This window comes from Ranitomeya imitator, chromosome 6, assembly GCF_032444005.1.
Source record: "Ranitomeya imitator isolate aRanImi1 chromosome 6, aRanImi1.pri, whole genome shotgun sequence".
Classification (NCBI taxonomy): domain Eukaryota; kingdom Metazoa; phylum Chordata; class Amphibia; order Anura; family Dendrobatidae; genus Ranitomeya; species Ranitomeya imitator.
The window spans coordinates 23,471,974-23,747,589 of record NC_091287.1 but is presented as its reverse complement, the minus strand read 5'-3'; the positions used below and the strand labels follow the sequence as shown (position 1 = coordinate 23,747,589).

General features: G+C 42.6%; 4 protein-coding genes and 1 long non-coding RNA gene across 5 annotated transcripts in view; all 5 read left to right on the top strand.

The window, feature by feature from the left end:
- The first annotated feature begins 1,519 nt into the window (after nt 1-1,519).
- Nucleotides 1,520-63,832, top strand: LOC138641711 (scinderin-like). Its single transcript, XM_069729320.1, has 16 exons — nt 1,520-1,773; nt 4,327-4,481; nt 7,120-7,281; nt 29,127-29,276; nt 36,771-36,863; nt 37,704-37,830; nt 45,457-45,545; nt 45,907-46,122; nt 52,241-52,362; nt 53,642-53,732; nt 54,437-54,607; nt 55,404-55,581; nt 56,111-56,232; nt 56,949-57,026; nt 57,676-57,736; nt 61,903-63,832. Exons 1-16 carry the CDS (start codon nt 1,581-1,583, stop codon nt 62,037-62,039), a joined length of 2,145 nt encoding a protein of 714 aa, XP_069585421.1. The 5' UTR covers nt 1,520-1,580; the 3' UTR covers nt 62,040-63,832.
- A 2,054-nt stretch (nt 63,833-65,886) lies between these two features.
- On the top strand, nt 65,887-98,195 carry LOC138642248 (scinderin-like). Its single transcript, XM_069730302.1, has 11 exons — nt 65,887-66,079; nt 66,136-66,226; nt 80,817-80,939; nt 81,793-81,883; nt 91,318-91,488; nt 91,949-92,126; nt 92,257-92,378; nt 93,411-93,446; nt 93,752-93,793; nt 94,713-94,773; nt 97,846-98,195. The coding sequence occupies exons 1-11, from the start codon at nt 65,887-65,889 to the stop codon at nt 97,977-97,979; spliced, it is 1,242 nt and encodes a 413-aa protein (XP_069586403.1). The 3' UTR covers nt 97,980-98,195.
- A 19,952-nt stretch (nt 98,196-118,147) lies between these two features.
- SCIN (scinderin) lies at nt 118,148-232,017 on the top strand. The gene is made up of 16 exons (XM_069729318.1): nt 118,148-118,439; nt 127,401-127,555; nt 131,881-132,042; nt 163,081-163,230; nt 173,172-173,261; nt 178,701-178,833; nt 183,928-184,016; nt 194,084-194,299; nt 195,490-195,611; nt 196,857-196,947; nt 213,594-213,764; nt 222,360-222,537; nt 227,894-228,015; nt 228,187-228,264; nt 231,100-231,160; nt 231,620-232,017. Exons 1-16 carry the CDS (start codon nt 118,247-118,249, stop codon nt 231,751-231,753), a joined length of 2,145 nt encoding a protein of 714 aa, XP_069585419.1. The 5' UTR covers nt 118,148-118,246; the 3' UTR covers nt 231,754-232,017.
- Nucleotides 232,018-234,945: 2,928 nt separating this feature from the next.
- LOC138643544 (uncharacterized) lies at nt 234,946-251,503 on the top strand. The gene is made up of 3 exons (XR_011314175.1): nt 234,946-235,055; nt 235,721-235,988; nt 251,448-251,503. It is a non-coding gene; the product is annotated as an uncharacterized lncRNA (long non-coding RNA).
- Nucleotides 251,504-272,781: 21,278 nt separating this feature from the next.
- ARL4A (ARF like GTPase 4A) overlaps nt 272,782-275,616 on the top strand; it is a 5,865-nt gene continuing 3,030 nt past the window's right edge. Inside the window, exon 1 of the mRNA XM_069729317.1 lies at nt 272,782-272,843. The gene's annotated coding sequence lies outside the window, so the exon portion shown is untranslated. The remainder of the gene's footprint in view (nt 272,844-275,616) is intronic.

Genomic DNA, 275,616 nt, shown 5'->3' with positions numbered 1-275,616 from the left:
CGAATGAGTATCTTATTATTTTCCTACATATGTTTATTACTGTATGTTCTGGGATCTGGAGAGACCTCGCTACATAATATAATACACATTCAATTCACATGAAATTTATTAAATGCAAATTGAATTTTCTGGCAAATTTCATCATATTTGCTCATGGCTAGAAATCACCTTTATTCTTCTAAGATATATTACGACATCTCATATGCCATTTATAATAAGGTAGTTTTCTCACTATATGTGGAAAAAAAAACTTTGGGCCCCACAGACACATAGGGTAAGACTGTGTGAGATGACAATCTCTGCACCCCATATAATGCACTTTAAAAATGTATATAATGCAGACTCCTCGGTAAGTATATCCTGGTCACCTGTCTATCTCGATGCTCTAGTATATCAGTGATACTAATGGCAGTCGCAGAGTAATAAAGCAATAAACTATAATAATCGGTGATTCTAAAACAGCCTTGCTAATAATTACCGGGATCATAAATACTATATATCTTTTATGTACAGAACTTTCCACGTGTGCAGTAAAAGAAGTGCAGCAAGTTTGTAGTGTGTTGCATAGAGTTAAAGGGGATGTCCACTGATGTAACAAGGCATATAGAAGAAATAGAAGAAGAACCCCCCCCTCTAAGATGTCGGTATACATATTAGATGTATAGTAAAGATTGTCATTATCAGTGAAATAGGTAAAAAGATAAATAGGACATTTTCAGATAAACGATAAAAACAACCCAAAAACATCTTTTAACCTCCACCATATTTGACTGTAGGTACTGTGCTCTTTTTATTTCTAGGCCTCATTCTAGTTTCGGTAAACAGTAGAATGCATGCTTTACCAAAAAGCTCTATCTTGGTCTCATCTTTCCACAAAACATTTTCCCAGAAGGATTTTGCCTTTTTTTATGTCTCTGTGTCATCTGTGTCAGCAGCGGGGTCCTCCTGGGTCTCCTGCTATAGCGTTTCTTTTCATTCAAACGTCGATGGATAATTTGCACTTACGTTGATGCACCCTGAGCCTGCAGGACAGTTTGAATTTATTTGGAACTTGATTGAGGCTGCTTATCCATCAGCCGGACTATCCTGCACTGCAACCTGACATCAAATTTCTTCTGCCGTCCATGTCCGAAGAGATTAGTTATATAGTGCCATGGGTTGTAAACTTCTTGATTATGTTGTGCACCGTGGCAAAAGGAACATCAAGATCTCAGGAGATGTAACCTTGAGATTATTGATATTTTTCAACAATTTGGGTTCTCAAAGAGGGAAGCTGGAGCAGGCTGCAGAGAGGGAAGCTGGAGGAGGGTGCTAGTCATGGTGGGCTTTCTCTTTAAGTCATTATATTCCCATTCTATTGAGTGCTTGCTGGATATTAGAGTATTTCTTAGTGATTATAGTTCTAGTAAGTGTGAACGTGCAACTTTCAGTTTATGGCGTTATTACGCTCTAATTGGCCCGGAATGAATTCTCCTCCCTATATAATCCAGTTTATGATCTGTGCACTCTGCGTCCTGATACCATTGCTTTAGTAGTAAAGTTGGACTCAGGACACCGCAGATCCCAGTGATCTACCAGTCATGGATGTGAAACACAAGGAGTTTGAGAAGGCTGGTGAGAAAGCGGGGCTCCAGATCTGGAGGATTGAGAAATTGAAGCTGGCGGAGGTCCCCAAGGAGCAGTATGGAAACTTCTATGTAGGAGATGCCTATCTGGTGCTCAACACAGTGGAGATGGCGCTGTACAAAACCTACAGTCTGCACTACTGGCTCGGTAAGTGTTAATGCAGGTTTTGCATTTGTTGATAATGTACATTACATACAGAACCAATAAGACAACACATTTATTAGTTGGTAATTCTCGACTACGTCGCACTGAAACAAACCCCCCAAAAATGACACGTACCTTAGGGTTAGGGTTAGGGTTAGCATTGATTGGTACGCTGGCCAACTCCATGCAATATAACTAAATAAGTCACCCAACTGTATGTTGTGGCTTACAGTTGTGTGAAAAACTGTTTTCCCCTTCCTGTCCCACGTAAATGTTTAAGATGACCATACAAATGTAAATATTACACAAAGATAACACAAGTAATCACAAAATTCAGTTTTTAAATAATCGTCTTTATTATTAAGGCTAAAAGAAATTCAAAGCTATAGGTTCTGTGTGAAAAAGTGATTGCCCCTTTCCTCCCCTTAAAACAAATTAACTGTGATTCATCACATTTTTGGGTAGCGAAGATTAAATCCCCTAGCCAAACCCAGGCCTGATTACTGCCACTCCTGTTCTCAATCAAAAAATCACTTAAATAGGACCTGCCTGACAAAGTGAAGCAGATCAAAATATCTTCAAAAGCTAGACATCATGCCACAATCCCAATAAATTTTGGAACAAATGAGAAACAAAGTAATTGAGGTCTATCAGTCTGCAAAAGGTTATAAAGCCATTTCTAAAGCTTTGGGACTCCAGCAAACCACATTGAGAACTATTATCCACAAATGGCGAAAACATGGAACAGTGGTGAACCGTCCCAGGAGTGACCGGCCGACCAAAATTTTAGCGCAATGATGACTCATCCAAAAGACCCCACCACAGCATCCAAAGAACTGCAGGCCTCAGTTAAGGCCAGTGTTCATGACTCCACCATAAGAAAGAGACCGAGCAAAAATGGCCTGAATGGTAGAGTTCCAAGACGAAAACCACTGCTAGGCTATAAGAACATAAAGACTCAACTCATTTTTGCCAAAAACCATCTTGATGATATCGAAGAATTTTGGGGGAATACTCTGTGGACTGGCAGGACAAAAGTTTAACTTTTTGAAAGGTGTATGTCCCATTACATCTAGAAGTAACAAAACATTTCAGAAAAGGAACAACATACCAACAGTAAAATATGGTGGTGGTAGTGTGATGGTCTGGGTTTGTTTTGTGGCTTGGAAGACTTGCTGTGATAAATGGATTCATGAATTCTGCAGTCTACCAAAAAAATCCTGAAGGAGAATGTCCAGCCATCTGTTCATGACTGCAAGCTGAAGCGCACTTGAGTTATGCAGCAGGGCAATGATCCAAAACACACCAACAAGTCCACCTTTGAATGGCTTTAGACAAACAAAATGAAGACTTTGGAGTGGCCTAGTCAAAGTCATGACCCTAATCCGATTGAGATGCTGTGACATGATCTAATAAAGGCGGTTTATGTACGGAAACCCACCAACTCAAAGATGAGTGGCCAAAATTCCTTCAGAGCATTGTAAAAGACTAATTGCCAGTTATCGCAAACGCTTGATTGCAGTTGTTGATGCTAAGGGCGGCCTGACCAATTATTAGGTTTAGGGAGCAGTCACTTTCTCACACAGGACCCTGTAGGTTTGGATTTCTTTTTCCCTTAATAATAAAGACGTTCATGTATATACTGCATTTTGTGATTACTTGTGTTATCTTTATCTAATATTTACATTTGTTTGGCGATCGGAAATTTTTAAGTGTGACAAACAGGCGCAAGAATAGGAAATCAGGAAGGGGCAAACATTTTTTCACATAACTGTATGTTGGGAAATGGAGATTAGTGGTTACCATGCCTATATGGCGCCACTTATGTCCAATTGGAAAAATATGGATCCTGGTAGATACTTGTTCACACTAGGGGAGATTTCAGGGAAAAACTACATACATAAGTGTATTTTTATAGATAGTGTCAGAATTCGAGGGACTGATTTTTTATATTTGAAACCAGGACTTTTACCTGAAGAAAAGGAAAAAAAAATTACTCTAAAAGGGAACTGGAGTGTATGTTTGCAAACATTTCTTGAAAAATTAATGAATCTGAGACAGAGTATGGATCAAAAATCCAACCCCAAACGGCAAACACACACACGCACGCACACACACACGCACGCACGCACGCACACACACACACACACACACACACAAGAAAATGACTCATAATTTAGAGTTAAAAAGGGCACAAATAACACAAAAATTTGGTGCAAATCAAAGACTGCTTCTTGGTTTTACTTTTCTCCACCCAGATCCCACCTCATTTTCCTGCACTTTCTCCGCACACCTGGGGCAAGGCAGTGTGGCTTGTGGGCACCCACCTGACCCCAGTACTCGAGTCACATGCTCTGCCCTGACCAGAAGGGGTGCAGACACACAGACATGCCTCTGCCACACATGAAGGAAACTAACTAAAGTATCCTCTATTGGAAGAATGATCAGAATAATAAAAAGAATCACTGTGAAATGTTAATGTTGCATTATGTAAATTAAACCTTATGTGATCTCTACATAATGTATCACAATATTCACACAATGTAACACTCCTAGGGAGTGAATGCAGCCAGGATGAGAGCACAGCCGCCGCCATATTTACTGTGCAGATGGACGACCACCTGGGTGGGAAAGCTGTGCAGTATCGGGAGCTCCATAACTGTGAGAGCAACGCGTTTCTGGGTTATTTCAAAACCGGAATTAAGTATCAGGTACAAAAACCATATAACTTATTATTTAGTAGTAGAAGACCTGAAAAGTGGATTGGTTCTAGAGCACAACAGATATCATATATGCCGACCTTTTCTAAAATATAATTACAGCATTAAAAATATATTAAAAGATAAATTAACTATTATACTTTTTCATGGACAAGAGATAACTAGTTTAATGCGGCCCCCTATATTCAAGAATATAACTACTATAATACTGCCCCTATGTACAAGAATATAAATTCTATAATACTGCCCCTATGTACAAGAATATAAATTCTATAATACTGCTCCTATGTATAAGAATATAACTACTATAATACTGCTCCTATGTACAAGAATATAACTACTATAATACTGCTCCTATGTACAAGAATATAACTACTATAATACTGCTCCTATGTACAAGAATATAACTACTATAATACTGCTCCTATGTACAAGAGTATAACTACTATAATACTGCCCCCTATGTACAAGAATATAACTACTATAATACTGCTCCTATGTACAAGAATATAACTACTATAATACTGCTCCCTATGTACAAGAATATAACTACTATAATACTGCTCCCTATGTACAAGAATATAACTACTATAATACTGCCCCTATGTACAAGAATATAACTACTATAATACTGCTCCTATGTACAAGAGTATAACTACTATAATACTGCCCCCTATGTACAAGAATATAACTACTATAATACTGCCCCTATGTACAAGAATATAACTACTATAATACTGCTCCTATGTACAAGAATATAACTACTATAATACTGCCCCTATGTACAAGAATATAACTACTATAATACTGCTCCTATGTACAAGAATATAACTACTATAATACTGCCCCTATGTACAAGAATATAACTACTATAATACTGCTCCTATGTACAAGAATATAACTACTATAATACTGCTCCTATGTACAAGAATATAACTACTATAATACTGCTCCTATGTACAAGAATATAACTACTATAATACTGCCCCCTATGTACAAGAATATAACTACTATAATACTGCTCCTATGTACAAGAATATAACTACTATAATACTGCTCCTATGTACGAGAGTATAACTACTATAATACTGCTCCTATGTGCGAGAGTATAACTACTATAATACTGCCCCCTATGTACAAGAATATAACTACTATAATACTGCTCCTATGTACAAGAATATAACTACTATAATACTGCTCCTATGTACAAGAATATAACTACTATAATACTGCCCCTATGTACAAGAATATAACTACTATAATACTGCTCCTATGTACAAGAATATAACTACTATAATACTGCTCCTATGTACAAGAATATAACTAGTATAATACTGCCCCTATGTACAAGAATATAACTACTATAATACTGCTCCTATGTACAAGAATATAACTACTATAATACTGCCCCCTATGTACAAGAATATAACTACTATAATACTGCGCCTATATACAAGAATATAACTACTATAATACTGCCCCTATGTACAAGAATATAACTACTATAATACTGCGCCTATATACAAGAATATAACTACTATAATACTGCCCCTATGTACAAGAATATAACTACTATAATACTGCTCCCTATGTACAAGAATATAACTACTATAGTACTGCTCCTATGCACAAGAATATAACTACTATAATACTGCTCCTATGTACAAGAGTATAACTACTATAATACTGCCCCCTATGTACAAGAATATAACTACTATAATACTGCTCCTATGTACAAGAATATAACTACTATAATACTGCTCCTATGTACGAGAGTATAACTACTATAATACTGCCCCCTATGTACAAGAATATAACTACTATAATACTGTCCCATATGTACAAGAATATAACTACTATAATACTGCTCCTATGTACAAGAATATAACTACTATAATGCTGCCCCAATGTACAAGAATATAACTACTATAATACTGCCACTATGTACAAGAATATAACTGCTATAATACTGCTCCCTTACAGTAATATAACCACTATAATACTGCCCCTATGTACAACAATATAACTGCTATAATACTGCTCCCTATGTACAGTAATATAACCACTATAATACTGACCCTACGTACAAGAATATAACTACTATAATACTGCTCCTATGTACAAGAATATAACTGCTATAATACTGCTCCCTATGTACAGTAATATAACCACTATAATACTGCCCCTATGTACAAGAATATAACTGCTATAATACTGCTCCCTATGTACAGTAATATCACCACTATAATACTGCCCCTATATACAAGAATATAACTGCTATAATACTGCTCCCTATGTACAGTAATATAACCACTATAATACTGCCCCTATGTACAAGAATATAACCACTATAATACTGCCCCTATGTACAAGAATATAACTGCTATAATACTGCTCCCTATGTACAGTAATATAACCACTATAATACTGCCCCTATGTACAAGAATATAACTACTATAATACTGCCGCTATGTACAAGAATATAACTACTATAATACTGCACCCTATGCACAAGAATATAACTGCTATAGTACTGCCCCTATCTACAAGTATATAACTGCTATAGTACTGCCGTCTGTGTACAACGATGATCATGTATGTAACTCATGATCACGTATTTCCCCCTCAGGCTGGTGGAGTGTCTTCTGGTTTTACACATGTGGTTACTAATGACCTCACTGCACGACGAATTCTTCACATCAAAGGGAGAAGAGTCGTCAGGGCTACAGAAGTTCCCTTCAGTTGGTCCAGTTTCAATATCGGAGACTGTTTCATCGTTGATGTTGGAGCTGTGAGTAAAGGGTCTGCTTTGTTTTAAAAAAAATAAAAAAACTAAACAGAATTTTTTTTTATATAAGGGTTACTCTAATAGACTAGAAAAATATTTAGAACCAGCTGAAGAGTCGGCGTTGCCTGGGCATAGTAAATATCTGTGGTTAGTTATAGCACCTCACTTCTCTTATTTTCCCATCACACCTCTTATTTTCCCCCTCACTCCTCTTATTTTCCCCCGCACTCCTCTCATTCCCCCTAACACTTGTCATTTCGACCTCACATCTGTCATTTTCCGATCACTCCACTATTTTCCCTCACTCCTCTCATTTTGCACTCACACCTTTTCATTTTCACCTCACACCTCTCATTTTCCCCTCAGTATATACATGTGTCATCTTCCTTATATATAGTGTACACCTGTATGTCATCTCCTGTATATAGTATATACCTGTATGTCATCTCCCCTATAAATAGTATATACCTGCTGTATGTCATCTCCTCCTGTATATTGTATATACCTATGTGTCATCTCCTCCTGTATATAGTATATACCTGTATGTCATCTCTTCTTTATATACTATATACCTGTATGTCATGTCCTCCTGTATATAGTATATACCTGTATGTCATCTCCTGTATATACTATAGACCTGTAGGTCATCTCCCCTGTATATAGTAGATACCTGCTGTATGTCATCTCCTCCTCTATTGTTGTGAATTCTGTGGCAGAGCTCCCTCCTGTGGTCACAAGTGGTACTTCGGCTGATTCTCTCTGTGAGCTTCAGTTGGTGGAGGAAAATGGTACTGCGACTTCTGAGTTTCCTCCCTCAGGTGATGTGGTGAGGTCGTTAGGTGCTGCTCTATTTAACTCCACCTAATGCTTTGATCCTGGCTTCCTGTCAATGTTCCAGTGTTGGACTTGTTTTTCCCCGGATCATTCCTGTGGCCTGCTGCTCTGCATAGCTAAGTTCTTCTTTGCTATTTGTTTGCTATTTTTTCTGTCCAGCTTGTCTTGTTTTGCTGGAAGCTCTGGGACGCAAAGGGTGTACCTCCGTGCCGTTAGTTCGGTACGGAGGGTCTTTTTGCCCCCTTTGCGTGGTTTTCTTTAGGGTTTTGTGTAGACCGCAAAGTTATCTTTCCTATCCTCGCTCTGTTAAGAAAGTCGGGCCTCACTTTGCTGAATCTATTTCATCCCTACGTTTGTCTTTTCATCTTAACTCACAGTCATTAGATGTGGGGGGCTGCCTTTTCCTTTGGGGTATTTCTCTGAGGCAAGGTAGGCTTATTTTCTATCTTCAGGCTAGTTAGTTTCTCAGGCTGTGCCGAGTTGCATAGGCAGAGTTAGGCGCAATCCACGGCTGCCTCTAGTGTTGTTTGGAGAGGATTAGGGATTGCGGTCTGCAGAGTTTCCACGTCTCAGAGCTCGTTCTATGATTTTGGGTTATTGTCAGATCACTGTATGTGCTCTGACTTCTATGTCCATTGTGGTACTGAATTGCCTTTCATAACAGTACAGGAAGCCAAAAGTGCTAATGATTCTCAATAGAGGGAAAAAAGAAGTTCTGAGACCATTTTTTTTTCTTTGCACTGTGTTTTGCCTTTTTTTTCCCCTAGACATTTGGGTGGTTCAGGACACAGGTGTAGCAATGGACATTAAAGGTCTGTCTTCATGTGTGGATCAGCTCACGGCAAGAGTTCAAAATATTCAAGATTTTGTGGTTCAGAATTCTTTGTTAGATCCGAGAATTCCTATTCCAGATTTGTTTTTTGGAGATAGAACTAAATTTCTGAGCTTCAAAAATAATTGTAAACTATTTCTGACTTTGAAACCTCGCTCCTCTGGTGACCCAGTTCAACAGGTTAGGATCGTCATTTCTTTTTTGCGTGGCGACCCTCAGGACTGGGCGTTTTCTCTTGCGTCAGGAGATCCTGCATTAAGTAATATTGATGCGTTTTTTCTGGCGCTCGGATTGCTGTACGATGAGCCTAATTCAGTGGATCAGGCAGAAAAAAATTTGCTGGCTCTTTGTCAGGCTCAGGATGAGATAGAGGTATATTGTCAGAAATTTAGAAAGTGGTCCGTGCTCACTCAATGGAATGAATCTGCGCTGGCAGCTATGTTCAGAAAGGGTCTCTCTGAAGCCCTTAAGGATGTCATGGTGGGATTTCCTATGCCTGCTGGTTTGAATGAGTCTATGTCTTTGGCCATTCAGATCGGTCGACGCTTGCGTGAGCGTAAATCTGTGCACCATTTGGCGGTATTACCTGAGCTTAAACCTGAGCCTATGCAGTGTGATAGGACTTTGACCAGAGTTGAACGGCAAGAACACAGACGTCTGAATGGGCTGTGTTTCTACTGTGGTGATTCCACTCATGCTATCTCTGATTGTCCTAAGCGCACTAAGCGGTTCGCTAGGTCTGCCACCATTGGTACAGTACAGTCAAAATTTCTTCTGTCCGTTACCTTGATCTGCTCTTTGTCATCGTATTCTGTCATGGCATTTGTGGATTCAGGCGCTGCCCTGAATTTGATGGACTTGGAATATGCTAAGCGTTGTGGGTTTTTCTTGGAGCCCTTGCAGTGTCCTATTCCATTGAGAGGAATTGATGCTACGCCTTTGGCCAAGAATAAGCCTCAATACTGGACCCAGCTGACCATGTGCATGGCTCCTGCACATCAGGAGGTTATTCGCTTTCTGGTGTTGCATAATCTGCATGATGTGGTCGTGTTGGGGTTGCCATGGCTACAAGCCCATAATCCAGTATTAGATTGGAAATCCATGTCGGTGTCCAGCTGGGGTTGTCAGGGGGTACATGGTGATGTTCCATTTCTGTCAATTTCGTCATCCACCCCTTCTGAGGTTCCAGAGTTCTTGTCCGATTACCGGGATGTATTTGATGAGCCCAAGTCCGATACCCTACCTCCGCATAGGGATTGTGATTGTGCTATCAATTTGATTCCTGGTAGTAAATTCCCAAAAGGTCGACTGTTTAATTTATCCGTGCCTGAGCACGCCGCTATGCGCAGTTATGTGAAGGAATCCCTGGAGAAGGGGCATATTCGCCCGTCATCGTCGCCATTAGGAGCAGGGTTCTTTTTTGTAGCCAAGAAGGATGGTTCGCTGAGACCTTGTATAGATTACCGCCTTCTAAATAAGATCACGGTTTAATTTCAGTACCCCTTGCCATTGTTATCTGATTTGTTTGCTCGGATTAAGGGGGCTAGTTGGTTCACCAAGATAGATCTTCGTGGTGCGTATAATCTGGTGCGAATCAGGCGAGGCGATGAATGGAAAACTGCATTTAATACGCCCGAGGGTCATTTTGAGTATCTAGTGATGCCATTCGGACTTGCCAATGCTCCATCAGTGTTTCAGTCCTTTATGCATGACATCTTCCGAGAGTACCTGGATAAATTCCTGATTGTGTACTTGGATGACATTTTGATCTTCTCGGATGATTGGGAGTCTCATGTGAAGCAGGTCAGAACGGTTTTTCAGGTCCTGCGTGCTAATTCTTTGTTTGTAAAGGGATCAAAGTGTCTCTTTGGTGTTCAGAAGGTTTCATTTTTGGGGTTCATCTTTTCCCCTTCTACTATCGAGATGGATCCTGTTAAGGTCCAAGCCATCCATGATTGGACTCAGCCGACATCTCTGAAAAGTCTGCAAAAGTTCCTGGGCTTTGCTAATTTTTATCGTCGCTTCATCTGCAATTTTTCTAGTATTGCCAAACCATTGACCGATTTGACCAAGAAGGGTGCTGATGTGGTCAATTGGTCTTCTGCTGCTGTGGAGGCTTTTTAGGAGTTGAAGCGTCGTTTTTCTTCTGCCCCTGTGTTGTGTCAGCCAGATGTTTCTCTTCCGTTCCAGGTCGAGGTTGATGCTTCTGAGATTGGAGCAGGGGCTGTTTTGTCGCAGAGAGGTTCTGATTGCTCAGTGATGAAACCATGCGCTTTTTTTTCCAGGAAGTTTTCGCCTGCTGAGCGAAATTATGATGTGGGCAACCGAGAGTTGCTGGCCATGAAGTGGGCATTCGAGGAGTGGCGTCATTGGCTTGAAGGAGCTAAGCATCGCGTGGTGGTATTGACTGATCATAAGAACTTGACTTATCTCGAGTCTGCTAAGCGTTTGAATCCTAGACAGGCTCGTTGGTCGCTGTTTTTTGCCCGTTTTGACTTTGTGATTTCGTACCTTCCGGGCTCTAAAAATGTGAAGGCGGATGCTCTGTCTAGGAGTTTTGTGCCCGACTCTCCGGGTTTGTCTGAGACGGCGGGTATCCTCAAGGAAGGAGTAATTGTGTCTGCCATCTCCCCTGATTTGCGGCGGGTGCTGCAAATATTTCAGGTTAATAAACCTGGTCGTTGTCCAGCGGAGAAACTGTTTGTCCCTGATAGGTGGTTGAATAAAGTTATCTCTGAGGTTCATTGTTCGGTGTTGGCTGGTCATCCTGGAATCTTTGGTACCAGAGAGTTAGTGGCTAGATCCTTTTGGTGGCCATCTCTGTCGCGGGATGTGCGTGCTTTTGTGCAGTCCTGTGGGATTTGTGCTCGGGCTAAGCCCTGCTGTTCTCGTGCCAGTGGGTTGCTTTTGCCCTTGCCAGTCCCGAAGAGGCCTTGGACACATATCTCTATGGATTTTATTTCAGATCTTCCCGTTTCTCAAAAGATGTCAGTCATTTGGGTGGTCTGTGATCGCTTTTCTAAGATGGTCCATCTGGTACCCTTGTCTAAATTGCCTTCCTCCTCTGATTTGGTGCCATTGTTCTTCCAGCATGTGGTTCGTTTACATGGCATTCCAGAGAATATTGTTTCTGACAGAGGTTCCCAGTTTGTTTCGAGGTTTTGGCGAGCCTTTTGTGGTAGGATGGGCATTGACTTGTCTTTTTCCTCGGCTTTCCATCCTCAGACTAATGGCCAGACCGAACGAACCAATCAGACCTTGGAAACATATCTGAGATGCTTTGTTTCTGCTGATCAGGATGACTGGGTGTCCTTTTTGCCTTTGGCTGAGTTCGCCCTTAATAATCGGGCCAGCTCGGCTACCTTGGTTTCGCCATTTTCCTGCAATTCTGGGTTCCATCCTCGTTTCTCTTCAGGACAGGTTGAGTCTTCGGACTGTCCTGGTGTGGATACTGTGGTGGACAGGTTGCAGTAGATTTGGACTCAGGTAGTGGACAATTTGACCTTGTCCCAGGAGAGGGCTCAACGTTTCGCTAATCGCAGACGCTGTGTGGGTCCCCGACTTCGTGTTGGGGATCTGGTTTGGTTATCTTCTCGTCATATTCCTATGAAGGTGTCCTCTCCTAAGTTTAAACCTCGTTTCATTGGTCCGTATAGGATTTCTGAGGTTCTTAATCCTGTGTCTTTTCGTCTGACCCTTCCAGATTCTTTTTCCATACATAACGTATTCCATAGGTCATTGTTGCGGAGATACGTGGCACCTATGGTTCCATCTGTTGACCCTCCTGCCCCGGTTTTGGTGGAGGGGGAGTTGGAGTATATTGTGGAGAAGATTTTGGATTCTCGTGTTTCAAGACGGAAACTCCAGTATCTGGTTAAATGGAAGGGTTATGCTCAGGAAGATAATTCCTGGATTTTTGCCTCTGATGTCCATGCTCCCGATCTTGTTCGTGCCTTTCATGTGGCTCATCCTGGTCGGCCTGGGGGCTCTGGTGAGGGTTCGGTGACCCCTCCTCAAGGGGGGGTACTGTTGTGAATTCTGTGGCAGAGCTCCCTCCTGTGGTCACAAGTGGTACTTCGGCTGATTCTCTCTGTGAGCTTCAGTTGGTGGAGGAAAATGGTACTGCGGCTTCTGAGTTTCCTCCCTCAGGTGATGTGGTGAGGTCGTTAGGTACTGCTCTACTTAACTCCACCTAATGCTTTGATCCTGGCTTCCTGTCAATGTTCCAGTGTTGGACTTGTTTTTCCCCGGATCATTCCTGTGGCCTGCTGCTCTGCATAGCTAAGTTCTTCTTTGCTATTTGTTTGCTATTTTTTCTGTCCAGCTTGTCTAATTCTAATAAAGCTCTGGGACGCAAAGGGTGTACCTCCGTGCCGTTAGTTCGGTACGGAGGGTCTTTTTGCCCCCTTTGCGTGGTTTTCTTTAGGGTTTTGTGTAGACCGCAAAGTTATCTTTCCTATCCTCGCTCTGTTAAGAAAGTCGGGCCTCACTTTGCTGAATCTATTTCATCCCTACGTTTGTCTTTTCATCTTAACTCACAGTCATTAGATGTGGGGGGCTGCCTTTTCCTTTGGGGTATTTCTCTGAGGCAAGGTAGGCTTATTTTCTATCTTCAGGCTAGTTAGTTTCTCAGGCTGTGCCGAGTTGCATAGGCAGAGTTAGGCGCAATCCACGGCTGCCTCTAGTGTTGTTTGGAGAGGATTAGGGATTGCGGTCTGCAGAGTTTCCACGTCTCAGAGCTCGTTCTATGATTTTGGGTTATTGTCAGATCACTGTATGTGCTCTGACCGCTATGTCCATTGTGGTACTGAATTGCCTTTCATAACACTCTATATACCTATGTGTCATCTCCTCTTTTATATAGTATATACCTGTATGTCATCTCCTCCTGTATATAGTATATGTTAGGGGTCGAGTTCCCACCTCTGCACAGGGGGAATCTCGGGCCTTCTCCGCTGCGGTCTCCCATTCTTCTCCTGCTGCAGTGGAGCCTGCTCAGTGAAGACATCGGTCCCAGCGTCTCGCTCAGTCTGACTCTGTACAAAGAGTTACTGCTGCTTTTCCTGCTTCTGCCATTGAAGTCAGTGCTGGGCAGCAGCGAGCAGACGCTTCTGGGACTAAGTCCTGCTTTTCTCGTTCTGAGCATGCCCATAGTAAGATCTCTCAGTGGAGACCGAGGGTCACATGATCAGATACTGCAGCTAAGATCATTGGTCCTTCTAGGAAGGTACTGTACGTGCTGCAACTATTTAAGGCTCGCATGGCCGCACGGCCATGCGCTAGTATTGTTCTAAGTTACGTGCTTTGCGCCAGTGTGGTCACGTAAGAGTGTGTTCAGGGACCCAGCTGAAATAAGCCCCTAGAATGCTGGCACCTCCGGCGAGGAGATTGTGTTTGTATGTATTCAGGGACCTGGATGAAATAAGCCCCTAGAATGCTGGCACCTCCGGCGAGGAGTTTTGTGTGCATGCGTGACCACTGACTGCTCTCTGTTGGGCAGTTAACCTGTGCCTCTGTGAAGTCTAACAGGGCGCAGTGCTTTGCTTTCACGGCTACTCGGTGTATTAACTGAGTTAGTCCATACCGCCATATAGTGCCACCGTTTGCTAGCAGCAGGTTCTCCTGCACGGTGGAACCCGGGCTGCGAACGCATCAATTATAATAAAACCTATATATTTACTCGGTGCATTCCGCTAGCCCTACAAAATACTAGCGCCAGGGTCTGGCTAGTAACTGGCGGACATTCAGCAATCCTTGCGGTATATCCAGCAGCTGGAGGGTAGGTTGGCGACTCTCGAGAGCTCAACCTCAGCTGTGGATGTTACTGCAGTTGCTGTACAGGCTGCTAGTGTGGCTGCAGCAACCTTGTCCACTGCCACCGCTGTTCCGACATTATCTCGCCTTCCGCTGCCAGAAAAATTTTCTGGAGATAGCAAATCTTGTAGGGGATTCGTGAGTCAGTGCTCTATTTACCTCAAGCTCCTGGCTGCACGTTTTCCCACAGAGCGGGCTAAGGTGGGATTTATTATGTCTCTCTTGTCGGACAGGGCGTTGGAATGGGCTACGCCGCTGTGGGAGCATGGCGATCATGTGGTGCAGAGTGCTCCGCTGTTGCTGAGCACTCTGAAACAGGTCTTTTTAGGACCTCGAGTCACCCATGACACCGCGCTCCAACTGCTGGCATTAACACAGGGTGTATCCTTGGTCAGCAATTTTGCCGTCCAATAAATAAAGCCCTTATCCTCATATTTTGGAGGGGGCTGGCTGATCACGATAAGGACGCTCTGGCCACTAGGGAGATTCCTGCCTACGAGTTAATAACTGTCTCTACTTGTATTGACCTCCGTTTTAACGAGCGGAGGTTAGAGCGAGCCCAGTGTAGGCAGAGGTTTCGGCTGGCTCCCACCTTCGCCAAACCTCTGGAATCTCCGGTCCTGGTCCCTGAGTCACATGAGGCCATGGAGGTGTCACGAGCGGGATCTAAGTCCCGGACCGCTTGTGCACTCAAGGTCTGTCATGTTTGCCAGCAGTCAAGACCTCTTGCCACCAGATGTCCCCAGCGGTTGAGGAAACGTCAGCGTCTAGTGGTAGTAGTGGTACACTAGACACGGCGACGTTTGCCTCCAAATTGTCCTTTAAGGGGACAATTATTATAGGCTCATCCTCCCACTCGGTAGAGCTCTACGTGGATTCTGGGGCGGAGGGCAATTTTATGTCTTCTGCCTTCGCCCATCGTCACGCAATACCCCTGGTTATGCTAGCTCAACCAGTAACGGTACGAGTGGTGAATGGGTCGACACTGCCCTCACAGATAACACAGCAGACCATCCCTTTTACTCTGTCCATGTCGCCATCCCATCAGGAGATTATATCTCTGCTCGTCATTCCTGAGGGAATTGATGAGGTCCTGTTGGGGATACCTTGGCTACGGTACCACTCTCCCCATATCGAGTGGTCCTCAGGCAGAATTCTGGGATGGGGTGAATCTTGTGGGGGTAGGTGTCAGAGGGAGTGCGTTCAGGTTGCTACTACTGAGGTACCCGCAGATCTATCCTCTCTCCCCAAGCAATATTGGTCTTATGCGGACGTGTTCTCCAAAAAGGCGGCGGAGACCCTTCCGCCCCATCGCCCCTATGACTGTCCTATTGACCTCTTGCCTGGTGCTGAGCCTCCCCAGGGTCGAGTCTATCCGTTATCTCTCCTGGAGACGGAGGCAATGTCTCAGTACATTCAAGAGAATCTGGCAAGAGGGTTCATCAGGAAGTCAGTGTCACCTGCTGGGGCAGGGTTCTTCTTTGTGCAGAAGAAGAATGGGGAACTGCGTCCATGCATAGATTACAGGGGTCTTAACGCCATCACCATTAAGAATAAGTATCCTTTGCCCTTGATATCTGAGCTCTTTGATAGGCTTCGGGGAGTAAGGGTATTTACTAAATTAGATCTGCGGGGTACTTACAACCTGATTCGCATCCGTGAGGGGGACGAATGGAAGACGGCTTTTAACACCAGGGATGAGCAGTATGAATATCTGGTGATGCCCTTCGGGCTCTGTAATGCCCCAGCCGTTTTCCAAGACTTTGTGAACGACATCTTCCGGGATATGCTCTCCACCTCGGTCGTAGTCTATCTGGATGATATTCTCATCTACTCTTCAGATATTGACTCCCACCGGAGAGATGTTTGCAAAGTCTTCGACCTCCTACGGGCAAACTCCCTCTATGCCAATTTGGAGAAGTGTATGTTCGAGCAGGAGTCCTTATCTTTCCTAGGCTATATCATCTCCGCCCAGGGATTGGCTATGAATCCTGCCAAACTACAGGCTGTGTTATTGTCTGGCAGGAACCCCACTCTCTTAAAGTGGTGCAGCGCTTTTTGGGGTTCATTAATTATTATCGCCAGTTCATTCCGCATTTCTCAACTTTGTTAGCTCCCTTGGTTGCCCTCAACAAGAAGGGAGCAAATCCCAAATTGTGGTCTGAGGAGGTCTCAAAGGCCTTTAACTCCATAAAGTCACACTTCGCTAGCGCTCCCATCCTACATCGCCCCGATGTAGATAAGCCATTTATCATGGAGGTGGATGCCTCATCTGTTGGTGCTGGAGCAGTCCTCTTCCAAAAGGATGCTCAAGGTTGGAAGCATCCTTACTTCTTCTTTTCTAAGACCTTCTCACCAGCAGAGAGGAATTATTCTATCGGGGACAGGTAGTTGCTAGCCATGAAGTTGGCTTTCTCGGAGAGGAGACATCTCTTGGAGGGAGCTCGTTTTCCCTTCCAAGTCTTCACAGATCATAAAAATTTGGTGTACCTGCAGACAGCCCAGCGGTTAAATTCTCGCCAGGCCAGATGGTCCTTGTTCTTCTCCCGGTTTCATTTCACCCTCCATTTTCTTTCTGGGGAGAAGAACATTCATGCCGATGCTCTCTCTCACTCCGTTGTATCATCTGTGGAGGAAGAGGAGCCTCGGCTTATTGTCCCCACCGAGAGCCTGAGAACTGTGGCCCCGGTTTCGCTAGAGTCTGTGCCTCTGGGCAAGACTTTTGTACCATCCAGTTTGCGACAGGAGGTTCTCTCTTGGCCACACTCGTCCAGGGTGGGTGGACATTTTGGTTCCAAAAGGACATCTGAGTTACTGGCGAGGACATACTGGTGGCCGCATATGGCTCGTGATGTCGCAGACTATGTTCAGGCATGTGTCTCTTGCGCTAAGAACAAGTCCCCTCGGCAATGGCCAGCTGGGTTGCTTTACCCTCTGCCGGTGGCGGACAGGCCCTGGGAGATGGTCGGGATGGACTTTGTGGTGGGCTTACCCAAGTCTCGCAGCTGCACCATTATCTGGGTGATCACCGACCATTTTTCCAAAATGGTTCATTTGGTGCCTCTTCCACGGCTACTTTCTGCATGGGCTCTGGCTGTCTTGTTCATCAAGCATATATTTCGCTTACACGGTATGCCGGACAAGATTGTCAGTGACCGGGGTCCCCAGTTTGCGTCTCGATTCTGGAGGGAGCTTTGTCGTCTATTCAGCATTGAGTTGAATCTCTCCTCGGCTTATCATCCCGAGACGAATGGGTTGGTTGAGAGGGCCAATCAGACTCTGGTCACTTATTTGCGACATTTTGTTTCTGCCAGGCAGGATGACTGGGCTTCCTTGTTACCGTGGACGAAGTTTGCCCTTAACAATGCTGTAGCCGACTCCACCAGTCAGACTCCTTTCCTCCTTAATTACGGCCAGCATCCGCGGGTTCCTGTGCCTATGCCCGTGTCCTCTGCTGACTCCAGGGTGGCAGACTGGGCAGTGGAGGCACGAGACATTTGGGACCGCACTCAGGATGCCATCCGGGCCTCCAAGGAGAGAATGAGGTCCTCCGCCGATGCACATCGGCACCCTGCCCTGACCTTTGCTCCTGGCGACTTAGTGTAACATCAGGCTGCGTGTTGAGTCCACTAAGTTTGCACCTCGCTACTTGGGCCCCTTCAAGGTCCTCGAACAGGTTAATCCTGTGGTCTACCATCTAGTCCTTCCTCCACGCCTAGGTATCACTGACACCTTTCATGTGTCCCTCCTTAAGCCTGTATACATGTCCCGGTTTTCTGAGTCATCTGCCGAGACATCGGGTTCGTCTACGGACGATTACGAGGTGAACGCTATTTTGGGGTGCAAGGTGGTTAGTGGCAAAACATTTTATTTGGTGGACTGGAAGGGTTACAGTCATGAGGATAGGTCCTGGGAGCCTGCTGAGCACATTCGGGCCCTAGGAGGGGGGTAGTGCTAGGGGTCGAGTTCCCGCCTCTGCACAGGGGGAATCTTGGGCCATCTCCGCTGCGGTCTCCCATTCTTCTCCTGCTGCAGTGGAGCCTGCTCAGCGGAGACGTCGGTCCCAGCGTCTCACTCAGTCTGACTCTGTACAAAGAGTTACTGCTGCTTTTCCTGCTTCTGCCATTGAAGTCAGTGCTGGGCAGCGGCAAGCAGACGCTTCTGGGACTAAGTCCTGCTTTTCTCGTTCTGAGCATGCCCAGAGTAAGATCTCTCAGTGGAGATCGAGGGTCACATGATCAGATACTGCAGCTAAGATCATTGGTCCTTCTAGGAAGGTCCTGTACGTGCTGCAATTATTTAAGGCTCACATGGCCGCACGGCCAGGCGCTAGTATTGTTCTAAGTTATGTGCTTTGCGCCAGTGTGGTCACGTAAGAGTGTGTTCAGGGACCCGGCTGAAATAAGCCCCTAGAATGCTGGCACCTCCGGCGAGGAGATTGTGTTTGTATGTATTCAGGGACCTGGATGAAATAAGCCCCTAGAATGCTGGCACCTCCAGCAAGGAGTTTTGTGTGCATGCGTGACCACTGACTGCTCTCTGTTGGGCAGTTAACCTGTGCCTCTGTGAAGTCTAACAGGGCGCAGTGCTTTGCTTTCACGGCTACTCGGTGAATTAACTGAGTTAGTCCACACCGCCATATAGTGCCGCCGTTTGCTAGCAGCAGGTTCTCCTGCACGGTGGACCCCGGGCTGCGAACGCATCAATTATAATAAAACCTATATATTTACTCGGTGCGTTCCGCTAGCCCTAACAGTATATACGTGTGTCATTTCTTCCTGTATATAGTATATACCTGTAAGTCATCTCCTCCTGTATATAGTATATCCTGTGTGTCATCTGCTCCTGTATATAGTATACAGTGGGGCAAAAAAGTATTTAGTCAGTCAGCAATAGTGCAAGTTCCACCACTTAAAAAGATGAGAGGCGTCTGTAATTTACATCATAGGTAGACCTCAACTACGGGAGACAAACTGAGAAAAAAAAATCCAGAAAATCGCATTGTCTGTTTTTTTTAACATTTTATTTGCATATTATGGTGGAAAATAAGTATTTGGTCAGAAACAAACAATCAAGATTTCTGGCTCTCACAGACCTGTAACTTCTTCTTTAAGAGTCTCCTCTTTCCTCCACTCATTACCTGTAGTAATGGTGCCTGTTTAAACTTGTTATCAGTATAAAAAGACACCTGTGCACACCCTCAAACAGTCTGACTCCAAACTCCACTATGGTGAAGACCAAAGAGCTGTAAAAGGACACCAGAAACAAAATTGTAGCCCTGCACCAGGCTGGGAAGACTGAATCTGCAATAGCCAACCAGCTTGGAGTGAAGAAATCAACAGTGGGAGCAATAATTAGAAAATGGAAGACATACAAGACCACTGATAATCTCCCTCGATCTGGGGCTCCACGCAAAATCCCACCCCGTGGGGTCAGAATGATCACAAGAACGGTGAGCAAAAATCCCAGAACCACGCGGGGGGACCTAGTGAATGAACTGCAGAGAGCTGGGACCAATGTAACAAGGCCTACCATAAGTAACACACTACGCCACCATGGACTCAGATCCTGCAGTGCCAGACGTGTCCCACTGCTTAAGCCAGTACATGTCCGGGCCCTTCTGAAGTTTGCTAGAGAGCATTTGGATGATCCAGAGGAGTTTTAGGAGAATGTCCTATGGTCTGATGAAACCAAACTGGAACTGTTTGGTAGAAACACAACTTGTCGTGTTTGGAGGATAAAGAATACTGAGTTGCATCCATCAAACACCATACCTACTGTAAAGCATGGTGGTGGAAACATCATGCTTTGGGGCTGTTTCTCTGCAAAGGGGCCAGGACGACTGATCCGGGTACATGAAAGAATGAATGGGGCCATGTATCGTGAGATTTTGAGTGCAAACCTCCTTCCATCAGCAAGGGCATTGAAGATGAAACGTGGCTGGGTCTTTCAACATGACAATGATCCAAAGCACACCGCCAGGGCAACGAAGGAGTGGCTTCGTAAGAAGCATTTCAAGGTCCTGGAGTGGCCTAGCCAGTCTCCAGATCTCAACCCTATAGAAAACCTTTGGAGGGAGTTGAAGTCCGTGTTGCCAAGCGAAAAGCCAAAAACATCACTACTCTAGAGGAGATCTGCATGGAGGAATGGGCCAACATACCAACAACAGTGTGTGGCAACCTTGTGAAGACTTACAGAAAACGTTTGACCTCTGTCATTGCCAACAAAGGATATATTACAAAGTATTGAGATGAAATTTTGTTTCTGACCAAATACTTATTTTCCACCATAATATGCAAATAAAATGTTAAAAAAACAGACAATGTAATTTTCTGGATTTTTTTTTCTCAGTTTGTCTCCCATAGTTGAGGTCTACCTATGATGTAAATTACAGATGCCTCTCATCTTTTTAAGTGGTGGAACTTGCACTATTGCTGACTGACTAAATACTTTTTTGCCCCACTGTACCTGTGTGTCATCTCCCCTGTAAATAGTATGTACCTGTATGTCATTTCCCCTGTATATAGTATATACCAGTGTGTCATCTCCTCCTGTATATAGTATATACCTGTGTGTCATCTCCCCTGTATATAGTATATATGTGTGTGTCATCTCCTCCTGTATATAGTATATACCTGTATGTCATCTCCTCCTGTATATAGTATATACCTGTGTGTCATCTGCCCTGTATATAGTAAATACCTGTGTGTCATCTTCTATAATAATAATAATAATTTTATTTATATTTCGCCAACATATTCCGCAGCGCTTTACAAATTATAGAGGGGACTTATACAGAAAATAGACATTACAGCATAACAGAAATCACAGCTCACAATAGATACCAAGAGGACTCTCAATTCTAAATATTTTTCTATCTACTGGCTAACACGGTACAAATATATATATATTTTCTAATAGACTATACATTCACAGTACATGATGGGCAGTCACATTCACCTTGTGATATAAGAAGGTGTGATGACCACAGATCTGAGCAAAATGTTTTTTTCAGTGATGTATCGATGTGGAAATAGCAGAGTCTGACTGTTTGTACTCTGAATAAACATAAAGGATTAATAGTCCTGAGATATGAAAGAGCAGAAGAGTCTCCGCAGTTCCCGATGTTGGGCACTCATCCATACATCGGTGGCATGTACCCCAACTCTTCCATATTCAAGTAGGATACACATGGCTACATGGATATGGATAACAATGTATCACATGCTTTCTCTTTACTGTTGGAGGTGTCAGGTGTTAGGTCACCACCTATGACATATTGATTGACAGGCCCAATAGACACTCTTTATAAACGCTCTTCATGTTGGCCAAGAGTTGGGAATCCTGAACAGAGGACCCCCCTCTAATAACTCTGTAGGGAATTCCCTAATAAGATATATGAAAACAAATTTCTAAACTTGACAAAATCATTAAAGATCAAAAGAAGACAATGTTTTACCCCAGGTATAAGAATGATGAAGTCATCAAGCTTCCTCTGCCTCCAGAAGATCACACTAATAGTTCTTCTTTAGGATATCTATTTTTTGGGTCCCAAACTCTTCTAAGATCCATAAATTTAGTCATTGATCAATTTTTTCTCTTGGGCGACCTATGTTTAATATTTCTACTCATGGTCATGTCTCTTAATCGGATCTTCTCGGTATGACAATTTCCATAAGTTATTCCATCCTTCTATTTGGTGGTCGTCTTATCGGTTCAACTCTTTAGATGAAACTTGTCTTCTACGTTGAGCTGGATCTTCTCGGTTTAACCATTGGAGAAGTTTTTTCGTGACTTCCTTCGGAATTTTCTTGTTTGTTACCTTTTCATCCACATGAGTCTCCACAAACACTAAAGTCTAAAGATAGCTTGACTACAACTTTTAAAGACTTGGTTGGTGGTGTTGGGAAGGTGTCTACAGGGGCATGTAGATATAGAATTAAGGGGGCAAACCTAAAACCTTGCCCCTGCTGAAGGAAAACCTTGTTGTGGCTTTGACTTGGGTAACTGAACTTTTTGGTAACTTTTCCTCATTTATTTCCTTGGTAATCACACAACAAATGGGTTAGTTCAACGACCTGATCCGTGTCTGTAAGGCTTCTCTTAGTTGCATATTAACCCTAATTCTTAAAATTAGACATTTTTTTCACGTATTTGTATAGTTTGGTCGTTACACTGTTTTATTGGGGGCAAAGATATTTGATTGCAGATAATGGCCCTGATGAAAGATATTATAAAGATTGCTCTTAGCAATAAATAACTCACACTTGGAGGTAATCCTGTTAGCAATTATTTCCTTATTGCTTGAAGAAAGAATTTTATTAATACTAACCACATGTAAATTACTACGTAAATGACGGATACATTTTTACAGACATTTTCAGGATTTCCTTCTAGAACTAAAAAAAAATATCTATGAAGAAAGGTAAAGCTGTAGAAATGCAAATGAGGAAATCCATTCTATTTTATTGCATTTTACACCCCAGAGCCATGTTAATTGGCTATAACCGTTTAGTGGAGGGGCGACTTTTTGAGTTTTTAAATACATGTAATTTGCAGTCCCAATGAAATTATTAAGGAAATGTACCCCTCCGGGGACATTTTTTTTTGTTTAATTTTTTTTTAACTGAAATGCACGTACAGTGGATATAAGAAGTCTACACACCCATATTGAAAAACCTAGGTTTTCTCATGTAAATAAAAAGTCATACCAAGAATAATTTCAGAACTATTTCTACCTTTAAGCTATGTGCACATGATGTGGATTTGTAGCATTTCCGATGCGTTTTTTCCATGCGGAAATGCTCCAAAAACGCATTGGTTTACTTAAGCAATGTTACTCAATGACATGATCAGTACATTTCCGTCCTTATTTGCAGTATTTTATTTTCTGTAGCATGTCAATTCTTTTTGCAGATCTGCAGCGTTTGTGCACCCATTGACTTCTATTGAGTCAGTCAAATCCGCAGCAAAAACGCAGGTGTAAAGTTTGCTTATTTGCTGCAGATTTGCTGCCAAAAACGCTGCGATTTGTTGCCGAGAAATTATGTCAGAAGGAGTATTCGGGTGGAGAATGTGTGCGGGTGGAGAATTTGTGCGGGTGGAGAATGTGTGCAAGTGGAGAATGTGTGCGGTGTCTGTCTACGGGCATCTGTCTGTGGGCATCTGTGTGTGTACCCAGGCATCGTCTGATGGGACTACTACTCCCATCCGGCTATATCTGCTGTCACATATAACAGAGACAGCAGGAGCCAATGATGCGAGAATAATCTCATCATCTGGCACCTGTGTCAATTGTAAAAAAAAGATCAAAATATATAATCACATACAAAATATGTACTCACCGAACACCTAATCCCCGATATCCGTGTCACCTGCAAACAATCAAAAAAATAGACCAACATATACTCCCTGTCCGCCGTAGTCCATTTAATGCCGAGTGTCCCACGTCAATGTCACCCGGCCGCCGGCGACACACTGACAGGAGGTGACCTCTCCTGCAGTGTATCACTGAGCCGCTGTGAGAGTTCACCAAAGTTCAGCTGATCAGCTGTGGTGCGCTCACTTACGGCACTGCTGCGTTGGGAAGTTCTCACGCAGCGGTGCCATAAGAGAGAACATCAGAGCTGTTGAACTCCGGTGAACTCTCACGGCAGCGTAGTGATACACTGTGGGAGTGATTACCTCCTGTCAGTGTATCGCTGGAGGCCGGGTAGAGCGGTCACATCTCCCGATGGGACTGTTCTACACGTGAGATTGCCATGGGACACTCAGTATTAAATGGACTACATCTGACAGGATAGTATTATATGTTGGTTTATTATTTTAGTTTTGTTGCAGGAGACGAGGGCATCGGGGATTAGGCATTCAGCAAGTATGGTAAATTTAGATTCAGTAAAGGAGTCTGTGTTATTATTTCAAATAAAGGACTTTGTCGCCTTGTCTTTACTTACTATGTAACTATAGGATTAGTAATGGATAGGTGTCTCTCCATTACTAAGCCCTGGGCTTGATGTCACCTGACAATACAAAGGTGACATCAACCCCACAAATATGAACGCCTCTTGCCACCACAACAGGGCAAGTGGGAAGAGTGAGGCTAAGTGCCAGAATTGGCGCATCTATAAGATGCGCCATTTCTGGGGTGGCTGAGAGCTGACGTTTTTAGCTTGGATGCCAATATCCATGGCCCCTTCCCAGGCTATTAATATCAACCCACAGCTGTCTGTATAGCCTTTGCTGGATCGATTTTAATGGGGGACCCCATGTCAATTTTTTGGTTCCCCTGTAAACTAGCCAGCAAAAGCTAAGCAGACATCTGTGAGCTGATATTAATATCCTGGGAACCTTAATGGCTACTGGCTCTTTCCCAGAATATTAACATCAACCCCCAGCCGTCGGCTTTCCCTCTGCTGGTTATTAAAATTATGCGGGATCCCACACCATTTTTTTTTAATTTTTTGAAAAATAGATTTTGCATTTCACACAGATTTCTGACAGTTGCTTTTTTGTTACAGCATATGTAGATTAATTATGCTAATGCTCCTACATAGGCTGGTGACTGTGTGTATGTGTGTCTTTATTTAATATTACTGAGGGTATCTGGCTGAAGAGTTTGAACAAGGAAATTACATCACAATTCTTTTTTTTAAATAATATATCTTTATTTAGCTTTATGTATTTACAAGTACGCATGAAAATCTGCATAAAAAAACGCATGAAAAAGGCATAAAAAACACAAAATCCGCATAAAGCCGTGCGGAATTTCCACTGTATTTTCCGCCAAGAGATGCAGAAACCGCACAGAAATTTCCCCAAGCAAATCCGCAACATGTGCACATAGCCTTAATGTCACCCAAAATCTGTACAAATCAATTAAGAAACAAAAATAAAATCATTTTGAGAGTGAAATACAAATAATAAAGCAAAAATAATGTACTTGCATAAGTGTGAACACTGTTGTATTTGGGGATTGGGTTGTGTTCAGAATTAACCAATCATATTTACCCTCAAGTTACCTTGCAGTCAGTGCATAGCTGCCATCATTTACAATAATTCTGTCCCAGGGATAGTTTTACTTTTCTAGGAGGATTTTCCTGACATTTTCTTGGTTGCATTTTACTGCAAAATCAATGGTCTGTAAACAGCTGACAACACAGCAAAAGGATCTCGTTGATGAAAGTTATCAGTCAGGAGAAGGGTACAAAAGATGTCCAAGGCATTAGATATATGATGGAGCACTGTGAAGACATCATCAAGAAGTGGATTAAATTTGGCACAACTGGATATTTCTCAAAAATGTATAAAAAGACAAGAAAAAAAATTGGTCCAAGAGGCTGCCAAGAAGCGTATAGCAAAATCAAAGTAGCTGCAGGATTTCCTGGCCAGTAATAGTTGTGGACTGCACGTGACAATAATCTACCATATTCTTTATATAACTAGCCCGTGGGGTAGGGTGGCATGGCATAAAGAGAAAGACCCAAGCCCGGCTATGTTTTGTCAAAGCTTTTATCAAGTGTGCCAAAAGCATGTGGGAAAGCGTGTTAATGTCTGATGAGACCAAGGTTCAAAGTTTTGGTCTATAATTCCAAATGGTATGTTTGGTGGAAAGCCAACACTGCGCATCATCAAAAGGTCACCATGCCCACAGTGAGGCATGGTGGAGGCAGCATTCTGCTCTGAGGCTATTTTTCAGCAGCTGGAGCTGGGGTTTTAGTCAGTGAAGGTGGAGGAAATTATGAACAGTTCCAAATGAGTCAATTTTGAATCAAAACTGTCACGCCTCTGCTAAAAAGCTGAAGGTGAAGAAGAATTTCACCTTTCAGTATGACCATAACCCTAAGTGACTTACAAATCACCAAAATAATGGCTTCACCAGAAGATCACAGTTTTGGAATGGCCAAGCCCAAGCCCAGATCCGAATCCAATAAAAAATCTGTGGTTGACCTAAAGAGGACACTGTAGTGCAAAGGTGTGCTGATTTATGCAACCACATTATTCTAGCTCTTTTTCTTTTTCCACTTGAAAAGATTTCAGTTTTTTTTCTCTATTGATTTGTACAGATTATGGGAGACAACGATAGAAAAATCTTTGAAATTATTCATTTTGGTAGAATTTTATTTTCATGACAAACATCTGGAAATATAACAGGGGTGTGTAGACTTATGTCCGCTGTAATTGAGACTAATTATTTTTACAGTTGGGTTTTGTTAAACATTTTGTACCGTTTTCTTTTTTTAAGGCTCTACGTTTCCCTGCATATTGAACTTTGATATGATCTGTGGTCATACATCTGCTGAGAGGTGTTCAAAAAAGACAGAAAAAAAAAGAGTTAGAATCTTTCTCAGTTATCCCATTTTGCAGCAAGTAACAGACGCTGTAGAAGGGAAACGATGCAAAATGATTGATAAAACCGGTCATATAAAATCTCCAGAAGGACAAAGCGCTTACAATCTAAACCGGATACAATGTGATCTGATTAATATAGGGCATAGGAAGCCGGATTGTCCTTTTTAATTGCTTGTGTCATGTTCTGTCCCTTCATGGCCCTGCACTAAGCGTAACACAAGGTTTCGCTAATGTCTGTCTTTGTTTAAAAGTCTTTAAATTCCAATAAAAAGAAAGCTTGGGCAGCTCGGAAAAAAACCAAAGTCATATCTCAGCTATAAACGAGATAAACTGTATCTACACGTGAGTTAAATGGAGTCGAGACAAGTAGAAAGAAAATAAATCACAGAATATATCTCACAGATGATTCTAATGTTAGTTACAAAGTTATTCCAATGATTAGATAAGATCTGCAGTAACAGACATGGCCACATGGTCACAGCAATGATGAATGTTGAAACACACTGCTCAAAAAAATAAAGGGAACACATAAACAACAGAATATAACTCCAAGTAAATCAAACCTCTGTGAAATCAAACTATCTACTTAGGAAGCAACACTGATTGACAATCAATTTCACATGTTCTTGTGCAAATGGAATAGACAACAGATGGAAATTATTGGCAATTATCAAGACACCCTCAATAAAGGAGTGGTTCTGCAGGTGGGGACCACAGACCACATCTCAGTACCAATGCTTTCTGGCTGATGTTTTGGTCAATTGTGAATGTTGGTTGTGCTTTCACACTCGTGGTAGCATGAGACGGACTCTACAACCCACACAAGTGGCTCAGGTAGTGCAGCTCATCCAGGATGGCACATCAATGCGAGCTGTGGCATGGAGGTTTGCTGTGTCTGTCAGCGTAGTGTCCAGAGGCTGGAGGCGCTACCAGGAGACAGGCCAGTACACCAGGAGACGTGGATGGGGCCACAGGAGGGCAACAACCCAGCAGCAGGACCGCTACCTCAGCCTTTGTGCAAGGAGGAATAGGAGGAGCACTGCCAGAGCCCTGCAAAATGACCTCCAGCAGGCCACAAATGTGCATGTGTCTGCACAAACGGTTAGAAACCGGCTCCATGATGGTCTGAGTGCCCAACGTCCACAGATGGGGGTTGTGCTCACAGCCCAACACCGTGCAGGACACTTGGCATTTGCCACAGAACACCAGGATTGGCAAATTCGCCACTGGCGCCCTGTGCTCTTCACAGATGAAGGCAGGTTCACACTGAGCACATGTGACAGACGTGACAGAGTCTGGAGACGCCGTGGAGAGCGATCTGCTGCCTGCAACATCCTCCAGCATGACCGATTTGGCAGTGGGTCAGTAATGGTGTAGGGTGGCATTTCTTTTGAGGGCCGCACAGCCCTCCATGTTCTCACCAGAGGTAGCCTGACTGCCATTAGGTACCGAGATGAGATCCTCAGACCCCTTGTGACACCATATTCTGGTACGGTTGGCCCTGGGTTCCCCCTAATGCAGGACAATGCCAGACCTCATGTGGCTGGAGTGTGTCAGTAGTTCCTGCAAGATGAAGGCATTGAAGCTATGGACTGACCAGCCTGTTCCCCAGACCTGAATCCGACTGAACACATCTGGGGCATCATGTCTCGCTCCATCCACCAACATCACGTTGCACCACAGACTGTCCGCCTCATCAAGAGCATGCCCAGGCGTTGTAGGGAGATCATACAGGCACGTGGAGGCCACACACAATACTGAGCATCATTTTGACTTGTTTTAAGTACATTACATTCCACTTTAATTTTGTGTGTGACTCCATATCCAGGCCTCCATTGGTTAATAAATTTGATTTACATTGATGATTTTTGTGTGATTTTGTTGTCAGCACATTCAACTTTGTACAAAACAAAGTATTCAATGAGAATATTTCATTCTTTCATATCTAAGATGTGATACTTGAGTGTTCCCTATATTTTTTGAGGAGTGTATATATATCATGTTTGATTGTTTTGAACAGGACATTTACCAGTGGTGCGGGGAAAAATGCAACAAGTACGAGCGCATCAAAGCAGCGCAGCTCGCCAACGGCATCCGTCACAATGAAAGAAAAGGCAGAGCAAAACTAATCGTGGTAGAAGATGGGAGTGAGCCCAATGATCTCATACAGGTAACAGAATAATGTGAGCACCAGTCACTGTGAGCATACATTACATTACTGATCCTGAGTTACATCCTGTATTATATTCCAGAGCTGCACTCACTATTCTGCTGGTGCAGTCACTGTGTACATACATTACTGATCCTGAGTTACATCCTGTATTATACTCCAGAGCTGCACTCACTATTCTGCTGGTGCAGTCACTGTATACATACATTACATTACTGATCCTGAGTTACATCCTGTATTATATTCCAGAGCTGCACTCACTATTCTGCTGGTGCAGTCACTGTATACATACATTACTGATCCTGAGTTACATCCTGTATTATACTCCAGAGCTGCACTCACTATTCTGCTGGTGCAGTCACTGTGTACATACATTACACTACTGATCCTGAGTTACATCCTGTATTATACCCCAGAGTTGCACTCATTATTCTGCTGGTGCAGTCACTGTGTACATACATTATATTACTGATCCTGAGTTACATCCTGTATTATACTCCAGAGCTGCACTCACTATTCTGCTGGTGCAGTCACTATGTACATACATTACATTACTAATCCTGAGTTACATCCTGTATTATACCTCAGAGCTGCACTCACTATTCTGCTGGTGCAGTCACTGTGTACATACATTACATTACTGATCCTGAGTTACATCCTGTATTATACCACAGAGCTGCACTCACTATTCTGCTGGTGCAGTCACTGTATACATACATTACTGATCCTGAGTTGCATCCTGTATTATATTCCAGAGCTGCACTCACTATTCTGCTGGTGCAGTCACTGTGTACATACATTACATTACTGATCCTGAGTTACATCCTGTATTATACCCCAGAGTTGCACTCATTATTCTGCTGGTGCAGTCACTGTGTACATACATTACATTACTGATCCTGAGTTACATCCTGTACTATACTCCAGAGCTGCACTCACTATTCTATTGGTGCAGTCAATGTGTTCATACATTACATTACTGATCCTGAGTTACATCCTGTATTATACTCCAGAGCTGCACTCACTATTCTGCTGGTGCAGTCACTGTGTACATACATTACATTACTGATCCTGAGTTACATCCTGTATTATACCCCAGAGCTGCACTTACTATTCTGCTGGTGCAGTCACTGTGTACATACATTACATTACTGATCCTGAGTTACATCCTGTATTATACCCCAGAGCTGCACTCACTATTCTGCTGGTGCAGTCACTGTATACATACATTACTGATCCTGAGTTGCATCCTGTATTATACTCCAGAGCTGCACTCACTATTCTGCTGGTGCAGTCACTGTGTACATACATTACATTACTGATCCTGAGTTACATCCTGTATTATACCCCAGAGTTGCACTCACTATTCTGCTGGTGCAGTCACTGTGTACATACATTACATTACTGATCCTGAGTTACATCCTGTATTATACTCCAGAGCTGCACTCGTTATTCTGCTGGTGCAGTCATTGTGTACATACATTACATTACTGATCCTGAGTTACATCCGGTATTATACTCCAGAGCTGCACTCACTATTCTATTGGTGCAGTCAATGTGTTCATACATTACATTACTGATCCTGAGTTACATCCTGTATTATACTCCAGAGCTGCACTCACTATTCTGCTGGTGCAGTCACTGTGTACATACATTACATTACTGATCCTGAGTTACATCCTGTATTATACTCCAGAGCTGCACTCACTATTCTATTGGTGCAGTCAATGTGTTCATACATTACATTACTGATCCTGAGTTACATCCTGTATTATACTCCAGAGCTGCACTCACTATTCTGCTGGTGCAGTCACTGTGTACATACATTACATTACTGATCCTGAGTTACATCCTGTATTATACTCCAGAGCTGCACTCAATATTCTATTGGTGCAGTCAATGTGTTCATACATTACATTACTGATCCTGAGTTACATCCTGTATTATACTCCAGAGCTGCACTCACTATTCTGCTGGTGCAGTCACTGTGTACATACATTACATTACTGATCCTGAGTTACATCCTGTATTATACTCCAGAGCTGCACTCACTATTCTGCTGGTGCAGTCACTGTATACATACATTACTGATCCTGAGTTGCATCCTGTATTATACTCCAGAGCTTCACTCACTATTCTGCTGGTGCAGTCACTGTGTACATACATTACATTACTGATCCTGAGTTACATCCTGTATTATACCCCAGAGTTGCACTCATTATTCTGCTGGTGCAGTCACTGTGTACATACATTACATTACTTATCCTGAGTTACATCCTGTATTATACTCCAGAGCTGCACTCACTATTCTATTGGTGCAGTCAATGTGTTCATACATTACATTACTGATCCTGAGTTACATCCTGTATTATACTCCAGAGCTGCACTCACTATTCTGTTGGTGCAGTCACTGTGTACATACATTACTGATCCTGAGTTGCATCCTGTATTATACTCCAGAGCTGTACTCACTATTCTGCTGGTGCAGTCACTGTGTACATACATTACATTACTGATCCTGAGTTACATCCTGTATTATACCCCAGAGCTACACTCACTATTCTGCTGGTGCAGTCACTGTATACATACATTACTGATCCTGAGTTGCATCCTGTATTATACTCCAGAGCTGCACTCACTATTCTGTTGGTGCAGTCACTGTGTACATACATTATATTACTGATCCTGAGTTACATCCTGTATTATACCCCAGAGCTGCACTCACTATTCTGCTGGTGCAGTCACTGTATACATACATTACTGATCCTGAGTTGCATCCTGTATTATACTCCAGAGCTGCACTCACTATTCTGCTGGTGCAGTTACTGTGTACATACATTACATTACTGATCCTGAGTTACATCCTGTATTATACCCCAGAGCTGCACTCATTATTCTGCTGGTGCAGTCACTGTGTACATACATTACATTACTGATCCTGAGTTACATCCTGTATTATACTCCAGAGCTGCACTCACTATTCTATTGGTGCAGTCAATGTGTTCATACATTACATTACTGATCCTGAGTTACATCCTGTATTATACTCCAGAGCTGCACTCACTATTCTGCTGGTGCAGTCACTGTGTTCATACATTACATTACTGATCCTGAGTTATATCCTGTATTATACTCCAGAGCTGCGCTCACTATTCTGCTGGTGCAGTCACTGTGTACATACATTACATTACTGATCCTGAGTTACATCCTGTATTATACCCCAGAGCTGCACTCATTATTCTGCTGGTGCAGTCACTGTGTACATACATTACATTACTGATCCTGAGTTACATCCTGTATTATACTCCAGAGCTGCGCTCACTATTCTATTGGTGCAGTCAATGTGTTCATACATTACATTACTGATCCTGAGTTACATCCTGTATTATACTCCAGAGCTGCACTCACTATTCTGCTGGTGCAGTCACTGTGTACATACATTACATTACTGATCCTGAGTTATATCCTGTATTATACTCCAGAGCTGCGCTCACTATTCTGCTGGTGCAGTCACTGTGTACATACATTACATTACTGATCCTGAGTTACATCCTGTATTATACCCCAGAGCTGCACTCACTATTCTGCTGGTGCAGTCACTGTGTACATACATTACATTACTGATCCTGAGTTACATCCTGTATTATACTCCAGAGCTGCGCTCACTATTCTGCTGGTGCAGTCACTGTGTACATACATTACATTACTGATCCTGAGTTACATCCTGTATTATACTCCAGAGCTGCGCTCACTATTCTGCTGGTGCAGTCACTGTGTACATACATTACATTACTGATCCTGAGTTACATCCTGTATTATACTCCAGAGCTGCACTCACTATTCTGCTGGTGAAGTCACTGTGTACATACATTACATTACTGATCCTGAGTTACATCCTGTATTATACCCCAGAGCTGCACTCACTATTCTGCTGGTGCAGTCACTGTGTACATACATTACATTACTGATCCTGAGTTACATCCTGTATTATTCTCCAGAGCTGCACTCACTATTCTGCTGGTGCAGTCACTGTGTACATACATTACATTACTGATCCCGAGTTACATCCTGTATTATACTCCAGAGCTGCACTCACTATTCTGCTGGTGCAGTCACTGTGTACACACATTACATTACTGATCCCGAGTTACATCCTGTATTATACTCCAGAGCTGCACTCACTATTCTGCTGGTGCAGTCACTGTGTACATACATTACATTACTGATCCTGAGTTACATCCTGTATTATACTCCAGAGCTGCACTCACTATTCTGCTGGTGCAGTCACTGTGTACATACATTACATTACTGATCCTGAGTTACATCCTGTATTATACCACAGAGCTGCACTCACTATTCTGCTGGTGCAGTCACTGTGTACATACATTACATTACTGATCCTGAGTTACATCCTGTATTATACTCCAGAGCTGCACTCACTATTCTGCTGGTGCAGTCACTGTGTACATACATTATATTACTGATCCTGAGTTACATCCTGTATTATTCTCCAGAGCTGCACTCACTATTCTGCTGGTGCAGTCACTGTGTACATACATTACATTACTGATCCTGAGTTACATCCTGTATTATTCTCCAGAGCTGCACTCACTATTCTGCTGGTGCAGTCACTGTGTACATACATTACATTACTGATCCTGAGTTACATCCTGTATTATACCACAGAGCTGCACTCACTATTCTGCTGGTGCAGTCACTGTGTACATACATTACATTACTGATCCTGAGTTACATCCTGTATTATACTCCAGAGCTGCACTCACTATTCTGCTGGTGCAGTCACTGTGTACATACATTACATTACTGATCCTGAGTTACATCCTGTATTATTCTCTAGAGCTGCACTCACTATTCTGCTGGTGCAGTCACTGTGTACATACATTACATTACTGATCCTGAGTTACATCCTGTATTATTCTCCAGAGCTGCACTCACTATTCTGCTGGTGCAGTCACTGTGTACATACATTACATTACTGATCGTGAGTTACATCCTGTATTATTCTCCAGAGCTGCACTCACTATTCTGCTGGTGCAGTCACTGTGTGATATCTGTGTCTTTCACACTGCTTTTGGGCCACCTTATGCCACTCCTGGTACAGAAATGTAAGTAGTTCTTTATTTGGTGGCTTGTGACTCTCCATCATCCTCCTGATTACATTCCAAAGGTTTTCCATGGGGTTCAGGTCTGGAGATTGGGCGGCCATGACAGCGATTTGATGTGGTGGTCTCTTTTGCCAGAGCTGTATAGCCTCATGTTTATCTTATCCATCTACAGTATCTATGTACATTATCCAATGTGTACTGTATCTATTGTGTCTACTATATCCATTTATCTTCCTCTGTGTATAATCTATGTATCTACTATATAATTGTCTAAGGGTCACTTCCGTCTGTCTGTCTGTCTTTCTGTCGGTCACAGATATTCATTGGTCACGGCCTCTGTCTGTCATGAAAATCCAAGTTGCTGATTGGTCGCGGCAAAACAGCCACGACTAATCAGCGACTGTCACAGTCCGGCGGAAAAATGACCGCTCCGTAATCCCCTCCCGTCAGCTCTCACACAGTGTTAATGGACAGCGTTATGCCGCGGTGTAACGCACTCCATTAACGCTGCTATTAACCCTGTGTGACCAACTTTTTACTATTGATGCTGTGTATGCAGCATCAATAGTGAAAAGATCTAATGTTAAAAATAATAATAAAAAAATCATTATATACTCACCTTCCGGATCCAGCCCAGGCTTTTCTCACACCTCGCGACGCTCCGGTGACTGGTCCATGCATTGAGGTCTCGTGAGATGATGACGTGCGGTCTCGCGAGACCACTACGTCATCATCTCGCGATACCGCAATGCAACGCGCGACCAATCAGCCACATTGGCGCGGGATTTAAATCCTGCTTCTCTGATTGGTCGCGCCCAGTCGGCGCGCGCGACCAATCAGCGACATTGGCGCAGGATTTAAATCCCAAAAAGATTTTATGTTAAAAATAAGGAAAAAAAAAATTTAAAATCATTATATACTCACCTTCTGTTGGCCTCTCGGTTCCAGCCCAGGCCTTTCCCGCACCTCGCGACGCTCCGGTGACTGGTCCATGCATTGCGGTCTCGCAAGATAATGACGTGCCGGTCTCGTGCCTATGCAGCATCAATAGTAAAAAGATCTAATGTTAAAAGTAATAAAAAAAAACCAAAAAACCTGCTATTCTCACCTTCCGTAGCCCGATGATGCGCTCGCGCCTGCCGCCAGCTTCCGTTCCCAGAGATGCATTCAAAATTGCCCAGAAGACTTAGCGGTCTCGCTAAGTGATCTGGGTAATTTCGCAATGCATCCTGGGAACGAAAGATGGCGGCAGCCACGCGCGCATCGCCAGAGGTTCGCTGGATCTACGCTGGATCCTGGCGGGTGAGTATATAACTATTTTTTATTTCAATTATTTTTTTTAACAGGGATATGGTGCCCACACTGCTAAATACTGCGTGGGCTGTGTTAGATACTGCGTGGCTGCTATATACTACCTGGCCAGTGTTAGATACTATGTGGGCTGTGTTATATACTGCGTGGGCTGCATTATATACTACATGGCTGCTATATACTACGTGGACAGTGTTCTATACTACATGGGCAGTGTTATATACTATGTGGCTGTGCTATATACTACGTGGGCTGTGTTCTATACTGCGTGCTATATACTACGTGGCCACTGTTAGATACTATGTGGGCTGTGCTATATATTACGTGGCCAGTGTTACATACTACGTGGGCTGTGTTATATACTGCGTGGCTGCTATATACTGTGTGGGCTGTGTTATATACTATGTGGGCTGTGTTATTTACTGTGTGGCCAATATTAATCCATCAGGTATTCTACAATATGTATGTATGTATATAGCATCCACATGGTACACACCACAGGCCATGTAGTACTCTTATATACTACGCGGCCTGTGCTATATACTATGTGGCTGCTATAAACACACATACATATTCTAGAATACCCGATGCGTTTGAATCAGGCCACCATCTAGTCTTTTATATACATATCTATTTACAAAAAAATAACTGATCAGCAGTTCTGAACAAAATAAAGAGAGTGTGAACCGGTGCAAGCTGCTGTTACTGCATAACATACAAAAAAAGAATACAGCCGCCTCTGTACGAAGTGCAAATACTGAATATATGATATTTGGGCTTCATTACTGCCATATAGAATATACTTATGAAATGAAGCGACTCGGCACGCAGATTGGGCAATTCATGAGAGCCCACCAGCTGTGAGAAAGCGACCCCTCACCAATGGGACGCTAAACCCAAAATGTATCACACTTGCCTTTCCTGGGCTAAAAGCTGCAAATTTAAAGGGATTGTCCAATCTAAATTGATAAGTCTGCAGTCACTCTGTGTCAGACACTACGGAATTTGGTAAAAAAAAAACTAATTACTTACAGATTACTTATTCGTATTCTTAAAGATTTTAGGTCCAAAACCGAAGTTACAAGAAGGAGATGAGGACACAGACCAAGTTGCTGATGTTATCAATAGGGCGAAGGCGAAGCTGCACATGGTGAGATGGAAGAAAATCATTACCTGTTAGATCTTGGGCAGCCTTGAGATCTGTGTGTTTTCTGGGATGAGGATAGATCCCAACATTTCAGGGAAGAGCACTTCCTAATGCTTCCCCACCCCCACTGTGAGCCGATCATCAAAGATCCAGCTGCTTTGTGCCTATTGCAATTCATAGATGATTGTGTAATACATGTACTCTTTGCTATAGATAAGCCAGCCCCCTTCTCATAGATAGAGAAGGGGGCTGGCTTGGCTATAAGATTACTACAGATCAGCTCCTATCCAAATAGGAAAATTATTAATCTCAGCAGAGAAATCTGCTTCTTTCTCCACTTAAGAGCCACTTCTCCTCCCACATTAATCATTAACTCCAAGAAGCAGCCCACAAATCACCATCAAAGAGAGGGGTAGGTTACTCCCATAGTTTTCTCTATGGTGAACAGAGAGGTGGAGAAGGATAGAGAGGAGCAGAGTGATAGGCAGTGAAACTTCTAGTGGAAATTCCAGACAGCTTATAATAGTGCTGGATTCACAGCTACACTGCTCATTATTGCTGAATATAGTTCTCCTGCCTATGCTGCTTCTTTTTTGTGCTACCAAATGTTAAAAGAGAAGGAATCCTCCTTTTTGTTTGTGCTGTGTATGAGAGACATCATAGCAGATTGTCCCCACCTACTAGCTCAGAGTCAACTGCAAATTAGAGATCGAGCCTCCGAGGGATGAGAAGTCATATAATGGCCAGAAATAGTGATTTCTCATGTGCAAACAAAACACTTTATTCTGAAAAGTTTCTTACTTATCTCTTAAATGTGTGAGCAATACGTCTCTTATATTACAGGTTTCAGATGAAACTGGATCCATGCAAATAACCACAGTATCAGAGGAAAGTCCGTTCTCCAAGTCAATGCTGCTGACTGAGGAATGTTTCATCCTGTATGGAGGAGACAAGATCTTTGTTTGGAAAGGTAAAAAAAAATAGATAATAAAAAAAATAATAATAACAATATTATTATTATTATTTTTATGTCCCATGAATGAGACATTTTACAGACTGTCCTGTACATTTTACATGTTGTGTTGCAGTCTCTCATATTGTTTATTGTTGCTATGTGTTCCTGGGTTTTACATAGCTGAAATTCTCCCTTTCCATGAAGTTTGTCCCTTCTGTCTCCCTCTGCTGGGTGTCATGTCACTTCCTTCTTCTTCTCCCTGTGTCTCAGTCTCCATCTTGGCTTCATTAGAGGCACATGTGCTTTCCGCCTGTCTGAAGAAAGTCTTTTTTACCTGCTGCTGTTTGTATACATTCAACAAGAATTCTTAAAGAAATCAAAGTCTCTTCTGGATTCTTCATAACATGTGTGCCTGTAGCTGAGTTCAGCTATCTGCGATCGTCGCCAATTGTAAGTAAGGTGAAGAGATCCAGCATCTCACAGAGCCATATTTGCAGCCACAGGTCCCGGGGACAGAATAGTAAAAAAGACTTCCCAGTTTCATCTGTAAAGCCACCCACAGCTTCTATAAAGCTACAGAACTTCCTGCAGAGCATCCGCTCTCAGCATATAAGAGACTATACAGGACCCTTCTCCCTGTGAATCAGGATGGCTGAAGGAATGACTATACGGGCTCTGCCAGACCCATTGTTAGAGGAAGAGTGCAAAGAACTTGATCCACCATCTAGTGAGAAGGCTAGACGTCCCACAAAGCCCACGTGGAAAGTAAGGGAGAATCTAGAATCCAGTAAACATGATCTTCTCCATGCTATAGCAGAGCAATGGCAAAAACTGCTGAGTCACATAGACAGCCTGTCTCAGCCTGCTTCTCTTCACCAGAGGGAACCCTTGCACAACTGTGTTCAGAAGCTGTATGCAGAAATTGCAGCTCAGTGCACCTCTGTGTTACAGAGACTTAACCCGTCAGTTCCTTGCAAAGAGCTGCAAGCTTTCCAACAACTTAACTCTGAGAGAGAAAGCATGGTGCGCAAAATAAAAGCCAAGACATAAGCAAGAATCACGCTAATAGCCGAGATGTCATCTTGTATTTCCGGCTCAGCCAGACTGTCAAAAGCGATCATCTAAGTCACGCTCTTCAAAATCCTCAACCCTCAGCGAACAGCTCGTAGGAGCACGTGCAGAAGCTGAGGCCACTAAAATACAAACTGCCTTCGCTCAAAAGAAAATTGAGATGGAAATAGAGGCAGCCGAAACAGAGGCCCTAGAGATGAAAAGAAAGGCAGAAACAGAGGCCCTAGAGAAGAAAAGAAAGGCAGAAACAGAGGCCCTAGATTAGAAAAGAAAGGCAGAAACAGAGGTCCTAGAGAAGAAAAGAAAGGCAGAAACAGAGGCCCTAGAGAAGAAAAGAAAGGCAGAAATAGACCCTAGAGAAGAAAAGAAAGGCAGAAACAGAGGCCCTAGAGAAGAAAAAGGCAGAAACAGAGGCCCTAGATATGAAAAGAAAGGCAGAAATAGAGGCCCTAGAGAAGAAAAGAAAGGCAGAAACAGAGGCCCTAGAGATGAAAAGAAAGGCAGAAACAGAGGTCCTAGAGAAGAAAAGAAAGGCAGAAACAGAGGCCCTAGAGAAGAAAAGAAAGGCAGAAATAGAGGCCCTAGAGAAGAAAAGAAAGGCAGAAACAGAGGCCCTAGAGAAGAAAAAGGCAGAAACAGAGGCCCTAGATATGAAAAGAACGGCAGAAATAGAGGCCCTAGAGAAGAAAAGAAAGGCAGAAACAGAGGCCCTAGAGAAGAAAAGAAAGGCAGAAACAGAGGCCCTAGAGAAGAAAAAGGCAGAAACAGAGGCCCTAGATATGAAAAGAACGGCAGAAATAGAGGCCCTAGAGAAGAAAAGAAAGGCAGAAACAGAGGCCCTAGAGATGAAAAGAAAGGCAGAAATAGAGGCCCTAGAGAAGAAAAGAAAGGCAGAAACAGAGGCCCTAGAGATGAAAAGAAAGGCAGAAATAGAGGCCCTAGAGAAGAAAAGAAAGGCAGAAACAGAGGCCCTAGAGATGAAAAGAAAGGCAGAAACAGAGGCCCTAGAGAAGAAAAAGGCAGAAACAGAGGCCCTAGATATGAAAAGAACGGCAGAAATAGAGGCCCTAGAGAAGAAAAGAAAGGCAGAAACAGAGGCCCTAGAGATGAAAAGAAAGGCAGAAATAGAGGCCCTAGAGAAGAAAAGAAAGGCAGAAACAGAGGCCCTAGAGATGAAAAGAAAGGCAGAAATAGAGGCCCTAGAGAAGAAAAGAAAGGCAGAAACAAAGGCCCTAGAGAAGAAAAGAAAGGCAGAAACAGAGGCCCTAGAGATGAAAAGAAAGGCAGAAATAGAGGCCCTAGAGAAGAAAAGAAAGGCAGAAACAGAGGCCCTAGAGATGAAAAGAAAGGCAGAAACAGAGGCCCTAGAGAAGAAAAAGGCAGAAACAGAGGCCCTAGATATGAAAAGAACGGCAGAAATAGAGGCCCTAGAGAAGAAAAGAAAGGCAGAAACAGAGGCCCTAGAGATGAAAAGAAAGGCAGAAATAGAGGCCCTAGAGAAGAAAAGAAAGGCAGAAACAGAGGCCCTAGAGATGAAAAGAAAGGCAGAAATAGAGGCCCTAGAGAAGAAAAGAAAGGCAGAAACAAAGGCCCTAGAGAAGAAAAGAAAGGCAGAAACAGAGGCCCTAGAGAAGAAAAGAAAGGCAGAAATAGAGGCCCTAGAGAAGGATTGTGAACACACCGCAGCCATGGCAAGGTTAAAGGTCCTGGAACAAGCCATCAGTGGGAGCCAAAGAGACAGTGTCAGTTTAAGTGATTTTGATACTGAAGACCCTCTTATGCTTACTAGAGACTATATACAAAGCCAATACAGCGCTCCCCCTGCTCCTGCAATCCTTCCTGACTGCACAGATGCTCTCCTGAGACAACAGGACACAGAGTGTTTACCCGCATCCTGCACCCAAGGTCAGTACAATACGCTGCCAACCCTGCATCCTGATCCTCCTCTGTGCACTGGAATGTAGCGGAAACCTGCACCGCACCAAACCTTATACACAGAAACATACGTGCAGGCCAATATGCAGGCAAGTCACCACACTCCGGTCAGTCACACAATTCTGTGTGGCAGAAACTAAGCTCATTAAGCCAGTTAATGGACTGAATGCCTACACTGCCCCATATGTTCCTGCATTCCCAGGTCAAAGCTCAGACTATATGAACAATGCTACCCAGCCAGCAATGGTCCTTCCAAAATCAGAGAATGCCGATATGACTGGCTTTGCAAGGTACATGATTCGGCGTGATATAACTAAGACCAGTCTTACAAAATTTGCCGATAAACCTGAGAACTACAGGGATTGGAAGTGAACCTTTGAAACCACAATCAGTGACCTCGGCATCACCGCCGCTGAAGAGCTAGACCTGCTAATCAGGTGGCTTGGGCCACAATCCACGGATCGGGTCAAGAGACTTAAGTCAGTCTACATCAGTAATTCTATCGCGGGTCTCACCGCTGCATGGAAGAGGCTAGAAAGAAGCTATGGCAGTCCTGAGGCCATAGAAAAGGCCCTGTTCAAGCAACTAGAGGATTTTCCAAAGGTATCTAGTAAGGACAATACAAGGTTCCAAGAGCTCAGTGACCTTCTGTTAGAGCTTCAGCTCGCCAAAGCAGACCCGTACCTGCCTGGCCTCAACTACCTGGACACTGCTCATGGGGTAACCCCAATAGTTTCCAAGCTGCCATCCAATATCCAAAATAAGTGGGCCATGCTTGGATCAAAATACAAAAGGGAAAACCAAATCTCCTTCCCTCCATTTTCCTACTTCTGCGAGTCCATCAAAAATATTGCAGAGTGTAAGACTGATCCAAGTTCTTCCTATGAAGAACACAGCGGCCCTGTTTCAAATCCTAAACTTGAGAGTCCACGTCTTAACTACAGGAACCGCCGAGCTCCAATGTCCGTCAAGAAGACTGATATTCTTCCCACACTTACAGTATCACAAGATAAGAGCAACAAAGGTGAGAAGGTTGAGAATCCTAATCATATGTGTCCCTTTCACAAGAAACCTCACCCCTTAAAGAAGTGCATCGGCTTCAGAAAGAAACCACTCCAGGAACGCAAAGCGCTTCTGAAGAACTTTGGGATATGTTACAGGTGCTGCGCTTCTACTGAACACTTTGCTAAGGACTGTAAAATATCTATTAAGTGTTTAGAGTGCGACAGTGAGGAGCATGTGCAAGCGCTCCATCCATCCCAGTCTAACACTGCACAGCCTATGCCTCCCCCCACCACGAGGCAAGACGGGGAGAATGCTATTCAAACAGTGAGTTCTACCACAATATCTTCTTCATGCACAGAAGTCTGCGGAGAAGGCCTCTGGGACAAGTCGTGTGCGAAGATATGCCTGTTGAATGTGTTTCCCAAGGGTCGACCAGAGAAAACCGCAAGGGTGCATGTTATCCTGGATGATCAGAGCAACCGGTCACTTGCAAGGTCAGAACTCTTTGATATGTTTGACTTAAAGGGAAACTCTCACCCCTACACCCTGGGCACCTGCAGAGGTGTTACAGAGGTCTCTGGGAGAAGAGCAAATGGACTCATCGTGTCTTCTCTTGAGAATAATGTGGAGATACCCTTACCCACTCTGGTCGAATGCAACCAGATACTGTCCAACAGAGAGGAAATCCCAACTCCACAAGGATTTCCTCATTTAAGACTCACGTCCTACCAAATGGTCGCAACACTTACTTTCAACCATGTCCACATCATTAATGTGTGAAAGAGAAGATAACTGAAAACAAGTGGAAGAAAGAAACCTCTGACAACAGGAACACATTCCTGTCTCACAATGATGACCTCGGGTCAACAGTTTTCAACTCTACAAGAGAAGACAATCAGCTAGCACCTGCAAGGGAGGATAAAGAGTTTGTAAAGATTATGGAAAAGGAATTTGCCCAAGACGATTCAAATAGCTGTGTAGCACCTTTACCTTTTCGTTATCCAAGAACAAGACTACCTAATAATCTGCAACAAGCAAGGTTTTCATCCCTAAAATGCACCTTCAAGAGATGGAGAAACATTTTGTCGACTTCATGCAGAATATCTTCGACAGAGGTCACGCAGAACCCGCACCCCCGCTAAAAGAAGGTGAAGAATGCTGGTATCTCCCATCCTTTGGTGTCTACCATCCTTGCAAACCCGACCAAATTAGAGTGGTGTTTGACTCGAGTGCTCAGTATGAAGGCATCTCCCTAAATAGCCTGCTCCTCACTGGGCCTAATCTAAACAACAGCCTTATAGGAGTACTTATTCGCTTCAGGCAAGAACCTGTCGCAGTAATGGCCGACATTCATCAAATGTTTCACTGTTTTATCGTGAGAGAAGACAGCAGATACTACCTCAGATTCCTATGGCACAAAGACAACGACGTCCATAACAAGGTCATAGACTACAGGATGAAGGTGCACGTCTTCGGGAACAGCCCCTCGCTTGCAGTGGCCATCTATGGATTAAGCACAGGAAGGTGAGAGAGAATATGGGTCTGATGCTCGTCTATTTCTGGAAAGAAACTTCTACGTAGATGATGGACTTAAGTCTTCCCACAAGTGAAGAGACAATCGATCTGCTCTCTAGGACTCAGGAAATGCTGTCAACAGCAAACCTTAGACGCCACAAGATCATCTCCAACAGTAAAAAGGTAATGGAAGCATTTCCATCTGAGGATCACGCTGCTGGTGTAAGGGATCTTGTTCTGGGTTCTGACGTTCCTCCAACGCAACGCAGCCTCGGTCTACTTTAGGATATTAAGCAGGACACATTCACTTTCCAGGTGTCAGCTTGTGATAAACCTTTCACTAAACGAGGAGCCCTATCTGTTGTGAACAGCATCTATGATCCTCTCGGGTTTATCGCACCCATCACCATTCAAGGCAAGATACTGTTGAGACAGTTGACCTCCGAGAGTAAGGATTAGGACACTCCGCTACCATCCCAGAAACAACAAAGGTGGGAGGCAATGAAGAAGTCTCTGAAGGTCTTAGTAAGCATTTCCAAGTCCCATGATGTTATTCCCCAGGCACTCTTTCAGCCACCATCAGAAGAGAAGTCCACATTTTCTCCGACGCTTCTACTGAGGCTATAGCTGCTGTAGCCTACCTGAAGACCTTGGAAGAAGATAACAAGGTGCATTGTGGATTCATCTTTGGTAAGGCACAACTACCCCCGAAACCTGCTCACTCTGTTCCAAGACTCGAACTTTGTGCTGCCGTTCTGGCAGTGGAGTTAGCTGAAGCTATAAAGGATGAAATGGACATTGCTATTGATTCATTTACCTTCTACACAGACAGTAAAGTGGAACCAGTAACATCGGACCCTGATGCACCAATGATCCTTACTCCTGCTACACTTCTTACTCAGAAAGTTGGAGCTGCCGCAATCTCTCCAGGGAAGTTTGTGGACGGGGACATTTACATACGTCAGTGGAAACAGGTACAACACTTGTCCAATGCCTTTTGGCACCGCTGGAAAACTAAATACCTGCACTTGCTTCAAAGCCGTCACAAATGGCAGACTGCAAAACCTAATCTACAAGAGGGAGACCTCGTTCTCCTTAAAGATAAAGAAGCTCATCGCAATGACTGTCCAATGGGTCTCATCACCAAGGTTACACCAAGCAATGACGGAAAGATCCGTAAGGTAGAAGTCAAGGTTACGAAAGGCAGTTCAACTCGTATTTTCTTCTGTCCAGTCACTGAGCTTGTGTTACTTTTACCAAAGGAGGACATCACATGAAAGTCATTGTTTATGGACACAGCTCACGGCGGGGAGCCTACGCCATTCCTCCAGCTGTGTTGGAACATTCGAACATTTGAACTTTCTCCAGTGGATTGTTGGGTTGGTGTAAGTGTTTGCACATTGCAGATTCCCCAATCTGAGATTGGTTTACGTTTGGACTTGGACTATCCCGCTGTTGAAGACTTCATTCCTCCAACTGAAGATTGGACCATGCCAATTGGACTACAACTGTTGTTGTTGTTGTTGTTACTTGCATGATTGTTTTCCTATTGTTTTTCAGGTCTAAAGATTTCAGATGGGGAGTGTTATGTCCCATGAATGAGACATTTTACAGACTGTCCTGTACATTTTACATGCTGTATTGCAGTTTCTCATATGTTTATTGTTGCTATGTGTTCCTGGGTTTTGCATAGCTGAAGTCCTCCATTTCCATGAAGTTTGTCCCTTCTGTCTCCCTCTGCTGGGTGTCATGTCACTTCCTTCTTCTTCTTCTCCCTGTGTCTCAGTCTCCATCTTGGCTTCATTAGAAGCACATGTGCTTTCAGCTTGTCTCAAGAAAGTCTTTTTACCAGCTGCTGCTGTTTATGCATTCAACAAGAATTCTTAAAGAAATTAAAGTCTTTTCTGGATTCTTCAATACATGTGTGCCTGCAGCTGAGTTAAGCTATCTGCGACCGTCGCCAATTGTAAGTAGGGTGAAGAGATTCAGCATCTCACAGAGCCATATTTGCAGCCACAGGCCCCGGGGACAGAATAATTATTATTAATAATAAATAAAAATATTATTCTCTGCCCACAGTGATTAAGCTTTAAAAAAATCAATATATTTTTTCAGGCAAAAAGTCAAATAAGGAGGAGAAAAAGATGGCTCTGAAGACTGCAGAAGATTATCTGAAAAAGATGAATTATGCAGCCAACACTCAGGTATTAAATGGAATGTATGACCATAGAGTGACCTATTATTTATTCCAAGATTTAATGTTAAGCAGATTTATTTTCTTATAATATTTATATATTCATGCAATTTTCAATGTGATCAAACAAGTAGATGTGAGTCTTTGCTGCGGGACAGGTATCTCTCAGGCATTTATATATGGATATTTGCAAGTAGACAGGGAAATAGCGACCACAGTTCCCATAGGTTCCACAACTGCTGTACTTACATAGTTCCAAAACACAGTAGTTACTGTAGAATAAGACTTTACTAGATTAATGATTTTTTTTCCTGCTCTATTTCTCATTTCCATTCTCACTGTTATATAAGCTCCATGTGCTCCTGTTATAGATCATAGTTCTGCCAGAGGAAGGGGAGACCCCAATGTTCAAACAGTATTTCAAAGACTGGAGGGATAAAGAACAAAGTCAAGGCTTCGGGAAGGTGGTCACTAAAGGAAGAATTGCAAATATTGAGCAAACTCCGTTTGATGCAAAATTGCTTCACAGCTCTCCAAAAATGGCTGCTCAGTACAACATGATTGACGACGGGTCAGGAAAAGTTGAGGTAAATTTACGTAGGCTAAGTTATTGTAATACTGCCCACAATATACAAGAATATAACTACTATAATACTGCCCCTATGTACAAGAATATAACTACTATAATACTGCCCCTATGTACAAGAATATAACTACTATAATACTGCTCCTATGTACAAGAATATAACTACTATAATACTGCTCTTATATACAAGAATATAACTACTATAATACTGCCCCTATGTACAAGAATATAACTACTATAATACTGCCCCTATTTACAAGAATATAACTACTATAATACTGCCCCTATGTACAAGAATATAACTACTATAATACTGCCCCTATGTACAAGAATATAACTACTATAATACTGCTCCTCTGTACAAGAATATAACTACTATAACACTGCTCCTATGTACAAGAATATAACTACTATAATACTGCTCCTATGTACAAGAATATAACTACTATAATACTGCTCCTATGTACAAGAATATAACTACTATAATACTGCCCCCTATGTACAAGAATATAACTGCTATAATACTGCCCCTATGTACAAGAATATAACTACTATAATACTGCTCCTCTGTACAAGAATATAACTACTATAATACTGCTCCTATGTACAAGAATATAACTGCTATAATACTGCCCCTATGTACAAGATTATAACTACTATAATACTGCCCCTATGTACAAGAATATAACTACTATAATACTGCCCCTATGTACAAGAATATAACTACTATAATACTGCCCCTATGTACAAGAATATAACTACTATAATACTGCTCCTATGTACAAGAATATAACTACTATAATACTGTCCCTATGTACAAGAATATAACTACTATAATACTGCCCCTATGTACAAGAATATAACTACTATAACACTGCCCCCTATGTACAGGAATATAACTACTATAATACTGCCCCCTATGTACTAGAATATAACTACTATAATACTGCTCCTATGTACAAGAATATAACTACTATAATACTGCTCCTATGTACTAGAATATAACTACTATAATACTGCTCCTCTGTACAAGAATATAACTACTATAATACTGCCCCTATGTACAAGAATATAACTGCTATAATACTGCCCCTATGTACAAGATTATAACTACTATAATACTGCCCCTATGTACAAGAATATAACTACTATAATACTGCCCCTATGTACAAGATTATAACTACTATAATACTGCCCCTATGTACAAGAATATAACTACTATAATACTGCCCCTATGTACAAGAATATAACTACTATAATACTGCCCCTATGTACAAGAATATAACTACGATAATACTGCCCCTATGTACAAGAATATAACTACTACTAGATGGTGGCCCGATTCTAACGCATCGAGTATTCTAGAATATGCATGTCCACGTAGTATATTGCCCAGCCACGTAGTATATTGCGCAGCCACGTAGTATATTGCGCAGCCATGTAGTATATTGCACAGCCCACGTAGTATATTGCCCAGCCACGTAGTATATTGCGCAGCCACGTAGTATATTGCCCAGCCACGTAGTATATTGCCCAGTTACGTAGTATATTGCCCAGTCACGTAGTACATTGCCCAGCCATGTAGTATATTGCCCAGCCATGTAGTATATTGCCCAGCTACGTAGTATATTGCCCAGCCATGTAGTATGTTGCCCAGCCACGTAGTATATTGCCCAGCCACATAGTATATTGCCCAGCCATGTAGTATATTGCCCAGTGACGTAGTATATTGCCCAGTGACGTAGTATATTGCCCAGTGACGTAGTATATTGCCCAGTGACGTAGTATACAGCACGGAGCCACGTAGTATATTGCCCAGCCATGTATGTCACAGGTTAAAAAATAAAAAATAAACATATACTCACCTAACGATCCGAGGGCCCCATGTAGTTGAACATACTCACCATTCTGGTCGCTGCTCCTCAGCGTCCCGTCTCTCCGCCTCCTGGGATCCAACGGTGCTGTGCCGATCGGCGCGCCATCTTGTGTTCCCAGGATGCATTGCGAAATTACCCAGATGACTTTCCGGTCTTGTGAGACCGCTAGGTCTTCTGCGTAATTTCGCAATGCATCGCTGGGAAAGAAAGATGGCGGCCGGCGCGAGGGGCTCAGCGGACAACGGAGGGGAGTATAGCAGGTTTTTTTTACTATTTTTAATATTATTTTTTTTACTATTGATGCCGCATAGGCAGCGTCAATAGTAAAAGGTTGGGGATACACAGGGTTAATAGCGGCGGTAACGGAGTGCGTTACCCGCGGCATAACGCGGTCCCTTACCGCCGGCATTCACCCTGTGTTAGCGGTGACCAGAGGAGAGTATGGAGCGGGCGCCGGGGACACTGACTGCGGGGAGTAAGGAGCGGCCATTTTCTTCCGGACTGTGCCCGTCGCTGATTGGTCGCGGCAGCCATGACAGGCAGCTGGCGAGACCAATCAGCGAATGAATAACCGTGACAGAAAGAAAGAAAGAAGGACAGACGGAAGTGACCCTTAGACAATTATATAGTAGATAATACTGCTCCTATGTACAAGAATATAACTACTATAATACTGCCCCTATGTACAAGAATATAACTACTATAATACTGCTCCTATGTACAAGAATATAACTACTATAATACTGCTCCTATGTACAAGAATATAACTACTATAATACTGCTCCGAATATAACTACTATAATACTGCCCCTATGTACAAGAATATAACTACTATAATACTGCTCCTATGTACAAGAATATAACTACTATAATACTGCCTCTATGTACAAGAATATAACTACTATAATACTGCTCCGAATATAACTACTATAATACTGCCCCTATGTACAAGAATATAACTACTATAATACTGCTCCTATGTACAAGAATATAACTACTATAATACTGCCCCTATGTACAAGAATATAACTACTATAATACTGCTCCTATGTACAAGAATATAACTACTATAATACTGCTCCTATGTACAAGAATATAACTACTATAATACTGCTCCGAATATAACTACTATAATACTGCCCCTATGTACAAGAATATAACTACTATAATACTGCTCCTATGTACAAGAATATAACTACTATAATACTGCTCCTATGTACAAGAATATAACTACTATAATACTGCCTCTATGTACAAGAATATAACTACTATAATACTGCTCCGAATATAACTACTATAATACTGCCCCTATGTACAAGAATATAACTACTATAATACTGCTCCTATGTACAAGAATATAACTACTATAATACTGCCCCTATGTACAAGAATATAACTACTATAATACTGCTCCTATGTACAAGAATATAACTACTATAATACTGCTCCTATGTACAAGAATATAACTACTATAATACTGCTCCGAATATAACTACTATAATACTGCTCCTATGTACAAGAATATAACTACTATAATACTGCCCCTATGTACAAGAATATAACTACTATAATACTGCTCCTATGCACAAGAATATAACTACTATAATACTGCTCCTATGTACAAGACTATAACTACTATAATACTGCTCCTATGTACAAGTATATCACTACTATAATACTGCCCCTATGTACAAGAATATAACTACTATAATACTGCTCCGAATATAACTACTATAATACTGCCCCTATGTACAAGAATATAACTACTATAATACTGCTCCTATGTACAAGAATATAACTACTATAATACTGCCCCTATGTACAAGAATATAACTGCTATAATACTGCTCCTATGTACAAGAATATAACTACTATAATACTGCTCCTATGTACAAGAATATAACTACTATAATACTGCTCCGAATATAACTACTATAATACTGCCCCTATGTACAAGAATATAACTACTATAATACTGCTCCTATGTACAAGAATATAACTACTATAATACTGCCTCTATGTACAAGAATATAACTACTATAATACTGCTCCGAATATAACTACTATAATACTGCTCCTATGTACAAGAATATAACTACTATAATACTGCCCCTATGTACAAGAATATAACTACTATAATACTGCTCCTATGTACAAGAATATAACTACTATAATACTGCTCCTATGTACAAGAATATAACTACTATAATACTGCTCCTATGTACAAGTATATCACTACTATAATACTGCCCCTATGTACAAGAATATAACTACTATAATACTGCTCCTATGTACAAGAATATAACTACTATAATACTGCTCCCATGTACAAGAATATAACTACTATAATACTGCTCCTATGTACAAGTATATCACTACTATAATACTGCCCCTATGTACAAGAATATAACTACTATAATACTGCTCCCATGTACAAGAATATAACTACTATAATACTGCTCCTATGTACAAGAATATAACTACTATAATACTGCTCCTATGTACAAGTATATCACTACTATAATACTGCCCCTATGTACAAGAATATAACTACTATAATACTGCACCTATGTACAAGAATATAACTACTGTAATACTGCCCCCTATGTACAAGAATATAACTACTATAATACTGCCCCTATGTACAAGAATATAACTACTATAATACTGCTCCTATGTACAAGAATATAACTACTATAATACTGCTCCCATGTACAAGAATATAACTACTATAATACTGCTCCTATGTACAAGAATATAACTACTATAATACTGCCCCTTATGTACAAGAATATAACTACTATAATACTGCCCCTATGTACAAGAATATAACTACTATAATACTGCCCCTATGTACAAGAATATAACTACTATAATACTGCCCCTATGTACAAGAATATAACTACTATAATACTGCTCCTATGTACAAGAATATAACTACTATAATACTGCTCCCATGTACAAGAATATAACTACTATAATACTGCTCCCATGTACAAGAATATAACTACTATAATACTGCCCCTTATGTACAAGAATATAACTACCATAATACTGCCCCTATGTACAAGAATATAACTACTATAATACTGCTCCTATGTACAAGAATATAACTACTATAATACTGCTCCCATGTACAAGAATATAACTACTATAATACTGCCCCTATGTACAAGAATATAACTACTATAATACTGACCCCTATGTACAAGAATATAACTACTATAATACTGCTCCTATGTACAAGAATATAACTACTATAATACTGCTCCTATGTACAAGAATATAACTACTATAATACTGCCCCTTATGTACAAGAATATAACTACTATAATACTACTCCTATGTACAAGAATATAACTACTATAATACTGCCCCTTATGTACAAGAATATAACTACTATAATACTGCTCCTATGTACAAGAATATAACTACTATAATACTGCTCCTATGTACAAGAATATAACTACTATAATACTGCCCCTTATGTACAAGAATATAACTACTATAATACTACTCCTATGTACAAGAATATAACTACTATAATACTGCCCCTATGTACAAGAATATAACTACTATAATACTGCCCCTATGTACAAGAATATAACTACTATAATACTGCTCCTATGTACAAGAATATAACTACTATAATACTGCTCCCATGTACAAGAATATAACTACTATAATACTGCTCCCATGTACAAGAATATAACTACTATAATACTGCCCCTTATGTACAAGAATATAACTACCATAATACTGCCCCTATGTACAGGAATATAACTACTATAATACTGCTCCTATGTACAAGAATATAACTACTATAATACTGCTCCCATGTACAAGAATATAACTACTATAATACTGCCCCTATGTACAAGAATATAACTACTATAATACTGACCCCTATGTACAAGAATATAACTACTATAATACTGCTCCTATGTACAAGAATATAACTACTATAATACTGCTCCTATGTACAAGAATATAACTACTATAATACTGCCCCTTATGTACAAGAATATAACTACTATAATACTACTCCTATGTACAAGAATATAACTACTATAATACTGCCCCTTATGTACAAGAATATAACTACTATAATACTGCCCCTTATGTACAAGAATATAACTACTATAATACTGCCCCTTATGTACAAGAATATAACTACTATAATACTGCCCCTTATGTACAGGTGTTTAACTACTTTGCAGTGAATATGTTTTTTTCTCCAAGATTTGGCGAGTTGAATCCACTGGTAGAGTCGCAGTAGATCTTGAAACTTATGGACAATTCTATGGTGGGGATTGTTACATCATTTTGTACACTTCTGCTAAAGGAACAGTGATTTATACCTGGTGAGTAGAAAAGTCAAAAACACAATTCTTGACTCGTCTCCCTCCCAAAAAAACCCCCAAAACAATATTTTAAGACTAAACAGTTTCTCCAGTTTTTATTGTCATGCCTTTCTTGTCTTTCCATTGATCCTGCTGTATGAGGGCTTAATTTCATTAGTTGGATTTTTCCCTTTTCAGAAAATCCCTAAAAACAAAATAAAGAAAAAAAACACATTGCTTTTTTACTCGCCCTTCACGGTCCACTGATGATTATTTGCCACTGCTCCCAGGATCTGATATTAGCTGCAGCGTTGATTTTATGTCGACAGAGCTGCAGCCAATCACTCAGTGCAGACGCTCTATGCTGGGTGTTATTTCTACAGGGGCAAAGCTGTTGAGATCACTGCTGGTTTCTGCTCTACCAATGTGTCATCAGACAATACCGCACACCAGGAGCCATGGTGGAGACTCAATGCTGGACCCGGAGAACGCGAGTAAAGCACAGTTTATCTTATTATTTTTTTAACAATCTGTGCCTATGGGCCAGGATTTTCTGAAAGGTGACAACCCCTTTAACCGTTTGATAGAACCCCTTTAACTCTTTAAAATGGGTGGGGTATGTAAATTGAAACAGATCTCCAACATTATTTGCAGATTTTTAGTTTTTTTTTCTCCTTTTAACCTGACAGAGGGTTACTGTTGTGAGTTTTCCGAGTTTTGCTTTTGTTAGCTTTTAAGCTATGCTCACCTTTGGCATTTTTTTTTTTTCTAATACTGCTCGCAGCATTTCTCCTCCAAACGCTCTTTTTGGTGCAAAAATGCTGCATGTGAACTTAGGCCAACTTCTATTGCTGAGTATATGTGGGATAAGTTACTTATTAAAAAAAAAGCACTACGGGTGAGTTTACATTATGCAAAAAAAGTAATGTAGGGATGAAATTTCTAGAAATCCCATCCACTTTGCCAATACTTTAAGATGCTGCCGTTTCTTTTTTTTGTGCACAAAAAAATATGTAGCATAAAAATGAACTAAATTCTCACTGTGGCTATTTAAAAGTTTAGAGTTTTTTTTTTTTACCTGCAACTTTGATGTTAGGGTTTTTGTCAAGAGAAAAATCCTGTTCTCAGCCCGGTGCCTGCATTCTTACACTTCACCAGCAGAGGTCGGTATGTGCAGCGGTCATTGACATGAAGAGCGCGATGGTGCAGTGTGTGGCCGTAGGTGCAGGAAACCGTGTCTGGGATCCTAGGAGAAGACCTATCGTCTACAGTTCAGACCTGATATGTTTGTTCCTTTCAGGCAGGGGAATCATTCGACAAAGGACGAGATCATGATGTCCGCCTTCCTCACGGTGCAGCTGGATCGCTCCATCAAGGCCGGAGCCACTCACGTCAGTACAGCACCGATCCCGGGGGTTATATCATTGCGACCTTTCATCTTTTACGTCTCCGGATTTTCTACAATTTGTTGTTGCCGTTATATCATCCTTCACTTCATCTCCGACTGATAAGAACATCGGGATGAATAATTATTAATCCTCTGTTATTTTTCTGCTCGTTTTCAGTATTTTATTACTTTGTTTCCTCCTAATATTGAGACCTTCTCTTGATTTACTTTTGGTTACTTTTCGCTCTGGATTCGGCAGCATTTTTGCACAAACTTTTTACAGGGGTTGAATCCACAGACGTCATAAATGTCTACGGTCGTCCGCACCCCGCCGCGTTTCTGCATTTGACTTATTTGCTTGTTCTATTAAAAAAAAGTTTCAATTGTTACATTACATGTAACAGAAGAAACCACCACCGTATTAATTAGCGCACAAGTCTGTTTTGATCCGTTTTTTTGCAGGATGCAAAAAACTCAGTCTGCTGCGCCTTTTCATCCTTTTGATGACAAACGGATTACTTTTTTATAAAACATTGCAGTCTATGTTAAGCAGATATAAATATATTGTCACATGTTTACATCCGTTCTTTTTTTTTTATCCAACTCTCCCAGACGTGGACAATTTTAATTTTTGTGTTTTTTGTTTTTTCCTCCCCTTCTTCCAAGGGTCATACATTTTTTTTTTTTAATTTTTCTTTGTCTTTCTAGACTCGCGTCCCTCAGGGGAAGGAGCCTCCGCATCTTCTGGCCATATTCAAAGACAAGCCGCTGATTGTCTTCAAGGACGGCACGTCCAGGAAGAGCGGCCAGGCTCCTCCGCGCGCCATCCGGCTCTTCCAAGTCAGGAAGAACATAGGATCGATTACAAGGATAAATGAGGTAAAGAAGATGTTATTGGAACATCCAAGTAGAAAGTACAGGAGTTCTCCTATACTGGTGCCATGAGGTGACTGTCTTCGGTAAGGAGGGGGGCCTTAACTGTCCCTTGAACTGGGACCCTAGCTATCCCTGTTCCGGGGGTACTCTTGATGGTAGAGACGCCTGAGTCTCCGACCTTATTATGCTCCTGTTAAACCCTGATCTGCCCCCTCCCCAACCGCATGACGCATGGGACAAAAATGTAAGGTAAACAAGACACAAAGACAAAGCAGGAATAACAGAAGAAACAAACATGGAAACACTCACCAAAGTTAAGGAGGTATATAGTGAAGAATAGGAATGTACCAACCAAATGGGAGCAGGACAATTCAGCACAGAGTCTCCAAGGAGCTAGGAAGCCAAGCTTTTACTGGCAAGGAAGAGAAGGTCTGGCCAGGTTTTATAGAGAGAGGTAATGACCAGATCAGAAGCAACTGAACATGGAGTTTCTGACCAGCATAGAAAGGGTTGTTAACCTCTTCAGCACCAAAGGAAACAAAATCCATTTAATATGGGACACAAACACAGAGGCTAAATGGAAGATCTGTGATTCACAATAAGTAGTGATCTTCTAACCCGAGGTCTCCCAGGAGGACGTGACACACTCTTGACAACTGGGGCTTATATGAAGACGCTGAGCTTGTAGGAAGTTAAGGAGTTGTATTTAGTAGATTTATTTATTTTTATGGGAATGATGTTTTTTAGTGATTTGACAGATCGGACTCCGGAATAAAGCGAACCCCTTGTATATGTGCAGGTTGACGCTGACGCCCGCTCGCTCAACGCCAACGATGCTTTTGTGTTGAAATTCCAAAGTGACACGGCCATTATGTGGATTGGAAAAGGAGCAAATGTGGAGGAAATTAAAGGTGCGGAATATCTGGTGACGACTATGAAGTGGAAAGGAACAAAAGTGGAAGAAGGCAAAGAGCCAGGTACGAGAGCAATCAGAAGATGCTCGTCATTGTTCTTTCGTCATTATGTACATGTCCTTGCCACAAATGTCACATAAAATCACTGGCAGTGGCCACAGATGCCACCAGATATTGCTTGACGCGGAAACTGCTATACATTATCTGCCAGAAATGCCACCAATTCCTGTATTTCTTGACGTAGATGCACCATACAATGTCTTCTACAGATGTCAACATACATTGTTTCCCACAGATATGATTTAAGATCTAAGCTCCAAATCTCCCACATAGTCATAAACTTACATAAAAGCATTTCTGGCTGCCTGCTGCCACCACTAGGGGGAGCTCCCGGCACATACAGTCCACTACATCGCACCGATGCAGCATGCGCCCCCTAGTGGTGATTGTCAGCAGCTTTACAGGAGACTGAGATGTCCGGGACAATCCAGGAAATAAACGTTCAGTTCTGATATGAATTCACGATCATTTTGGATTTCTCTGATCTCTTACTGCACAGATTATAATCTTTTAAACGTCGTCCTTTTATCAGACATTTTCTGGACAACTCTGGGCGGTAAGAAGGAATATCAGACGTCCCCTCTCCTTGAAACCCAACTGGAAGATCACCCACCAAAACTGTACGGATGCTCCAATAGAACCGGGAGGTTTCTGGTAAATAAGCCGATTCTTCATAGGTTTCATAGAATTAAACATTGTTCCCATTATGCCAAACTTTAATAGGATGGTATAGAGAGGGGTCCTACATGTGAGACCCCTCCCTGTTAGCCCGTGCCAGGACCCCGATCGTCCTTGTATCACATGTGGATGATCGGGCTTCGCTCGGATACATTGTAACAACCTGGAGTTCTGACTGACACATCACAGGATTCTATAGACTGGATACAAATGTAGCGGCGGTGATCAGGAGCGGTCTGTAGGAGGGTTAACCGCTGCTGACAATCACTGACAAGTAGCAGAGATCTAGAATATGGGGAGAAACTGAAACACAAAGGGGCAGATTTACTATTGTGCGTCACATTTTACAGATAGCTGCACTAAAGTTTTGTTAAAAGTTTTCCCAATACTGTTAAAACAATGACAAAGAGGAGGGGTGTGACTTATAGTATAGGAGCGTGCCTTAAAATGTGACCCCATATGCCTAAATTGCACCCAAATTTTAGTCTCAATATATCCTACCTAACCTGCCGGGACGTAAAGATGAGCAAAAAACTTTGGTAACTAATATTATTACCATACAATGTAGTATACTGGCTGTACAGAGTATTTCGGGAATGGGATTGTATAAGGGGAGTAGATGCATCTGGCTACTTTCTGGCAATGTCTATATTAACCCTGTGATCACCTCTCTCCTCCATGGTGCCTGGTAGGTTGAAGAAGTTCCCGGGGAGTTCACGCAAGAAGACCTGGCCGAGGATGACGTCATGATGCTGGACACCTGGGAGCAGGTAATCTCACCTATCACCTGGCTGAAATGGGATTTGTTACCGGATTATTGGATATTCTGGATTATGGAACGCTATGTGATACGAGCCTTACTTGAGATATTGAAGATGTAACCATGTTTATGGGGTATAACAACTCTGAAGGGTTCTGTGATCCCTTAGTTCAATGGGACCTATGCAGAAATAGAACGTGTAACAGAAGCCCCCACCTACCATATATACCTCATTTATAACGTTGGTTCCTTTGGGCCCCTCAGTCGTCAGGGGGTAGCTGCTGCCTTTTTGCCCCTTATCCTCATCCTGCTCGCAGATGCAGTAGGTTCCTCCATTATAATAAAGTCTCAAATCCCCATATCACAGCATCAATAAAGAAAATTACAGCAGATATTTTTTTATGAGAACCTTATCACCTACATTAAAAGTAAGGAACCCACAAAAAAAAGATCAGTTCCATTGGCGGTCTAAGGTAGTGTTGTCCTATCCTGGACCTCGTGGGCTTCATTATCTATTAAGAGGCTGGACCATCTTGAGTATCTTCTCGTGATCCAGTCCATGGACCTCTCCGTCTTCTGACCGGTCTGTAGTTGCTCTGTAGAAAAGGACCACCAGTCCTGATTATCTTATACACATCATTTGTTGTGATGTTTTGTAGATATTTTTGTGGATTGGGATCGATTCCAATGACGTAGAGAAGAAGGAATCACTGGTGGCAGGTGAGTCCGTCTCTTTGGTCAGCAGCTGTCTTCTCCGACTGCACCATCATGGTGGCCGTTCAGCAGCCATAAAACTCATCAGAAGCTTTAATCTTGGATGAAGATCTACATTGTTATATTTATGGAAACAAACCAGGAATGAAAGTTTTTTTTTGAAGGATCTGGTCAAAAATATCATGGCTAAAGGTTAATGGATTGATCTAATATAGATCTACCACCGCAAAGGCAGCTGCCTTCACCAGGAACTATCTCCTCCACATTCCCGGGAGAAGCTGCAGTCTACAGATTTATTCTACGAATTGTTATTATATATTGAACTCACTGAGAAAACATTGGGTACATGTTTGAGAAAAGTCATTGAGACCCTGTCTATCTAGGGTCTCATGCTCAGCAACCCCTCTTTAGTGGGGTGCTTGGCTATAGACCCTTCTGGTGGGGCTACTTTTTAGGAAATCAACCATTTGCCTAAAGCTTGTCATCTCCAACATGAATTAGTAAAAGACACAGTAGTGATACCTAAATAATAAACAAATTTAAAAACCAATATACCACATGTGCCACAGATATAGTGGAAACCCACTAAAGAGAGAAGAACAAAGCTCTCAACACAGAGATCCTGAACCAATGAGAACGTGACAGGGAATGATTATACTATAGAAATCAATTTTTATTTATTTCATAACAATAGTGACAAACATTTAAAAAAATATATTATTAAAAAAAAAAATATATATATATATATATATATATATATACAGTGGGGCAAAAAAGTATTTAGTCAGTCAGCAATAGTGCAAGTTCCACCACTTAAAAAGATGAGAGGCGTCTGCAATTTACATCATAGACCTCAACTATGGGAGACAAACTGAGAAATAAAAATCCAGAAAATCACATTGTCTGTTTTTTTATAATTTTTTTTGCATATTATGGTGGAAAATAAGTATTTGGTCAGAAACAAACAATCAAGATTTCTGGCTCTCACAGACCTGTAACTTCTTCTTTAAGAGTCTCCTCTTTCCTCCACTCATTACCTGTAGTAATGGCACCTGTTTAAACTTGTTATCAGTATAAAAAGACACCTGTGCACACCCTCAAACAGTCTGACTCCAAACTCCACTATGGTGAAGACCAAAGAGCTGTCAAAGGACACCAGAAACAAAATTGTAGCCCTGCACCAGGCTGGGAAGACTGAATCTGCAATAGCCAACCAGCTTGGAGTGAAGAAATCAACAGTGGGAGCAATAATTAGAAAATGGAAGACATACAAGACCACTGATAATCTCCCTCGATCTGGGGCTCCACGCAAAATCCCACCCCGTGGGGTCAGAATGATCACAAGGACGGTGAGCAAAAATCCCAGAACCACGCGGGGGGACCTAGTGAATGAACTGCAGAGAGCTGGGACCAATGTAACAAGGCCTACCATAAGTAACACACTACGCCACCATGGACTCAGATCCTGCAGTGCCAGACGTGTCCCACTGCTTAAGCCAGTACATGTCCGGGCCCGTCTGAAGTTTGCTAGAGAGCATTTGGATGATCCAGAGGAGTTTTGGGAGAATGTCCTATGGTCTGATGAAACCAAACTGGAACTGTTTGGTAGAAACACAACTTGTCGTGTTTGGAGGAAAAAGAATACTGAGTTGCATCCATCAAACACCATACCTACTGTAAAGCATGGTGGTGGAAACATCATGCTTTGGGGCTGTTTCTCTGCAAAGGGGCCAGGACGACTGATCCGGGTACATGAAAGAATGAATGGGGCCATGTATCGTGAGATTTTGAGTGCAAACCTCCTTCCATCAGCAAGGGCATTGAAGATGAAACGTGGCTGGGTCTTTCAACATGACAATGATCCAAAGCACACCGCCAGGGCAACGAAGGAGTGGCTTCGTAAGAACCATTTCAAGGTCCTGGAGTGGCCTAGCCAGTCTCCAGATCTCAACCCTATAGAAAACCTTTGGAGGGAGTTGAAAGTCCGTGTTGCCAAGCGAAAAGCCAAAAACATCACTGCTCTAGAGGAGATCTGCATGGAGGAATGGGCCAACATACCAACAACAGTGTGTGGCAACCTTGTGAAGACTTACAGAAAACGTTTGACCTCTGTCATTGCCAACAAAGGATATATTACAAAGTATTGAGATGAAATTTTGTTTCTGACCATATACTTATTTTCCACCATAATATGCAAATAAAATGTTAAAAAAACAGACAATGTGATTTTCTGGATTTTTTTTTCTCAGTTTGTCTCCCATAGTTGAGGTCTACCTATGATGTAAATTACAGACGCCTCTCATCTTTTTAAGTGGTGGAACTTGCACTATTGCTGACTGACTAAATACTTTTTTGCCCCACTGTATATATATATATATATATATATATATATATATAGATAGATAAATAATTTCCAAGAAAATTGTGCACAAATCAAGCCGCAAATAATAGGGCAAGCCAGATCCTCATAATATACCACAGGGTAAGATGGGCGTCTATCACGTATGCACACCAAGGGTAAAAAAAAATATAAAAAGTGTGAAAAAAATATATATGGAAAGACCAATGTGTGCCTAGTGATGTATAAATATGTGCATAAATATCAAAAAAATCTCACAAAAGATCACAGAAAATCATGGTGAAAATATTACTAAGTAAAGTGCTATACGTAACAATTTAATCCTCACCAGAGGAATATGTGCAAAATGCGAGTAAAACGCGTTTCAGACACGCACTCCCCCTGACGAAGGACTGCGTGTCTGAAACGCGCGTCGGGGTGCACATTACCTAGCCGCTGGCAGCCTGGGAACATTCCCCTGATTCATTGTAAGTAAATTGGCAACCTTATTGCATCTGCACATAGCACTTTTTATTCATGGTTTTTTTACTCGCATTTTGCACATATTCCTCTGGTGAGGATTAAATTGTTACGTATAGCACTTTACTTAGTAATATTTTCACCATGATTTTCTGTGATCTTTTGTGAGATTTTTTTGATATTTATGCACATATTTATACATCACTAGGCACACATTGGTCTTTCCATATATATTTTTTTCACACTTTTTATATATTTTTTTACCCTTGGTGTGCATACGTCATAGACGCCTATCTTACCCTGTGGTATATTATGAGGATCTGGCTTGCCCTATTATTTGCGGCTTGATTTGTGCACAATTTTCTTGGAAACTATGTATCTATATAGCAGCATGGTGGCGCAGTGGTTAGCACAGCAGCCTTGCAGCGCTGGGGTCCTGGGTTCTAATCCCACCCAGGACAACATCTGCAAAGAGTTTGTATGTTCTCTCCGTGTTTGCGTGGGTTTCCTCCGGGCACTCCGGTTTCCTCCCACATTCCAAAGACATACTGATAGGAATTCTAGATTGTGAGCCCAATCGGGGACAGTGATGATAATGTGATGTAAAGCGCTGCGGAATATGTTAGCGCTATATAAAAATAAAGATTATTATTATATATATATTTTTTTTTAATAATATATTTTTTTAAATGTTTGTCACTATTGTTATGAAATAAATAAAAATTGATTTCTATACTATAATCATTCCCTGTCACGTTCTCATTGGTTCAGGATCTTTGTGTTGAGAGCTTTGTTCATCTCCAACATGAAGCCAAGGGCAGTTAGGGCATGGTAGGAGAACGCCTGTACATAGGGGGGCAATTCACATTGCTCCATATCTGATTTTGAAAGCCAATATGTTCCCTATGAGGGAACATATTGTATTTTGTTTTAAGTAGGACACAACCAGCAAAGGTTGAAACTTTGTTCAAGATCCTCATTTCTTGGCCTGAGTGGTGAGTGGTTACAGTAGAAGAGTGCCTCTCACTCTGGAGGACCTGTCTTGCATTCTATAGGCATCCTATTGATTTCAGTGGACACGGTGTAATACCTACTTCCTCCTGTAGAGGCAGTGCAGGGAATTTGAACACTTACTACCAGATTTTCTCCCAGCAAACCTCTGATCGCTCAGAGGTCAAATAGAGAATACATTTTTTGTGATCAGATTATTTCTTAGGGAATAATATGGACTGTTCAAAATGGAGAAATCCTTTAATGGCCAGTTTACAACTCCCTTTCTGGTCCCCGCTTGTTTATTATATCACTCTGCTCTTTTTTTTTCTTGATTCATCTGACTGACATATTTTGGTTATAGCCAAACGATATCTGGAGAGTGATCCATCAGGAAGAGACAAAAACATCCCCATCACCGTCATCAAGCAAGGACACGAGCCGCCTACGTTCACCGGCTGGTTTTTGGCTTGGGATTCCAAAAAATGGCAACAGTACTAGGACAAATGACCTGGACATTTTGGACAAATCATATACCTCATCCATGAAGATCTTGTGCTGTAATAATGAAGGTCGGGATCATCCGTGGTGCCTTCGGCTCATTCCTCCTATTGGTGGAATGTTCGAATTGTAACATTCTAAGCGGTTGCTAAGCAACAGATTCATTGTAATCATTTAAAAGAGGCATCCAGACAAAAGCATTTATCACCTTTGTACCGGATTGGTGATCATTATTAGTTTGGTGGGGGTCCGACGGCTGGGACCTTCACCAATCATACTGACCAGTGGTTAGCTGTATCTTACTAAATGCCATCCATGATCTTTGCTGTTTAGCTTGAAAATGTTTAGTAGGCGTGAGACTAGGGTGGCCGATAAACTTAGGGTTCATTTATAAAGATTCACTTTGTCCAAGCTGTTGGATGGAGTGGGAGGGCACATAATGGACCACCACGTCACTCACACTCTATATAGTTGGTTTTGGGGGACTAATGTATCTCCAACAATTGTGGTGGCCCTAGAGGTCATACCCCACCATCACCACGACAGATAAACCACTACCAATAAAATATTTATATCCCAACCATTAGATAGGTAATCAATTATTTTGCCTACAATAAAACCCGATTAATTATACAACCCAGCATGATACCTTGCCATAACACTATGTTGGGTCTATCATGGTGCTCACCCCAACTGGGTATCTACATCAAGATCTGCCTCTTGGTCCACCTAGGACTCTCCAGTTATTGGGAAACTACGACTCCCATCTGGTGACCACAACTCTTAACTTGGTGCTTTGCAAAGACAAAAAAAAGTATTATATCAGTTTTGGACATTATCGTAATGAAGTCGATTTCCTGCCTTTAGTCAATAATTCGGGGACAGGGAAGGGCTTACATTTTTTAATCTTTCTAAGTCGTCTTCAATGGAGGGAAGACAATGGACTCCCAGTTCTAAAAAAAAAATAGAATTTCTGACGGCTGAGAATATCCTGGAGAGATGTCAAAGCTGTGTTTTCTCTCTTCTTTCAGCATTCAGTTGGTGATTGTGATCCATGAGACACAGTAATTGAAGAATGATCCATTCCCTCTCACAGCATTATATGCATATCTCCATGCAGCTGCATCCCCCTCCTACCCTCCCCTCATTTATAAAGAGGCTGCAGGAATCAAAAGATCATACAATGGAAGAAAGTTGTCACTTTCCCCTTATAGGATATAACCTAAAATTTAATCTATTGCATGACTGATTTGCTACGTCTATTGCTTATTTATCCAAATTGCAAACAGCCCCCGTGCGCCACTTACAACCTTGGCGTCTTCCTATGGGGAGTAGAGACTTTGAGGTCCTATCAAGTCCGAGGGTACGGTCTGTTTGACAACAACCCCTGCATCCCCTATAGATACGACCTTGCTTTTACCAACAGGATATGTACGTGTGACCTGTATATCTCACAGCTCGGGGATATCAGTGATACAAATGACGGTCACAGAGCAGTAAAGCAATAACCGCCTGTAATTATTGATTCTTAATCAGCCGTGCTGATAAATACTGTATATTTGGTGTATACAAAAGATCACAGTAAATGCAAATCTTGCCATGTGCATGATAGGTGTTGGAACTTCCTTTTATCGTACAGCAGAGTTCCAGGGGTCTTCCGCTGCCTGACGAGGCACATGCGCGGATAATAGAGGACGTGCCCCTCTCTATCCTGTCTTATGCATAGGAGCCGAGTGGTCATCATGTCAAGGAACACGAGAAATAACAAGCAAATAAAATTATTTTTAAAGCATAAAATGAAGGTCACATATTTATTTGATAAATATTTGAAGCTTTCTTTAATCGTGATTGTGCAGCAACGTTTCAGCTCGGACACATTGAGGCGAAATGTTTCTGCACATCGGTCAATAACGGCTCAATACTTCATGCACTGAATTTGTGGACTCTCTGAGATAAACTGGATTAATGACCAATATTACCCCATATAGAGACCGTACAGTGGTAGACAGTTATGTTGGCACCAATGCAGTTCAATATGGCTGTCGTTGGAAATCTGCGGCACCCAGCAGGAAAATCTCCGACATTAGAAATGCTGATGTATATAGGTAACAGATGATAGATAGATAGATAGATAGATAGATAGATAGATACATAGATAGATGGTGAGACATACAGGGGCTTCTCACAAAATCAGATCATCAAAAAGTGAATTTATTTCACTTCTACAATACAAAAAGTGATTCTCCTCTATTCTATAGAGTCATTACTATCAGAGTGATCTATTTCACGTGTTTATTTCTGTTAATGTTCATGATTATGGCTTACAGCCAATGAAAACCCAAAAGTCATTATCTTTTTTTTTTGCCCATTGTTTGACTGTTCAGGAGGTCTGTATGTAAAAAATTTGGCAACTCTAAAAGGACTTCCATGGACAGATTTTGAATAAGTCGCTCCATTTTACACATCCCAGAGGAACCCAAGCCTTCGCTCCAATACAGGGATCTCGACACACAACAGGAATCTTAGTTTATTTCACGGTTATGGTGACCAGAATTAATTGAGTCAGGTGCAATATCAAGTGAGTATGGGTACAATTTTACCGCAAGAGAGTTAGATATTTGTGGCAAATTACCTAATGTCGGCCGTGTGCAGATCCTTGGCGTCCCTCTGCCTCGACGCGCGTTTCGCAATGCTTCTTCGGGAATCTTAGTTTGCAGTAATGGAGCAAATGCTGGCCGGTGGAGCACGTTGACAGATAATAGTTGACTCGCCAGGTCAATAACAAAGGGGTTGGACTCAAAGATGAAATAAGAAGGCAGAGATGTAAGCAGGTGCATTACCAAGGTCAGAACCAGCAAGATGGAATCAGAAGCAGAATGAACAGGCGAGTGTAGAGTGATGTCAGATCAGGGTCATCTGTAAGTATCAAGTAGGAAAGAAATCAACAGCAGAAATGATACCAGCGTCAGAAAAAAAAACTATAAAAGAATAAAGCACGGCACTCCCGTATTCGGTGCCCCAGTAGGATCCTATCCCTTTAAGTATGTGAAGTAAACTTGACACTCGGATGAAAAAAAATAGTAGATATTTATTTGTGCAGAAATCCAAAACAGATGTTTCGGACCTAACATGGGCCTTTTTCAGTTGCACATGGAAATCATAAGTAACCGTGCAAATGACAGGAAGCAGCAGCGTCAGCGGAGGTGAGCTCAGCTGCAGCCTCTCATTTGTGCTGTTACCAAAGAAGGTCCAATTTAGAACCAAACCGTCTGTTATGGATTGCCTGCACAAATAAATATCTACCATTTTCTCATCCGAGTGCCAAGATAAAAATGATAACTGTCTCTGTGTTGTACATGATTTAAAACAGTAGCATGGAGGACATTATACAGCAGCACTAAGCAGCGTAGCTGTGAATCCAGCACTGAAATAACACGAAACACTTACTAGAAAGCAACTGCGTCCTGCTCCACTTTCCATAGACTTCTATAGGCAACTGTAATTTGATTTCTCAGTTAGCTGGAAGTCCTTCTTGATTTTGAGATGAAACGTTGCAGTATTTCGGAGAAATTGAAGAATTCGGGAGGCAGGGAGAGGAAAAGAATTAGCTCCTAGGTAGAGCAAGAAGCATAGTCCTCTGATAAAATATTTGACTAAGTTTCGTATATTTGCTTGTGTTATTCTATTGTGCAAAAAAGTTTGTTGTAACAATTTTTAAATCATTTATTACATTTTAAGCTCCCCCTATATAATCCAGTTTATGATCTGTGCACTCTGCATCCTGATACCATTGCTTCTGTAGTAAAGTTGGACTCAGGACACCGCAGATCCCAGTGATCGACCAGTCATGGATGTGAAACCCAAGGAGTTTGAGAAGGCTGGTGAGAAAGCGGGGCTCCAGAGCTGGAGGATTGAGAGGTTGAAGCTGGCGGAGGTCCCCAAGGAGCAGTATGGAAACTTCTATGTAGGAGATGCCTATCTGGTGCTCAACACAGTGGACATGGCGCTGTACAAGATCTACAGCCTGCAGTACTGGCTCGGTAAGTGTTAATGGGTCTTATATTTGATGAGAACTTGCATTGAGTGTATTATATAGGGAACCTCTACGAGAAGACACTTATTGGTTCAGGTTTCAATAGAAGAGACGCTCAACGTAGGAAATCCCAAAATGGCCTCAAGACACAACGGTTACTAGAAAGACCATTTGACCACTAACTTGTTCCTCTGTGTTCATGTAATATGGACATTAATCTTGGCCAACTGGAAATTGTTGCACATTGAGCTGTGGAGATAAGCGGCAAACATGTAGATCTGGCGCCACTTATCTCCAGATTGGAAAATTGGTGGAAGGGGAGAGTTAAAACTCAAATAATTCCAAACGAGGCTCCTTATACATACCACTTAGTTAAAGTGTCATGAAGGCTCAGTATTCCTGAAAAGTTTAGTAAAAGTTAAAACTAATACTTATGTAATGTCTAAATGAAGTCTCTACTATATGTAATAGCGCATCTCCGCAGTCCCGCAAGCTCGCCTCGGGGTAACCCTGGACTCTACTTCAAAATATACCACATACGGTATTTCTGTGACCATTGTGGTATCACCATATTCTGGAACCCTCTATCCCAACATATCAGACTCTCGCCTACTGTGGAAACCTTCAAAAGGAACCTGAAGACCCACCTCTTCCGACAAGCCTACAACCTGCAGTAACCACCGATCGACCAAACTGCTGCACGACCAGCCCTATCCTCACCTACTGTATCCTCACCCATCCCTTGTAGATTGTGAGCCCTCGCGGGCAGGGTCCTCACTCCTCCTGTACCAGCTATGACTTGTATTGTCTATGATTACTGTACCTGTTTTTTATTATGTATACCCCTCCTCACATGAAAAGCACCATGGAATAAATGGCACTATAATAGTAAATAGTAATAATTATTATTATAAACCTCTTAGGAAGTGAATGTACTCAGGATGAGAGCACAGCCGCCACCATATTTACTTTACAAATGGACGACCACCTGGGTACCCCTAATGTACAAGAATATAACTACTATAACACTGCCCTCTATGTACAAGAATATAACTACTATAATACTGCTCCTATGTACAAGAATATAACTACTATAATACTACTCCTATGTATAAGAATATAACTACTATAATACTGCCCCTATGTACAAGAATATAACTACTATAATACTGCCCTCTATGTACAAGAATATAACTACTATAATACTGCCCCTATGTACAAGAATATAACTACTATAATACTACTCCTATGTATAAGAATATAACTACTATAATACTGCCCCTATGTACAAGAATATAACTACTATAATACTGCTCCTATGTACAAGAATATAACTACTATAACACTGCCCTCTATGTACAAGAATATAACTACTATAATACTGCCCCTATGTACAAGAATATAACTACTATAATACTACTCCTATGTATAAGAATATAACTACTATAATACTGCCCCTATGTACAAGAATATAACTACTATAATACTGCTCCTATGTACAAGAATATAACTACTATAATACTACTCCTATGTATAAGAATATAACTACTATAATACTGCCCCTATGTACAAGAATATAACTACTATAATACTGCTCCTATATACAAGAATATAACTACTATAATACTGCCCCTATGTACAAGAATATAACTACTATAATACTGCTCCCTATGTACAATAATATAACTACTATAATACTGCTCCTATGTACAAGAATATAACTACTATAATACTGCCCCTATGTACAAGAATATAACTACTATAATACTGCTCCCTATGTACAATAATATAACTACTATAATACTGCTCCTATGTACAAGAATATAACTACTATAATACAGCCCTCTATGTACAAGAATATAACTACTATAATACTGCCCCTATGTACAAGAATATAACTACTATAATACTGCTCCTATGTACAAGAATATAACTACTATAATACTACTCCTATGTATAAGAATATAACTACTATAATACTGCCCCTATGTACTAGAATATAACTACTATAATACTGCCCCTATGTACAAGAATATAACTACTATAATACTGCTCCTATGTGCAAGGATATAACTACTATAATACTGCTCCTATGTACAAGAATATAACTACTATAATACTACTCATATGTACAAGAATATAACTACTATAATACTACTCCTATGTATAAGAATATAACTACTATAATACTGCCCCTATGTACAAGAATATAACTACTATAATACTGCTCCCTATGTACAATAATATAACTACTATAATACTGCTCCTATGTACAAGAATATAACTACTATAATACTGCCCTCTATGTACAAGAATATAACTACTATAATACTGCCCCTATGTACAAGAATATAACTACTATAATACTGCTCCTATGTACAAGAATATAACTACTATAATACTACTCCTATGTATAAGAATATAACTACTATAATACTGCCCCTATGTACTAGAATATAACTACTATAATACTGCCCCTATGTACAAGAATATAACTACTATAATACTGCTCCTATGTGCAAGGATATAACTACTATAATACTGCTCCTATGTACAAGAATATAACTACTATAATACTACTCCTATGTACAAGAATATAACTACTATAATACTACTCCTATGTATAAGAATATAACTACTATAATACTGCCCTTATGTACAAGAATATAACTACTATAATACTGCTCCTATGTACAAGAATATAACTACTATAATACTGCCCTTATGTACAAGAATATAACTACTATAATACTGCTCCTATATACAAGAATATAACTACTATAATACTGCTCCTATGTACAAGAATATAACTACTATAATACTGCCCCTATGTACAAGAATATAACTACTATAATACTGCTCCCTATGTACAAGAATATAACTACTATAATACTGCCCCTATGTACAAGAATATAACTACTATAATACTGCTCCTATATACAAGAATAAAACTACTATACTGCTCTTATGTACAATAATATAACTACTATAATACTGCCCCCTATGTACAAGAATATAACTACTATAATACTGCTCCTATGTACAAAAATATAACTACTATAATACTGCCCCTAATGTACAAGAATATAACTACTATAATACTGCTCCTATATACAAGAATATAACTACTATAATACTGCCCCTATGTACAAGAATATAACTACTATAATACTGCCCCTATGTACAAGAATATAACTACTATAATACTGCCCATATGTACAAGAATATAACTACTATAATACTGGTCCTATATACAAGAATATAACTAATATAATACTGCTCATATGTACAAGAATATAACTACTATAATACTGCCCATATGTACAAGAATATAACTACTATAATACTGCTCCTATATACAAGAATATAACTACTATAATACTGCCTCCTATGTACAATATTATAACTACTATAATACTGCCCGTATGTACAAGAATATAACTAATATAATACTGCTCATATGTACAAGAATATAACTACTATAATACTGCCCCTATGTACAAGAATATAACTACTATAATACTGCCCCTATGTACAAGAATATAACTACTATAATACTGCCCCTATGTACAAGAATATAACTACTATAATACTGCTCATATGTACAAGAATATAACAACTATAATACTGCTCCTATGCACAAGAATATAACTACTATAATACTGCCCCTAATGTACAAGAATATAACTACTATAATACTGCTCTTATGTACAATAAAATAACTACTATAATACTGCCTCCTATGTACAAGAATATAACAACTATAATACTGCTCCTATGTACAAGAATATAACTGCTATAATACTGCTCCAATGTACAAGAATATAACTACTATAATACTGTTCTCTATATACAAGAGTATATCTACTACTAGCTATTGAACCCGTTCTACGCCCGGGTGGCGAGCATTTATATTGGTATATGGTCTCCATCCTGGTATGTGCTGCTCCATCCTGCGCCCCCATCCTGTCATGTGCTGCTCCCATCCTGCGCCTCCATTCTGTCATTTGCTGCTCCCATCCTGCGCCCGTTCTGTCATTTGCTGCTCCCATCCTGCGCCCGTTCTGTCATTTGCTGCTCCCATCCTGCGTCCCCGTTCTGTCATTTGCTGCTGCCATCCTGCGCCCGTTCTGTCATGTGCTACTGCCATCCTGCGCCCGTTCTGTCATGTGCTGCTGCCATCCTGCGCCCGTTCTGTCATGTGCTGCTGCCATCCTGCGCCCGTTCTGTCATGTGCTGCTGCCATCCTGCGCCCGTTCTGTCATGTGCTGCTGCCATCCTGCGCCCGTTGTCATGTGCTGCTCCCATCCTGCGCCCGTTCTGTCATGTGCTGCTGCCATCCTGCGCCCGTTCTGTCATGTGCTGCGGCCATCCTGCGCCCATTCTGACATGTGCTGCTGCCATCCTGCGCCCGTTCTGTCATGTGCTGCTGCCATCCTGCGCCCGTTCTGTCATGTGCTGCTGCCATCCTGCGCCCGTTCTGTCATGTGCTGCTGCCATCCTGCGCCCGTTCTGTCATGTGCTGCTGCCATCCTGCGCCCGTTCTGTCATGTGCTGCTGCCATCCTGCGCCCGTTCTGTCATGTGCTGCTGCCATCCTGCGCCCGTTCTGTCATGTGCTGCTGCCATCCTGCGCCCGTTCTGTCATGTGCTGCTGCCATCCTGCGCCCGTTCTGTCATGTGCTGCTGCCATCCTGCGCCCGTTCTGTCATGTGCTGCTGCCATCCTGCGCCCGTTCTGTCATGTGCTGCTGCCATCCTGCGCCCGTTCTGTCATGTGCTGCGGCCATCCTGCGCCCGTTCTGTCATGTGCTGCTGCCATCCTGCGCCTGTTCTGTCATGTGCTGCTGCCATCCTGCGCCCGTTCTGTCATGTGCTGCTGCCATCCTGCGCCCGTTCTGTCATGTGCTGCGGCCATCCTGCGCCCGTTCTGTCATGTGCTGCTGCCATCCTGCGCCCGTTCTGTCATGTGCTGCTGCCATCCTGCGCCCGTTCTGTCATGTGCTGCTGCCATCCTGCGCCCGTTCTGTCATGTGCTGCTGCCATCCTGCGCCCGTTCTGTCATGTGCTGCGGCCATCCTGCGCCCGTTCTGTCATGTGCTGCGGCCATCCTGCGCCCGTTCTGTCATGTGCTGCTGCCATCCTGCGCCCCTGTTCTGTCATGTGCTGCTGCCATCCTGCGCCCGTTCTGTCATGTGCTGCTGCCATCCTGCGCCCGTTCTGTCATGTGCTGCTGCCATCCTGCGCCCGTTCTGTCATGTGCTGCTGCCATCCTGCGCCCGTTCTGTCATGTGCTGCTGCCATCCTGCGCCCGTTCTGTCATGTGCTGCTGCCATCCTGCGCCCCTGTTCTGTCATGTGCTGCTGCCATCCTGCGCCCGTTCTGTCATGTGCTGCTGCCATCCTGCGCCCGTTCTGTCATGTGCTGCTGCCATCCTGCGCCCGTTCTGTCATGTGCTGCGGCCATCCTGCGCCCGTTCTGTCATGTGCTGCGGCCATCCTGCGCCCGTTCTGTCATGTGCTGCGGCCATCCTGCGCCCGTTCTGTCATGTGCTGCTGCCATCCTGCGCCACCATTGTATTATATGCCCCCCGCTCCAGTGTGTATGCCCCCGAATGCTGCTGCCATATAAAAAAAAAAAAAATACCATACTCACCTATCGTCCGGCTCCACTGCAGGTATGTCTTCAAGAAAATGGCGCCGGAAAGCGGGGACTGCGCAGGCGCCGATTCCGGCAGCAGGAATCGGCGCCTGCGCAGTCCGCGCTTTCCGGCGCCATTTTCTTGAATACACACCTGCAGTGGAGCCGGAGTGTGTCTTCACGAAAATGGCGCCGGAAAGCGCGGACTGCGCAGGTGCCGATTCCGGCAGCAGGAATCGGCGCCTGCGCAGTCCGCGCCCTCCGGAGCCGGGAGCAGAGGAGCCGGGAGACGGAGCCGCAAGCAGCGCTGGAACCGGGAAAGGTGAGTATACTTACCCTCCCTCCTGGCGGTCCCTGACTCTCCGGTGGAGATCGCGGTATGCGTTCAGTGCTTACGCATACCGCGATCTCCCGGGAGCGTCGCTCTATGAGGCCCAGACTGCGCCGGCGCTTGCGCAGTCTATAGAGGCTTCGGACAGAGTGACGCTCCCAGCGTTATATTATAGATAATACTGCCCCTTTGTACAAGAATATACCTACTATAATACTGCTCCTATGTACAAGAATATATCTACTATAATACTGCTCCTATGTACAAGAATATAACTACTATAATACTGCCCCTATGTACAAGAATATAACTACTATAATACTGCCCCTATGTACAAGAATATACTATAATACTGCTACTGTGTACAAGAATATAACTACTATAATACTGCTACCTATGTACAAGAATATAACTATAATAATAATAATAATTTTATTTATATAGCGCCAACATATTCCGCAGCGCTTTACAAATTATAGAGGGGACTTGTACAGACAATAGACATTACAGCATAACAGAAATATAGTTCAATACAGATACCAGGAGGAGTGAGGGCCCTGCTGCTCGCAAGCTTACAAACTATGGGGAAAAGGGGAGACACGAGAGGTGGATGATAACAATTGCTTTAGTTATTCGGACCGGCCATAGTGTAAGGCTCAGGTGTTCATGTAAAGCTGCATGAACCAGTTAACTGCCTAATTATGTTGCAGTACAGACACAGAGGGCTAATACTGCATAAAGTGTATGAGAACATGATGCGAGGAACCTTTTTTTTTTTTTTTTTTTTTTTTTTATAAATAGGCCACACAGGGATCGTTAGGTTAATGCATTGAGGCGGTAGGCCAGTCTGAACAAATGAGTTTTTAGGGTACGCTTAAAACTGTGGGGATTGGGGATTAATCGTATTAACCTAGGTAGTGAATTCCAAAGAATCGGCGCAGCACGTGTAAAGTCTTGGAGACGGGAGTGGGAGGTTCTGATTATTGAGGATGCTACTATAATACTGAGGATGCTACTATAATACTGCTCCTATGTACAAGAATATAACTACTATAATACTGCTCCTATGTACAAGAATATAACTACTATAATACTGTTCCCTATATACAAGAATATATCTACTATAATACTGCCCCTATGTGCAAGAATATAACTACTATAATACTGCTACCTCTATATAAGAATATATCCACTATAATACTGCCCCTATGTACAAGAATATAACTACTATAATACTGCTCCTATGTACAAGAATATAACTACTATAATACTGTTCCCTATATACAAGAATATAACTACTGTAATACAGCTCCTATGTACAAGAATATAACTACTATAATACTGCTCCTATATACAAGAATATAACTACTATAATACTGCCCCTATGTACAAGAATATATCTATTATAATACTGCTCCTATGTACAAGAATATAACTACTGTAATACTGCCCCCTATGTACAAGAATATAACTACTATAATACTGCCCCTATGTACAAGAATATAACTACTATAATACTGCTCCTATGTACAAGAATATAACTACTATAATACTGCTCCTATGTACAAGAATATAACTACTATAATACTGCCCCCTATGTACAAGAATATAACTACTATAATACGGCCCCTATGTACAAGAATATAACTACTATAATACTGCCCCTATGTACAAGAATATAACTACTATAATACTGCCCCTATGTACAAGAATATAACTACTATAATACTGCCCCTATGTACAAGAATATAACTACTATAATACTGCCCCTATGTACAAGAATATAACTACTATAATACTGCTCCTATGTACAAGAATATAACTACTATAATACTGCTCCTATGTACAAGAATATATCTACTATAATACTGCTCCTATATACAAGAATATAACTACTATAATACTGCCCCTATGTACAAGAATATAACTACTATAATACTGCTCCTATGTACAAGAATATATCTACTATAATACTGCTCCTATGTACAAGAATATAACTACTATAATACTGCTCCTATGTACAAGAATATAACTACTATAATACTGCCCCTATGTACAAGAATATAACTACTATAATACTGCCCCTATGTACAAGAATATAACTACTATAATACTGCCCCTATGTACAAGAATATAACTACTATAATACTGCTCATATGTACAAGAATATAACAACTATAATACTGCTCCTATGCACAAGAATATAACTACTATAATACTGCCCCTAATGTACAAGAATATAACTACTATAGTACTGCTCTTATGTACAATAAAATAACTACTATAATACTGCCTCCTATGTACAAGAATATAACAACTATAATACTGCTCCTATGTACAAGAATATAACTGCTATAATACTGCTCCAATGTACAAGAATATAACTACTATAATACTGTTCTCTATATACAAGAGTATATCTACTACTAGCTATTGAACCCGTTCTACGCCCGGGTGGCGAGCATTTATATTGGTATATGGTCTCCATCCTGGTATGTGCTGCTCCATCCTGCGCCCCCATCCTGTCATGTGCTGCTCCCATCCTGCGCCTCCATTCTGTCATTTGCTGCTCCCATCCTGCGCCCCCGTTCTGTCATTTGCTGCTGCCATCCTGCGTCCCCGTTCTGTCATTTGCTGCTGCCATCCTGCGCCCGTTCTGTCATGTGCTACTGCCATCCTGCGCCCGTTCTGTCATGTGCTGCTGCCATCCTGCGCCCGTTCTGTCATGTGCTGCTGCCATCCTGCGCCCATTCTGTCATGTGCTGCTGCCATCCTGCGCCCGTTCTGTCATGTGCTGCTGCCATCCTGCGCCCGTTCTGTCATGTGCTGCTGCCATCCTGCGCCTGTTGTCATGTGCTGCTCCCATCCTGCGCCCGTTCTGTCATGTGCTGCTGCCATCCTGCGCCCGTTCTGTCATGTGCTGCGGCCATCCTGCGCCCATTCTGACATGTGCTGCTGCCATCCTGCGCCCGTTCTGTCATGTGCTGCTGCCATCCTGCGCCCGTTCTGTCATGTGCTGCTGCCATCCTGCGCCCGTTCTGTCATGTGCTGCTGCCATCCTGCGCCCGTTCTGTCATGTGCTGCTGCCATCCTGCGCCCGTTCTGTCATGTGCTGCTGCCATCCTGCGCCCGTTCTGTCATGTGCTGCTGCCATCCTGCGCCCGTTCTGTCATGTGCTGCTGCCATCCTGCGCCCGTTCTGTCATGTGCTGCTGCCATCCTGCGCCCGTTCTGTCATGTGCTGCTGCCATCCTGCGCCCGTTCTGTCATGTGCTGCTGCCATCCTGCGCCCGTTCTGTCATGTGCTGCTGCCATCCTGCGCCCGTTCTGTCATGTGCTGCGGCCATCCTGCGCCCGTTCTGTCATGTGCTGCTGCCATCCTGCGCCCGTTCTGTCATGTGCTGCTGCCATCCTGCGCCCGTTCTGTCATGTGCTGCTGCCATCCTGCGCCCGTTCTGTCATGTGCTGCGGCCATCCTGCGCCCGTTCTGTCATGTGCTGCTGCCATCCTGCGCCCGTTCTGTCATGTGCTGCTGCCATCCTGCGCCCGTTCTGTCATGTGCTGCTGCCATCCTGCGCCCGTTCTGTCATGTGCTGCTGCCATCCTGCGCCCGTTCTGTCATGTGCTGCGGCCATCCTGCGCCCGTTCTGTCATGTGCTGCGGCCATCCTGCGCCCGTTCTGTCATGTGCTGCTGCCATCCTGCGCCCCTGTTCTGTCATGTGCTGCTGCCATCCTGCGCCCGTTCTGTCATGTGCTGCTGCCATCCTGCGCCCGTTCTGTCATGTGCTGCTGCCATCCTGCGCCCGTTCTGTCATGTGCTGCTGCCATCCTGCGCCCGTTCTGTCATGTGCTGCTGCCATCCTGCGCCCGTTCTGTCATGTGCTGCTGCCATCCTGCGCCCCTGTTCTGTCATGTGCTGCTGCCATCCTGCGCCCGTTCTGTCATGTGCTGCTGCCATCCTGCGCCCGTTCTGTCATGTGCTGCTGCCATCCTGCGCCCGTTCTGTCATGTGCTGCGGCCATCCTGCGCCCGTTCTGTCATGTGCTGCGGCCATCCTGCGCCCGTTCTGTCATGTGCTGCGGCCATCCTGCGCCCGTTCTGTCATGTGCTGCTGCCATCCTGCGCCACCATTGTATTATATGCCCCCCGCTCCAGTGTGTATGCCCCCGAATGCTGCTGCCATATAAAAAAAAAAAAAATACCATACTCACCTATCGTCCGGCTCCACTGCAGGTATGTCTTCAAGAAAATGGCGCCGGAAAGCGGGGACTGCGCAGGCGCCGATTCCGGCAGCAGGAATCGGCGCCTGCGCAGTCCGCGCCCTCCGGAGCCGGGAGCAGAGGAGCCGGGAGACGGAGCCGCAAGCAGCGCTGGAACCGGGAAAGGTGAGTATACTTACCCTCCCTCCTGGCGGTCCCTGACTCTCCGGTGGAGATCGCGGTATGCGTTCAGTGCTTACGCATACCGCGATCTCCCGGGAGCGTCGCTCTGTGAGGCCCAGACTGCGCCGGCGCTTGCGCAGTCTATAGAGGCTTCGGACAGAGTGACGCTCCCAGCGTTATATTATAGATAATACTGCCCCTTTGTACAAGAATATACCTACTATAATACTGCTCCTATGTACAAGAATATATCTACTATAATACTGCTCCTATGTACAAGAATATAACTACTATAATACTGCCCCTATGTACAAGAATATAACTACTATAATACTGCCCCCTATGTACAAGAATATAACTACTATAATACTGCCCCTATGTACAAGAATATAACTACTATAATACTGCCCCTATGTACAAGAATATAACTACTATAATACTGCTCCTATGTACAAGAATATATCTACTATAATACTGCTACTGTGTACAAGAATATAACTACTATAATACTGCTACCTATGTACAAGAATATAACTATAATAATAATAATAATTTTTATTTATATAGCGCCAACATATTCCGCAGCGCTTTACAAATTATAGAGGGGACTTGTACAGACAATAGACATTACAGCATAACAGAAATATAGTTCAATACAGATACCAGGAGGAGTGAGGGCCCTGCTCGCAAGCTTACAAACTATGCGGAAAAGGGGAGACACGAGAGGTGGATGATAACAATTGCTTTAGTTATTCGGACCGGCCATAGTGTAAGGATCGGGTGTTCATGTAAAGCTGCATGAACCAGTTAACTGCCTAATTATGTTGCAGTACAGACACAGAGGGCTAATACTGCATAAAGTGTATGAGAACATGATGCGAGGAACCTTTTTTTTTTTTTTTTTTTTTTTTATAAATAGGCCACACAGGGATCGTTAGGTTAATGCATTGAGGCGGTAGGCCAGTCTGAACAAATGAGTTTTTAGGGTACGCTTAAAACTGTGGGGATTGGGGATTAATCGTATTAACCTAGGTAGTGAATTCCAAAGAATCGGCGCAGCACGTGTAAAGTCTTGGAGACGGGAGTGGGAGGTTCTGATTATTGAGGATGCTACTATAATACTGAGGATGCTACTATAATACTGCTCCTATGTACAAGAATATAACTACTATAATACTGCTCCTATGTACAAGAATATAACTACTATAATACTGTTCCCTATATACAAGAATATATCTACTATAATACTGCCCCTATGTGCAAGAATATAACTACTATAATACTGCTACCTCTATATAAGAATATATCCACTATAATACTGCCCCTATGTACAAGAATATAACTACTATAATACTGCTCCTATGTACAAGAATATAACTACTATAATACTGTTCCCTATATACAAGAATATAACTACTGTAATACAGCTCCTATGTACAAGAATATAACTACTATAATACTGCTCCTATATACAAGAATATAACTACTATAATACTGCTCCTATGTACAAGAATATATCTATTATAATACTGCTCCTATGTACAAGAATATAACTACTATAATACTGCTCCTATGTACAAGAATATAACTACTATAATACTGTTCCCTATATACAAGAATATAACTACTGTAATACAGCTCCTATGTACAAGAATATAACTACTATAATACTGCTCCTATATACAAGAATATAACTACTATAATACTGCCCCTATGTACAAGAATATATCTATTATAATACTGCTCCTATGTACAAGAATATAACTACTGTAATACTGCCCCCTATGTACAAGAATATAACTACTATAATACTGCCCCTATGTACAAGAATATAACTACTATAATACTGCTCCTATGTACAAGAATATAACTACTATAATACTGCTCCTATGTACAAGAATATAACTACTATAATACTGCCCCCTATGTACAAGAATATAACTACTATAATACGGCCCCTATGTACAAGAATATAACTACTATAATACTGCCCCTATGTACAAGAATATAACTACTATAATACTGCCCCTATGTACAAGAATATAACTACTATAATACTGCCCCTATGTACAAGAATATAACTACTATAATACTGCCCCTATGTACAAGAATATAACTACTATAATACTGCTCCTATGTACAAGAATATAACTACTATAATACTGCTCCTATGTACAAGAATATATCTACTATAATACTGCTCCTATATACAAGAATATAACTACTATAATACTGCCCCTATGTACAAGAATATAACTACTATAATACTGCTCCTATGTACAAGAATATATCTACTATAATACTGCTCCTATGTACAAGAATATAACTACTATAATACTGCGCCTATGTACAAGAATATAACTACTATAATACTGCCCCTATGTACAAGAATATAACTACTATAATACTGCCCCTATGTACAAGAATATAACTACTATAATACTGCCCCTATGTACAAGAATATAACTACTATAATACTGCCCCTATGTACAAGAATATAACTACTATAATACTGCCCCTATGTACAAGAATATAACTACTATAATACTGCCCCTATGTACAAGAATATAACTACTATAATACTGCCCCTATGTACAAGAATATAACTACTATAATACTGCTCCTACATACAAGAATATAACTACCATAATACTGCCCCTATGTACAAGAATATAACTACTATAATACTGCTCCTATGTACAAGAATATAACTACTATAATACTGCCCCTATGTACAAGAATATAGCTACTATAATACTGCCCCTATGTACAAGAATATAACTACTATAATACTGCTCCCTATGTACAAGAATATAACTACTATAATACTGCCCCTATGTACAAGAATATAACTACTATAATATTGCCCCTATGTACAAGAATATAACTACTATAATACTGCCCCTATGTACAAGAATATAGCTACTATAATACTGCCCCTATGTACAAGAATATAACTACTATAATATTGCCCCTATGTACAAGAATATAACTACTATAATACTGCTCCTATGTACAAGAATATATCTACTATAATACTGCTCCTATGTACAAGAATATAACTACTATAATACTGCTCCTATGTACAAGAATATAACTACTATAATACTGCCCCTATGTACAAGAATATAACTACTATAATACTGCCCCTATGTACAAGAATATAACTACTATAATACTGCTCCTATGTACAAGAATATATCTACTATAATACTGCTCCTATGTACAAGAATATAACTACTATAATACTGCCCCTATGTACAAGAATATAACTACTATAATACTGCTCCTACGTACAAGAATATAACTACTATAATACTGCCCCTATGTACAAGAATATAACTACTATAATACTGCTCCTATGTACAAGAATATAACTACTATAATACTGCCCCTATGTACAAGAATATAACTACTATAATACTGCTCCTATGTACAAGAATATAACTACTATAATACTGCCCCTATGTACAAGAATATAACTACTATAATACTGCTCTCATGTACAAGAATATAGCTACTATAATACTGCTCCTATGTACAAGAATATAACTACTATAATACTGCTCCTATGTACAAGAATATAACTGCTATAATACTGCCCCTATGTACAAGAATATAACTACTATAATACTGCTCCTATGTACAAGAATATAACTACTATAATACTGCTCTCATGTACAAGAATATAGCTACTATAATACTGCTCCTATGTACAAGAATATAACTGCTATAATACTGCCCCTATGTACAAGAATATAACTACTATAATACTGCCCCTATGTACAAGAATATAACTACTATAATACTGCTCCTATGTACAAGAATATAACTACTATAATACTGCTCCTATGTACAAGAATATAACTGCTATAATACTGCCCCTATGTACAAGAATATAACTGCTATAATACTGCCCCTATGTACAATAATATAACTACTATAATACTGCCCCTATGTACAAGAATATAACTACTATAATACTGCTCCTATGTACAAGAATATAACTACTATAATACTGCCCCTATGTACAAGAATATAACTACTATAATACTGCCCCTATGTACAAGAATATAACTACTATAATACTGCTCCTATGTACAAGAATATAACTGCTATAATACTGCCCCTATGTACAAGAATATAACTACTATAATACTGCTCCTATGTACAAGAATATAACTACTATAATACTGCTCCTATGTACAAGAATATAACTACTATAATACTGCCCCTATGTACAAGAATATAACTACTATAATACTGCTCCTATGTATAAGAATACTGCTATTATTTTGCGTTCTACGTGAGAAAACAAATCAGTTATAATACTGGATCCTATAGACCTTTTTCCATGATTAATATTGCGATTGGTGTTTTTATTCTCCTGTAGGGTTTGGAGAGTGGAATCCTGCGGACGAGTTCCAATAGCTCCGGAGACATTTGGACAATTCTATGGTGGGGATTGTTACATCCTTTTATACAATTCTGCTAAGGGAACAGTGATCTATACCTGGTGAGTGATTAATGTTACTTAATTGTTGATACTCCTGAAATAAAATAATAAAAAAAAAAAAGAATAAATCCTTTCGTAATCCGCGAATATGCTGTACACAAACTTGCGTTCATTTTCTGTTTTGGCCAGTAGGGGTCAGCATGCTCCCGGGCTGCTCTGTAGAGCTGCTGATTTCCATATCTGCTGATTTAGAAAATATATATCTAATAATTACATTTATATTTATTATATTACTTTTTATAGTAAAATTCTGATAATTTACTTAGTATCAAATTTTCATGGAGTTCTCCTTAATTTAGGTATGTTTATATTTAGTAAAAGGGTCCCCCTGATAAAAGGCTGATCACACAGATCACACGGTGTTCCTCTACTGGGATCCTCAGCGATCATTTTTATTCTGCTGTAAAGTCTAGCAATTTGTGGTCAATTTCCTTGTAGCGCCCCTACAGGTGAAGTGTAGTATTACACCATTGTCTATAATGCAGGACAGGACGAGTCCTCCAGAGCGGGAGACGCTCTTTACACAAGAGATCGGGATCCCGCCCAGCGGACCCCTGTAATGACCCCATACCACCCAACAAGGTAGATGACAATGGGCTTTATATACTGGACAACCCCATTAACTACCACAGTCCTTGTGTCAGAATGATGATGATGATGATGATGATGATGATGACCAAGAACGTTCCTCACCCCAACAAGCTGCCGGACTGATCTCTTCAATTTGCTGGATTATCGAGTTATTTCCTGATTATCTGTCATGGGGCCATATTATAAATATTTTCTAAACCATTGGATTCCAGATTAATGGATTTCCTCTTTGTTATAGATGTGATATGTTTGCTCCTTTCAGGCAGGGGAATCATTCCACAAAGGACGAAATCATGGCGTCCGCCTTCCTCACGGTGCAGCTGGATCGCTCCATCAAGGCCGGAGCCACTCACGTCAGTACAGCACCGATCCCGGGTTATATCACCGAGACCTCTTATCTATTACATTCCTGATTGTGCTCTTATATCATCAATTCATTTTATCTACAACTTGTAATAACATCAGGATGAATTATTAATAATCCACTGCTAAGTTTCTGCTCATTTTTATCACAATACATAATAGATAGATGATAGATAGATAGATAGATAGATAGATAGATAGATAGATAGATAGATAGATAGATAGATAGATAGATAATAGATAATAGATAATATATACAGTACAGACCTAAAGTTTGGACACACCTTCTCATTTAAAGATTTTTCTGTATTTTCATGACTATGAAAATTGTAAATTCACGCTGAAGGCATCAAAACTATGAATTAACACATGGAATTATATATTTAACAAAAAAGTGTGAAACAACTGAAATTATGTCTTATATTCTAGGTTCTTCAAAGTAGCCACCTTTTGCTTTGATGACTGCTTTGCACACTCTTGGCATTCTCTTGATGAGCTTCAAGAGGTAGTCACCGGGAATGGTTTTCACTTCACATGTGTGCCCTGTCAGGTTTAATAAGTGGGATTTCTTGCCTTATAAATGGGGTTGGGACCATCAGTTGTGTTGAGCAGAAGTCTGGTGGATACACAGCTGATAGTCCTACTGAATAGACTGTTGTAATTTGTATTATGGCAAGAAAAAAGCAGCTAAGTAAAGAAAAACGAGTGGCCATCATTACTTTAAGAAATGAAGGTCAGTCAGTCTGATAAATTGGGAAAACTTTGAAAGTGTCCCCAAGTGCAGTGGCAAAAACCATCAAGCGCTACAAAGAAACTGGCTCACATGAGGACCGCCCCAGGAAAGGAAGACCAAGAGTCACCTCTGCTTCTGAGGATAAGTTTATCCGAGTCACCAGCCTCAGAAATCGCAGGTTAACAGCAGCTCAGATTATAGACCAGGTCAATGCCACACAGAGTTCTAGCAGCAGACACATCTCTACAACAACTGTTAAGAGGAGACTTTGTGCAGCAGGCCTTCATGGTAAAATAGCTGCTAGGAGACCACTGCTAAGGACAGGCAGCAAGCAGAAGAGACTTGTTTGGGCTAAAGAACACAAGGAATGGACATTAGACCAGTGGAAATCTGTGCTTTGGTTTGATGAGTCCAAATTTGAGATCTTTGGTTCCAACCCCCGTGTCTTTGTGTGACGCAGAAAAGGTGAACGGATGGACTCTACATGCCTGGTTCCCACCGTGAAGCATGGAGGAGGAGGTGTGATGGCGTGGGGGGGCTTTGCTGGTGACACTGTTGGGGATTTATTCAAAATTGAAGGCATACTGAACCAGCATGGCAACCACAGCATCTTGCAGCGGCATGCTATTCCATCCGGTTTGCGTTTAGTTGGACCATCATTTATTTTTCAACAGGACAATGACCCCAAACACCTCCAGGCTGTGTAAGGGCTATTTGACCAAGAAGGAGAGTGATGGGGGGGCTACGCCAGATGACCTGGCCTCCACAGTCACCAGACCTGAACCCAATCGAGATGGTTTGGGGTGAGCTGGACCGCAGAGTGAAGGCAAAAGGGCCAACAAGTGCTAAGCATCTCTGGGAACTCCTTCAAGATTGTTGGAAGACCATTCCCGGTGACTATATCTTGAAGCTCATCAAGAGAATGCCAAGAGTGTGCAAAGCAGTCATCAAAGCAAAAGGTGGCTACTTTGAAGAACCTAGAATATAAGACATATTTTCAGTTGTTTCACACTTTTTTGTTAAGTATATAATTCCACATGTGTTAATTCATAGTTTTGATGCCTTCAGTGTGAATGTACAATTTTCATAGTCCTGAAAATACAGAAAAATCTTTAAATGAGAAGGTGTGTCCAAACTTTTGGTCTGTTCTGTAGATAATAGATAGATAATAGATAGATAATACATAGATAGATAATAGATTGATAGATAACAGATAATAGATAGATAATACATACACATATACAGTATACAGCTAGTGGTGACAATGGTGGGGGAGGGGTGGCTGTTTGCTTACAGTCATATACACTAATGAGTCCTGGGAGAGAAGTTTCCAGCCTCTGAGAGTAAAATATAAACCTTACATAGGACTTACTTTTCTCTGCTATGAGCGGTTGCACGACCCTCACTACTACAAGTGTTTCTCACTGAATTAGAATATCATCAAAAAGTGAATTTATTTCAGTTCTTCAATACAAAAAGTGAATCTCCTCTATTCTATAGAGACATTACACACAGAGTGATCTATTTCACGTGTTTATTTCTGTTAATGTTGATGATTATGGCTTACAGCCAATGAAAACCCCAAAGTCATTATCTCAGTACATTAGAATACTTTATAACACCATCTAAACTGTGTAAGTTGTGGAAGGTTCTAATAGCTTGGGGTAGAGCATTCCAGAGGATTGGCGCAGCGCGGGAGAAGTTTTGGAGACGGGAGTAGGAGGTACGGATCAGTGCAGAGGTTAGTCGAAAGTCTCTTGCGGAGCGCAATGAGTGCATAATAATAATAATTTTTATTTATATAGCGCCAACATATTCTGCAGTGCTTTACAATTAAGCGGGGACATGAGTGCATAGGCTGATAGACAGAAATGAGGGAGGAGATGTATGGGGTGCCGCACTGTGGAGAGCTTTGTGGGTGAGAACAAGTACTTTGAATGGTATCCTGTAATGAATGGGCAGCCAGTGTAATGACTGGTGAAGAGCGGACACAGTGGCGTATCTAGGGGGGGGCAGCCGGGGCACGTGCCCCGGGCGCAGCTGGCAGGGGGGCGCAGTTGGGCCGCCAAATGTCTCCCCTGGCAGCTGCATTCTGCCGCCCCTGCACTCGGAGTCAGCTGTTCTCTGTGTCGGACTGTCAAGCTGACATCCGGCACAGAGACGCTGCAGCGCGCGGCTCCCAGTGTTCAATTGTACTCGTATCTTACGGACATGAGTACAATTGAACATCTGACTGCAGTGCCTGTCTAGAATGGAGCTGAGGTAAGATGTCACCGGAAGGGGCGGGGCCTCCTTCAGTCCAGTGAAGACAGAGAGCAGGAACCAGGAAGCTGCAGGAGTCGTGAGGAGGACTGAGGGTCTGCAGCATGCAGCCATGTGAGGAGATTACCGAGGTGTGTGGGGATTGGAGGGATAATGATGAGGGGCTGTGTAGTGGATGATGAGACGCTGTGGGGATTGGAGGGATAATGATGAGGGGCTGTGTAGTGGATGATGAGAAGCTGTGGGGAATGGAGGGATAATGATGAGGGGCTGTGTAGTGGATGATGAGACGCTGTGGGGAATGGAGGGATAATGATGAGGGACTGTGTAGTGGATGATGAGACGCTGTGGGGAATGGAGGGATAATGATGAGGGGCTGTGTAGTGAATGATGAGAAGCTGTGGGGAATGGAGGGATAATGATGAGGGGCTGTGTAGTGGACGATGAGAAGCTGTGGGGAATGGAGGGATAATGATGAGGGGCTGTGTAGTGGACGATGAGAAGCTGTGGGGAATGGAGGGATAATGATGAGGGGCTGTGTAGTGGATGATGAGACGCTGTGGGGAATGGAGGGATAATGATGAGGGGCTGTGTAGTGGATGATGAGACGCTGTGGGGAATGGAGGGATAATGATGAGGGGCTGTGTAGTGGATGATGAGACGCTGTGGGGAATGGAGGGATAATGATGAGGGGCTGTGTAGTGGATGATGAGACGCTGTGGGGAATGGAGGGATAATGATGAGGGGCTGTGTAGTGGATGATGAGACGCTGTGGGGATTGGAGGGATAATGATGAGGGGCTGTGTAGTGGATGATGAGACGCTGTGGGGAATGGAGGGATAATGATGAGGGGCTGTGTAGTGGATGATGAGACGCTGTGGGGATTGGAGGGATAATGATGAGGGGCTGTGTAGTGGATGATGAGACGCTGTGGGGAATGGAGGGATAATGATGAGGGGCTGTGTAGTGGATGATGAGACGCTGTGGGGATTGGAGGGATAATGATGAGGGGCTGTGTAGTGGATGATGAGACGCTGTGGGGAATGGAGGGATAATGATGAGGGGCTGTGTAGTGGATGATGAGACGCTGTGGGGATTGGAGGGATAATGATGAGGGGCTGTGTAGTGGATGATGAGAGGCTGTGGGGATTGGAGGGATAATGATGAGGGGCTGTGTAGTGGATGATGAGACGCTGTGGGGATTGGAGGGATAATGATGAGGGGCTGTGTAGTGGATGATGAGAGGCTGTGGGGATTGGAGGGATAATGATGAGGGGCTGTGTAGTGGATGATGAGACGCTGTGGGGAATGGAGGGATGATGATGAGACGCTGTGGGGAATGGAGGGATAATGATGAGGGGCTGTGTAGTGGATGATGAGACGCTGTGGGGAATGGAGGGATAATGATGAGGGGCTGTGTAGTGGATGATGAGACGCTGTGGGGAATGGAGGGATAATGATGAGGGGCTGTGTTGTGGATGATGAGACGCTGTGGGGAATGGAGGGATAATGATGAGGGGCTGTGTAGTGGATGATGAGACGCTGTGGGGAATGGAGGGATAATGATGAGGGGCTGTGTAGTGGATGATGAGACGCTGTGGGGATTGGAGGGATAATGATGAGGGGCTGTGTAGTGGATGATGAGACGCTGTGGGGATTGGAGGGATAATGATGAGGGGCTGTGTAGTGGATGATGAGACGCTGTGGGGATTGGAGGGATAATGATGAGGGGCTGTGTAGTGGATGATGAGACGCTGTGGGGAATGGAGGGATAATGATGAGGGGCTGTGTAGTGGATGATGAGACGCTGTGGGGATTGGAGGGATAATGATGAGGGGCTGTGTAGTGGATGATGAGACGCTGTGGGGATTGGAGGGATAATGATGAGGGGCTGTGTAGTGGATGATGAGACGCTGTGGGGAATGGAGGGATAATGATGAGGGGCTGTGTAGTGGACGATGAGACGCTGTGGGGAATGGAGGGATAATGATGAGGGGCTGTGTAGTGGACGATGAGACGCTGTGGGGAATGGAGGGATAATGATGAGGGGCTGTGTAGTGGACGATGAGACGCTGTGGGGATTGGAGGGATAATGATGAGGGGCTGTGTAGTGGACGATGAGACGCTGTGGGGATTGGAGGGATAATGATGAGGGGCTGTGTAGTGGACGATGAGACGCTGTGGGGAATGGAGGGATAATGATGAGGGGCTGTGTAGTGGACGATGAGACGCTGTGGGGAATGGAGGGATAATGATGAGGGGCTGTGTAGTGGACGATGAGACGCTGTGGGGAATGGAGGGATAATGATGAGGGGCTGTGTAGTGGACGATGAGACGCTGTGGGGATTGGAGGGATAATGATGAGGGGCTGTGTAGTGGACGATGAGACGCTGTGGGGAATGGAGGGATAATGATGAGGGGCTGTGTAGTGGACGATGAGACGCTGTGGGGAATGGAGGGATAATGATGAGGGGCTGTGTAGTGGACGATGAGACGCTGTGGGGAATGGAGGGATAATGATGAGGGGCTGTGTAGTGGATGATGAGACGCTGTGGGGATTGGAGGGATAATGATGAGGGGCTGTGTAGTGGATGATGAGACGCTGTGGGGATTGGAGGGATAATGATGAGGGGCTGTGTAGTGGATGATGAGACGCTGTGGGGAATGGAGGGATAATGATGAGGGGCTGTGTAGTGGATGATGAGACGCTGTGGGGAATGGAGGGATAATGATGAGGGGCTGTGTAGTGGATGATGAGACGCTGTGGGGATTGGAGGGATAATGATGAGGGGCTGTGTAGTGGATGATGAGACGCTGTGGGGAATGGAGGGATAATGATGAGGGGCTGTGTAGTGGATGATGAGACGCTGTGAGGATTGGAGGGATAATGATGAGGGGCTGTGTAGTGGATGATGAGACGCTGTGAGGATTGGAGGGATAATGATGAGGGGCTGTGTAGTGGATGATGAGACGCTGTGGGGATTGGAGGGATAATGATGAGGGGCTGTGTAGTGGATGATGAGAAGCTGTGGGGATTGGAGGGATAATGATGAGGGGCTGTGTAGTGGATGATGAGACGCTGTGGGGATTGGAGGGATAATGATGAGGGGCTGTGTAGTGGATGATGAGATGCTGTGGGGAATGGAGGGATAATGATGAGGGGCTGTGTAGTGGATGATGAGAGGCTGTGGGGAATGGAGGGATAATGATGAGGGGCTGTGTAGTGGATGATGAGACGCTGTGGGGAATGGAGGGATAATGATGAGGGGCTGTGTAGTGGATGATGAGAGGCTGTGGGGAATGGAGGGATAATGATGAGGGGCTGTGTAGTGGATGATGAGAAGCTGTGGGGATTGGAGGGATAATGATGAGGGGCTGTGTAGTGGATGATGAGACGCTGTGGGGATTGGAGGGATAATGATGAGGGGCTGTGTAGTGGATGATGAGAAGCTGTGGGGATTGGAGGGATAATGATGAGGGGCTGTGTAGTGGATGATGAGACGCTGTGGGGATTGGAGGGATAATGATGAGGGGCTGTGTAGTGGATGATGAGACGCTGTGGGGAATGGAGGGATAATGATGAGGGGCTGTGTAGTGGATGATGAGAAGCTGTGGGGATTGGAGGGATAATGATGAGGGGCTGTGTAGTGGATGATGAGAGGCTGTGGGGAATGGAGGGATAATGATGAGGGGCTGTGTAGTGGATGATGAGAAGCTGTGGGGAATGGAGGGATAATGATGAGGGGCTGTGTAGTGGATGATGAGAAGCTGTGGGGATTGGAGGGATAATGATGAGGGGCTGTGTAGTGGATGATGAGACGCTGTGGGGAATGGAGGGATAATGATGAGGGGCTGTGTAGTGGATGATGAGACGCTGTGGGGAATGGAGGGATAATGATGAGGGGCTGTGTAGTGGATGATGAGACGCTGTGGGGAATGGAGGGATAATGATGAGGGGCTGTGTAGTGGATGATGAGACGCTGTGGGGAATGGAGGGATAATGATGAGGGGCTGTGTAGTGGATGATGAGACGTTGTGGGGAATGGAGGGATAATGATGAGGGGCTGTGTAGTGGATGACGAGAGGCTGTGGGGAATGGAGGGATAATGATGAGGGGCTGTGTAGTGGATGATGAGAAGCTGTGTGGGGAATGATGATGGGCTGTGTAGTGGATGATGAGGGGCTGTGTGGGGAATGGAGCATGATGAGGGGCAGTGTGGAAAAAGAAGGAATGATGAGGGGCTGTGTGGGAGAAGGGGGGTGATGAGGGGCTTTGGGGGAGAAGGGGGGTGATGAGGGGCTGTATGGGGGTGATGGGCTGTGTGGGGAATGGGGGATGAGAGGCTGTGTGGGTGATAATGAGGGCCTGTGGGGAATGGGGGGATGATGAGGGGCTCTGTGGAGAAGCGGGGTGATGAGGGCCTTTTTGGGGAATGATGAGGGCCTGTGGGGAATGGGAGGATGATGAGGGACTGTGTAGGGGTGATGAGGGGGAGATGGGGTTGATGAGGGGCTGTGTGGGGGATCAGGAGATGGGGGTGATGAGGGGCTGTGTGGGTAATGGGGGGATTTATTGTGTGGGGTTGAATTGGAGTGGAGATGGGAGATTTGAGGACACAAAATGAACAGCAAAGGGGGTGATGGGGCACAGAATAGAAACTGAGTAGTGGGTTCGTAGCATGGGGGCAGTGTAAGGGCACAGCCAGGAGGGGACAGTATACCAAGGAGGGGGAGTGTGATGAGAGAGTACAGTATAAATACTGGGCCCTATATGGGGGACACAGTGTGAGAGGACAGTGTGAAGAGGGGACCGGTATGGAAAGGAGAGGTCAGTGTGAAGAGCATGTACCATAAGAGGGACAGTGTGGGGGTCATATTTTGTGAAGACAATATAGTGAGGGGCAATTTTTCATTCAGGAGCATTATAATGACACTTGTATCTTTAAGGGCATCGTGAAGATGAAGAAAAGAAGAACGACTCCAGAGACGACATCATCTATAAGGTACCTGGATGTAAATGTTAATTGTGATACTGACTAACTCTCATGTTTTTATTTATGTTAGGAGCATTAAAGGGGATGTCCAGGTTTGTAATGAGTCTGCAGTCATTCTTCGTGACTGCAGACTTCTGAGTTCTCACAGTGCTCATTGCACGCTGTCAGGATTCTCTCGTGCTGGCAATTTACATACATGTGGTCACGTGCTGACTAGACATGTGTGGCCTCCGTCAATGAAAATGAACTGAGCGAGGCCGGGCACGTCTAGTCGGAATGTGTTCAGAATTATACAAATCACATGCTTGTGCTGACATGACCGTCCACCAGCAAGGGAGAATCCTAAAAGTGTCCAGTGCATTCGTTGTGAGAATTCAGAAGTCTGCGATGTCAGGATTCAGGTCAGCAGGTTCCAGTAGTCGTCACATGGACACTTCACTCATATGTGACTTTCACACTTATGGTCTGGTGACAACGAGCTTTTCTTCTGCTTCTCAGTTTTTCACTGAACATTGAGAGCATTAGGGAGAGGAGCTTGTGGGTACATGACTAAGTGCGCAAATCGCATATGTGCTGGGGGGGGGGGGGGGGAGAGGGGGGGGGGCGCCAAAATGAATTCTTGCCCCGGGTGCCAGAAACCCTAGATACGCCTCTGAGCGGACACATTTGAGTAATGATTAGCCAGATGGATGACCCTGGCTGCTGCATTAAGGATGGACTGGAGAGGGGAAAATCGAGTGAGGGGGAGGCCAATTAATAGAGCGTTACAGTAGTCCAGGCGGGAGTGGATCAGGGCGACAGTGAGGGTTTTTGTTGTTTCCATGGTGAGAAAAGGGCGGATTCTAGAGATGTTCTTTAGGTGTAAGCGGCACGAGCGGGCAAGAGATTGTATATGGGAGGTGAAGGAGAGATCGGAGTCAAACATAACACCAGACAGCGCGCCTGCTGCCGGGGCGACCTAAAACTTCTAAAATATTATACTACTTATAATACAATACATTACTATCATGACTAAATATACAGCTAAAATCACATACTAATGATACAATACTAAAACTACTACTATTACTAAAATACTATACTGCTCAAAATACGATTAGTGAAGCAACATTGTAGCACTACTACTCCTATGCTCAGGGTCACCAATATGTTTATTTATTTTCTGGACATCTTATGAAAAAATCTGACAGCTGACATTATTAATGACACATGGAAAACACGTCATTATTGTAGCTGATAAGTGTTGCTTGTCCACAACCCGGAATAACGAGATAAAGCCATTAGTGGCCATCACTGTGACCTAGAAAGTCATAAAATATTGGGTACAAGCCCCTCCGGCGTCACATTAGCAGAAGACCCCGGGACCGCCCGTAGCACGTGGCAGGTGGGGACACAGAGTGATAATAGTAGTACATTCTCATTTTTGTTTTTCTAGACTCGTGTCCCTCAGGGGAAGGAGCCTCCGCATCTTCTGGCCATATTCAAAGACAAGCCGCTGATTGTCTTCAAGGACGGCACGTCCAGGGAGAGCGGCCAGGCTCCTCCGCGCGCCATCCGGCTCTTCCAAGTCAGGAAGAACATAGGATCGATCACGAGGATAGATGAGGTGAGGGAGCCGTTTCGTACCAGTGCATCTCAGGAGACAGTGCACATTTTGGAGAAGCCTCCGTATGCAAAAAATTATGTTCCGCCATTTCTAGGAAAGTCTGGTGACAACAACCAATATGGTGGAATTATTATTATTTATGGATGTTATTGTTATGGGGCACAGGTGATAAAAGAAATGGCTTAAAAAAGTTTATGTGAACTTCAATTTTTTTTTTCTTTGTCCAGGATTAGAAGAACGTGACGTTCTTCCTCCAGAAACAGCGCCACTCCTGTTTTCAGGTTGCGTTTGGTATTCGTAGTTCAGCTACAATGAAGTTATTGACGCAAAAGTCGCAATACCTTACCCCACCTGTAGACGAGGCGGCGCTGTTTTTAGCTATGTTTTTCTAAACTGGGACAACCCCTTAGAGTTCACAGATCGGACTCCGGAATAATGCGAGCCCCTTTTGTATGTGCAGGTTGACGTTGACGCCCGCTCGCTCAACGCCAACGATGCTTTCGTGCTGAAATTCCAAAGTGACACGGCCATTATGTGGATTGGAAAAGGCGCGAATGTGGAGGAAATCAAAGGCGCGGAATATCTGGTGACGACTATGAAGTGGAAAGGAACAAAAGTGGGAGAAGGCAAAGAGCCAGGTACGAGGTCACTGTCCGTTGACTAAAAACTGGCGGCTTCTGGGAGGAAAGAAGTTCACTATCTCCTGGTAGCCGCACATTGTGACACTGTTTATACAGATTATAATCCTACGAATGTCGCTCTTATCAGACACTTTCTGGACAACTCTGGGCGGTAAGAAGGAATATCAGACGTCTCCTCTCCTTGAAACCCAACTGGAAGATCACCCACCAAAACTGCACGGATGCTCCAATAGAACCGGGAGGTTTCTGGTAAATAATCCGATTCTTCATAGGTTTCAGACAATTAAAAACTATCCCATGATGTATCCCTTAGTATGACATGATAGAGAGGGGTCCTACACGTGAGACCCCGCTCTCTTATCTCGGTCCAGGACCCCGATCGTCCTTGTATCACACGTGAATGACTCGGATACATTGTATCAACCTGGAGTCCTGACTGACACATCACAGGATTCTATAGACTGGATACAAATGTAGCGGCTGTGATCAGGAGCGGTGTGTAGGAGGGATAACCGCTGCTGACAATCACTGACAAGTAGCAGAGATCTAGAATATGGGGAGAAAACGAAACACAAAGGGGCAGATTCACAATTCTCAATGCGTTTATACATTGTCACTGAATGCATAAAATGTTGGCGCAAGTTTTGGATTTATTTATTGCGTTTCATTCACGGTTTACCACTTTACTTTAGGCGAGGGTTAAATGTAACGGCTCCATCATCATTGTGTTTTTGATCAGATTTTCAGTGTTTGTCAGTTTGTTTCGAGTTTCTTCAGTGTTTTTTGGATGAAAAAAAAACTGATAGAAGCTGGAAAAACCCCAAATAGTTCGTAAAAAAAGTAGACCGCGCACGACCGGACCCATAAACGTGTATTAGCCAGAATTAATCCAAGACAAAATCGGACAAGTCTTCATTATCTTGCGAGGACCACTCGGTCCCATAAAAAACACACGTGTGAACCGCGCCATAGACTGGAGTAGGCACAAGTTCTATCCATAAAAAAACAAGATTTACGCGAAAAGCTGACACGTGAATGAGCCCTAACACGACTCCTCCAAATTGTATCCAAATATTGGTGCAAATTTTTTTACTTAAAAAAGCCAATCTATAGGGGACAAAGAAGTACAGGCTCTTAGGTTAGGGTCCTGCGACTGATATTACCATACAATATGCATTACTTGGTGCGCAGAGTATTTCAGGAACGCGCCTGCACTCACTGTTTTCTGGCAATGTCTATATTAACCCTGTGATCACCTCTCTCCTCCATGGTGCCTGGTAGGTTGAAGAAGTTCCCGGGGAGTTCACACAAGAAGACCTGGCCGAGGATGACAAAATCCAACAAGATGGCTAACCGCACTTCACAAAGCGTAGCGCCAGTCCAGGTCCAGGGAACCCACTAGGACCAATAGAGACTGCACATAGCAAAATGACAGCGCTCCATCCAGGTGTAATCCAGATTAGAAAATTTATTTAAGCCATAAAGAAGCAAACAGCAACGTTTCGACCCTGTGGTTGATAAAGACCCACAGGGTCGAAACGTTGCTGTTTGCTTCTTTATGGCTTAAATAAATTTTCTAATCTGGATTACACCTGGATGGAGCGCTGTCATTTTGCTATGTGCTGGCCGAGGATGACGTCATGATGCTGGACACCTGGGAGCAGGTAAGACATGCAGGAATAACTTCTGACCACTAGGGGGCCAGTTACTGTGACGCACAGCTACCTGCAGCCGCCACTAGAGGGGGCTCATCTCATATGGAATTATACCGCATCCAGTGAGTGGCGGATGCCGAAAACCAAAACTATATTATATCTATGTAATTCTCATTAAAACAAGACACCGGGCTTTATATCATTTATCTGCACAGAGCTCCGGGCCTAACAAAAGAATGGAGGACATCCCCTTTAAATCCTTATGGACCAGGCCTTAAAGGGATTGTCCATTCTGATGATATTGATGATGTGTCCTTAGCGAATACGGGGGGGGGGGGGGGGGGTGACCTGTGTTTCCTGTGAACACTCCATTCTCTAGAAAGTCCGAAGACATTGTTGCAATGATGATTCCCAGTATTGGCGATGGGGTATGGCAACTTTTTGGTTTCTGTGACTTTTAAGCAAAGTTCAAGCAAAAATACAAAATCTATAATAGCGTCCCCAACTACTGCAGCAAGCGCCTCTTATAATACTGGTGTGTGGGCCCCTCAGGGTCAGTGACATCTTTGCACGGTCCTTATATCCATGCCACACACTAACATGCGATAGGTCCCTTCAGGGAAATACTCGTAAAGGATCAATCTCCATTTTCTATAATCAATGACGACTTTTGGACCAAGCCCCTATAAAAAAAAAAAATTACGGAACCTCCAAAAGCCGATCATTAGTTTAATTGGCAGTTTCCGTGCTCTCGAATGTTGGACCTAATGGGTTCGTATGCATCTACCATAACGCTGGACCATCTGGAGGATCTTCTGGGGATCTAGTCCATCCCTGGTCAACCTCATGGATCTCCTCTCCACTCATCAGAATATCCCCCCTCAGTCCTGATTATCTTCTAAACATCATTTTTGGTCATTTCTTCCAGATATTCTTGTGGATCGGAATTGATTCCAACGAAGAAGAGAAGAAGGAATCGCCGGTGGCCGGTGAGCCGTCTCTCTTCTAGGTTCCTTTGATGGGAATCATCACCTCCATTTCCCCCATGATTGTAGTTGTCCCTGATGGACAACCTCTTTACTTGTAGGAGCCAGTCATTTTTTGGGAGAACCATGGGTCGGAGATCCTGGACCTGTCTGTACATAGATGGGACAACCCACCAGCTTCATGTTGCTCAACTTGGAGGACCATAGATACAACATCTGACTCGGCCAATAGATACTTAATAATTCTGCAGACTTTGTTTTACGTTGGACACATCAACGATAGAAAGTTATTATTGCAACCAGGAAGGCGATTATGAAAAACTATTTAAAGGGGTTATAGAGTTTAGAAATCTCACTTCAATATACTCTCTTCGGGGATTAATATGGGGGATGCTTTAGTCATTTTTTGGCCAGAGCTTCTCTGGAGGACCTGTCCTGTCCGGTATGACATAGACACCAACTGATAAGCATGGACACTGTGTAATGCCGATTTCCTCCTGTGGAGGCACTGCTGAGAAATTAAACACTTACTGGTTCATGGATTACAGCCAATCACTTTGGGGAACACTCATGGATCAGATTATTTTTAGTCAACCATTTATTAAGTATAGACTGTCCCAAGTGAAGAACTTCTTTGATGGTTAGATTACCACTAATGGTCAGGATGAGGGTCATTATGACAGAATGGGGTCCCGGATGGGGGTCATTATACCAGAATAGGGTAAAAGAGGGGGTCATTATACCAGCATGGGATTCAGGATGCAGGTTATTATACCAGAATGGGGGTCGTTATTACAGACAGGGGCCAGGACAGGAGACATTATTACAGGAAGGGGCCATGATGGGGACTCTGTAACATGGATGTCTTTATAGGATATAGAACACTTTAAAGTACCTTACATCTGACCAACATGGAGGTGGGAACCCAGGTCCAAATTTTGCACCAGAGTCCATGAGACTCTAGTTACAATGTACCCATCGTAGGCCCCTTCCTGGTATAGTGACCCCTATCCTGATACAATGTACCCATCGTAGGCCCCTTCCTGGTGTAAGGACCTCCATCCTGGTATAATAACCCCCATCCTAGGCCCCTTCCTGGTATAGTGACCCCTATCCTGATACAATGTACCCATCGTAGGCCCCTTCCTGGTGTAAGGACCTCCATCCTGGTATAATAACCCCCATCCTAGGCCCCTTCCTGGTATAATGACCCCCATCCTGATACAATGTACCCATCGTAGGCCCCTTCCTGGTGTAAGGACCTCCATCCTGGTATAAAAACCCCCATCCTAGGCCCCTTCCTGGTATAATGACCCCCATCCTGATACAATGTACCCATTGTAGGCCCCTTCCTGGTGTAGGGACCTCCATCCTGGTATAATAACCCCCATCCTAGGCCCCTTCCAGGTATAGTGACCCCAATCCTGATACAGTGTACCCATCGTAGGCCCCTTCCTGGTGTATGGACCTCCATCCTAGGCCCCTTCCTGGTATAGTGACCCCATCCTGATATAGTGTACCCATCGTAGGCCCCTTCCTGGTGTAAGGACCCCCATCCTGGTATAATAACCCCCATCCTAGGCCCCTTCCTGGTATAATTAAGTAAATAAGGCAGCACACTGCAGCGCTAAAACATGCAAACTTGAAAACACGAAATTTGAACTGCATTACTGCACTAGAAATATGAAAAATGAGAGCTTTTAGCGCATAAAAATGGCCAATTTTATGTGTACCTGGTAGCCCCTTTACGGCATCTCTCTTATACCAGGTCCTACACTTGCCTTACCTCGCTGAGAATAAACGTCTCCATCTGAATGGGTACATGTGAAACCTCTTCCTAGACTAAAATTCTCTCTCTCTGTGGAGGGGTATTGGACCTGCTGTAATTAAAACACCTGTGGCTAGGAGGCGGAGTGCTCGATCAGAAGGCTAAAGAATACATTTCAAAAACCTGACCGGCACATCCAAACATAGACTGAGTGTGAACAGGTGCTGAACCTGGTATAATGACCCCCACCCTGATACAGTGTACCCATCATAGGCCCCTTACTGGTGTAAAGACCTCCATCCTGGTATAATAACCCCCATCCTAGGCCCCTTCCTGGTATAATGACCCCCACCCTGATACAGTGTACCCATCATAGGCCCCTTACTGGTGTAAAGACCTCCATCCTGGTATAATGACCCCCATCCTGATACAATGTACCCATCATAGGCCCCTTACTGGTGTAAAGACCTCCATCCTGGTATAATAACCCCCATCCTAGGCCCCTTCCTGGTATAATGACCCCCACCCTGATACAGTGTACCCATCATAGGCCCCTTACTGGTGTAAAGACCTCCATCCTGGTATAATGACCCCCATCCTGATACAATGTACCCATCGTAGGCCCCTTCTGGTGTAAGGGCCTCCATCCTGGTATAATAACCCCCATCCTAGGCCCCATCCTGGTATAATGACCCCCATCCTGTTATAATGAACCCATCCTACGCCCCTTCCTGGTGTAAGGACCCCCATCCTGATACAATGTATCCATCGTAGGCCCCTTCCTGGTGTAAGGACCCCAATCCTGGTATAATAACCCCCATCCTAGGCCCCATCCTGGTATAATGACCCCCATCCTAGGCCCCATCCTGGTATAATGAACCCATCCTGGTATAATGTGTATTTGTTTAAAAAAAAAAAGATTTTTCTTACGTTCCTCTGTTCCCCTGCCGCACGGTGTCCTCTTCTGTAGCCGGCGGCTGACTTCAGTGTGCAGGCATGGGCAGCGCATGACGTCACTGCCATGTGCCGCTAGTGACTGTCACGCCGTCGTCAGCTGATTGGCCGGTGGAGGGGACTGCAACACATTGAGCCGTTGGTGTCTCTGATCTGCGATACGCTTCACCTGAATGTGCGTCCTCGAATGCACGTCCATCTGAAATAGGCGCTGTCATCGGCGAGCCCTCCTCCCGCACGGGCTGGGTCGCTCTCTGTGACCGCGATCGTTACGTCCCTGTCCGGTCTGTTCCTCACTTGTTTTGTGATCTTTTTTTTTCTTGATTCATCTGACTGACATATTTTGGTTATAGCCAAACGATATCTGGAGAGTGATCCATCTGGAAGAGACAAAAACATCCCCATCACCGCCATCAAGCAAGGACACGAGCCGCCTACGTTCACCGGCTGGTTTTTGGCTTGGGATTCCAAAAAATGGCAACAGTAATAGGACAAATAATCTGGACATTTTGGACCAATCATATACCTCATCCATCAAGATCTTGTGCTTATAATAGTGAAGGTCGGGATCATCCGTGGTTCCTCCGAGTGATGACAGCGAGCATCGGTCCTGTGTGACTGACCGGCCATCCTCCTTCCGTCTGATCTCCGGGATTACATTCTCCAAACAGCAACTTATCAACATCTCACAAATGTATCAACGTTATTGATTTCTACTAATAAAAAAAACGAATCCAACAATGAAGGTTCTGATGGATCCGTGGGGTTCGGAATATTTTTTTCCTTTAATGGTGGGATTAGACTGTGCTGCATGGACGGTGACCTTTAATCCTTCACCTTATTCTCGTACGCTCTTGTATCATTTTCTTATCTTATAAAATTCACAATCATTCAGACATTTTTATCACATGAACCCCCCATTTCTATACAGTGTACACCCCAACATGAGGCATTTAGAGTGAATCTGTCACCAGGTTTCTGACATCAAGTCTGAGATCAGCATAATGTAGGGGCGGAGACCCTAATTTCAGCGATGTGTCACTTACTGGGCTGCTTGCTGTAGTTTTGATAAAATCACTGTTTTATCAGCAAGGAGATTATCGCTAGAGGACTAGTAAACCTGCTGCCGGCTGGTCTATCCCCGTCCCCAACACTGATTGGCCTCTTTCTGCCTATGCACAGTGTACACAGAAAGCTGACAATCAGTGGTGTGATAAAACTGTAGCAATCAGCTCAATAAGTGACACATGGCTGAAATCAGGGTCCCCACATCATGCTGCTTTCTGCATGATGAAAAGTAAGTGCCCCCACATCCTTCTTCAGGAGCTTTTCTAACCTCCATCCTACACCCATTAGACATTAATATGCAGATTAATGGCTCCTCACTTCCAGGAAGGATTTCTACAAGACTTTGGAGGTGTGGGCATTTTTGCCCCTTCATCCAGTTGATCATTAATGGGGTCAGACCCTGATGTTGGGGGCGGTCGGGCTCACAATTTCCATTATAGGTGGGAGATGAGGCTGAGGCCCTCCATCATCTGTACGGGGGGCACAATGCAGTCGGGGGGTAACATCCTCCTGGAATCACCAACCCCAGACCCCTCCATCAGACAGAGAAGTGCGATCCGTCGCTGCCCATTGATGCTGAGCATCCAGCAAGGACAAGGTTGACGGCGACGTATAAGGGAAGTTCAAACACTGAAGATAAAGGCGCCGTACGGTGACAGCGAGGAGGGTGTGTGTATTTGCAGGCAGGGGGTAACATCCTCCTGGAATCACCAACCCCAGACCCCTCCATCAGACAGAGAAGTGCGATCCGTCGCTGCCCATTGATGCTGAGCATCCAGCAAGGACACGGTTGACGGCGACGTATAAGGGAAGTTCAAACACTGAAGATAAAGGCGCCGTACGGTGACAGCGAGGAGGGTGTGTGTATTTGCAGGCAGGGGGTAACATCCTCCTGGAATCACCAACCCCAGACCCCTCCATCAGACAGAGAAGTGCGATCCGTCGCTGCCCATTGATGCTGAGCATCCAGCAAGGACAAGGTTGACGTTGACATATAAGGGAAGTTCAAACACTGAAGATAAAGGCGCCGTACGGTGACAGCGAGGAGGGTGTGTGTATTTGCAGGCAGGGGGTAACATCCTCCTGGAATCACCAACCCCAGACCCCCCCATCAGACAGAGAAGTGCGATCCGTCGCTGCCCATTGATGCTGAGCATCCAGCAAGGACAAGGTTGACGTTGACATATAAGGGAAGTTCAAACACTGAAGATAAAGGCGCCGTACGGTGACAGCGAGGAGGGTGTGTGTATTTGCAGACAGGGGGTAACATCCTCCTGGAATCACCAACCCCAGACCCCTCCATCAGACAGAGAAGTGCGATCCGTCGCTGCCCATTGATGCTGAGCATCCAGCAAGGACAAGGTTGACGTTGACATATAAGGGAACTTCAAACACTGAAGATAAAGGCGCCGTACGGTGACAGCGAGGAGGGTGTGTGTATTTGCAGACAGGGGGTAACATCCTCCAGGAATCACCAACCCCAGACCCCTCCATCAGACAGAGAAGTGCGATCCGTCGCTGCCCATTGATGCTGAGCATCCAGCAAGGACACGGTTGACAGCGACGTATAAGGGAAGTTCACACACTGAAGATAAAGGCGCCATACGGTGACAGCGAGGAGGGTGTGTGGATTTGTGCTGTCACGCTATGCACACAGTAATGCGTTCTGCTCAGGGTAAAACACTCCAGTCATTATGTCATAAATGCTCCTTCGCCCCCGGCACAATGAATTATTAACCATTTTAGTGCCCCACCTCCTCCGCCACCTGCACGTTATCCAAAGCAAATTTATTCCATTTAGAAAAGAGGGAAAAAAAAAAGGGAGACCTCGGGAAACATGTGTTATTTAGTATTCATCATCTACATATTTCCTCCTTTAGTCAACACTTGCGGTTAATTATTAACCATTATATTTAAAGGGACAGTACTCAAAAAAAGTATTCACAAAGTTATGTCAAAGTGCTAAACTCGCTATTAATATCGCTCCTTAGAAATCTGCAATGTTATTTATCATGCTCTATTGAGTGGCAGACTTCACTGCAGTTTTGGTGTAATATTCATGAATCAGGAGGATTTGGATGAACACTGCAAACATCCTGATTATTGTACAACCCTTGGAAAAACCTGGATCTAGGAATCAGGCCCATGAGGATAGGTTAAGTGCCGGGCACATTTAGTTCGAGTCCCTGTTCGTTAACACATTTGCACATCTACATGAGGAAGAAACGATGCGCACCTATGAAGGAGGTTATTTGTCTATTAATTGGCTGCACAATTTTTCTGCAAAAAAATCCTGCACGCTGCTCACCCAAACCCAATGCAATGAACATGACTGTTAATGTTTTTATTAGGATATTTAATGTTTTTTTTCGCTAAAAATAATACTAATAGTATTTACTAATAATACCGCCAATAATGCTGATAATTTACAAGCTACTTGATATCCTCATTTTCCGCATGACATTGATGCAAGAGGCATTTTTTGCAGCATTTTTGAATTTTTTGGGGGGGCTAAAGCTGAATATTAGCTGTAAGTAAAGATGAGCAAATGGATTGTGAAAGAATTAATTTTGCTACAATTTTCCCAAAAATTCAGATTTTAATGAATCCAAATGTTTGGGAACTTAATTTTCGCGAATCTGGCAAAATGTCTCCCAGTCAGCCATTATTTGGTTAAATTTTGAGGGCCAAGAAAGTCTTAAACCACCCCCCCCCCTAAAAAAATCAGTGAATTATTATATTCCCCTATCGACTCTCCCCATAACGTCCCCTCCACCACATCCCCCGGTCCGGTCCTCTTCTTGTCTTGGGTCTTCCAGTGTTGCAGTAGAGAATTTTGAGAAATTTGCTCGACTCTAGCTAATAGTCAATAGGAATATGTGAGACACGCTGTGATGGTGTGATATGCTATGTGGGTATCATTTTTGTGTATATTTCTATTTTACTTATTTTCATGGTGTTCTCTTGTAGTAGGAGTTATTTGCTAATTGATGAATGGCTGTTGATGCCATCTGATATCAGCCCCCACAGTACAGTATTGTTTGCTAATATGCTAATGACATGTTGACCTAGCTTGTTGAAACAATGAGCCCCTGAGACCTTCCCCTCCTGACCTGTGAAGAGGAGGGAGACTTGTAAATATCAGGGAGGTGAGACACAGATCAGATCCTGTGTGGAATGATGATGTGTTCACAGCATATCAGAGAGAAGGAAGAGTATATGGACTATGCTATCCTCTGTGCTGGATTGTTGGACTTTTATCCTGTTACTGAACTGCATTCGTGTTCTGGACTATCTTATCCTTTGTGTGGTGGATTGTTTATGGACCTTTCGTATTTTTGCCTAAATAAAGGTCTTGGGATTGTTCACTCTTCGCTGGCTCTGTTGATTGTGTGGTACCGGAGAAGGACCCCCCTGACACACGTGACAAAAAATGAGCTTTTTGTGGCTTTTTTTCACAAAGCACCATGATATTTTTATATTTTATTGATTTTTTTTACACTCTAGGTGTCCATAGTTTTTGGTAGTCGTTTTCCCATTGTTCTATAGTAAAAAAAAAAAGGTCTGCTTGATGGAGATGTAACGTATCGCGGGGCGATAGCCGTGGGCCAGGTACTCATTCTTCACAACCCGACACTCTACATGAGGATGAGGGTCTTGGCTTGTGCGCGGGCTTCGTCTATGTCTTTTTCTCTCGCCACTATGGCTGGTACTCCGCTCCTCCGCTGACTGATGCCTTGGATCTCCCACCTGGGGCCACTCTCTTCATCTTACGTTCCCTGTTGTGTACTCAGGGCCGTGCTGTTAGGCTAGGCGTCCTGTCCCAGAATCCGTATCCAGTGCCTCTCTCTGTCCTTCGCTCACTTCTCTCTCGTTCTCTCTACTCAGGATCTCACTATCTACATTCTCGGTCTCCACTCACGTCAGGGACACCCACGTCATGCGGCTCTGCTGACTAATGAGACCTTAGGTCTGCTGCTGTAGGTTGCTGGGCCCTATCTAACTTCCTAACAGGAAACTGTCTCTGTTCCTGCGATATAGCCCCTCCCACTCTGGGCTAGTCCCAATTATTAACCCTATCTCTCCCTACCATCTGTCAAACTACAATGCCGCCATTAATAACGCATGTCACAATACACATTACACATAATAACAATATACGTGTCTTCAAGGGGGAACGTGGGCCGTTTGCCCATCTTCATACAGAAACGCATGTACTAATAAAAGAAACGCTACAAAAAAAGTCCCTTTTTAAACTCTTTGTGTAGGACGCCATAGGGCATGTGCACATGGGGAGCATACGCAGCACTGCACGGGCTGAAATGTGATTATTATTGTTTTTGCATAGTTCATCATGCATCATCACAAACATGCCGCTTCATCAATTATTCAGTTTTGTCCCAGGTTTATGGCATTTAGAATTAGGCAGTGTAAGGGATTGTATAAGATGGGGGGATACGGGGGGAATCTGCTACATCAGGCCTCACCTAAATCGTGGACTTATTAATGCAGGTTAGTGGGAGCTTTATGCTTCCGACCCACGGGGAACATTCTGCGATGGGCTGCAGTTTACACACCGCCTGTGACATGGCTGCTGCCTCTCCTGGGCCTTTTCCTATAAATCTGACTGTACAACATCTTGGCCACCATTAGAATAATCAGTATAACTATGATCTGTCCTGTGCGATGATTTGACAAGGTATCGTGGAATATTTGTCATACCTTTTGCATGCACAGTCAATACTATAAGCAGGATAGCAGGATATAACTATATAATAAAAGCCAGATTCTGAGGTGTATAAAAAGTATTTCATCCGTCTTCTAGGGTTTTTTAGGGTTAAAGGCAGAGAATCGGCACAAGAAACTTGGGTACGAGCTGTGGCCGTATTATAAAGGCTCGTCGTGTCGGCCATGTTCGTGCACTTGCGAAGCCTAATTTTACAATATACAAAAATGTTGCAACATTGCATTATATAAGGTACAAGATAGAGGCTTGTAAATGACCCTGGAATAAATTCTGGCATAGTTCTTATGATGAACACAATATATTAGAAGTGTTTCCCTGTAGATCTCTGAAAGCTCAAATGAAGGACATAGACATTAGAGAAGTCGGTGACGTTTACAGTACATACCAGGCGGCATAGATATCGCCATGGCAACAGAATTCCACTGTGTCTTCATCTTCTGTCATATTTTTACAATACACTGTTGCTAATTAACTATCTCCTGACTGTTATATCCTGTTAAACCCCGCCCTAAACCCCGCCCACGCGTGATTTATTCTGGTCCCTGCATGGTCCAGCCCTTGTTATGAACACCTACTCTTAGTGACTTTAGGATAAACCAGCGGATGTCAAAGAGTGAAATGTACATGTATTATTCTGTAGAGCAGAAATACCAGTGGTGACATTGTGGTCACTAGTATAATAACATTTCATGAGATGTTTCACACTCCGAACAGCAGGAAGTGGATTGGGTCAACACTTCCTGTAATACTTACATGTTTTCGAATTTGTAGTCTTTACTCTACTACGAGATAGATGATAAATAGATAGATAGATAGATACGATAGATAATAGATAGATAATAGATAGATGATAGATATAAAATAGATAGATAATAGATAGATATATAATACATAGATAATAGATAGATGATAGATAGATAGATAAATAGATAGATAATAGATAGTCGATAGGTAGATAATCTACTATATAAAGCTGAATGTGTGTGTGTGTGTGTGTATGTCCGGGATTGGCATCTGCACCGTCGCAGCTACAGCCACAAAATTTTGCACAGTCACACGTCTGGACCCTGAGAGCGTCATAGGCTATATTGTGAGGTGAAATTTTAACCCCGCGCGTTCCAATTCACCAAACAATTTTGCCCCTATCTACATAATGGGGAAAAAGTGAAAGGAAAAGTGTTGGAGGCGTCGCAGCTACAGCCACAAAATTTTGCACAGTCACATGTCTGGACCCCGAGAGCGTCATAGGCTATATTGTGAGGCGAAATTTTAACCCCCCGCGTGTTCCAATTCACCAAACAATTTTGCCCCTATCTACATAATGGGGAAAAGGTGAAAGGAAAAGTGTTGGAAGCGTCGCAGCTACAGCAACAAAATTTTGCACAGTCACACGTCTGGACCCCGAGAGCGTCATAGGCTATGTTGTGAGGTGAAATTTTAACCCCGCGCTTTCCAATTCACCAATTTTGCCCCTATCTACATAATTGGGAAAAGTGAAAGGAAAAGTGTAGGAGGCAAATTGACAGCTGCCAGATGTGAACAAGGGGGACTTAAAGAATGAGAGCGATGGCGCCAAAGAGTATATACCGTACAGTTGCTAAGGTGGGGCCTCGACATGGGATACTCACCACACACGGGGATATGAACACACACAAAATGCGCCACACACTACCACATGCTTGAACACATATTACCCTCAGCACACATTTCACCACACATACACCAACCTCGCCACATAAAAGTCAAAACACAAAAGTCGCCACTCAAAACTCGCCACGCGCAGAACTCGCCACATGCAAAAACTAGGCTCTTGCAAAACTCGCCACAAGTGCAAAATTCTCCTCATGAAAAACTCGCCACACGCAAAACTTGCACACGCGGAAAAATTGCCACATGCACAAAAGTTGCAACACATGCAAAAGTTGCCTCACACAAAACTTGCACATACTCAAAAGGCACCACACATAATACTCGCAACGCGCAAAACTCGCCATGCGCAAAACTTGCTGCACACAACTTGCTACACTAACCTGTCACATGCAACTCGACACACAAAAAAGTTGCTACACGCATGTTGCTACACAAAACTCATCTCACAAAAGTCGCTACATGCATGTCGCCACACGCAACTCAACACACACAACTTGACAAACGAAACTCGCCCTAAAACACACACAAGTCTGGTATTATCCTTCAAAAATAAAAATCTGATTAATAAGCAGACAAACTACAACAATTGCACCATATAGGAAATACGGCAGCTGTCAGTCACATGACCTGTCTATTATGTGTATGTGTGAGCTAATATATACTGCCAGGGGGAGGGCTTCCTGTTGGCTGGGGATTTATCAGGCTGCCAATTTAGCTTACAAATACTGAGGTAAAAATACTGACCAAATGTGTGAACGAGGTCTAATACAGGAGGAGATGACAGACAGGTATATACTATATACAGGGGAGATGACACACAGATATATACTATATACAGGAGAGATGACACACAGGTATATACTATATAAAGGAGGAGATGGCATACAGGTATATATATATACAGGAGGAGATGACATACAGGTATATACTATATACAGGAGAGATGACACACAGGTATATACTATATACAGGAGATGACATATAGGTACATATATATACAGGAGGAGATGACATACAGGTATATACTATATACAGGAGGAGATGACATACAGGTATATGCTATATATAGAAGATGACATGCAGGTATATACTATATGCAGGAGGAGATGACACTCAGATATATACTATATACAGGGGAGATGACACACAGGTATATACTATATACAGGAGGAGATGACATACAGGTATATGCTATATATAGAAGATGACATGCAGGTATATACTATATGCAGGAGGAGATGACACTCAGATATATACTATATACAGGGGAGATGACACACAGGTATATACTATATACAGGAGGAGATGACATACAGGTATATACTATATATAGAAGGAGATGACATTCAGGTATATACTATATATAGGGGAAATGACACACAGCAGGTATATACTATGTACAGGGGAGATGACATACAGGTATATACTATATACAGGAGATGACATACAGATGTATACTATATATAAGGGAGATGACAAACATGTATATACTGAGGTGATGAGGTGAAAATGAGAGGTGTGAGGTGAAAATGAAAAGGTGTGAGTGCAAAATGAGAGGAGTGAGGAAAAATAGTGGAGTGATCAGAAAATGACAGATGTGAGGTTGAAATGACAAGTGTTAGGGGGGAATGAGAGGAGTGAGGGAGAAAATGAAAGATGTGATTGGGAAAATGAGAGGCGTGATGGGAAAATAAGAGAAGTGAGGTGCTATAACTAACCACAGATATTTACTATGCCCAGGCAACGCCGGGCTCTTCAGCTAGCAGATATATAATAGATAGATAATAGATAGATAGATGATATATAGATAGATAATACACAGATGATAGATAGATGATAGATAGATAATAGATAAATAGATAGATAATAGATAATACATAGATAATAGATAGATGATAGATAGATGATATATAGATAGATATGTAGATAATATATAGATAGATGATAGATAATAGATATATAATAGATAGATAAATAGATAGATAGATAGATAGATGATATATAGATAATAGATAGATGATAGATAGATGATAGATAGATAATAGATAGATGATAGGTAGATAATAGATATATAATAGATAGATAGATGATATATAGATAGATAATACACAGATGATAGATAATAGAAAGATAATAGATAGATGATATATAGATAGATAATAGATAGATGATATATAGATAGATATGTAGATAATATATAGATAGATGATAGATAGATAATAGACACAACTCCGCCGCCTCCAACCATCAGGACAATTACGCAATTGACTTGGAGCACCCGCCAGGGCCTAGGGGTACTCGGTACCGGGTCCGGTCATCATTAAAGGAGTGGTCACGGTGGCATCAACCCGGTCCGTGGCCCTGGGCGTCCAAGTAAAAGGGACGGTCTTTAAAAGGGGTTATTGAAATAAGGATATTTGTGACACCACCTGTGGTATTCGGTCAGAGGTGACCGACGCTGCTTAAAGGGGTCCTCTGGGGAGCGATGGCACTGCAGCAAGGATGGTATGGCTTCCCACAGGTGAAGCTGGGTCCCCAGGGCTCCCAGTGTATTTGGCAAAGATGGTGTGGTGCCACAAATAATCAGAGGACACAAAGTTGCAGTCTCTTTACCTGGTTTGCTGGTGGTTAACGGCCACAGTCTAGGGTACCAGCAACAGGTGACGGTGGGGTCCAGGCAGCCTGGAAACAATTTGAATTCTCCTTGTCAGGTCAGATTGGGAGCCTTCCACTATGCGCTGTATAATAGTCCCTTGCTGCCTATGGCCTTGAAGGTCCTCTCTTACTCTCTGTCCTGGGACAGTACCTGCATGGTAGGCAACGCGAGCCAGTTTATAGGGGTCTCTATCCACGGTGACTCCAGCTCTGGATGTTGCTGTACCTCAGGGTGAAGATGTGGGCAAATCACTTTCAATCTCCTGCCCTCCGGTTTCTGCTGTCGGGCATGAAGTCCAACACAGCCTCGGGCTCCCGATGCCCGGTTTCTGCACTTCAGCATGAAGGGAGCCAAATCGCAGCTCTCCTCTAGCTCCTCACTTCTCCTCTGCTCCTTACTCCTTCACTGTCTCACACAATCTAACAAACTCCTCCTCCAGACCAGAATGTATATCTAGGGAAGTTCCCCTGAAACCGGTTCTAGAGCTCCCCCTTCTGGTCTGGAGTTAGAACATGTTGCATGTACAGGTTAACTGTCAAAGGGATCTTCCTCATTTCCAGGCATGGCATCACCCTCCCTGAGAGGAAGGCAGTACCACTGTGGTACCTGAACTCCTGGGGTGCCACAGACTGATGAGTGATGGACGAGGCCGCTGCTGCTTCCACTACTAGGCTGGTTATTGGGGCACTCACCATGAGAGTATGGTATATGCACATCAGATTCCAACGCACAGAATATATACATACCCTCGTAGGTCACTGCCAGCTCCACAATAACAAAAAAAAGGAACCACTACTAGCTGCCACCACCAATTGTTTATACAGGCCAATTGGACACCGGTTACAGGTAGCACATGGCTACAGGGGTGCAGTTTACAGAGGAACAGACCTATTACATTTTATACATTTAATCTGGAAAGGCAGGCAGTGTTTATAAAAAATATATGAAGATGGTACAAAATGGGAACAAAACAAAACAATACATACAATTACATAAAAAAAAGGAATAATGAAAGAAAATTGCTAAACCTGACATTGTAGGTGTCATGGGTTTACCGCGACAGAGAGGAGCCAGGAGACCACACCGTCTGATTTCTCCTACTCCTGCACTGATTAGAAGCACTTCACCTTCATATTAAAAAGAGTACATTTCTTTTGGCAGTGCAGGGGTTAATATGCTCTGTTGAGAGCTCCTGGAGCGTTAAGGCTCTCAGCTGTCACTGAGAGCCAACCCAATCTCCTGGCCATGGGCCCTGGCTAGCACTCATTGTCAGAGATAGCTTATTCTGCATGGCCGGAGGCTGTTGGTGGTTATTGTTGGAGAAGGAGTTTGGTGGCTTTATCTGTGACCTCTGCTTGGTTTTGAGTGTGTGATATTTACCCTCCTTCTCCTACTTTGGTTTTACCCCATCCTCCACTCCCCGGTGTTTACCTCTATTGTTTATGTGTGAGTATATTTGTATGTTTTGTATTTTCATTTATCCCTGTTCGTATTACCTTGTTAATCTGGTTGGTGTATTACGGTATACTACTACTCCCCTCTTCCCAGGGTGGAGTAAGGTTACAGACTGAGGGCGAATTCAGGAGCTAAGGCAAGGTACGTGGCCCCGACATCTTCCCAATCAGAAGTAACCTAGGGAACAGGCCGAGCTAGGGCACCCCTAGTGTTAGGGATAGGGAAGGAGCCCTTGGCTCTGGGACATCCGACGACAGAGTAGTGTCAGTAGTGACAGTATTATTGGCTCTTTATGGAGGGAAGCACTCTAATTGGGAAAATGCAACACTTTCACAGTGAACTATATCTTCCAGAATGCTAAATGACCAAACCCAATTTCTGCAAATTATTAGATCAAAGTTACGCTGACATACCTTCCCTTGATGAGCTCATGTGGGGAATGGCTGTAGGACTTTGTAGGATGTGGGAGGGTCTTTCAGAATATTATGAGATCCCTAACTTACAGGATATCTTCACCCCTGGAGGTCCTAGGTGGTAGATATTGTCATCATGTTTCCTGTTGTGATTTTACATTTTGACAGAGATGAAATATGACATGAATAGGATCATTTATCAGTATAACATCAGCACAAACACTGCGCCCCCATCAGGAGCTTTATGGCCGAGCAGCTGCATGCAGTCGTACATCACCAAGCACAATGTCGAGCATCGAATGGAGTGGTGTAAAGCCGCCAACCCCTTTCACCATTACCAGCATAAAGCAGACACAGACTGATATAAACATAATTCAGATAAAAGCCATAAATAGAGGCTATAAGATCGCTGCAGGAAACTCCGGCTTGCAGGAGAGCAGATTACACTCATCAGTCATGTGAAAAATGGTCATTAAGAAATAGTCTGAAGAGCAACTGAGAAGCATAAATATGATTAATTAACAGCAAGAGAACAGGACCAAAAAGGCTAAAAATACAAAGGTCAACTCCTTAAATAGAATGAAAGCTAAACTTTATATCTATGAGTAAGAAGAACATGGTGCCCAACGTGTGATGGAAGCAGCACTGTGCAGAGTGGAGCCAGATATTTGCTGCTCTGATCGATGGTGTAATCAAGGGCTCTCACTTTATTAATTTATATCAATTATGAATGCTGACAGTGTCCTCCATCTCCAGCTCCCAATTGCCACCATGTCACTTTTGGAGGGTTTACCACAGTGGGAACATCCAAATATTCTTTAAAACTGTAATTTCCCCCCTCAAGTGTCATTCTGATCCTGGTAGCATATAGGAAGCTGAGATATAAGGTGCTGTTTTCTGGAAATTATCTCATTGGAGCTGTGCTAGCTGATCTTACCTAGGATATATGCAAGTGGGTTAGAAAAGCAATAACTGGAGAATCCAAATGTCATTCTGTGAGGGTCTTTGGTAAGGAAAGGGACCTCAAACTGTCCCTGGAACTGGGACCCTAACTATCTCTGTCCCAGGGGTACTCTTGAAGGTGGAGAGGCCCGAGTCTTCGACTTTACTATGCTCCTGTTAAACCCTGATATGTCCATTCCCCCACCCCATGAGGCATGGAACAGAAATGTAAGGTAAGCAAGACACAAAGACAAAACAGGCATAAAAGAAAACCTCTATCATATAAAAGCACTAACCAACAATAGGAAGGAGGATAGGGACAGGGAGGAATAAACTGAATGGGAACAGGGACCAAGATATAAACACACAAATACAACAGCAAACTACAGATCACTACTACCACAACTCCACTCCAACCACTTAGCTTTAGCACACAGCACAGGAAGACAAATCTTTCACCAGCAGGGGCAAGAAGGTCTGACCAGTTTTTATAGGAAGAGGTAATGACCAGATCAGAAGCAGCTGAAATGGAGCTGCATGTTTCTGACCAACATAGAAAGGGTCGTTACCCTCTTCAGCACCAGAGGAAATAAATCGATTTAATACGGTACACAAATCACACCATCTCCAGAGAATACTCGCGATTCATTACCAGGTCTTCCAAGGGGACGTGACACCCTAGTGAAACCAAACTATTGCAATAATTAGAACTCTGGTTATTATCTCTGACTGCTGGTTGCTGGGCTGATACATATCAGGGAAAGTCCTGGACGTATCAAAGACTCTTGGGTTTTTCAGAGAGAATTCCTTGAAATATGCCCTAACAGCTGCCGGTGTATCTTACATGCACAAGCAGTAATACATTACAGTTCATAGGTTTCCAATACGATCTAATTGTTATACTATATGCATAGGAAAAATAAACATTAATGGGAACTGTCGCCTGATTCATGCTGCTCAAATCATGGGCAGCATGAATCAGATCCTGGTTTCACGATTACAGCAAGGCACCTTTATATCTGAAACGCTCTGGTGTTTTCAGAGAAAATGTACTTTAAAGTGTAATGCCTTCTGCAGTGCAGTAGCACACAACCTCCACCAGGGGGTGCGGGTGATGGAAAACAGGTACACTCACAGTGAAATCACACAGCAGCAGGCAGAAGCCACTAGGTGGTGAAAAATAGTCTGAAAAAGCCGGGTCAGCAACAGAGAGGGAACAAAGTACCAGAGGTCACAGCAATACATGTGGTCAGAAACAAGCCAAAGAAGTCAGAGAAGGAAAGCCAGAGATGCAAGACAGTGAAACAGGTCAGAGGACAAGCCGAGTCAAAAACCAAGGGGTCACAACACGGAGAGCAAGTACTACAACAAAGGAAGTCACAGGGGAACACAGGAATGGCACGTATGTAAATGGGCAGAGGACAAATCAGGGTGTAACGGGGTCAGCTGCTCAAGCCAGAGACAGGAACTACAACTGACACAGCTTGTAGGTAACAGCGGACTGAAATAGCCAGACAGATCCCAAAACAAGGCAAGGAAGATTAACCCCCGCATGACCATCCTGTGGAGAGAATAATCAGAAACAAACCTTGGACTGGATCATGACATAAAGACCCGGCCAAGGACCACAGCCGGAGACGAGACATGTCTATGATTGACAGATGTCTTCATTAGCAAGAGACCCATCAATCAATTGGATCAGCACTGGTAATCGTATTGTTTATGGTCTCCGGCCGGACAGTTACAATATATTCTCTGTAAAGTGCTCGGGCATCTCAGAGATTGATATCCTCAGCTCAAATCATGCAGACAGGATCTGATTCATGCTGCCCGTGATTTGGGCAGGCATTAATCAGGGGCATGTTTCCCTTTAAACAAGATTATTTTTTTCTAAAAACTGCTTTTTTATTTTTAATAAAAGACATAAAATATATACAAAATAATGTTAGTTTCATATTCCCGTAATTGTTATAAACAATAACATATGTAATATGTTAAAAATAGATAAAGTAACAACGCAGAATGCAAAAAAACAAAAACAAAGGAATGACTCACAAAATGCAGTGAGGCATTGTTTCATCAAGGAGCGCAAAAAGCCATCAAACCACGTCAAGGCGACTATAAAATATGGATGGTCCCTAAACACTCTATGTCCTACCTGTCCACGTGCCAAACCAGCCTCATGTGAATGAAGAGTGAGAAAGAGACCAGGCGTAGCTCACAATTAAAACCTTGTGTGGGAAAGACGGGTGGAGAAGGTTGCTGGGCCCTGAAGCCATGCTCATGGGGAATTATTATCGTTTTCACGATGTAAGTTGCCATTTTCCATGATGACCCTTTTGTTATGCGTGGACTTATTTAAAATATTTGTTTTTGCAAGAAAAGATAAAGTTTTGTAGATGCCATTGATATAATGAGGGATAGCAGCTCCTCGTGGGCAGTGCTACCAGCTGACCAATCATATAACCAGAAGGTGAAGTTTAAGCTTCAGGTTGATGGAAGGGCACAGATTGGGCATTGTTCTAGTAAGTTCTACGACTTCTGCCATGATAAATATACTTTCATCAACCAAGACAATAAGGCAGTCCAATTGAATAAGGGGCCTCTATTTCCCCACAAGACATTTTGGTTCAAGAAATGTGGAAGCGCCAGTCAGAGAAGTGTTTTAGTAATTTTCTTTATAGCCCCCCAAAGGAATCTCAGTGCACTGTGTATTCTCCAGAATCCCGGAGTCAGATTTATAGATTTTGTTCTCCATTGCTGTAGGGATATATTACCTAGCAACAAAGCCTCAAAATTCATTAACTGGAGCTGCAAAAATCAAAACCAGATCTCAACAGGCAAAACAGTTCTGATCTCCTACAGCTCCGTAAACTTGTACTCTATGTGCACCCTGACTGTGTGCGCTGTACGGCTCCTTACTCACAGGTCGGGGAAATCATAGAACCCATCTAAATAGCATTCTATGTATGAGAGAATGTCTGTGATATACCTTATAATATACAGAATCTTAGAGCAATATGCTCCTTAATCCCCTTAAGAGCCATCTCTCCTCCCTCCTGATTCCTCAACATTCACAATGAAATACACTCTAAGATGAAGCTTGCTCAAAACATGATCTGCTAACAGCTTCCTAGACAAGTCTATACAGATGGGAGAGAGAGAAAGAAATTGGAGCAAAGAGAAAGAAACAGAGTCATAGACACATGAAGCCATGCTGCTGCTTTCCAGTAGTTGATAAAATCACGACAAAGCTGGATTCACAGCTTCACTGCTCAGTACTGCTTACAATGTTCTCCATGTTTCTGAACATGTAGTAAACATACATAGGGGTGAAGGAAGCGCTCATGTTTGTGCGAGCAGCGGATGGGAGACATTATAGCAGCTAGTTTCCATTCACCAGCTCAGAGACAACAGAAAATTATAAACAGGGACAGCATAAGGACAACTGGTACAAAATACATCATATAATTCCGTAAAATAAAGAAATTTCACATGTTCATCTTGTGGACAATATTCTTGAATGAAAAATTATGTAAGAAGATATTATGTACTGTTCACAAACATAACTGTAACATATCTGGCTCTACTAAAGAACTTACCCCATTGTACAACAAAATAAGTATCAAAGTGTTTTCCCTGCATACAACAATATAACTACTATAATGCTGCACAGTGCACCCTATGTACAAAAATATAACTACAATAATACTGCCTCTATGTACAAGAATATAACTACTATAATACTGCCCCTATGTACAAGAATATAACTACTATAATAATGCCCCTATGTACAAGAATATAACTACTATAATACTGCCCCTATGTACAAGAATATAACTACTATAATACTGCTCCTATGTACAAGAATATAACTACTATAATACTGCTCCCTATATACAAGAATATAGCTACTATAATACTGCTTCTATGTACAAGAATATAACTACTATAATACTGCTCCTATGTACAAGAATATAACTACTATAATACTGCTCCTATGAACAAGAATATAACTACTATAATACTGCTCCCTATGTACAAGAATATAACTACTATAATACTGCTCCTATGTACAAGAATATAACTACTATAATACTGCTCCTATGTACAAGAATATAACTACTATAATAATGCCCCTATGTACAAGAATATAACTACTATAATACTGCTCCCTATGTACAAGAATATAACTACTATAATATTGCCCCTATGTACAAGAATATAACTACTATAATACTGCTCCTATGTACAATAATATAACTACTATAATACTGCCACTTTGTACAAGAATATAACTACTATAATACTGCCCCTATCTACAAGAATATAACTACTATAATACTGCCCCATGTACAAGAATATAACTACTATAATACTGCTCCTATGTACAAGAATATAACTACTATAATACTGCCCCTATGTACAAGAATATAACTACTATAATAATGCTCCTATGTACATGAATATAACTACTATAATACTGCTCCTATGAACAAGAATATAACTACTATAATACTGCACCTATGTACAAGAATATAACTACTATAATATTGCCCCTATGTACAAGAATATAACTATTATAATATTGCTCCTATGTACAAGAATATAACTACTATAATACTGCCCCTTTGTACAAGAATATAACTACTATAATACTGCCCCTTTGTACAAGAATATAACTACTATAATACTGCTCCCTATGTACAAGAATATAACTACTATAATACTGCTCCTATGTACAAGAATATAACTACTATAATAATGCCCCTATGTACAAGAATATACCTACTATAATACTGCCCCTGTGTACAAGAATATAACTACCATAATACTGCCCCCTATGTACAAGAATATACCTACTATAATACTGCTCCTATGTACAAGAATATAACTACTATAATACTGCTCCTATGTACAAGAATATAACTACTATAATAATGCCCCTATGTACAAGAATATACCTACTATAATACTGCCCCTGTGTACAAGAATATAACTACCATAATACTGCCCCCTATGTACAAGAATATACCTACTATAATACTGCTCCTATGTACAAGAATATAACTACTATAATACTGCTCCCTATGTACAAGAATATAACTACTATAATATTGCCCCTATGTACAAGAATATAACTACTATAATACTGCTCCTATGTACAAGAATATAACTACTATAATACTGCCCCTTTGTACAAGAATATAACTACTATAATACTGCCCCCTATGTACAAGAATATACCTACTATAATACTGCTCCTATGTACAAGAATATAACTACTATAATACTGTTCCTATGTACAAGAATATAACCACTATAATACTGCCCCCTATGTAAAGGAATATAACTACTATAATACTGCTCCTATGTACAAGAATATAACTACAATAATACTGCTCCTATGTACAAGAAGATAACTACTATAATACTGCTCCTATGTACAAGAATATAACTACTATAATACTGCTCCTATGTACAAGAATATAACTACTATAATACTGCTCCTATGTACAAGAATATAACTACTATAATACTGCCCCCTATGTACAAGAATATAACTACTATAATACTGCTCCTATGTACAAGAATATAACCACTATAATACTGCACCTTTGTACAAGAATATAACTGCTATTATACTGCCCCCTATGTACAAGAATATAACTACTATAATACTGCTCCTATGTACAAGAATATAACTACTATAATACTGCTCCTATGTACAAGAATATAACCACTATAATACTGCACCTATGTTCAAGAATATAACTACTATAATACTGCCCCTATGTACAAGAATATAACTACTATAATACTGCTCCTATGTACAAGAATATAACTACTATAATACTGCCCCTATGTACAAGAATATAACTACTATAATACTGCCCCTATGTACAAGAATATAACTACTATAATACTGCTCCTATGTACAAGAATATAACTACTATAATACTGCTCCTATGTACAATAATATAACTACTATAATACTGCTCCTATGTACAAGAATATAACTACTATAATACTGCTCCTATGTACAAGAATATAACTACTATAATACTGCTCCTATGTACAAGAATATAACTACTATAATACTGCTCCTATGTACAAGAATATAACTACTATAATACTGCTCCTATGTACAAGAATATAACTACTATAATACTGCTCCTATGTACAAGAATATAACTACTATAATACTGCTCCTATGTACAAGAATATACCTACTATAATACTGCCCCTGTGTACAAGAATATAACTACTATAATACTGCCCCCTATGTACAAGAATATACCTACTATAATACTGCTCCTATGTACAAGAATATAACTACTATAATACTGCCCCTTTGTACAAGAATATAACTACTATAATATTGCCTCCTATGTACAAGAATATAACTACTATAATACTGCCCCTATGTACAAGAATATAACCACTATAATACTGCCCCCTATGTACAAGAATATACCTACTATAATACTGCCCCTGTGTACAAGAATATAACTACTATAATACTGCCCCCTATGTACAAGAATATAACTACTATAATACTGCCCCTGTGTACAAGAATATAACTACTATAATACTGCTCCTATGTACAAGAATATAACTACTATAATACTGCCCCTGTGTACAAGAATATAACTACTATAATACTGCCCCCTATGTACAAGAATATAACTACTATAATACTGCCCCTATGTACAAGACTATAACTACTATAATACTGCCCCCTATGTACAAGAATATAACTACTATAATACTGCCCCTGTGTACAAGAATATAACTACTATAATACTGCTCCTATGTACAAGAATATAACTACTATAATACTGCCCCTGTGTACAAGAATATAACTACTATAATACTGCCCCCTATGTACAAGAATATAACTACTATAATACTGCTCCTATGTACAAGAATATATCTACTATAATACTGCCCCTATGTACAAGACTATAACTACTATAATACTGCTCCTATGTACAAGAATATAACTACTATAATACTGCCCCTGTGTACAAGAATATAACTACTATAATACTGCCCCCTATGTACAAGAATATAACTAGTATAATACTGCCCCTATGTACAAGAATATACCTACTATAATACTGCCCGTCTGTACAAGAATAAAATATCTGGAAATATCGATAAATATATTTTTGCACTGTTTTTTCTTCCTTATTTTGCAGAAATTTCAAGAAATCTAAGTTTACAATTTCTATATGTAGATCTGTGACCCTGTTCCTCTTTGTGTTTCTTTTTCTCTTTTCTGCTTCTCATGTATAATATATATATTTTTTTTTTTATGTCCGGGGTCTCATTATACCACGTCCTGTATAAAATGTACGGTATATAAGTTTTTGCCTGGTCATGTGGACGGTTAGGCGGCACATTGTTTTTGCAGCCTATGCACAGGCCGTGTAATTAGGGGACCACTCACCGTCACCCTAAAAGCAGCGTGCGGGTTCCTGCTGTCTACCAGTTTGCATGTAGGGGCTGATAAGGGGGCGCTTTATGAGGAGTTTTTTTGTGAAACAAGGGGGGTTTACAGAATATTTTGCACCAGGGCTAATAATGTCTCGCAATGTATCGCACGTCTCCACCTAGAATAATAATTTTCCGTCTATGAATAGTCATCATGTGCATGAATAGCTGCTCTGTAGTGTGCAGTGAACACACCTACTCCACCAGTGAGCTCTGCCTTTTCCTGGTCCCACTGTATATCTGTGGGGCTGACTCTTCCAAGCAGCGCACAGCAGCTGCTGCAGAAGTTCTTCTCCCTTTGTCCTCCCCTCGCCTCATCCACTATGGTCCTCTACCACAAGGAGTTCGCCGATGCTGGCAAAAAATCCGGTCTCCAGATATGGCGAATAGAGAAAATGGACCTGGCCCCGGTCCCCGAAAACCTATATGGCAACTTCTACGTTGGAGACGCTTATCTGGTCCTTCACACCATAGTGAAGAATAACAGCAAGTATTACGACCTGCACTTCTGGCTGGGTAGGTTTCGTCCGTCTTCGCGTTATTTTGCGCCTTGGTTGGATATACGAGACTGATGTAGCAGAGCTGGAGCGGCGCATGCATTCACTAAGCCGAGATCTTGCATAGGGGGGATATGAGCATCTTTCCATGAGTTATGCCATATGACAGACTCGTCTCTGCTAGATCTGCGCGCTCTAGTGATCTCCTGTGAAGGCGTAGGCGGCGGTGACATTAACTATCATAGGGCATGTCCAAACCGGAGAGACGGCATAATGAGCCTCATCACGGGCAGCAGCTGACGAGACGCCAGTTTGAACCTGAATGATAGTTTTCATTATGTCGTGTTTAGTAAATGTGACTCTATTATTTCCCAGGATAATATAAATATAGTAATAGGATAATACAGACTATGGGGCTATGATTTAAAGGGATTGTCCAGGATTAGAAACACATGGCTTCTTTTTTTTTTTTTTTTTCAAGAAAGACTGCCCTCTCTGTCCCACAGGTTGGGTCTGGTATTGCAGCTCATTTCCATTGAAAGTGATAAAGTTGAGCTGCAATACCACACACGACCTGTGGACATGTGTGGCGCTGTCCGTGAAATACAGGGCAGGAATAGTATCCCACAGAGAGACACGTGTCCACTATCTAGATGAGGACTAACACCGTTATTAACTCAGAAGTCCTTAATAAGGAGCATGAAATGTATTATATAACCTGGAAAACCCCTTTAAAGAGGACCTGTCACTTGTAGTTAATATATATATATATATATCTACAGTATATATATATATATATATATATATATATATATATATATATTTACCTGGTCCGCCGCTGTTCTCCTGAATCCGACGATGTTTTTCTTTTGTTCCTGTACCTCTCCGTTCCTGACACATAGACCATTCTTTCCTGTATGTAAATCTAGTTATTTAGCCAAGTGGGTGTGGTCTTGAGGATTTGTGTTTTTTTAAGGCCATGCCCATTTGCCAAACAACACTTAACCTATCTACAAGGAAGAGGAGGCCATGTCTCAGGGACAGAGAGGCAGAGAAACAAAATAATAACAGCGTCCGATTTGGGAGAACAGTGGCATTTAAACCCAGTAAAACAATTACATGATTATGGCAAGTGATAGGTCCTCTTTTAAAAAAAAATATGTCCATTTGATAAGGGTCAAAAAATTACCAGAGTAAGTGATACTTTTAACTCGCTCATCCCCCGCTGTTGTCTTGTTTTCAGGTCCCGGTGACTTCTTTGTTCCCCTTAAATAAAGAACTCACCAGGTCAAAAGCGTCCAGATATAGCGCTTTATTTTATTCCAGCTGCTCCTCTCCGTATTCCACCTTTTTCTTTTTCTAAATCTGCCATATACTTCCAAAGACATGGGCCTTTTTCTTTAGAGCACATTTTTTATGGTCTTTACCAATGACCTGTGGCTCCAAGGCTCCTCGGGGGCATGTCCTTAGCCTGCCCTGTCTTATTATCCTGGGAGCCACGCCCCCTAGGATAAGGGCATAAAAAAATGAGCTCTAGATATAAAGGACTGTTTCTCTGTATTCGCATGGCGGATTTAAAAAAAAAGTAAAAAGCAGAACACTCAGGGGAGCAGCGGGAATTAAAATAAAAGTAAAACATTTACAATGGACACTAAAAGAGAACACAGGTCCTTTTTAACACACAGATAATTGAGTCATTCACTGGTGGTGGAGGCAGGTCACAGTCACCATTGCCACCCGTGATTGGCTGATCGGTCTTTTCCTGTTTTTTGAGAAGGGCCAGAGGAAGCGGAGACCAGAAAATGGCGAAACAGAAATCATGGAAGATGACTTCTCTTAGATGGATTTTTTAAGGCCAATTTGACCCTTTTCATAAGAAATGATTAAAGGGATAACAATCATTTAAATTTCGGTCGACGCCTTTTAATTGGGGGAGGGGGATCTGTACTTGATGTGTATGTGATCACCTACTATGGCAATAGTATCGATATTCTTTTTCAACATCTGGAGTTTTCGGATGTCCTCCAGCATCTTGAGTTACTCCAAGATGGTTTGTGTCTAGGGATGAGAAGACTCATGGAAGTTCAGTTTCGAGTTCCCTGCCCGAACCTTATTCCAAAGTTGGGTCAGGGTATCGGGACTTTACCCAAACGTGAATCAGGACTTTACCTAAAATAGGACCAGGACTTTACCAGAACTTGAATCAGGACTTTACCCAAACTTGAACCAGGACTTTACACAAACTTGAACCAGTACTTTACCTGAAATTGGACCAGGACTGTACCCAAACTTGGACCAGGACTTTACCCAAACTAGGAACAGGACTTTACCCAAACTAGGACCAGGACTTTACCCAAACTAGGACCAGGACTGTACCCAAACTTGGACCAGGACTTTACCCAAACTAGGACCAGGACTTTACCCAAACTAGGACCAGGACTTTACCCAAACTAGGACCAGGACTTTACCCAAACTTGAATCAGGACTTTACCCAAACTTGAATCAGGACTTTACCAGAACTTGAATCAGGACTTTACCTGAACTTGAACCAGGACATTACCCGAACTTGAACCAGGACTTTACCCAAACTTGGACCAGGACTTTACCCGAACTTGGACCAGGACTTTACCCAAACTTGGACCAGGACTTTACCAGAACTTGAATCAGGACTTTACCTGAACTTGAACCAGGACTTTACACAAACTTGAACCAGGACTTTACCCGAACTTGGACCAGGACTTTACCCAAACTTGGACCAGGACTTTACCCAAACTTGAATCAGGACTTTACCAGAACTTGAATCAGGACTTACGTGAACTTGAACCAGGACTTTACCCAAACTTGGACCAGGACTTTACCAGAACTTGGACCCAAACTTTTGAGCTGGAAAATATTCTCTCTTCCTCCCCAAACATTGCAATGGGCTTCCGGGAGAAGTCCATGTTCGGCATTTACCCTCGGACACTCACTGTCCGGAACGAACCCCAAACTTTTAAGTTCGGGTTCGCTCATCTCTATGTGAGACATTATCTGATTTAGAGGGGTCCTGAGAACTAAGCTCCATCCTCGTAGCTAAACATTAGCAATGGGATAAGAGAACGTCAACTTATGTGAAACATCTCATTCACCTGTGTTCCAAAATCTCAATACAGTGGGGGAAGGGAAGTGACAACTCAATGAGAGCCCCCCAATGGTGATTGTCACTACATTCTCCAGGTTCTGATACAGAACGTACAAAAATAAGTTGAATTGTTCCCGTAGTTGCTGTCATTAATGTTTAACCCTAGATTTGTACAATAAGATGTAATCCCTTTTTTCTCCAGTGGAGGCAGTGCAGGGAAAGTGAGCGCTTACCACCGAGTTCTCATAGAACTGATTGTTGCTTGTGATCTGCTCATCATCTAAGGACACTTTAACCTCTTCTCCGCTGCACACAGCTCCCCATTTCTCAGCTTCTGGGACTGGGAATACTGGAAATGTCTTTGTAATCTTCACTATGTGCAGTATAAATGTTTCTCCAGAGATGAGACCTCGCCAGCTAGGGCACGGGCTGTGAGATCTGGGCACTGAGTCGGGCACGGAGCCAAGTAAATCATTATTTTAAGACTTGTGACCAGAGATTCCCCTTTTAGCCATTAACGAGCCGCACTTAAAGGAACGGTGCAGAGAAACCTTTTACTCAGCACATTAAGCATCAGCGGTATACGGTGATATTGACGTCCCTTTATGACGGATGGCTTCCTTCCTAAAGCGCTCTGTGCAGTATAGACAAAAAGTATGGGCGGGGGGTGTATATATAAGCCATTAGTGCATGTATATATCTATCCGGATAACGAGCCGACATTGTCATGTATATATACACAACAGTGACTTAGAAAATACGCCTGATATTTAGGGGTCTCTTTAAATTATGTGGCATCTACACTGAGCTGGGTTGGGGTCTGTATTAGTTTAGGAGGTTTAGGTCTGAGGATTGTGATTATGGGCCATGGTTTGGGGTCTGTTTTGACGAGGACTGTTCTGAGGTCTGTTTTTATTCCGGTGGTCTTGTCGGGAGTCTGAAATATTTTATGGGGACTGGTTTAAATTCTGTATTAGTTCAGTGGGCCTGGTCTGGGGTCTGCAGTAGTTCTAATCCAGGGTCTGTTTTAGTTTTAAGCATGTGGTCTTGGATCTGAGTTACTTAGGGGGCCTGGTCTGAGGTCTGTAATAGTTTAGCTGGCCTGGTCTAGGATCTGAATTAGTTTAGAGGGTTTGGTCTGGGGCTTATATTAGTTTGGGGGCTCCGGTTTGGGATTTAAGTTAGTTTAGTGTGTCTGATTTGTGATCTTAGTTACTTAGGGAGCTGGTCTGAGGTCTGTAATAGTTTAATTGGCCTGGTCTGGGATCTGAGTTAGTTTAGGGGGTCTGGGGCTTGTATTAGTTTAGGGGGCATGGTCTGGGATCTGAGTTAGTATATGGGATCTGGTCTGGGGTTTATATTGGTTTAGAGGGTCTGATCTAGGGTCTAAATTAGTTAAGGGGGCCTGGTCTGGGGCTTGTATTAGTTTAGGGGGTTTGATCTGGGGTCTAAATTAGTTAAGGGGGCCTGGTCTGGGGTCTGAGTTAGTGTAGAGGGTCCGGTCTAGGGACTATATTAGTTTTAGGGGCTGGTCTGGGATTTGAGTTAGTTTAAGGGGTCTGATCTGTGATCTACATCAGTTTAGGGGGACGGGTCTGGGATCTGAATTAGTTTAAAGGGTCTGGCCTGGCGTCTATAAAAGTTTAGTCAGTAGGGTATGTTTTAGTTTGGATTATCTGGTCTGGGATCTGAGCTACTTAGGGATCTTTTCTGAGGTCTGTAATAATTTAGTTGGCCTGGTCTGGGATCTGAGTTAGTTTAGAGGGTCTGGTCTGAGGCTTTTATTAGTTTAGGGGGTCTGGCATGGGATCTGAATTAGTTTAGGGGGGCTGTTCGGGGATCTGAATTTGTCTAGATGGTCTGGTCTGGGGACTATATTAGTTTTAGGGTCTGGTCTGGGATCTGAGTTTGTTTAAAGGGTCTGGTCTGGCATCTATAAAAGTTTAGGGAGCCTGGTCTGGGATTTGAGTTAGTTTAGGGGGTCTGATCTGGGGTCTATATTAATTTATGGGGCCTGGTCTGGGATCTGATTTAGTTTAGGGGGTCTGATCTGGGGTCTATATTAGTTCTTGGGGCCTGGTCTGGGATTTGATTTAGTTTAGGGGGTCTGATCTCGGGTCTATATTAGTTCATGGGGCCTTGTCTGGGATTTGATTTAGTTTAGGGGGTCTGATCTGGAAGGTTGTATTAGTTCATGGGGCCTGGTCTGGGATTTGAGTTAGTTTAGAGGGTTTGATCTGGGGTCTATATTAGTTCATGGGACCTGGTCTGGAATCTGGTTTAGTTTAGGGGGTCTGGTCTGGGGTCTATATTAGTTCATGGGGCCTGGTCTGGGATCTGATTTAGTTTAGGGGGTCTGATCTGGGGTCTATATTAGTTCATGGGACCTGGTCTGGGATCTGATTTAGTTTAGGGGGTCTGATCTGGGGTCTATATTAGTTCATGGGGCCTGGTCTGGGATTTGATTTAGTTTAGGGGGTCTGATCTGGAAGGTTGTATTAGTTTAGGGGGTCTGGTCTGGGGTCTATATTAGTTCATGGGGCCTGGTCTGGGATTTGATTTAGTTTAGGGGGTCTGATCTGGAAGGTTGTATTAGTTTAGGGGGTCTGGTCTGGGGTCTCAGTTTAATTAGAGCACTTCATCTAGGGTCCCTATCTGCCTAGGATGTCTGGTTTGGGGGTCTGCATTATTCAATAAAACCTCTCCTTTACAATATGAGAGATTAGAATTATGAAAGGTCCCCGACTGCCATAAACGCTAATTACTGACAGTGCAAATTACTTTGAATTTTGACCCCTGGACGTTCATACAGTCCTGGGGCACAGTCCATAATATACAGCGTAATCACCACGGCCTTTAACCATAAGTTAAATATTGTTGAGAATTGTATCCTGGACGCCGCCAACTTATCTAAAAAAAATTGTAAAAAACTATATAAAATTCTTTAGCTACAATGCATGAAAGATTTCAAGAGGGATCAGAGCAATTGTCCTGCCATATAGTGCCCAACATATACTGCCGCCATAGAGTGCGCAAATAAGACCTGGTCCCGGGGGGGTAAATACTGATTTTATCAGATTAGATGATGGGTTATGGAGCTGGAAACCCAAGCGATGTAGAGTCCCTGTACATTAATGCAAGAAATTAACTCTTCGAAGTCAGCTTGCGGTGATAGAGTGCGGATGAGTCCTTTTCTCTTTATGCGTCCGTGTTGTGCAAAACGTGTGTGGAAGTATCGATAACAACGTGCAACAATCCAAGTCACAAGAACGAACCAGAATGAAGACAGTGATACATTGCTATCAGTCAGTGGCAGGGAGTTTACTACGTTCATTGATGAGTGCACTGTTTGGCGACACGATATGACGTCGGATGACACAATCAGAGCTCGAGTCTCAATTCATTGGGTTGTGTGGATATAAATAAAGTGTGATTGTCTGGCCTTTGGTCCGTCGCCTCTAATCGTCTGATACTGCCACTTTATAGCTTGGTGTCACAGCATCAGGCACTGTATGATGCTACTATTTTGGCACTGCATAGATCTGTTTTTTTATTACTTTATGTATATATTCAGGCTCCGTGATGCTATTATTTTTTCTACTATTAATTCATTGTATAAAGGTATATAACAGTATTTTCACACTATGTGGCAATATTGTTTTAGTTACTGTTTGGGGGTATATTTTATTGCCATTATTATACTTAGGCACTGAAAAGCTTTCATTTGGTCCCTATATGAATGTATACAATATTGGCATGGTGTGACGGTATTATTCAGGCACAGAATACCTCTGTTATACAGTAGGGTGACCATGTAAGAATACACTATTTAGTCACTGTGTGATTCTGTTATTTAGTGTCTTCTACTTTGGTTACAGTATGATGGCATATTACATTGGCACACTATTTGTTTTTTTTACTTAGAGGTACGGCATATTATGTGAGCGCTGTGTGGTGCCACTATTTAGTCTATGCCACTATTTGAGCATTGTGTGGAGCTGTCATTTATTCACTGTGTAACGCTGTTGTTTGGTTACTGGATGACGTTATATTGTTTGTGAATTGTATGATGCCTAAATAAGGCACCGCATAGGTCTATTATGTGGTTACTGTATGAGGGTATACTATTTAGGCGGTAAGCGATGCTATTATTCAGCCACTATATGGTTCTTAGATCTGGTTACTGTGTAAAGTCAGATTATTTGAGTAATGTGTATTTTATTATAGTATGGGATAACTCTGTTTTGGGATGACAACATCTAAGACAAACACACACACACATATATATATATATATATATATATATATATATATATATATCATCAAGATCCACTGCTGGCAGCTCCTGTGTAATCACTGACCAATGATGTCCCTGACGTGCTCGATGGGAGACAAGACCGAAGACACTGCTCTTTTATATATATATATATATATATACACATATATACATACTGTATATAAGAACAGAGTCTCCAGACTTGCCTCCCATCGAGCACATGGGTGAATTCATTACGTCATTGGTCAGTGATTACACAGCAGGCGCTGCCAGCAGCGGATCTTGATGATTTGTCCAAGTCCATTCAGTGGCAGAGCCATCCTCAGACGACCATTAACGACCTCATTGATAGCAGCCGCCACTGGAAGTGCCGGGATTTCTGCCCATGGGTTATAATCCAGACAGAGAAATTGAGATATTTTGAAAGTTTTCTTCCATTTTTGATACTTTGCTGATTAGAAATGTCTCCATCCGTTGATTTCAAGAATGTTGTTATTTCGCCACCATATGCCTCTGTTCATTGGTTCCTATATACTCGCATATAATTTGTGCACTATATAAATACCATGTTGGTTCTATTATATGAAGAAGCTTTGTTTTGTTTGTACCTTATTTTGCAGTAATGTGATCTGTTGTAGCTGTACCGTGTAATTTCGCTTCCTCCCTTTGTCACCGAACTGAAGGGCATTACTGACCTATATGGACACATGTACAGTGAACTTTATAAAAATGTTATTTCTCGTTTTTCAACTATGTGACCTGCACAGAATGTTGTTACCATCACTTAAAGGGGTTCTCCACTTTGGAAATATTAAGTTGATGGCAAGGTCCCTTATAAGCTGCACCCTTCTAGGACCAGGTCATCGTAGGAGAAAACCTGGTAATAAGTTTCTCTGCTCCGCCAAGACAGAAGAAATGAAATATTACATAGCGTCCATGTATATCAATGAGCTGTCTGTGTAACACAGGACAGGACTGGACCTCCATAGAGGCACTTTCTTTGCGTCCACTATCTAGATGAGGACCCCCACTTCTATTAACTCAGAATTCCCTATTAGGAAGTATAAAGTTCATTTTCTAACCTGCAAACCCCCTTTAAAGAGGACCTGTCACTTGTGGTTAATATGTGATTGGTTTACCCTGTGTGAATGCCGCTGTTCTCCTGAATCCGGAGATGTTTTTCTTTTGTTCCTGCTCCTCTCCGTTCCTGAGATATGGCCCCATCTTTCCTGTATGTAAATCTAGTCTTTTTTTTTTTTTAAAGTGAAGTGGGCGTGGTCATCTCTGTGAGAGTCTCTGAGATGACCACACCCTTTTGGTAATCAGTCAATATTTATATACTAGGAACAGGTGGCCATAACTCAGGAACAGAAAGGAGCAGGAACAAAAGAAAAACATCGCCGGATTCAGGAGAACAGCGGCATTTACACCATGTTAAAAAAATAAATCATATTTATGACTTGTACTTTCAATAACAAGTGACATTGTATCGCCACTGTCTATAAATGTAGATCCAACAGAAGGGGATTTAATGTATATTGTTTCTTTTAACCTTAAGAATATTCCAACTTTTTCCTCTTTAGGGAATGAATGCTCCCAAGACGAAAGCACATCAGCCGCCATTTTCACCGTGCAACTGGATGACTACCTTGGAGGAAAACCCATTCAGTACAGAGAAATGCAAGGATATGAATCCGGAGTGTTTGTTGGATATTTTAAAGGAGGGATTAAATATAAGGTACGATGAATTCAATGCATTTTGCTATGGTGGTCCTCAAGTTAGGGTTCTTACTAACTCAATGCAGGCAGTAGTGGTCACATCAGAAGCATCAGAGAACACAGGACTGGCCTTATTAGAATATCTCTGGGGAGCCATGGATGTGATTGGTTAGTGCAAACAATAGCAGCCTTTACATAAAGCCCCCATCCCAAAACTCCAATTGTCCCAATACTTCAGGAAACTCTTGAACCATATAGATCATGTAGCCAGAGATGACTTTATCAGACTCGCAAACATTATTGTTAGTTAAATAGGAATGTTTATGTCCCTCTCCAGTCCCAAATCACCTATGCTCACCATTTACTACACCTTTTTGGACATCGCCATAAACTTGGGACTATCACATCAAATTTGGGGACTGTGTTTTTTCTGTTAGTAGATTGGTTTCCAGTTCAGTGGATGTTATTGCCCCCATTACCATCCCCCCAACCTTTATTTTAAATCATCTCTCTGATCCATAATAAATATATGACTTTGCCAAAAAGGAGGCTTATAGTGACTATAATATTACTTGGCTTTGAAAAAAGTTCAATATCAAGAGTTTCTTACTTGTTAAAGGGAATTTGTCAGTCGTTTTTTTATGCATGTTAGTAGCAGTATGGCTGTGTAGATACTTGTTTTCTAATATAAATGATACCTTCTTTGGGGAGATCCGATGCGCCAGTTTGGAGAAATCTGGCATAGAAGTCATATGCCAATCAAGTTGGAAGTGCACAGGGGGCGTGTCCATGCACTAGGAAGAAGTGTGATCAAATGCATTGGCACGCCCTCCAGCCTGATTTGCATATGACCTTCACACTGGATTTTTCTTGACCAACACATCAGATCATTACAAAAAAAGTGATACATGGTTGGCTGTGTAAATTTAGAAACTAATCCGCAGCATTGCACGCTTGGCGGTTCCAAGCGCTGTGGATTAGACTGGGGTGGAAAGAGATGATTTGCATAGCTCCGCCTACTGCAAAGGATTCTGGGTAAACCTGCTATTCTTTGTATTATGCTGCTTGCAAGTACTTTCCGTTTCAGGAAAGCATCCACTATGTATTTCCTTTAAGTAGAGGGCTTTTCGGTCTCTTTTGTCCCGCTACATTTAGCCCAACTTGGGTCTCTCCCTAAGGTGGCTAGCATGTATGTATCGCTTGCTCACCGAGCCCCACTCCATACAGCCAACCAATTCCAGCCCTTTGCTGATGAGGGCCTAAAGCCCGAAACACGTGTCCACAGGTAGGAATTGGTTGGCTGTGTAAATTTAGAAACTAATCCGCAGCATTGCACGCTTGGCGATTCCAAGCGCTGTGGATTAGACTGGGGTGGAAAGAGATGATTTGTATAGCTCCGCCTACTGCAAAGGATTCTGGGTAAACCTGCTATTCTTTGTATTATGCTGCTTGCAAGTACTTTCCGTTTCAGGAAAGCATCCACTATACAAAAAAAGTGTCATTTGTATTAGGGGACAATAATACGGTGTACGTAGAATAAGTAGTTTAAATGCATTCACACCCCCTGTGCACTTCCAGTCTGATTTGCATATGACTTCTAAACTCCTCCTCCTGCTTGCCTGAAGTCAGACAGTATAGAGGATGTCAGTCAACCAGGAGGCGGTACTGGGCAGAGAATAGAGCTGGAGTGACAGAGGCTTCGGATCTGCCATGTCCTCTATCATGTCCTTGGTGGGATTTAAACCCAGGACCCAAGTACTGGAAAGCAACAGTGCTAACCACTGAGCCAGCATACAGTGCTAACCAGTGAGCTGCCCAAAGTTATCACTACCTAAACCATATTATTTAATTAGTTTGTACAATGAATTACTAGTGTCAGAAGCAATGCTCTGCGGGGATACAATGTTTAGCACGCAGCAGTAGCAGATCATGAATCTATTCGACTGGGTTGAGTGAGTATATTGTTGCAGCGGCAGAGCAGGATGTTGGTAAATCAGCAGAGTGTGATGACAGAAGACTGATAGCACATGGTCAGGTCCGGTGCCGAGATGCAAAGTTCAGTCCCATGTATTACATGTATTACATCTCCATAGATCATCGGTCCAACAATTGCTCAATGCTTTGATGTTCCTGCACCCTCACTCCATTGGATGATCCAAAGCAATGGAAACTTTTCTTTCTAGATATGACTTTAATCTGTAAAGTGGCCCGATATTACCATGTGTCCTTTATAATACTGGTGGTTTATTTGGCAGCGGGTGCGATTGCTACTTTTAGATTCCCTAGAACGATGATGACTTTGGTCAAACTGAGGTCTCCAGGGGAATATCCACGCTGTGTATACGGGAAGGGTATTGTCTGGATCAGATAACCCATTTAGAGTATAGTAAAGCCCCATATTAGATTGATGTCAGTCGAACTTGCTGATTTTGACAGGATGAGCATCTAATCATAGAGGACTCTTCCCCAACAGATGATGTTGGGGGAAAAAGATTGGGCATTACACCACCATACTGGATAAAGGAAGGTTTGGTGAGTGATCTTCTCCACCATGTTCTCCACCACCACCTACCATCCTTTGTGTAGCTTCAGGTGCTGGCCATATCCCCCTTAACTCGTAAAATATTGCATACTACCCATTTTCATGCATACTTACGTCTCGGCTAGACTGTTTGAAAGGAGGTTCTTTTTCTGAAGGACGACCCATTTGGGTGAATGGTCACCTCCTGCCAAGTTTACCAATAGATTGCAGATGTTTGTTGGGGGGTCCCAAAAAGGGGACCCGTTGCAGTTTATTAATTGTCTTGGGATTGTACAACATGAAAAACCTCTTTTAAGCCCTCCCTCCACCATATCATTTAGATAGCTGTTGGTTGACCAATGGTGCAGATGATCGTTCACCCAGCAGCCATCTCCCCTGACTCTCCCATACGCAGGAACGCTCACTCATTGAGACAGCCGCTGATGGCAGCTTTTCTCATAGTTAAGAAAAATAATGGTAGTCCAAAATTGGTCATGCCGGATCTTTACTCAGCCCAACGGGGCTCCCATACACATTAGAATGCTGTTGACTGAGCCCATCAATATTGGCGGGCTGAAGACTGAAAATTGGTCAATGTGTTTTTCTCTATTAATACATTTACACAGTAATTTACTGCGGGACTATCAGTCTTCATAGATTAGAAAGGGACCTGTAGAAAGGTTAGAAAGGGAACTGTAGAAAGGTTAGAAAGCGACCTGTAGAAAGGTTAGAAAGCGACCTGTAGAAAGGTTAGAAAGGGAACTGTAGAAATGATAGAAAGGGACCTATAGAAATGATATAAAGGGACCTGTAGAAAGGATAGCAAGTGACCTTTAGAAAGGTTAGAAAGGGACCTGTAGAAATGATAGAAAGGGACCTGTAGAAAGAAAGGATAGAAAGGGACCTGTAGAAAGGTTAGAAAGGGACCTGTAGAAAGGTTAGAAAGGGAGCTGTAGAAAGGATAGCAAGTGACCTTTAGAAAGGTTAGAAAGGGACCTGTAGAAAGGATAGAAAGGGACTTGTAGAAAGAAAGGATAGAAAGGGAACTGTAGAAAGGATAGAAAGTGACCTATAGAAAGGTTAGAAAGGGACCTGTAGAAAGGTTAGAAAGGGACCTGTAGAAAGGATAGAAAGGGAACTGTAGAAAGGATAGAAAGGGAACTGTAGAAAGGATAGAAAGTGACCTATAGAAAGGTTAGAAAGGGACCTGTAGAAAGGATAGAAAGGGACCTGTAGAAAGGTTAGAAAGGGACCTGTAGAAAGGATAGAAAGGGAACTGTAGAATGGATAGAAAGGGACCTATAGAAAGGGACCTGTGGAAAGGCTAGAAAGGAAACTGTAGAAAGGATAGAAAGAGACTTATACAAAGTTTAGAAAGGGACCTGTAGAAAGGATAAAAAGGAACCTGTAGAAAGGATAGAAAGGGACCTGTAGAAAGGTTAGAAAGGGACCTGTAGAAAGGATAGAAAGGGACCTGTAGAAAGGTTAGAAAGGGACCTGCAGAAAGGTTAGAAAGTGACCTGTAGAAAGGATAGAAAGGGAACTGTAGAAAGAATAGAAAGAGAAAGGATAGAAAGGGACCTGTAAAAAGGTTGGAAAGGGACCTGCAATGAGAAAGACCAGCTTTAATCTCCTCGTAGGTAAAAGGATAGACATGTTGAAATCCAACATACCCATTTCTTTGATCACTTGATGGCACACTTCGGAGGAAATTCATCCGCACAAGTACACCAACATTTACCAAGAGTGTTTGCATATTCCCAAAATTCTGTTGATTTCAGAGATAGTAATTAACACATCTATTGTAACATATTGTTTTTCAGGCTGGCGGAGTAGCCTCTGGTTTCACGCACGTGGTCACTAATGACCTCACCGCACAACGTCTGTTTCATATCAAAGGAAGGAGAGTGGTGCGAGCGACGGAGGTTCCCCTGAACTGGTCCAGCTTCAACAGCGGAGACTGCTTCATCGTTGATCTAGGATCTGTAAGTCGGAAGGATTTGTAGAACTTATTTGTTATAGAAACATTAAGTGTTGTAGTTTTATGTATCAATGGCAGGAATGGGATTGTAGAACATTGTTCTGTCCTGGCTGAAAATGCCGGGACCGAATCCAGCTTCAATCCAGGTAGATTAACCCCTTACATGTTGGTAGGGTAACCCCTTATTAATGGCTACACCAACATTTATTTAGCTCGACAGAGGGAGAAGGCTTCCTCTGTCCAACCCATTAGTCCTTCAGTGTTGTGATCACAGGGTGCCAATGGATTAGAATGGCAACCAGGGGCCAAGTAATGCCCCCCCCCCAATGGTTGCCATTTTAGTTTACCTATTATCATTAACAGGTTTGATATGCTGCAGTGTACAATATGAGAGATCAGGTTCATACAAGTTTAAGTCCCAGAGTGGGATTTAATAAAAAAAAAAAGTTAAAATAATGCTAAAAAATAAAAAAAATAACTAAACTATAAAATTGTCTCCCTTCCCCCCCAAAAAGGAAACGTAATATATAATACATAATAGAAAATATTATTTTAAAATATTTTTCAGTCTTCAAAAATAAGAAAAAATAAATAAAAAAATATATATACAGTGGGGCAAAAAAGTATTTAGTCAGTCAGCAATAGTGCAAGTTCCACCACTTAAAAAGATGAGAGGCGTCTGTCATTTACATCATAGGTAGACCTCAACTATGGGAGACAAACTGAGAAAAAAAAATCCAGAAAATCACATTGTCTGTTTTTTTAACATTTTATTTGCATATTATGGTGGAAAATAAGTATTTGGTCAGAAACAAAATTTCATCTCAATACTTTGTAATATATCCTTTGTTGGCAATGACAGAGGTCAAACGTTTTCTGTAAGTCTTCACAAGGTTGCCACACACTGTTGTTGGTATGTTGGCCCATTCCTCCATGCAGATCTCCTCTAGAGCAGTGATGTTTTTGGCTTTTCGCTTGGCAACACGGACTTTCAACTCCCTCCAAAGGTTTTCTATAGGGTTGAGATCTGGAGACTGGCTAGGCCACTCCAGGACCTTGAAATGCTTCTTACGAAGCCACTCCTTCGTTGCCCTGGCGGTGTGCTTTGGATCATTGTCATGTTGAAAGACCCAGCCACGTTTCATTTTCAATGCCCTTGCTGTTGGAAGGAGGTTTGCACTCAAAATCTCACGATACATGGCCCCATTCATTCTTTCATGTACCCGGATCAGTCGTCCTGGCCCCTTTGCAGAGAAACAGCCCCAAAGCATGATGTTTCCACCACCATGCTTTACAGTAGGTATGGTGTTTGATGGATGCAACTCAGTATTCTTTTTCCTCCAAACACGACAAGTTGTGTTTCTACCAAACAGTTCTAGTTTGGTTTCATCAGACCATAGGACATTCTCCCAAAACTCCTCTGGATCATCCAAATGCTCTCTAGCAAACTTCAGACGGGCCCGGACATGTACTGGCTTAAGCAGTGGGACACGTCTGGCACTGCAGGATCTGAGTCCATGGTGGTGTAGTGTGCTACTTATGGTAGGCCTTGTTACATTGGTCCCAGCTCTCTACAGTTCATTCACTAGGTCCCCCTGCGTGGTTCTGGGGTTTTTGCTCACCGTTCTTGTGATCATTCTGACCCCACGGGGTGGGATTTTGCGTGGAGCCCCAGATCGAGGGAGATTATTAGTGGTCTTGTATGTCTTCCATTTTCTAATTATTGCTCCCACTGTTGATTTTTTCACTCCAAGCTGGTTGGCTATTGCAGATTCAGTCTTCCCAGCCTGGTGCAGGGCTACAATTTTGTTTCTGGTGTCCTTTGACAGCTCTTTGGTCTTCACCATAGTGGAGTTTGGAGTCAGACTGTTTGAGGGTGTGCACAGGTGTCTTTTTATACGGATAACAAGTTTAAACAGGTGCCATTACTACAGGTAATGAGTGGAGGAAAGAGGAGACTCTTAAAGAAGAAGTTACAGGTCTGTGAGAGCCAGAAATCTTGATTGTTTGTTTCTGACCAAATACTTATTTTCCACCATAATATGCAAATAAAATTAAAAAAAAACAGACAATGTGATTTTCTGGATTTTTTTTTTCTCAGTTAGTCTCCCATAGTTGAGGTCTACCTATGGTGTAAATTACAGACGCCTCTCATCTTTTTAAGTGGTGGAACTTGCACTATTGCTGACTGACTAAATACTTTTTTGCCCCACTGTATATATATATATTTATAACAATTGTATATGTATCTCAAAATTCCACCATTAAAAAAACAAACAAAAACAAAAACATTGTCCAATAAATAAAAGCATTTCCTTGCGAAACGCGCGTCGGGTGTGGTGGACTCCTGGTTCCTCTCCATCATGTGGGTATAACACTTGCCGCTTAGGCACCTTTAGTGGTTTTACTTATATAAGGTTATGGCGTCCTCTCTATTGCCCACGGACTTGTCTATACGGCTTTTTTAGCCTTGTTACTTTCCACATGGTACATATCGGGTCTGTGTGCAATGGGTGGATTATGCCCTGTTACTTTCTATGTATTGAGCATTTATTATAGCATTTCTTATTGACTTTTTTCTGCCGTATTCCACTATATCTGCCTTGCTGCTTGAGGTTATTTACTCATACTCCATATGTGTATTATTTTTATTTTTATTGAATATATATAAATTGTGTATTGTTGTATCCAGGTTTTCTGTCCACCATTTGTCTTGTGTCTGTTCTGTCTCACCTCTTGCCTGTTTAGGCAATTTTATGACCACTTTGTGGTCTTGTTGCTATTAATAAAGGAATTTTTATATGTCTACTTTTGTGTGGTGCCTCTTCTTATAGGTGTTTATATTATGTTTGGCTAACCACGATAGGATACGTTATTTGGTGTTGTGCAATAAATAAAAATGTTACAGCTTTTGGAAACAAACGATGAAAAGTAAAAACTTTGCTTAGATTGTCTTTTAAACAGGGACCTGTCACTTCTCATAAATGTGTATGCCCGGTGTAAATGCCGCTTTTCTCCTGAATCCGGTTTTTCTTTTGCTCCTGCTCCTCTCTATTCCTGAGATATGGTTGTTTTGTCCTGTATAAATTTTTTTAGTATTTTTCGGCAAGTGGGTGTGGTCCTCTTGTAAAAGAATTGATGACCACACCCAATTGGCTAAAATTGCTAGATCTTTATATAATAAAAAAAAAGTCCATATCTTAGGAATGGAGAGGAGCAGGAACAAAAGAAAAACATCTCCGGATTCAGGAGAACAGCGACATTTAATCTAGGGAAAAAATTGCTATTTTTATGGACCCTTTAAATCCTATTACCGTAATTTCAGGTTACTTATACTTGACCCCAATTGTCCTTTGAATCTTATGTTACTTATTATTGTAATATAATATATGAATTGGATTGTAAGAGAAAAATGCATGAAAGGAGAAAAATACAATACCTGGCAGGAATAGGAACATAAGAACACAGAGATTGGGGTGTACTTTCTTAGATAAACTGTCCTCCCGTTGACCCAGGATCAGCCGATTGTGATGTGTTTGTTTATGGGGTTGTAGCAGATGTTATATACGGCATTTGTGTGGTTAGATGAGTCCAGTGTTTGCGGGAAGTCTTCTCTCGTCGCGTCCCATGAATCAATATAATCTTTACTGTACATAGGGAGTTTGTTTGCTCATCTGCCCTTCTATATGTCTAAGAATTCTCCTCTTCATTTGTTAGCAGGGTCTTTTGAAATAAACTAGTCGCAAAGTGTCCCCCAGCTGAAACGACCAACCCTATAGAGAAACCTTGTAAAAAGTGCTCAATTTCCCTACAGCGCCCCCGCAGGAGAAATTAAGTATTACACCCTTACCTAATCATCATCCGCCTGGTGCTCTTGAAACCACTTTTCACTTTAGCCAAGAAATGAGGTTTATGTAAAACTAGCTGAAGAGCCCGGCGTTGCCTGGGCATAGTAAATATCTGTGGTTAGTTATAGCACGTCACTTCTCTTATTTTCCCATCACGCCTCTCATTTTCCCCCTCACATCTCTCATTTTCCCCCTCACACCTCTCATTTTCTCCCTCACTCCTCTCATTCTCCCCTAACACTTGTCATTTCGACCTCACATCTGTCATTTTCCGATCACTACACTATTTTCCCTCACTCCTCTCATTTTGCACTCACACCTTTTCATTTTCACCTCACACCTCTCATTTTCACCTCAGTATATACATGTTTGTCATCTCCCTTATATATAGTATACACCTGTATGTCATCTCCTGTATATAGTATATACCTGTATGTCATCTCCCCTGTATATAGTATATACCTGCTGTGTGTCATCTCCCCTGTATATAGTATATACCTGTATGTCATCTCCTCCTATATATAGTATATACCTGTATGTCATCTCCTCCTATATATAGTATATACCTGTATGTCATCTCCTCCTATATATAGTATATACCTGTATGTCATCTCCTTCTATATATAGTATATACCTGTATGTCATCTCCTCCTGTATATAGTATATACCTGTGTGTCATCTCCCCTGTATATAGTATATATCTGTGTGTCATCTCCTCCTGTATATAGTATATACCTGTATGTCATCTTCTATATATAGCATATACCTGTATGTCATCTCCTCCTGTATATAGTATATACCTGTAGGTAATCTGCTCCTGTATATAGTATATACCTGTATGTCATCTTCTATATATAGCATATACCTGTATGTCATCTCCTCCTGTATATAGTATATACCTGTAGGTAATCTGCTCGTGTATATAGTATATACCTGTGTGTCATCTCCTCCTCTATATAGTATATACCTGTGTGTTATCTCTCCTGTATATAGTATATACCTGTGTGTCATCTCCTCCTGCATTTAGTATATACCTGTATGTCATCTCCTCCTGTATATAGTATGTACCTGTATGTCATCTCCTCCTCTATATAGTATATACCTGTGTGTTATCTCTCCTGTATATAGTATATATCTGTGTGTCATCTCCCCTGTATATAGTATATACCTGTGTGATCTCCTGTATTAGACCTCATTAACACGTTATTTGCTCAGTATTTTTACCTCAGTATTTGTAAGATAAATTGGCAGCCTGATAAATCCCCAGCCAACAGGAAGCCCTCCCCCTGGCAGTATATATTAGCTCACACATACACATAATAGACAGGTCATGTGACTGACAGCTGCCGTATTTCCTATATGGTACATTTGTTGCTCTTGTAGTTTGTCTGCTTATTAATCAGATTTTTATTTTTGAAGGATAATACCAGACCTGTGTGTGTTTTAGGGCGAGTTTCGTTTGTCAAGTTGTGTGTGTTGAGTTGTGTGTGGCGACATGCATGTAGCGACTTTTGTGAGATGAGTTTTGTGTGGCAACATGTGTGTAGCAACTTTTTGTGTGTCGAGTTGCATGTAACAGGTTAGTGTAGCAAGTTGGGGGCAGCAAGTTTTGTGCATGGCGAGTTTTGCGCGTGGTGAGTTTTATGTCTGGTGCCTTTTGAGTATGTGCAAGTTTTGTGTGAGGCAAATTTTGCATGTGTTGCAAATTTTGTGCATGTGGCAATTGTTCCGCGTGTGCAAGTTTTGCGTGTGGCGAGTTTTCCATGAGGTGAGTTTTGCACTTGTGGCGAGTTTTGCGTGAGCCTAGTTTTTGCATGTGGCGAGTTTTGCGCGTGGCGAGTTTTGAGCGGCGACTTTTGTGTTTCGACTTTTATGTGGCGAGGTTGGTGTATGTGTGGTGAAATGTGTGTTGAGGGTGGTATATGTGTTCAAGCTCGTGGTAGTGTGTGGTGCATTTTGTGTGTGTGTTCACATCCCCGTGTGTGGTGAGTATCTCATGTCGGGGCCCCACCTTAGCAACTGATCGGTATATACTCTTTGGCGCCATCGCTCTCATTCTTTAAGTCCTCCTTGTTCACATCTGGCAGCTGTCAATTTGCCTCCAACACTTTTCCTTTCACTTTTTCCCCATTATGTAGATAGGGGCAAAATTGTTTGGTGAATTGGAAAGCGCGGGGTTAAAATTTCACCTCACAACGTAGCCTATGACGCTCTCGGGTCCAGACCTGTGATTGTGCAAATTTTTTTTTCTGTAGCTGCGACGCCTCCAACACTTTTCCTTTCACTTTTTTCCCCATTATGTAGATAGGGGCGATATTGTTTGATGAATTGGAAAGCGCGGGGTTAAAATTTCACCTCACAACATAGCCTATGACGCTCTCAGGGTCCAGACGTGTGACTGTGCAAAATTTTGTGGCTGTAGCTGCGACGGTGCAGATGCCAATCCCGGACATACGCACACACATACACACATTCAGCTTTATATAGTAGATGATACTTTTTAACCCCTTCCCGACCTGTGACACAGCGTATGCGTCATGAAAGTCGGTGCCAATCCGACCTGTGACGCATATGCTGTGTCACAGAAAGATCGCGTCCCTGCAGGCCGGGTGAAAGGGTTAACTCCCATTTCACCCGGCCTGCAGGGACAGGGGGAGTGGTAGTACAGCCCAGGGGGGGTGGCTTCACCCCCTCGTGGCTACGATCGCTCTGATTGGCTGTTGAAAGTGAAACTGCCAATCAGAGCGATTTGTAATATTTCACCTAAAAAAATGGTGAAATATTACAATCCAGCCATGGCCGATGCTGCAATATCATCGGCCATGGCTGGAAATACTAATGTGCCCCCACCCCACCCCACCGATCGCCCCCCCAGCCCCCCGATCTGTGGCCCGCTCCCCTCCGTCCTGTGCTCCGCTCCCCCGTCCTCCTGTCCGCTCCCCCGTGCTCCAATCACACCCCCCCGTGCTCCAATCAAACCCCCCCGCACTCCGATCCCCCCCCGTGCTCCGAACCACCCCCCCTGCACACCGATCCACCCCCCCGCACAGCGATCCACCCGCCCGCACACCGATCACTCTCCCCCATGCTCCGATCCCTCCCCCCCCGTGCTCCGACGCCCCCCCGTGCCCTGATATCCCCCCCCTGTGCCCTGATCTCCCCCCCTTATACTTACCGATCCTGGCGGGGTCCGTCCGTCTTCTTCCCCGAGCGCCGCCATGTTCCAAAATGGCGGGCGCATGCGCAGTGCGCCCGCCGAATCTGCCGGCCGGCAGATTCGTTCCAATGTGAATTTTGATCACTGTGATATAATCTATCACAGTGGTCAAAATAAAAAAACAGTAAATGACCCCCCCCATTTGTCCCCCATAGATAGGGACAATAATAAAATAAAGAATTTTTTTTTTTTCCACTAAGGTTGGAGTTAGAACTAGGGTTAGGGTTAGGGGTAGGGTTAGGGGTAGGGTTAGGGTTAGGGGTAGGGTTAGGGGTAGGGTTAGGGGTAGGGTTAGGGGTAGGGTTAGGGTTAGGGGTAGGGGTAGGGTTAGGGGTAGGGTTAGGGGTAGGGTTAGGGTTAGGGGTAGGGTTAGGGGTAGCGTTAGGGTTAGGGTTAGGGTTTCGGTATGTGCACACGTATTCTGGTCCTCTGCGGATTTTTCCGCAGCGGATTTGATAAATCCGCAGTGCTAAACCGCTGCGGATTTATGGCAGATTTACCGCGGTTTTTCTGCGCATTTCACTGCGGTTTTACAACTGCGATTTTCTATTGGAGCAGTTGTAAAACCGCTGTGGTATCCGCAGAAAGAAGTGACATGCTGCGGAATGTAAACCGCTGCGTTTCCGTGCAGTTTTTCCGCAGCATGTGTACAGCGATTTTTGTTTTCCATAGGTTTACATTGAAATGTAAACTCATGGGAAACTGCTGCGGATCTGCAGCGTTTTCCGAAGCGTGTGCACATACCTTTAGAATTAGGCTATGTGCACACGGTGCGGATTTGGCTGCGGATCCGCAGCGGATTGGCCGCTGCGGATCCGCAGCAGTGTTCCATCAGGTTTACAGTACCATGTAAACCTATGGAAAACCAAATCCGCTGTGCCCATGGTGCGGAAAATACCGCACGGAAACGCTGCGTTGTATTTTCCGCAGCATGTCAATTCTTTGTGCGGATTCCGCAGCGTTTTACACCTATTCCTCAATAGGAATCCGCAGGTGAAATCCGCAGTAAATCCGCAGGTAAAACGCAGTGCCTTTTACCCGCGGATTTTTCAAAAATGGTGCGGAAAAATCTCACACGAATCCGCAACGTGGGTACATAGCCTTAGGGTTAGGGTTGGGTTGGAATTAGGGTTGTGGTTAGGGTTAGGGGTGTGTTGGGGTTAGGGTTGTGGTTAGGGGTGTGATTAGGGTTACGGCTACAGTTGGGATAAGGGTTAGGGGTGTGTTGGCGTTAGAATTGAGGGGTTTCCACTGTTTAGGCACATCAGGGGGTCTCCAAACGCAACATGGCGCCACCATTGATTCCAGCCAATCTTTTATTCAAAAAGTCAAATGGTGCTCCTTCCCTTCCGAGCCCCGACGTGTGCCCAAACAGTGGTTTACCCCCACATATGGGGTATCAGTGTACTCAGGACAAACTGGGCAACAATTACTGGGGTCCAATTTCTCCTGTTACCCTTGAGAAAATAAAAAATTGCTTGCTAAAACATCATTTTTGAGGAAAGTAAAATGATTTTTTATTTTCACGGCTCTGCGTTGTAAACGTCTGTGAAGCACTTGGGGGTTCAAAGTGCTCACCACATATCTAGATAAGTTCCTTGGGGGGTCTAGTTTCCAAAATGGGGTCACTTGTGGGGGGTTTCTACTGTTTAGGCACACCAGGGGCTCTGCAAACGCAACGTGACGCCCGCAGACCATTCCATCAAAGTCTGCATTTCAAAACGTCACTACTTGACTTCCGAGCCCCGACATGTGCCCAAACAGTGGTTTACCCCCACATATGGGGTATCAGCGTACTCAGGACAAACTGGGCAACAATTACTGGGGTCCAATTTCTCCTGTTACCCTTGAGAAAATAAAAAATTGCTTGCTAAAACATCATTTTTGAGGAAAGAAAAATGATTTTTTATTTTCACGGCTCTGCGTTGTAAACGTCTGTGAAGCACTTGGGGGTTCAAAGTGCTCACCACATATCTAGATAAGTTCCTTGGGGGGTCTAGTTTCCAAAATGGGGTCACTTGTGGGGGGTTTCTACTGTTTAGGCACACCAGGGGCTCTGCAAACGCAACGTGACGCCCGCAGACCATTCCATCAAAGTCTGCATTTCAAAAGTCACTACTTCCCTTCTGAGCCCCGACGTGTGCCCAAACAGTGGTTTACCCCCACATATGGGGTATCAGCGTACTCAGGAGAAACTGGACAACAACTTTTGGGGTCCAATTTCTCCTGTAACCCTTGGGAAAATAAAAAATTCTGGGCTAAAAAATTATTTTTGAGGAAAGAAAACGTATTTATTATTTTCACTGCTCTGTGTTATAAACTTCTGTGAAGCACTTGGGGGTTCAAAGTGCTCACCTCACATCTAGATAAGTTCCTTTCGGGGTCTAGTTTCTAAAATGGGGTCACTTGTGGGGGGTTTCTACTGTTTAGCCACATCAGGGGCTCTGCAAACGCAACGTAACGCCCGCAGAGCATTCCATCAAAGTCTGCATTTCAAAATGTCACTACTTGACTTCCGAGCCCCGACATGTGCCCAAACTGTGGTTTACCCCCACATATGGGGTATCAGCGTACTCAGGAGAAACTGTACAACAACTTTTGTGGTCAAATTTCTCCTTTTACCCTTGGGAAAATAATAAATTGCAGGCTAAAAAATCATTTTAGAGAAAATAAAATTTTTATTTTATTTTCATGGCTCTGCGTTATAAACTTCTGTGAAGCACTTGGAAGTTCAAAGTCCTCACCACACATCTAGATTAGTTCCTTTGGGGGTCTAGTTTCCAAAATGGGGTCATATGTGGGGGATCTCCAATGTTTAGGCACACAGGGGCTCTCCAAACGTGACATGGTGTCCGCTAATGATTGGAGCTAATTTTCCATTTAAAAAGCCAATTGGCGTTCCTTCCTTTCCGAGCCCTGCCGTGCGCCCAAACAGTGGTTTACCCCCACATATGGGGTATCAGCGTACTCGGGACAAACTGGACAACAACATTTGCGGTCCAATTTCTCCTATTACCCTTGGCAAAATAGGAAATTCCAGGCTAAAAATCATTTTTGAGGAAAGAAAAATTATTTTTTATTTTCATGGCTCTGCATTATAAACTTCTGTGAAGCACCTGGGGGTTTAAAGTGCTCAATATGCATCTAGATAAGTTCCTTGGGGGGTCTAGTTTCCAAAATGGGGTCACTTGTGGGGGAGCTCCAATGCATAGGCACACAGGGGCTCTCTAAACGCGACATGGTGTCCGCTAACAATTGGAGCTAATTTTCCATTCAAAAAGTCAAATGGCGCGCCTTCCCTTCCGAGCCCTGCCGTGTGCCCAAACAGTGGTTTACCCCCACATATGGGGTATCAGCGTACTCAGGACAAACTGGACAACAACATTTGCGGTCCAATTTCTCCTATTACCCTTGGCAAAATAGGAAATTCCAGGCTAAAAATCATTTTTGAGGAAAGAAAAATTATTTTTTATTTTCATGGCTCTGCATTATAAACTTCTGTGAAGCACCTGGGGGTTTAAAGTGCTCAATATGCATCTAGATAAGTTCCTTGGGGGGTCTAGTTTCCAAAATGGGGTCACTTGTGGGGGAGCTCCAATGCATAGGCACACAGGGGCTCTCTAAACGCGACATGGTGTCCGCTAACAATTGGAGCTAATTTTCCATTCAAAAAGTCAAATGGCGCGCCTTCCCTTCCGAGCCCTGCCGTGTGCCCAAACAGTGGTTTACCCCCACATATGGGGTATCAGCGTACTCAGGACAAACTGGACAACAACATTTGCGGTCCAATTTCTCCTATTACCCTTGGCAAAATAGGAAATTCCAGGCTAAAAATCATTTTTGAGGAAAGAAAAATTATTTTTTATTTTCATGGCTCTGCATTATAAACTTCTGTGAAGCACCTGGGGGTTTAAAGTGCTCAATATGCATCTAGATAAGTTCCTTGGGGGGTCTAGTTTCCAAAATGGGGTCACTTGTGGGGGAGCTCCAATGCATAGGCACACAGGGGCTCTCTAAACGCGACATGGTGTCCGCTAACAATTGGAGCTAATTTTCCATTCAAAAAGTCAAATGGCGCGCCTTCCCTTCCGAGCCCTGCCGTGTGCCCAAACAGTGGTTTACCCCCACATATGAGGTATCGGCGTACTCGGGAGAAATTGCCCAACAAATTTTAGGATTCATTTTATCCTATTGCCCATGTGAAAATGAAAACTGAGGCGAAAAGAATTTTTTTGTGAAAAAAAAAGTACTTTTTCATTTTTACAGATCAATTTGTGAAGCACCTGAGGGTTTAAAGTGCTCAATATGCATCTAGATAAGTTCCTTGGGGGGTCTAGTTTCCAAAATGGGGTCATTTGTGGGGGAGCTCCAATGTTTAGGCACACGGGGGCTCTCCAAACACGACATGGTGTCCGCTAACGATGGAGATAATTTTTCATTCAAAAAGTCAAATGGCGCTCCTTCCCTTCCGAACCTTACCATGTGCCCAAACAGTGGTTTACCCCCACATGTGAGGTATCGGTGTACTCATGAGAAATTGCCCAACAAATTTTAGGATCCATTTTATCCTGTTGCCCATGTGAAAATGAAAAAAATTGAGGCTAAAAGAATTTTTTTGTGAAAAAAAAGTACTTTTTCATTTTTACGGATCAATTTGTGACGCCCCCGGGGGTTCAAAGTTCTCACTATGCATCTAGATAAGTTCCTTGGGGCGTCTAGTTTCCAAAATGGGGTCACGTGTGGGGGAGCTCCAATTTTTAGGCACACGGGGGCTCTCCAAACGTGACATGGTGTCCGCTAAAGAGTGGAGCCAATTTTTCATTCAAAAAATCAAATGGCGCTCCTTCCCTTCCAAGCCCTGCCGTGCGCCCAAACAGTGGTTTACCCCCACATATGAGGTATCAGCGTACTCAGGACAAATTGCACAACAACTTTCGTGGTTCAGTTTCTCCTTGTACCATTGGGAAAATAAAAAAAATGTTGCTAAAAGATAATTTTTGTGACTAAAAAGTTAAATGTTCATTTTTTCCTTCCATGTTGCTTCTGCTGCTGTGAAGCACCTGAAGGGTTAAAAAACTTCTTGAATGTGGTTTTGAGCACCTTGAGGGGTGCATTTTTTAGAATGGTGTCACTTTTGGGTATTTTCAGCCATATAGACCCCTCAAACTGACTTCAAATGTGAGGTGGTCCCTAAAAAAAATGGTTTTGTAAATTTCGTTGTAAAAATGAGAAATCGCTGGTCAAATTTTAACTCTTATAACTTCCTAGCAAAAAAAAATTTTGTTTCCAAAATTGTGCTGGTGTAAAGTAGACATGTGGGAAATGTTATTTATTAACTATTTTGTGTCACATAACTCTCTGGTTTAACAGAATAAAAATTCAAAATGTGAAAATTGCGAAATTTTCAAAATTTTCGCCAAATTTCCGTTTTTATCACAAATAAACGCAGAATTTATTGACCTAAATTTACCACTAACATGAAGCCCAATATGTCACGAAAAAACAATCTCAGAACCGCTAGGATCCGTTGAAGCGTTCCTGAGTTATTACCTCATAAAGGGACACTGGTCAGAATTGCAAAAAACGGCCAGGTCATTAAGGTCAAAATAGGCTGGGTCATGAAGGGGTTAAAGTAAATTGGCAAAAGCTTCTACTTCTTTGCTTCCTCTCTAAAGTATCCAACAGAAATTGGGACGGTCAGCGAGTTTCCTGTTTCCTTATCCCAGGGCTATATATATGTAGGAGAAACATAAACCCTTGAGAAGTTTTCTTCTTTTTTTTATGAAGATTGAAAAGTTGGAAAGTTGCGTCGTCACTTTGGAGGGCTGGACCCCCAACCACATAACCAGATAGTAGCCTCCATGCTTATTACAGAAGGCTACGACCAAGAAGTCGTCCTCATAAAGGGGATCACGATTAATACTTATGGATGTGCAGTGCCTTGAAAATGTATTCATACCCCGTGACCTTTCACATTACACCCAAAAGGTTTTTGGGAGATTTTATGTGATGCCAACACAAAGTAACAAGTATTTGTGAATTCTAAAAGAAATTCTACAAAGTTTTCTAAATATTTTCAAAGTTGGAAAATTGTTATGTGCATTAGTCTGCAGCCCCCCCTATGTCAATACTTTGTAGGACCACCTGTCACTGCAGGTCTTTTAGGAAATGTCTCTGAAAGCTTTCCACATCTAGAGGTGACACGTTTGTCCCTTCTTATTTGTATCATTTCCTTTACACTTCACACTCGTTACTTTGTGTTTGTTTATCACATTAGATTCTAATAAAATGCATTTAAGTTTGCCGGTGTAACGTGAAAAAATGTGGAAAAGTTCATAGAATACTTTTTCGAGGCACTGTAAATGTCTTTTTCCATGAGTCATCCCCCAGCGGCAGGATTTACTGATTACTCATACTCGGCATGTATTGGATTGACGTGCAGTGATGGAGTTGTGCATACATAAGACTCACGTGAACGCTCTGCCCTACGTACTACTGTCTTCGTTCTCCCAGAAACAGCGGCGCTAAACTTACTTACTTCAATGAGGCTTAGTTGTAAGTCAAATATAATTTACTGTACTGGTATGTATCATACTCCAGAGCTGAACTCACAATTCTGCTGTTTGTTAATGGACTGCGTCTATTGCTTGTCAGCTGGCACATCCCCTTATAGTAACATTCCTGAAAAAAAACTTGACATACTGTGTTATATTTGGTGGCGGTACATTACCTTTCTCCTTGCATTCTTTGAATTTCTCATTCATTCACCAACCTTAGATTCTGCTCTAGGAATCCCACCTTGTACCTGTCAGTATTTTCTGAAAGACGGTGCACGCAGATTTATTTTCATTGCTCATTTCCTTCCTTAATGCAAAGTTTAGCAACATTCTAAATAATAATCGTAAAATTGTTCATTTTGCTGCTGCAGGTTGTCTGTTTTTTTTATCTAGCTGAGTTGTCCACAATATTCCTGCTCACTTCTGATGTCTCTCTCTACTCTCTTCCTCCGTTCACTCATTGCTAGAGATAGCAGCAGGTGAGGGTGTTGTAAACAGATGTCAACAGTGTGAAAAGGAAGGAAAGTTTCTAGATATGCATGGAGCAAACAGCAGCACCCAGGATGCACCCAGACCTCACATCCAGCCTATATTACTGGGAGAGACACACAGACCTCACATCCAGCCTATATTACTGGGAGAGACACACATACCTCACATCCAGCCTATATTACTGGGAGAGACACACAGAGCTCACATCCAGCCTATATTACTGGGCGAGACACACAGAGCTCACATCCAGCCTATATTACTGGGAGAGACACACAGACCTCACATCCAGCCTATATTACTGGGAGAGACACACAGACCTCACATCCAGCCTATATTACTGGGAGAGACACACAGACCTCACATCCAGCCTATATTACTGGGAGAGACACACAGACCTCACATCTAGCCTATATTACTGGGAGAGACACACAGACCTCACATCTAGCCTATATTACTGGGAGAGACACACAGAGCTCACATCCAGCCTATATTACTGGGAGAGACACACAGACCTCACATCCAGCCTATATTACTGGGAGAGATACACAGACCTCACATCCAGCCTATATTACTGGGAGAGACACACAGACCTCACATCCAGCCTATATTACTGGGAGAGACACACAGACCTCACATCCAGCCTATATTACTGGGAGAGACACACAGAGCTCACATCCAGCCTATATTACTGATAGAGACACACAGACCTCACATCCAGCCTATATTACTGGGAGAGACACACAGAGCTCACATCCAGCCTATATTACTGATAGAGACACACAGACCTCACATCCAGCCTATATTACTGGGAGAGACACACAGACCTCACATCCAGCCTATATTACTGGGAGAGACACACAGACCTCACATCCAGCCTATATTACTGGGAGAGATACACAGACCTCATATCCAGCCTATATTACTGGGAGAGACACACAGACCTCACATCTAGCCTATATTACTGGGAGAGACACACAGAGCTCACATCCAGCCTATATTACTGGGAGAGACACACAGACCTCACAACCAGCCTATATTACTGGGAGAGATGCACAGACCTCACATCCAGCCTATATTACTGGGAGAGACACACAGACATCACATCCAGCCTATATTACTGGGAGAGACACACAGACCTCATATCCAGCCTATATTACTGGGAGAGACACACAGACCTCACATCCAGCCTATATTACTGAGAGAGACATACAGACCTTACATCCAGCCTATATTACTGATAGAGACACACAGACCTCACATCCAGCCTATATTACAGGGAGAGACACACAGACATCACATCCAGCCTATATTACTGGGAGAGACACACAGACCTCACATCCAGCCTATATTACTGGGAGAGATACACAGACCTCATATCCAGCCTATATTACTGGGAGAGACACAGAGACCTCACATCCAGCCTATATTACTGGGAGAGACACACAGACCTCACATCCAGCCTATATTACTGGGAGAGATACACAGACCTCATATCCAGCCTATATTACTGGGAGAGACACAGAGACCTCACATCCAGCCTATATTACTGGGAGAGACACACAGACGTCACATCCAGCCTATATTACTGAGAGAGACATACAGACCTTACATCCAGCCTATATTACTGATAGAGACACACAGACCTCACATCCAGCCTATATTACTGAGAGAGACACAGGCCTCACATCCAGCCTATATTACTGAGAGAGACATACAGACCTTACATCCAGCCTATATTACTCATAGAGACACACAGACCTCACATCCAGCCTATATTGCTGGGAGAGACACACAGACCTCACATCCAGCCTATATTACTGGGAGAGACACCTCACATCCAGCCTATATTACTGGGAGAGACACACAGACCTCACATCCAGCCTGTATTACTGATAGAGACACACACAGACCTAACATCCAGTCTATATTACTGATAGAGACACACACAGACCTCAGATCCAGCCTGTATTACTGATAGAAACACACACAGACCTCACATCCAGCCTATATTACTGAGAGAGACACATACCTCACATCCAGTCTATATTACTGGGAGAGACACACAGACCTCACATCCAACCTATATTACTGGGAGAGACACACAGACCTCACATGCAGCCTATATTACTGAGAGAGAGACACAGACCTCACATCCAGCCTATATTATTGAGAGAGACATACCGACCTTGCATCCAGCCTATATTACTGATAGAGACACACACAGACCTCACATCCAACCTATATTACTATGAGAGACACACAGACCTCACATCCAACCTATATTACTGGGAGAGAGACACATACCTCACATCCAGCCTATATTACTGGGAGAGACACACATACCTCACATCCAGCCTATATTACTGGGATAGACACATACCTCACATCCTCACATTACTGGGAGAGACACACAGACCTTCACATCTAGCCTGTATTACTGATAGAGACACACACAGACCTCACAACCAGTCTATATTACTGAGAAAGAGACACATACCTCACATCCAGTCTATATTACTGGGAGAGACATACAGACCTCATATCCAACCTACATTACTTTGAGAGACACACATATATCACATCCAGCCTATATTACTGATAGAGACACACAGACCTTACATCCAGCCTATATTACTGAGACAGACACACAGACCTCACATCCAGCCTATATTTTAGGGAGAGACACCTCATATCCAGCCTATATTACTGGGAGAGACACACAGACCTCACATCCAGCCTGTATTACTGATAGAGACACACACAGACCTCACATCCAGTCTATATTACTGAGAGAGAGACACATACCTCAAATCCAGTTTATATTACTGGGAGAGACATACAGACCTCACATTCAACCTATATTACTAGGAGAGACACACATATATCACATCCAGCCTATATTACTGATAGAGACACATAGATCTCACATCCAGCCTATATTACTGAGAGAGACACACAGACCTCACATCCAGCCTATATTATCGAGAACACCCATACCTCCCATCCATCCTATATTACTGGAGGACACACAGACCTTACATCCAGCCTATATTACTGAAGGACACTCAGACGTCACATCCAGGCTTTATTTGTTGGGGTTGCATTCTGTTTTACTAGGACAGACACAAACCTCATTTCCAGCTTATATTATCAGAGGATGAGGCACAAAGGCCTTACATCCAGTCTATATTAAGTACTATATTACTGTGGGGAAGTATACAGACATCAAATCCATGTTATTTACACCCTTACCTTGTATATGAGTGAGCATTTAATAATAACAATTTTGATACGTCACTGATATTACTGTCTCATCTCACCTCATTTTTCATGGCAATTTGCTCCATTGTTTTTTTTTGTAGGATTCCATTATGTAGGGAGTTGCCCTTTCCTTCAATATTGGTTCCGGTTTGGAACTATAAGTGTGTATGTGTATCCAACATGTCAGTTTTTGTTAATTAGACATCAAATCCAGCCTATATTACTGGGAGAGACACTTTTGCAAGGAAAAAAAAATTTGAAACTTGGACTCTCAAATCAGTGGTCTAAATATGAACGAAGAAATGAAACTTAGTAACTAAAGTTAACCACTAAAATAAGGAATAATATATTTCTTTACGTCAATGGTTTCCATAGCTTTTGAAGTGTTTCTCTTTACAATTTATCTAAACTTTTACAACATAATATCCCGCACCGTAGAGTTTCTTGGACAGTTTTTTTCATGGACAATATATATCTGTGAGGTTATTCTGTTGATGATAATTAGTGATATAGACTGAGAAACAAAACGATACAAAACCTATTGATTTCAAAGGGAGATGTAGTGAGAATAGACATAGAAAGGGGAGGGATTGAGTTGTCCCCGACACCCATTATTGTCAATTGCGTGTTCCTTGTCTGATAGTTGTTCGACTGGAACAAAAGACAGAACTTAATCACACAAGTGACCCCACACGTGTTCAGAAAAATGATTGATGGCAGCCGAGGAAGGTAGGAAAGGAGGAGAGAGCAAGTCAAGCTTATAGTCTACTCTCTATTATAGTCTATGGCATATATGTGAGCGGTTGATGTAGCTGCACATATAAACTATGAAAGCACATTTACTAGGATCTATTTTGTAAACCTTGTATCAGATTTATAAGACTTTTTCTCATATTATGAGACAATTGTTTGTTTTTTTCTGTCTACGCGATCAAACACAAAAAGACTCTGTTCAGTGTGCCAATTAGATCGGCTTGGATAAACATTAGGGCAGAACTGACATTTCACTGCTGGATATTATGTAAGTATTGTCTAGTCTACAGGCAGCAAAAAAGCAAAGTATTGCAAAAATTTGTATATAGTATAGTGTTTGGAAGTGGTTGGTATTACTGTATTATATTATTGTTTTACTGTTACAGTATTACTTTATTAATTTATTTTATATTTATAGTATTACAATATAAGTATTACTGATACATTATATTGTTCCAAATATATGAAATAATCGAACATTAACTTCTTTTTTCTGTATATATGCAAAAAAAATTAACATTTTGCAGCATACTAGGCAAAACGATACACAATCATTAGCTCATTGATTAAAAAAACATATTCTCATGCATAGATAGATAATATATTAATAAGTAAAGGTTAAAAAAAGGGAACCGCCATGGGTTATAACACTGCCCCAGTGATAAGAACAGCACTTGTTATAGACTCCATGAAGTCTACATGGAGTAGGTATGTGTACAATTACAACCTTTGAATTGAAAAACAGCAAAAAACTACATTAATTTATGATTGTGGAAAACTGAGTACATCTGGGTCAGTTTTGGTTCATCTGCCGTCTGTTGTGGCAGCTATAAAATGAGATAGGATTCCTTGGAAACTAAAGGTACCATCACACTCAGCAACGCTGCAGCGATATAGACAACGAGCCGACCTAAACTAGATCGCTGGAGCGTCGCTGTTTAGGTCGCTGTAGAGACGTCAAACACAGCAACTCCAGAACGATGCAGGAGTGATCTAGCTCCGACCAGCAATGGCACAGCGGGATCCAGATCGCTGCTGCATGTCAAACACAATAAGATCGCTATCCAGGACGCTGCAATGTCACGGATTGTTGTCGTTCTCTTTGCAAAGTTGCTGAGTGTGACGGTACCTTATGACTACATTACGCAGTAATAATTATATTAAACAAATAATAATTGAAAGAGGTGTAAGTTGAAGCTCATGGGGCTCGATGTATAATGAATAACAATGGCCACAAATTATAATGTGCCATTTATAACATTGGTATCTTCTTATGTCTTTGGAGATATCCAGTTGATACCTCTGCACTCTTTACAGCTAAATTCCTGACAGCAAGTAAAGATCGGACCTATATATTGAAGTTCAAAAAGTTCATCATGATCCTTACTCTAAGGGATCATGTCACGATACAGCTGTCAGGTGACCCGGGACCAGAGGCTCCTTCTCTGTCCCTTACACTAGGGGGTGCCCTAGCTTGCCCTGCTCTGGCAAAGTTGCCAGAGATGGCGAAGATGCCGATGCCTCCGCTCTTGCCTTCTCTCCTGAGTTAGCCCTTTAACTGTTCTCTTCACCCACCATGGGAAGAGGGGCGCTACTGTGCACCCTAGTGCACCAACCCGACAAACCAGGCAACACAAACAAGGGTTAACAGAAAAATCCAGGCATAAAAAATATTCACTCACATATAACAGCGGAATGCACCGGGGTGTAGAGATAGGGGAATAAACCAAAACAGAGAAGGATAGGGAATTACCACACATACAAACCAAGTGACAGTCACTGATAACTCCTCCAACTCTCCTTCTTATATGAACTCCTCTCCCACCGATAGCCAGAGAGCAAATGCTAACTCTGACAAGGATTAGTAACAGAGCCCAGATTATAAAGAGAAAAGGAGTGGCTAACCAAGCTCAGCTGTGAGCACAGGGATTTCCAACATGGCCGATTAACTCCTGTTCTGCAGGAAGGAATAAACACATTTAAAATGAAGGAGAAGTGCTTGTTCTCAGCGCCGGAGTAGGTGCAATCAGATGCTGTGGTCTTATGGCTCCACACTGTCGCGGTAACCCCATGACAGGTAACTTATTGTTTTGTTTCCATCCATATATTTATAAGTTTTAGCTCTTAGGATGCAATTATAGCTACTTCTTCGGAAAATAAAAATATTTCAAAAACACCAATTTTCCTCCTAGATCTTAACTATAATAGTAAAACTCACCCATATATTTGTGATTGCTTTGTTTTTGGTATGTCATTGTGAATTTGACCCTTAAAGGGATAGTCCCATCTCCAAGATTCTATCCCAATATGTAGTAGGTGTAATATTAATAATATTAGTAAATGTCTAGAATTGAGTTGAAATGTCTAGCCTTTGAGTTGGAGTTACTGGACGGTAGAAATGTCTTTTTTATTATTTTTGTCACAAGATTTTAATATTAGTTTCCCATAAGATGTATTCTCATCTTACTAGTGCGTGCATCTTGCAAGGAAATGGTAGCTTTCTGTGGTTCACTAGAAGAGATGTGAATCTTTCTGCAAAACTTTGGGTACCTTAAACCAAATAAGGTTCTTTTGATGACGAAAAGCAAAACTAAGCTAGACTTGCTGTTAGTCTTCTTCTTCTTCTTCGCACGGCTGTGGTGAATAACCACATCTCTAGTTATAGCTATAGACTCCAAAAAATCCCATTCTTCAGCTGAGGCTTCATACTTTTATGTGCATTTGAGTCTATGTTTTTGAGCGAATTGTTGTGCAAAATGGTTCAGGTGGTTGTTTTGGGTGGTTAGGTTCAGGTGGTAGTTTTAGGTGGTTGATAAACTGTAAAGCGATAATGATCGTTAAGGGTGTGATGTTGGTGCCATCTTGGCATCTGTTCACTCAGTACTTGAGGAGAGTGGGTTACCAAAGCCAATAAAAAACAATGGGAAGCTGTTTGCTGAATATAGGTTGATGTTCTCCAATAGATAGACCTGTGTGAACTTCTTCACGTTTTCTGATGACCCCTCAATGATTTAGCCGAGGGGGGTTCATTGAAATGCGTTGGCTGTAGATAGTCAAATTTCACTTCTTTGAGGTTGGAGTCGAGCTCCTGTATCTCCCTCAGCTCCACCTTGCGTGTCTTCTAGGTTTGAAAGTCCTCAAGGCTCTAATTCTGTACCACATCAGCCAGGATCTCAACGGCTTTAGGCAGATCTTTAGACAGCACCTTTATGTAGACCACCATCTCTCCTGACTTTCCCATAGACATGCACACCTGCCTTCATAAAAGGAATAGGTTGATACCAGGTGGTGTAGGTTTGTCTCTATGAACAGGGTCAAAGCTGTAGAGGTTGTATAAAACCAAGGTCCTGGTGCTTAAGGGACCTAAAGGCCATTTTGCCTCAAAATGGGGACAATGGTACCTAATGGCACACAGTAAGGGAGAGCCCTGGTAAAGAGCATTTGGGATCAGGCGGATTATAAAACAATGCAGATGTGCGCCTGTCCTTTTATAACCTTTGATGATGTCACACAGACAGCCAATCACAGTAATGCCACAACCAAGATGGCTACAGCATTACAGTGACGCACAGGCAATCCCAGCATGCTTATTGGCTGAGTAACAGGCGCCAAAGATGCGGGGCGGGGAATCAAATTTTACATCGGGCACCGCCAAAGGCTCGCTGAGTAACGAGCTCATCCAAGCACCCAGATACTCAAGTAATAAGTGTTTGCTCATCTATAATACCTACCAGACTACCAGAAAGGTTGGTCAACCTCATAAGTGCCTGGTGAAGCCTCCCACAACCTCCCGTATAGGAGCTTTTCCCGGAGGTTTCTTGAGCGTAACACCGGGATCCTGTGTCATCAGCCCAATCCTGGACATGAGAAATGGGATGTGTCCGGCCTGAAAAAAAAGTGTGATTGCTCTCATCACACACCTCCTAGACAAACATAACAAAAAGTTTTCAAGTATGAATTATGCCCACACAGACCTAGCCAATACTGGGCTGACTTCTCGAATCTTTTATTTTTTTTATTTTTTGCTAACTCTACTTCTGTATAACTTTACAGAACAAATTTATATTCTTTTAATTCAATATATTTCCAAAACATCTGCTAATTATTGTTATGTAATATCCTGACAATTGGTGGAGACTCAAGTTTCCTTGAACCTTAAATTCCTTGCACAGACGTGAGCTAAAGGATCACATTCTAGCTGCCTGCAGCCACCACTAGAGGGAGCTGAGGAGCTCGTTATATACAAGTTAGACATTAAACATAATAATAAAGCAATAAACAGTAAACTGGATGTAGTGGTGACGGCAGACAGAATGGATTTTATCATTTAACTATATTTTTTAACTTTATTATTTTGGCTTATCCAAAAAGTTTGTAACTCTGGGACCAAAAATAGTGGAGCATAGATCTCGTTAAAAAAAAAAAAGCAGGATGTTCTAGGGCTTGTGTCTGGTGGCTGCTAATCTTTTTGATCATCTATAGTTGAAAGGTTTTAAGAATAAACCAAATACATAGAGAAAAGTGTTAAGTGCACTCTACTTCTACTGTATATGTATACAGTACATGCAATGCCTCTAATTTATGGCTGTCTTTGGTTTGCTAAAAAAAGTTACCAAATCAAAGGATAAAAGGAAAGGGAAACATTTGGTGAAAGTCCTTTATTGCTGCGAATGTCGAAAGTTACAGTCAGGCTAGAATATTATGTCTGCGCTCAGGAGCTAAGAAATGTGAAAGTCTTGGCAAGTGAGCTTCAGTAATGCAGAAGAACCAGATCTGCGAGTCATTTTATTTTTGCTTTGCTGGTTACAAAATACAGAAGAGAATTATCATTATCTTACATCCTGGAAAAAAAATCTCAGTACTTGTCACGGTTTCAGTATTAGCAGCCGCTAAATATCATCCTAAGGCAACAGTTTACAGAGGAAGAGGAACAAGAGTGAAAACCACAGACGAAAAATACTAAAAGATGCAAAGTTCCCCAGCATGAAAGATTAAGCTTGTTGTATCTTGACTATATAATATATAGTATATATATATAATCGGGAGAAATCTTCCTGAATATGGCTGCAAGTTGCAACCACCAGGAAATAAAACATTGTGTATACTAATTATAATTACCGTTACAGTGCCTTGCGAAAGTATTCGGCCCCCTGGAACTTTTCATCCTTTTCCCACATATCATGCTTCACACATAAAGATACCAAATGTAAATTTTTGGTGAAGAATCAACAACAAGTGAAACAGAATTGTGAAGTTGATGAATTTATTGGTTATTTTACATTTTTGTGGAAATTCAAAAACTGAAAAGTGGGGCGTGCAATATTATTCAGCCCCTTTACTTTCAGTGCAGCAAACTCACTCCAGAAGTTCATTGTGGATCTCTGAATGATCCAGTGTTGTCCTAAATGCCTAATGATGATAAATATAATCCACCTGTGTGTAATCAAGTCTCCGTATAAATGCACCTGCTCTGTCTCAGGGTTCTGTGTGAAGCACAGAGAGCATCATGAAGACCAAGGAACACAACAGGCAGGTCCGTGATACTGTTGTGGAGAAGCTTAAAGCCGGATTTGGATACAAAATGATTTCCAAAACTTTAACATCCCAAGGAGCACTGTGCAAGCGATCATATTGAAATGGAAGGAGTAACTACTATAATACTGCTCATATGTGCAAGAATATAACTACTATAATACTGCTCCTGTGTACAGGAATATAACTACTATAATACTGCCCCTATGTACAAGAATATAACTACTATAATACTGCCCCTATGTACAAGAATATAACTACTATAATACTGCCCCTATGTACAAGAATATAACTACTATAATACTGCCCCTATGTACAAGAATATAACTACTATAATACTGCCTCTATGTACAAGAATATAACTACTATAATACTGCCCCTATGTACAAGAATATAACTACTATAATACTGCCCCTATGTACAAGAATATAACTACTATAATACTGCCCCTATGTACAAGAATATAACTACTATAATACTGCCCCTATGTACAAGAATATAACTACTATATTACTGCTCCTATATAAAATAATATATATCTACTATAGTACTGCTCCCTATGTACAAGAATATAACTACTATAATACTGCTCTTATGTACAAGAATATATCCACTATAATATTGATCCCTATGTACAAGAATATAACTACTATAATACTGCCCCTATATACAAGAATATAACTACTATAATACTGCCCCTGTGTGCAAGAATATAACTACTATAATAGTGCTCCTATGTGCAAGAATATAACTACTATAATACTGCTCCTATGTACAAGAATATAGCTGCTATAATACTGCTCCTATGTACAAGAATATAACTACTATAATACTGCCCCTGTGTGCAAGAATATAACTACTATAATAGTGCTCCTATGTGCAAGAATATAACTACTATAACACTGCTCCTATGTGCAAGAATATAGCTGCTATAATACTGCTCCTATGTACAAGAATATAACTACTATAATACTGCCCCTGTGTGCAAGAATATAACTACTATAATACTGCTCCTATGTGCAAGAATATAGCTACTATAATACTGCCGCCTATGTACAGAATATAACTACTATAATACTGCCCCTGTGTGCAAGAATATAACTACTATAATACTGCCCCTATGTACAAGAATATAACTACTATAATACTGCTCCTATGTACAAGAATATAACTACTATAATCCTGCCCCTATGTACAAGAATATAACTACTATAATACTGCTCCTATGTACAAGAATATAACTACTATAATACTGCCCCTATGTACAAGAATATAACTACTATAATACTGCTCCTATGTGCAAGAATATAGCTACTATAATACTGCCGCCTATGTACAGAATATAACTACTATAATACTGCCCCTGTGTGCAAGAATATAACTACTATAATACTGCCCCTATGTACAAGAATATAACTACTATAATACTGCTCCTATGTACAAGAATATAACTACTATAATCCTGCCCCTATGTACAAGAATATAACTACTATAATACTGCTCCTATGTACAAGAATATAACTACTGTAATACTGCCCCTATGTACAAGAATATAACTACTATAATACTGCTCCTATGTACAGGAATATAACTACTATAATACTGCTCCTATGTACAGGAATATAACTACTATAATCCTGCCCCCATGTACAAGAATATAACTAGTATAATCCTGCCCCTATGTACAAGAATATAACTACTATAATACTGCTCCTATGTACAAGAATATAACTACTGTAATACTGCCCCTATGTACAAGAATATAACTACTATAATACTGCTCCTATGTACAAGAATATAACTACTATAATACTGCCCCTATGTACAAGAATATAACTACTATAATACTGCTCCCTATGTACAAGAATATAACTACTATAATACTGCCCCTATGTACAAGAATATAACTACTATAATCCTGCCCCTATGTACAAGAATATAACTACTATAATACTGCTCCTATGTACAAGAATATAACTACTATAATACTGCCCCTATGTACAAGAATATAACTACTATAATACTGCTCCTATGTACAAGAATATAACTACTGTAATACTGCCCCTATGTACAAGAATATAACTACTATAATACGGCTCCTATGTACAGGAATATAACTACTATAATCCTGCCCCCATGTACAAGAATATAACTAGTATAATCCTGCCCCTATGTACAAGAATATAACTACTATAATACTGCTCCTATGTACAAGAATATAACTACTGTAATACTGCCCCTATGTACAAGAATATAACTACTATAATACTGCTCCTATGTACAAGAATATAACTACTATAATCCTGCCCCCATGTACAAGAATATAACTACTATAATACTGCTCCTATGTACAAGAATATAACTACTATAATACTGCCCCTATGTACAAGAATATAACTACTATAATACTGCTCCCTATGTACAAGAATATAACTACTATAATACTGCTCCTATGTACAAGAATATAACTACTATAATACTGCTCCTATGTACAAGAATATAACTACTATAATACTGCCCCTATGTACAAGAATATAACTACTATAATACTGCCCCCATGTACAGGAATATAACTACTATAATCCTGCCCCCATGTACAAGAATATAACTACTATAATACTGCTCCCTATGTACAAGAATATAACTACTATAATACTGCTCCCTATGTACAAGAATATAACTACTATAATACTGCTCCTATGTACAAGAATATAACTACTATAATACTGCCCCTATGTACAAGAATATAACTACTATAATACTGCTCCTATGTACAAGAATATAACTACTATAATACTGCTCCTATGTACAAGAATATAACTACTATAATACTGCTCCCTATGTACAAGAATATAACTACTATAATACTGCCCCTATGTACAAGAATATAACTACTATAATACTGCTCCCTATGTACAAGAATATAACTACTATAATACTGCTCCTATGTACAAGAATATAACTACTATAATACTGCTCCTATGTACAAGAATATAAGTACTATAATACTGCCCCTATGTACAAGAATATAACTACTATAATACGGCTCCTATGTACAAGAATATAACTACTATAATACTGCCCCTATGTACAAGAATATTACTACTATAATGTTGCCCTTATATGCCAGAATATAACTGCTATAATACTCACCCGTTGTGTGAGAATATAACAGCTATTATACTAAACCTATGTATAAATCTGTATATCTCTGTACATTTGATCCATTCTGTGTAATAATCTGCACATGATATACACTTTCATACATTCTGTGTAAATATGACTTCCTTTAGCACAATCTGATGTGATGATGAATAGTGATTGTGTGTTATGTACGCGGCTCCGGTGACATGTATCGGTCAGCAATGATTATTATGACTCTTGCACACACATTATTGCTCGCTGACATGTTCTCCTGATTATAGTAAACACTTTAGTGACTTCCCACATTTCAGCCACAATTACGAGCTCCTTTTAGACGCAGGACTGTTAATGATTGTTCTTAAAAGAACAGCAAGAAAAAAAATGAATATATTTCCTATGCCTTGTGCAGGTTGTGGTGGGGCTCAGGGATTCTTAGGCCACGTGGACACGTAGATGGAACCTCTGCGGATTTTTCCGCACCTGTTTTGGTAAATCCGCAGATAAACCGCACTGCGGATTACCTGCGGAATTACCGTGGATTTATCGCATTTTCTTTGCGGATTTTGTGTGGATTCCACCTGCGGTTTTACACCTGCGGATTCCCATTATGGAGCAGGTGTAAACCGCTGCGGAATCCGCACAAAGAATTGACATGCTGCGGAATAAACAACGCTACGTTTCCGCAGCATGTGCACAGCCGATTTTGGTTTCCATAGGTTTACATGGTACTGTAAACTCATGGGAAACCGCTGCAGATCGGCTGCGTCAAAACCCCAACGTGTGCACATAGCCGTACACTATGGAATGTGCGCACAAACCCTAAAGGAACACCAATAATATATGTGCTGCACATTCTCCCTTTTATTTTTTTCATCTTATATGTTATATATCTAACAGTTCCAAATGTGGAAATTATGTTGGATTTTTTCTGGTCTCAATTTTTGAAAGTCTAAGGCTATGTGCACACGTTGCGGATTCTCTGCGGATCCGCAGCGTTTTTTGCAGTGCAGAAGCGCTGCAGATCCGCAAGTGATTTACAGTATTATGTAAATCAATGAGAAAAAAAAAACCCACTGTGCTAATGGTGCGGAAACTTCCGTGCAGAAACGCCGCGGATTAAAAGAAGTAGCATGTCACTTCTTTTTTTGTGGATCTGCAGCGTTTTTGTACCCATTCCATTATAGAAATCCGCAGAGGTAAAAAACGCAGGAAATCCACAAAAAATCCGCACAAAATCCGCACAAAAAACGCGACAAATCCGCACCTGAGTTGTCTGCCAAGAGAAGCAGAATCCGCACCAGAAATTCCGCAACGTGTGCACATAGCCTTATACCTCAGATATAGGAAGTATAATATCTGATTACCTACGCAGAAATTTGCAGGGTCAGATGGCACTTCATGCATTAAAGAACATCACATTGTCCCCGAGCAGCAATGTGTCCGTTCGGCTTTATCTGAACTGTGTAACTGAATATATAACTTAGCTGCAATACCAGACTCCGCCATACAGACAAGAGTGGCGCTGTCCCTGCAAGATAAATAAAGGTATTTCTGGAAGTTAGTTTAATCTTCTGAAAACAGCAACTGGACTATGTTTCTGGAATAGGATTAGAGAAGTCGCATCTGGCTCAGCGCAGTCGTAAAGACGACGATAACCTTTATTAGTCCTCTATAAATATATCAATTAATAACCACGGCTCGGCCATTCATCATGTTTTATTTCCATGTGCAAATATGAATTATAATAAAAGCGGTCAGTGTTTCAAGAAAACGCAACATATAAAATGAATCCATGTAGCAGAGACGAAGTGTTTGTCTCCTTTGGAACACGGTTATCGCTACATTGTATCTAAAGGAATAAAAAGGAAACATTGCAAAAAATCTCTTCGTCGTTCTGTGTATGCAGCTCCTATGCCGACCTACAGGTCCTTCTCAAAAAATTAGCATATAGTGTTAAATTTCATTATTTACCATAATGTAATGATTACAATTAAACTTTCATATATTATAGATTCATTATCCACCAACTGAAATTTGTCAGGTCTTTTATTGTTTTAATACTGATGATTTTGGCATACAACTCCTGATAACCCAAAAAACCTGTCTCAATAAATTAGCATATCAAGAAAAGGTTCTCTAAACGACCTATTACCCTAATCTTCTGAATCAACTAATTAACTCTAAACACATGCAAAAGATACCTGAGGCTTTTATAAACTCCCTGCCTGGTTCATTACTCAAAACCCCCATCATGGGTAAGACTAGCGACCTGACAGATGTCAAGAAGGCCATCATTGACACCCTCAAGCAAGAGGGTAAGACCCAGAAAGAAATTTCTCAACAAATAGGCTGTTCCCAGAGTGCTGTATCAAGGCACCTCAATGGTAAGTCTGTTGGAAGGAAACAATGTGGCAGAAAACGCTGTACAACGAGAAGAGGAGACCGGACCCTGAGGAAGATTGTGGAGAAGGACCGATTCCAGACCTTGGGGAACCTGAGGAAGCAGTGGACTGAGTCTGGTGTGGAAACATCCAGAGCCACCGTGCACAGGCGTGTGCAGGAAATGGGCTACAGGTGCCGCATTCCCCAGGTAAAGCCACTTTTGAACCATAAACAGCGGCAGAGGCGCCTGACCTGGGCTACAGAGAAGCAGCACTGGACTGTTGCTAAGTGGTCCCAAGCACTTTTTTCTGATGAAAGCAAATTTTGCATGTCATTCGGAAATCAAGGTGCCAGAGTCTGGAGGAAGACTGGGGAGAAGGAAATGCCAAAATGCCTGAAGTCCAGTGTCAAGTACCCACAGTCAGTGATGGTGTGGGGTGCCATGTCAGCTGCTGGTGTTGGTCCACTGTGTTTCATCAAGGGCAGGGTCAATGCAGCTAGCTATCAGGAGATTTTGGAGCACTTCATGCTTCCATCGGCTGAAATGCTTTATGGAGATGAAGATTTCATTTTTCAGCACGACCTGGCAGCTGCTCACAGTGCCAAAACCACTGGTAAATGGTTTACTGACCATGGTATTACTGTGCTCAATTGGCCTGCCAACTCTCCTGACCTGAACCCCATAGAGAATCTGTGGGATATTGTGAAGAGAAAGTTGAGAGACGCAAGACCCAACACTCTGGATGAGCTTAAGGCCGCTATTGAAGCATCCTGGGCCTCCATAACATCTCAGCAGTGTCACAGGCTGATTGCCTCCATGCCACGCCGCATTGAAGCAGTCATTTCTGCCAAAGGATTCCCCACCAAGTATTGAGTGCATAACTGAACATTATTATTTGTTGGTTTTTTTGTTTGTTATTAAAAAACACTTTTATTTGATTGGATGGGTGAAATATGCTAATTTATTGAGACAGGTTTTTTGGGTTATCAGGAGTTGTATGCCAAAATCATCAGTATTAAAACAATAAAAGACCTGACAAATTTCAGTTGGTGGATAATGAATCTATAATATATGAAAGTTTAATTGTAATCATTACATTATGGTAAATAATGACATTTAACACTATATGCTAATTTTTTGAGAAGGACCTGTATGTCTTAATGGTTACAGACTCAAAAAAAAAGATATGTGTAGATTGGTCGTAAATATGAACATGCACAGGGTACAGTAGAAGTGAACTTGGGTGGTCCGCTCCGCAATTATTAATGGCACAGGGGGGCTCAGCTCACATGAATCCACCTTCTGGAGAACTCATGAAAGAAACCTCAGCCACTAAGAGGTATTTAAAGGGTTAACAGCTAATTTGTGTGCGGCTTGGTGGATGACTCCAATTTATATAATCAGGCATGAAGAGTTGTTAAAGGGATTTTGTTCCTTTGGAGACTTTTTTTTTTTTATATTAAATGCAGGTATATCGGGCTAAAAAAATAATTTTTCAAAATTTGGATTCATTAAAGATTTTGCACCGTTTGGCTTTACAGGATCTTTGTTTCCCTCCACATTAACATGGTCATAAATCAGCTGATAGGAGCTCAGAAAAAGACCTAAAAGAGCTACAAACTCTCTTGAGCTCACTGACCGCCTCTCAGTTAACTCCAGCAATAAACAGAGGCTATAGAAGGCAAATGGTGCAAAATAACCGAATTGTAATTTTTTTTTTTTAGCTCAAAATACAATAATTATCTACGAAATACACAACGGTGTGCTGAATAACAAACTCAGCTCTGCTTCATTCCCATGAATGCTGTAAATGGGGCGAACCGCTGCTTATTCTTACAGAATCCTTCTGTTGCAGGTGATTTACCAGTGGTGCGGATCGACGTGCAACAAGTACGAGCGCTACAAGGCAGCGCAAGTAGCCAACGGAATACGCGACAACGAGAGGAAAGGGCGAGCGGGACTTGTGGTTGTGGAAGAGGGCGGCGAACCCCCAGAACTCACTAAGGTATCGGATAGAGCTTATGTTTTATACATAATAGTAAAAAAAAAAATTATATTTAATTTCAACAAATTGTGTAACTCAGCTCTGATGTGAGATATTTGCACAAAATGTCTCAAATTATTTCACATATAAACCGTCCTGCAATGATTGGTTCCTACATATGAATATAATGTTTCGCATAACTAGAGATGGGGGCGCTGTTTCATTGGTACCTATGGAAAGTATTGGCTCAAGATCGTGCTGAAAAGGGGTACTGCAAGTAATATTAAATTGAAGTACGTTTTGAAGGTAATTCTGGCAAAGAAATAGCAGATCCCTGATTGCAATCTATAAAAAACTGTCTACAGCACAATCTAATATGGAAGGAACCTGTTTTCACTAGAATCGTGACATCCCCTTTAATTGATCTAATTGTGGTACATGCATTATGTCCTAGTTACTCCAGAGTTTTGTGATATATTCAGGGCATTCTGGGTACTTTATTGTTTATTGTACTGGAAAAACCCATCTAGTCTCATCCATATAACCAGAGACATGTGATGATGGCCATTGGTCACGTGATGATCATGCCACAGACGTTTACTCGCATGCTGAGGGTTGTCTGTAACAGATATAGTGTTATGGTTCCATCACTTTTATGTTTCTTACATCCAGCAAGAAGCAACATTCAGCTGAGTGCGGTATTATATCATAAAAAATAATGTGACCGCCCTTACAGAACAGAGCTCTATAGTGTGACCGCCCTTACAGTACAAAGCTCTATAATGTGATCGCTCTTACAGTACAGAGCTCTATAGTGTGACCGCCCTTACAGTACAGAGCTCTATAATGTGACCGCTCCTACAGTACAGAGCTCTATAATGTGATCGCTCTTACAGTACAGAGCTCTATAGTGTGACCGCCCTTACAGAACAGAGCTCTATAGTGTGACCGCTCCTACAGTACAGAGCTCTATAGTGTGACCGCCCTTACAGTACAGAGCTCTATAATGTGACCGCTCCTACAGTACAGAGCTCTATAGTGTGACCGCTCTTACAGTACAGAGCTCTATAGTGTGACCGCTCTTACAGTACATAGCTCTATAGTGTGACCGCTCTTACAGTACAGAGCTCTATAGTGTGACCGCTCTTACAGTACAGAGCTCTATAGTGTGACCGCCCTTACAGAACAGAGCTCTATAGTGTGATCGCTCCTACAGTACAGAGCTCTATAGTGTGACCGCTCTTACAGTACAAAGCTCTATAGTGTGACAGCTCTTACAGTACAGAGCTCTATAGTGTCACGGCTCTTACAGTACAGAGCTCTATACTGTGACCGCTCTTACAGTACAGAGCTCTATAGTGTGACAGCTCTTACAGCACAGAGCTCTATAGTGTGACCGCCCTTATAGTACAGAGCTCTATAGTGTGACCGCCCTTACAGTACAGAGCTCTATAGTGTGACCGCTCTTACAGTACAGAGCTCTATAGTGTGACCGCTCTTACAGTACAGAGCTCTATAGTGTGACCGCTCTTACAGTACAGAGCTCTATAGTGTGACCGCTCTTACAGTACAGAGCTCTATAGTGTGACCGCTCTTACAGTACAGAGCTCTATAGTGTGACCGCTGTTACAGTACAGAGCTCTATAGTGTGACCGCTCCTACAGTACAGAGCTCTATAGTGTGACCGCTCTTACAGTACAAAGCTCTATAGTGTGACCGCCCTTACAGTACAGAGCTCTATAGTGTGACCGCTCTTACAGTACAGAGCTCTATAGTGTGACCGCTCTTACAGTACAGAGCTCTATAGTGTGACCGCTCTTACAGTACAGAGCTCTATAGTGTGACCGCTCTTACAGTACAGAGCACTATAGTGTGACCGCTCTTACAGTACAGAGCTCTATAGTGTGACCGCTCTTACAGTACAGAGCTCTATAGTGTGACCGCTCTTACAGCACAGAGCTCTATAATGTGACCGCTCTTACAGTACAGAGTTCTATAGTGTGACCGCTCTTACAGTACAGAGCTCTATAGTGTGACAGCTCTTACAGCACAGAGCTCTATAATGTGACCGCTCTTACAGTACACAGCTCTATAGTGTGACCGCTCTTACAGCACAGAGCTCTATAATGTGATCGCTCTTACAGTACAGAGCTCTATAGTGTGACCGCTCTTACAGTACAGAGCTCTATAGTGTGACCGCTCTTACAGTACAGAGCTCTATAGTGTGACCGCTCTTACATTACAGAGCTGTATAGTGTGACCGCTCTTACCGTACAGAGCTCTATAGTGTGACCGCTCTTACAGTACAAAGCTCTATAGTGTGACAGCTCTTACAGTACAGAGCTCTATAGTGTCACGGCTCTTACAGTACAGAGCTCTATACTGTGACCGCTCTTACAGTACAGAGCTCTATAGTGTGACAGCTCTTACAGCACAGAGCTCTATAGTGTGACCGCCCTTATAGTACAGAGCTCTATAGTGTGACCGCCCTTATAGTACAGAGCTCTATAGTGTGACCGCTCTTACAGTACAGAGCTCTATAGTGTGACCGCTCTTACAGTACAGAGCTCTATAGTGTGACCGCTCTTACAGTACAGAGCTCTATAGTGTGACCGCTCTTACAGTACAGAGCTCTATAGTGTGACCGCTCTTACAGTACAGAGCTCTATAGTGTGACCGCTGTTACAGTACAGAGCTCTATAGTGTGACCGCTCTTACATTACAGAGCTCTATAGTGTGACCGCTCTTACAGTACAGAGCTCTATAGTGTGACCGCTCTTACAGTACAGAGCTCTATAGTGTGACCGCTCTTACAGTACAGAGCTCTATAGTGTGACCGCTCCTACAGTACAGAGCTCTATAGTGTGACTGGTCTTACAGTACAGAGCTCTATAGTGTGACTGGTCTTACAGTACAGAGCTCTATAGTGTGACCGCTCCTACAGTACAGAGCTCTATAGTGTGACCGCTCTTACAGTACAGAGCTCTATAATGTGACCGCTCTTACAGTACAGAGCTCTATAGTGTGACCGCTCTTACAGTACAGAGCTCTATAGTGTGACCGCCCTTACAGTACAGAGCTCTATAGTGTGATCGCTCTTACAGTACAGAGCTCTATAGTGTGACCGCTCTTACAGTACAGAGCTCTATAGTGTGACCGCTCTTACAGTACAGAGCTCTATAGTGTGACCGCTCTTACAGTACAGAGCTCTATAGTGTGACCGCTCCTACAGTACAGAGCTCTATAGTGTGACCGCCCTTACAGTACAGAGCTCTATAGTGTGATCGCTCTTACAGTACAGAGCTCTATAGTGTGACCGCTCTTACAGTACAGAGCTCTATAGTGTGACCGCTCTTACGGTACAGAGCTCTATAATGTGACCGCTCTTACAGTACAGAGCTCTATAGTGTGACCGCTCTTACAGTACAGAGCTCTATAGTGTGACCGCTCTTACAGTACAGAGCTCTATAGTGTGACCGCTCTTACAGTACAGAGCTCTATAGTGTGACCGCTCTTACTGTAAAGACGATCTGCATGTGTTTTGATGTGTAGGACTCTGAGATCTTCCAGTGGTGACCTTTCTCCATAGAAGTCTTTGATATGGGGGATATGGACGCCCTTCGTTTCTCGCACAGTCATCACATAATCTGTAGAGCAGGCGTCGGTCACATCTTGTATTTTCTGCAATTTTACACCACGTTAGAGGAAGATTTCCCAGCGTCTGTGCAGCGACCACATCCTCATGTCTCACGACATCTACAAGTCACCAGTCTGGTTATTCCTCCTCTCATGGGAACAAGCTATTGTGTTATGGAAACCATTAACAAGCTCCTGTTGATGGATCCATAATTGTTATTATGTATCTTTATTGCTTTATGTGCTCAGTGGTGTCGTGTGGTGAGGAATCTGACTACCTACAAGGCTTTTTCCTATATATCATACCCTATAGATTTTCTAAGAAAGGTCTCCGCCATTTCTGTCTCCATATGGTGGTCTCTGATCTGTGGCTTCCCAGGTAATGGGGTTGACTCGACCTTTGCTCCATTCATTATCCATGAGACTGAGTGAAATAGTGGAGTCCTGAACTGGGCTATTACTGACAGTCCCATTGAGAATGAATGAACCGGAGGCCGAGCATGAGCATCTCCATTCATGGTGGAGCTCTGCAGAGCGCGGTTCCCAGGTTCCAGAGGTCTACTCTCTGTGATGGATGGAGATTCCAGAAGTCAGACCCCCAGTAATTTGTTACCGCACCCTAATAGATAAGGGACAACCCATATAATATAACAGTGCATTGAGCAACTATTGAGCACCAATACATCTGTACTGAGTACAAGTGAATTGGTACTGTGCAGATACAATGTAATTATCATTACATAACAGTATACAAATAATTACAAGTATTATAAATAATGTATAGATAAAAGGTGCTACAGGGTATGTACAATGTAAGAATGCTGAGAACCACACAACACATAGATAAGGAGAGGTACTGTGCGGTCATACTATATACAGTACAGACCAAAAGTTTGGACACACCTTCTCATTTAAAGATTTTTCTGTATTTTCACTACTATGACAATTGTACATTCACACTGAAGGCATCAAAACTATGAATTAACACATGTGGAATTATATACTTAACAAAAAAGTGTGAAACAACTGAAATTATGTCTTATGTTCTAGGTTCTTCACAGTAGCCACCTTTTGCTTTGATGACTGCTTTGCACACTCTTGGCATTCTCTTGATGAGCTTCAAGAGGTAGTCACCGGGAATGGCCTTCTAACAATCGTGAAGGAGTTCCCAGAGATGCTTAGCACTTGTTGGCCCTTTTGCCTTCACTCTGCGGTCCAGCTCACCCCAAACCATCTCGATTGGGTTCAGGTCTGGTGACTGTGGAGGCCAGGTCATCTAGTGTAGCACCCCATCACTCTCCTTCTTGGTCTAATAGCCCTTATACAGCCTGGAGGTGTGTTTGGGGTCATTGTCCTGTTGAAAAATAAATGATGGTCCAACTAAACGCGAACCGGATGGAATAGCATGCCGCTGCAAGATGCTGTGGTAGCCATGCTGGTTCAGTATGCCTTCAATTTTGAATAAATCCCCAACAGTGTCACCAGCAAAGCCCCCCCCCCACACCATCACACCTCCTCCTCGCTTCACGGTGGGAACCAGGCATGTAGAGTCCACCCGTTCACCTTTTCTGCGTCGCACAAAGACACGATGGTTGGACTCATCAGACGAAAAGCACAGATTTCCACTGGTCTAATGTCCATTCCTTGTGTTCTTTAGCCCAAACAAGTCTCTTCTGCTTGTTGCCTGTTCTTAGCAGTGGTTTCCTAGCAGCTATTTTACCATGAAGTCCTGCTGCACAAAGTCTCCTCTTAACAGTTGTTGTAGAGATGTGTCTGCTGCTAGAACTGTGTGGCATTGACCTGGTCTCTAATCTGAGCTGCTGTTAACCTGCGATTTCTGAGGCTGGTGACTCTGATAAACTTATCCTCAGAAGCAGAGGTGACTCTTGGTCTTCCTTTCCTGGGGCGGTCCTCATGTGAGCCAGTTTCTTTGTAGCACTTGATGGTTTTTTCCCACTGCACTTGGGGACACTTTCAAAGTTTTCCCAATTTTTCGGACTGACTGACCTTCATTTCTTAAAGTAATGATGATGGCCTCTCATTTTTCTATTCAGTAGGACTATCAGCTGTGTATCCACCAGACTTCAGCACAACACAACTGATGGTCCCCACCCCATTTATAAGGCAAGAAATCCCACTTATTAAACCTGACAGGGCACACCTGTGAAGTGGAAACCATTCCCGCTGACTACCTCTTGAAGCTCATCAAGAGAATGCCAAGAGTGTGCAAAGCAGTCATCAAAGCAAAAGGTGGCTACTTTGAAGAACCTAGAATATAAGACATAATTTCAGTTATTTCACACTTTTTTGTTAAGCATATAATTCCACATGTGTTAATTCATAGTTTTGATGCCTTCAGTGTTAATGTACAATTTTCATAGTCGTGAAAATACAGAAAAATCTTTAAATGAGAAGGTGTGTCCAAACTTTTGGTCTGTACTGTAGAAGGTAAGTACTCTACAGAGAAGTGGTACTGTGCGGTCACATTATTTTGGAAGATCTCTATAATGAGAAGTTGTACTGTGCAGCATCCTCCAATGTTAATGGCCTTGGTTCGGCGGCTGCGATACATGACGAGTCGTTTGTCTTATGACACATATTTGTGTAAATACATATTAGTAAATGTTCACGCCCGGCCCTGCAGCTGCAGTAAATGCTCTGCATAGATGAGGAGTTAACCCCTTAAGGACACAGACGATCTTGAGCCTTCAGGATGCCACTACATGAATGGTAAACAGGCTCCACTTTTTGGAGCAATTCTCTACCATACACCCGGGGCGATGCCACTGAGAGGCTATGGGCTTGGGTACTTGGTACTGAGCAGCGGGGCTTGCTCACCCCGTCTCTCCTGGGTGAGGCCGATCATGCCTTCACATACAGGTTTTATTGCTCGTAGTGCAATTCCTAAATGGCCTGCAGCTCCAGCAGCCGTGAACTACAACTCCCAGCAACTGATCTTGCTTGTGCTTGGGTTTGAGGTCCTGCCGTACTTCGGAGCTGCCCCTGACTACGACTGCTTGTGGGAAAGGCACGTCTGTGTTGCTCTCACATTGCAGAAGAACAGTATACAGGATGATCATTGAGGACATAAATGGAGGAATTATCTGCCAACTGTTAATATGGACCTCAGTGTAACACCAGGCATCGACGCGCGTTAGTGACCCCTGCCATTCGCCACTTATACCCCACTGTAGGAAATGGCGCAGTGCTATGACTACAATGATTGCAATTATTAATAATATCAAATCGGTGGGAGTCTGACATCCATCACCCCACTGATCAGCTCCTATTGAAGTGCATAGGAACTGGGCTGCAGTACTCAAGAATGACCACTACATAGTGTACGGCACTGTGCCATCCGGCTTTGCTAACTGTTTACATCCAGTTGCTTTTGGGGCCGATAATCGCTGATTGATGACCCGCAAAGAAATAAACCTTCATACGGCTGTGCTGATGGTAAAATAAAAAAAAGTTATGGCTCCGGGAAATAAAGAAAATGTAAAAAATTGTCTGTGTCCTTAATATATTATCTTGGGTGATATATGGAGGAATCGATGGTAATCGCCCTGGTGGTCTAGGGTGATGGAAACTTTAATATCAGCAATGCTTGTGGTTTAGGACATCCTGGTCATCCTAGGGAAGGACCATCTAAAGTGTGAAGGAATACAGAATATTTCTGTGGAATTGTAGTGTATCGATTGCAGGAGGCGCTTTCATTATGGACATGGGAACCCAGGAGTGTTTACCTTTCAGGCGGACGTCGGGGCGGCCTCTGTCACATTGTTTGACTTGCTCCTGTTTCGAGCCGACTGCTAATATGTGCGCTGTGCTGGAAAACTCCCATAATCAATATTAGGCACCATTAAGCTGAGTAAACTGCCCAACAAGGATAAGACGACTAAATCTGTCCCTACACAGGACCAGCGCCTAAAGTACCCGGATGGTGACGCCTCTCTAGGGCTGAGACCCCCATGTATAAGTGCAAGAGGAAAAGATGGCGGCCCCTGCTTCTAACCTCCATCATAGGAAAGAGAAACGGTTCAAAACAGAAAACAAAACACAAAAAGTATACAGAATTGTAATAATAAACACATGGAAGGACCGAGTGGACAGACGTCAGGACCTCAGCATGACATGGTCCCCTCCTGGTCAACCGACAGTGTCGGAATCAAAAACCAAAAAATTTTCACATCTGTTGAGAAAAAAATTCAAATTTTTCCTCTTTTTAAAGCTCGCGTTCCTTCAAGTGCTAAGGGTACGGATTATTGTGCACCCTCTCCACAATAGAAGTGACCCAACCTATTCCCAAAACCTCCAAACTGGAAGGACCTGAAAGGTGCAGAGACCAGTGGTCTCCTGTAGGCAAAGAGGACCCGCCTGTGCTCAAAAAGTGAAGGGGAGCAAAACTGGATTGAGAAACGGAACATCCGTATGGTCACCACCCTAAAGGCCACCATACTCATTAATTGAATGCTAGTTAATCTCACTGATTATCCATTTGTATGGGGGCTTCCCCCATAGTCTAAGTGGGAAATTTATAAAATGGCTCCCTGAAAATTCCCTGCAAAAATTACATGAGAACCCGTTGACTTCTCACATTGTCATGTGCCATCTGTCACTAATGCATTCGCCTAATCTAAGGAATTATCTAAAAAAGCATCCGATAGACCTTTCCAGTATTGCGCCTAGAACTAGTAGTGGACTCGGGAGAGGAATTAGTATGTCTAAGTGGCCATGTTTTTTTTGCCACAATTTTCCATTAACTTAAAAAAAATCAAATTAAAATTTTTTATTACATTAATAAACCTAATATAAGCGCATTATGTGAACTCAGTCTAAAGTTTATTAAATCTTCTACCATTAACTCCAAGCTGACCACTTGCTCTAGGTGTAGTTCAAGTAAATGCTACTGGATGCTTTCTGTATGTACTGAGCTCCCTCTAGTGGTGGCTGTATAAATCTGTATGTAGTGAGCTCCCCCTAGTGGTGACTGTATAGATCTGTATGTAGTGAGCTCCCCCTAGTGGTGACTGTATAAATCTGTATGTAGTGAGCTCCCCCTAGTGGTGACTGTATAAATCTGTATGTAGTGAGCTCCCCCTAGTGGTGACTGTATAAATCTGTATGTAGTGAGCTCCCCCTCGTGGTGGCTGTATAAATCTGTATGTAGTGAGCTCCTCCTAGTGGTGGCTGTATAAATCTGTATGTAGTGAGCTTCCCCTAGTGGTGGCTATATAAATCTGTATGTAATGAGCTCCCTCTATGGTGGCTGTATAAATCTGTATGTAGTGAGCTTCCCCTAGTGGTGGCTGTATAAATCTGTAAGTAGTGAGCTCCCTCTAGTGGTGGCTGTATAAATCTGTAGGTAGTGAGCTCCCTCTAGTGGTGGCTGTATAAATCTGTATGTAGTGAGCTCCCTCTAGTGGTGGCTGTATAAATCTGTATGTAGTGAGCTCCCTCTAGTGGTGGCTGTATAAATCTGTATGTAGTGCTCTCCCACTAGTGGTGGCTGTATAAATCTGTATGTAGTGAGCTCCCTCTAGTGGTGGCTGTATAAATCTGTATGTAGTGAGCTTCCCCTAGTGGTGACTGTATAAATCTGTATGTAGTGAGCTTCCCCTAGTGGTGGCTGTATAAATCTGTAGGTAGTGAGCTCCCTCTAGTGGTGGCTGTATAAATCTGTATGTAGTGAGCTCCCTCTAGTGGTGGCTGTATAAATCTGTATGTAGTGAGCTTCCCCTAGTGGTGGCTGTATAAATCTGTATGTAGTGAGCTTCCCCTAGTGGTGGCTGTATAAATCTGTAGGTAGTGAGCTCCCTCTAGTGGTGGCTGTATAAATCTGTATGTAGTGAGCTCCCCCTAGTGGTGGCTGTATAAATCTGTATGTAGTGAGCTCCCCCTAGTGGTGGCTATATAAATCTGTATGTAGTGCTCTCCCACTAGTGGTGGCTGTATAATTCTGTATTTAGTGCGCTGCCCCTAGGGGTGACTGTGTAAATCTGTATTTGGTGAGCTTCCTCTAGTGATGACTATATAATTCTGTATGTAATAAGCTCCTCCTAGTGGAGGCTGTATAAATCTGCAAATAGTGTGTTCCCCCTAGTGATGACTGTTTAAATCTGTAAATAGTGTATTCCCCCTAGTGGTGGCTGTAAATATCGTAGTGTAGGACCACCAACCCCTAAGAGCCCTAGAGCAGCAGCTTTCTTCGAAGGTCTCCACAATTTACACATATCTCTGAATCATCCCAAAATACAGAGGAAAGAGAAGGATGTAGGAGAGCAGATACCTGATAATGTTATGATGTATTATTTAACTCTTTTCAGGTTTTGGGGAAGAAGCCGAGTCTGCCGGAGGGAGATGACAATGATGAGGTCGCAGATGTTACAAACAGGAAGATGGCGAAACTCTATATGGTAAGAAAGAGTTATCGGTACTTTGATTTCGGGTGAAACAAGTGTTATTTGGGTACATAGCAGTTCACTATAGGTCTCTCCTTTAATTGTCTGCATCCCCTTAAGGCACAACTGGACTGTTGCTACAGTTTATTTTAGGGGCTCCTTTAACAGTGGAGTTAGGTCTTCAGGTTGTCAGGCCCCATAGCAGTTCCTATGCCTTCTACTCTCGTAGTTATATTATTCTTGGTGACATGTTATAATGTAACATTGGTGGAAGTTTTGGGAGTCTATAAACCCTGTGGCACCTGAGTAATGTCAATCATTGCCAGCTCCCCCTAGTGGTGGGACAGTGCAGTACCAATAGCTTTACCACTGCTACCTACACCACAATTTCAGTTTCATCTGGTAGGATTGATTGATGACTAGGGGCGTGACCTCCATCTGTAATACTTAGGGACAATTGGGTAATCTGCCACCTTTAATAACTGAGGTCAGTAATGTTTCTTGGTGGGGTTTTCAGAAGGTTTGAGGTTCCCCAGAAGGAAGAAGTGTGTGTGTCTCCCTGTACTAGATAATCTCTAACATGTATAAAGGGCTGAACAATTATTATGCAAATTATGAAATCTGTAACCAATCAGAGGTGCCAAGAATACTCGGGGGCAGGAGAAAGTCTCCCTTATATGGGCGTCTTGTAGATGCAAGTTAAAGGGCAACGTATCTTGATGACCAATGTTCTTTACTACGGAATGTGTAAAATTAGAAATTACCCAGAATTCTGTATTTCTTCTATGTTACTTTAGAAGAAATCTTCTATAAAACTGAAATTGCTTCATGGACTGGAAAACCCCCAATTCATTAGCCTTAAATAATAGCACATGGCGACGGCAAAGCTTTTGTTCTAAAACATGTTACAATATCCCATGCCAGCGACAGAAGGGGGTGCGGAGGGTCCGAGCCATACCGACAAAAGAATTCAGGGGAGGGGTCTGCATGCACTAATTGTGGACCATTTGTTCCCCCTGCAATGAGCTCAGGGGGGTTGGGGCGACCAGGAAAATGAAAAAAAAAAAAAGCCAAAAAATGCTCAGGAAACTAATGAAAAAAATGACACAAAAGGAAAATAAAAAAAGTCCAACGTGCCAGGAGGAAACAAAAACAGCAAAGTTTACAGAAGTGTCTTCAGCTTGCTGGTTCACCCGAGGTTAAAGGACGCTGTGTGAACATAGCCTAAAGGTGCTCAGTACTTTGCAACGGACGCTGTTTTCAACGTTTGTCAGCACTAACGCTTCAAAAAACCATTGGCGTTTTATATATTTTTAAATGAATGTACAAAAAAAGCCAAAAATCAATTAAAAATAAAGCTGAAACGATATTCGCCCCGTAGGAAAAAAAAAATAATTTATATAAAACTCAAGATAAAAGCTAACAAAACATTTTCAGAAGCCTCCATAGAGCTGACTGCTGTCCGTCAGTGTATGGAGACTTCTCCCCCAGGAGCGGAGATGTTTCCTGGAGCGGCGCCCTCGTCATGTAAATCGTGTTACATGTTTATTTCTTGCAGAGGAAAGATCTGAGTAAACACCCGGAGCGCTATATATACAGTTGTGTGAAAAAGTGTTTGCCCCCTTCCTGATTTCCTATTCTTTTGCATGTTTGTCTCACTCAAATGTTTCAGATCACCAAACTAATGTAAATATTAGACAAAGATAACACAAGTAATCACAAAATGCAGTTTTTAAATGAAGGTTTTTATTATTAAAGGAAAAAGAAATCCAAAACTACAGGTCCCTGTATGAAAAAGTGATTGCCCCCCTTCCCACTTTAAAACATAAATTAACTGTGGTTTATCACTTCTTTCGGAAGCTGAGTTCACATTCCCAAGCCACACACAGGCCTGAATACTGCCACATCAGTTCTCAATCAAGAAATCACTTAAATAGGACCTGGCTGACCAACTAAAGTAGACTAAAAGCTCCTCAATAGCTAGACATCATGCCGTGATCCAAAGAAATTCTGGAACAAATGAGAAACAAAGTAATTGAGATCTATCAGTCTGGAAAAGGTTATAGTTCCATTTATAAAGCTTTGAGACTCCAGCGAACGACAGTTAGAGCCATTATCCACAAATAGCGAAAACATGGAACAGTGGTGAACCTTCCCCGACCAAAATGACTCCAAGAGCGCAGCGACGACTCAGCGCACTTGGGTTATGCAGCTGGACAATGATCCAAAACACACCAGCAAGTCCACCTCTGAATGGCTTAAGAAAAACAAAATTAAGACTTTGGAGTGGCCTAGTCAAAGTCCTGATCTGATTGAGATGCTGTGACATGACCTTAAAAAAGGCAGTTCATGCTCAGAAACCTCCAAGTGAGTGGCCAAAATTTCTCCAGAGCATTGTAAAAGACTCTTTGCCAGTTATCGCAAATGCTTGATGGCTGTTAATGCTGCTAAGGGTGGCCCAACCAGATATTAGGTTTAGGAGGACAATCACACAGTGATCTGTAGGTTTGGATTTCTTTTTCCCTTAATAATAAAGACCTCCATTTGTTAACTACATTTTGTGATTACTTTATCTAATATTTACATTTGTTTGGTGATCGGAAACATTTAAAAATCGGAAATCAGGAAGGGGGTGTCACGGGGTCCTTCTCTGGTATCACACAATCAACAGAGCAAGAGAAGAGTGAACAATCCCAAGACCTTTATTTAGGCAAAAATACGAAAGGTCCATAAACAATCCACCACACAAAGGATAAGATAGTCCAGAACACGAATGCAGTTCAGTAACAGGATAAAAGTCCAACAATCCAGCAGACAGATAACATAGTCCATATACTCTTCCTTCTCTCTGAGGTGCTGTGAACACATCATCATTCCACACAGGACTGATCTGTGTCTCACCTCTCTGACATTTACAAGTCCCTCTCCTCATTCACAGGTCAGGAGGGGGAAGGTCTCAGGGGCTCATTGTTTTAACAAGCTAAGTCAACATGTGATTAGCATATTAGCAAACAATACTGTGGGGGCTGATATCAGATGGCATCAACAGCCATTCATCAAAACAAGTAAAATAGAAATATACACAAAAATGATACCCACATAGCATATCACACCATCACAGGGGCAAACACTTTTTCGCACGACTGTATATACAGTGGGGCAAAAAAGTATTTAGTCAGTCAGCAATAGTGCAAGTTCCACCACTTAAAAAGAGGAGAGGCGTCTGTAATTTACATCATAGGTAGACCTCAACTATGGGAGACAAACTGAGAAAAAAAAATCCAGAAAATCACATTGTCTGTTTTTTTAACATTTTATTTGCATATTATGGTGGAAAATAAGTATTTGGTCAGAAACAAAATTTAATCTCAATACTTTGTAATATATCCTTTGTTGGCAATGACAGAGGTCAAACGTTTTCTGTAAGTCTTCACAAGGTTGCCACACACTGTTGTTGGTATGTTGGCCCATTCCTCCATGCAGATCTCCTCTAGAGCAGTGATGTTTTTGGCTTTTCGCTTGGCAACACGGACTTTCAACTCCCTCCAAAGGTTTTCTATAGGGTTGAGATCTGGAGACTGGCTAGGCCACTCCAGGACCTTGAAATGCTTCTTACGAAGCCACTCCTTCGTTGCCCTGGCGGTGTGCTTTAGATCATTGTCATGTTGAAAGACCCAGCCACGTTTCATCTTCAATGCCCTTGCTGATGGAAGGAGGTTTGCACTCAAAATCTCACGATACATGGCCCCATTCATTCTTTCATGTACCCGGATCAGTCGTCCTGGCCCCTTTGCAGAGAAACAGCCCCAAAGCATGATGTTTCCACCACCATGCTTTACAGTAGGAATGGTGTTTGATGGATGCAACTCAGTATTCTTTTTCCTCCAAACACGACAAGTTGTGTTTCTACCAAACAGTTCCAGTTTGGTTTCATCAGACCATAGGACATTCTCGCAAAACTCCTCTGGATCATCCAAATGCTCTCTAGCAAACTTCAGACGGGCCCGGACATGTACTGGCTTAAGCAGTGGGACACGTCTGGCACTGCAGGATCTGAGTCCATGGTGGCGTAGTGTGTTACTTATGGTAGGCCTTGTTACATTGGTCCCAGCTCTCTGCAGTTCATTCACTAGGTCCCCCAGCGTGGTTCTGGGATTTTTGCTCACCATTCTTGTGATCATTCTGACCCCACGGGGTGGGATTTTGCATGGAGCCCCAGATCGAGGGAGATTATCAGTGGTCTTGTATGTCTTCCATTTTCTAATTATTGCTCCCACTGTTGATTTCTTCACTCCAAGCTGGTTGGCTATTGCAGATTCAGTCTTCCCAGCCTGGTGCAGGGCTACAATTTTGTTTCTGGTGTCCTTTGACAGCTCTTTGGTCTTCACCATAGTGGAGTTTGGAGTCAGACTGTTTGAGGGTGTGCACAGGTGTCTTCTTATACTGATAACAAGTTTAAACAGGTGCCATTACTACAGGTAATGAGTGGAGGAAAGAGGAGACTCTTAAAGAAGAAGTTACAGGTCTGTGAGAGCCAGAAATCTTGATTGTTTGTTTCTGACCAAATACTTATTTTCCACCATAAAATGCAAAAAAAATGTTAAAAAAACAGACAATGTGATTTTCTGGATTTTTTTTTCTCAGTTTGTCTCCCATAGTTGAGGTCTACCTATGATGTAAATTACAGACGCCTCTCATCTTTTTAAGTGGTGGAACTTGCACTATTGCTGACTGACTAAATACTTTTTTGCCCCACTGTATATATATATATATATATATATATATATATATATATATCTCATGACCCCGCAGGGGGAAGAAATACTGTGGAATAGGTCATTCTTCATGGAGACCTCCAGTCTAGTAGTTCAAGAAAAGTTCTGCAACTTTGTGATAAATGTTACTTCTTATCATTGTCAAGATCTCTGCTTGTGGTCAGTGAACCGTAGGTTATTAAAAATCAGTGCAGACTTAACACTATGGCTGGGGATTTGTTACAATGTGTCTTCTTGAGTTGATACATTGTAATAAACCTATTAAAGTATCTATCACTTCTATGGGGGATGAGAAGGGGTGCGGACCTGATGTCCGTCCACCATTACTAGATATTGTACAAGCGCCCCACCCGCAGAGGACAGGAATTTATTGGGGATTTTTTTTTTTTAGCAGAAGGGGCAGCAGATCCTTCCCTGTCGACATCTGATCCCACTATGTTCCTCGCTTTATATTCACAGACCCAGAATAATCAGGACACCATGTGGGACAGATTTTTCATGGTTTTCGTAGCAGCGCATGGAAAGAAACATTGTATTCTCAAATAACCTTTTCCTGGCGGTGCTGTCCAACTATTTAAAGGGGCAGGAAACCAGGAGCCTTGTCATTCTTCTTGCAAAAAGGATGCATTTATTATTCTCTGTGCTGGCCCTTTAAATCCTTCTCTTCTTCCTATTGTAGGTGTCTGATGCCAGCGGGTCCATGAAAGTCTCTGTGGTTGCAGAAGAAAACCCCTTCTCCCAAGCCATGCTGATCTCCGAGGAATGCTTCATCCTGGACCACTCCGCGGACAAAAAGATCTTTGTGTGGAAAGGTCAGGCTTCCTGTTTATTCTACGAGACGCGTTTTGGGTCGTGATCAAATCATTAAAGTTTTCAGCTTTACTGTTGCATCCAGCGCCATACGGCCATACTACTATGTGATCGCAACAAACACCTCAATCATAACCAGAGTGACATCATAGAGTCCTCATACAAAGCGACACTCAGAGCCATCAGCGTGGCCGAGATCGCCGGGGAGATAGAAATCTACAGGGGCTTCATCCAGACTTTAATAAGAAAAGATTACAGCAAATAACAGTCATTTATTAGTGAGAAAGCAAAGCCAAACGCTATGTTCTGAATGCCAGATTGTCAAAATGGAAGAAAATGCTATAATATTGCATCATATATAAAGAAATATAACTACTATAATACTGCCCCTATGTGCAAGAATATAACTACTATAATACTGCTCCTATATACAAGAATATAACTACTATAATACTGCTCCCTATGTACAAGAATATAACTACTATAATACTGCTCCTATGTACAAGAATATAACTACTATAATACTGCCCCTATGTACAAGAATATAACTACTATAATACTGCCCCTATGTACAAGAATATAACTACTATAATACTGCTCCTATGTACAAGAATATAACTGCTCTAATACTGCACCCTATATACAAGAATATAACAACTATAATACTGCCCCTATGTACAAGAATATAACTACTATAATACTGCTCCTATATACAAGAATATAACTACTATAATACTGCTCCTATATACAAGAATATAACTACTATAATACTGCTCCTGTGTACAAGAATATAACTACTATAATACTGCTTCTATGTACAAGAATATAACTGCTATAATACTGCTCCTATGTACAAGAATATAACTACTGTAATACTGCACCTATGTACAAGAATATAACTACTATAATACTGCCCCTATGTACAAGAATATAACTACTATAATACTGCCCCTATGTACAAGAATATACCTACTATAATACTGCTCCTATGTACAAGAATATAACTGCTCTAATACTGCACCCTATATACAAGAATATAACAACTATAATACTGCCCCTATGTACAAGAATATAACTACTATAATACTGCCCCTATGTACAAGAATATAACTACTATAATACTGCTCCTATGTACAAGAATATAACTACTATAATACTGCTCCCTATGTACCAGAATATAACTGCTATAATACTGCCCCTATGTACAAGAATATAACTGCTCTAATACTGCACCCTATATACAAGAATATAACAACTATAATACTGCCCCTATGTACAAGAATATAACTACTATAATACTGCCCCCTATGTACAAGAATATAACTACTATAATACTGCCCCTATGTGCAAGAATATAACTACTATAATACTGCTCCTATATACAAGAATATAACTACTATAATACTGCTCCCTATGTACAAGAATATAACTACTATAATACTGCTCCTATGTACAAGAATATAACTGCTATAATACTGCCCCTATGTACAAGAATATAACTACTATAATACTGCCCCGTATAGATAAGAATACAACTACTATAATACTGCTCCCTATATACAAGAATATAATTACTATAATACTGCTCCTATGTACAAGACTATAACTACTATAATACTGCCCCTATGTACAAGAATATAACTACTATAATACTGCCCCTATTTACAAGAATATATCTACTATAATACTGCCCTTATGTATAAGACTATAACTACTATAATACTGCCCCTATGTACAAGACTATAACTACTATAGTACTGCTCCTATATACAAGAATATAACTACTATAATACTGCTCCTATATACAAGTATATAACTACTATAATACTGCTCCTATGTACAAGAATATAACTGCTCTAATACTGCACCCTATGTACAAGAATATAACTACTATAATACTGCTCCTATGTACAAGAATATAACTGCTCTAATACTGCACCCTATATACAAGAATATAACAACTATAATACTGCCCCTATGTACAAGAATATAACTACTATAATACTGCTCATATGTACAAGAATATAACTACTATAATACTGCCCCCTATGTACAAGAATATAACTACTATAATACTGCTCCTATGTACAAGACTATAACTACTATAATACTGCTCCTATGTACAAGACTATAACTACTATAATACTGCTCCTATATACAAGAATATAACTACTATAATACTGCTCCTATATACAAGTATATAACTACTATAATACTGCTCCTATGTACAAGAATATAACTGCTCTAATACTGCACCCTATGTACAAGAATATAACTACTATAATACTGCCCCTATATACAAGTATATAACTACTATAATACTGCTCCTATGTACAAGAATATAACTGCTCTAATACTGCACCCTATGTACAAGAATATAACTACTATAATACTGCCCCTATATACAAGAATATAACTACTATAATACTGCTCCTATATACAAGTATATAACTACTATAATACTGCTCCTATGTACAAGAATATAACTGCTCTAATACTGAACCCTATATACAAGAATATAACTACTATAATACTGCTCCGTATAGATAAGAATATAACTACTAAAATACTGCACCCTATGTACAAGAATATAACTACTATAATACTGCTCCTATGTACAAGAATATAACTACTATAATACTGCTCCTATGTACAAGACTATAACTACTATAATACTGCTCCTATCATCAAAAATATAACTACTATAATACTGTCCCTATATACAAGAATATAACAACTATAATACTGCTCCTATGTACAAGAATATAACTGCTCTAATACTGCACCCTATATACAAGAATATAACTACTATAATACTGCTCCTATGTACAAGAATATAACTACTATAATACTGCTCCTATGTACAAGAATATAACTACTATAATACTGCTCCTATGTACAAGACTATAACTACTATAATACTGCTCCTATCATCAAGAATATAACTACTATAATACTGTCCCTATATACAAGAATATAACTACTATAATACTGCTCCTATGTACAAGAATATAACTACTATAATACCGCTCCTATGTACAAGAATATAACTACTATAATACTGCCCCTATGTACAAGAATATAACTACTATAATACTGCCCCTATGTACAAGAATATAACTACTATAATACTGCCCCTATGTACAAGAATATAACTACTATAATACTGCCCCTATGTACAAGACTATAACTACTATAATACTGCTCCTATCATCAAGAATATAACTACTATAATACTGTCCCTATATACAAGAATAAAACTACTATAATACTGCTCCTATGTACAAGACTATAACTACTATAATACTGCTCCTATGTACAAGAATATAACTACTATAATACTGCCCCTATGTACAAGAATATAACTACTATAATACTGCTCCTATGTACAAGAATATAACTACTATAATACTGTCCCTATGTACAAGAATATAACTACTATAATACTGCTCCTATGTACAAGAATATAACTGCTCTAATACTGCACCCTATATACAAGAATATAACAACTATAATACTGCCCCTATGTACAAGAATATAACTACTATAATACTGCTCATATGTACAAGAATATAACTACTATAATACTGCCCCCTATGTACAAGAATATAACTACTATAATACTGCTCCTATGTACAAGACTATAACTACTATAATACTGCCCCTATGTACAAGACTATAACTACTATAATACTGCCCCTATGTACAAGACTATAACTACTATAATACTGCTCCTATATACAAGTATATAACTACTATAATACTGCTCCTATGTACAAGACTATAACTACTATAATACTGCTCCTATCATCAAGAATATAACTACTATAATACTGTCCCTATATACAAGAATATAACAACTATAATACTGCTCCTATGTACAAGAATATAACTGCTCTAATACTGCACCCTATATACAAGAATATAACTACTATAATACTGCTCCGTATAGATAAGAATAGAACTACTAAAATACTGCACCCTATGTACAAGAATATAACTACTATAATACTGCTCCTATGTACAAGAATATAACTACTATAATACTGCTCCTATGTACAAGAATATAACTACTATAATACTGCTCCTATGTACAAGACTATAACTACTATAATACTGCTCCTATCATCAAGAATATAACTACTATAATACTGTCCCTATATACAAGAATATAACTACTATAATACTGCTCCTATGTACAAGAATATAACTACTATAATACCGCTCCTATGTACAAGAATATAACTACTATAATACTGTCCCTATGTACAAGAATATAACTACTATAATACTGCCCCTATGTACAAGAATATAACTACTATAATACTGCCCCTATGTACAAGAATATAACTACTATAATACTGCCCCTATGTACAAGACTATAACTACTATAATACTGCTCCTATCATCAAGAATATAACTACTATAATACTGTCCCTATATACAAGAATAAAACTACTATAATACTGCTCCTATGTACAAGAATATAACTACTATAATACTGCCCCTATGTACAAGAATATAACTACTATAATACTGCTCCTATGTACAAGAATATAACTACTATAATACTGCCCCTATGTACAAGAATAAAACTACTATAATACTGCTCCTATGTACAAGAATATAACTACTATAATACTGCCCCTATGTACAAGAATATAACTACTATAATACTGCTTCTATGTACAAAAATATAACTACTATAATATTAATGATTTTCTCCGTAATCTAGTACATTTAACCATTTAATGGAGTTGTTTTATGATCCTCGCTTTCTTGTTGGGATGATCACAGATGCACGAAATGTAAATATTCACAGTATTTTTTCGCCTCCTTTTCTCGTCTGTAATCTTTATATTATCACACATTGCCACGGTCGTTTACTGGGGTAACAGGAAGAGACCCGTCGGTCACATGTCCGGTCAGAGCTGACGTTCCCCTATAATTGGCCGCTCTCCCTCTGTCCGGGCCGTGGAGACTCATTAACTATTGTGCTCGTCTCATTAAAATCCTTTGAACATTTTTTGTTTCCATGTTTATTAAATGAGATTTGACATTTCTCAATTTTCCACTTAATGATTTTTCTCACATAGGTAAGAATGCAAATGTGAATGAGAGGAAAGCGGCCATGAAAACTGCGGAGGAGTTCATAGAGCAGATGAATTACGCCCGCAATACTCAGGTACTGTTGGATTCTTACTCCATGGTTTTGTCTTCATTAGAACGCATGGTGTGCAGAATTTAAAATAAAGAATACAATGTCGCCCCCTAGTGGTAAGATAATGTCATACCTTTGTGAGATGCTTTTATTGTTCCCATCAGTACTTTTGGGTACAGCTGTCCATATTACATAGAGAAAAAGTTTGGAAACAGATTAACCTGCTCCCCGGTGACTTTGTTTGGTCAGCTCAGTGCTGAAGGTGACCAGATCTAACTCCTAGATAAGTCATCTCCAGCTTATGGCTCTTACTGTGACCGCAAGGTAGTACTATCTGTGCCTAAATTATTTACAGCATTAGAATGAGGCAGTACTATCTGTGCCATCTCATTTATGGGGCAAGATATGGAAGTAGTACAGTCTGTGATTATATAAAAGAGATGGTAGTTGAACTTATTGTGCTTCCATAAACGGGTATTCCGTTATGTTTTGATCAACACTATTTACTGTATGTATATCAAGAGTCAGAGAGGCAGTACTATATATAAGAATAAATGCGTGCACAGCCGTTAAAAAGGTGCCAGAGTAGGTTCCAATACCATGAATAATAGCAAAAACTCGGCACTCCGACTCAACTTAATCAGATAAAGTGATTTAAGGGTGTCCACGGTAAATAACAGAAGAAACGTTTCGGTCCTATAGCCGGACCTTCATCAGTCACAATATTTGATTGTGAACTGAAGCTAGTGGACCCGAAAGATTATGGGTTTTCATTAAGGTCATAAATTAGGTGGACACAGCCAGTGTCTCAGGGGGATAAGTCCGGCGGTATTGCTTCTGTGGTACAGAGAGAGAGGCAGTACTGTCTGTACTGACATCGTTTACAAGGAGAGTCAGGGAGGCAGTATCGTCTGTATCTACATCATTTACAAGGAGAGACAGGGAGGTAGTACTGTCTGTACTGACATCGTTTACAAGGAGAGTCAAGGAGGTAGTACTGTCTGTACTGACATCGTTTACAAGGAGAGTCAGGGAGGTAATACTGTCCGTACGACTTCATTTAACAGGGGAAACAAGGAGGCACCACCATCTGTACCAACATCATTTTCAAGGAGAGACAGGGAGATAGTACTGTCTGTACCTACATCATTTACAAGGAGAGTCAGGGAGGCAATACTGTCTGTACTTACATCATTTACAAGGAGAGATAGGGAGGTAGTACTGTCTGTGCTGACATCGTTTACAAGGAGAGTCAGGGAGGTAATACTGTCTGTACGACTTCATTTAACATGGGAAACAAGGAGGCACCACCATCTGTACTAACATCATTTACAAGGAGAGACGGGGAGATAGTACTGTCTGTACTTACATCATTTACAAGGAGAGACAGGGAGGTAATACTGTCTGTATCTACATCATTTACAGGGAGAGACAGGGAGGTAGTACTGTCTGCACCAACATCATTTACAAGAAGAGTCAGGGAGGCAATACTGTCTGTACGACATCATTTACAAGGAGAGACAAGGAGGCAGTACCATCTGTACCTGCATCATTTACAAGGAGAGACAGGGAGGTAGTACTGTCTGTACCGACATCATTTACAAAGAGAGACAGGGAGGTAGTACTGTCTGTACCTACATCATTTACAAGGAGAGACAGGGAGGTAGTACTGTCTGTACTGACATCATTTACAGGGAGAGATAGGGAGGTACTACTGTCTGTACCTACGTCATTTACAAGGAGAGACAGGGAGGTAGTACTGTCTGTACTGACATCATTTACAAGGAGAGTCAGGGATGCAGTACTGTCTGTACCTACATCATTTACAAAGAGAATCAGGAAGGCAGTACTGTCTGTACTTACATCATTTTCAAGGAGAGTTAGGGAGGCAATACTGTCTGTACGACTTCATTTAACAGGGGAAACAAGGAGGCACCACCATCTGTACTAACATCATTTACAAGGAGAGACAGGGAGATAGTACTGTCTGTACCTACATCATTTACAGGGAGAGTCAGGGAGGCAGTACCGTCTGTACCTACATCATTTACAAGGAGAGACAGGGAGGTAGTACTGTCTGTACTGACATCATTTACAGGGAGAGATAGGGAGGTACTACTGTCTGTACCTACGTCATTTACAAGGAGAGACAGGGAGGTAGTACTGTCTGTACTGACATCATTTACAAGGAGAGTCATGGAGGCAGTACTGTTTGTACCTACATCATTTACAAGGAGAATCAGGGATGCAGTACTGTCTGTACCTACATCATTTACAAAGAGAGTCAGGAAGGCAGTACTGTCTGTACTTACATCATTTTCAAGGAGAGTTAGGGAGGCAATACTGTCTGTACGACTTCATTTAACAGGGGAAACAAGGAGGCAGCACCATCTGTACTGACATCATTTACAAGGAGAGACAGGGAGGTAGTACTGTCTGTACCGACATTGTTTACAAGGAGAGTCAGGGAGGTAATACTGTCTGTATCTACATCATTTACAGGGAGAGACAGGGAGGTAGTACTGTCTGCACCAACATCATTTACAAGAAGAGTCAGGGAGGCAATACTGTCTGTACGACATCATTTACAAGGAGAGACAAGGAGGCAGTACCATCTGTACCGGCATCATTTACAAGGAGAGACAGGGAGATAGTACTGTCTGTACCTGCATCATTTACAAGGAGAGACAGGGAGGTAGTACTGTCTGTACCGACATCATTTACAAAGAGAGACAGGGAGGTAGTACTGTCTGTACCTACATCATTTACAGGGAGAGTCAGGGAGGCAGTACCGTCTGTACCTACATCATTTACAAGGAGAGACAGGGAGGTAGTACTGTCTGTACTGACATCATTTACAGGGAGAGATAGGGAGGTACTACTGTCTGTACCTACGTCATTTACAAGGAGAGACAGGGAGGTAGTACTGTCTGTACTGACATCATTTACAAGGAGAGTCAGGGAGGCAGTACTGTTTGTACCTACATCATTTACAAGGAGAGTCAGGGATGCAGTACTGTCTGTACCTACATCATTTACAAAGAGAGTCAGGAAGGCAGTACTGTCTGTACTTACATCATTTTCAAGGAGAGTCAGGGATGCAGTACTGTCTGTACCTATATCATTTACAGGGAGAGATAGGGAGGTAGTACTGTCAGCACCAACATTGTTTACAAGAAGAGACAGGGAGGTGGTATTGTCTATACCTACATTATTTACAAGGAAAGAGAGGGAGGTAGTACTGTCTGTACCGACATCGTTTACAAGGAGAGTCAGGGAGGAAATACTGTCTGCACCTACATCATTTACAAGAAGAGTCAGGGAGGCAATACTGTCTGTACATCATTTACAAGGAGAGACAAGGAGACAGTACCATCTGTACCGACATCATTTACTAAGAGAGACAGGGAGGTAGTACTGTCTGTACCTACGCCATTTACAAGGAGAGACAGGGAGATAGTACTGTCTGTACCTACATCATTTACGAGGAGAGACAGGGAGGTAGTACTTTCTGTACCTACATCATTTACAAGGAGACTCAGGGAGGCAGTACCTTCTGTACCTACATCATTTACAGGGAGAGTAAGGGAGGCAGTACCGTCTGTACCTACATCATTTACAAGGAGAGACATGAAGGTAGTACTGTCTGTACTGATATCATTTACAAGGAGAGACAGGGTGGCAGTACTATCTGTTCCTACATAATTTACAGGGAGAGCAGAACTATTTAGTACCTACAGTGCCTTGCGAAAGTATTCGGCCCCCTGGAACTTTTCAACCTTTTCCCACATATCATGCTTCAAACTTAAAGATACTAAATGTAAATATTTTGTGAAGAATCAACAAGTGGAACACAATTGTGAAGTTGAACAAAATTTATTGGTTATTATAAATTTTTGTGGAAATTCAAAAACTGAAAAGTGGGGCGTGCAATATTATTTGGCCCCTTTACTGTCAGTGCAGCAAACTCACTCCAGAAGTTCATTGTGGATCTCTGAATGATCCAATGTTGTCCTAAATGCCTAATGATGATAAATATAATCCACCTGTGTGTAATCAGGTCTCCGTATAAATGCACCTGCTCTGTGATAGTCTCAGGGTTCTGTGTGAAGCACAGAGAGCATCATGAAGACCAAGGAACACAACAGGCAGGTCCGTGATACTGTTGTGGAGAAGTTTAAAACCGGATTTGGATACAAAATGATTTCCAAAACTTTAAACATCCCAAGGAGCACTGTGCAAGCGATCATATTGAAATGGAAGGAGTATCATACCACTGCAAATCTACCAAGACCCGGCCGTCCCTCTAAACTTTCATCTCAAACAAGGAGAAGACTGATCAGAGATGCAGCCAAGAGGCCCATGATCACTCTGGATGAACTGCAGAGATCTTCAGCCGAGGTGGGACTGCCTGTCTATAGGACAACAATCAGTCGTACACTGCACAAATCTGGCCTTTATGGAAGAGTGTCAAGAAGAAAGCCATTTCTCAAAGATATCCATACAAAGTGTCATCTGAAGTTTGCAACAAGCCACCTGGGAGACACCAAACATGTGGAAGAAGGTGCTCTGGTCAGATGAAACGAAAATCGAACTTTTTGGCAACAATGCCAAACGATATGTTTGGCGGAAAGGCAACACAGCTAATCACCCTGAACACACCATCCCCACTGTCAAACATGGTGGTGGCAGCATCATGGTTTGGGCCTGCTTTTCTTCAGCAGGGACAGGGAAGATGGTTAAAATTGATGGGAAGATGGATGGAGCCAAATACAGGACCATTCTTGAAGAAAACCTGTTGGAGTCTCCAAAAGACCTGAGACTGGGACGGAGATTTGTCTTCCAACAAGACAATGATCCCAAACATAAAGCAAAATCTACAATGGAATAGTAACATAGTAACATAGTAACATAGTTAGTAAGGCCGAAAAAAGACATTTGTCCATCCAGTTCAGCCTATATTCCATCATAATAAATACCCAGATCTACGTCCTTCTACAGAACCTAATAATTGTATGATACAATATTGTTCTGCTCCAGGAAGACATCCAGGCCTCTCTTGAACCCCTCGACTGAGTTCGCCATCACCACCTCCTCAGGCAAGCAATTCCAGATTCTCACTGCCCTAACAGTAAAGAATCCTCTTCTATGTTGGTGGAAAAACCTTCTCTCCTCCAGACGCAAAGAATGCCCCCTTGTGCCCGTCACCTTCCTTGGTATAAACAGATCCTCAGCGAGATATTTGTATTGTCCCCTTATATACTTATACATGGTTATTAGATCGCCCCTCAGTCGTCTTTTTTCTAGACTAAATAATCCTAATTTCGCTAATCTATCTGGGTATTGTAGTTCTCCCATCCCCTTTATTAATTTTGTTGCCCTCCTTTGTACTCTTTCTAGTTCCATTATATCCTTCCTGAGCACCGGTGCCCAAAACTGGACACAGTACTCCATGTGCGGTCTAACTAGGGATTTGTACAGAGGCAGTATAATGCTCTCATCATGTGTATCCAGACCTCTTTTAATGCACCCCATGATCCTGTTTGCCTTGGCAGCTGCTGCCTGGCACTGGCTGCTCCAGGTAAGTTTATCATTAACTAGGATCCCCAAGTCCTTCTCCCTGTCAGATTTACCCAGTGGTTTCCCGTTCAGTGTGTAATGGTGATATTGATTCCCTCTTCCCATGTGTATAACCTTACATTTATCATTGTTAAACCTCATCTGCCACCTTTCAGCCCAAGTTTCCAACTTATCCAGATCCATCTGTAGCAGAATATTATCTTCTCTTGTATTAACTGCTTTACATAGTTTTGTATCATCTGCAAATATCGATATTTTACTGTGTAAACCTTTTACCAGATCATTAATGAATATGTTGAAGAGAACAGGTCCCAATACTGACCCCTGCGGTACCCCACTGGTCACAGCGACCCAGTTAGAGACTATACCATTTATAACCACCCTCTGCTTTCTATCACTAAGCCAGTTACTAACCCATTTACACACATGTTCCCCCAGACCAAGCATTCTCATTTTGTGTACCAACCTCTTGTGCGGCACGGTATCAAACGCTTTGGAAAAATCAAGATATACCACGTCCAATGACTCACCGTGGTCCAGTCTATAGCTTACCTCTTCATAAAAACTGATTAGATTGGTTTGACAGGAGCGATTTCTCATAAACCCATGCTGATATGGAGTTAAACAGTTATTCTCATTGAGATAATCCAGAATAACATCCCTCAGAAACCCTTCAAATATTTTACCAACAATAGAGGTTAGACTTACTGGCCTATAATTTCCAGGTTCACTTTTAGAGCCCTTTTTGAATATTGGCACCACATTTGCTATGCGCCAGTCCTGCGGAACAGACCCTGTCGCTATAGAGTCACTAAAAATAAGAAATAATGGTTTATCTATTACATTACTTAGTTCTCTTAGTACTCGTGGGTGTATGCCATCCGGACCCGGAGATTTATCTATTTTAATCTTATTTAGCCGGTTTCGCACCTCTTCTTGGGTTAGATTGGTGACCCTTAATATAGGGTTTTCATTGTTTCTTGGGATTTCATCTAGCATTTCATTTTCCACCGTGAATACCGTGGAGAAGAAGGTGTTTAATATGTTAGCTTTTTCCTCGTCATCTACAACCATTCTTTCCTCACTATTTTTTAAGGGGCCTACATTTTCAGTTTTTATTCTTTTACTATTGATATAGTTGAAGAACAGTTTGGGATTAGTTTTACTCTCCTTAGCAATGTGCTTCTCTGTTTCCTTTTTGGCAGCTTTAATTAGTTTTTTAGATAAAGTATTTTTCTCCCTATAGTTTTTTAGAGCTTCAATGGTGCCATCCTGCTTTAGTAGTGCAAATGCTTTCTTTTTACTGTTAATTGCCTGTCTTACTTCTTTGTTTAGCCACATTGGGTTTTTCCTATTTCTAGTCCTTTTATTCCCACAAGGTATAAACCGCTTACACTGCCTATTTAGGATGTTCTTAAACATTTCCCATTTATTATCTGTATTCTTATTTCTGAGGATATTGTCCCAGTCTACCAGATTAAGGGCATCTCTAAGCTGTTCAAACTTTGCCTTCCTAAAGTTCAATGTTTTTGTGACTCCCTGACAAGTCCCCCTAGTGAAAGACAGGTGAAACTGCACAATATTGTGGTCGCTATTTCCTAAATGCCCGACCACCTGCAGATTTGTTATTCTGTCAGGTCTATTAGATAGTATTAGGTCTAAAAGTGCTGCTCCTCTGGTTGGATTCTGCACCAATTGTGAAAGATAATTTTTCTTGGTTATTAGCAGAAACCTGTTGCCTTTATGGGTTTCACAGGTTTCTGTTTCCCAGTTAATATCCGGGTAGTTAAAGTCCCCCATAACCAGGACCTCATTATGGGTTGCAGCTTCATCTATCTGCTTTAGAAGTAGACTTTCCATGCTTTCTGTTATATTTGGGGGTTTGTAACAGACCCCAATGAGAATTTTGTTACCATTTTTCCCTCCATGAATTTCAACCCATATGGACTCGACATCCTCATTCCCTTCGCTAATATCCTCCCTTAAAGTGGACTTTAGACAAGACTTTACATAGAGACAAACCCCTCCTCCTCTCCGATTTTTACGATCCTTTCTAAACAGACTGTAACCCTGTAAGTTGACTGCCCAGTCATAGCTTTCATCTAACCATGTCTCGGTTATTCCCACTATGTCAAAGTTACCTGTAGATATTTCTGCTTCTAGTTCTTCCATCTTGTTTGTCAGGCTTCTGGCGTTTGCGAGCATGCAGTTTAGAGGATTTTGTTTTGTTCCAATCTCCTCACTGTGGATTGTTTTAGAAATGTTCTTACCTCCCTTCAGAGTATGTTTTCCTGGGTCGTCTTTGTTCGAGTCTAATGTTTTTCTTCCCGTCCCCTCTTCTTCTAGTTTAACGCCCTCCTGATGAGTGTAGCGAGTCTTCTGGCGAATGTGTGTTTCCCAGGTTTGTTGAGGTGTAGTCCGTCTCTGGCGAGGAGTCCATCATACCAGTAATTCACACCGTGGTCCAGGAATCCGAATCCTTGTTGTCTGCACCATCGTCTTAGCCAGTTGTTTGCATCAAGGATCCTGTTCCATCTCCTGGTGCCATGCCCGTCTACTGGAAGGATAGAAGAAAAAACTACCTGTGCATCCAGTTCCTTTACTTTCTTCCCCAACTCTTCAAAGTCCTTGCAGATTGTCGGTAGGTCCTTCCTTGCCGTGTCATTGGTGCCAACATGTATCAGAAGAAATGGGTGGACGTCCTTGGAGCTGAAGAGCTTTGGTATCCTATCGGTCACATCCTTGATCATCGCACCTGGAAGGCAGCATACTTCTCTTGCAGTTATGTCCGGTCTGCAGATGGCTGCTTCTGTGCCTCTCTTCGGTTTGAATGGTTCACAAATAAACGTATCCAGGTGTTAGAATGGCCAAGTCACAGTCCAGACCTCAATCCAATGGAGAATCTGTGGAAAGAGCTGAAAACTGCTGTTCACAAACGATCTCCATCAGACCTCACTGAGCTCGAGCTGTTTGCCAAGGAAGAACGGGCAAGAATTTCAGTCTCTGGATGTACAAAACTGATAGAGACAAACCCCAAGGGACTTGCAGCTTTAATCGCAGAAAAAGGTGGCGCAACAAAGTATTAAGTTACAGGGGCCGAATAATATCGCACGCCCCACTTTTCAGTTTTTGAATTTCCACAAAAATTTAAACCAACCAATAAATTTCGTTCAACTTCACAATTGTGTTCCACTTGTTGTTGATTCTTCACCAAAAATTTACATTTGGTATCTTTATGTTTGAGGCACAATATGTGGGAAAAGGTTGAAAAGTTCCAGGGGGCCGAATACTTTCACAAGGCGCTGTATGGCGGGGTTACGGTATTGTATATAGGATTTGTACTCTTCTTATGGTTTTTCTCTTAGGATCCCATTTAGGGTATGTGCCCACGCGCGGAATTTCCTGCGGATTTTTCCGCAGCGGATTTGGAAAATCCGCAGTGCAAAACCACTGCGGTTTTCACTGCGGATTTTCTTGCGGTTTCTTCTGCGGATTCTTCTGCGGGTTTTCACCAGCACTTTCCTATTGGTGCTGGTTGAAACCCGCTGCGGAATCCGCACAAACAATTGACATGCTGCAGAAAATAATCCGCAGGGTTTCCGCGCGGCTTTTTCCGCAGCATGTGCACAGCGGGTTTTTTTCCCCATAGGTTTACATTGTACTGTAAACTTTGGGAAAACTGCTGCGGATCCGCAGCGGCCAAATCCGCTGCGGATCCGCAGCAAATTCCGCAGCGTGTGCACACAGCCTTATTCCTTCACCTAGAAGCAGAGATGTGCAGATTATTCCTAATTTACTAAATTGATGACGGTGCCGCTCCAAGTAAATAACAGGTCTGGAGTTGTAGCCTCTGAGTCTATTGAATGTGCAGCCATCATCATCATCACTATATATGAGATCATGGCTGATCAGTGATAATCCCAGCAGATTACAAGTCCGGACCGGCTCACACATCTGACACTCAAGAGTTCTTCCCATAGCAAGAACCTGATTTAAAGGAACAATGAACATTAATTAACTAATTAAAGGGGTTGTCCCATTAGACTCAATGTCATGAAATGTTACTCTCCCGGTCTTTAAACCCTGGCAGACCACCTGGTATGGCCGGGCAGCATTGCACAGCATGTAATATATGGCTGATCACGTTTCGCTGATTGGCTCTATTTTGGCTCCTTCAGGGGCCCCGAGCTGCCACCTCCCATTCATATGGACAGGACATTGCAATTGACAGACTGGAATCCAATTTTGTGGGAGACTTTAACCCCTTCTTCGCTCTGGCTGGAGATGCTCACAGAGATGCCCCTGGGTGTATGTGCATACATTGTGTCCTTTTTGGATTGTCCAACAAAAAATGTAACTGTTGGGAATCCAGAAGGAAAGTAGAGGTGAAGCCGCTCTCTACTCCCCCAACATACAGCACCCCAGATCTCAGCTCCCAGAGTCTCCGCAGCTTCCTGATCATCCGCACCTTCCTCAGTAGATCACAATCCTCTCGTTGTCATTTCTTCTAGATCCAAGTGATTCCGGAAGGAGGGGATACTCCCATCTTTAAACAGTTCTTCCGAGATTGGAAGGGTCGGGACCAGAGCGACGGCTTCGGGAAGGTTTACGTCACAGAACGAATCGCTCAAATTCAGCAGGTCGACTTTGATGCCTCCAAACTTCACGAATCCCCAGAAATGGCCGCCCAGCACAATATGGTGGATGACGGATCTGGAAAAGTCGAGGTTAGACTGGGTCTCTTATGATCCATATGCAGATTTCCGCCTCAGAGAGGGAGAGGACTTGAACTCTAGCTCTACCTAATGTGGCACTGGAGTTCTAACCCTCTTCCTCTCTGAAGAGACAATTTGCATATTTAATTTCCCAGAGGAGCATGCATGGCATTTAAGTCTCCTCACTCTGACATGCCAGGCCTGGCTTGTCTCTCTCCACAAAAAGAAACGTTACCTGATAGATCCCAGTCTTAGCATCTCACCAAGCCAAATCAGATCTCATACTTTGCACTGATGAGGGGCAACACCCTGAAACACATGTCTGCAAACCGAGACTCTGGTTTGGCTTTTATCCTTAGTCATGTGACCAGGTTTGTTAAAGGGTCGATAATGACTTTTAGGATTGCTACTTCCAGTAGGGGGCACTAGAGTTCTAACCCTCTTCCTCTCTGAAGAGACAATTTGCATATTTAATTTACCGGTCTAATAAGCATGGAATTTAAGTCTCCTCACTCTGACATGCCAGGCCTCACTTGTCTCTCTCCACAAGGAGAAACGTTACCCCTTAGATCCCATTCTTAAGCCTCTCACCAAGCCAAATCAGATCTCATACTTTGCACTGATGAGGGGCAACACCCTGAAACACATGTCTGCAAACCGAGACTCTGGTTTGGCTTTCATCCTAAGTCATGTGACCAGGCTCGTTAAAGAGTTGATAATGACTTTTAGGATTCCTACTTCCAATAGAGGGCACTAAAGTTCTAACCCTCTTCCTCTCTGAAGAGACAATTTGCATATTTAATTTACCAGACTAATAAGCATGGCATTTAAGTCTCTTCACTCTGACATGCCAGGCCTGGCTTGTCACTTTCCACAAGGAGAAACGTTACCCCTTAGATCCCATTCTTAAGCCTCTCACCAAGCCAAATCAGATCTCATACTTTGCACTGATGAGGGGCAACACCCTGAAACACATGTCTGCAAACCGAGACTCTGGTTTGGCTTTAATCCTTAGTCATGTGACAAGGCTCGCTAAAGGGACGATAATGACTTTTAGGATTGCTACTTCCAATAGGGGGCACTAGAGTTCTAGTCCTCTTCCTCTCTTATGCTCCAGTCACATCCAGAGCTGCATTTTGAATTCTGCAGTGCCTCCCTGTTGTTAGTGACCTCAGATCTTTTTTTTTCTCTGCTTTCCTTAGATTTGGCGCGTTGAGAGCAGCGGACGAGTCCCTGTAGACCCCGGGACATATGGACAGTTTTTTGGAGGAGACTGTTACATTATTCTCTACACTTACCCCAAAGGACAGATCATATACACCTGGTGAGCTGGTTACTATCTTTTTAAAGAGGGGATGCTGAGAATCCACCCCCCATGGATTTAAGATGCATCGCCCAATGCTTGATAACGCCTTTAATGTCCATAGTCCTGATGGTCTAGGGCAGTAGAGGATTTTATAATATTGTATTCCCTGGTGGTCTAGGGCAAAAAAAATGAGGAACACACCCTGGTGGTCTATTTTAAGGATATATAAAGAGTGTATATATTTAATTTTCTGGAAATCTAAGGTACAATAGAGACAATCTAGAGTACATAAGGGAGTGATTATTTTTTTCCCTGGTGGTCTAGAGTAAAATAGGGGATTGATAATTATTGATTTTGGGAATATAACGGATTAAATATTTTAATCCCTGCTTTAAACAAGCAGGGATTAAAATATTTAATCCGTTATATTCCCAAAATCAATAAATATCAATCCCCTATTTTACTCTAGACCACCAGGGAACAAAATAATCATATGTGTGAAAAATACTAATGTTCCTTGGTGGCCTATATTAAAACAGGAGATGTTGGTCTTGGATATATAAAGGATGAAATATTTTGATCCCTGGTGGTTTAGTGTATGTGAGTGAGAAAATACCATGTTTCCCGGTGTCCTGGTGCTCTAGAGTAAAATAGAGGCTGTGTACCCGGAGGCGTAGGCTGCGTAACGGTTAGACTCAGTAACTGGAGATCAAGGGTATATGTGAGAGTTAATATTCTGCTCCCTGGTGGTCTAGAGTAAATAAGAGCGTTAATCCCTAGTGGTTTATGGTATATAAGGGAATTAGTATTTTATACACTTGTCTACAGTGAAATAGAGGATTGGTACGTGGATGATAAATGATAAATAATATTGTGTTCCCTGGTGGTCTGGTGTAAATAGGAGAGTTAGTACCTGTGGATTAAGGGTGTAGGAAGTAGTTAATATTTTGTCCCCTGGTGGTCTAGGGTAAAAGTGAGATTTGATACCTGATGATCTGATATAAATTTGGGAGTCCAGGATAACATGGAGGTTTTATGTTTTAGATTGAAGGGTTTGAGTAAGTTAATAACTTGTTCCCTGCTGGTCTGGAGTAAAACACCTGGAACCTGGGATACAAGTGGATTAGTATTCTATTCTCTGGTGGTCTCGGGGGGTTCTCTGCTATTGGGGGCTACTGATGCCACTTGGCTTATTCACTTGTTTTTTTCCCGATGCTCCATAACATGATGTCAGTCTGATTCTCAGTCTTTACTCCTCTGCAGGCAAGGAGCGAAGGCCACGAGGGACGAGCTGACCACCTCCGCCTTTCTGACAGTGCAGCTGGACCGCTCTCTGGGGGGACAAGCAGTCCAGGTCTGTCAGTGTGACACTCATGTACAATTACACAACATACTGCTACTAGACAGATGTATAAGACAGAGGCCAGAACACGGCAGAAGACCCCAAAACCAGGCGGAATGTGTGCAGAGCTAAATGTTATGCCTGGCATAGAACTTACTGTATACAGCGAGTGCAGCTCTGGAGGATAATACAGGATGTAACTCAGGATCAGTAATGTAATGTATGTACACAGTGACTGCACCAGCAGAATAGTGAGTGCAGCTCTGGGGTATAATACAGGAGGTAACTCAGGATCAGTAATGTAAAGTATGTACACAGTGACTGCACCAGCAGAATAGTGAGTGCAGCTCTGGGGTATAATACAGGATGTAACTCAGGATCAGTAATGTAATGTATGTACACAGTGACTGCAGCAGCAGAATAGTGAGTGCAGCTCTGGGGTATAATACAGGATGTAACTCAGGATCAGAAATGTAATGTATGTACACAGTGACTGCACCAGCAGAATAGTGAGTGCAGCTCTGGGGTATAATACAGGAGGTAACTCAGGATCAGTAATGTAAAGTATGTACACAGTGACTGCACCAGCAGAATAGTGAGTGCAGCTCTGGGGTATAATACAGGATGTAACTCAGGATCAGTAATGTAATATATGTACACAGTGACTGCACCAGCAGAATAGTGAGTGCAGCTCTGGAGTATAATACAGGATGTAACTCAGGATCAGTAATGTAATGTATGTACACAGTGACTGCACCAGCAGAATAGTGAGTGCAGCTCTGGGGTATAATACAGGATGTAACTCAGGATCAGTAATGTAATGTATGTACACAGTGACTGCACCAGCAGAATAGTGAGTGCAGCTCTGGAGTATAATACAGGATGTAACTCAGGATCAGTAATGTAATGTATGTACACAGTGACTGCACCAGCAGAATAGTGAGTGCAGCTCTGGAGTATAATACAGGATGTAACTCAGGATCAGTAATGTAATGTATGTACACAGTGACTGCACCAGCAGAATAGTGAGTGCAGCTCTGGGGTATAATACAGGATGTAACTCAGGATCAGTAATGTAATGTATGTACACAGTGACTGCACCAGCAGAATAGTGAGTGCAGCTCTGGGGTATAATACAGGAGGTAACTCAGGATCAGTAATGTAAAGTATGTACACAGTGACTGCACCAGCAGAATAGTGAGTGCAGCTCTGGGGTATAATACAGGATGTAACTCAGGATCAGTAATGTAATGTATGTACACAGTGACTGCAGCAGCAGAATAGTGAGTGCAGCTCTGGGGTATAATACAGGATGTAACTCAGGATCAGAAATGTAATGTATGTACACAGTGACTGCACCAGCAGAATAGTGAGTGCAGCTCTGGGGTATAATACAGGAGGTAACTCAGGATCAGTAATGTAAAGTATGTACACAGTGACTGCACCAGCAGAATAGTGAGTGCAGCTCTGGGGTATAATACAGGATGTAACTCAGGATCAGTAATGTAATATATGTACACAGTGACTGCACCAGCAGAATAGTGAGTGCAGCTCTGGAGTATAATACAGGATGTAACTCAGGATCAGTAATGTAATGTATGTACACAGTGACTGCACCAGCAGAATAGTGAGTGCAGCTCTGGAGTATAATACAGGATGTAACTCAGGATCAGTAATGTAATGTATGTACACAGTGACTGCACCAGCAGAATAGTGAGTGCAGCTCTGGGGTATAATACAGGATGTAACTCAGGATCAGTAATGTAATGTATGTACACAGTGACTGCACCAGCAGAATAGTGAGTGCAGCTCTGGAGTATAATACAGGATGTAACTCAGGATCAGTAATGTAATGTATGTACACAGTGACTGCACCAGCAGAATAGTGAGTGCAGCTCTGGGGTATAATACAGGAGGTAACTCAGGATCAGTAATGTAAACTATGTACACAGTGACTGCACCAGCAGAATAGTGAGTGCAGCTCTGGAGTATAATACAGGAGGTAACTCAGGATCAGTAATGTAAAGTATGTACACAGTGACTGCACCAGCAGAATAGTGAGTGCAGCTCTGGAGTATAATACAGGAGGTAACTAAGGATCAGTAATGTAATGTATGTACACAGTGACTGCACCAGCAGAATAGTGAGTGCAGCTCTGGGGTATAATACAGGATGTAACTCAGGATCAGAAATGTAATGTATGTACACAGTGACTGCACCAGCAGAATAGTGAGTGCAGCTCTGGAGTATAATACAGGATGTAACTCAGGATCAGTAATGTAATGTATGTACACAGTGACTGCACCAGCAGAATAGTGAGTGCAGCTCTGGAGTATAATACAGTAAGTAACTCAGGATCAGTAATGTAATGTATGTACACAGTGACTGCACCAGCAGAATAGTGAGTGCAGCTCTGGGGTATAATACAGGATGTAACTCAGGATCAGAAATGCAATGTATGTACACAGTGACCGCACCAGCAGAATAGTGAGTGCAGCTTTGGGGTATAATACAGGAGGTAACTCAGGATCAGTAATGTAATGTATGTACACAGTGACTGCACCAGCAGAATAGTGAGTGCAGCTCTGGAGTATAATACAGGATGTAACTCAGGATCAGTAATGTAATGTATGTACACAGTGACTGCACCAGCAGAATAGTGAGTGCAGCGCTAGGGTATAATACAGGATGTAACTCAGGATCAGAAATGTAATGTATGTACACAGTGACTGCACCAGCAGAATAGTGAGTGCAGCTCTGGAGTATAATACAGGATGTAACTCAGGATCAGTAATGTAATGTATGTACACAGTGACTGCACCAGCAGAATAGTGAGTGCAGCTCTGGAGTATAATACAGGATGTAACTCAGTATCAGTAATGTAATGTATGTACACAGTGACTGCACCAGCAGAATAGTGAGTGCAGCTCTGGGGTATAATACAGGAGGTAACTCAGGATCAGTAATGTAATGTATGTACACAGTGACTACACCAGCAGAATAGTGAGTGCAGCTCTGGAGTATAATACAGGATGTAACTCAGGATCAGTAATGTAATGTATGTACACAGTGACTGCATCAGCAGTATAGTGAGTGCAGCTCTGGTGTATAATACAGGATGTAACTCAGGATCAGTAATGTAATGTATGTACACAGTGACTGCACCAGCAGAATAGTGAGTGCAGCTCTGGGGTATAATACAGGATGTAACTCAGGATCAGAAATGTAATGTATGTACACAGTGACTGCACCAGCAGAATAGTGAGTGCAGCTCTGGAGTATAATACAGGAGGTAACTCAGGATCAATAATGTAATGTATGTACACAGTGACTGCACCAGCAGAATAGTGAGTGCAGCTCTGGAGTATAATACAGGATGTAGCTCAGGATCAGTAATGTAATGTATGTACACAGTGACTGCACCAGCAGAATAGTGAGTGCAGCTCTGGGGTATAATACAGGATGTAACTCAGGATCAGTAATGTAATGTATGTACACAGTGACTGCACCAGCAGAATAGTGAGCGCAGCTCTGGGGTATAATACAGGATGTAACTCAGGATCAGTAATGTAATGTATGTACACAGTGACTGCACCAGCAGAATAGTGAGCGCAGCTCTGGAGTATAATACAAGAGGTAACTCAGGATCAGTAATGTAATATGTACACAGTGACTGCACCAGCAGAATAGTGAGTGCAGCTCTGGAGTATAATACAGGAGGTAACTCAGGATCAGTAATGTAATGTATGTACACAGTGACTGCACCAGTAGAATAGTGAGTGCAGCTCTGGGGTATAATACAGGATGTAACTCAGGATCAGTAATGTAATGTATGTATACAGTGACTGCACCAGCAGAATAGTGAGTGCAGCTCTGAGGTATAATACAGGAGGTAACTCAGGATCAGTAATATAATGTATGTACACAGTGACTGCACCAGCAGAATAGTGAGTGCAGCTCTGGAGTATAATACAGGAGGTCACTCAGGATTATTAATGTAATATATGTACACAGTGACTGCACCAGCAGAATAGTGAGTGCAGCTCTGGAGTGTAATACAGGATGTAACTCAGGATCAGTAATGTAATGTATGTACACAGTGACTGCACCAGCAGAATAGTGAGTGCAGCTCTGGGGTATAATACAGGATGTAACTCAGGATCAGTAATGTAATGTATGTACACAGTGACTGCACCAGCAGAATAGTGAGTGCAGCTCTGGAGTATAATACAGGATGTAACTCTGGATCAGTAATGTAATGTATGTACACAGTGACTGCACCAGCAGAATAGTGAGTGCAGCTCTGGAGTATAATACAGGATGTAACTCTGGATCAGTAATGTAATGTATGTACACAGTGACTGCACCAGCAGAATAGTGAGTACAGCTCTGGGGTATAATACAGGATGTAACTCAGGATCAGTAATGTATGTACACAGTGACTGCACCAGCAGAATAGTGAGTGCAGCTCTGGAGTATAATACAGGATGTAACTCAGGATCAGTAATGCAATGTATGTACACAGTGACTGCACCAGCAGAATAGTGAGTACAGCTCTGGGGTATAATACAGGATGTAACTCTGGATCAGTAATGTAATGTGTACACAGTGACTGCACCAGCAGAATAGTGAGTGCAGCTCTGGAGTATAATACAGGATGTAACTCAGGATCAGTAATGTAATGTATGTACACAGTGACTGCACCAGCAGAATAGTGAGTGCAGCTCTGGAGTATAATACAGGATGTAACTTAGGATCAGTAATGTAATGTATGTACACAGTGACTGCACCAGCAGAATAGTGAGTGCAGCTCTGGAGTATAATACAGGATGTAACTCAGGATCAGTAATGTATGTACACAGTGACTGCACCAGCAGAATAGTGAGTGCAGCTCTGGAGTATAATACAGGATGTAACTCAGGATCAGTAATGTAATGTATGTACACAGTGACTGATTGTATGCAGCTTGCATTTATGTATATAAAATAGTGAGGAAATATAGACATACAGTATAGTTGTAATAATAAATTGTCCAATAATAAAGGATTTGTCCAGGATTAGGAAATTATATCTGTTAGACCAAAACACAGCGCCGCTCCACATTATCAAACCATTCATTTCAATGATGAACTCATGGACAGTTGAGGCTCAATCTTTGGGCTTGGGGTACATTCGAACTGTAAGTTACTGACTGTGGCTGAAATCTATATCCACCAGTAGGGACCAGTAAGTGCAGGATCTTACCAGTAACACTTCATTGTGGCCACAAACTCAGCTGCTTTTTTGCTTCTATGGGCAGATGTGGCTTTAGTTAGTCATCAAGAGGAAGAGCACTGAGTGACTGTACCATAAAGTGACCAGGTTGTTTTATTATTGTTGACTATTTTACAACTTTTTTCCACGTTGTAAAAGTTGATGAGCAGCACATCAGTCATTCCCTCCTCTTCAAAATGATAAACTTGGCGGTTGGTTGAAACTGATTTTATGCCTGCAGTACAGAGATTCACCACTAGATGTCCCACTTGTTCCGCTTCAGTTCGGCTCACTCCTTTTTTTGATCTTTATCAATACTGTAATATACCCACATGCTTCTATTGTACAGACATATGTATAAAAAATAGAAAAAAACAACTTAATTTTTTCAGAGCTTTTACACACATGGTGTAGGTGCCAGAAATGTATAGGAAACAAATCCACAGTATAACACAGTGGAAGAAAATTGGATAAGATCAACTTCCAGTAGAAATAAAATAAAGAGAACAGAAACTGACCCGGTTTGCAGATTTAGAATCTGTTGGATGTCAAATTGTGCTGCTGATTTCTGCCCTTTTACAAACCCGCATTAAAATTAATGAATATAGATTCACGCACTTTATGCTTATTGTCGTTTTTCCTTTTTCTTATATTTTAACTACTCTTTTTTACAAACAAGATTTTTTACGCATTAACATATATGTACAAATTTGAGACAGGTGTGTAAAAAAAATTGAAGTTTATTTTTAGGAATTAGCAAAAAGCAAAGTGAATGAACAAAAAGTGAAATCTAAATTCAATATTTGGTGACCCGCTGTTTGCCTTCATTAGTTCTTCTGAGTTCTTGTCACTTGCACACAGTTATTGAAAATCTGAAGCCTCTGTCACTCCAGCTCTATTCCCCCTCCTGCTTAACCGATGGCTCCAGTACAGAGTAAGAGGAGACAGCGCTGGGCGGGAAATAGAGCTGGAGTGACAAAGCTTCAGATCTACCATAGCTCTTCAGCCTTATTTGCAAATCAATTAAAATGCTGATTTCTCAGTAATGGAGGAGCGGGCATGCCTTGCAAAGATACTGCTGGACTTGTCTATGATAGAGCTACATATTCAGATAAATAGTTTGGAGTGGGAAATCCTGCTGATAGATCCACGATAATGACATTGCCTGTATGCTTGAGGTTGTTGTTCGACTGCAGGACAAATTTGACGCCTTCCTGATGGTATTACATGATAGATAATTACCTGCCCGGATTTCTCATAATTTGACACCATTCTGGCCAGACTTTCCCAAACAGTAGACTGGTGTAGTTGGGTCCCATTGGGTGCATCCGATTCTGAGCTGATGGAACTGCTGGTCATCTTCCATTTAAAGAGAATTAATCATGATGTGTCTTTACTTGGCCAACCAATGCATCTACTGTCCTCAACGTTGACCTTTTCTTGAACAGTACATCTTGAAACTGAGAAATCTTTCCCTGGAAGTGACCTTGCTGATGCAGTATAACTACGTTGTGTTTTGTTGCTGCGTTCAGTCTTGCCATAGTGTATGACCTGAGACATGAAACTGTCTTCCATATCCTCACCTTTAGCAGAAACACATGGGCTACTTGCACATTGAACAAGTCTGTAGGAACCTTTTCACACACCACCAAGAAACTTGAAGACACAAAAGAGCACAGTGAGGCCAAAAATACTCTGTTGTAAAAAAAAAAATCACAGTAATAAGCAAGTGCTAGTCAAAAGATGGAAAAAACAGGGTATTTATTAGATTTTTTTTGCAAAAAAATGTATACTAAGCTGCTCCACCAATCGTCAAGGTATACCCATATAGAGCAGTCCTACTTAATGTATATAATCCCTATCTGATGTATTTAAAAATCTGATCATCTGTATAGTACCTGTATAAGCAGGGTTCAGAGAGGGAATATCCATGTGGACATGCTGGATGGAACAGCTTTGATGCAAATGACCCACAGAGGAGTGATGGACTCCCCAGTCTTGTAGAAACAAGAGAACAATTATAGAACCAGAAACACATGGGTTACTTGCACATTGAAACATCTGTTTGCAAAAAAATTATCAACAAAATACCCTGTTTTTTTCCATCTTTTGACTAGCACTTGCTTATTACTGTGATTTTTTTTTTTGACCTCACTGTGCTCTTTTGTGCCTTCAAGTTTCTTGGTGGTGTGTGAACAGGTTCCTACAGACTTGTTCAATACTTCCGTACGGCGATTTTTTTCTCGCAGGCTTGCAAAATGGACATATCATGGATCCATCAACTCAAATATTCTTAAAAACATATATACAGTCTATATATATATTTATATTTAATTCAGCGCTAGATGGCAGAAAAGCCGGTAATTCAATTGCCGGCTTTTCCTTTCTCCTTCTGAAACCCGACATGATATGAGACATGATTACATACAGTAAACCATCTCTTGTCCCTTCTTTTATTACATATTCCTCTTTAGTAATGTAAGAAGTGTCTTTGTGTCAAATTTGGGGTCTCTAGCTATTAAATTAAAGGGTTAAATCCCAGAAAAAAATGGCGTGGGCAATTTTCTCCACCAGAGTAGCATTAGCAGAGCTCCTGGGTGTAAAATGATTTAACCCCTTCAGATGGATTTACAGCGTGGGACAAGACTGAACGACGGAAGGTATGGAATATTGTTGTTTGTTTTTTTAACTTTGTTTCAGGTGACAAGGGTCTTCAGGTGGATTAAGAGTATAATAAAATATTAAAACACCATGTGTCTTTATTTCAATAAAATACTTTGTAATAATGTGTGTGTGTTTCATTATCCATTTCGTACTATTGGATTAATAATGGATAGGTGTCATAATTGACGCCTCTCCATTATTAACCTGGCTCGATGTCACCTTACAATAGCAAGGTGGCATTAACCCTTCATTACCCCATATCCCACCGCTACACGGGAGTGGGAAGAGAGTGGCCAAGTGCCAGAATAGGCGCATCTTCCAGATGTGTCTTTTCTGGGGTGGCTGGGGGCAGATATTTTTAGCCAGGGGGGGCAATAACCGTGGACCCTCTCCAGGCTATTAATATCTGCCCTCAGTCACTGGCTTTACTACTCTGGCGGAGAAAATTGCGCGGGAGCCCACGCCAATTTTTTCCGGGATTTAACCCTTTAATTTAATAGCTAGAGACCCCAAATTTGACACAAAGACACTTCTTACATTACTAAAGAAGAATATGTAATAAAAGAAGGGACATGAGATGGTTTACTGTATGTAATCATGTCTCATATCATGTCAGGTTTGTGAAGGAGATAGGAAAAGCCGGCAATTGAATTACCGCCTTTTCTGCTATCTAGCACTGAATTAAATATAAATATATATATATATATATGTATATATATATATGTATGTATGTCTCACTGATATATATATATATATATATATATATACTATGTGTACACATTTATTCTGCCTATTCTATTCTGTCAGTGTGATTTTACTGTACACCGCATTGAATTGCCGGCTTTTCTCTCTAACACCGCTGCGTATTTCTCGCAAGTCACACTGCTGGTCGATGTGTAATCTGTAATTTTCTCGCCCCCATAGACTTTCATTGGCGGATTTTTTGGACAATACGCTGACAAACGCAGCATGCTGCGATTTTCTACGCACGTAACATACCCTATATTACGGATGCGTAATATACGGCAAATAGGAGCTGCCCCATAGGGAATCATTGGGCCGTGTGCAATGCGTATTTTCTGCGCTCATACGTCCGTAAAACTCGCTAGTGTGACGCCGGCCTTACTGTGCAACTTAACAAAAACCAAATATATTCCCATCTCACTTGTTTATTTTCACCAGGTAAACCAATATAACGGTACAAAATTTAGAAATAAACATTTCTGACATGCAAAAACAAAACCCAAAACAATTAGTGCCCACTATAGCCCCCTTTCTTTCTGATGACACTCGGCAGCCTCCATCCATAGATTCTGTCAGTTGCTTGATCTGTTTACGATGAACATTGTGTGCAGCGGCCACCACAGCCTCCAGACACTGCTCCGAGAGGTGGACTGTTCTCCCTCCCTGTAGATCTCACATTTTATGAGGGGCCACAGGTTCTCTATGGGGTTCAGATCAGGTGAACAAGGGGGCCATGTCATTATTTTTTCTTCTTTGAGACCTTTCCTGGCCAGCCACGCTGTGGAGTAGTTGGAGGCATGTGATGGAGCATTGTCCTGCATGAAAATCAGGTTTTTCTTGAACGATACCGACTTCTTCCTGTACCATTGCTTGAAGAAGTCTTCCAGAAACTGGCAGTAGGTCCGGGAGTTGAGCTTCACTCCATCCTCAACCTGAAAAGGTCCCACAAGTTCATCTTTGATGATCCCAGCCCATACCAGTACCCCACCTCCACCTTGCTGGCGTCTGAGTCAGAGTCTCTGCCCTTTACTGATCCAGCCTCTGGCCCATCCATCTGGCCCATCAAGAGTCACTCTCATTTCATCAGTCCATAAAACCTTTGAAGAGTCAGTCTTAAGATGTTTCTTGGCCCAGTCTTGACGTTTTATCTTATGTTTCTTGTTCAGAGGTGGTCGTTTTTCAGCCTTCCTTACCTTGGCCATGTCCCTGAGTATTGCACACCTTGTGCTTTTTGTTACTCCAGTAACGTTGCAGCTCTGAAATATGGCAAAACTGGTGGCAAATGGCATCTTGGCAGCTTCACGCTTGATTTTCCTCAATTCATGGGCAGTTATTTTGCGCCTTTTTTGCCCAACACGCTTCTTGCGACCCTGTTGGCTATTTGCCATGAAATGCTTGATTGTTCGGTGATCACGCTTCAAAAGTTTGGCAATTTCAAGACTGCTGCCTCCCTCTGCAAGACATCTCACAATTTTGGACTTTTCAGAACCCGTCAAATCTCTCTTCTGACCCATTTTGCCAAAGGAAAGGAAGTTGCCTAACAATTAAGCACACCTTATATAGGGTTTTGATGTCATTATACAACACCCCTCCTCATTACAGAGATGCACATCACCTGATTTACTTAATTGGTAGTTGGCTCTCAAGCCTGAACAGCTTGGAGTAGGACAACACGTATAAAAAGGATCATGTAATCAAAATACAACTTGCCTAGTAATTCTGCACACAGTGTATATATATATTTCTTATTTAAATTTTTAGAATATTGATATTTATTATATTTTTTTTTATTTTTGTTCTATTTTTTATGGAAGATTTTACTTACCCGCTTTATTATGTATTTACTTTAGTTTAAATTTTTCCTTTTTTTTTTATTACAAATGTGAATTGCAAACAAGCTGCTTCATTTTGGGCTACAGATTTACAATGTTTTCTTGGTGCAATATTAGAAGAACGTGAATTCCCTCGGCCTCGTGCTACACCCCGCACCGCGTCTCCCCCGCTTCTCGCCCCTTTATATCAGTATTCTGTAGTGCTCTCTCAGTCCAGCTATAAAATTGCAGGTTACTTTTCTTTCTGCCTTTTTCATACTTAAGAAACTGTCTGGAAAGTGAGAAGCTGCGAGGTCATAAAACAGTAGGATTGAAGAGTCATATTATTTTTTACCATGGTTACTAAGACCTGAAAAGACACCGTCCTGCCATTCCTTTGTGTTCTTTCTTGAGATTGCACAGTCTTCCTCGCATCATTTGTGCGCTGCCTCCTTTGTCATAAACTAGGACACGGCTACAATTGTACAAATATTATCAACCGCTTTATATAAAAATATCATAAAATCCCATCAAAAAAAGATGGGATGAAATGTGTTGGATAGAGAGGTAATTCAGAGACTTAAAGGTAACCTGTCACCTGAATTTGGCGGGTCCTTTTTTGGGTCATATGGGCGGTGTTTTCGGGTCTTTTATTAACCCCTTTTTTTCCCGCTGGTCGCCTGCTGGTCCCAAAATTGACTTGCTGTTGATTCGCTTTCCTCCCTAGTTAACGCGTGCGCAAAGCAATCTTGCCTTGCGCATGTGCAGTATGCTTTGCTCAACTGCGGGCAAAGCCGAAAACCATTAGTGCGAATGCGCCAGCGCACTATGTCCTGGAAGTATTTTACTGTGTTCCGGGACATAGTGCGCCGGCGCATGCGCACTAATGGTTTTCGGCTTTGCCCGCAGTTGGGCAAAGCATAATGCGTGTGCGCAAGGCAAGATTGCTTTGCGCACGCGTTAACTAGGGAGGAAAGCGAATCAACAGCAAGTCAATTTCGCGACCAGCGTGCGGCCAGCGGGAAAAAAAGGGTTTAATAAAAGACCCGAAAACACCGCCCATATGACCCAAAAAAGGACCCGCCAAATTTAGGTGACAGGCTCCCTTTAAAGTGGAGAGGAATGGACAGAACCGAAAAGGATGGAATATAAAGCCACAAAATGTTGGGGTGTAATGGGGCCCATATACATAAACACAACATGTAACCCCCAAACTACTCCCGAAAATGAATATAGACCACACACCAGAAACACAGAAATACACACAAAAGAAATACTAACTTTTCCAGACCCTTTTCTTAATAAACCAGAACCTTAAAAATTTGGACCCTCTAAATAAATACAGACTTCAGGATAGAACGCCTACGTTGTAAGAACTAAAGCCCCTAAAAATAAAAAAAAAACTAGATCAGACCCCTTAAAATGACATTCTAAATAAATACAGACCACCTAAATGTATTGAACCCCCAGACAAGATCCCCTTAAAATACAGACCCCAGATCTCCTAAATACAGATCCTGTTCAGAAACAGTAAACTAATAATCCTCACACCCCCATAAATAATAGACCCTTCAGAAACAAATACAGACCCTTGTTAGAAACTCTCCGCTAATAGACACCAGAAACCCCCTCCCCTCAAAAATACAGACCCAAGACCACTTAAGAATTTAGACCAGACCGTCAAAACAAGTATAGAGCCTATATCAAACCCCCTTAAAAATACAGACCCTAGACCAAATACCCCATATTAATTTAAACCCTTGACCACATCTCCTAAATATACCACAGACCAAACCCATTCAAAAATACAGACCCTCAACTGCTTAAAAAATACAGACCCCAGACCACACTGTCTAAAAATTAAAAAAAAAAAAACAGACCAGTCCGCTCAAAAAGTTCTCAGCTGTTCTAACCCCTGATAACCAGCTTGTATCAGTCGAGGAAACAGTGTCTCACTGTATAATTTAGGAAAATGTGGCTTTAAATGACGATCATCCAAAAATACAAAGATGCTCTGGTCCTCCGAGTCCGTTGCTGCCCATAGAGGAGGATACTGTCGGCCTAAAAAGGCATATAAGCCAAGACTAATATTGCCCAATCTAATGGCAATGAGATGACTCTGATAACTCTTCCCCAGTCTACACAGCGCAGCTGACGGCTGAGCTGAAAGAACTGGAAATGACAGGTTATTGTGTGGTGTGCTGCGATGGATGATGTGAAAACTGTAATGTGATGGTGTGAGATGCTATGTGGGTATCATTTTTGTGTATATTTCTATTTTACTTATTTTCATGGTGTTCTCTTGTAAAAGGAGTTATTTGCTAATTGATGAATGGCTGTTGCTGCCATCTGATATCAGCCCCACAGTGCTGTATTGTTTGCTAATATGCTAATGACATATTGACCTAGATTGTTAAAACAATGAGCCCCTGAGACCTTCCCCTCCTGACCTGTGAATGAGGAGAGGGACTTGTAAATATCAGGGAGGTGAGACACAGATCAGTCCTGTGTGGAATGATGACGTGTTCACAGCATCTCAGAGAGAAAGAAGAGTATATGGACCATGCTATCCTCTGTCTGCTGGATTGTTGGACTTTTATCCTGTTACTGAACTGCATTCGTGTTCTGGACTATTTTATCCCTTTGTGTGGTGGATCGTATATGGACCTTTCGTATGTTTGCCTAAATAAAGGTCTTGAAATTGTTTACTATACTCTAGCTCTGTTGATTGTGTGATATCGGAGAAGGACCCCGTGACAACTGGTGGCAGCAGTGGGATCAACAGAGCGTAACCTAATGGAGAAACACCCAAAGAGTGAAGACAGAAATTGGACTGTATCCAGTTTGCAGGAGAGAGCCAGAGACCTGGGCCTGAACTACCAGGGACTGAATAAAGAAGCCTTAATTGACCTACTGGTGGGTGCTAGCCCGGCCACCTCCTCCCAGATGTCTGAAGGACAAGCACTGGAGATGAGGACCCCCACCCCAAAAAGCCAGTGGGTGGTGTGGTACAAAGAAGAGATGGCAGTTCTGGGACCCTCGCGTTTCTCAGGAGTATAAGGAGGAGACTGCCCGCTGGGCACAGTGGATACAAGAAGCAATGGCGCTCAAAGAGGGAGTAACGCAATGTGGAGAGTAAACCCAAAGATCCGGGAGCCTGTACGGATCACCCGGACAGAGTTTAAGCCATTTGATGAGGCTTCTGGAGATGTGGAGGGGTTCTTCAAGGACTTTGAGCAGCAGTGTGCTGTGATGGAGGTGCCCCACTCTGGCTGGATGAATTTGTTAGTGGGACTCCTGAACGGTAGCCTGGCGGAGGCTTACTGAACCATTGACTCACCGCAGAATCAGGATAACATTGTAAAGCGGACTATCCTGGATTACCATGCTATCACCCCAGACTCATATAGGGCCAAGTTCCGAGACCTCCCATGCACTACGGGGGGATCGTTTAGGATGTATGCACATGAGATGTCCCAGGCAAGTCGGAGATGGCTGGAAGCAGAAAACGCCTTTACTGTGGAAGATGTTATACAGGCATTCCTTATAGAACAATTTCTTGCCAAGTGCCCTGCAGAGGTACGGGAATGGGTCCGGGAGCGCACGCCGTGCACCGTGGATAGAGCTGCAGCCCTGGCCGATGAAGCCCTTACTATCCGACCACAATGGATGAGGCTTCTGGACAATGAACCACAGCCTTCTCCCGCACCCCGTCCCCCTCTGATTATATCAGCCCTTCCACCTAGTCGCAAGCCGATGACAATCACGCCTCACAATCCTGGGCCCCAGCAGTTCCGACCACGACCTGGGGGTATCACAGAGAGGAGATGTTATAGGTGTGGGCAACCTGGACATTTGCAGTCTGGCTGTCCCTCAAGGATTCGGAGGGAGCCCCACCTCATCCAGTACACCTTGTGCACTCCATCCTGCCTGAGGAAGGGCTACCACAACCCCCACCAGAGAGGACCTCCGACTATGGCACCATAGATACCCCTCCTGGAGTGTACGGACTCCGGCCTTTGTCCATCAGAAATACAGAGCAACAGCATTGTCACCTGCAGGATGTCTTAATTGATGGCTGCTCACTATCCCCAGTCCCACACGCCCGGTGCCTCGGGGTGATCCTCGACTCTGCCCTCTCTTTCAAGCCACATATCCAAGCCCTTGCCTCCTCCTGTCGTCTCAAACTCAAAAATATTTCCCGGATCCGTGCTTTCCTTGACCGCAACACTGCAAAAACGCTAGTGCATGCCCTTATCATCTCCCGCCTCGACTACTGCAACCTCCTACTCTCTGGACTCCCCTCTAGCACTCTGGCACCACTCCAATCCATCCTACACTCTGCTGCCCGACTAATCCACCTGTCCCCCCGCTATTCCCCAGCCTCTCCCCTGTGTCAAGCCCTTCACTGGCTTCCTATCGCCCAGAGACTCCAGTTCAAAACCCTCACACTGACATACAAAGCCATCCACAACCTGTCTCCTCCATACATCTGTGACATGGTCTCCCGGTACCTACCTACACGCGACCTCCGATCCTCCCAAGACCTCCTTCTCTACTCCCCTCTCATCTCTTCTTCCCATAACCGCATCCAAGACTTCTCCCGTGCTTCCCCCATACTCTGGAACTCTCTACCCCAACACATCAGACTCGCGCCTACCATAGAAACCTTCAAAAAGAACCTGAAGACTCATCTCTTCCGACAAGCCTACAGCCTGCAGTGATCCTCAACCTACTGAACAGCCGCACAGCCAGCTCTTCCCTCTCCTAGTGTATCCTCACCCACCCCCTGCAGACTGTGAGCCCTCGCGGGCAGGGTCCTCCCTCCTTATGTACTCGTGTGCCTTGTTATCTGCTCATGTTTAATGTATTTGTCTATATTTGCCCCGTATTCACATGTAAAGCGCCATGGAATAAATGGCGCTATAAAAATGTATAATAATAATAAAATAATAATAATAATAATTGATGGATACAAAGTGTCGGGATTTAGAGACACGGGGGCATTCCTGAATATCGCTGACCCCCGTGTGGTTCGACCCGAGGCAATTCACCAGGGTCCGGGAATTCCCATTGTCCTGGCGGGGAGTACCCGCAAATATATACAGCGAGCTTTGGTGCGTTTGGATTATGGTTTTGGAGAAAAACTGTGTTGGATTGGAGTTATGGGAGGACTTCCTGCAGATATCCTCCTTGGAAATGACATTGGGGAGTTACAAAGTCATTTTGTGGGAGCAGAAGGTCCGTGGGCCTCTCACTCTTCTGAAAGAACAATTGGAGGGAGATATCGTAGATACCGGAACGCCCATCATTCCCTACATTCCAGAGTTCAGAGACTGTCTCGACAAGAAGAACCATAGGCTCCCCAGGCTGACCTACCCCTGCCACTGTACAAGGAACTATAAACGATTGAGCAATGTCGACTAAAATGAGCAGGCCAGAGGTCTGTGTAGACCTCATGGCGTGCTAACTTATTATGAGGGGGGAGAGGTTGTGATGGTGTGATATGCTATGTGGGTATCATTTTTGTGTATATTTCTATTTTACTTATTTTCATTGTGTTCTCTTGTAAAAGGCGTTATTTGCTAATTGATGAATGTCTGTTGATGCCATCTGATATCAGCCCCCACAGTACTGTATTGTTTGCTAATATGCTAATGACATGTTGACCTAGCTTGTTGAAACAATGAGCCCCTGAGACCTTCCCCCTCCTGACCTGTGAATGAGGAGAGGGACTTGTAAATATCAGGGAGGTGAGACACAGATCAGTCCTGTGTGGAATGATGATGTGTTCACAGCATATCAGAGAGAAGGAAGAGTATATGGACTATGTTATCCTCTGTCTGCTGGATTGTTGGACTTTCATCCTGTTACTGAACTGCATTCGTGTTCTGGACTATTTTATTCTTTGTGTGGTGGATCATATATGGACCTTTCGTATTTTTGCCTAAATAAAGGTCTTGGAATTGGTCTCTGTTGATTGTGTGATATCGGAGAAGGACCCCGTGACATGTAATATTTCAGGATTTTTTTAATTATATTTGAGTAGGATAATATTTTTTTGAATTAATGAAATAGTAACATATAAAAAAGAAAACGATCAACATTTATAGAAAAAAAATCATTTAGTATCACTACAGTAATACCTAGTGTTATAAATACTGCGTTTTTATCTTCCTCTTTCAGGTCCGAGTCACACAGGGAAAGGAACCTTGTCACTTATTGAGCTTGTTCAAAGAAAAGCCTCTTATTATATACAAAGATGGCACATCCAGGAAAGGGGGTCAGGCTCTCCCCAGTGCGGTCAGACTCTTCCAGATCCGCAGGAACTTGTCTTTCATCACACGCATAGTGGAGGTAACTACCTGGAAGGAAATTTATATTAGACAAAGAGGACGTGGGAACTGGAAAAACAAGAATCAGAAAGAATATTTCTTCCAGAACTAAAATCTGATACTTATGCCATCATTAGCTACTTTGCATCATTTCCTTCTGATTCTTCTATGTCTTTTTCATTGAAGAGAGAGTGCCAGGGCAATATTACCATCTCATTCCTTCATTTTTTTTTCTCCTTTGACCCCATGTGTGTTTTCCTCCCCTTTCTTTCCTTTACATTCTCTCCCTTTCCCTTGCTCATCTTACATCTCCTTCCTGCACATACCTCATCCTCCTCCTATTCTTCTTATGTTTTTCTTTCTTTCCACTCACATCTCTTCTCTTTCTTCTCCTTACATCCCATTCCCATCTCATTCTACCTTTTCATGATCTTACATCCTCTTCCCAAAATCTTTTACTTCCATTTTGTCTCCACTCTTTGTCTCTCATAACTCATCCTTCCCTTTCTTCTCCTTACATCTCCTTTCTCTCTTCTGCTCATTTCTTTTCCTTATCTTTTCTCCTGTCATCCTTTTCCTGCTCAAAATCTTTTATTTCTTTTCTTCCTTAGATGCCTTTCCCCATCATCTTTCCCTTCCCTTTCTTCTCCTTACATCCCCTTCCCGCTCACATCTTATTCTTCCCTTTCTTCTCCTTACATCCTCTTCCCGCTCACATCTAATCCTTCCTTTCTTGTCCTTACATCCTCTTCCCGCTCACATCTCCGCCTTTTTTCTTGTCCTTACATCCTCTTCCCGCTCATAGCTCATGCTTCCTTTCTTGTCCTTACATCCTCTTCCCGCTCACATCTCATCCTTCCTTTCTTGTCCTTACATTCCCCTTCTATTCACATCCTTTTACCACTCACATACCATTCTTCCCTTTCTTTTCCTTACATCCTCTTCCCGCTCACATCTCATCATTCCCTTTCTTTTCTTTACATTCTCTTTGCGCTCACATCTCTTCCTTCCCTTTCTTCTCCTTACATCCTCTTCCCGCTCACATCTCATCCTTCCTTTCTTGTCCTTACATCCCCCTTCTATTCACATCCTTTTACCACTCACATACAATTCTTCCCTTTCTTTTCTTTACATCCTCTTCCCGCTCACATCTCATCATTCCCTTTCTTTTCTTTACATTCTCTTTGCACTCACATCTCTTCCTTCCCTTTCTTCTCCTTACATCCCCTTCCTGCTCACATCTCATCCTTGCCTTTCTTTTCCTTATATCCCCTTCCCGCTCACATCTCATCCTTCCCTTTCTTTTCTATACATTCTCTTCGCGGTCACATCTCATCCTTCCCTTTATTCTCCTTACATCCTCTTCCCGCTCACATCTCATCCTTCCCTTTCTTACCATTACATCCCCTACCCGCTCACATCTCATCCTTCCCTTTCTTCTCCTTACATCCTCTTCCTGCTCTCATCTGATTCTTCCCTTTCTTTTCCTTACATTCTCTTCGTGCTCACATCTCATCCTTCCCTTTCCTCTCCAGACATCCGCTTCCCGTTCACATCTCATCCTTCCCTTTCTTCTCCTGACATCCAGTTCCCACTCACAACTCATCCTTCCGTTTCTTCTCCTGACATTCTCTTCCCGCTCACATCTCATCCTTCCCTTTCTTTTCTTTACAACCCCTTTCCACTCACATCTCATCCTTCCCTTTCTTCTCCTTACATCCTCTTCCCGCTCACATCTCATCCTTCCCTTTCTTTTCTTTACAACCCCTTTCCACTCACATCTCATCCTTCCCTCTCTTGTCCTTACATCCTCTTCCCGCTCACATCTCATCCTTCCTTTCTTGTCCTTACCTCCTCTTTCTGCTCACATCTCATCCTTCCCTTTCTTCTCCTTACATCCTCTTCCTGCTCACATCTCATCCTTCCCTTTCTTCTCCTTACATCCTCTTCCCGCTCACATCTCATTTTTCTTTTCTTGTCCTTACATCCCCTTCCTGCTCACATCTCATCCTTCTTTTTTTCTCATTACATCCTCTTCCCGCTCACAAATCATCCTTCCCTTTCTTCTCCTTACATCCCCTTCCCGCTCACATCTTATTCTTCCCTTTCTTCTCCTTACATCCTCTTCCCGCTCACATCTAATCCTTCCTTTCTTGTCCTTACATCCTCTTCCCGCTCACATCTCCGCCTTTTTTCTTGTCCTTACATCCTCTTCCCGCTCATAGCTCATGCTTCCTTTCTTGTCCTTACATCCTCTTCCTGCTCACATCTCATCCTTTCCTTTCTTCTCCTTACATCCTCTCCCTACTCACATATCATACTTCCATTTTTTTCTCCTTACATCCTCTTTGCGCTCACATCCCATCCGTCCCTTTTTTCTCCTTACATCCTCTTCCCCCTCACATCTCATCCTTCCCTTTCTTCTCCTTACATCCCCTTCCTGCTCACATCCCATCCGTCCCTTTTTTCTTCTTACATCCTCTTCCTGCTCACATCTCATCCTTTCCTTTCTTCTCCTTACATCCTCTCCCTACTCACATATCATACTTCCCTTTTTTTCTCCTTACATCCTCCTTGCGCTCACATCCCATCCATCCCTTTTTTCTCCTTACATCCTCTTCCCGCTCACATCTCATCCTTCCTTTCTTGTCCTTACATCCTCTTCCTGCTCACATATCATACTTCCCTTTCTTCTCCTTACATCCACCGCTCACAAACCATTCTTCCCTTTCTTCTTTTTCCTCCTTTATTTTGTGGTGTGTAACACACAACTTAATGTTAATTTGAAGTTACAATGGAGATAATAACTTTACAAATATCCTACGACAAGTGAGTACAATGGAAGACAAGAAAAGTGGAATAATGATTTCTTAATTTTTATACTTTTCTGTTATGCTGTGCTATCAGGCAACACAGTGTGCAGTAATCAGCGCACATACAGTGATATGGCAATAACCCAAAAAACAATAGAACAAGCTCTGAGACGTGGAATCTCTGCAGACTGCAATACCTGAACCTATCCTCACACAACTAAAAGCAGCAGTGGATTGCGCCTAACACTACCTATGCAACTCGGCACTGCCTGAGGAGCTGACTAGCCTGAAGATAGAAATACAAGCCTGACTTGCCTCAGAGAAATACCCCAAAGGAATAGGCAGCCCCCCACATATAATGACTGTTAGCAAGATGAAAAGACAAAACGTAGGAATGAAATAGATTCAGCAAAGTGAGGCCCGATATTCTAGACAGAGCGAGGATAGCAAAGAGAACTATGCAGTCTACAAAAAACCCTAAAGCAGAACCACGCAAAGGGGAGCAAAAAGACCCACCGTGCCGAACTAACGGCACGGCGGTGCACCCTTTGCGTCTCAGAGCTTCCAGCAAAAGAGAATAGCACAGCTGGACAGAAAAAACGGAAACAAAAACAAAGTAACACTTATCTAGCAGAGCAGCAGGCCACAGGAAAGATGCAGTAGCTCAGATCCAACACTGGAACATTGACAAGGAGCAAGGAAGACAGACTCAGGTGGAGTTAAATAGCAAGGCAGCCAACGAGCTCACCAAAACACCTGAGGGAGGAAGCCCAGAGGCTGCAATACCACTTGTGACCACAGGAGTGAATTCAGCCACAGAATTCACAACAGTACCCCCCCCTTGAGGAGGGGTCACTGAACCCTCACCAGAACCCCCAGGCCGACCAGGATGAGCCACATGAAAGGCACGAACAAGATCTGGGGCATGGACATCAGAGGCAAAAACCCAGGAATTATCCTCCTGAGCATAACCCTTCCATTTGACCAGATACTGGAGTTTCCGTCTAGAGACACGAGAATCCAAAATTTTCTCCACAATATACTCCAATTCCCCCTCCACCAAAACAGGGGCAGGAGGCTCCACAGATGGAACCATAGGTGCCACGTATCTTCTCAACAACGACCTATGGAATACATTATGTATGGAAAAGGAGTCTGGGAGGGTCAGACGAAAAGACACCGGATTGAGAATCTCAGAAATCCTATACGGACCAATAAAACGAGGTTTAAATTTAGGAGAGGAAACCTTCATAGGAATATGACGAGAAGATAACCAAACCAGATCCCCAACACGAAGTCGGGGACCCACACGGCGTCTACGATTAGCGAAAAGCTGAGCCTTCTCCTGGGACAAGGTCAAATTGTCCACTACCTGAGTCCAGATCTGCTGCAACCTGTCCACCACAGAATCCACACCAGGACAGTCCGAAGACTCAACCTGTCCTGAAGAGAAACGAGGATGGAACCCAGAATTGCAGAAAAATGGAGAGACCAAGGTAGCCGAGCTGGCCCGATTATTAAGGGCGAACTCAGCCAACGGCAAAAATGACACCCAATCATCCTGGTCAGCAGAAACAAAACATCTCAGATATGTTTCCAAGGTCTGATTGGTTCGTTCGGTCTGGCCATTAGTCTGAGGATGGAAGGCCGAGGAAAAAGATAGGTCAATGCCCATCCTACCACAAAAGGCTCGCCAGAACCTCGAGACAAACTGGGAACCTCTGTCAGAAACAATATTCTCAGGAATGCCATGCAAACGAACCACATGCTGGAAGAACAAAGGCACCAAATCAGAGGAGGAAGGCAATTTAACCAAGGGCACCAGATGGACCATTTTAGAAAAGCGATCACAGACCACCCAAATGACCGACATCTTTTGAGAAACGGGAAGGTCAGAAATGAAATCCATCGAAATATGTGTCCAAGGCCTCTTCGGGACCGGCAAGGGCAAAAGCAACCCACTGGCACGAGAACAGCAGGGCTTAGCCCTAGCACAAATCCCACAGGACTGCACAAAAGTACGCACATCCCGTGACAGAGATGGCCACCAGAAGGATCTAGCCACTAACTCTCTGGTACCAAAGATTCCTGGATGACCAGCCAGCACCGAACAATGAAGTTCAGAGATAACTTTACTAGTCCACCTATCAGGGACGAACAGTTTCTCGGCCGGACAACGTTCAGGTTTATTAGCCTGAAATTTCTGCAACACTCTCCGCAAATCAGGAGAGATGGCAGACACAATGACTCCTTCCTTGAGGATACTCGCCGGCTCAGATAACCCCGGAGAGTCGAGCACAAAACTCCTAGACAGAGCATCCGCCTTCACATTTTTAGAGCCCGGAAGGTACGAAATCACAAAATCAAAACGAGCAAAAAATAACGACCAACGGGCCTGTCTAGGATTCAAGCGCTTGGCAGACTCGAGATAAGTAAGATTCTTATGATCAGTCAATACCACCACGCGATGCTTAGCTCCCTCAAGCCAATGACGCCACTCCTCGAATGCCCACTTCATGGCCAGCAACTCTCGGTTGCCCACATCATAATTACGCTCAGCAGCAGAAAATTTCCTGGAAAAGAAAGCACATGGTTTCAACACTGAGCAACCAGAACCTCTCTGTGACAAAACCGCCCCTGCTCCAATCTCAGAAGCATCAACCTCGACCTGGAACGGAAGAGAAACATCTGGTTGACACAACACAGGGGCACAGCAAAAACGACGCTTCAACTCCTGAAAAGCTTCCACGGCAGCAGAAGACCAATTAACCAAATCAGCACCCTTCTTGGTCAAATCGGTCAATGGTCTGGCAATGCTAGAAAAATTACAGATGAAGCGACGATAAAAATTAGCAAAGCCCAGGAATTTCTGCAGACTTTTCAGAGATGTCGGCTGAGTCCAATCCTGGATGGCCTGGACCTTAACCGGATCCATCTCGATAGTAGAAGGGGAAAAGATGAACCCCAAAAATGAAACTTTCTGCACACCGAAGAGACACTTTGATCCCTTCACGAACAAGGAATTAGCACGCAGTACCTGGAAAACCATTCTGACTTGCTTCACATGAGACTCCCAATCATCAGAGAAGATCAAAATGTCATCCAAGTAAACAATCAGGAATTTATCCAGATACTCACGGAAAATGTCATGCATAAAAGACTGAAAAACAGATGGAGCATTGGCAAGTCCGAACGGCATCACCAGATACTCAAAATGACCCTCGGGCGTATTAAATGCCGTTTTCCATTCATCTCCCTGCCTGATTCTCACCAGATTATACGCACCACGAAGATCAATCTTAGTAAACCAACTAGCCCCCTTAATCCGAGCAAACAAGTCAGATATCAATGGCAAGGGATACTGAAACTTAACAGTGATCTTATTAAGAAGGCGGTAATCAATACACGGTCTTAGCGAACCATCCTTTTTGGCTACAAAAAAGAACCCTGCTCCCAATGGTGATGACGATGGGCGAATATGTCCCTTCTCCAGGGATTCTTTCACATAACTGCGCATAGCGGTGTGTTCAGGCACGGACAAATTAAATAAACGACCCTTAGGGAATTTACTACCAGGAATCAAATTGATAGCACAATCACAATTCCTATGCGGAGGTAGGGCATCAGACTTGGGCTCTTCAAATACATCCTGAAAGTCAGACAAGAACTCTGGGATGTCAGAAGGAATGGATGACGAAATAGACAAAAATGGAACATCACCATGTACTCCCTGACAACCCCAGCTGGTTACCGACATAGAGTTCCAATCTAATACTGGATTATGGGTTTGTAGCCATGGCAACCCCAACACGACCACATCATGCAGATTATGCAGTACCAGAAAGCGAATAACTTCCTGATGTGCAGGAGCCATGCACATGGTCAGCTGGGCCCAGTACTGAGGCTTATTCTTGGCCAAAGGTGTAGCATCAATTCCTCTCAACGGAATAGGACACCGCAAAGGCTCCAAGAAAAATCCACAACGTTTAGCATAATCCAAATCCATCAGATTCAGGGCAGCGCCTGAATCCACAAACGCCATGACAGAATACGATGACAAAGAGCATATCAAGGTAATGGACAGAAGGAATTTGGACTGTACAGTACCAATAACGGCAGAGCTATCGAACCGCCTAGTGCGCTTAGGACAATTACAAATAGCATGAGTGGAATCACCACAGTAGAAACACAGCCTGTTCAGACGTCTGTGTTCTTGCCGTTCAACTTTAGTCATAGTCCTGTCGCACTGCATAGGCTCAGGTTTACTCTCAGACAATACCGCCAGATGGTGCACAGATTTACGCTCGCGCAAGCGATGACCGATCTGAATGGCCAAGGACATAGACTCATTCAAACCAGCAGGCATAGGAAATCCCACCATGACATCCTTAAGAGCTTCAGAGAGACCCTTTCTGAACCAAGCCGCCAGTGCAGATTCATTCCACAGAGTGAGTACTGACCACTTCCTAAATTTCTGACAATATACTTCTACATCATCCTGACCCTGGCATAAAGCCAGCAAATTTTTCTCAGCCTGATCCACTGAATTAGGCTCATCGTAAAGCAATCCAAGTGCCTGGAAAAACGCATCAACATTACTCAATGCAGGGTCTCCTGGCGCAAGAGAAAACGCCCAGTCCTGTGGGTCGCCGCGCAAAAAAGAAATAATAATCAAAACCTGTTGAATAGGATTACCAGAAGAATGAGGTTTCAAGGCCAGAAATAGCTTACAATTATTTTTGAAGCTCAGGAACTTAGTTCTGTCACCAAAAAACAAATCAGGAATAGGAATTCTTGGTTCTAGCATAGATTTCTGATCAATTGTATCTTGAATCTTTTGTACATTTATAACGAGATTATCCATTGAGGAGCACAGAGCCTGAATATCCATGTCCACAGCTGTGTCCTGAAGCACTCTAATGTCTAGGGGAAAAAAAAAAAAAACTGAAGACCGAGCTGAGGAAAAAAAAAATGATGTCAGGACTTCTTTTTTCCCTCTATTGAGAATCATTGGTCGGGCTCCTTGTACTGTTATGCTGTGCTATCAGGCAACACAGTGTGCAGTAATCAGCGCACATACAGTGATATGGCAATAACCCAAAAAACAATAGAACAAGCTCTGAGACGTGGAATCTCTGCAGACTGCAATACCTGAACCTATCCTCACACAACTAAAAGCAGCAGTGGATTGCGCCTAACACTACCTATGCAACTCGGCACTGCCTGAGGAGCTGACTAGCCTGAAGATAGAAATACAAGCCTGACTTACCTCAGAGAAATACCCCAAAGGAATAGGCAGCCCCCCACATATAATGACTGTTAGCAAGATGAAAAGACAAACGTAGGAATGAAATAGATTCAGCAAAGTGAGGCCCGATATTCTAGACAGAGCGAGGATAGCAAAGAGAACTATGCAGTCTACAAAAAACCCTAAAGCAGAACCACGCAAAGGGGAGCAAAAAGACCCACCGTGCCGAACTAACGGCACGGCGGTGCACCCTTTGCGTCTCAGAGCTTCCAGCAAAAGAGAATAGCACAGCTGGACAGAAAAAACGGAAACAAAAACAAAGTAACACTTATCTAGCAGAGCAGCAGGCCACAGGAAAGATGCAGTAGCTCAGATCCAACACTGGAACATTGACAAGGAGCAAGGAAGACAGACTCAGGTGGAGTTAAATAGCAAGGCAGCCAACGAGCTCACCAAAACACCTGAGGGAGGAAGCCCAGAGGCTGCAATACCACTTGTGACCACAGGAGTGAATTCAGCCACAGAATTCACAACACTTTTCTTTCTATATTTTCAGGTAGAAGCAGCCACCACCTCGCTCAATTCCAATGATGTGTTTGTATTGAAGCTGAAGAATAATTCTGGTTATGAGTGGACAGGAAGAGGCGCGAGCGGAGAAGAAGAGAAGGGAGCAGGATATATCATCAATATCCTCAAATGCAAGACAACACGGATAAAAGAAGGACAGGAGCCAGGTCTGAAGTTTCTTTTATTTGCATTCTAATAAGTGAATCTTTGGAAATTAGCCTTGGATGAAGGATGTGGCTCTTGGCTTTCTTCTCAGGCCCATGACCTTTAATTAGAGGTAACGGGTATGCACAACGGCAGCTCGATTTAGATGGCCAACACCGGACCTCAGTTCTTGGAGACTGTTGGAATTCACAATTATCAGATACTTTTCTCCTGTCATGTTGATAGGGTGTAACTTTGGGGAAACCCTTTTAACCCCTTCATGACCCAGCCTATTTTGACCTTAATGACCTGGCCGTTTTTTGCAATTTTGACCAGTGTCCCTTTATGAGGTAATAACTCGGGAACGCTTCAACGAATCCTAACGGTTCTGAGATTGTTTTTTTGTGACATATTGGGCTTCATGTTAGTGGTAAATTTACGTCAATAATTTTTGCGTTTATTTGTGAAAAAATGGAAATTTTGCTAAAATTTTGAAAATTTTGCAATTTTCAAATTTTGAATTTTTATTCTGTACCAGACAGTACCAGAGAGTTATGTGACACAAAGTAGTTAATAAATAACATTTCCCACATGTCTACTTTACATCAGCACAATTTTGGAAACAACATTTTTTTTTGCTAGGAAGTTATAAGGGTTCAAATTTGACCAGCGATTTCTCATTTTTACAACAAAATTTACAAAACCATTTTTTTAGGGACCACCTCACATTTGAAGTCAGTTTGAGGGGTCTGTATGGCTGAAAATACCCAAAAGTGACACCATTCTAAAAACTGCACCCCTCAAGGTGCTCAAAACCACATTCAAGAAGTTTATTAACCCTTCAGGTGCTTCACAGCAGCAGAAGCAACATGGAAGGAAAAAAATGAACATTTAACTTTTTAGTCACAAAAATGATGTTTTAGCAACAATTTTTTTTATTTTCCCAAGGGTAAAAAGAGAAACTGGACCCCAAACGTTCTTGTACAATTTGTCCTGAGTACGCTGATACCGCATATGTGGGGGTAAACCACTGTTTGGGCGCACGACAGGGCTCTGAAGGGAAGCAGCGCCATTTGACTTTTTCAATGAAAAATTGGCTCCAATCTTTAGCGGACACCATGTCGCGTTTGGAGAGCCCCCGTGTGCCTAAACATTGGAGCTTCCCCATAAGTGACCCCATTTTGGAAACTAGACCCCCCAAGGAGCTTATCTAGATGCATAGTGAGCACTTTGAATCCCCAGGTGCTTCACAAATTGATCCGAAAAAATGAAAAAGTACTTTTTTTTCACAAAAAATTTCATTTAGCCTCAATTTGTTCATTTCCACATGGGCAACAGGATAAAATGGATCCTAAAATGTGCTGGAAAATTTCTCCTGAGTAAACCGATACCTCACATGTGGGGGTAAACCACTGTTTGTGCACACGGCAGGGCTCGGAAGGGTAGGAGCGCCATTTGACTTTTGAATGAAAAATTAGCTCCAATCGTTAGCGGACACCATGTCACGTTTGGAGAGCCCCCGTGTGCCTAAACATTGGAGCTCCCCCACATGTGACCCCATTTTCGAAACTAGACCCCCCAAGGAACTTATCTAGATGCATAGTGAACACTTTGAACCCCCAGGTGCTTCACAAATTGATCCGAAAAAATGAAAAAGTACTTTTTTTCACAAAAAATTCATTTAGCCTCAATTTGTTCATTTCCACATGGACAACAGGATAAAATGGATCCTAAAATTTATTGGGCAATTTCTCCTGAGTACAATGATACCTCACATGTGGGGGTAAACCACTGTTTGGGCACGCGGCAGGGCTCAGAAGGGAAGGAGCGCCATTTGACTTTTTAAATGAAAAATTAGCTCCAATCGTTAGCGGACACCATGTCACGTTTGGAGAGCCCCTGTGTGCCTAAACATTGGAGCTCCCCCCACATGTGACCACATTTTGGAAACTAGACCTCCCATGGAACTAATCTAGATGTGCGGTGACCACTTTAAACCCCCAAGTGCTTCATAGAAGCCGTGAAAATAAAAAATCATTTTTCTTTCCTCAAAAATTATTTTTTTAGCCCGCAATTTTTTATTTTCACAAGAGTAACAGGAGAAATTGGACCCCAAAATTTGTTGCCCAGTTTGTCGTGAGTACGCTGATACCCCATATGTGGGGGTAAACCACTGTTTGGGCGCACGTCAGGGCTCGGAAGGGAAGTAGTGACTTTTGAAATGCAGACTTTGATGGAATGGTCTGCGGGCGTCACGTTGTGTTTGCAGAGCCCCTGGTGTGCCTAAACAGTAGAAACCCCCCACAAGTGACCCCATTTTGGAAACTAGACCCTCAAGGAACTTATCTAGATGTGTGGTGAGCACTTTGAACTCCCAAGTGCTTCACAGAAGTTTACAACGCAGAGCCGTGAAAATAAAAAATCATTTTTCTTTCCTCAAAAAAGATGTTTTAGCAAGCAATTTTTTATTTTCACAAGGATAACAGGAGAAATTGGACCCCACTATTCTAGAAAAAAAAAAACACCAGTACACAGGCAGAGATGCTTACCTGTCCAAGGCCTCCAACAATTGCACTAACCAAGGTGCAGCGGACCCAAGTAAAGATGGCAGATACACAGGTGCAATAATACCGATAAGGCAGCCACCCTACAATCAGGAATTGGCCACTTGGGGCGCCTGTGCACTTGGGGCACCCCAATATTTGTTGCCCAGTTTGTTGTGAGTACGCTGATACCCCATATGTGGGGGTAAACCACTGTTTGGGCACACGTCGGGGCTCGGAAAGGAAGTAGTGACGTTTTGAAATGCAGACTTTGATGGAATGGTCTGCGGGCGTCACGTTGCATTTGCAGAGCCCCTGATGTGCCTAAACAATAGAAACCCCCCTCAAGTGACCCCATATTGGAAACTAGACCCCCAAAGGAACTTATCTAGATATGTGGTGAGCACTTTCAACCCCCAAGTGCTTCACAGAAGTTTATAACGCAGAGCCGTGAAAATAAAAAATAATTTTTCTTTCCTCAAAAATTATGTTTTAGCAAGCAATTTTTTATTTTTGCAAGGGTAACAGGAGAAATTGGACCCCAATAGTTGTTGCCTAGTTTGTCCAGAGTACGCTGGTAACCAATATGTGGGGGTAAACCACTGTTTGGGCGCACGTCGGGCTCGGAAGGGAGGCAGCACCATTTGACTTTTTAAACGCAAGATTGGCTGGAATCAATGGTGGCGCCATGTTGCATTTGGAGGCCCCTGATGTGCCTAAACAGTGGAAACCCCTCAATTCTACCTCCAACACTAACCCCCACACACCCCTAACCCTAATCCCAACACACCCCTAACCCTAATCACAACCCTAACCCCAACACACCCCTAACCACAACCCTAACCCCAACACACCCCTAACCATAACCCTTTCCACAACTTTAACCCCAACACACCCGTAACCCTAATCCCAACCCTAATCCTAACCCTAACCATAACCCCAACACACCCCTAACCGCAGCCCTAACCCCAACACACCACTAACCATAACCCTAACCACAACTTTAACCCCAACACACCCCTAACCCTATCCATAACCCTAACCCTAATCTTAACCCTAATTCCAACCCTAACTCTAATTCCAACCCTAACCCTAAGGCTATGGCTATGTGCCCACGTTGCGGATTCGTGTGAGATTTTTCAGCGCGATTTTTGAAAAATCCACAGGTAAAAGGCACTGCGTTTTACCTGCGGATTTCCAGTGTTTTTTGTGCGGATTTCACCTGCGGATTCCTATTGAGGAACAGGTGTAAATCGCTGCGGAATCCACACAAAATTGACATGCTGCGGAAAATACAACACAGCGTTTCCGCACGGTATTTTCCGCACCATGGGCACAGCGGATTTGGTTTTCCATAGGTTTACATGGTACTGTAAACCTGATGGAAAACTGCTACGAATTCGCAGTGGCCAATTCGCTGCGGATCCACAGCCAAATCTGCACCGTGTGCACATAGCCTAAACCTAACCCTAACCCTAGTTCTAACCCTAACCCTAGTGGAAAAAGAAAAAAAATATATTTTCTTTATTTTATTATTGGCCATACCTATGCGGGTGATAAAGGGGGGGGGGGGGGGTCATTTACTATTTTTTTTATTTTGATCACTGTGATAGGTTATATCACAGTGATCAAAATATACCTGGAACGAATCTGAGGGCCGGCAGATTCGGCGGGTGCACTGCGCATGCGCCCTTCATTTTGGAAGATGGCGGCGCACAGGGAGAAGACGGACTTACACCTGGAGGCCCGGTAAGTATAAGGGGGGAAATCTGAGCATGGTGGGGGGATCGGAAGAGGGGGGGGGGGGTGGCTTCGGAGCACGGGGGGAGCGGGCAGGAGGACGGGGGAGCGGACAGGACAGTGGAGAGGAGCTGAACATAGATCGGAGGGCTGGGGAGGATCGGAGGGCTGGTGGGGTGGTACACCAGTGTTTCCAGCCATGGCCGATGATATTGCAGCATCGGCCATGGCTGGATTGTAATATTTCACCAGTTTTTTAGGTGAAATATTACAAATCGCTCTGATTGGCAGTTTCACTTTCAACAGCCAATCAGAGCGATCGTAGCCACGAGGGGGGGCTAAAGTACTACTCCCCCTGTCCCTGCAGGTTGGGTGAAATTTGAGTTAACCCTTTCACCCGATCTGCAGGGACGCAATCTTTCCATGACGCCACATAGGCGTCATTGATCGGATTCGCACCGACTTTCATGACGCCTACGTGGCGTCATGGGTCGGGAAGGGGTTAAGTCAGTGAAGACTGAACTATTGGAATATGAAGTTGCATCTGTCTTATCCTGTATGTAACAAATACTCTATACTCGATAGAAAATGTGCCCATCCACAAAATGACCACATCAGACTCAGCCCTAGGGTCTAAACCAGTGGTCCCCAACTCCAGGCCTCGAGGGCCGCCAACAGTGCAGGTTTTCAGGATTTCCTTAGAATTGCACAGGGGTTGGAATCATCACCTGTGCAGATCATCACATTAACACCGATGCAATACTAAAGAAATCCTGAAAACCTGCACTGTTGGCGGCCCTCGAGGCCTGGAGTTGGGGACCCCTGGTCTAAACTAACATTCCAGGGGCAGAAATGGAGCATAACCTAGGAAGAAGGGGCCACCCTTTCTTTTCCCAAAAAAGCCACAATTTCATATTGAAGGGGTCCATTAAAAATTAAACAGGTTTTTACTTTCTGAGACACTTGTATCAAAAGTATATAATATGGAAAACTGAGCTGCTTCAAGTTTATGATCATCGGGCGTAAATTTAAAGAAAATAACTTTTAAACACAGTCTAGTAACAAACAATTCTTGGAAACTTTTTTCTGTCTATAGATGACTTCTGGAGCTCCCTGGGAGGTAAAAAATCGTATCAGACGTCTGAGCTCCTCGGATCCCAGGTGGCAAATCATCCACCACGGCTTTATGGCTGCTCAAACAAGTCTGGGAGATTTGTGGTAAGTCTGAAGCTTTTCACAGAAAAAAACAATACAATATAAAGTGTATCTATTATTATCATTATCATCATAATGCAGAAAATCAGGTAGAAATATGTAATATCATTGTAAGAGTGTAACATCTTCATTCCTATAAAATACTTATCCTTGCATTTAATTTTCTAAACTCAGATCGAAGAGGTCCCAGGAGAATTTACACAAGAAGATTTGGCAGAAGATGACGTCATGTTACTGGATACATGGGAACAGGTATTATAAGGCTGCAGGGTTCTGTTCTGGATGTACAAGAATATAACTACTCTAATACTGATCCCTATATACAAGAATATAACTACTATAATACTGCCCCTATATACAAGAATATAACTACTATAATACTGCCCCTATATACAAGAATATAACTACTATAATACTGCCCCTATGTACACGAATATAACTACTATAATACTGCCCCATGTACAAGAATATAACTACTATAATACTGTCCCTATGTACAAGAATATAACTACTATAATGCTGCTCTTATGTACAAGAATATAACTACTATAATACTGCTCCTATGTACAAGAATATAACTACTATAATACTGCCCCATGTACAAGAATATAACTACTATAATACTGCCCCCTATATACAAGAATATAACTACTATAATACTGCCCCTATATACAAGAATATAACTACTATAATACTGCCCCTATATACAAGAATATAACTACTATAATACTGTCCCTATATACAAGAATATGACTACTATAATACTGCCCCTATATACAAGAATATAACTACTATAATACTGCCCCTATGTACAAGAATATAACTACTATAATACTGCTCCTATGTACAAGAATATAACTACTATAATACTGCTCCTATATACAAGAATATAACTGCTATAATACTGCCCCTATATACAAGAATATAACTACTATAATACTGCCCCTATATACAAGAATATGACTACTATAATACTGTCCCTATATACAAGAATATAACTACTATAATACTGCCCCTATGTACAAGAATATAACTACTATAATACTGCTCCTATGTACAAGAATATAACTACTATAATACTGCTCCTATATACAAGAATATAACTACTATAATACTGTCCCTATATACAAGAATCTAACTACTATAATACTGCCCCTATGTACAAGAATATAACTACTATAATACTGCCCCTATATACAAGAATATAACTACTATAATACTGCTCCTATGTACAAGAATATGACTACTATAATACTGTCCCTATATACAAGAATATAACTACTATAATAATGCCCCTATGTACAAGAATATAACTACTATAATACTGCCCCCTATATACAAGAATATAACTACTATAATACTGCCCCTATGTACAAGAATATAACTACTATAATACTGCCCCCTATATACAAGAATATAACTACTATAATAATGCCCCTATGTACAAGAATATAACTACTATAATACTGCTCCTATATACAAGAATATAACTACTATAATACTGCCCCTATGTACAAGAATATAACTACTATAATACTGCCCCTATGTACAAGAATATAACTACTATAATACTGCCCCCTATATACAAGAATATAACTACTATAATACTGCCCCCTATGTACAAGAATATAACTACTATAATACTGCCCCTATGTACAAGAATATAACTACTATAATACTGCCCCTATGTACAAGAATATAACTACTATAATACTGCCCCTATGTACAAGAATATAACTACTATAATACTGCCTCTATGTACAAGAATATAACTACTATAATACTGCCCCTATGTACAAGAATATAACTACTATAATACTGCTCCTATGTACACGAATATAACTACTATAATACTGCTCCTATGTACAAGATTATAACTACTATAATACTGCCCCTTATGTACAAGAATATAACTACTATAATACTGCTTCTATGTACAAGAATATAACTACTATAATACTGCTCCTATGTACAAGAATATAACTACTATAATACTGCCCCTTATGTACAAGAATATAACTACTATAATACTGCTCCTATGTACAAGAATATAACTACTATAATACTGCTCCTATGTACAAGAATATAACTACTATAATACTGCTCCTATGTACAAGAATATAACTACTATAATACTGCCCCTTATGTACAAGAATATAACTACTATAATACTGCTCCTATGTACAAGAATATAACTACTATAATACTGCTCCTATGTACAAGAATATAACTACTATAATACTGCTCCTATGTACAAGAATATAACTACTATAATACTGCTCCTATGTACACGAATATAACTACTATAATACTGCTCCTATGTACAAGATTATAACTACTATAATACTGCCCCTTATGTACAAGAATATAACTACTATAATACTGCTTCTATGTACAAGAATATAACTACTATAATACTGCTTCTATGTACAAGAATATAACTACTATAATACTGCCCTTATGTACAAGAATATAACTACTATAATACTGCTCCTATGTACAAGAATATAACTACTATAATACTGCCCTTATGTACAAGAATATAACTACTATAATACTGCCCTTATGTACAAGAATATAACTACTATAATACTGCTTCTATGTACAAGAATATAACTACTATAATACTGCTCCTATGTACAAGAATATAACTACTATAATACTGCCCCTTATGTACAAGAATATAACTACTATAATACTGCTCCTATGTACAAGAATATAACTACTATAATACTGCTCCTATGTACAAGAATATAACTACTATAATACTGCCCCTATGTACAAGAATATAACTGCTATAGTACCGCCGCTATGTGCAATGTATCACAATTGTAGCAATTACAGTGCAGTTTTTATGTATGATCTTGGTTGCTGCCGTTCTCATATTGCCATTATCATCAGGCAGTTTCTTTCTTTCCGGCCCATTATGTCTCGGTGCAGCTTTATGATAATCCCTCCCTCCCGGCACACAGTCATGTGTGTTATTATGTATATCCCTTTGTTACACATACATATTGTGTATTAATAGCTGTCACCAGTATCGGGCTGGGTCTTCTTGTTTCTCACCGGCTTTTTCTTTATTCCCAGATTTTCTTATGGATCGGGAAAGATGCTAATGAAGTAGAGAAGAAAGAATCGATGAAGTCGGGTAAGACTGTGACCCCGGTTCTATCAGGATTGTGCTGGTGTCATTGTATAACGGGTAACCTGAGGCCGGACTGATGTAGGGAGAGGTCTGCTCTGCAGTGGACATTCTGTATATCGCCATATAATGGTATCCTTAGTTAGGGCCCGATCCAGGTGTATATAGGCGCTGGGTCTACAGACTAACAGTGGGTAGCACTCTACATTAATAATATTGCCCAGATTGCTGTGCCTTCTCCTGTACCCACTGGGCCATGGCATTTCTCTAGGTGATGACACCCGTCCTGTGATTCTTCTTTCGCCTTTTAATTTGCTTAGTGTTTTAATTTTGATCAAGTGCAGTACCTACTTTTAGCCTAAAGATGTCACTGTTGACTCTGTACCCTACACCGCACCTTTACTGTGCACTCTAATGGCATCTTACAGTAGACATTTACCAGAAATGTCTCCTCTTTCCTTCCAGCCAAGCAATACATTAACACCGATCCATCTGGAAGAGATAAACGAATCCCCATTACTACCGTGAAACAGGGACATGAACCCCCGACATTCACCGGATGGTTCCTGGGCTGGGATTTCGGCAGGTGGCAACAGTAAGATGATGTGCAAGAACCTGGAAACATGAGGACGCCAATATCCAAATATCCAGTTATATCCACTTGTCTCCAGCCATATAGCCATATTCCCTGGTGCTGCTTCTTGTGGCTGTTTTGGATGAACATGTTACAGATATTACATTACATTTCTACGATCTATACCATTTAATATCATTTCATTATGTTCATGTTTTTTTTTTTAATATCAGAAAATTCTCTTTATGCATTTGGAATGTTTAATAAAAGTACAAATTTCAGAACAAGAGTTTTATGTCCCAGTTTTGTGCCCAAAGTTTAGGAGAAAAATGTTATTGCATTGTAATAAAATATTTCTATCACCACTAGGGGGCGCTCACTGCAGACGGATTCATGATTAAGGTTTATGCAGTTCTTATTGCACTCAATGTAGTGAGCTCCCCCTAGTGGTGATTGACAGCATTTTTTTTAATCTTTAATAAGCAGAGGATGTAAATCTTGCCCTCCATACAAATTCTTGGTCTTATCCAGCCACCATCCTGATAGGATATTAATAAACCCATAATTAGTCCACAATAACAGAGGACCACCATGAACAACATATCAATATTTACCTAGGCAGCACCTGCTATACTACTCAAGACCACCAGGACTATGACATAAATTCAATGATTAACCTCTAACCCACTCTAGGTAAAAATGTGTGATGTAGCAACGGGAGGGTGACAATCCCAAAAAAAGGAAGGGGTGTCGGCCGACCACAGGAGGAAGAAGGGTTATTAAGGTATATATTCCCAAAAGTAAGATGTGCAGCCAATCTCAAGAGGAAGACGATGCGAAAATCTTAGGAGGAAGGGAATGCCTTTGATACCAAAAGAAAACACCATCAAAGAGAACAAATCTGTGTTGCCAAGGGGAGGAAGGTGTGCTGAAATCTCAAGACGAAAGTGTGCACCCGACCCTCAACAGGAACAACAGGAATATATACAGTATTCCCAAGAGGAAGTAGGTGTGCAGTTGACCACAAGAAAAATGTGGTCCCAAGAGGAAGCTGTGCAGCCGACCCCAAGAGGAAGGAGTGCAGCCGACCCCAAGAGGAAGCTGTGCAGCCGACCCCAAGAGGAAGCTGTGCAGCCAACCCCAAGAGGAAGGAGTGCAGCCGACCCCAAGAGGAAGCTGTGCAGCCGACCCCAAGAGGAAGCTGTGCAGCCAACCCCAAGAGGAAGGTGTGCAGCCAACCCAAAGAGGAAGGAGTGCAGCCGACCAAAAGAGGAAGGTGTGCAGCCGACTGCAAGAGGAAGGTGTGCAGCCGACCCCAAGAGGAAGCTGTGCAGCCAACCCCAAGAGGAAGGAGTGCAGCCAACCCCAAGAGGAAGAAGTACAGCCAACCCCAAGAGGAAGGTGTGCAGCCGACCCCAAGAGGAAGGTGTGCAGCCGACCCCAAGAGGAAGGAGTGCAGCCGACCCCAAGAGGAAGCTGTGCAGCCGACCCCAAGAGGAAGCTGTGCAGCCAACCCCAAGAGGAAGCTGTGCAGCCGACCCCAAGAGGAAGGTGTGCAGCCGACCCCAAGAGGAAGGAGTGCAGCCAACCCCAAGAGGAAGGTGTGCAGCCGACCCCAAGAGGAAGGTGTGCAGCCAACCCCAAGAGGAAGCTGTGCAGCCGACCCCAAGAGGAAGGAGTGCAGCCGACCCCAAGAGGAAGGTGCGCAGCCGACCCCAAGAGGGAGGTGCGCAGCCGACCCCAAGAGGAAGGTGCGCAGCCGACCCCAAAAGAAAGATGTGCAGCCGACCCCAAGAGGAAGGTGTGCAGCCGACTGCAAGAGGAAGAAGTGCAGCCAACCCCAAGAGGAAGGTGTGCAGCCGACCCCAAGAGGAAGGTGTGCAGCCGACCCCAAGAGGAAGGTGTGCAGCCGACTGCAAGAGGAAGGTGGGCAGCCGACCCCAAGAGGGAGGTGCGCAGCCGACCCCAAGAGGAAGGTGCGCAGCCGACCCCAAAAGAAAGATGTGCAGCATTCCCAAAAGGAAGTAGATGTGCAGCCGACTCCTGAAAGAGATGTGCAGCTGATCCCAATAGGAATAAGATGTGCAGCTGACTTCAAAAGGAGAACTGTTTTATAGACTCCAAGAGAAAGAGGTGTGCTGACCTCAAGAGGAAGGTGTGCAGCGGATCCCAAGAGGAAGAAGTTGTGCTGCAGACACAAAGAAATGGATGGCATCTTTCCAATACTATAAGGAAAAAAGCATTGCAGTTGCCCTCAACAACAACAAAAAAAGATGTGCAGATGTGGACACAGGGGCAGATTTAAAGGGCCCGCCCGAAGATTTAAAGGGCCCGCGTCTCTTTTTTTTTTCTTCCTCCTCCTGCAGCGCCGGCCGCCCCCCGCATTGTGCCGCCCGGGGCGGCTCGCCCCCCCCCCGCACCCCCTTCCTACGCCACTGGATCTGACACAGTAGATGCCAGCTGATCCCAAGAGAAAGATGTACAATGGCAAGAGGAAAAATATGTACGGTCTATGCAAAAAAGATTTGTTGCTTATCCCAAAATGAGGAAGATGTGCAGCTGATTTCAAGAGAATGTGCAGTAAACTCCAAGAAGATGTGCAGCAGACCCTATGAAGAGGTACGTGTCAGCAGACCCCAAGAGAAAGGTGTGCAGCCAACCAAAGAGATGGAAGATGTGTTGTCCTTCCCAAAAGAAAGATGTGCTCCGGATCCCAGAGGAAGAAGGGGTGATGCCAAGAGAAGGAAGTGTTATAAATACCAAAAAGAGAAGGATATGGTGCTAATTCCAAATTCAGGAATGTGTGCTGCTGATCTTATGTGGGGGTGGGGAGGTTTATCTGATAATCTTCCTTACACTGTAATGGATGTCGGCTCCATATACAGTGACTTTCTGGTAAGCTTATTCTTACTTCAATTACTTATTCTAGAAACTAATTAGATGAAGCACATCCACAGGGTGACGCGTAGGAGAAGGGACACGTGGCCTTCACATCCTCAGATTCCATTTACTGCTTATTTTTGACCTTTGCACTAAAATGATAAAGCCCCTGTAATAGCATCGCACTCTGCTTGATGGCACTTTCTACATTCTGCTTCTTCCTTTGTGAGGTTAACGCGACCATGTTCCATTAAGGGATCAGTGAACACGTAATAAGCTCCTAATTAATGTGTCACCAGTCCCTGAATATCACGGTGCAAGGGAAAGGAGCAGTCACAGGGGAGCACGGCGTCCCGACACCTCACCACCGGGACCTTCTCCAAGAATTCTGCATTCTTTCTAATGGATTCCGAATTTCTATTTTATGAACTTCCAATAGAGATGCAGGTGAGAATGGCGGGGTCTTCAAAAAAGTGTCTTTATTACCACGACACTCGGATTTTTGGCTTTTCTTAAATTCGCAGAGAAAGCAGGGAAGGCCATGTGAACAGCAAACTTCAGCGGTGCTGCCCTAGAAAGAGGCCGCTACGAGGTGGAGGGTAACTTTCAAGGGTTTTGGGGGCATTTTCTGGTGTTTGGGCGCTCCATTGGGCTGGGAGGTCTAGATTTAGTAGGGAATACTGTACATATGACATTTTTTACTACCTTTTGGTTTATACATAAGTTGCAATATTTGGGGAAAAAAAATGTTCTAAGTAAACAAATTCTGGCATGAATGTGACACACCGAACAAACAAATGCACCACTCTACTTATTTCTTGCAAAAGAAGAACCTATCTGCACATTATTATATATGGATGTAGCAGTGCGGTTATATAAAGGCCATTCTCCCAATACAAAGAATACCTTATTTCTACATAGCTGATGTGCCAGTCATGAGAAATGTAGAGTAGGAACCACATACAAATTAGGCTAGAAGTGCACTGGGGGCGCGTCCACGGACAAACCCTGCCTCCTCTATGTGCACCGACACGCCCTCAGTGCACTTCCTTCCTGATTTGCATGTGGTTTCTACTCTACATTTCTAAAGAAAAAAAATCATTTTTTATTAGGGAAAAGGTGCCTGTACAGCCTTAGATCTCGGCTTTCCTCCATCTGCGCCTGCACCGAGTGAGAAGCCAGACCCCGGAAGAAGAATGGCGGCTGCCATATGCCTCCACCGCAAGGCTACCACTGACCACCATACCACCATTGATGGTCGCCGTATCACCATCACCACAAGACCACCGTTTTCCACTGTACGACCACCGCACAGCACAGGACCACCGTACCACCGCTGCAATACCCCCAGCTCCGGAGCCTGCAGCATAGACCCCCTCGGTAAGAACAGTGTTCGTTTTATAAGATGCACCCCCCATTTTCTCCCTAATTTTGGGGATCATAAAAGTGCATATTATAAATCTGAAAAATATGGTATTCAGTCTATAAGAGTTGTCGGTGTATGAGGTTAAGGAGCGGCGGGCTTGGAAGATGTTTGCTATATTATTGACACCGCAGTTCTGGAGCCGGCCATACTCAGTGTCCTTGTACTACTCCGATGCTGCCGAGACAAAGCTGCCTAATAAAGCAGCGCTGGAGAACTCACAATCCGGGAAAGCAGTGCGACCATGCCGGAGGACTGAACGGTCGATCCTAGGACTGCAGCGCAGAAATTTGGGAGGCTGGAGAGCATTTGATATGTTTCTCCATGTAGTTCAGATGTAGTTGCACTGATGAGGGGCAGTATCCCCGAAACACGGTGTCTGCAAATTGAGATTCTGGGTTGGCTCTTATCCTAAGTCATGTGACAAGGCTCCTTAAAGGGTCCACATAGAATGTTAGGATTGCTACTTCCAATAGGTGGCGCTAGAGTTCTAGTCCTCTTCCTCCCAGAAGAGACAATTTGCAGATGTCTACGATTCATCTTCAATTGGCCTATTCCCAACAGAAGGACCACAGATCGGTCAGTTTGCCCCAGATTCAACCCACATTCTGCGCACAGCATTGCCCTTATGGAGATGACCCTGCCAGCAATTCTCAGGAGGAAATTAAAAGGCAATGAGATGCTAATTGCAAAGAAACTCAAAGTAATTTTCATGTGAAAGACTGCGCCCTTTAGAACACAGGAAACTTTTGTGCAGAAACCAGGAGTATCACCCCCCAGCTAGCCCTGTGTGCACAGGATGGCAGACTGACATTCACCCACGTGCTACATATGACGCCACAATTATACATTATTTGCTTGAGACTATATTCTGGGGAATTCTCCGTGTTCAGTCTGCACCACCACTAGCGAGAGTGCACGTCTTTTTTCTCTTCTACAATTATACAGTCATGATGAGACAATAACACAATGGTAACAAATCACCTAATAACATGAGGACAGAAGAACACAATGTAACACTACAGATACCAGACAGAAAGATGTTAGATAAATAGACGGAAAGTAAAAGCAGCTCCGGTCCCTATAGATGTTGGGTGCAGGCCTCCACGTTTCTTACCAAAAAACCTTTACAATACAGCCCATAAAACAGCAGCATTACCAACGATCAGGTCCAGAGAAAATAACAAAGTATCTACTATGCCAACATGGGACGTTTCAGCCTTTTTTTTGGAGAATTTCCAGCGGTTTCGCACAGAGCTTCTTCAGGGTTCTCCCATACACTATATAAATAAAAAACGCTCAGACTTTTCTTTATCTTTATAAATTTGATTTATCTGTTATCAAAAATGTTATACACAATTGTATGACTAAGTGATGAATTGTGAGGCCACTTACTAATTAATTAGCAGTAAGTAGTAGCGTTTACCTCCGTGTAGCGGAATCTATAAATACCTACAAGAAGACGTTAGGCTACGTTCACATTAGCGTTACGCTAATGTGCGTCGCTGTTGCGTCGGCGACGCAGCGGCGACGCGCCCCTATGTTTAACATAGGGGACGCGTGCGTTTTTTTGTTAGCGTTTTTCGACATGTGCGTCGTTTTCGACGCTAGCGTCGGACGCACGAAAATGCAACAAGTTGCATTTTTCGTGCGTCCGATTTTCGTCAAAAAACGACGCACGCGTCGCAAAACGCAGCGTTTTTGCGCGCGTTTTTGGTGCGTCGCGCGTTGCGTCGCCGTTGCGTCGCCGACGCACCGGCGCGCAACGCTAATGTGAACGTAGCCTTATATAACCGTTTAATTCCTGAGCATGTAGGGTTATTACAGGAGCTGAACGCTGACATCGGCCCGTTATGCAATACTAGGAATTACAGAAAAAAAAAAAACTCTTGAAATAACACAACACCATTGTCTTAGGAAAATTCTAATTACCCCTGCAGCCCTGATTAAGTATTTGCATTGGTCAAAGCTTTGAAATCCTCTTTCTTTCCAGATCTGGCAGCCATGTGATAATGGCAGCATTTGTCGCCAGTATCTGGTGTAAATCACTGTCCCCAGGGGGCAGGATAATCTGTTCAGTGGGGTCCTGAGTGTTATTGTCCTCCCCTGCTCCCTGCCTGGTCAGCTGAAGAGAAGGGTGAGAGACTGATGGAAGGAAATTTTGCATGAAGCAAAAAGGGTCAAAAAACACAAACATTCCTGTAAATGCTGATATTCCAGCTTCAAAAGCAGGAAACGCCGAGTGACCTGTCCATCCTGACCCTTCACAGAGGGAAACATATTCATGAAGATGAGTTACCGCAGACACAACTATGGCACATCTATGATGGCTGTGTGTCAAATAGTGATGAGCGAACGTGCTCGGATAACGGTTATCATGATCGGGTGTTCTTGGGCGTGCTCGGATAGTATGTTCCAGTCCCTGCAGCTGCATGTCTCACGGCTGTTACACAGTCCCCACATGTGTTGCAGCTGTCTAACAGCCACAAAGCATGTAGCTGAGGATACTCGAACATATTATTCGAGCACGCCAAAGATACTAGTATGACACCCGAGCATGATAATACGTCATCCAAGCACATTCCCTCATGACTAATATCAACCTCCCCAGTCATATTGTGTCTATAGGGGTTTGGTGAACAGTTATAAAAAGAGCTAAAAAAAATTATACTAGCCGAAAAACATAACCATCAATACTGTCCAAGTATATAACTACTAAAATACTGATATCTATGCACAAGAATATAACTATTATAATACTGCTCCTTATGTACAAGAATATTACTATAATACTGCCCCTATGTACAAGAATATAACTACTATAATACTGCTCCTATGTACAAGAATATAACTATTATAATACTGCCCCTATGTACAAGAATATAACTACTATAATACTGCCCCTATGTACAAGAATATAACTACTATAATACTGCCCCTATGTACAAGAATATAACTACTATAATATTGCTCCTATGTATAAGAATATAACTACTATAATACTGCCCCTATGTACAAGAATATAACTACTATAATACTGCCCCTATGTACAAGAATATAACTACTATAATACTGCTCCTATGTACAAGAATATAACTACTATAATACTGCCCCTATGTACAAGAATATAACTACTATAATATTGCTCCTATGTATAAGAATATAACTACTATAATACTGCCCCTATGTACAAGAATATAACTACTATAATACTGCTCCCTGTACAAGAATCCTAATCTGTTGTCTATTGGTCTGTTTACACAACATTTTGGTTTCCCCTTACATTGTGACCTCGGGCTTTTCATTGAGAGTTTTTTTCAGTATACATTTGGCTATTATTCTGCAATATGCGCATTCTGTAAACTTTTGTAACTGTCTCTTTCAAGTAAAGGTTAGATCGAAACCAGGGCTCAGGAGTCAGAGTTGGGGAGTCGGTTTCCATTTTGGTGGAGTCTGTGTAAAATGGACCGACTCCGAAAATATATAATAAACTGAGGTCAGCAGTACAATACAGAATGTGCTGTAAAGTTATGAAATGTCCTATAAATGTCTGTTCTGTTCCTGATCTAATGATCTCGGCTTTTAGTTGGGATGAATCTATTTTGCACCTTATGTATATGCTCAGTAGTGAGGAAGAGCGGTGGAGTCCGAGTCGGGAGTCAGGAAAATTGAGGAGTGGGGGGAGCTTTGGCTTACTGACTCCACAGCCCTGACGAAAACACAGAATAGTAATTGAAGGCGCTGGAAATAAGTATAGAACGGAACAGAAGATTTGATGATTGAAAGTAACATTTTCCAACAAACTGTATCCACATCAGAGGATCTGAGCAGATTCCTGGTGTCAATTGTTTGCTCTGGGGAGAAATAGAGTCTTATACTGATTACATTATGCAAGGAAGAAGCTAATCAGTTTCCTTTGCTGCTGCTATTTTTGAATACAATAAAATAAATAAATGCACCCACGTGCAGGAGGTCACCTATAATTTACTGCACGCTTATTAAATATAGCTTTATGTATATAGATTGCCATCATGGAAATATGATTAGTCCTGTTTGTATCTAGATTGCCAGAAAATATCCTGAAGATTCATTTAGAAGAAGCCCTCTCTTCCTCCCCACTCTATGTCACTGCCTAATAAGATATTTTTCATTGGATGGAAAGTGCATGTGAGAGGGAAAATAGGAAACTAAGTGCAGCATCCATTCTTAAGGGAGCCGTATAGCGCTTGGAGAATAGAAAACCCCATAAAATCAGATTTAAAAGTTTTAATTCTCATTCCATAACACAGACCAGTTGAAGTCACTAATTACAGTTGTTGCCTGATGGAAGATATATTGGTCATCACCTCAAGTGTTCTTAAAGTGCTGCATACGTTTTTAATCCACAAGATAATTCCAGAGCAAAAGTAAACAATTAAAATGTTTGTGCCACATTGCTTAAAATTATAGTAAATTTAAAATATCCATTTAATTTTAAGTGCTGTTAGGAAACCGCCATGGGGTTAAACAACACCCCAGGGTATATTTTTTCTACTAATTGGCCAGAGATCACTATTTTTGACCATCTGGATTATCTCGAGATATAGAGAGGAGTGTAAAACTTATTTGTAAGGAAATGAACCTCCATGATGACATTTACATAGTTAATACGGTTGAAGAAAGATAAAAGGTCAACCAAGCAATGGGAAAGGGTAAAAGGAAGGGCTATATGTATAAATACAATGCATGCTATGATCTACACCAGAAGAGCTAATTTTTGTCTCCTGATCCCAATTGTCAATCTTCTGGACTAAACATTTACATGATAGTTTGTTATTTTGTTCTAAAAAAAAGTAAGACTTTTTCTTTTTTAAGCAAACAATCGGCAGTTCCAGTTTCTGAGGTAGACGAATCCATAGATTATTAGTTCTTATGGTAAAGAACGCTTTACTATTTCTATGGGTTATTTCTGTACTTGTGAATTATGTTCCTTCTTACACATCTCTTCTCAAAACTAAAAGTTTTTTTTTATTTTTTTTGACCATTAAAACTAATGTAAAGATGCAGTTTTTAGAGGTATTTAAAAATGATGAGTTTTTCAAGAGTAATCTGTTTCAGGAAATTCTCCTTCTTTGGGAAGTTTTTTGAAGAGTTATTGAAGCGTTTTGCTTTTTTTTTTTCTGCAGCCCTGTAATTCGACAGTGCCTATTTGGGAGTGGACTCCATCAGTGACAGTGCCGCAGCACTGATTGGCGCTAGAATCCTGGGAAATGTACTTATGTTGCATATCGTCTTAACCATAGGTGTCCTTAAATGAAGCTGGAGTCAGCAGATAATGCGTCTTGAGTAAAATGAGCTGCAAACCAGTGAGACCTTCACACTAGGTCACAGATAGTCACAATTATACACTAGAAGGTATCAAGGTGATGAAGCGTACAGAGTAATAACAGGCCTTGATGGGATAACTGTATCATGACACAAAGACGTTACTGATCTGGTCCTGTTCCATTCTTCCCTAATGCACCCCAATCCCTCTCTTGCCCACTCTCCCTAACCACTTCCCCATCACTTCTGCCGCCGAGCGCCGGTTAGTACTTGATCGCTTACTTTTTGGCAGCTTTTTTTATGGGTTCTGCAACCGCTGAGCACTGATTAGTGATGCACATCACTGATGAGCATACGTACCTGCCTTTGGGCAGGATTTTGATGTGTATCACTGATCTTCGCTGCAGAGCGAAGATCAGTGATACACATCACTGATCAGCATCTGGTTGTTTGAGTCTTTTTTTCCACAAAAAAGGAAAACAAAACAATAAAAAAAAATAATTGGATTAGTTTATAGGGCTAGATTAGTGACAGTAATCAGTGTCTACTACAGTATATTTTTACTGAATACAGTCAAGATTAGTGTCAGTAAAAGTATTAAAAAAAAAGAATTAAAAAAAATATGAATTAGTTGATAAGGCTATATTAGGGACAGTAAAAATATGCCGTAGTAATCGGCGTCTACTACAGTATTTTTTTTTTACTTTAGTCAGTTTTAGTGTCAGATTTTATTTTACTGATATCTTTATTTTATTTTTAGCTTTTTCTTTCTAGATTCTTTTTTTCTGCTTTTTCTATTCTAATAAATAAAAAAGTTTACACTAAACACACACACACACCTGAATTAAATTTGGTTATTTTACATACACACACAAATAAATGTCCCGCTCGTCCCAATCACGGTATCCAGCTGAGGAGGGATACGCTTTTCTTGCCTACGACAGGGATAGTGAGGGAGAGGATGCCATTTTCCTTTATTTTTCCTCCTCCTTTTCCTCAAGTGATACTGAACCACCAAGCAGACATCCCAGGATAGCAAATGAGCTGGTGCCCACCGTTTGTGACCCCTATGGACCTCGCCTCCCGAAGATTATGAGCCAAAAGATTCCTGGTTTTGTGCCGCAAACAGGAATCCAATTTGACACCACCGGCCTCACAGAAATCAACTTTTTCAAAGTCTTTTTCTCAAAGATTTTCTGAACCTCATGGCAGCCAGAGACAAATTTGCATGCCTGGCAAATTTTCACCGAAAACACCACTTTATAATTTTATAACTGGATTCCCATAGATGCAGTAAAAATAATAAAGTTTTGGGGTCTTATTCCTTCACATGGGAATAGTGAAGAAGACACAACTTCATTGGAGTGTTCATGTTTTATACAACACTCCACTGTTCTGCATGGCTATGATCAGTAAATGCTTTGAGGTCATCTACAAACTTTTTCATTACAACAATAATGCACGGTATTCTCCCCGAGATGACCCCAACTTTGCCCGATTTTTCAAAGTTCGGTCGGTCACCGATAACTTCAGCAACAAGTTAGCTGAAGTGTGTGTTCCCGAAATGAAAATCTGCGTGGATGAGTCTCTAATCCATTTCAAGGGATGGGGGGGCTCAAATTCTGACAATGCCTGCCCAGTAAGGGGGCTAGGTACAGAATTAAGCTGTGCAGACTGTGCGAAAGCACTTTAGGGTACATCCACAGATCTAGGGTTTATGGAAAGGACACCCAGATTCAACACCCTAAATGCCCCCCTGTCCTCAGAGTGAGTGGGAAAATGGTGCGGGATTTGGTGAACCCACTGCTGGATCAAGGTTATCACCTCTACGTAGATAAAGTCCCTCTCAGGGCGAACTATCACAGCCATACTATTTGCAAAAATCAGAGAGGCCTCCCTAGGTCACTAATTGGGCAGCTGTTCAGAAAAGGTGAGAGCAGAACCCAATGTAGCAACAACATGCCGTTGGTCAAGTACAAGAGGGATGTCCTTTTCTTGACCACCATACATGGTTACATGGTGATGGCAGCACCCCCACCGCTATACGAGGTACCTCTACACAGGTCCACAAACCAGACTGTGTCCTGGGGTACAATAAAAATATGGGGGGAAAGTTGATATCGCTGATTAAGTCGTCCACCACTATTTGGAAAACTAAGGTGTGGTACAAGAAGCTAGCTGTGCATGCAGTGCAGATGGCATTGTATAAGTCTTTCTTGCTTTCACGATGTGCAGGCCAGGCCGCCATTCTTTTAGTTCCAGGAGAAAGTCAATGCTCTAATATTTTGAACTCTGGAAGGAGCAGGCCACAGTACTTCTAGAACTGAAGCTGCCCATATCATACCCGAACAACAATTCCCAGGTGAACATGCCAACCTGATGCACTCTACACAACTTACGTATGCCACATTATAAAATTCACATATCAGGAACACACTAGATCAATTCCAATATAGGGTCACTTATGGGGAGTCTCCACAGCTCCACTATTTAGGCACATCAGGGTATCTTCAAATGCGACATAACACCCTCCAGACCATTCCATCACAGTCTGCATTCCAAATGTCACTTTACTTTTCAAGCCCTGCCGTGCATCCAAACAGTAGTTTTCACCCCACATATAGTGTATCAGCATACTCAGGAGAAATTGTAAGATAAATCTTGGGGTCCATTTTCTCCCATTACCCTCGCAAAAATAAAAAAAAATGGGGCTAAAACATTTTTCTGAGCAAAATGTAATTTTTTGTTTTCATGGCTGTATGTGATAAACTTCTGTGAAGCCCTTGGGGGTTCAAGGTGCTCACCACACATCTAGATAAATTCCTTGAGGGGATCTAGTTTTGAAAATTGGGTCACTTTTTCTGGGGGTTTTCACTGTTTAGGCCCATCAGGAGCTCTGCAAATGTAACATGGCGTCCGCTATCATTTCCAGGTCATTTTGCATTCAAAAAATCAAATGGTGCTCCCTTCCTTCTGAGCCCTGCCGTGCGCTCAATCAGTAGTTTTTCCCCACATATGGAGTATCGGCATACTCAGGAGAAATTGCACAACAATTCTTAGGGTCCATTTTCTCCTCTTGCCTTCGTGAAAACAAAAAAATTGGGACTAAAGTAACATTTTTGTGCAAAAAACTTAAACGTTAACTTTTAAAAAATGTATTTTTTTTTCCTGTGAGGCACCTGAAGAGTTAATAAACATCTTCAATGTGGTTTTCAGCACTTTCAGGGGTGCAGTTTTTAGAATGGTGTCACCTTGGGACATTTTCTGTCATACAAGCCCCTCAACGTTGCTTCAAATTTGATGTGGTCTCTCAAAAAAATGGTTTTGTAAATTTTATTGGGAAAATGAAAAATTGCTATTTAACATTTAACCCTTCTAACTTCCTAACAAAAAAAAAAAATGTTTCTATAAAGATGCAGATGTAAAGCAGACACGTGGGAAATGTTATTTATTCACTATTTTGTGTGACATAACTCCCTGGTTTAAGGGCATAAAAATGAAAAAATTTGAAAATTGCAACACTTTTGCCAGACTTCTGATCTTTTTACAAATAAATGCGATTCATACAGAACAAATTTAATACTATCATAAAGTACAATACGTCACGAAAAAAAATCTCAAAATCACCGGGATCTGTTGAAGAACTTCAGAGCTATTACCACATTTTAAGGCGACACTGGTCAGAATAGTAAATTTTGTCCTGGTCATGAAAGTGAAAACAGGCTTGGGTGAAGGGAAAAAAGAATTACCATATCAACAGCAAAGTGGCTTTACAACAGAATGAAGAGAAACAATCTTTCAAGTGATTTTTACTTGTTTTGTTTCAGACATTTTTGGAATAAACTAGCTCCAAAAAAAATTCCTAAAAAAAAACTTTGGAAACTGAATTTTTGAATGAACAGAATGTTGAAAAACCTACAATGTATTGTTCAAAAATATCTATACAATGACACTTTTGATGTTTTTTTTTCCCATTTGGAAAGAACCTAATAATAGGCAATATAAATGTTGTGGAGGCATCTGCTCATTTATGGTGTCATCAGTCTCCAAAACATAAGTGGTATCTATATAAAAGGTATGGTTTTTTTTACGATACAAAAGAGGATATCAAAAGAGGTTTCATCCATCACAGGCGGTCCATCTGGTTGGATCACTTTAGTGGAAGATACTGGGCAGGTCCATAGGCAGATGTTTCTCTTACCTTTGAGGTTTGATTGCACAGAAAACTTACCGTAAATGTGCACTTTACATATTTTTACCATAACCCACATTTTTTTTTCTAACATTTGAGAACAAACTTTTAAAGATTTATTCCATCATGGACAAACCCCAACTGAAATGGACATTTTTGGTGCCTTACTGGATTTTTTGTTTTTGTCGTTGTAAGCTACAGTGATTGGAACTTCATGTGAAGCAAAAGATCTACATCCCATGAATTAGAAGCCAAGATGTGACCTGAGATCCCGGTAGAAATCGATCAGCGATTTGTCATTTTAAATGATGCCATTGCCGTACCATAAGGCAACCTGAAGGCTACGTTTACAGGGGGGTTTTATAGCTTTTTTTGTTTGTTTTGCGCACTGATACGCTTTAAAATCAAAATCTGCTTCAAAAAACAATTCCTATTTATTTCTATGGGAAATCAATTTTTCTGTTCGGGTTTTTTTTTTCTGAAAAAGCTTCTCTTTTCCAGGCATTTATCAGAAGTGCATGATGTTACTTCTTTGAAACAGATCCTGAAATTAACTTCTCCAAACTTGGCTCTGTCTAATTAAAAGGGTCTGCAAGAGCGCTTCAGGGAAAGAAAAACTTTTAAGAAAACTCCTCAAAAACTGAGCTTTTCATGAAGAAGTTTCAACTGGAAACACTCAACGGATTTTTCAGCGGCAAAGAGATCAACCAAAAGAAAAGAAAATTGGTTTATCAAAGCACATACACTCCATTGTGGAGCAGCTGCAGGGACAGTGTGTAGTCACCCGAATATTCCCCTGCTGAAATCAGCTGACCGACCTATTCATGTGTCCATAAAGAGTATTTTTCATTCCCGTGGGCCAACCCCTTTAAGTGAATGGGGAGTCCGTCCTTACCACTTTGTAGAATGAACAACTTACGTGAAATTCTTGGCCAATACATAACAAAAACAGGGTCAAATTTTAGGCTATGTTCACACGCTGCGTTTTTTTTTTAATGCAAATGAAAAACTGTTTTTTTACAGCACCAGCAAAAGCTATGAGATTTCAGAGATTTCATGCACACGTTGTTTTTTATCCTGACTGAATTGTAAAACTGCAGGATGTCACTTCTTTCAGTGTTTTTCACCCATAGAAAACAATGAGTATAGTAAGTGCCAAAATGCAGGTATCAGGCTTTGCTGCATTTTTGGTGCAAGATACTTAAAGGGAACCTGTCACCTCAAATTGGTGGGATATTTAAATGAGTTTTTACTGGTCCGATGGGCGATGAAGAGGAAACGCCACCCATCGGGCCGGTAAAAACTCATTTAAATATCCCGCCAATTTGAGGTGACAGGTTCCCTTTAACTGTATCAGTGTGTACCTGAGAAAAGCAGCAAAAAATGCTGCAAAAATGTAGCTAAACTTGCGTTTTTAAGCAGCTTCTTTACTGCCAAGAGAGCAGGTTTTGCCTGGAGAAGCAAGTGCAGTTCTAGGGCCCCTGCTCTTCTCCATTTACACTTTTGGCCTGGGACAGCTCATAGAATATCATGGCTTTCAGTATCACCTCTACGCTGATGCTGACGACACACAGATTTACATCTCTGGACCAGATATCACCTCCCTTCTAACCAGAATCCCTCAATGTCTGTCCACTATTTCATCCTTCTTCTCCGCTAGATTTCTAAAACTTAACATGGACAAAACAGAATTCATCATCTTTCCCCCATCTCACGTGACCCCCCAACGAACCTATCCATTACAGGAAATGGCTGCCCACTCTCCCCAGTCCCACAAGCTCGCTGCCTCGGGGTAATCCTTGACGCTGATCTCTCCTTCAAACTGCATATCCAAACCCTTTCCACTTCCTGCCGCCTTCAACTCAAAAATATTTCACGGATCCGTACATTCCTAAACCAAGAATCTGCAAAAACCCTAGTCCATGCCCTCATCATCTCCCACCTTGACTACTGTAACCTCCTGCTCTGTGGCCTCCCCTCTATCACTCTCGCACCCCTCCAATCTATTCTAAACTCTGCTGCCCGACTAATCCACCTGTCCCCCCGCTATTCCCCGGCCTCTCCCCTCTGTCAATCCCTTCACTGGCTTCCCATTACCCAGAGACTCCACTACAAAACCCTAACCATGACGTACAAAGCCATCCACAACCTGTCTCCTCCATACATATGTGACCTTGTCTCCTGATACTTTCATGCAACCTCCGATCCTCACAAGATCTCCTTCTCTACTCCCCTCTTATCTCCTCTTCCCACAATCGTATACAAGATTTCTCTCGCGCATCACCCCTACTCTGGAACCCTCTACCACAACACATCAGACTCTCGCCTACCATCGAAACCTTCAAAAAGAACCTGAAGACCCACCTCTTCCGACAAGCCTACAACCTGCAGTAACCACCGATCGACCAAACCACTGCACGGCCAGCTCTACCCTCACCTACTGTATTCTCACCCATCCCTTGTAGATTGTGAGCCTTCGCGGGCAGGGTCCTCTCTCCTCCTGTACCAGCAGTGACTTGTATTGTTCAAGATTATTGTACTTGTTTTTATTATGTATACCCCTCCTCACATGTAAAGCGCCATGGAATAAATGGCGCTATAACAATAAATAATAATAATAAAGATAAAAACGCAACGTGATCAGAAGGTTTTAGCACAGACTGATGTTATTTATAACAGATATTGGCCAAATTATCCATTGCCAGGTTTGCGGTGTTATCCATTTCAAGACAATGTTGATCTCACTGGCGGATGGTCCTTGATCCTTGTGCAGGTTGTTTCCCTTTACCTTTCTGCCAGGCCACCTCTTGCATTCTTGCATGGTCCCTAGAAGGTATTCATCTATGTGCATCTTCCCCATCCAATTCACAGCTAACCAGGTAGTCTTAGAAGGACCGCCGTTCCCTATCACTCCTCACCTAAGCAACAAGGTTTTTTGCAGTTACACTTCGTGCTATGCAGGGCTGTGGAGTCGGAGGCTCGGCTTACTGACTCCACAGTCCTGGTGCTAAGATTCTCACCAAAAATGTGCTATCTGTCTGGATCGTCTCGGATAACACCAATTCAGCTGTTGCCAACGCTGGCTACAATAACGTCCCGTCCCTTAGTTTGTCCTGCCAAGTCCGTTGCAACCTCATGGGTCGTTACTCCCAAATAAACCTTGAATAAGAGATTTTTTTACTTTTTTCCCTTACAGCGGTCTTTGCCCCTCGAGCTGATGGCACAAAGGGAAATGTTAATTGACCCCTGAACACTATATAAAGGCGCCCACATACATAATAGGGCAGGTGGCGAGAGCTGCCTTGTCTCATCCTCATCCATTGCAGCAAATATGTGACGTGGTCCCTCAGCCGCTCCTGATACTTTTCTTTAATCAGTGTAAGCCTCGGTGTAAAGATCTACAGAAGATTGTCTTTGGCAGTCAATTTTGAGATCGGTGCAGTGGGTCCCTCCCTAGGGATTTACTTGCTACATCCCATCTGCTGCAAATCTGTTTTCCTTTTGTCCCATCATTAGCCGCACAGGACAGCAGCTCCCTCCCTATATTCTGAGTATCTCAGCTAAAAATAAAGTGTCAAATACACAGGAGGGGCGATGCAGCGTTTGGGGCACCTTAGGCCGTGTTCACACTCATTTATTTTTCGGAAGTTCAAAAAAACGTACGTATTCATGCAAAAAGCTCTTCAGGAAACCTTTTTTTTGGGTGACATTTTAGAGGACTTTTTCTTTTCTTGATGTGGTTTCAGAAATTTTCTTTTACGACAGCGTAATTTTTGCAGCCTTTTGAGTGGATAATGCCTAGGTTTGGAGAAGTTTCCATCAGGATCAGCTTCAAAGAAATTTGTCCTCCCCCAGGAGTATTTCAAAACAGGCTAAAATAAAAACCATTCATATAAACAACATAATGGATTTGCCGTAGTAATGAATTGGAAGAGTTTTCAAAGTAGTTTTTGAAGGAGGATTTGAGAGTTTACGCTCCAAAAATTCCTCAGTGTAAACATAGCCTTATATTGTGTTCATGTCAATTAAAATTTCCGCCTGTCCTGTCCACTCACAGGGTGAAGAACATCCCTTCTCCATTGACCGGTCAGAAAAGAAAACAGGTCTACATACTAAATCATCACTTAATTTATTCCTTATTTGCTGCTATTAAAGACTGCTCCTACTTGTTCCAGAAAGTGCCCATTTTTGGATTATTTGCAGCACACGAATTTGGCATAGCTTCCAAAAAAACATAGAAAAAAAATACATAAATATATTAAAAGTAACAACGTGCCTAACTTTGCTCCTCGTGACCTTAGAACACAATACAAAAACAACCCCGGGCCACAAACGAGCTCAAACACCTCCCGTCGTGCCGTCTACGGGACGCCGCGCTCTACGTGACCAATGGGATGAGGAGTTTTTGACCTTGTGATGTTTAATAAACTCATTTGTGCAGAGTAGTGATGTAAAGCGCTGTCTGTCACAAGGACTGCAGAGCACATGGGTGAAGCTCCTCTACTCCTGGGCCATTGTGTCAAAACAAAGCCTAAGGGGAGAGGGGAAAGTAAAGAGGGTGCAATGTATAGGAGAACCCCCACCCTCCAAAATAGAACTGCACCATCCTACCACCTAGAAGTCTGAGCACTGCAATAATCATCTCAGTAACCACATGGTCGGTCTACGTGGGGGGATTCTCTCCGCGACTGTTATTTTTACTTTTCGTTCACTTGTAAAAAGTTTGTTGAAGTTTTTGAAATTAGTAGATTGATAGTTAAAGTAAAGAACTTTCTTCGATTTTCATTAGATTTAACACTGAACATACCTTGTACAGTTACTGGGAAAAGTGTTGGCCGATACTCGTGCACATAGACTGTCATTGTTTTTCTAAACAGTCTATTAAATTACCCCAAAAAAAAGTAGCCGATCAGTGGACATTTTACAAGTGCAAGTTGGTTGATGTAAGCCCGCGAGGAAAATATGAGAAATCCATTATGGAACGGCGATAGATATCACAATATGCCTCATTTTTAGGTGAATGTGCCTTGACCCTCAGACGATGACGGAGAAAAACACCAGTTCGTGATTGCGTCGTTCACCTCGCCGAGCCACTGATAAAACACATGGTGTATGTTTGGCAGGAGTCAAACATCTGAAGACAGACCGTGATGCTCAGAATGGCCGCAGGTCTTCCGATCAAAGTCTTATATATATATTTTATAATTTATTATTCTGGATGATTTAAATTACTTACATTCTACTTTTAGGTCATCAACTAGAAACTAAAAAACTAAACTAAAAAATAAAAATTGCCAAATTGTTAAAATCTCTGGGTAATAAGACGATTAAAGAATAGTAAGTCACAAAGTAAAATGCTACTGGACTTTTTGGATTATGGGATACGGGATTATGGGATTGCGTTCTACAAACGTACGTGAGAGAAAAGTCATCGGTGACAGATCAATGATCAGAGGCCTGATCCCGGTCTACTGCATGAGACACTCAAATAAATAAGGCAGCACTCTGTAGCGCCAAAACTTGCAAACATGTCATATGAAAATTGAATTGCATTACTACACTAGAAATATGAAAATTTAGCGCATAAATTGGCCAATTCATGTGTACCTGGTAGCCACGATAAGGCATTTCTCGTTTACCAGGACCTAACAATGCCAATCCTCGTGAACCTGTGAATCCTCTCTTAGACTAAAATCTATATCTCTGTGGAGGGGTAGGATCCTGCCTTGATTAAAAACGCCTGTCGCTATGAGGCGAAGTGCTCAGTCAGAAAGCTAATGAATACAAATTTATTTGATTGTATATGAGTTGGTGACTCTAGGTTCAGCATCTGTTCACACTTAATCTATGTTTGGATGTGACGGTCAGTTTTTTTAAAATTTACTGCATGAGACACAACTTTTATAGTCTACCTTTTCAGCCGATGCCAAGTCTTCTCATCTACCAAGAACACGGACAAGGAGAAGACGGGCGCAGGTTGGTACAAAAAAACACACATATAAAGAAAATTAGATAAAGGATGGTAACCAGGGGCGGATTATCAGAGGGTCAATATGGGCGGTAGCCCAGGGCCCAGTGGTCTGGGGGGGCCCTGGGCTACCGCACAGATTGACCCTCCACTAATTGTCTGAATGCCCGCCGGCATTTGTGTGCCCCCGGACCCGGTGGGCAGAGAGAGGGGGCCCGCAATGGTTGGGAGGTGCGTGTATCAGCCGGTCAGCTGAGAGCTCCGAGTCCCTGCACCAGGCCTGCACAGCAGCACACCACATAATGGCTGCTCTGTGCACAGGACCTGTGATGAGGTCACAGGATGGGAGGAGTCAGGGGTCACATGATCGGGAGGAGGACCTCCGTGTACAGGACTTTGCTGGTTGCCATGGCGCCGGAGGAGGGTAAGGCAGCGTATGTGTGAGGTCAGGAGGTGTTTACAGGGTGGATGTAGCAGAGCCGTGTGTGTACGAGGTGTATGGATCAGAGCAGCGTGTGAAAGGTCTATGGAGCGGAGTCGTGTGTACGATGTGTACGGAGCCGTGTGCATGAGGTGTACGGAGCGCAGCCGCGTGTGTACGAGGTGTACGGAGCAGAGCAGCGTGTGTATGAGGTGTACGGAGCACAGCCGCGTGTGTACGAGGTGTACGGAGCCCAGCCGCGTGTGTACGAGGTGTACAGAGCGGAGCCGTGTGTACGAGGTGTACGGAGCAGAGCAGCGTGTGTACGAGGTGTACGGAGCAGAGCAGCGTGTGTATGAGGTGTACGGAGCGGAGTCGTGTGTACAAGGTGTACGGAGCACAGCCGCGTGTCTTGTGTACGAGGTGTACGGAGCACAGCCGCGTGTGTACGAGGTGTACGGAGCGCAGCCGCGTGCGTACGAGGTGTACGGAGCGGAGTCGTGTGTAAGAGGTGTACGGAGCCATGTGTACGAGGTGTACGGAGCACTGCCGCATGTGTACAAGGTGTACGGAGCGGAGTCGTGTGTAAGAGGTGTACGGAGCCATGTGTACGAGGTGTACGGAGCACAGCCGCGTGTGTACGAGGTGTACAGAGCCGCATGTGTACGAGGTGTACGGAGCACAGCCGCGTGTGTACGAGGTGTACAGAGCGGAGCCGTGTGTACGAGGTGTACGGAGCACTGCCGCGTGTGTACGAGGTGTACGGAGCACAGCCACGTGTGTATGAGGTGTACGGAGCGGAGTCATGTGTACAAGGTGTACGGAGCACAGCCGCGTGTCTTGTGTACGAGGTGTACGGAGCACAGCCACGTGTGTACGAGGTGTACGGAGCACAGCCACGTGTGTACGAGGTGTACGGAGCGCAGCCGCGTGCGTACGAGGTGTACGGAGCGGAGTCGTGTGTAAGAGGTGTACGGAGCACTGCCGCATGTGTACAAGGTGTACGGAGCGGAGTCGTGTGTAAGAGGTGTACGGAGCCATGTGTACGAGGTGTACGGAGCACAGCCGCGTGTGTACGAGGTGTACAGAGCAGAGCCGCATGTGTACGAGGTGTACGGAGCACAGCCGCGTGTGTACGAGGTGTACGGAGCGGAGCCGTGTGTACGAGGTGAACGGAGCACTGCCGCGTGTGTACGAGGTGTACGGAGCACAGCCGCGTGTGTATGAGGTGTACGGAGCGGAGCAGCATGTGAAAGGTGTACGGAGTGGAGTCGTGTGTACGAGGTGTACGGAGCACAGCCGCGTGTGTACGAGGTGTACGGAGCACAGCCGCGTGTGTACGAGGTGTACGGAGCGCAGCCGCGTGTGTACGAGGTGTACGGAGCGGAGTTGTGTGTAAGAGGTGTACGGAGCCATGTGTACAAGGTGTACGGAGCACAGCCGCATGTGTACAAGGTGTACGGAGCGGAGTCGTGTGTAAGAGGTGTACGGAGCCATGTGTACGAGGTGTACGGAGCACAGTCGCGTGTGTACGAGGTGTACGGAGCGGAGCCGTGTGTACGGAGCACTGCCGCGTGTGTACGAGGTGTACGGAGCACAGCCGCGTGTGTATGAGGTGTACGGAGCACAGCCACGTGTCTATGAGGTGTACGGAGTAGTGCCATGTGTGTACGAGATGTATGGAGCGGAGCCGTATGTGTATGAGGTGTACGCAGTGGAGCTGTGTGTGTGCAAGGTATACGGAGCAGTGTGTGCAATGTGTATGGAGCGGAGCGGTGTGTGTATGAGGTGTACGGAGTAGTGCCATGTGTACGAGATGTATGGAGCGGAGCCGTGTGTGTATGAGGTGTATGGAGCGGAGCCGTGTATGAGGTGTATGGAGCAGAGCCGTGTATGAGGTGTATGGAGCGGAGCCGTGTATGAGGTGTATGGAGCAGAGCCGTGTATGAGGTGTATGGAGCGGAGCTGAATGTGTACGGAGCGGAGCCGTGTGTGTATGAGATGTATGGAGTGGAGCCGTGTGTACGGAGCGGAGCCGTGTATGCAAAGTTTACGGAGCGCAGCCGCGTGTGTAGGAGTAGCTATGTGTGGCCATTATCATGGGCGGCCAATATACAGTAAGGAGCATCATGTGTGGCCATTATACAGTATGGAGCATCATGTGCGGTCATTATACAGTATTATTGAGCATCATGTGCGGTCATTATACAGTATGGAGAATCATGTGTGGTCATTATACAGTATGGAGCATCATGTGCGGTCATTATACAGTATGGAGCATCATGTGCGGTCATTATACACTATGGAGCATCATGTGCGGTCATTATACAGTATGGAGCATCATGTGCGGTCATTATACAGTATGGAGCATGATGTGCAGTCATTATACAGTATGGAGCATCATGTGCGGCCATTATACAGTATGGAACATCATGTGCGGTCATTATACAGTATGGAGCATCATGTGTGGCCATTATACAGTATGGAGCATCATGTGCAGTCATTATACAGTATGGAGCATCATGTGTGGTCATTATACAGTATGGAGCATCATGTGCGGTCATTATACAGTATGGAGCATCATGTGCGGCTATTATACAGTATTTAGCATCATGTGTGGCCATTATACAGCATGGAGCATCATGTGCGGTCATTATAAAGTATGGAGCCTCATGTGCGGTCATTATAAAGTATGGAGCATCATGTGTGGCCATTATACAGTATAGAGCATCATGTGTGGTCATTATACAGTATGGAGCATCATGTGCGGCTATTATACAGTATGGAGCATCATGTGTGGCCATTATACAGTATGGAGCCTCATGTGCGGTCATTATACAGTATGGAGCATCATGTGTGGCCATTATACAGTATGGAGCATCATGTGCTGTCATTATACAATATGGAGCATCATGTGCTGTCATTATACAGTATGGAGCATCATGTGCAGTCATTATACAGTATGGAGCATCATGTGCTGTCATACAGTATGGAGCATCATTTGCAGTCATTATACAGTATGGATCATCATGTGCGGCTATTATACAGTATGGAGCATCATATGCGGTCATTATACAATATGGAGCATCATGTGTGGCCATTATGGAGCATCATGTGCGGTCATTATACAATATGGAGCATCATGTGTGGTCATTATACAGTATAGAGCATCATGTGTGGCCATTATACAGTATGGAGCATCATGTGTGGCCATTATACAGTATAGAGCATCATGTGCGGTCATTATACAGTATGGAGCATCATGTGTGGCCATTATACAGTATGGAGCATCATGTGCTGTCATTATACAATATGGAGCATCATGTGCTGTCATTATACAGTATGGAGCATCATGTGCAGTCATTATACAGTATGGAGCATCATGTGCTGTCATACAGTATGGAGCATCATTTGCAGTCATTATACAGTATGGATCATCATGTGCGGCTATTATACAGTATGGAGCATCATATGCGGTCATTATACAATATGGAGCATCATGTGTGGCCATTATGGAGCATCATGTGCGGTCATTATACAATATGGAGCATCATGTGTGGTCATTATACAGTATAGAGCATCATGTGTGGCCATTATACAGTATGGAGCATCATGTGTGGCCATTATACAGTATTGAGCATCATGTGCGGTCATTATACAGTATGGAGCATCATGTGCAGTCACTATACAGTATGGAGCATCATGTGTGGCCATTATACAGTATTGAGCATCATGTGGGGTCATTATACAGTATTAAGCATCATGTGGGGCACTTATACAGTATTGAGCATCACGTGGGGTCATTGTACAGTATTGAGCATCATGTGTGGCCATTATACAGTATGGAGCATCATGTGTGGCCATTATACAGTATTGAGCATCATGTGTGGCCATTATACAGTATGGAGCATCATGTGTGGCCATTATACAGTATGGAGCATCATGTGGGGCCATTATACAGTATGGAGCATCATGTGGGGTCATTATACAGTATTGAGCATCATGTGGGGCCATTATACAGTATGGAGCATCATGTGTGGCCATTATACAGTATGGAGCATCATGTGGGGTCATTATACAGTATTGAGCATCATGTGGCCATTATACAGTATTGAGCATCATGTGTGGCCATTATACAGTATGGAGCATCATGTGTGGCCATTATACAGTATGGAGCATCATGTGGAGTCATTATACAGTATTGAGCATCATGTGGGGCCATTATACAGTATGGAGCATCATGTGTGGCCATTATACAGTATGGAGCATCATGTGGGGTCATTATACAGTATTGAGCATCATGTGGCCATTATACAGTATTGAGCATCATGTGGTCATGTGGGGTCGTTATACAGTATGGAGCACTGTGTGGCCATTATACAGTATCGAGCACTGCGTGGCCATATTTTTTTTTCATAATTATTCTTTATGAACAGTGTGATCAGCAGTGCTAAATGGGTGTGGTTGAGACATGGATATGGGTGTGACTAGTGAATGGGTGTGGTCCCTTTGTCCCTCTTTCCCAACTTCAAAAGTTGGGAGGTATGGTAATATGTGGTCTGGAAATGGTGCGGTGGTATTTGTCCCTTGTATGTGCTATTATTCGATCACTGTGGTTGTAATTTGTGGTCTGGTCATGGTTCGGTGGTATTTGTTCCTTGTTTGTGATATTAGTGTTCAAGATATACCTAAATTGTATTGCAGATTTTAACAAATATTTCCTAGGTTACAGTAGAGTAGGGCCCGGCCCTTTTTCTGGAATAATCTGGTTCGGGTATATCGTGACCCCCGTCACATGACCCCCGTCACATGACCCCCGTCACATGACCCCCGTCACATGACCGGGGGGGCCCACAGTGTGTGAACAGCCCGGGGCACTGGCTACCCTTAATCCACCCCTGATGGTAACCAAAGAAGGACTCTAAAGCAATTATAATGGTGGGTTGAGTAGTAAATCACATCCACTCACACTTCGTACTGTAGAGAAAAATAATTATGATCCAATATGCAAATGAGCTGAAAAGTGCGCCACGGGTGGGGAGAAGGGAGTACGTCCATAGCTCGGTCCTGTAATGATATTTGGCAGTGGCTTGTCTTCTCTGAGAACAAAGGGTTGAGTATCTGGAAATCCACGATGCATAAATCTTCTCCACTCCGACATGTACCCATGTGCCATCGGAGAAGCCGAGACGTCTCCATGCACGTTACATTTTGGGCCAATTCTGACCAAAATCAGAGGGGTTCAGCCAACTTACCACTGATGTGTATGGGCTCCATAAAGCTTTTTAGTAACCCAAGCCGTCCATATTTGCACATAATAGGAAGCTGCGATGGCATTACCCCCCCACGTCACCCCTTGTATTCATACAGGACAGAGGGCTCTGACGCTCCGCTTTTTTTTCTTCCCGCCACATCTGTCCTCCACGATTGGGAACGTAAGAAGATTTGGTTTTGAGATAAAGCGATGACACCGGATTATGCTGGAAATCGTGATGGTCTTACATCTTTATAGTGGAGTTGCTATTGACCTACTTGTATCAGAGGGCAAATCTGCATACTGTATGCAGGGTGAGATCCGTAGGTAGACTTGGTAGGAAAACTATCCATCCGATCACCTGTCCCAAATGCAGGCATCCTGCTCCCCTGTGACCCGTCATGGCCCCTTTTTAATACGCCATCGCTAGCCGACTACCTTTTGTCTTCAGCCAATCGCCAAAGATGAGTGTTTTTTCCACTCAAAATGCATTGGATTTACTTTTTCCATCATGTATATTTTGATAGAATAAAGAAATTACTTTTTATCCTCAGTTCTGGACTACCTCCACTTCATCCAAATATCCAAAGAACTTTGGTTTTTAATGGCCGGACCCCCTCCCACCCTCACCATAATCACAACAGAGCATATACATCACTGCGCAGAAGCTGTGCAGTAGTGCACAGAGCATGTATGGCACAGCGAAGAGCACCTACGGTAATGCACAGAGCAGGTGCATCACAGCACAGAGGCTGTACAGCACAGCAATGAGCATGCACAGCAGTGCACTGGGTATGTATGGCACAGCACGACAGTTGTACGGCAGTGCACAGAGCCTATACTGCCCAGCAAAGAGCATGCACAACAGTGCACAGAGCCTATACAGCAAAACAATGAGCATGCACGGCAGTGCGTGGATGCTATATGGCACAGCAAAGAGCATGCACAGAGCCTATACAGCACAGAAAGGAGCATGCACAGAGCCTATGCGGCACCGCAAGGAGCATGCACACAGCCTATAAAGCAAAACAATGAGCATGCACGGCAGTGCGTGGATGCTATATGGCACAGCAAAGAGCATGCACAGAGCCTATACAGCACATCAAGGAGCATGCACAGAGCCTATACGGCACGGCAATGAGAATGCAGAGCACCTAAAAAGCACAGCAAGGACCACCTACGGCAATGCACAGAGCAGGCTGTACGGCACAGCAATGAGCATGTACAGCAGTGCACTGGGCATGTATGGCACAGCACGACAGTTATATGACAGCGCACAGAGCCTATATAGAACAGCAAGAAGCATGTACAGCAGTGCACGGAGCCTATATAGCAAAACAATGAGCATGAACGACAGTGCGTGGATGCTATATGGCACAGCAAAGAGCATGCACAGAGCCTATACAGCAGAGTAATGAGCATGCACACAGCCTGTACGGCACAGCAAGGAGCATGCACACAGCCTGTACGGCACAGCAAGGAGCATGCACACAGCCTATACATCGCCACAATGAGAATGCAGAGTGCCTAAACGGCAAAGCAAGGAGCATGCCCAGCAGTGCACAGAGCCTATACATCACGGCAAAGAGCATGTATGGCAGAGCACGGAGCATGTATATCACAAAACATAAGTTGTACAGCAGTGGATGGAAGCGGTGCTGTACAGGAAGGCCTATGAATGGTAGCGGCACAGGGCCATGCATATGGACTGGGTTCTCCTGGTAGATAGGATCATGGCACTGCTCCTCCTTTACAGCCCTGTGCAATCGTCTTACTGTGTGCATAAAGCAATACAAGCTTTTAATCTAGAGCCCAAGGCAAAAGATAAAACCTGTCAGCCCTGTGGTTACTTTTAAGGTACCTTCACACATAACGATATTGTTAACGATATCGTTGCTTTTTGTCACGTAGCAACGATATCGTTAATAAAATCGTTATGTGTGACAGCGACCAACGATCAGGCCCCTGCTGGGAGATCGTTGTTCACTGAATAAAGTCCAGAACTTTATTTGGTCGCTGGATCTCCCGCTGACATCGCTGGATCGGCGTGTGTGACACCGATCCAGCGATGTCTTCACTGGTAACCAGGGTAAACATCGGGTAACTAAGCGCAGGGCCGCGCTTAGTAACCCGATGTTTACCCTGGTTACCATCCTAAAAGTAAAAAAAAAAAAACAGTACATACTTACCTACAGCCGTCTGTACGTCACCGCTCTGCTTTCCGGCTGACCGACGCTCACAGACAGTACAGGAGGAGTGCAGAGCACAGCGCTGGAGGACAGACGGCTGTAGGTAAGTATGTACTGTTTGTTTTTTTTTACTTTTAGGATAGTAACCAGGGTAAACATCGGGTTACTAAGCGCGGCCCTGCGCTTAGTTACCCGATGTTTACCCTGGTTACCGGCATCGTTGGTCGCTGGAGAGCGGTCTGTGTGACAGCTCTCCAGCGACCAAACAGCGACGCTGCAGCGATCCGGATCGTTGTCGGTATCGCTGCAGCGTCGCTTAACCCCTTCCCGACCTGTGACACAGCGTATGCATCATGAAAGTCGGTACCAATCCGACCTGTGACGCATATGCTGTGTCACAGAAAGATCGCGTCCCTGCAGGCCGGGTGAAAGGGTTAACTCCCATTTCACCCGATCTGCAGGGACAGGGGGAGTGGTAGTTTAGCCCAGGGGGGGTGGCTTCACCCCCCCGTGGCTACGATCGCTCTGATTGGCTGTTGAAAGTGAAACTGCCAATCAGAGCGATTTGTAATATTTCACCTAAAAAACTGGTGAAATATTACAATCCAGCCATGGCCGATGCTGCAATATCATCGGCCATGGCTGGAAACACTTATGTGCACCCACCCCACCCCACCGATCGCCCCCCCAGCCCACCGATCTGTGGTCCGCTCCCCTCCGTCCTGTGCTCCGCTCCCCCGTCCTCCTGCCCGCTCCCCCCGTGCTCCAATCACACCCCCCGTGCTCCAATCAAACCCCCCCCGCACTCCGATCACCCCCCCCGCACAGCGATCCCCCCCGTGCTCCGATTCCCCCCCCGTGCTCCGATCCACCCCCCTGCACAGCGATCCCCCACCCCGTGCTCCAATCCACCCCCCCGTGTTCCGATCCACCCCCCCATGCTCCGATCCACACCCCCCCCCCCCCCCCCCGTGCTCCGACGCTCCCCCTGTGCCCTGATCTCCCCCCCCCCCTTATACTTACCTCCCGGGATCCGTCTGTCTTCTTTCCTGGGCGCCGCCATCTTCCAAAATGGCGGGCGCATGTGCAGTGTGCCCGCCGAATCTGCCGGTCGGCAGATTCGTTCCAAAGTGAGTTTTGATCACTGAGATATAACCTATCTCAGTGATCAAAATAAAAAAAAATAGTATATGACCCCCCCCCCCTTTGTCACCCCCATAGGTAGGGACAATAAAAAAATAAAGAATTTTTTGTTTTTTTACACTAAGGTTAGAATAGGGCTAGGGTTAGGGGTAGGGTTAGGGTTTCGGTATGTGCACACGTATTCTGTTCCTCTGCGGATTTTTCCGCTGCGGATTTGATAAATCCGCAGTGCTAAACCGCTGTGGATTTATCACGGATTTACCGCGGTTTTTCTGCGCATTTCACTGCGGTTTTACAACTGCGATTTTCTATTGGAGCAGTTGTAAAACCGCTGCGGAATCCGCAGAAAGAAGTGACATGCTGCGGAATGTAAACCGCTGCGTTTCCGTGCAGTTTTTCCGCAGCATGTGTACAGCGATTTTTGTTTCCCATAGGTTTACATTGAACTGTAAACTCATGGGAAACTGCTGCGGATCTGCAGCGTTTTCCGCAGCGTGTGCACATACCTTTAGAATTAGGCTATGTGCACACGGTGCGGATTTTGCTGCGGATCCGCAGCAGTGTTCCATCAGGTTTGCAGTTCCATGTAAACATATGGAAAACCAAATCCGCTGTGCCCATGGTGCGGAAAATACCACGCGGAAATGCTGCGTTGTATTTTCCGCAGCATGTCAATTCTTTGTGCGGATTCCGCAGCGTTTTACACCTGTTCCTCAATAGGAATCCACAGGTGAAATCCGCACAAAAAACACTGGAAATCCACGGTAAATCCGCAGGTAAAACGCAGTGCCCTTTACCCGCGGATTTTTCAAAAATGATGCTGAAAAATCTCACACGAATCCGCAACGTGGGCACATAGCCTTAGGGTTAGGGTTGGAATTAGGGTTGTGGTTAGGGTTGTGATTAGGGTTATGGCTACAGTTGGGATTAGGGTTAGGGGTGTGTTGGGGTTAGTGTTGGAGTTAGAATTGAGGGGTTTCCACTGTTTAGGCACATCAGGGGTCTCCAAACGCAACATGGCGCCACCATTGATTCCAGCCAATCTTGTATTCATAAAGTCAAATGGTGCTCCCTCAATTCCGAGCCCCGACGTGCGCCCAAACAGTGGTTTACCCCCACATATGGGGTACCAGTGTACTCAGGACAAACTGCGCAACAATTACTGGGGTCCAATTTCTCCTGTTACCCTTGTGAAAATAAAAAAATGCTTGCTAAAACATCATTTTTGAGGAAAGAAAAATTATTTTTTATTTTCACGGCTCTGCGTTGTAAACGTCTGTGAAACACTTGGGAGTTCAAAGTGCTCACCACATATCTAGATAAGTTCCTTGGGGGGTCTAGTTTCTAAAATGGGGTCACTTGTGGGGGGTTTCTACTGTTTAGGCACACCAGGGGCTCTGCAAACACAACGTGACGCCCGCAGACCATTCCATCAAAGTCTGCATTTCAAAAGTCACTACTTCCCTTCTGAGCCCCGACGTGTGCCCAAACAGTGGTTTACCCCCACACATGGGGTATCAGCGTACTCAGGAGAAACTGGACAACAACTTTTGTGGTCCAATTTCTCCTGTAACCCTTGGGAAAATAAAAAATTCTGGGCTAAATAATTATTTTTGAGGAAAGAAAACGTATTTATTATTTTCACGGCTCTGTGTTATAAACTTCTGTAAAGCACTTGGGGGTTGAAAGTGCTCACCACACATCTAGATAAGTTCCTTTGGAGGTCTAGTTTCCAAAATGGGGTCACTTGTGGGGGGTTTCTACTGTTTAGCCACATCAGGGGCTCTGCAAACGCAACGTGATGCCCGCAGAGCATTCCATCAAAGTCTGCATTTCAAAACGTCACTACTTCACTTCCGAGCCCCAGCATGTGCCTAAACAGTGGTTTACCCCCACATATGGGGTATCAGCGTACTCAGGAGAAACTGGACAACAACTTTTGGGGTTAAATTTCTCCTGTTACCCTTGGGAAAATAAAAAATAGCGGGCTAAAAAATCATTTTTGAGAAAAGAATTTTTTTTTTTAATTTTCATGGCTCTGCGTTATAAACGTCTGTGAAGCACTTGAGGGTTCAAAGTGCTCACCACACATCTAGATTAGTTCCTTTGGGGGTCTAGTTTCCAAAATGGGGTCATTTGTGGGGGATCTCCAATGTTTAGGCACACAGGGGCTCTCCAAACGCGACATGGTGTCCGCTAATGATTGGAGCTAAGTTTCCATTTAAAAAGCCAAATGGCGTGCCTTCCCTTCTGAGCCCTGCCGTGCGCCCAAACAGTGGTTTACCCCCACATATGGGGTATCTGCATACTCAAGACAAACTGGACAACAACATTTGTGGTCCAATTTCTCCTATTACCATTGGCAAAATAGGAAATTCCAGGCTAAAAAATCATTTTTGAGAAAAGAAAAATTATTTTTTATTTTCATGGCTCTGCATTATAAACTTCTGTGAAGCACCTGGGGGTTTAAAGTGCTCAGTATGCATCTAGATAAGTTCCTTGGGGGGTCTAGTTTCCAAAATGGGGTCACTTGTGGGGGAGCTCCAATGCATAGGCACACAGGGGCTCTCCAAATGCGACATGGTGTCCGCTAACAATTGGAGCTAATTTTCCATTCAAAAAGTCAAAAGGCGCGCCTTCCCTTCCGAGCCCTGCCGTGTGCCCAAACAGTGGTTTACCCCCACATATGAGGTATCGGCGTACTCGGGAGAAATTGCTCAACAAATTTTAGGATCCATTTTATCCTATTGCCCATGTGAAAATGAAAAAATTGAGGCGAAAATAAATTTTTTGTGAAAAAAAAGTACTTTTTCATTTTTACGGATCAATTTGTGAAGCACCTGAGGGTTTAAAGTGCTCACTAGGCATCTAGATAAGTTCCTTGGGGGGTCCAGTTTCCAAAATGGGGTCACTTGTGGGGGAGCTCCAATGTTTAGGCACACAGGGTCTCTCCAAATGCGACATGGTGTCCACTAACGATGGAGATAATTTTTCATTCAAAAAGTCAAATGGCGCTCCTTCCCTTCCGAGCCTTACCATGTGCCCAAACAGTGGTTTACCTCCACATGTGAGGTATCAATGTACTCAGGAGAAATTGCCCAACAAATTTTAGGATCCATTTTATCCTGTTGTCCATGTGAAAATGAAAAAATTGAGGCTAAAAGAATTTTTTTGTGAAAAAAAAGTACTTTTTCATTTTTACGGATCAATTTGTGAAGCACCTGGGGGTTTAAAGGGCTCACTATGCATCTAGATAAGTTCCTTGGGGCGTCTAGTTTCCAAAATGGGGTCACTTGTGGGGGAGCTCCAATTTTTAGGCACACGGGGGCTCTCCAAACGTGACATGGTGTCCGCTAAAGAGTGCAGCCAATTTTTCATTCAAAAAGTCAAATGGCGCTCCTTCCCTTCCAAGCCCTGCCGTGCGCCCAAACAGTGGTTTACCCCCACATATGAGTTATCAGCGTACTCAGGACAAATTGGACAACAACTTTCGTGGTTCAGTTTCTCCTTTTACCATTGGGAAAATAAAAAAATTGTTGCTGAAAAATCATTTTTGTGACTAAAAAGTTAAATGTTTATTTTTTCCTTCCATGTTGCTTCTGCTGCTGTGAAGCACCTGAAGGGTTAATAAACTTCTTGAATGTGGTTTTGTGCACCTTGAGGGGTGCAGTTTTTAGAATGGTGTCACTTTTGGGTATTTTCAGCCATATAGACCCCTCAAACTGACTTCAAATGTGAGGTGGTCCCTAAAAAAAATGGTTTTGTAAATTTCGTTGTAAAAATGAGAAATCGCTGGTCAAATTTTAACCCTTATAACTTCCTAGCAAAAAAAAATTTTGTTTCCAAAATTGTGCTGATGTAAAGTAGACGTGTGGGAAATGTTATTTATTAACTATTTTGTGTCACATAACTCTCTGGTTTAAAAGAATAAAAATTCAAAATGTGAAAATTGCGAAATTTTCAAAATTTTCGCCAAATTTCCGTTTTTATCACAAATAAACACAGAATGTATTGACCTAAATTTACCACTAACATGAAGCCCAATATGTCACGAAAAAACAATCTCAGAACCGCTAGGATCCATTGAAGCGTTCCTGAGTTATTACCTCATAAAGGGACACTGGTCAGAATTGCAAAAAACGGCAAGGTCTTTAAGGTCAAAATAGGCTGGGTCATGAAGGGGTTAATGTGAAGGGGCCTTTAGTCAGGGGTTTCCCAGTGTAAAAAGAATGACCCCGTTCAGTAACAGAAAGAATTAGGAGCTGGAGCAGAAAGGGCCCAATTTATTGCTGCACTTGTGCCTTTTTATCCAGCTTTTGATGCTTTACGTCTCTTTTTAATTTGAGCCCTATTCTTCTTTCGGCTTGCACCTATATTGAATGTTATTTTCTCCTTGTTTGCCTGTGTTGTTGTTTTTTTTTTCTGTTCGCCATTGTGGGAGCGGTTTTGTAACCCCGATGTATTGCAGCCGAGTCATTATTTATGATTTTGTAAAAAGTCGCTAAATTTTTGTGCAAAATGTTACTCCAGTCCTTCCCGGAGTGTTTCTTTTGTACGGTAGAATTTTTTTCCCGCAAATGTTAACGTGTCCGATGACATTTTACTGGGTCGCTCGACTTTTTTTCTAAACGCCGCAAAAAAATATAAAAGACATCAATAAAATGGAACATTTGATTGTTGCATGAAATGTATGAACCCAATTGCACATTTTCTGAAGAATTTGGAGCAAAACAAACAACAACAAAAAACTGCAATGAATACCGCAAGACAAAAGTGAAAAGTAACTTTAAAAAAATTACGATGAACTGGGGTCAAAAAGTCTATTGGAAAGTTGCAGAACTTTACATCATGCACTGATCAAGCTTCATCTACAAAAGACAAAAAACCTCAACTGATAAGAAAGTAGAAAATACACTTTATACGTAACAGCCCCGGCTGATATGAGCAGAGTATAGCGCAGCGAGTACCGGAAGAGGCCGACACCTCATGTACTGTACCGAACACACGGGCGCGGCAGGTGTGGTTGTCAGTCTGGTTATACACTAATTGTAAGCTTGCCAAAAAAAAATCATTAATATTAATTAGAAACTGACACAAAGGAAAAGTGGGCGAGGACAAGAAGGGAAACAGTCAGCAATGGATTGTATCACTGATGGGAGCGATATCTACAACTTCCCTTCTCAAGAAGCCTGGGGCGCACAGACAGCAGCGGGCTCCCCAATCTAATAAATACAGAAAACTTCTGCAAATTTCTAATAGATGCTCTAAAATAACCCTTGTCAAGATCTCCGCTTGCTTTCAGTGAATGGAAACGTGTCTACCTTTACAAGCTTTGCATGCTTTTTAATACCATTTGTTGCGATTTATCACCTTTTTCAAGCTTACTGTCAGTGAATGAAAACATGGTTTACTGAAGGCCGTGTTCTCACCTACTTCTCACACACCTAAGTTTGTTAGATTTCTAATTTATTGTAGTTTGAAATTTGTCCTCATTCTGCTTGCTGTCAGTGTATGGGAACCATCTTTGTGAATATACAAAGGACTTGTAATACTTCTCGCACTAGGTGCTATAGGGCAGGGGTGTCAAACTGCATTCCTCCAGGGCTGCAAACAGGTCATGTTTTCAGGATTTCATTGTACTGCACAGGTGATAATTTTATCACCTACACAAATAATGAGTTGGTGATTAAATTATCACCTGTGCAGTACAAGGAAATCCTGAAAACATGACCTGTTTGCAGCCCTCGAGGAATGCAGTTTGACACCCCTGCTATAGGGCGAGCTCTCGAATGGTTCACAAGCCCCATAATAAAAAGGGTTAATATGACCTTTCCCTTCTTATGGGCACCATACTGCCCGCCTCTATTGCACAGATTTGTGCACCCCTGATAGCGCACCATATAAAGTGCCTTTAAAAAGTATTCATACCCCGTGGATTTTTGCACATTTTTTCCAAACAAATGTATTTTATGTGACACCAACACTAAGTAGAAAGTATTTGTGAAGTATAAAGGAAATGATACGAGGTTTTCGAATTATTTTAAAAAATCTGAACGTTGCAATGTGCATTTGTATTCAGCCCCCGAGTCAGTACTTTTAGGACCACCTTTCGCTGTAATCACTGCTGCAGTCTACTGGGGTCTGTCTCTCCAGCTTTGCACATCGAGAGGTGACCGTTTCTGCCCCTTCTTCCTTCCACACTCGCTCAATGAGGCTGGATGGAGACGTCTGTGATCAGTAATTATCACGTCTTGCCACAGATTATCTGGGATTTGGGCCGTTCACACACATGAATATGCTCTGATCTAAACCCTCCATTGTAGCACTGGCAGGACATTTCAGGTCAATGTCCTCCTGGAAGGTGAACCTACACCCCAGTCTCAAGTCTTTTGCAGCCTCTTATAGGTTTTCCTACAGGAAACTGTGATAGAGGCTCTGAACAGCTTCCCTGCCTCTACTGAAGAAAAGTCTCCCCACAGCAGGATGCTTCCACCACGTGTGATGGTGGGGATGTTGTTTTCGGGGTGATGTGCAGTGTTACGTTTTCCATCACACATTTCGTTTTACATTTAGCCCAAAATGTTCTCCTTTGGTCTCATCTGACCAGAATCACCTTCTTCCACATACTCACTGTGTCATTAAAAATGTCTCTCTTCTTGCCACTTTTCCATAAAGGCCAGATTTGTGGAGCATACAACTAATAGTTGTCCTGTGAACAGATTATCCCACCTGAGCTGTGGATCTCTGCAGCTCCAACACAGTCGTGATGGCTCTTGGGATGCTTCTCTAATTAGTGTTCTCCTTGCTTGGGATGTAAGTTTAGGTGGACGGCCATGTCTTGGTAGGTTTGCAGTTGTGCAATGCTCCTTCCATTATTTGGATGATGGATTGAACATTGCTCAGATATTCAGAGCTCGGGCTATTTTTCCATAACCTAACCCTGCGTTACTCTTCTCACCAACATTATCCCTGACCTGCCTGTTGAGCTCCTTGGCTTTCATGATGCCGTTTGATCCCTAATGTTCCCACACAAACCTCTTAGGTCTTTACATTACAGCTGTATTTACAGTATACTGAGAATAAATCACACACTGGTGGACACAATTTACTAATTATGTGCCTTATGGAGATATTTGGTCACTCAGGATTTTATTTAGGGGTATCAGACTGTAGAAGGGATGAATACAAATGCACTTGCTACTTTGTGTTGGTATCACATAAAATCCAAATAAAATACATTTAAGTTTGTGGGTCTAATGTTAAAAATTCATGGGGTATGAATACTTTTTCAGGGGTTTGTATGGCCACGCCGATCTTATTACTTGTTAGAACCATACTTCTTATCTGTACGGTTGCAGATATTACCACGTCCATGCGAAATTCCTCATATAGCGAAAAAAGCGACACGGAGGATGGAAGTTCCACCACGTGCTACTTTCTACCCCATTCTGTTTTTAGTTGCACGTCACATAAGCAGATGCTTGAAGTGATGTATCATTAGGATTGTCATTACTATCCGAGAGGAAAAACACAAAGACATCAGGGGGCAAGTACAAAATAAATGTTTCAAAGAAGTGGAAAATACCAGGAGTAAAGACTAATCCCTCTGCCCTTGTCCGACCCATTCATGTTTGGTGGGACCATCACCGCCAACAAGCTCAATAACTCCTGATCTGTCCCTGGAAAAGGCAAAACCTCCTGGAGCAGAAGGCAAATCTCCAAGAGTGAGATGCTAAGTACACACTTTCCCAGTCCATGCATGGGGTCTGTAGCAGTTCGGGGGGGTTTGGTCTGGGCTCGTTATTAGTTTTGGGTACTGGTCTGTGGCAGTGTAAAGGGTCTTATCTGGGTCTACAGCAGCTAGTTTAGGGGTCTGGTCTTGGATCTGTGGGAGGTCTGGGGTCTGCAGTTTTGGGAACTGGTCTGGGGTCTGTACGACTTTCCGTCTGGTCTGGAGTCTGTAAGGGTTTCATGGTCTAGTTTAGGGTTTGTTGGGAGTGTCAGGGTATAGTCTAGAGTCTGTAGGAGTTTTGGTGGACTGATCTGGGGTCTGTAATAATTTACGGGTCTGGTCGGGTATCTGTGGGAGTTTTGGTGTCTGGTCTAGGGCCTATAAGAGTTTCTGGATCCAGTCTGGGATCCCAGGCTTTCTAGGCAAGTTCCCACGATCTATAAACAGCCAGCAGAGGGCGCCTCACCGCAAATGAAGCTAAATATAGCTCATTGATCTATATTTAGACTCATTCCCCGGGGTTTTGCAGCGAGGAGCAGCGTGCATTAGCAAAGCTCCTTGCTGCAAAATGTTTTAACCCCTTCAGAAGGATTTACATCGTTGGACGTTACAGATCTGCGGAGGGTAAGTATATTGTTGGTTTATTATGTTTTTTCTTTCACAGAACGAGGGTCTTCAGTGATTGGATTGGGCGTAGAATAAAATACTCCAACAACCATTGTTTTTATTTCATTAAAATAATTTTAAATAATGTGTTTGTGTTTTATTTAACCCTTTCATTCAATTGGATTAATAATGGATAGGTGTCATAATTGACGCCTCTCCATTATTAATTAGGCTTAATGTCACCTTACAATAGCAAGGTGGCATTAACCCTTCATTACCCCATATCCCACCGCTACACGGGAATGGGAAGAGAGTGGCCAAGTGCCAGAATAGGCGCATCTTCCAGATGTGCCTTTTCTGGGGTGGCTGGGGGCAGATATTTTTAGCCAGGGGGGGGGCAATAACCGTGGACCCTCTCCAGGCTATTAATATCTGCCCTCAGTCACTGGCTTTACTACTCTGGCGGAGAAAATTGCGCGGGAGCCCACGCCAATTTTTTCCGCCATTTAACCCTTTATTTTAAGAGCTAGAACGGCCAAATTTTGCAGATACACACTACTGACATTAGTAGTGTGGAATCTGCAAAAAAAATGGAGAGAAGACATGGTTTACTGTATGTAAACCATGTCTCAAATCATGTCGGGTTTTAGGAAGGAGAAAGAAAAAGCCGGTAATTGAATTACCGGCTTTCAAGCTGTATAGCGCTGGAAAAAATAGTAATATATATACATATATGTGTCTACTGACATATATATATATATATATATATACCTATTCTATGTGTACACATTTATTCTACCTATTGGACTGTAAGCTGTCAGTGTGATTTTACTGTACACCGCACTGAATTACCGGCTTTTCTCTCTAACAGCGCTGCGTATTTCTCGCAAGTCACACTGCTTGTCCGTGTGAAATCCGTATTTTTCACGCTTCCATAGACTTTCATTGGCGTATTTCTTGCGCAGTACGGTGACAAATGCAGCATGCTGCGATTTTGTACGGCCGTAGAAAGCCGTATAATACTGATCAGTAAAATACGGCAGATAGGAGCAGGGGCATAGAGAATAATTGTGCCGTATTTTTTGCGAGTTTTACGGACGTAGTTTCTGCGCTCTTACGTCCGTAAAACTCGCAAGTGTGAAGCCGGCCTTAGGTGGACTGTATGGGATCGGTATTAGTTTTGAGGGCTGGTCTCAGGGTCAGTATTAGTTTAGGGAGCTAGTATGGGGTTGTGTATTAGTTTAGGGTTTGATGTGAGATCTGTATTAGTTTCTGGGGGTCTGAATAATTTTCGGTGCCTGTTCTGTGGTATTAGTATTGTGGGCTGATGTAAGGTCTGTATTAGTTTCAGGATCCAGTCTGGGGTCTGTATTAGTTTTGGGGTCCAGTCTGGGGTCTGTATAGGTTTCAGGAGGCTGTAAGGTCTGTATTAGTTTTTGGGTCCAGTATGGGGTCTGTACAGGTTTCAGGAGACGGTGGAAGGTCTGTATTAGACTTAGGGTCCAGTTTGGGGTCTGTATTAGTTTTGAGGTCTAGTCTGGGGTCTGTATAGGTTTCGGGGGACGATGTAAGCTCTGTATTAGTGAAAAACAGAAAACTGAGCCGAAGTATGACTGGAAAACGTGCATGAAGTAAAAGCATGTTCACACTGGCCATGGAAACAAACAAAACCAAAGAAAAGACAATGTGTGCATATACCCTAGTGAAAATAAATACCAGTAAGTAAAAAAGTGCATTAAATAATTAACATAGGGTACTTAGTAAACAATGTTTTTGATCAAAAGTTAAGTGTTAGTTTCAGGGTCCAGTCTGAGGTCTGTATAGGTTTTGGGGGAAGGTGTAAGGTCTGTGTTTGTTTTGGGGTCTGCATAGGTTTCGGGGGAGGATGTAAGATCTGTATTAGTTTCAGAATCCAGTCTGGGGTCTGTATAGGTTTCGGGGGAGGGTGTAAGGTCTGTGTTTGTTTTTGGGTCCAGTCAGGGGTCGATACAGGTTTCAGGGGAGAGAGTAAGGTCTGTGTTTGTTTTGGGGTCCATATAGGTTTCAGGGGAGGGTGTAAGGTCTGTATAGGTTTCAGGGTCCAGTTTGGGGTCTATATTAGTTTTGGGGTCCAGTCTGGGGTGTGTACATGTTTCAGGGGAGTGTGTATGGTCTGTATTAGGTTCAGGGTCCAGATTAGGGTCTGTAATAAGTTCAGGATCCAGTCTGGGGGTCTGTGTAGGTTTCGGGGGAGGGTGTAAGGTCTGTATAGGTTTCAGGGTCCAGTTTGGGGTCTGTATTAGGTTCAGGGTCTAGTCTGGGGTCTGTGTAGGTTTTGGGGGAGGGTGTAAGATCGGTATTAGTTTTGGGGTCCAGTATGGGGTCTGCACGTTTCAGGGGAGTGTGTAAGGTCTGTATAGGTTCAGAGTCCAGTCTGGGGACTGTATTAAGTTCAGGATGCAGTCTGGGGGTCTGTGTAGGTTTTTGGGGAGGGTGTAAGGTCTGTATAGGTTTCAGGGTCCAGTTTGGGGTCTGTATTAGTTTCAGGGTCCAGTCTTGGGTCTATATTAGTTTCGGGGTCCAGTCCGGGGTGTGTACATGTTTCAGGGGAGTGTGTAATGTCTGTATTAGGTTCAGGGCCCAGTCTGGGGTCTGTGTAGGTTTTGGGGGAGGGTGTAAGGTCGGTATTGGTTTTGGGGTCCAGTCTGGAGTGTGTACATGTTTCAGGGGAGGGTGCAAGGTCTGTATTAGGTTCAGGGCCCAGTCTGGGGTCTGCACAGGTTTCAGGGGAGGCTGTAAGGTCTGTATTAGGTTCAGGGTCTAGTCTGGGATCTGTGTAGGTTTTGGGGGAGGCTGTAAGGTCGGTATTAGTTTGGGGGTCCAGTATGGGGTCTGCACATGTTTCAGGGGAGGCTGTAAGGTCTGTATTAGTTTTGGGGTCCAATCTGGGGTCTGTGTACATGTTTCAGGGGAGGGTGTAAGGTCTGTATATGTTTCAGGGTCCAGTTTGGGGTCAGTATTAGGTTCAGGGTCCAGTCTGGGGTCTGTGTAGGTTTTGGGGGAGGGTGTAAGGTTGGTATTAGGTTCAGGGTCCAGTCTGGGGTCTGCACAGGTTTCAGGGGAGGCTGTAAGGTCTGTATTAGGTTCAGGGTCCAGTCTGGGGTCTGCACAGGTTTCAGGGGAGGCTGTAAGGTCGGTATTAGGTTCAGGGCCCAGTCTGGGGTCTGTGTAGGATTTGGGGGAGGCTGTAAGGTCGGTATTGGTTTTGGGGTCCAGTATGGGGTCTGCACATGTTTCAGGGGAGGCTGTAAGGTCTGTATTAGTTTTGGGGTCCAGTCTGGGGTCTGTGTACATATTTCAGGGGAGGGTGTAAGGTCTGTATGTTTCAGGGTCCAGTTTGGGGTCAGTATTAGGTTCAGGGTCCAGTCTGGGGTCTGTGTAGGTTTTGGGGGAGGGTGTAAGGTTGGTATTGGTTTGGGGGTCCAGTATGGGGTCTGCACTTTTTAGGGGAGGCTGTAAGGTCTGTATTAGGTTCAGGGCCCAGTCCGGGGTCTGTGTAGGATTTGGGGGAGGCTGTAAGGTCGGTATTGGTTTTGGGGTCCAGTCTGGGGTCTGCACATGTTTCAGGGGAGGCTGTAAGGTCTGTATTAGTTTCGGGGTCTGCATGGCACATCATTCACAGCCTCCTCGGTGTGGCTTGCGGCCTCAGTCAGGTCCCCCGGTTGCTCCAGGCCGCCGGTATCGCCATCTGTCGCACATTGTTGTCTCAGTCACGACCACTATTTGGCGCCAACAGGTGAAACTGGACAATAAACATGACGGACAAGAGTCTGGACCAATGAGAAGGCGAGACAAGGCCACGAAGGGGGCAGTGCTTCGGCAGCCAATCCGCGCGCGCATTCCCGGAGGGGGCGTGGCTGGGCGCTCTCTCTCTCGGCTGGTGCTGCGCCGCTGTCAGTCTGCTCGCTGCCGCCGCCGGGAGAGGTCGGCTGTTGGTGATTGTGCGGACACTGCAGCAGCACAGGTACGGCTCCGGATACTCTTCATACCCCACCGGTTATCACCTTACAGGCTTTTTGCTCATGGATGTGAATACTTTTGCATCGCCACTGGGGCTACGTTGTCCCTTTAAGGTGGCTGAGGCCGGTGTACCTGCCATATGATGTTCCCAGCGTATTCTGCTATGCATAGAAGGGGGGTGTACTCACTTATGCAACTGCAGACTGGCTTGGATGTCTATCCCCAGTCTAGTAGGGGAGGGCAGATCTAGCATTGGGGTGCACATACTTGTGGTATTGGTCAGGATCACCTGCTCTGCTATCCTAGGAAGCAATCAGCTGTAACCTAGAACTAGGGTGCCTACACTTCTGCGATGGTTGCACTTGGTAGGATCGCCACTCATCTAGCACTGGGGTGCACATACTTATACAACTGCTTTCTGCTTTTATCTTAACTGTGCTGGTCTGATCTAGCAATGGGGTGCTTATACTTTTGTGCACCCTTTTGCCCTCTTGTCTAAATATTGTCTGATGCCACCTGTTGCATTGTACCAGGTGTTGGGGGGTGCACATACTTTTGCATCTGGCTGTTCCCTGCTTGTAGACAGTTCTACCAGACCTCTACATAGTGAGACTGATTAGTGGATTGTATTTACAGTGCAGGCCATAAGGGATGGGGTTGGGGGTGCATATACTTGTGCACCTGGCTTGTTCTCACAGCTGCAAAAACCATTCCACAGACTAGGGCTAGTGCTGTGGGTGCTCATACTTTACGAGGGCTAGTGTTGTGGGTGCTCATACTTTACGAGGGCTAGTGCTGTGGGTGCTCATACTTTACGAGGGCTAGTGCTGTGGGTGCACATACTTTACGAGGGCTAGTGCTGTGGGTGCACATACTTTACGAGGGCTAGTGCTGTGGGTGCTCATACTTTACGAGGGCTAGTGCTGTGGGTGCACATACTTTACGAGGGCTAGTGTTGTGGGTGCTCATACTTTACGAGGGCTAGTGCTGTGGGTGCTCATACTTTACGAGGGCTAGTGCTGTGGGTGCACATACTTTACGAGGGCTAGTGCTGTGGGTGCACATACTTTACGAGGGCTAGTGCTGTGGGTGCTCATACTTTACGAGGGCTAGTGCTGTGGGTGCACATACTTTACGAGGGCTAGTGTTGTGGGTGCTCATACTTTACGAGGGCTAGTGCTGTGGGTGCTCATACTTTACGAGGGCTAGTGCTGTGGGTGCACATACTTTACGAGGGCTAGTGCTGTGGGTGCACATACTTTACGAGGGCTAGTGCTGTGGGTGCACATACTTTACGAGGGCTAGTGCTGTGGGTGCTCATACTTTACGAGGGCTAGTGCTGTGGGTGCACATACTTTACGAGGGCTAGTGCTGTGGGTGCACATACTTTACGAGGGCTAGTGCTGTGGGTGCACATACTTTACGAGGGCTAGTGCTGTGGGTGCACATACTTTACGAGGGCTAGTGTTGTGGGTGCTCATACTTTACGAGGGCTAGTGCTGTGGGTGCTCATACTTTACGAGGGCTAGTGCTGTGGGTGCACATACTTTACGAGGGCTAGTGTTGTGGGTGCTCATACTTTACGAGGGCTAGTGCTGTGGGTGCTCATACTTTACGAGGGCTAGTGTTGTGGGTGCACATACTTTACGAGGGCTAGTGTTGTGGGTGCTCATACTTTACGAGGGCTAGTGCTGTGGGTGCACATACTTTACGAGGGCTAGTGTTGTGGGTGCACATACTTTACGAGGGCTAGTGCTGTGGGTGCTCATACTTTACGAGGGCTAGTGCTGTGGGTGCACATACTTTACGAGGGCTAGTGCTGTGGGTGCACATACTTTACGAGGGCTAGTGCTGTGGGTGCTCATACTTTACGAGGGCTAGTGCTGTGGGTGCACATACTTTACGAGGGCTAGTGCTGTGGGTGCACATACTTTACGAGGGCTAGTGCTGTGGGTGCACATACTTTACGAGGGCTAGTGCTGTGGGTGCACATACTTTACGAGGGCTAGTGCTGTGGGTGCACATACTTTACGAGGGCTAGTGCTGTGGGTGCTCATACTTTACGAGGGCTAGTGCTGTGGGTGCTCATACTTTACGAGGGCTAGTGCTGTGGGTGCACATACTTTACGAGGGCTAGTGCTGTGGGTGCTCATACTTTACGAGGGCTAGTGCTGTGGGTGCACATACTTTACGAGGGCTAGTGTTGTGGGTGCTCATACTTTACGAGGGCTAGTGCTGTGGGTGCTCATACTTTACGAGGGCTAGTGCTGTGGGTGCACATACTTTACGAGGGCTAGTGTTGTGGGTGCTCATACTTTACGAGGGCTAGTGCTGTGGGTGCTCATACTTTACGAGGGCTAGTGCTGTGGGTGCTCATACTTTACGAGGGCTAGTGTTGTGGGTGCTCATACTTTACGAGGGCTAGTGCTGTGGGTGCTCATACTTTACGAGGGCTAGTGCTGTGGGTGCTCATACTTTACGAGGGCTAGTGCTGTGGGTGCTCATACTTTACGAGGGCTAGTGCTGTGGGTGCTCATACTTTACGAGGGCTAGTGCTGTGGGTGCTCATACTTTACGAGGGCTAGTGCTGTGGGTGCTCATACTTTACGAGGGCTAGTGCTGTGGGTGCTCATACTTTACGAGGGCTAGTGCTGTGGGTGCTCATACTTTACGAGGGCTAGTGCTGTGGGTGCTCATACTTTACGAGGGCTAGTGCTGTGGGTGCTCATACTTTACGGTTGCTCAGCGACAAGTCTTGCATCAATCCATACGTTACA

Coding starts and splice junctions, on each gene's coding strand:
- LOC138641711 (XM_069729320.1), top strand. CDS start 1,581: ATGGATGTGAAACACAAGGAGTTTGAGAAGGCTGGTGAGAAAGCGGGG. Junction 46,123..52,240: donor ACGGGTCAGGAAAAGTTGAG/GTAAATTTACGT, acceptor TTTTTCTCCAAG/ATTTGGCGAGTTGAATCCAC. Junction 57,737..61,902: donor GAAGGAATCACTGGTGGCAG/GTGAGTCCGTCT, acceptor TTTTGGTTATAG/CCAAACGATATCTGGAGAGT.
- LOC138642248 (XM_069730302.1), top strand. CDS start 65,887: ATGGATGTGAAACCCAAGGAGTTTGAGAAGGCTGGTGAGAAAGCGGGG. Junction 93,447..93,751: donor GGGAGTTCACACAAGAAGAC/CTGGCCGAGGAT, acceptor TTTTGCTATGTG/CTGGCCGAGGATGACGTCAT. Junction 93,794..94,712: donor TGCTGGACACCTGGGAGCAG/GTAAGACATGCA, acceptor CATTTCTTCCAG/ATATTCTTGTGGATCGGAAT.
- SCIN (XM_069729318.1), top strand. CDS start 118,247: ATGGTCCTCTACCACAAGGAGTTCGCCGATGCTGGCAAAAAATCCGGT. Junction 127,556..131,880: donor AAGGAGGGATTAAATATAAG/GTACGATGAATT, acceptor ATTGTTTTTCAG/GCTGGCGGAGTAGCCTCTGG. Junction 163,231..173,171: donor AACCCCCAGAACTCACTAAG/GTATCGGATAGA, acceptor AACTCTTTTCAG/GTTTTGGGGAAGAAGCCGAG.